Genomic DNA, 219,467 nt, shown 5'->3' on the forward strand with positions numbered 1-219,467 from the left:
TGTTAGTCAAAGGCCCATCTATCGGTGTGTGGTGGTGGCAGGCCTTTAATCCTAGCAAAAGCAGGTAGATCCCTGAGTGCAAGGCCAGCTTGGTCTACTTAGTGAGTTCTAGGCCAGCCAGGACTACACAGTGAGACTCTGTCTCAAATCAAAGACAAAGCACAAAGCAAAGGCCCCCCCAAAGGACTGCTGGAAACCTGTGATGTGCAGGAATGTCAAATACATACAGTTGTTCTAGGTGACTGTGGAGCCCACTTTAGTGGTTTATTTAACTGTGGACCCCTTTGCCCATCACAGATGATCTTCTAGGACTCCCCTATAACAGATATTGGGCATAACTACTGCCTTTGAATTATGCATATTGAAGGACCATTGAATTGTACATAGCAGCTCTAAGGGTCCACCAATGAAAGACAAGTTGCCTAGTGCAAGGGGAGGATGCTAGTACAGACTTTTCCTTAGGTATGCACTAGCATAGACATAAAGCAAACACTCGAGTGCTAGGGAGATAGTTCAATCCATAAATGGCTTTCTGTATAAACATGAGAACCCATCCAACACGGCAGTATATGCTTGGTACATAAAATTCATAGATTGGGCTGGAGAGATGGCTCAGTGGCTAAGAGTGCCACCTGCTCTTCGAGGGGTCCTGAGTTCAATTCCCAGCAACCCATCTATGATATGATTATGATGCCCTCCTCTGTAGATAAAGCACTCATATACAATAAATAAAATAAAATTATTCATGAATCCCTAAGATTTTTGTTGTTGTTTGGTTGGTTGGTTTGATTTGGTTTGACTTTTCCAGACAGGGTTCCTCTATGTAGCCTTGGTTGTCCTTGGTTCTCAAGGACTCACTTTGTAGACCAGGCTGGTCTTGAACTCACAGAGATCCACCTGCCTCTGCCTCCCAAGTGCTGAGATCACAGGTGTGTACCACCATGTACAGCCGAGACCCCTGAGTTTTGCTGGCCAACCAGCTTAACTTAATCAGGGAGCCCCATGTCCAAGTGAGGTGTTCTGGAGGGGGCTGTCCTGTAGGGATGGCTCAGGGACCAGGAGATTGAATAATCTTCTACAGAACTAGGGTTCAATTCTAAGCATCTACACAGCAGCTCAAAGCTATCTGTAACTTCAGGGGAACTGATGCCCTTTTCTCAACTCTGTGGCCACTAGACTTGCACATACTGTACAGACATACACGCAGACATACACACTAGATAAATTAATTTTAAAAACAAACAAATAATGTAGACAAGAATCCTGTTCTGGCTAGTTACATGTCAACTTGACATAAGCAGCAGTGGTTTGGGAAGAAGGATTCTCAATTATGAAAATAAGATTTCCCAGCTGGGTGTGGTGGCACACGCCTTTAATCCCGCATTTGGGAGACAGAGGCAGGCTGATTGCCAGCCTGGTCTGCAAAATGAGTCCAGGACAGCCAAGGCTACACTGAAAATCCCTGTCTTGAACAACCAAAAAGAAAAGAAGAAAGAAAGAAAGAAAAAAAAAGGTTTCCCTGTAGTAGTCAAGTCTGGAGTGCATTGCTGAAAGGCGTGCGTGCGCCACCATGCCCAGCTCCACGACATCTTAATTAATGTTTGATTTGCTCAGCCTGTTGTGGGTGGTTCTGTCCCTGGACAGGTGGTCCTAGGCTGTGTAAGAGAGCAGTCTGAGTGAGCCAGTAAGCAGCGCTCCTCCATGGCCTCTGCATCAACTGTTGCCTCCAGGCTCCTGCCCTGTTTGAGTCCCTGCCTGACTTCCCTCAGTGATGGGCTGTGATTTCTAACTGTAAGCTGAAAAACAAAAACCCTCTCTTCCCCAAATTGCTTTTGGTTATGCTGTTTTTTTCACTGTAATAGTAACTCTAACTAAGAAAGTCCTGAGGAACAGCTCCTGAGGTTACGTTCTGGCCCCTGCGCATGTGGGCACATGCACACACACCGGCAACTAGGGAATTCACAGCTCAGGCCTCTATTAGATGCTAAAGCATAGGGGTGACTGAGATGATGTGCAAATCAATCGAGAGGGAGGGGGCATCTCTAAGGTTTTTCTGAAAATAACCTCGTGCTTGGTAGTTCAGATACTGAAGTGGGGCTCAGGAGAAAAGCAGAGCTTTACTCTAATTAGACTCCCCTGACTTGTGTGTTGCTGGGAAAAGAGAAGCAGCATTAAGTCTGAGCCCCACAAGGCTGAAGCCAGTTGTGGTAACTCGGACATGAAAGATGCCGGCTTCTCTCTGGCTTCCAGCCTGGTGACTGCCTTTACTAGTTCCGGGGTCTGAGCCCCTGTGGCGGACATCAGCTTGCTCTGCTAGGCTGCATGGTCTTATCACCCAGAGAATCCAGTGGGAGCTCAGATTCTCACCCTGTGCTGGCTTCGGTTCTGCCTATGAAGCACTCTCTAGCCAGAGAGGAGAGTGTTGGGTTTCAGGGTTGCTGCGCCAGAGGCTTTGGGGAAAAATACTCTGATCATAATGCACCCGCAGCCACAGGGTCACCTTTCCAGCAGGACAGATGGCTTCTCTGTAAAGACCTGGAGCCACACCCTATAAAGGCACCAGTTATCAGAGACTGAGGTGGGAAAGAGGTTTGCTGGGGTTTGTTGTGGTTTTTTGTTAGTGGTCTTTTGAGACAGGGTCTCACTATGTAGCCCTGCTCCATAGACTAGGCTGGCCTCAGCCTCACAGAGATCCATCCACTTGCCTCTTTGGGAATTAAAAGGGAACGTTGCATTTATTCTTATGTCTGGTGCTCAGAAATTTACAGAATAATTTCCCTACTTATGACTTGTTCACATAAGCATATGAGTAGAACACAAAGTGTCTCTTTCTCTTCCAGAGCATTGTAAAGAAAAAAAGGTCTTCTCCTTTCCTCTTTCCATACTAGATGGAGTGGTATAGGATCATACAATCTTATTTTGGGGAATCTACATACTGATTTTCATAGTTGCTAGGTAATCTACATTCCCACCAACAGTGTAAACGCCCTTCCAAGCACATACATTTGGAAGCACTAGGGCCGCACTCCCCTCCACCTCCCTCCACCCCCCACCCCGCACGCATATGTGTGTGTGTGTGTGTGTGTGTGTGTGTGTGTGTGTGTGTGTGTGTGTGTTTTCTCACCTTCCATTTTGTTTGAAACAGGGCTCTTACTATTTCTGCATATGCCAGGTTAGCTAGCCTGTGGGGTGCTGGGGACTCTGCTGTTTACCTTCCATTTCGCCATAGGTGGTGTGGGATTAAAGATGTCCTACCCTAGCTGGGGCAGTGGTGGCACACACCTTTAATCCCAGCACTTGGGAGGCAGAGGCAGGTGGATCAGATCACTGTGAGTTTGAGGCCAGCCTGGTCTACAAAAGACAATCAAGGCTACACAGAGAAACCCTGTCTCGGGGGGGAAAAAAAGAAAGCCATCCTACCCTGTCTGGGTTTGTGTGAGTTCTGTGTACCTAAACTTAAGTTCTCATGCTTTCATAGTGAGTACTTTACCACTGAGCCCATCTCCCCACCTCCCCCCAAACTTTCCTTCATTTGTGGGTTTTGTTTTGTTGAGACAGGCTTTTGCCCAGGCTGGACTTGCATTCATGAGCCCCTGCCTCTCTGCTTTCTAATGTTGAATTGCAGGCTCCAGCCAACATGCCTGGCTCCAATCTTCCTTTAGTTGGAGGAAAGCTGTCACTTACCACAGGGCACATTCAGGGGTTCTCTGTGGTGGTGGAAGTGATGTGTCAGCTATAACTTAGTGTCGAGCCCATGACTGTGAGAGTCAAATTCCACACATACACCCCAGAGTGTTTATAAAATGTGTTTCTATTCTTTCACAGAATGCTTGGGTTAAAACCAGGCATTCCTTTTGGTACCAGGAAATCACAAGTTACTTTTTCTCTTTCTTGTCAGTTACTTTTTGAAAATGTTTGGTTGTTGTGTTATGTTGTGTTTTGTTTCTTCGTTTTTCAAAACAGGGTTTCTCTGTGTAGCCTTGGCTGTCCTGGACTTGCTTTGTAGACCAGGCTGGCCTTGAACTCACAGAGATCTGCTTGCCTCTGTCCCCTGAGTGCTGTGTTGTGTTATGTTTTGTTTTCTAGACAGGGTTTCTCTGTGTGGCCCTGGCTGTCCTGGAATTCACTCTGTAGACCATGCTGACCTCAAACTCAGAGGCCCACTTGCCCCTGCCTCCCAAGTGCTGAGATTAAAAGTTTGTGCCACAAGTACCTGGCGTGAAGATCCTTCATAATATGCCTAACTCCCCTTGGCAGTGTCACTTTCTGTGGTATCCTGCACTAACCTTTTGTTAGTCGGAGCCTCTTGCCTTTCTCTGTCATGCTGGCACTCTGTCCAGCCTGTCCCTTTTCCTTGAATCTCTGTCCTTGTCATCAAAGGGTTTATCCAGCTGTGTTTACCTTTATGTCCCCCTTTATTTGTGGAATATGGTTTTGTCTCCTTCCACAAAGGACTTAAGAGATATAATTTAAACACGGATCCCTCTGTGAAACTGGTTTCCCTGCTTATTAACTGTGACTTTGGGCCAGTTGCTTACCTCCTCTGTGCTGTAGCTTAATCATCTGTAAAGTTACAGCCATAGGGCCCAGTGAGGTGGGTCAGTAGTTAAAAGTGCATGCTGTTTTGACCAGTGGTGGTGGGACACACCTTTAATCCCAGCGCTTGGGAAGCAGAAGCAGGTACATCTCTGTGAGTCTGAGGCCAGCTTGGTTTACAGAAGTTCCAGGACAGGCAGGGATAGACAGAGAAACTCTGTCTCAAGAAACCAAGAGGGAGAGAGAGAGAGAGAGAGAGAGAGAGAGAGAGAGAGAGAGAGAGAGAGAGCGCTTGCTATGTGAGCCTGACAATGACAATCTGAGCTCAATTCCTGAAACTCGTGGGTGAAGGAGAAAACCAGTTCCTGACATCTGCATGTGTGTCATGACATATATGTACGCACATATGCATACATGTTAACAAAAGTTTTTTATATTAGGCATTAAAATTATAATAATAGGAACTAGAGAGATAGCTCAGCATTAAGAGAACTCAATGCTTTTGCAGAGAACCCAAGTCGGATATCCAATGTTCTCTAACCTCCAAGGGCACACACACAAATATGGCACACATTTGCACAGATACATACACACATATACACATCTATCTATCTATCTATCTATCTATCTATCTATCTATCTATCCCAGCACCAATATGGTGGCTTACAACTATCTGTTCTAGTCCTAGAAAACTTTATGTCCTTTTTTGGCCTCTTCAGGTACCAGGCATGCATGTAGTATATACACATAAGTTCAGGCAAAATATTCATATACACAAAATGAAATAAATAAATCTTTTCAAAAATTCTTTTTTTGTTTGTTTGTTTTTGGTTTTTTGAGACAGGGTCTCTCTGTGTAGCCTTGGCTGTGCTGCTGGACTTGCTTTGTAGACCAGGCTGGCCTCGAACTCACAGCAATCCACCTGCCTCTGCCTCCCAAGTGCTGGGATTAAAGGCATGTGCTACCATGCTGGCTCCTCAAAAATTCTTAAAAAAAAAAAAAGACTCTGGAGCTGGATACGGTGGTGCACGCCTTAAATCCCAGCAAGTCCAGGACAGCCAAGGCTGCACAGAGAAACCCTGTCTCAGGGGAGGAAAAAGGAAGAAAGAAAAAGAAAAAAAATCTTACCAATAAATGAAGAAAAGCACAAAACCAAATAATAAATTTTCATGTTTCTTTTTTGGGGGTGGTGGCGGTGGTGTAGGGTCTCAGTCTGTAGGCTAGGCTAGCTGGAACTTATGAAACTCTTCCTACTACAGCCCTCTAAGTCTGAGATTGAAGGTATGAACCACCACACTTGCCTTTATATTCCCACGATTCAAAAAATTATCAGATATTGGGTATCGTGGCCTGGACTACTTGACAACTTATCTTAAAAAAAAAAAAAAGACAATAAAGAAAAACCAATGTTGCATGTAGCCATAAACATTCTGGCTAGGTCAACAGAGTAACATTTTTTTTTCCATATTGCTTGTAATCACTTTGTAATCTTTTACATTAATTTAAAAAACAAACAAGCAAGCAAACAAACAAACAAACAAAAACAGGGTCTCTCTGTATTTCTAGGTGGCCTGGAACTCATTATGTAGACCACACAGGCCTTGAATTCAGAGAGATTCTCTTGCCTCTGCCTACCAAGTGCACCATGCCTGGCTAGTAACTTTTTAAATTACAGAGGAATTGTGTAGGGGTAAGGCATGCTGTCTAGGATTGCTTCTGCTGTTGGGTTCACAGATATTAGTAGGATTGTCCTAGAGATAGGTTAGCCCAGTTCATAAGTGACCTCAGCGGGCTCGCTTTCCCATCTTGCTCTTGTTGTCTTAGCTTCTTCCCAAGGATGTGGTATTGACAGTGTCTCGGTTTCTCCTGCTTTCTTCACTTTAGTTTAGTTACAGGTCTCTGGCACATTCGGAATACCTATAATCAGCACTGGAGTGAACACTTTCTGAAACAAAGCAGAGGCTGCGTGCTAACCATTCAGCTCTCTGTCACTGCTAACCTCGGCAGCTAGATAGGCTGGGTCCAAATGGTACCATTTTGTTTTTATCTCTGTATGTCTTGGTCTGCTCATCTGAACTGCTCATAGAGTATGATGCTGTAAGATGAGATGGAGCTAAGTAGCACAGTACCTACCACATGGTAAGGAATACACGCTGCTAATTAAAACATTGGTACGTAGGCCGGGTGCTGGTGGCGCACACCTTTAATCCTAGCACTCAGGAGGCAGAGGCAGGTGGATCTCTGAGTTCTGAGGCCAGCCTGGACTACAGAGTGAGTTCCAAGACAGCCAAGGCTACACAGAGAAACCCTGTCTTGAAAAACAAAACAAAAACAAAACAAAACAACACTGGTATGTGGCCATGATTTTGCAGGTTCAAACACAACAGAAGGCCGCCTATGGGTTAGAACCAACGGTGATTAATTATGAGCTTGGAATACTTTACTCTGGAAGCTTAAAGAGGATGTATGATTGTGTCCCTATTGTTAAACTAGGTGCTAATCAGATGCTCAATGGCTGTGTTTCCCAGGGGCAACCATTAAGCACATTTAAAGGCTGGTCAGCGAGGGTTAAACTGGCTGGAGTTCTTTTATTTAGACAAAAAGATTTGACAAACTAAGTCATGTCCCATTTATACATGTTGTTTCGTTGGTTGAAATTCATTACTGAATTTTAGGACCAAATGGGATGATCCCAATCTTGATGAGATTCTGTGTAGGTTTTCAAGATACTAGTTAAAGATAATCTGAGAGGAAATGGCTTAAAAAAAAAAAAAAAGGAAAGAAAAGAAGAAGAAGAAGAAAAAAGAAATGGCTTCAGAAGAAAGGACTTAGGTGAGTTAATCAGAGGAAACACTTACTGACAACGAGGGGTGTTAAACTTTAAAACAAGGTAATGGGGTTTTGTGAAATTTTCTTCTCAGGGAGGGTCTTTGCAGGGAGATTAACTTTCTCTGCTAAGTAAGGTGAAGCAGCAAATCAGGTGCTGATGCTGCTTTGCAGGGCCCACCAAAGCCTGGCCTCACCTAGATGTAACAGGTATAGCCCGGAGGTGACCATCCTGCCTGCAGGTTCTGATCTGGGATAACTGAATGCTTAGTTTAATTGCCACACTGCTTGACAAGGAATTCAGTTTTGTTTTTTGTTGTTGTTGTTGTTGCTGTTTTTTTTTTCAACCAATACTTTGTTTTTCTTTCTTTTTTTTTTTTTTTAAACCTCTTTATTTAGTAGTGGGAATGGTTCAGGTTCATCTACTTAATCATGTTTGTTGAATTTTAATATGCTTGTCTCAGTTTTATTAGTTGAACTTTTTTTTTTTTTTTTCCGAGACAGCGTTTCTCTGTGTAGCCTTGGCTGTCCTGGACTCGCTTTGTAGACCAGGCTGGCTTTGAACTCATAGAGATCCACCTGCCTCTGACTCCTGAGTGCTGGGATCAAAGGCTTGTGCAACCACCACCTGGCGAGATCATCCTAAAAAAAAAAAAAAAAAAAAGACTTATTTAATACTAGCACTAGAAGCCAGAGGCAGGCGGATCTCTGTGAGTTCAAGGCCAACGTGGTGTACAAAGCAAGTCTAGGACACCCAGGGCTGTTACACAGAGAAACCCTGCCTCAAAAACATTAAAAATATTATTTTTATTTGATTTGTGTGGGCTTTTGCTTGCATGTAGGCATATGCAATGCTCATGGAGGCCAGAAAAGATTCCCTGGACCTGGAGTTACAGAAGGTTGGGAGCCACTATGTAGGTGGTGGGAATTGAACCTGGGTCTCCAGGAACCAGTGCTCTAAACTGCTGAGCATCTTTCCCATTCCTATTTCCTTCTTCTTTTTCTTTTTTTGAGCTAGGGTTTCTCTGTGTAGCCTTTGCTGTCCTGGAACTTGCTTTGTAGACCAGGCTAACCTCAAACTCAGAGATCTGCCTGCCTCTGCCTCCTGAATGCTGGGATTAAAGACATTTGCTACCACTGTCTGGCTCTGTTCTAGTTTTAAGAGTTTTGATGAACACAACTTTTTTTTTTTTCCTTCCCGAGAGAGGGTTGCTCTGTGTAATAGCCCTACCTGTTCTGGAACACTCTTTGTAGACCATGCTGGGCTTGAACTCACAGAGATCTGAGTGCCTCTGTCTCCCGAGTGCTGGGAGAACACATTTGTTTGAACATCAAAGTAAACAGAAAGATCTGTGTAATTATGTCTCAGTAGGGGCAGGAAAGATGCAGCATCAAATTGGAGAATAATAACAACAACATGGTGACCCTGAGGAGGGTTCTCTGGGAACCAACACCAGTTTGACTATTCCTAGACCTAGTTGGTTGCTTTCCCATTAAGCTGAGCAGATTTATTGACTGAGGGCTCTGGTATGGTTAATGTTTGCTTGACATAGATTTTATTTATTTATTTATTGGGATTGCGTTGATTTGATCTCTAGTACTCAGTAACATTAGAAGTAGAGAAACACAGGCAGGCAGATCTCTGTGAGTTTGAAGCCAGCCTGGTGTACAAAGTGAGTCCAAGCCAGCCAAGGCTACACAGAGAAATCCTGTCAGAAAGAAAAAGAAAAAGAAAAGTGAGATGTGTCTCTGTGATTTGGGCCATTTGTGCCCCACTTGTAAAACATTCTAGGGCCAGAATCTTAGTTATAAGAGTAAGAGACCCTAGATCTTTCAGAACAATTTCATTTAAGCCAATCCTTTTGTTCCCACAAGTAATGTATATGAAAACGACATGCTTTTATTTCTGGGTTATGAAAATATTATCACTGTAATTTATAGCAGCAGAGAGAAGCTTGGTTGGCAGGATGCTCCTCTCTAAGCTTAGCTTATTTCAAGGGCTGAACTGGGCATTTATAGAAGTTGAGAACCATGTATGGGCTGTGCCTAAATCATTCTGAGTCTGGAGTAGGGAAAACCTACCTCCAATTTAATGCCTGCTATGTATATACTTGGCATTGTGCGAGGTGCTTGCTTTCCCTACTGACAGCTGCTTGGTTAGAATCCTAGCCCAGATCCAAGGGCTATTTAAATTAAAATGACAACAAAACCACGTATATCTCTTGGGCTCAGTTCATTAATAGTTGTCACAGCTGCCACACCCTTTAGAAGACCCTGGCACCATAATTAGGATAATTAAATCTCTGGGTTTGGATCCTTTAGGTCATTGAGTTAGTAGGGGCGACAGCTGTTCTCTTTGCTCCTAGTTTGAGGACCACAATGCTCAATTCTATCAATGGGAGGTGCAAAGCGTCTCAGGCTTCTGCAATCCCGTGAAAGAAAGGGCAGAGAGACACAAATAGGAAGCTTAAATGGGAGTGGGAACAAGACGACTCACTGGAGCCTTCAGACAACGTAAAACAACAGTAACAAAACTGCTAGAGAGATAGAGCGGGAAAACTGAGGCCCTTTAAATTTAGGCAAAGGTCTACAGAGGGGATCAGGACCGACACCGGCAAACCCCATGGAATCTTGTCTCTTTCATTTCACAATCGCAAGTACTAGCTATCCTCTTTGCCCTTTCTCTGAAAAGCCAGGAGGCTTTCTTTTTCCATGGAAGTCAACGAAAAGGCCGATACTCTCAAATGTGAGTAGTGAGTACCCCCCTCCCCGCCCCCCACTCCCGTCCTTTAGGCAGGGGTGTCTATTTCTTGCCCTCTCAATGTCCCTTCGGTTCAAGGATACTGTCATTCTGGCTGTATTAGGGGGAGGGCCTGCGCCGTCCATGCTGCCATGGAAACGCGCCGCCGTGTTCCTTTTCTTACGTACGGGGCGGGCACTCCACCTTAGCCACCTATCATCCACAGGATTTCCTGAGTGGCGGACGACAGCGGCGAATGGGCGGTCCGATACTGCATGACGTGACGGGAAAAGGGGGAGCTCGTGGCCGGTGGCGACAGTGGCGACCTGGGGATCGACCTGGAGGGGCCTGGGCACGGTGCAGAGACCTCTAGATCCAGCGTGAGGGACCTCCCGCCGGGATGCCAGGTAGTGCTGGGAACGCAGCGCGGCGAGCCGACCTTTGAGGTCCGGAAAGCAGATTTGAAGGGCTGGCTGCCCAGAGGGGGGCGGGGTGGCAAGCATGGCGGCGGTGACGGGGATGGGGTTGGAGGGCCCTGGGAGGGGGTTGGGAGGCGGCCGCCGCGGTGGTCTTGAGGCCGCGTGAGGGCCTTGGGCTTACTGCCGGCTGGGTTTGCAAAGGGTTTTTCTCGGGGCTCAGAGGCAGCAGGACGCAGGGAGAGTTGTAGGGGGATGGAAAGGGGCGGGGAGAAGAGGTGAGGAAGGAAGCTAGGGTGTCTGAGGGAAGGTGAAGAGAAAGGAGGGTGGGAGGGACCAAAGGATCCAGAGGCTCGTCGTAAATAACGGAGGATCGAAGGGGTGGGTAGCCGGGAAAGTACTTCTAGTGATTGCAAATGCATGCTGCTCAGGGGCCCTAGACTGGTCCCTTGGAAGCTCTCGCACTTCTGCCCCGTTATTAGTCTCAGATTGTGTGAGGAAGGCTGTGGGATTACTCTCCGAACTGATCTTTTGTTATTCCATTCCAGGGGAGCAGATGGACCCAACTGGAAGTCAGTTGGATTCGGATTTCTCGCAGCAGGACACTCCTTGCCTGATAATCGAAGATTCCCAGCCTGAAAGCCAGGTTTTGGAAGAAGATGCAGGGTCCCATTTCAGTATCCTGTCTCGACACCTTCCCAATCTGCAGATGCACAAAGAGACCCCCGTGCTGGTGAGTGATAGATGCCGGGTCAGAAAATGGTTGAAGGGGGGGGGTCTTAGTCTTTCCACCCCTAAGCCTAACTAACCCCCAAAACTTCCTTGCTTGGGAGACCATTATCTTTTGGATAAAGTTAGTGGGGAAGAGAAAAAAAATCAACACATTCTCACACACACACACACACACACACACACACACACAGTCCATTGTGCACTACCTTGTATACGGTGAGGTTCTTACATACGTGTGTTTTCTAGGATGTTGTATCAAATCCAGCACAAACAACTGCAGAAGAACAAGGCGACAGCCATCGCGCGTTCAGTGAACATCTGAAAGAAAACAAAGCTGCAGGTGAGCAGTTTAAGGCTTGACGCTCCTTTGTAGTGTTGAGGGTCCCATTGGAGCAGAGTGATTTAAACACACAGTCGAGATGATGTGTGTCAGGAAGTGTGTCATCTAGTGTATAGTGAGCCAGCCTTCAGGAGCTCACGGCGTTGTCTAAATAAATACCCGAGTTTGCGCTAAAGTTTGGTGGCAAATGTCTTTTGTGCTGATATCCAATTACTATTGTTGTTTTTCAGACCCCGCGGATTCTTCCCATTTGGGTCCATGTGGCTCCATCAGTCAGGTCATAGAGCAGTTACCTCAGCCCAACAGGACAAGCAGGTACACTACTGTTTGAAAGAATTGATCTCAACTTCTTATTCGGTCAGCTTTTATCTGTACCTGCTGACTCATTCCAAAGAGAAAGAGATTAATCTTGCTTTTGAGAATGGGATTTGGGGCTCATATAGCTAGTCTTGTTTTAGGCCTGAGAGCTGGCATGTCTTTTGTGAAGTAATACTTTGTGTAACTACAGTGTTCAAATTGTACCATATGGCCCCAAAGAGTATTGTGTCTCATGTATGTCCTGGTGGCCTCTGTGGGAAGCCCGGTACTGACTTCTGACATAACCTTAGTTCTTTCTGTCCTTAAGCAACTGTGCAGTAAAGACGCTGTCGCCAGTGGGGACACCGATGGGCAGAGAAGTCAAAGGACTTGCTGGGCTGTGTTTAGGGAGAGCTGCACCTTCTGGCTCCAGTGCTTGTCTCTCTTACTATGCATGGTTTCTCAGCCTTCTGTCCCTGTTCTTCTGAGGCCAGAGAACATGGACAATTTTAGGAGCTTTGAGGCGGTAGGCTGAGAGGGCTAAGAGACAGGGATGTTAGCCTGACACGGTTACACCTGTTGCTTTACCTGAGAACAAAGTGCTTTTTCCAGTGTGCTTTTATTATTGTATCTGAACACTAGTGGGCTCATCTTGGCCAATGGATAAGTTTTATTAGGCTCATAATGTTAAAATATATTTGCAGGAGTTGAGTTTAAAAATGGGAGCCTGGTGTGGTCTTGTACAACTTTAGTTCCAGTGCTCTTGGGGCATGAGTGGGTATAGCTGTGTGAATTCAAGGCCAGCCTGGTCTACAAGTGGACTTCCAGACCAGCCAGGGCTAGAGTGTGAGACCCTGCCCTCTCTCCCAGCCCCAATAAATAAATTAAAAAAGGAGGAGGTAATTTTTCATAAAACCTGCATTTCTGGCTTTTGGCCTTGCTAGTCTGTATGGCGACAGTTTGCCATAACCCTTGGAACACACTGTTGCAGTTGGACCCCTCGGCCGGATGTTCTTTGCCACTGACACAGTGCTCGTTCCTATACCTAGCTGCTTCACTTATCTGAGATTGTGTTGTTTCTTTAGTTTTTGAGGCTGAGTCTCGTTCTGTAGCCCAGGCTGTGTAGAGCAGTCTCATCTCTAATCATGGTGATCTTCCTGCCTCCGCCTCTCAGTTGCTGAGACTACAGGGGTGAGCCGCCATGGCTGGCGCCACTGTCTTGTTACCTTTCTTTCTTTATAGTGTCTTTGAAGACTATGTGCCTGGCTCAGGTGTGCTTTCATGGCACGTAACCTGGGGTGCATGGGGGCAACAGGAAGTGGGCACGCCCCGTTGTAAATACAGCAGTACTGTTTGGGATGCTCTATGCTGCGTTTCCCGTTTGAATCAGTGTGTTGCTCTTGCTCTTTATGTAAACACAGGTCTTATGGTCGTGTGTGGCCTGCGCTCTAGAGGGCTTTGTATCATGGGGCTTGTAACTTAAGAGGGGGAGACCTAGTCTTTATCTCAGTCCTGAATTACAGTTATGATTATTACAAAGAGAACAAAATACAAAGAATCCAGTTGGGAGTAAAGGACTACTTCTTTGAGGAGTGCAGTCTAAACAACAAATGCAAGTGTTAGTCACAGTTAAGGGGCTGAGGAGAAGCTGCCTTGTGAGAGGAAGATTTTTCCAGATAGTAAACTTCATGTGCAAAGGCCATGATGCTGGGGAGAACTGAGGTGGATTCCAAAAAAAAATGGAAGTTCCTCAAAAGACAAACAGCACAGAGACACACAAACACACATGTACCACAAACAAGCACATGTTCACATAGAATCTTTATTTTATAAGCAGATATTTTGAAACAAAAACTTAACTGCTAAGAATTTTTTTCTGTAATAAATTGACCTTCCCCCCCCCCCCCAAGAAACTTAGCCATTTGGGGGTGGTGCACGCCTTTAATCCCAGCACTAGGGAGGCAGAGACAGGCAGATCTCTGTGAGTTCGAGGTCAGCATGGTCTAAAAATCAAGTCCAGGACAGCCAAGGCTACACAAAAACCAAAAAAAGAAAAAAGAAAAAAGTTTTATCTCATGTTCTGATGATAAAAACTGATGTTCCTAGCCGGGCGTGGTGGCGCACGCCTTTAATCCCCGCACTCAGGAGGCAGAGGCAGGCGGATCACTGTGAGTTCGAGGCCAGCCTGGTCTACAAAGCAAGTCTAGGACAGCCAAGGCTACACAGAGAAACCTTGTGTCGAAACAAAAAGACCCCCCAAAAACTGATGTTCCTAAATAGAGAATGTTCCACTATATAATATGGAAGGAATATATATACATATATATATATATTTTTTTTAATTTTCCCATCAAATATTTAAAAATTGTTTTTGGCGTCTGAAGGGCAGATACATACATGTACTCTGGAGGTCAGAGGGCAGTTTACAGGAGGGAATCAGGTTTTTCTCATGTGTCAACAGGCTTGGCGGCAAGTGTCTTTACCAACTGAGTCATCTTACTGGTCCCAAATATTGTCTGTCTGTCTGTCTGTTTGTTTGTTTATAGGGGGGAGTTTCAAGACAGGGTTTCTCTGTATAGCCCTTGCTGTCCTGAAAGTTACTTTGCAGACCAGGCTGGCCTTGAACTCAGAGATCCGCCTGTTTCTGCCTCCCAAATGCTGGAATTAAAGGCGTGCGCCGCCACTGCCCAGCCAAATATTGTCATTTTAAAGATTCATTTTTATGTACTTAATTTTTTGAGGTTTTATTTATTTTTATGTGTAAAGGATATTTTGCCTGTATGTGTATGTCTGTACGCCACATGTAGTGAGTGCCCTCTGAGGCCAGGAGAGGGTGCAGAGTCCTCTGGAACCGGAATTGTAGAAGGTTGTTAGCTGTCATTTGAGATTAAGGAATTGACCCCAGTCTTCGGAAAGAGCTGCCAGTGCTCTTAACCCTGGATCCATCTCTAGTCTTACATATTTATTTTCATATTTCATGTAGAGCCTTGTATATCCTAGGCGAGCTGTCTACCCCCGAGCTGTATCTGAAGCCCCCATGAATTAGAGTGCTTGTACTACACGCACATGCTATTGTAAGGAATAATGCAGAACTCAATGTGGTGATACAAGCCTGTAAATTTAGTAATTGGGAGGCTGAGGCAAAGGGACCATTTTGGAATACGGAATTGAAGAATAACCTAGAATCAACCTATCTCAACAAACAGAACTCAACACAGAGACTACAGGGAAGAGCCCAAGTATACTTTGCTCGGTCTGTTACAGCAACACCTTGCAGACCATAATAGTCCAGTCAGGACACCGATGGGGAGTCACGGCATTCACTTGGCTTTTCTGTTGTGCTGTGGATAGGTACCGTGTTTCTAATTTATCCCCTGTGTGGGTTTGTGTGCCTGTCAGTACAGTCAAGAGGAAGCCTGATACTCTTCGAAAGGTTCATACCTCCCTTCATCTGTACCTGAACCCTTAGCAGCTATTAACCTATGTTAAGTTAGTAAGTTTGTTTTAAAATATCATATAAATATGTAAGTATATAGGATTTTTTTCCACCAGCATAACCCCTGGGAGATCCGTCTGTGTGTGCCATGTATGGAGCAGTCTCTTCCTTCCAATCTGAGTAGTTTCAGAGTGTATCACATATGACATTATTCATAGATAGAAGCATATCTTTTTTAAGTTTTTGAGTATTGTGAAGAAAACTTACAAATATTTGTGCAAATAAACATTTTTTTGTTTGTTTATGTCTATCTATATGTGTGTGGGTGGCATTGTGGAGGTCAGAGGACAACTTGATTTTCTTCTCTACCATCTGGGTCCTGGGGACTGAACTCAGGTTGTCAGGCTGGGTGTGTGTATAAATATGTATGTATATTCACACAAAGGTCAGGAAGATCACTCAGCAGGCGAAGGCTTCTCTCTCTCTCTCTCTCTCTCTCTCTCTTTTTTTTTTTGAGAGACAACTCACTATATGTCTGTGGCTGGCCTAGAACTTGCTATTTAGGCCAGGATGACTTTGAATTCACGGATCTGCCTGTTTTTCCTCCTGAATACTGCTTAAAGCATGGCTACCATGCTGGCACCTTATACAGATTGTTCATGTGAATATAAGCTTGTTTTTGTTTTTTCAAGACATGGTTTCTCTGTGTAGCCCTGGCTGTCCTGGATTCATTTTGTAGACCAGGCTGGCCTCAAACTCACAGAGATCTGCCTGCCTCTGCCTCCCTGAGTGCTGGGATCACAGGCGTGTGCCACAATGCGAGGCCGACTATCAGCTTTTATTTCTTTAGTAATGCCCAGGTTTTTATTTGCTTGGCTGTGTGGTAGTCATATTAGTTTTTTAAAAGCTATCAGACTGTTCTAGAGCATCTGTGTCGTCAACAACGCAGAAGAGTTCTGACTTCTGTTCTCACTGGCTGTTAATGTTTTCACTGTTTTGTCTTTTGAGGTGCTCAGGGTTGAACTTGAGGTTTCAGTGTTTTACTACCAGACCCTTCACTGTTTATAAGATATATATGAATTAGAAAAAAAATTTTTTTGAAAGTGCCTTATGTATCCCAGGCTAGCCCCAAACCTCAAACTCACTGTGACCTTGAGCTTTTGATGCCCTTGCCTCTATCTCAATTGCTGGAAATGCAGGCAAGCATCACCTGTACATTTAAGTGGTATTAAGGATGGAATCCTTGCTTCATGTACTCTAGACAAGCACTTTCCTGAGCCAGACCTCTTCACTGTTTTCGTTTGTGCCATTCTGATAAGTGTATAGAAATATCTCATTGTGGTTTGATTTTCATTTTCCTAATGGCAAATGTGGTTGGACCTCTTATGTGCTTGCTTGCCATCTGCCATCCTCTTCAGGGAAGTGTTTGTTTATATCTTTACCCATTTTAAATTGAATTATTTATTTTTTACTTGTTCCCCAACCCCTGCACACACACCCCAGGAGTTGAACTTGGGGTCTCATGCATGCTAGGCAAGTTCTCTCCACTGCTGAGTGATGTCCCTAGCTTTTTGCCTTTGCCTCTTGAGACAAGGTTTCTCTGTGTAGCCTTGCCTGTCCTGGATGCACTTTGTACATCGGGCTGGTTTCGAACTCACAGAGATCCACCTGCTTCTGCCTCCCCAAGTGCTGGGATTACAGGTGTGCGTCACTGCGTCTGGCTGTCCCTAGCTTTTTCTGTTGTGGCTCTGGTTGTCCTGGAACTCACTCTGTAGACTAGGCTGGCTTCAAACTCAGGGATCAGCCTGTCTCTGCCTCCTTAGTAAGTGCTGGGATTAAAGGTGTGTGCCACCTCCTCCCAGCCCCCATTGTGTCTTGAGAGGGCTGTGGAAATTCTGGATGTAGTCCTTTGTAGCTGTGTGGTTCAGTTTGTAAAAGTTTTTACTGTGTAGCTTGTATTTTTATCTCTTAATAAAGTTTTTCATAAAGTAAATTAAAAATTTTTATGACATTTGTTAAGTATTTTAATGGAATAACATTACTAGTTTATTTTTAAAAGTCCAGGGTAGAAGTGGATCAGGAGTCAGTGAAGTTCCTAGACCTGAAAATAGGATTTGAAGATGGCGCAGCATCAGTAGGCAGGAGGCAGTAACAATTCTGGTTCCGTTTGAATAGCTAGACTGGAGTGGTTGCTTGAGATGGAGAAGACTGAAGGAGAGATAGTTCAATTGCTGATGGGCTGAGACCCATTAGACGTGGGAATGGTGAACAGGCGGTCCATGTGCTGGCTGGAGAGCTACATTGGAGAGTCATATGGGTAATGCAGTATTTAAAACTTTGCAGTATTTAAAACTTTGCGAGCCAGGGGTGGTGATGCACATCCCTTACTAGTACTCTGGAGGCTGAGTCAGTAGGATCATGGTAAGTTTAGAGTCAGCCTGAGCTACATACTAGGCTAGGCTAGCCAGGCTATGCAGATTGAGAGAGAGAGAGAGAGAGAGAGAGAGAGAGAGAGAGAGAGTGTGTGTGTGTGTGTGTGTGTGTGTGTGTGTGTGTGTGTATGTTTATTTGAGACAAGGATCCTTCATGTAGCCCTGGCTGTTCTGGAACTCTTATCTGTAGACCAGGCTGGCCTCAAACTCATAGAAATCCACCTGCCTCTGCCTCCTGAGTGCTGGGGTTAAAAGCTTGTACCAGCACTGCCCGGCTAGATTAAGACTTTCTTTAAAACAAACAAAACCTCAACCAAAGGAGTTGAATACAGCTGGAGAGAGGTCCTAGGGGCAAATCCGGCTCACCTCCACTTAGGTATCGGGGACAAAGAAGACCCATCAACAGACAGAAGGCTCAGGTGTGTGGGTTTCAATGTCTTTTTACATTTTTAAACCATTTTATTTGTGTGTATGTGCACATTCGCATGTGCATGCCATGCCTGTGTTTGGAGGTCAGTATAGCTTGTGGAAGTTGGTTCTTTCTTTACCATACAAGGCCCATGGGTAGAATTCAGCTTCTGCTTCCACGACTGGCTTCAAAGAATGAACCCAAGTAACGAGGTTTGGTGGCAAGCACCACTGCCTGATGAGCCGTCCTACTGGCCCAGAGGCTTTCACTTTCTTTATTAGGCCTTTAATTCCAGCACTTGAGAGGCAGAGGCCAGCCTGGTCTACAGACTGAGTTCCAGGACAGCCAAGGCTAACAGAGAGACCCTGTCTCGAAAAACAAAAAATAAAACAAGAACCAACCTGGGCTGGAGAGGTAACTCAGTGGCTAACAGTATCAGTTCCCAACATCCATTTCAAGTAGCTCCAGGGGACCCAATGCCCTCTCCTGACCTACACTAGCACCAAACACACGTGCACAAACCCTCACTGGTACATACACTTCATGAAAAGTAAAAATCAACTGTTTTGTCTTTGTTTGTGGGCATGTGCCACCATGCCCAGCTTATTTTTTATTTTTATTTTATTTTTTTAAAGATTTATTTATTATTTATACAGTATTCTGCCTGTATGTGAGCCAGCAGGCCAGAAGAGGGCACCAGATCTCATTATAGATGGTTGGGAGCCACCATGTGGTTGCTGGGAATTGAACTCATGACCTTTGGAAGAAGAACCAGTGCTCTTAACCTCTGAGCCATCTCTCCAGCCCTATTTTTTATTTTTTATTTTTAAGATTCCTTCCTTCCTTCCTTCCTTCCCTTTTATGTATGTGAGTGTTCTGCCTGCATGTTCACTTGCAGGCCGGAAGAGGGCATCAGATCACATTATAGATGGTTGTGAGCTACTGTGTGGTTGTTGGAATTTGAATTTAGGACTTCTGGAAGAGCAGACAGGGCTCTTAGTGCTGAGCCATCTCTTCAGCACCTAGGTTCTTGTTTTAAAAGAGATAAATTCTGGAGGCAGTGGTGGTGCATGCCTTTAATCCCAGCACTAGAGAGGCATAGGCAGGCGGATCTCTGTGAGTTTGAGGCCGGCCTGATCTACAAATGGAGTTCCAGTATACCAAGGCTACACAGAGAAACCTTGTCTTGAAAAACAATAAACAAACAAATGAGATGAACTAGTACATTAAATGAATGAAATGAATGAATAAATAAATTAAACAAATGCGATGAGCTAGTACATTTCTGTTTCTTCTGTGTATGTATATACTTTGTGAGGGACTGACATGGGATAGTACACACTCAGTTCCCCTTTAAATAGTTTAGCACTTGTCCCCGAAAAGTAACAATAGTGTCTTAGGCGATTGTAGTACTGTCAACCCATTTATACAAATAGTAATTCCAAGGGCTACAGAGAGTTCAGCAGGTCAGAACACTTGCTGTTCGTGCAGAGGACCCAGGTTCAGTTCCCAGCACCCATGCGCTTCACACACATCATAACTCCAGTTTCAGGGTATATGAAATTCTCTTCTGACCTCTGCAGGCACCATGTGTGCATGTGCTGCACATACATGCATGCAGATAAATCATTGGTATACATAAAATATAAATACACAAGCAGGCCAAGTGTGATGGTGCACACCTTTAATCCCAGCACTCAGGAAGCAGAGGCAAGCAGATCTTTGTGAAGTCGAGGCCAGCCTTGTCTACAGAGCGAGTCCAGGACAGCCAGGGCTACCCAGAGAAACCCTGTCTCAAAAAACCAAAAAAAAAAAAAAAACCAAACCAAACAAACAAACAAACCAACCCACAAATAATTCCATATTAATAATATAATTTAGATTCAGATTTTTCCAGTGTGTCCAAGATGTGTTTTGTATTATAATTTATTATTTGTTGGATTTAAGATTCAATGTAGGTTCATGTAGTCCTGGCTTTACTGGAACTTGCTGTGTAGACCAGGCTGTTCTCAGACTCACAGAGGTCTATCTGCCTCTGCCTCCTGAGTGATGAGATTAAAGGTGTGTGCCACCATGCCCAGCATTTCAAACATTTTTAATGATGGATTATGAAATTAATAATTTTCTTAATACTGAATTACTCTTCTTTCCTTCTACTCTCCCTTCCCTTGCTTTTTGAGGCAGGGTGGTTCTCTGTAGTATATGGTGACCTTAAACTCCAGATCCTCCTGCCTCAGCCTCCCAAATGCAGAAATTGTAGGGATACACTACTACATCCACCCGAGAGCCTTCCTCCTCCCTTCCTTCTTGTTTCCTGTTTGTTTGTTTGTTTGTTTATTTTTGTTTTTTTGAGACAGGGTTTCTCTGTATAGCCTTGGCTGTCCTGGACTCGCTTTGTAGACCAGGCTGGCCTTGAACTCACAGCAATCCACCTGCTTCTGCCTCCCAAGTGCTGAGGTTAAAGGTGTGTGCCACCACCACCTGGCCCGCCCTTCCTTCTTCTTTTTGGTTTTTCGAGACAGGGTTTTTCTGTGTAACAGCCCTGGCTGTCCTGGAACTGGCTTTGTAGACCAGGCTGGCCTCGAACTCACAGAGATCTGCCTGACTCTGCCTCCCAAGTGCTAGGATTAAAGGTGTGTGCCACCATGCCTCTGTTATTTTACTTTTTTTTTTTGTCTTACTATTAGGTATCTTGACTGTAGTATTATTGTCTTAAAAAAAAATATTTTTGCCAGGCAGTAGTGGCAGACACTTTTAATCCCAGTACTCAGGAGGCAGAGGCAGGTAGATCTCTGAATTTGAGTTTAGCCTGGACTACAGAACGTGTTCTATGCCTGCCAGAGCTATAGGGAGACACTGTCTCAAAAAACACTGACAAAAAGGGCTGGAGAGAGGAGTCAGAGGTTAAGAGCACTGTCTGCTCTTCCAAAGGTCCTGAGTTCTGTTCCCAGCCACCACATGGTGGCTCACAACCACCTATAATGAGATCTGGAGCTCCTTTCTGGTGTGCAGGTAGAGCACTGTATACATAATAAATATATTTTTAAAAAACTAAAAAAGATATATTTTTAATTATGTGTGTGTGTGTGTGCAACCCCCCCCCCCCAGTCGTCTGCAGAGGCCAAAAGAGGGCAGTGGATCCCTTGGACCCAGAGTCACAGACAGTTGGGATCCCTTGATGTGAACCTTGGGACCTGATCTTAGGTTCTTGGAAGAGATACATGCTCTTAAGCCTCTATGCTGTCTCTCCAGCTGTAATTTCTTTTTACTATATAGACTCTCAAACCTTCCTTTTATTGAGATTCTTTTGTGTAGTCTGAGGTCTTTTACCAAAATTCTTTTGAATTTTGATGTAACTTTTGAGTGTCCCTGACTACCCAGCACACTTTGTTTTGTTATGTGGTGTTAATTCTTCTCAGTGAAATGTTTTTCTATCTTTGATCATAAGATAAAATTAGCTGGGTGGTGGTGGCGCACGCCTTTAATCCCAGCGCTTGGGAGGCAGAGGCAGGCGGATCGCTGTAAATTCAAGGCCAGCCTGGTCTACAAAGTTAGGCTAAGACAGCCAAGGCTACACAGAGAAACCTTGTCTCGAAAAACCAATAAATAAATAAATAAATAAATAAATGAAAAAAAAAAAGAAATAGAAGATAAAATTTAAATATATTTATGATTTTCTTCTGTTCAGTTTTTGTTACATGGTATAGTATTTTGAATCATTGACCTTTTATGTACTTTCAATAGGCAGCACTAAAAGCCTATAGGTTTGCTACATTTCTAACTTGGCTAAGGGGTAATTGGTGTGTGAGTTAGTCAGAGCAGGATTCAGTGTGCTTTCTTCCTCTCTGGGACCATCATGTGGTTGTGTTCCTTCACTGCAGTGGTCTGGGAGTGACGGTAGAAGCCGTGTCTCTCACCGAGGAGGAGAAGGAGGAAGAGCTGGAAGAGGAGAAAGAGGAGATGGGAGCGGGAGCGCTGGATGCTGATGCACGCTCTCCTTGTGCTGAAGGTAGCTGCGCGCTTTGCGAATAATAGCTGCTTCTTTTGCTCCTTTCCTTTGAACACACAGGTAGCTGCATTTCTCTTTACTACGTAATAGGTTTCTTATGACTCAGCTGAGAATCAGTCAGGAATCTGCCTAGTAATTTAGGATGTCTCCCTGAATTTGATGACTGAATTTTCTCTGCTAAGCAGCCTTCCAAAGTCATGACAGAATACCCCAGAAAATAAAACAGTTTGGGAGACTTCACCCATTTCTTTGGGCCTGTAGCAAGACAGGACAGCATGGTTGGGTACACACAGAATGAAGCTGCTTTACCTCAGTAGTTGGGAAACAAGGGAGAGAGAGAAGGGAGGCCGTGTGGCCCTGGCCCTGCTTACCTAGCTCCTTCTTAAAGGGCCCACCACTTGGTATGGTGCTCAGCTGTGATCTTAGCAGTTAGGAATCTAGACAGAATTGCCTTGCATTTGAAGGCAGCCTGTGCTAGAGTGAGACTCTGTCACAATCAAACCAATTAAAAATAAAGGCTGGCACCACATACAGTGACTAAGCTTTCAGTTCATGGCCTTTGGAAGACTAATATTAAAAACCCCAAACACAGCAATTATCTGGGCATGGTGATGCGTACCTAGAATTCTAGTACCCAGGGAAGCCGAGAGGCCAGGCTTGGCCGTATAGCATGCCTTCTGGAAGCAAGGAACAAACAAATGAGTCATTACATTACTCATTGGCCAGCTCCCTTTCTATATGTTCTTTCTCCTTTTGCACCTATTTTTTGAGAACTTTTGGTTGTGGATTTGGTGTACCTACAGATTGTTGACAGACTACCAGATTAAGTGCTTATAAGGCTTTATCGTACCTACACTTTTGCTTTATTATATACCTTTCCTTTAAAAATCCTTCCCAGAGAATCAAACTCAGGTTGTCATGACAGGTTAGGCAGCAGGAGCCTTTACCTTCCGGACTTTGTAGCTGGTCTCTCCCCTTTATATCAGATTTTATTTACTTATAGCAGGGTCTCATACAGTCCAGGATGGCCTTGAGTCCACTGGGTAGCTAAGGATGGGCCTGGATTTTTGATTTCTATGCTTCTGCCTTCCCATCGCTATTGTCATTAGTATGTATCAGGACTCTGGTTTCTCATCAGAGCATCTCAGTGTGTGCTACCATTCCCAGTCTAATAATTTTATTCTTGACTTTTTCTTTTCATGTGGTGCTTGGGATTGAGCCCATGCCCAACCCCTTAATATGTATTGTTTTGGAAAAATTATGTGTGAGACTAGGCTTTTTTTTTTTTTTTTTTTTTTTTTTTTTTGGTTTGTTTTAAAAATGATCCTCTTTAGCTGAGACAGCAGCTTGCACATTGATAATGTTGTGGGCTGATAACTCCTTTCTTGGAATTTTGTTCTAGACTCTGCTTCATCACAGTTGGGCTTTGGGGTTCTGGAACTGTCCCAGAGCCAGGATGTTGAAGAACGTGCAGAGCCATATGATGCCAACCAAGAGCCTCTGCAGCTAGTGACCACCAACTCGGGCTCTACCCAGATGTCGGATGTGGATACAAATACTGGTATGACACATGTTTTCTCACATGTGGGATTTATTTTTCTCACTCTAGAACAAATTTCTTTTTCTTTTTTTTCCTCCAAGGTAATTTTTCTTTTGTTTTTTTGTTTGTTTGTTTGTCTTTTTGCTGGTTTGTTTGAATCTTACCATGCAACTCTGACTGGTGTGGACTTCCTGTGTGGACCAGCATAGCCTTGAACTCAGAAAGTCATGTTTCCTTTTTAAGCTTAGGAAAAAAAAAATCTATCTGTGTGTTTTGCTTTCATGTATGTATGTGTACACGTTTGCCTGGTACCTACAGACGTCAGAAGAGGGCATCAGACTCTCTGGAACTGTAATACAGATGGTTGTGATCCACTCTGTAGGTGCTGAGGACGAAACCTGGGAGTTCTGCAGTTCTCCCCCTCCCCCTCCCCCTCCCCCTCCCCCTCCCCTCCTCCCTTCACTCCCCCCTTTTGGCTTTTTCTAGATAGTGATTTTCTGTGTAGCTCTGGCTTTCCTGGAACTCATTTTGTAGACCAGGGTATCCTCGAACTCTGAGATCTACCTGCTTCTGCCTCCCAAGTGCTGGGTTTAAAGGTGTGCGCTACCATGTCCAGCTTTCCAGTAAGTTTTAAAGCTATCCAAATGAATGTATCTTAAGTTTGCAGAGTAAGCAGTAAGTACATGTCAAGTGATGGCTTACAGATTGATGTTTAAAATTTTTTTGGCTGATACACACACACACACACACACACACACACACACACACACACACACACATTTTTATGTTTTTTTGAGACAGGGATTTTCTGTGTAGCCGTGGCTGTCCTGGACTAGCTCTGTAGACCAGGCTGGCCTCGAACTCAGAGATCTGCCTGCCTCAGCCTCCTTGAATGCTGGGATTACAGGTGTGCATCACTGCACCTGACTTATACCTATTTATTTTTTAAAATTGAATTTATGTGTATGGTGTCTGTGAGGCCAAAGAGGGTGTGAGACCTCCTGGAGTTGGGCCTCCTGGTGGTTGTAAGCTACTCAACGTGGGTGCTGGGATTCAAGCACTGGTTCTTTGAAAGAGCAGCAAGTACTCTTAACCTCTGAAACATTTCATCAGGGGTGTGTGTGTGTGCATTTACATCTCTCTCTATATGTAATGTTTTTATTTATTCTTTGGGAATTCCATTCTATCTATCCATCCATCTATCTATCTATCTATATAAAATCTATCCATCTTATGGCTATCCTGGACTTGCTTTGTAGACCAGGCTGGCCCCGAACACTCAAGTGCTGGGATTAAAGGTGTGCGCCACCATGCCATAGTATTTTTTTATTATATTTACACAACTCCTTCCAGGTCCTGCCCTACCCACCCAATTTCATGTTCTCTCTCTCCTGCCCTCTTTTTAAACAAAACCCCCTTGCAGTCTACTTTGTGATACCTGACTCTCCTGGCCGTGTGGCCTGCCCTGGAGTGTGCTTTATATACTAGGTGCCATGCCACCAAAGAAAACTGGCTTTCCCTCTCCCAGTTAGCAGTCACATGCCTGTAGCTCCTTACTTGGAGGTGAAACTTCATGTTAAGATTTTGTCTGGTTTGAACTTGTACAGAACTTGTGTATACTCTCACAGTCCCTGTGAGCTCATCTATGTCTATATGCCCTGCTGTGTTTGGAAAACACTATTTTCTTGAAGTCATCTACCACTTTTGGCTCTTACATTTTTTTTTTTTACCCCCTCTTCTGTATAGATCCCTGAGCCTCGAGGGAGAGGTTTGATATAGGTATCACATTTAGGACTGAATTCCAAAGCTTCTGATGCATTGCATGTGGACCAGTTGTGGATCACTCTGCTAGTTGCCAGAGAAGCTTCTCCAATGAGGATTGAGTGAGCCACTGGTGTATTGGTATAGCAATATGTCAATAGGAGTCATTTTATTGCTGTTGTCAATTTAGCAGAGTAATAGTAGGTTTTCCCGAGGGGCCCGTGACCTATTTAGCTTTACGTTCTTGACCTCAGTGACAGTGCCAGATGTGGGTTCTATATCATGAAACCAGCCTTGAATCCAGTATTTTAAAAAACTTGCTCCCATAACATAGGTTCCGTTATTGCACTGTTGGGCATAACTTTCAGGCTGGTTGTTGTACCTCCCAGGATCATGGCTGGGTGAGATCAGTGATTACTTTTCTCTCTAGTAGCATGCGTAGCACCTTCTAACACTATGGATACTGGCCAGTAGGGACGAAGCCTCTCGTTAGGTGTTAGCTGGATTTCTCCGTGTTCTATACCTCAAGTATGTGGTGTCTTTGGTGATAGGGTCTTATCCTCAAGATCTGGAGAGCAACTGAGGGCAACAATTTCGGCAGTGGACGGTAGTTTTTGAGCGGTCTGTGGGGTCTTATTAGCCAACAACTCAAACAGCGGTAACGCATTCCTGGTATTGGGCGTCTTATTGGGTAGTGTATGGTGTCTGTTAGAGTATTGTCTGTCTTTTATATAGCACTTGATATTTTAAAATTAGACTTGTTTTTATTAAGATTTTTTATTTTTGAGAATCATTTAGGCTGGCTTTAATACTTTGAAAAGTTAAATATCTCCTTTGTGTCTCTTCTAATATTTTAAGCAATAAAATGTGCAGAACAGTCCATTGAAGATATTGCCGTGATAGAACAACCCAACAAAGACATCCCAGCTACAGTACAGCCCAGTAAAGGTATCCGTGAGGTAGAAGAACAAAACCTACCACTTACCAGGTAAGCCATGTCCTTTCTAAAGGCTGCTGTGGGGTTTCACTGTGGGGCTATAGGAATTTCATTTTGGCTACTGTTGGCAGATGACAATTAGAAATTGCTGATTCCCTCCTCACATTTTGTAGATATGGCATCTTGGCTTTGTCCAGTAGAAATACTGATTATAAATATGGCTTACATATGCAGTTTTACTGTGTGTGCTATCATCTTAATTCAGGCCTATTATAAAGATGCTTCTGTACCTTAGTTTTTCTGTAACTATAATCCTTTTTTTTTTTTTGGTTTTTTCAAGACAGGGTTTCTCTGTGTAGCCTTGACTGTCCTGGACTCACTTTGTAGACTAGGCTGGCCTCTAACTCACAGTGATCCACCTGCCTCTGCCTCCCGAGTGCTGGGATTAAAGGCGTGCGCCACCACGCCCGGCGCCTGTTTCTGTTCTTGGGCACCATATTGCTTTGGATTGTTAAGTATCACCCTTCTGTTAGTTTTGCTGTAGCTCTGTAGCTAGATGCAGAGATTTTCTCAAGTGTTTCTGGGGCTTAGCTTGGTTGAAATGAGGATGTATACTCTGCTTGGTCTGTGGAAATTTTTATATCCCAGACTATATTGACTGGCCAGTAGTAGAGGAAAACTGGGATGTTCTCTATTAGCAGGGAGATGAGCAAACATTCAGTATCTTTTTCTTATTTCCTTCAATAGAAGGTTGGAGGTGGGTCCTCAGCAAAGGTGATTATTGTGCCCTTTTTGGCTTTTCATTTTTTTATTGAGACAGTCTTTTGCTATGAAGTTAAAAGACTCCTCTTGCCTCAACTTTCTTAGTGGTAGCATTGTAGGTGTGTGTCCCACCATGCTAAACTAGGGTTTTTCTTTAGAAAGTTTTTATTTCAATTAAAGTTTTATCTTTTAAAAAATTATTTATTTATTTATTGTTTTGTTTTTTTGAGACAGGGTTTCTTTGTGTAGCCTTGGCTGTCTTGGACTCACTTTGTAGACAAGGCTGGCCTCGAACTCACAGATATCCACCTGCCTCTGCCTTCCAAGTTTTTAAATTATTTTTTAAACAGGGTCTCAGTCTATAGTCTGGGCTTTCTTCAGACTCAGTATGTAGCCCAGGTTGGCCTTGAATTCACAATCCTTTGACCTCAGCCTTTAAAACCCTAAGATTATAGGTATAGGCTGCATGCCTTCCTCCTGTTAGTTTTGCTTTTTCCATTTTTCCTTGGGAATAGTAAAATTCTCTGGGAAGGGCCCAGAATGTCTTACCCAGATGAGCAGATAAGGAGTCCTGGGAAAGGTCAGCAGGCAGTAGATGACAGGAGTGAGGAGAAAAGCCACCTCAGGTTTGTGTAAAGCTTCTGGAGCGATTCCTCATCACTTGTCGGAAGTGTTAGCATAAAGCTGATGAGAGGCGTGTCTGGGGGGTGAGGAGGACAGGTGTGTAGGGCCGAGGACGTTGCCGTAGCATTTCAGTTTAGTAGGTTATGTAGATTAGGGCTATTAGAAAATTTGGAGTTGTTAAATTGAAATGTTGAAAGTGGGAGACACTTTTTGTTAAAAGAGGGAGGCATTTGAATTTAGCAGTCTTCATCTGTGGTGATATGAATCTCCTAGGGCGGAAGACCTGCCTTCCAGTCCTCAAGTTTCTATTGCTGCTGTGGAAACGAAGGAGCAGGTGGCTGTCCAAGAGCTGCTGGATGGGGGGCTGCAGGTTCAGACGTCGTTAGAGCCCGAGGTCACGTCAACTCAGGAAGACTTGTTTGACCAGAGCAGTAAAACAGGTAGGAAGGTTGAGTGTTTCTACAGCTTCTTCTCGCTTGCCCTAGTTTTTAACCCCGGTTCTGAGGCTGCTGATTAAGTTAAAAAGCACCTTTTAAAATAGGTGTGTATGGAAGAAAGATAGATTCCTAGCCAGTCAGAGATGAGGGCTTTCTGATACTGCTTACCAGTCAACATTTTTTGTAACTTTCACCCTTTTGGAAATTGAGGTATTGAAAATAGCTAGTAAAAGTTGGTATTATGACAGAGCTGTCATTTCTTCTTCTGTCATGTTTACTGTGATATTTTCTTTGACTCATTTGGTTAGCAGTTTACTTACCTATCAGTTGATACAAAAGGCAAATTAAGGTCTAGACGAAGGACACAAAGCTCAGATGTGTACAATGAGACTTGTGTCACTCCTGAGTCCTGTCTTCCATCCCAGTTTCAGAAAACAGGAACACTTCAGTGAAAAGCAGGGAAGGAGGGAGGCCATGGCCATTGCATTCTGTGCTGTGCTTGGTGTGTAAGACATCAGCAGGCACCCATTAAAGCCACCAGGTATACTTAAGGCGTTCCTCTACACCTAGGGCTAATATAGTTGATAATCAATCTAAGTTGATACTCTCCATTTGAGGAGAAAGGCCCAATAGAAAACTTAATATTGAGAGGCACTATGGCTGCTCGTGTATTTTAAAATTAGTATTTGGTATTTTCTGTCTCCTTTGAGGAGGCTCCACTTCTAATCATGAAAATTGCTGCATTCATACCTCAGGTGTCATGCGCATTGTTTTGACTTCTCCCATCTGCATCATGGCATGAGCTTTACTTCACCTTAGGTAGACCTTGGAATAAAAGGCTCGCTTGCTGTTCTATTGTAGAAGCATCACAAGAAAGAAGAGCAGCCAAGCAGAGGTATAAGGATTCTGGCTTTTCCTCTCTATAGTAGTTTTATCATTGCTGTAACAACAAAATCTGACAAAAACAGCGTGAGAAGGAAGGTTTTGGGGCTGGAGAGATGGCTCAGTGGTTAAGAGCTATTATTGCTCTTGTAGAGGCTCAGTTCCCAGCACCCACAGCTTACAACCATTTGTAACACCAGGTCCTGGGCTCTGATGCCCTCACCTGGCCTCTGTGGGTTCCTACCGTCATGTAATGACCTAAACTCATATAGGCACACACTCATACGCATAAAAATAATAAATGGGTATTGTCTTCTTCTTCTTCTTTTTTTTTAATGACAAGTTTCTCTGTGTAGCCTTGGCTGTCCTGGACTTGTTTTGTTGATCAGGCTGGCCTTGAACTCACAGAGATCCACCTGAGTGCTGGGATTATAGGTATGTGCCACCGAGCACTGGTAAAATGGGTAACTTTTTAAAAAACAAAAAGAAAAAAGTTAAAAAAATTTTTTGGGGGGTCACAGGCTGTGAGTCCTAGTCTTCATGCCAGGGAGGCTGTAGCTGTAAGGCTGAGAAGCCAGTCTCAGTGTCCACATTCAGGAAGCAGAGATCACTGCTGCCCAGCTCCCCTTTCTTTTATTCATGGGATCCCAGCCCAATGGGAGGGTGCTGCCTCCTCAGCTAAGCCTTTCTGGAAATACCCTCCGAGACACACTCAGAGGTGTGTTTCCATGGTGATCCTAAAAGCAGCCGAGCTGACAAAATTAATCATGATAGCTCCACCCTTTGTCACCTTGACACCAACACATCATTTTAGATCATAACGTTTTATCCCTCATTTCATAATACAACTGCATTTAGTTGTTTCACAAGTCCCCATCGTATGTAACACCTCAGCATTGTTCAGAAGTTTAAAGTATCTTCTGAGACCGTATCTCCTAATTATGAGCTCCAATAAGTTTAAAAAAAAAAACTGGTTATATTCTTCGGATATATGATGTCAGTACTCCCATTCCAGAAGGGAGGGATGGAGGTTCAGCAGGCTTGACACCAAGTAGGGTAAACACCAAAACCTGTAGCCCCTGTGATTGGGCTTGTGATGTTGTCATCTGGACTCCAGCTGCCGTGGGTACTCTCTCCTACTGCCTGGATGCCTTCAGCATAGGTGACCTCTCTCTTGGCTTAGCTCCACTGCAGCTTTCCTTGGCAGATTTCCCATGGCTTTGCACCTCTGAACATTTCTGGGTTCTCTATTGTGACTTAGCTTTCACCTTCCTAGCTTTATGCAGTGGCCTTGAAAGGCCTTGTAGAAGTTAACCCCTTCACACATTACCTGCACTTAGCAGCTTTCTGAGACTTTGGTGCCAGCTTCAGTGACTCTCTTGTTCTTTACATCTTTCATGTTTACAAAAACAATACTATGTGGGTGATACTCCAGGTTCTGCTGGCTCCAGATGTAGCCTGTCTCTCTTGATCACAGTTACAGTGGCCTCTGTGTCTTTGAGGATGCCCTTGGAGAAACACTTCCATGTGGTGCCATTTCACTTTAGGCTTTTTTTTTTTAAATGAGTGGGTGGGGTCTTACTTGCTTTTGTCCAGAGGCTTCTCTTTAATGGCAAGATTTAACAAATACTTTTCCTGCACACTCTGTATCTTTAAACTTGCTGCACTTTTTCATAGCTTTCTCTTCTTTTACTGTTGATCCGAATAGGAACTGTGAGCAGAGTGCTTTTCTGGCATGCAATTTCTTCTGTGAAGCAAGTTAGTCCATTACTTTTTTCACTTCCCTAGAGACACATTCTTTTTTTGTTTGTTTGTTTTGTTTTATTTTCAAGACAAGGTTTTACTGTATAGAACTCAAAGCCATCCACTTACCTCTACATCCAGAGTGCTGGGATTAAAGGCGTGTACCACCACGCCTGGCTGAGACACTTTCTTAACTTTGTAGCCCTGCTTGTCCTAGAACTTGCTATGTAGTCCAGGCTAGCCGTGAACTTATAGAAATCCACCTGCCTCTGCCTCTCAAGTGTTGGTAGTAAAGGTGTTCACTACCATACCCAGCCCGCTAATTTCGTTTGTGTGTCTGTCTGTCTGTGTGTGTGTGTGTCTCTCTCTCTCTCTGAAATTGTCAAGTCTTTATTTGTTCCATCCGGCCCACCAGAAGAGGGCACCTTTAGAAGAACAGACCGTGCTCTTGACCTCCTAGCCATCTCTCCAGCCCACCTGTTCATTTCTTGAACATTGATAAAGTTTTTAGGACATGGGTAGAGTACAGCCAGGTCTTTGCCATAATGTATCATGGATGACTTCTATTCAGTTCTAGAATATGTCACAAGTGGCTAATAGTTCAGTTCTAGAATATATCATGAGCAGCTTATAGTTCAATTCTGGAATATATCATAAATGGCTCATAGTTAAGTTTTAGAATATAGCACAAGTGGCTTGTTTCAGTTCTATACTATATCACAAGTGGCTTATAAATCAGTTCTACACTATATCACAAGTGGCTTATAGTTTGGTTCTAGAATATATCATGAGTGGCTTATAGTTCAGATCTAGAATATATCCTGAATGACTTATAGTTCCGTTCTAGAAAAAAAAAATCCCGAGTGGCTTATAGTTCAGTTCTATACTATATCACGAGTGGCTTACAGTTCAGTTCTAGAATATATCACGAGTGGCTTACAGTTCAGTTCTAGAATATATCACGAGTGGGTAATAGTTCAAATCTAGACTATATCACGAGTGGCTTATAGTTCGGTTTTAGAATATATCACTGGCTCTATTCCCAATAGAGTCCTCATTTCCCTTCAGAGCTTTGTGATCCAGACTTGTACTGCCTGCACTTTTTCTGCGTGTTGGTGTTTATACTCTCACCTAGAGTGGCCCGATGAGGTCTGCTTACAGTGTTGTAAATGCTTTATCCTACAGGTGCAAACTCTTCTGCGTTTCTCATGCAGACTAGTTCCAAAGGCCTATAATCTACAAGTCAGGTTCATGACAGCTGGGAAGCAATTTTCCAGATGACTTTTTTCATTACTCTAATACTGAACAGCACCATCACAGACATGCCCTGAGGTGGGCTTCTAACCATTACCTTTTCTACGCTTAGATCATGGGGGAAAGAACCAAAGAACTCTTAACCAATTGTTATTTTAAAAGATCTGGCTGGGTAGTGGTGGTGCACATCTTTAATCCCAGCAGAGGCAGGTGGTTTTCTGAGTTCGAGGCCAGGTCTACAGAGTGAGTTCCAGGATAGCCAGAGCTACTCAGAGAAACCCTTTCTTGAATAACCAAATCAAAACAACCCAAAACTCAAAAACCCCCAAAACCCCCAAAACACTAAAACAGGGTGTGGGGTGGGGTTTCTGTATCTCAAACTTTGTGTCTGGTTGTGTCCCATTGAGTCGCGTCACCAGCATGGACTTCTGCCCCTGGAGTGTAGCCGGTGGGGGTGCTGGTTTGGCAGCACTGAGTGTTCCCACGCAGTGACATCAGCTGAGAAGTAAATACAGCCCTGCCTTTTCTCCCACAGTTTCTGATGGGTGTTCTACTCCTTCAAGGGAGGAAGGTGGGTGTTCTCCGGTTTCCACACCTGCTACCACCTTGCAGCTCCTGCAGCTGTCTGGTCAGAGGCCCCTTGTCCAGGAGAGTCTTTCCACGTAAGTACGCTTGAAATAGCCTGGAGAGCCAGGCTGGCCCCTCAGACCACAGATGCTTTCATAGCTAAAAGCTGGAATCCAGGCCTTAGGAATTTTGGGGTGAGAACTTAGAGGAACTGTTTAAAGGATGTACATGTATTTTTTCCATTGGAGGTTTCACTAGGAATTTAAATGTCTCATTGTTTAGAAATGTAATATGTCAGAACCAAGCATTTGCGCCTTCATTTTCTAGCATTTCTGTCACTTAGCATTATAGGATAGAGAATAGACTTGCTAGGGCAGAGAGGTTGGCTTTTTGTTTTTGTGCTTGTTTTTAAATGAAAAGGTGCATACTCTTCATATTATATAAAAATTAGGTAGAAATTTTGCATCTCAGACCTGTGAATTTAGTTTCAGCTTTTGGTTGTCCCGTTAATCACGATGTCCTGTGTCTAATCATGCCTGTTGCTCTTACTCTTTAAAAGACGTAGTGTCTGAGAGCTGTCTGCCTCTCAGATTGCTGTTTGGGAGAACTGCTGTTAAGTATATATTCTGTTAAGTATGTGAGTTGGATATTTTTGTTATGAAGAAGTCAAAGCTAATGTCAACCCCTTGGCTGCAGTAAAATAACCTGTGATTCTCTCTTTATATAAAGGAATTCCTCAGATCTTGTTGCTCCTTCCCCCGATGCTTTCCGAGCTACCCCTTTTATCGTTCCTAGCAGTCCCACAGAGCAAGGAGGGAGAAAAGGTGAGCTGTTGTCATGTCTGTTCATCTCCCCCCAGGAGAGGAGCAGTGCTCTGCTGCTGTGGCAAATGCGCGCTTCTTTGCGCTTTGACCACTGCCCCAGACTCCTTGTTCCTCATCTGCCAGACACGGCCTGGGTCAGTTTTTTCTTTTTTTTCTTTTAGACAGGGTTTCTCTGTGTAGCCTTGGCTGTCCTGGACTCACTTTGTAGACCAGGCTGGCCTTGAACTCACAGCAATTCATTGCCTGCTTCTGCCTCCCGAGTGCTGGGATTAAAGGCGTGTGCCACCACGCCTGGCTCAGCTCTTTGCTTTTTAAGCATAGATCTTTCTAAGATTTTTCTACTATATTAATGTAGGAAAATAATGCTCTGGTGAAATGTTTTTGTTTTTATAATTGAACCCAAGTAAATTAGTATGGGAAAATACTGGATTTGTCACTCCTTAATTACCTAGTACCTTCTAGGAACATGCTGACGTGTTTCCAGTGAGAGAAAACCAACAGCTTTTTCTTGGGCTCTTTATTTTTGCTGTCATTAATATAACCGAAGGATAGTAGCTTGAAGGTGGTGATAAAAATTTAACTTACTTTCTCTTTTGGGGAGTTAGCATCTGGACTCAGTTGTTAGGGTCTGAACTCAAGCACTTACCTCTGGGGCATTTGCTTTTCTGTACTGTTGTTCTGTGGTAGCCCACTCTCTTCATGTGAGTCCTGGAGTGCTGAGGAGTCTTCATGTGAGTCCTGGAGTGCTGAGGAGTACCATCGAGCAGGCTTAGTTAACTCAGCTTTGTTCTGCGCTTGCCTGTTTCTTCAGTTGTAGGTGCTGGTAGACAGTATTCCAGCCGTATGCCTAATTGGTGATGTCTTTAGTTAAAATGATGAGATTTCATTCTATAAAAACCCTACTCAGATTGTTAGGTTAATTTCTTAATCTCTTCTATCTGTAATGTAAACATGTAGAGGGAATTATATTAAAAATGCTTTTTTCTTCTCCTTGTTCATAATCAATATTCACTATAGAAAATTTGGGCTGGGTGGTGGTGATGTGTGCCTTTAGTCCCAGCACGCAGGACGGGCAGGCAGGCAGATCTTGGTGGGTTTGAGGTCAGCCTGGTCTACCAAGCAAGTTCTATACAGAGTTAGGGCTCTACAGAGAAACCTGGTCTTGAAAAACCAAAATAACTTTTCCTTTACCTGAGGGACCACAATCCAGATTTAATTACAGTTAGTATTTTTGTGTGTGTGTGTGTGTGTATTTCCAGAGCTTTTTCTGTACCTATGAAAAGTGTTTTTATGCAGTTGACATCATTATATATCTGCTTCCATTTCGGTTTTTTTCCCCCATGTAACATTGCATCATGTATTTACCTCATTTGCTTAATGTGTGCATCCTTGTTTGTGAAGTCTCAAATGCTTTTTAGGTATTTTTGTTTTGTCATCTATCTTAGGTTATTAAACTAAATCTAAGTTTGTAGCCACTGGACCTTAAAATCTCATCAGAACTGGTATGTGAGGGTGAGGCCAACCAAGCAGCCAGGGCGGGCACTGAAGCTTGGATTGTAGGCAGATGGTAACATAAGTGTAAACTGGAGAAAACTAAACTGAGTAGGTAGTTTTTGACTGGTCTGGTTGGGGTCAAAGCCTGATGAATTAAAAAGCTGCTTTGGCTGGCTCTGAGAATGGGCGTGGTTGCCTTGGGTATGTAGCATATCATGCAGAAACCATTCCTTACATTTTGTTTTATGTGTAGGAGTGTTTATGGACTACTTGTTTGCTTGGTGCCCTCTAAGGCCAGGTAGGGTTGGATCCCCTGAACTGGAGTTGCAGATGGCCATGAGCTGCCATGTGGGTGCTGAGAATCGAACCTGCATCCTTTGGGAGAGCAGTGCTCTTAACCTCTGAGCAATATCCCCAGCCCCAGAAGCAGTGTTTTGTGTTCTGTGTGTGTGTTTCCTCTTGGATTGGTGTCTTAGTTCTGAGATAAATCAGTGTTGAAGGCATTGGTAGCGCTGTGTTTGTACTGGTGTCAGTCTCTGCGCTTAGCAGTACTTAACTGCACCTTAGTGAGTTCAAGCATACTTAGATCACTTAGATCATTGACTTAGAGTGATGAGTAAGCTCATTGCCGTTCAAGGGCTAGAGCAGAGTATGTGATAGTTAAATTAGGTGGCATTGGATGCTGGGGAGGTGGCTCAGCAGTTGAAGTGCTTGCCGGGTAAGCAAGAAGACTTAGGGAAATGCAGGGAGAGCATGTTGTGTTGCTCCTAAGTCTAGCCTCAGCAGGAGGAGATGGGGTCTGTGGAGCAAGCTGGCTAGCAGCACCAGGGACAGTCATCAGGGATGATCCTCCACATCAGCCTTGGGCCTCTATAGGCACCAGCCCACATGTGCACACACTTGCACCCACACACATGGAGCCATTTATATGCGTGCACACCTGCCATATACACAAACACATGAGAAATTAATTTGGCTATTCCTACAGAAGATGTGAAATTGAGCTATGGTAATCTGGGAGGGCTTAGAGAAGACATGTTGTTTATATTTCTTATGGGTGGGGTGGGCATCCACAGAAGGAGCACCATTTTAACCTGTATGGGAAATTAGATGTGGGCTAGTTAGCCCTTAAAAATGCTTGACTGGAAAGTCTGAGTTTGGTCCCTGGAGCCCATAGTGGAAAGAGAGAACCAACTCCTGACAGTTGTCCTCTGAGCTCTGTATGTGTGCATGTGTGTGCACTTGTGCATCCCTTCCTCCCTAAGAGTAGGATTGCTGGGACACAACATACTATATTGTCAAGTTTTTACAAATTAGGACACTGTGTTTTAGGAAAAAAAAATGTCTGTAACATAATTTCTGTTAGTGGTTTGGAGTGTGAGTAATATTGGTGAGTGATAACTTGTAACTCATTATTTCTGTATGGAACCAGATGAGCCCATGGACATGTCAGTGATACCTGAAGAAGGAACAAAGCCTTTCCAGAAGCTTGAGGATGATGAAGCAGCGGAGGCAGACAGATCCCTTCTCCCGTCCCTGCCTGCTGTGTCACCACAAGCATCAACACCCGTGTCTCAAAGCACAGCAGTCTTCACGCCTAGCTCGCTTCCCATCCCGTCCCAGCCTGAGTTCTCTCATGTGAGTCCGTAGCTCCCTCTCCGGATGCTTTCCCTTCGCTTCTCACTTTGTAGTTCAGAGATTTGAACCTAGGGATGCACAGATTCTAGGCAAGTGCTTAAGTGCTGAGCTGAGTGGTAGTGGTGGTGCACACCCGTAATCAAAGCACTGAGGAGGCAGAGGCAGGTGGAGGCCAGCCTGGTCTACAGGACAGCCAAGGCTACACAGAGAAACCCTGTCTTGAAAAGCCAAAAAAAAGAAAAAAAAGAAAAAAAAAAGAAAGAAAGAAAGAAAAAAGTATTCTATTTTATTGTGTGTAGCATGTCACTGCATGTATGTATGGAGGTCAGAGGGTGACTTTGGGCATCAATTCTGTAGCTTATCTGCACCCCACTTCTGCTTGCTGGCTTGTTTGGGCTAGGACAGTGGTTCTCAACCTTTCTAATGCTGTGACCTTTTAATAGAGTTCTTCATGTTGTGGTGATCCGCAACCATAGAATTATTTTCATTGCTACTTCGTAACTGTAATTTTGCTACTGTTAGGAATTGTAATGTATTATCTGACATGCATGACAGGGTAAGAACTGCTGGTCTACTTCCTCATGCTGGTTGGGGTGTTTTTTAAGAGTGTTTTTCTACCTGTGACTTGTTCTATAGTTTGTAGGCTGTAGAATTATCGATGATTGGTACTGCTTGCCTTGAAATGTTTTGAAGGCATTCACTGTGGTCTTTGAATTTCTGATGCTTCTGTTGAGTAGTGTAGGGCTATTCTGGTCTTGCTTTGGGTCCTGTGACCTGTTTTTTTGCTACTGTATTGATGCAGGATTTTCTTTGTGCCAGTGTCTGTACTCCCCGCCCCATCAAGTTGACAGCTGAGCTGACTATGACGCTATGATTCAGGGTTCATCCGTGTTACTGCATGGATCAGCGTTTCAGACTACCTTATTGTAACCGATACTATTTTATATACATACGACATTTACTCTTTAATTCATCAGTTGATCAACATTGGGGTTGTTTCTCCCCCCCCCCCCCCCCTCTCTCTCTGAATCACACTGCCAAGGCTGATGCATAGACTTGTGTAAGAATATGTTTTAGCTGGGCGTGTGGTGCACACCTGTAATCCCAGCTTTAGGAGGCCAGTCTGATCTACAACCAGAGCTGTTACACAGAGAAACCCTGTCTTGAAAACAAAACAACCAAAAATAACCAAACCAAAATGAAAAAAAGAATATGTTTTAAATTTTCTTATGTAAACTGTGGGTGCATTTCTGAGTTTTGCCATCTATTTTAATTCTCTGAGTTACTAATTTCTTTTAGTTACTAATTACAAGTCTTTGCTTTTAACACTTGAAGTCTTATTTTCCTCTGAGTGGTTGTGGCTTGTTCTATGTGTGTATTTCTCTTTAATGATAATAATGATTTCAAAGTTTTCTCTTCCCCAGAAGAGTTACTATCCTAAGTAGGCTTTAATACTCTTATTTTTAAGTGATGCTAGGGGTGGAACCCAGAGCTGCTCTGTCACTAAGCATCAGTTTTTATTTATTTATTGGCAGAGCCTTGCTTTGTAACCCAGGCTAGCCTTCAACTTGTCATCTTCCACCCTTGATGTCAGTTCTTTTTCTTTCTTACCTTCCTTCCTTCCTGTATCTATCTATCTATCTATCTATCTATCTATCTATCGACAGAGCCTTGCTTTATAGCCCAGGCTGGCCAGGCATGTCCTATCATACCAGGCTTATTTAGTGTTGGGGAACCAAATTGTAGGAATGGGCGAGTGAAATGTATATGCTTTACCAATAGATTATACCATAGACCAATTTTATTTCCCCCCCCCCCCAATAGAGTCATACAAGCTACTTATTATATAACTGAGGATGATATGGAACTGATCCTGTATCTCCTGAGTGGTGGAATGTGTTCAATCACATGGTTTTATTGAGTGTTTTGTTTTGTTTTGTTTTTGTTTTTTGAGACAAAGTCCCACTGTGTAGCTCTGGCTTTCCTGGAACTCACTGTATAGTCCAGACTGTCCTCTGCCTCCTGAGTGCTAGGATTAAAATGGTGCGCCCAGCTTGTTGAGTGGTTTTATTAATTCTATGGCTAGAACCCAGGGCTTTGTGCTAGGCATGGACACTTCCAACTGAATTATGTCTTTCCAAATTATTTTGATGTCTTTTACATTCTTTTCTTTTTTTTTTTTTTTTTTTTTTTTGGTTTTTCGAGACAGGGTTTCTCTGTGTAGCCTTGGCCATCCTGGACTCACTTTGTAGACCAGGCTGGCCTCGAACTCACAGCGATCCGCCTGCCTCTGCCTCCCGAGTGCTGGGATTAAAGGCGTGCGCCACCACGCCTGGCTACATTCTTTTCGTATGTGTGTGCATTCACATTCAGTTCAGATGTATGACCTAATGAAAGTTTGGAGGTCAGAGGACAATTCCTCCTTGTGGGTCTGGGACCCAAACTCAGTCTTCAGGCTTGACAAGCTAGTGCCTCCTTCTTTTTTTTCTTTTTGTCTTTTTCCCGAGACAGGGTTTCTCTGTGTAGCCCTGGCTGTCCTGGACTTGCTTTGTAGATCAGGCTGTCCTCGAACTCTCAGAGAGCTGCCTGCCTCTGCCTCCCCAAGTGCTGGGAACACAGCTGTGTGCCACCATGCACGGCCAATTTAGTGCTTTCTGTATCAGTCAGTGTTCTACTGCTGTGAAGAGACACTGAGCATTGCAGCTACTATAAGAGAAAACATTTAATTGGAGGTTGGCTCACAGTTCAGAGGTTTAGTCCATTATCATCATGGTGGGGAGCATGGCGGCCTGCAGGCAGGTGCTGGAACAGTAGCTGAGAGCTACATTCTGATCTGCAGGAAGAAAGACATTGGGCTTGGTGTGGGCTTTTAAAACCTCAAATTCCACCTCCAATGACATACTTCTTTTAAGGCCATGCCTTCTTATCCTTCTAATCCTTTAAAATAGTGCCACTCTCTGGTAACTAAGCATTCAAATATAAAACCTATGGGGGTCATCTTATTCAGACCACTGCATCTACTGAGCCATCTTACTGGGCCTTGCGTTCTTTATTTTTTACATTAAAATTTTTTTTATTTTATGCACATTGCTGGTTTGACTGCATGTTAATCTGTATGAGGGTGTCCAGTCTCCTGAAACTGGAGTTACAGACAGTTGAGAGCTGCTGTGTGGGTGCTAGGAATTGAACCCAGGTCCTTTGGAAGAGCAGACAGTGCTCTTAACCACAGAGCCATCTCTCCAGCTCTGAAAGCTTCTCCTTATTTACTGAAATTTAAGGATGAAATATCAGAACTCTGGCTTAGTAGTTCTAAGGTGATGGTAGGGACTTGTTCTGGGTTCACTGCATGTGGTCTGCTGGGTGTTTTGTTAGAAGTACCCTAGTGTCAGAATCCTGACCATCTTGGCTTGTTCAGAGTCCCTAGAAAGTCTAATCTTCTGCCCGCTGGGTACAGGGCTGCTTGTTAGTGTATATAAGTCTTTTAAAGGAAGGTTTGAGGTGAAGGTGATGGGTTCTGCGCAGTATGTAGATTTTCCTTATCCCTTTATCTTCAGCACGGTGCTACATACATCTTCATAGCTGTGCTTCCTGTCCTCCAGGCCAGGGCTTCGTGTTTTATTTTCTCCAGGGCAGAGGAGGCTCAGGGAAAGAGGGGATGGGAGTTGAACTGCTTCCTAAGTAGACTTCCGGGCAGGCTGCCTTCTGTTTTTAGCAGCAACCTCACCATCACTTTTAAAATTATCTGTTGTTGCTTCCAAGTCTTTTTTGCGGGGCATGAGAGTGGTGTGGTGGTATCGCCCTGGCAACTTCTTGGGCTTCTTTTATTTGGCCTCATAATTACTTTTCACTGGTCTGCCAAGTGAATTGCCACAAATATATATCATATACACCCATTTATATGTATTGAAGTTTATATATATTGAGCTACATATCTATGTAGTTCTCCCCTTATTTTTGAAAATTACATTAGCTAGAAAAATGCTTTACCATTGCTTAGCAGGGTTTCAGAAATAAAGCAGATGTTTAGTCTACCATTTTAATTTGAAAGTTCCCTCCTTTTTTCATTATGTGTCAAATTCCTACATGCTTTTAATTATTACTTTTTAAAAATGGCTTTTTGAGACAGGCTTTGTGTAACCTTGCTGTCCTGGATCTCACTATATAGACTAGGCTAGCCTTGAGTTTGATCTGCTTGTTTTTTCCTTCCAGGTGCTAAGATTAAAGGTGTATGCCTCAGTGTAATGTGCATGTGTGTGTAGTAAGACACTGTAGTCCTGGATGGTCTGGAACTCACATAGCAATCAAGCTGACCTGGATTACAGTAGTCTGCCTACCTCTGCCTCCCACGCTCTGGGATTACTGGCTGTTCCAAAGTGCCCAGAGCTTTGTGCAGGTTTTGAATTGTTCTGTTATTTTGCTTTTTGTTGAGCAGGGTCTCTCTCTGTAGTCCTAGTTGTCCTGGAATTTTCTGTGTAGACCTCAAAACTCACAGAGATTCTCCTGCCTCTGCCTTTGGAGTGCTGGGATTAAAGGCATGGGGCAGCTTTGTTTATGTTAGGCAAGCACTCCACCAGCTGAGCTAGCAAAATAGCATCAGGCCGCCCTGAGAATTTTGGAGTCACATGTCTAACTTTAGGAAGTGTTGAGGTACCAGGGCTGTACTCTTTTGCTTTCTCTCCAGCAGTGTGTGAGGATTACAGTTGTTCCACATAGTTGTGAATGTTTGGTTTTGTGAGTTTTTATCACTTTAGCCATTTTTGTGGAATACAGTGGTATTTTATTTGTTGTTGTTTGTTTGCTTGCTTTCAGTTTCTCTTTGTGAAGCAATGGCTGTCTTGGAACTAGCTCTGTAGACCAGGATGTCCTCACTCTCAGAGACCTGCCTGCCTCTGCCTCCTGAGTACTGGGATTTAAGGCGTGCGCCGCCACCTCTGCCTGGCTTATTGTGGTTTTAATTACATTTCTCTGTTGACTAATGATCTTATATCCTTGGGTTTTAACAGCTGCTTTATGGATGTACATGGTGGTACATACCATGAGTACATATCATGCTCTGTGAGATCAGAGATAGCTCTGTAGCATATATCAGGACTCCTTTATATATGACAGGATTTTGGTTGTTTGATGGTAAAGTTAAGTTTGAATTTCTTGTGCTTAATAGGCTATTACTTTTAGGTCTCGATTATGCTTATTCTTTGCCAGGGATTTTTTAAGAAAAACACTGAACAGAGTAAGTTGTGCAGTTGGAAGTCTGTTTGTAAGGTTTGGAGTTCTGGAATTACAGCCCTAGGTAGAGTAATTTTTGAATAATTGATTTAGAAATGTAGGTGAATCCAAAGGTTAGCTATAAAAGAAACATGATGTGGACAGCGGATAGCTTGACTCTTCTTATTCTTCCTTAGGACATTTTTATTCCATCACCAAGTCTGGAAGAACGATCAAATGATGTGAAGAAAGGTGGGGATTTGCACAGCTCATCCTTGACTGTTGAGTGTTCTAAGACTTCAGAGAATGAACCAAAGAATTTCACTGATGACCTTGGGCTCTCCATGACAGGGGATTCTTGCAAATTGATGCTTTCTACAAGTGAGTACAGCCAATCCTCAAAGATGGAGAGCCTAGGTTCTCCTGGGACTGAGGAAGATGGAGCGAACACACAGATTGATGACACCGAACCCTTGTCTCCAGTCACCAATTCTAAACTCCCTGCTGAAAGTGATAATAATGTCCTGATGGGTCCAGCACAAGATGACCAGGTGGAAATGGATCAGAATGATGACAAAACAAAAGGGGATGACAGTGAGAGCAGAGGGGACATCCGTGTGTTAGCTGCAGATTGTAAAGGCAGAGAAGAAACTGCTGCTCATGCTGATGTTTGCATTGACCTCACTTGTGAGTCTGGGAGTCAGGCCCTTCCTTCCCCAGATACCCGCTCTGAGCCCCTTTCCAGTGTTACAGACCAGGAGGAAGCCATGGAAGTTACAGAGCACCATCCAGAGGGGGCGGTTTTGGAACCTGAGGTAGAAGTCCCTGAGGCTCCATGTGGAAGTCACAGAGAGGAGCCCAAGGAAGAAACGATGGACGGTATCCCACTGCACCTTTCTCTGACCGAAACTCAGTCTCAGGCGTTGTGTCTTCAGAAGGAGCTCCCCAAGGAAGAATGCCCGGAAGCCATGGAAGTTGAAGCCAGTGTGATTAGTATTGACTCTCCCGAAAAGCTGCCAGGACTGGACCAGGAAATGGAACATAAGGATCCAGAAACGTGGGAAGAAGCTACTTCCGATGACAACAGCATTGTCATCGTTGATGTGAAGGAGCCCTCGCCTAGAGCTGATGGTCGCTGTGAGCCTATGGAGGGAGTGGAGAAGTGCTCAGACTCCCAGCCCTGGGAGGACGCGGCTCCAGAGGCAGGACCGCGTGCGGGGAATCCACTAAACACTCTGGAGGAAAAGAGTGCGGAGCTTGATGGCGATGTCAAAGCAGGGACCACAGAAAAGGACTCTGCAGAGGAAGACTCTTCACAGCCTCCTCTGCCTTCAGGGAGAGAGGAACCCCCCAGACCCGACCAGGAGACACAGCAGCCCCAGCTTCAAGAGAAAGAGAGCCCAGCGACCGTAGATGCAGAAGTGGCTGATGCCAAGCAGCTGGAATCAGAGGGAGCATGTCCGCAGCCTGAGAAGGCCCCTGTCCCGGCCTCCCAGAGCTTCTGTGAGACTTGTAGTGGTGAGTAGCGGCACATTCATTGTGAGCTGTCCAGCCAGGTTCCCGCTGGGAAAGGAAGGCGGGAGAGCTCTCACACTGTTTCAGGACTCAGCCCTAGCTTGAGGGAATGTTATTTGGGACATTTTGAGATGAAGGGTTCTAGTTTTCTTTCATTGTTGTAATTATTTGTGTGATTAGAGATCCTTTGAGATTTATCAGCACCATAATTCAAGAGTAGCCAATATGTGTAATTAGGAATGGGATCAGTTTATTATTATTTTTTCTACTTACTTAGGTCCTACCCTTTGAGGCCCCCTACCCCATGGTTAACCTCATGTGAGGTAGGCAAGTGCCACCAGTGAGTTATACCTCCAGCCCTCACATTTTTATAGTTTAACAAGTTCAGTTATCTTTTTATCTATCTATCTAACTATTTATCTATCTTGGTTTTTGTTTTCGTTTTGTTTTGGTTCAAGGTTTCATTTCAGACTTGCCTCATATTTTCTTTTTTTCCTGATATTTAACAACTTTATTTTAAAACAATGTTTTAAACATATTCTTTCTGCCTGTTCTTCTGCAAAGCCCTCTGAGCCTCAATGGAGATGATTCATAGTAGCTGAGCACTCGCGGTCACTTCTACCTGTAGCTAGACTAGACAGGAGTCTGCAGTAACTGCTGCCTACTGCAAACAGAAGCTTCCCCTTGTCTGACCAAAGTTGAGAGCAACATAAACATAAGTATAAGGGCTGGGCAGTGGTGGGCACGCCTTTAATCCCAGCACCTGGGGATGCAGAGGCAGGTGGATCACTGTGAGTTTGTAATCAGCCTGGTCTATAGAGCAAGTCCACAGAGCCAGGGCTACATAGAGAAACCCTGTCTCAAAAAAACAAAAAGCAAACCAACAATATAAACAAACAAATGTGTGTGTGTGTGTACACACATAAAAACATAACTGTTTTAAAGGCAGATTGACAACTTGGCTATCTACCATAATAGCAGTAGGTTTCCAGCTGTGGCCTTTGATCTCCCTAGTTCATGGCCTTTTGACAAAATGTATAGTACCATGTTTTCCTGTCTCCGTGTCTCAGGTGCAGCTGTGTGCCACCGTGCCTGGCAAAAATACCTTTTTTTTTTCATAGTTGTGCACAAAAGAATATTCTTAAAACACTGAGATATGAGTTGTTATGGTAATAGTATTCTTCATGACTACTACAATGGCTATACTGTTGTTGCCAGAACGAGCTGTTTTTTGTTATAGACACTGCCTTGTTAAAATTTATTTTACTAATATTAATCTGGACTATTGAAAATGTTGGAAAATCACTTTATTTCCCTCCTTTTCTCCCCCTTCACCTCTGCCCTTTTTCCTTCCACTCCCTAGCTGCTCCCATTCCCTTTCCCTTCCGCTCCTTCCCTCTTCTCTTCTCTTCCTTCCTCCACCTCCTCCTCTCCCTCCCTCTCCTCTTTCCTTTTCTCCTTTCCTTCCTTCCTTTGACTTCCTTTCCCCCCTCCCTTCTCCTTCTCTTTACATCTGTCCCTTCTCTTTACTTTCCCTCCCTCCCTCCCTCCCTCCCTCCCCACCTTCCATTTTGTTGAGAAGTATAGTAACTGTTCTGTGCATCTGGGAGGCATCATGAAAATGTATTCCTTCCTTTTCTTCTTAAGAAGCGATTCTCTAGCTGGGCCTGGTGGTACAAGCCCTTAATCCCAGCAATTAGAAGGCAGAGGCAGAAGGATCTCTGTAAGTTCAAGGACAGCCTGGTTTACAGAGAGAGTTCCAGGACAGCCCAGGCTACACAGAAAAACCCCTGCAGGCCAGAGAAGGGCATCAGATCATATAGATGGTTGTGAGCCACCATGTGGTTGCTGGGAATTGAACTCAAGACCTCTGGAGGAGCAGTCGGTGCCCTTAACCTCTGAGCCATCCCTCCAGCCCGAAAAACAACAACAAAAAGGAATTAGAAGTTGGGGCTGGAGAGATGGTTCAGTGGTTGAGAACACTTGCTGCTCTGCCAGAAGACCACAGTTTGATTCCTAGAACCCAATTTGGGCAACTCCCTGTCCTCTGAAACCCCAGCTCCAGGGATGTGATATCGTCTTCTGACCTCTGCAGGCACCAGACTCTGCACATGGTGCACAGACCTGAGGCATAATACACAAACACATAAAATAAAGACAAACAAACAAAATAGGTATTTTAGTGTTAAGGATAGGCCTGATTTAGGTTATGCCATAGACTGTCTATGAAAAAAGCCTCTAGGACTAGGAAGCCCAATGTCCAGCTCAAAAGAAACAGTAACCCCACAGTCCTCAGAGAGGCAGCTGGAGGCTACACCCAAGCCTGGGGACAAGAGTTAAAAATAACTATTTTAAAAAAAGAAAGTAAAAGTTTTATTTAGAAAATAGGACATGTTGAATAATAGTTTCTGAGTTAGAGAATTAGTCTAAAAGAAGAGTGTTACAGAAGAAACAGAAAACAATTATATGTTTAAAATATAGTTTATGGGTTGGAGGTGTAGCTCATTGGTAGGGAAACTTGCTATGGTTTCCTAATGCCCTGCGTTTGGTTCCCTCATTGCAAAAACAAATAGTAACACAAAATACAGTTGTTGAGTTACTAAAACTTAGGAGATTTAAGAAAGAGGAATGTGGAAAGTTAATGACTGTTTAGCTTAAAAAGACAGGATGAGGGCTAGGCGTGCCGCTCATCTGGTAGCCTGACCAACACCATGGAGCCTTTGGATCTGCTTCCAGCACTGAGTGAACCTGGTGTGGTGGCTACACTTGTCATCCCAGCAGCTGGGAGGTGGAGGTGAGGATCAGAAGGCCAAGGGCATCCTTGGCTACTGAGGCAATGGAGGTCAGCCTGAGCCCCAGGAGACTGTCTCAAAAAACTAAATAAATAATGCTCTGATGGTTCACTGGGTGAAAGTGCCTACATCCAAGCCCAGTGATCTGAGTCCCATGCCAGGGACCCTCACGGTAAAAGGAGAGAACCAGCTTCCTGTAAGTTGTTCTCTGTCTTACACACGTGTGCCATAGCATACTCGAGGCACCCACTAATTATGCACACAAAATAAATACAATATCAAAATTTTAATCAAGCAAGCAAGCAAGTGAGCCATCTTGGGCTATGTCAAAAATAAATAAACAAGCAAACAAACAGAATAAAAGGTATAAAATAGGTGAGTTGGGACTGGGGAGGGAGCTTAGCGTTAGAGTACCTGACAAGTGTATCTAAGACATACAGTGAAAGAAACAAATAATTGAGTCCAGGTTTTTGTTTTCTTTTTGTAGTCAGGATGTCCTGGAATTCATATGTAGACCAGGCTAGCCTCAAATATCAGTTCATTAGATTTCTTAACAAAATTAATACTTATTTTTTTTCATTTAAATATTTTTTCTCTCTTTTTTTTCTGTTTCCTTTTCCTACCTTCCTACCTCTCTCTCTTTCCCTTCCTTTCTTTCTCCCTTTACCCACCCTTCCCTCCCTCCCTCCATCCCTCCCTCCCTCATGTGACAGGTTCTCTCTGTAGCCCCCAGAGCAGTTCTGCTCTCAGCTTCAGTTTCAAATCTGTCCTCCTGTCTTGAAGACTTTTTATTGTTTTTTAAAAACAAAAACAGGGTCTCTTAATAGCCAGGCTGGCCTTGAGCTCTATGCAGCTGAGGCTGACACAGGACTTTTGACCCTCCTGTTTCCACTTCCAAGGGCTGGAGAGATGGCTCAGTGCTTAAGAGCACTGCCTGCTCTTCAAGAGGTCCTGAGTTCAATTCCCAGCAACCATGTGGTGAATCACAACCATCTATACCAAGTGCTGATACTGCTGTGTGCATCAAGAACAGTTCATGTGGTGGTGGGGGTTGGGGCAGGCCTTTGTATATGCTAGGCAAGCACTCGACTTGCTGAGCTACATCCCAGCACTAATAGTTTTATTGATTTTTAAAAATACATCATGTTGAAGTATATTTAAGTTGTTTAAGGAAAATGAGGTTGGTACTGAAAAGAGGGAGTAGAGTGGGAGAGAGGGAGAGGGCGAAGCAGCCTGTCTGGATGCCTCTACTGATGGCCGGCGTCACTGCTAGCAGCTCGGCAGCCTCTCCCTTCACACACCTGCTTGTGGAGGACGTCTCGAACAAGGCAGCACTAGAAAGCTCCAGCCCAGCTAACAGCAGGTTCCTGCAGCTGATGATATGAAAAGCCTGAGCTTCACTGAAGCCACCACTGTTACTTTCACAAGTTACTGATGACCAGACACTGGATCTCTTTTGAGCTGTAGCTGTTACCTTTGTTGGTTTGTGTGATGGAATGTCATCCAGGCTGGCATAAGCCAACACAAATTATTCACGCACAGCATCACAGTATAGAAATTCTTTTATTTACCTTTTGCTTTTTCCTTTTAGAGACAAAGTCTTACCATTTAGCTCTGGCCAGCCCAGTATTTACTCTGTAGCCCAGAGTAGTCTCAAACTTAGGACAATCTGCATGCCTAAGCCTCCTGAGTGCTGGGCTAACAGCATGCCCTGCTATACCCAACCCTGGCTGTCCTGAACTTGCTTTGTAGACTAGGCTAGCCTTGAACTCACAGAGACCCACTTGCTTCTGCCTTCCGAGTGCCACTGTGCTTGGCTCCACCTTATCTTTTTAGTTAGATGGATTTTTGCCAATTGTAGATGTGAGTCCTTTTAAGGGCATGAAGACAGTAGCTGCCTCACAGCACAGCGCAGCTAGGAGAGACCTTCCTTGTATTGAGTTTTTCAGACCAGGGCTTCTGAGTTCAGACCCGTCTTGACTCACTAGCCCTCTTCCATTGTTGGGAATGCTTTTCTCTTCTTTAATAAACCATCTCTGTTTCTATCATTTATGAAATTCTCAAGAAAAAAAAAAGAAAAATAAACTTCAATACCAATTGGAAATGTTTTTAGGGGAGGATGTGGTGGCTCATGCCTATACCTAGCACTTGGGAGGCAGAGACAGGAGGGTCAGTGCATGCTAAAGGTCATCCTGATTTACACACTGAATTATAGGCCAATTTGGGCTATGTTGTGAGACCCTATCTCATCCCCGCTCCTAACCATAGAGAGTGCTAAGGATTGGTTTGAAGTAGTGAGTCCTGAGAATTTCTTAGTAATCAGACCAATTTTGTTTGTTTGTTTGTTTGTTTTTGAGATAGGGGTTCTCTGTAGCCCTGGCTGTCCTGGACTTACTTTATAGATCAACCTGGCCTTGAACTCATAGAGATCCACCTGCCCCTGCCTCCCTGAGTGCTGGGATTAAAGGCACGCACCACCATGTTAGGCTAAGACCAAAATTCCGATTCAGGTTTTGATAACTGATGTTGCTTTCTTTTGCCTCTCTATCGTGTCTCCATTGATATGCTGACATGCAGTAGACATGCAGTCTGTTATAATCTGCTAACAAAAGATTTGATAATTTAAATATGGGCCAAAGACTAAAATATGGAAAATTCTGGTGAACTTAAAAGGATAAAATATGACAACAAATGTATTTTGCAGAATTTGGTGATAATGTAGCTGTATTAACAGTGATTTTCAGATAGGTGGATAAGTACTGAGGAATGGAAAATCATTTGGAGGACATTGACCATGAATTATTAAGAAGGACTGGAAACAGAGTCTGCTACCAGTTAGCCACATTTTTTTAAGATTTTGTTTTATGTGTATGAATGTTTGTGCACATATGTGTGCCTGGTGCCCACAGAAGTCAAGAGGGCATCAGATCCTTTGGAGTTACGGATGGTTGTAAGCTGCCATGTTGGTTCTGGGACCACATCTGGGTCCTCTGCAATGGTCTCCTCACTGTCCAGCCATCCCTCTAGCCCAAGGAATTAGAACTGTTCCTTGTGTTGAAAACCTCAACGGCCTGGGTGGGTGCCACATCTCTATAACCAGTGAGTTGGAGGCCAGCCTGGTCTACAAAGCGCGTTCAAGACAGCCGAGGCTACATAGAGAAACCCTGTCTTGAAACAAAACAATAAGTAAATAAATAAGAAAAAGAAAAGAAAACCTCGAATGATTTTGACCAGAAGCCAGCTTGTTCAGGGCCATGTTCCTCACCTTATCTCTGGTTACACTGCCAGAGGATTGGTGCATGGAGAGAGAGCCTGAAGAAGTGGCTGATAGGCTGTAGTCCAGGACTGAGGCGCTGAAGGCTGGGTGGGGTGTGGCAGTGCTGCCCCCGGGCCTGACAATGGTTCAAGTCTCCATTAGTTATAGTGATGATTTTAGATGGTCTCACACTATTTTTAATAAATTTTACCTAGTATTGTACAAAGGTATCTTGCATCAAAACACAGTTTGCTCTAATAAGATGCTTACATGTTCTATCTGTGCATTCATCTGTCTGTCTGCCTGTGCCCTCTGAGTCCTGGGAGGAAAGGTGTGTGCTATCACACCCAGCTAAAAAGGTCTTTCATGTTTTCAAAAATTTTTTAATGTTTGTAATAATTTTCTAGCAACCAACTAAATATGTACATTGGGCATGCTCCTTATGGGACGTGCTAGGGCGTGGAGATTGAGTTTTGAGTATTGTCATTCTGTTGGGTGTCTAGAGTGACCACTGTCCAGTACAGTTGAAGGAAAGCCTCAGGTTTGGTTGCTAGACTAATCTGAAGTCCTTTTTGGCCCATGAGATCCCTTATCACCTTTTAGAGCAGACCGTACATCAGGCTTTGCTCTGGAAGGCTTGGGAAGTGCAAAGCTGAGAAAGGAACTGCCCAGGTGACACTGAGCACATTTTACCTTCTAGACTCACAGGGGTCAGACCTGTGTTGTTAAGCGTGTCTTGATGCAGTGTTTTGGAAGCAGATGATGACCCAGTGTTGCTCAGGCCTGTTTCTTTTTCTGCCTGTCCTCTGGTGGCGGCCTTTGTATCACCGCTGCTGTTGGTGGCTGTAGAGTTTGGATGCCTGCTGAAGGTCATGGGAGTAAGCATTGGGGAAAAGAGCAACTGATATTTTTTTTTTTGGTAGTTTCATTTTTTATATGTATACTTCTGTGTGTGTTTTTTCCCTATTATTGTGTTTTCATTTTCGTTTGTTTGTTTATTTCAGAAACCCCATTTCATTTCACTTTGCCTAAAGAAGGTGATATTATCCCACCATTGACTGGCGCAACCCCACCTCTTATTGGGCACCTAAAATTGGAGCCCAAGAGACATAGTACTCCTATTGGTGAGTGATTAAAAAATATATTTAAGGCATTAAAGCAAAAGCTACTTAAAGACCATCTAAGATACCATGCTTTATGCAAGTGATACTTCAGGTCTGAGGAGTTGACTGAGAAGGCTGGAGTTTGGTTTGGAGGAGCAGGGTTTGATTTTCCTAGCAGGAGATGAGAGGTGGTGAGAGGGTTGAGGGAAGGAAGGAAGCACGGAAAGCTTCCGTCATATCACTGGAGCGCGGCAGGACTGGACCACTAGGCTGGATATGGAACTGTTTTGCAAGAAAGAGACAAGAAGTATGGAGAATTGCTGTGCTCAGTGCGCTGGGTGGCCAGTCTGTGCTTGATAGGGCAAGCAAGCGTAGCTCCTCCTGTGGAGCAGCAGGTAGATGTCTACATTAACCTATTTGTTTTCTCTAGTCAGTGCTGGGAGGTAACAGTCATGCCGCCTGGAGTCTCCTGCTACCTATGCCTGATGCTGGCAGATGTGGGTTGGCGGAGGGCTCATGCAGCATCCTTTGTCCAGATGCAGAAGTGGAACTGAATCCTCTTAAGACCAGGTGTCAATACTAGTTGGTAGTTGTCGATACCTGTAACAGGATCTATCCTAGGGACCCTCTTTAACCCTGCAGAGTGGTGGAGCCAAACAGGCAAACTGATCATTTTGGATTGCTGTTTTTCATGTTTGTATTTTAATGTTCTTTCTTTCTTCCTCCTGTTCAGGGATCAGTGACTATCCAGAAAGCACCATAGCAACCAGTGATGTCATGTCTGAAAGCATGGTGGAGATCAATGAGCCTTTACTTGGGAACGAAAAAGGGGATTCTGAGTCTGCCCCAGAAACAGACGGAAAACTGTCTCTAAAAATGAAACTGGTTAGTCCCGAGACAGAGGCCAGTGAAGAGTCTTTGCAGTTTAGCCTGGAAAGTAAGTTTTATTTTATGTAATTAGTTATTCAAGGTTATCTAGGAAGTATTAATTATCTTCTACTTTTAATGATGGATATGTCTAACATTGTAAGTGTATTTGTAAAGGCTTACTCTCATTTTTTCTTTGGCTTTTGGTGTGTCCCTGTCATGTTACTGAAGATGAAGTAGTAGTAGTAGTAGTAGTAGTAGTAGTAGTAGTAGTAGTAGTAGTAGTAGTAGTAATAATAATAATAATAATAATAATAATAATAATAATAATAATAATAATTTTTATTATTTTGGGTTTTTGAGACAGGGTTGCTCTGTGTAACAGCCCTGACTGTTTAGAAGGAAAAGGAAGTGTAAGGTTCGTTTCCAAATGAATGCAAGTTACTTGGTTAGAATAAAAAAGGGCATCATATCCCTTGGCACTGGTGTTACAGATGGTTGTGAACTGCCATGTGGGTGCTGGGAATCAGGCCTGGGTCCTCCAAAAGAACAAGTACTCTTAACTGCTGACACTCTCCAGCCCCCCACTTACAAAAATAATTCTTATAAAAGAGCTTGTAAGCCGGGCGTGGTGGCGCACGCCTTTAATCCCAGCACTCGGGAGGCAGAGGCAGGCGAATCGCTGTGAGTTCGGGGCCAGCCTGGTCTACAAAGTGAGTCCAGGACAGCCCAGGCTACACAGAGAAACCCTGTCTTGAAAAACCAAAAAAACAAAAAACAAACCCCCCCCCCCCAAAAAAAAAACCAATAAAAGAGCTTGTAAAGAAGCAGAGAGGGGAGCTCAGAAAACTCACAAGCTATGGAAGCCTGTGAGGAGAAAGGTTACAAGAAAATAACAGTGTCAGATCATAGGACTGAGATACAGTTGGATAGGTAAGAAAATGTTAGTTTGAGGATGTGGGTTGGTGTCTGGGAGTGTCAGTTATACAAACATGCGGTTTCAGCTGGGACCAGTGAGAAGACTAAAGACAACCGTGTTCATTAATCTCATCCCTGTGTGTTTCCTCAAGGCTGCCAGTTGTCTTTAGTCTTCTTTCTGGTCCAAGCTAAAACCTCATGTTCATAAACTGTCATATGCTGTTTGAGCTCACTGAGAAGCTGGTTCTGCCAGTGGAGTCACCCCCTCCCCCAGTGCATATCCAAGCATGCTTATGTCATGCATCTTCCAAAATCCCGTCCTCGGGAAGCAGAGGCAGGTGGATCTCTGAATTTGAGGCCAGCCTGGTCTACAGAGTGAGTTCTGGGACAACCAGAGGCACACTGAGAGACCCTGTCTCACACAAAACAAAACAACAACCCATAAAACAAATAGCAACAACAGTAACAACAAAATCCCCCAAAGCCTCTGTCCTGGGGCAGGCTGGCACCCTAAGTATGTAAAAGGGAGAGAGGAAAGGGTGCTATAAACATTGCAGCCTTAGGAATACTAGAAGGTGAGGTATAAACGTGCCTGCAGTGGGGAAGAGAAGAAGCAGGCTTGTTGTGGAGAGAGAATGCTGTGCTCTGCTTGGAGCTCTTTGACTGGGGACCCTACTTAGCTGCCTCAGCGGGACTGCCCAGGTAGATTTCTGCTCGGTGTCTTCAGCACCTGATTGGATGATGTTTTTCTATGTATGAGTTCAAGGACAGCCTGGTCTACTAAACAAGTCCAGGACAGCCAGGACTACAAGAGAAGCCCTGTCTCAAAAAGAAAAGAAAAGGCCAGGCATGATGGCACATGCCTTTAATCCCAGCACTCTAGGAGGCAGAGGCAGGCGGATCTCTGTGAGTTCAAGACCAGCCTGTTCTACAAAGCAAGTCCAGGACAGCTTGGGTGGGTAGGTGGTGGGGGGGCGGGGGAGGGAGGAAAGAAGAAGAAGAAAGAAAAGAAAAAGAAAAAAGAAAACTCAGCTAGCTCCCAAATAATTTAGACAGAGATGTAGGCTCAATTTTTTAAACCAGTATATTTTATTATAACTTATTAACTGAGTGTACGTCACTTATAACCTGACTAACCAAAACAATAGGAAAGGAGGATTAAAGAACACAGTAACAAAACCATAAGGATATCGGTTCCGAGGAATTATTTTTTAGCATAATCAGCAGGATTTTTTTTGTTGGAACCTGGAGTAACCAGAACTTCAGCAGGAGCCGGAGCCCTGTAGCCTTTCTTCAAGTGGTTCTCTTTAGGAGTTTTTTTTTTTTTTTTTTAATGTGTTTTAAGATTACTACGATATGTAAAGGCTTTACCACATTGATTACACTCACAGAGACCTATTGACTTACTCAATTAGCTTTAAGCACAATAACTGGGCAGGAACGATTTATATTAACTTTCTACACTAGGCTGGCAATGTGCCCCAGGATACTTGCTGATGTTCGTTCTATCTGGGCTGGATCTGCTCCATCAGGCCATCTCCTCTCTTTCCATCCTCCTTCTCTCCTTTCTTCTCCACCTCGTGGCCTCTCCCCGAGACTCCAAGCTCAGGAACTGAAGCCCTGCCTATTTCTCTTCTGCCCAGTGACAGGCTGTCCAGCCTTTTAAAAAATTAACCATCAGAGATGGTTGGGGAGCAAAGCTTACACAGCATTGTTCGGTGTACATGTGCATTGCATTGCATTGATACTTTTGCCTGTATATGAGTCTGTGGGAAGGTGTGAGATACAGACAGTGGTGAGCTTCCGTGTGGTGGCTGGGAATTGAACCCAGGACGTCTGGAAGAGCAGCCAGTGCTCTTAACTGCTAAGCTATCCCTCAGCCCCATTGGTTTTTTTGTTTGGTTGGTGTTTTTTGTTTTTGTTTTTGTTTTTGTTTTTTGGCTTTCCTTTGTATTTTCTCAAGTGAATTTTAAATTTCCCATATGGGGAGGTGAATGATTTTTTAGATGGTTTAATTCTCACAGATATGACAGATTGCGGTCTGGCTATGCAGGCCTGTTTTCTATAGGAAATCTGAATAGAAATGGTAGAGATGACATAACTGTGCTGCTAAAGCACATCCTCTCTCCGGGTGTCTAGCTTCCCTTGGTTCCGTTCCTCCTGCTGCTGGTGCGGCGGGCAAAGGCGTTACGTTTGGTGTTGACTGAGTCTGCTTCTCCTTCCTTTTTCTCACTGCTTTTGTTTTTGTCCAGAGCCTGCAACTACTGAGAGAAAAAATGGATCTACTGCCGTCGCTGAGCCTGTTGCCAGGTAACCAGTGCTTGTTGTTACTTAGAGGAGTTTAATACAAAGGAACTGCTTAAAGAGGAACACATGAAAACACTCAACCCAGCAGAAAGGCTTCAGAGTGCTTGCATTATAGGCTTTCTCAGTAATTGTAATAGTCCCACCATTCATGTAAGCGCCTTTTTTATTTTTCTGTCGGTGACCAGGATGAGGAAACAAAGGCCCAAAGGAGATGGTTCTAGACACGTTGTCCTTCTGTGTTCTGTGCTCAGCTGCAGCCTCAGGGTGTTTTACCTTTCCTTGCTTTGTCATGAGTGGCGCACTGCTTTCCGTAAAGTGTGCCAGGGTACTCAGCTGCTGGTGGGGAAGCTTTGCCGCCTGTGGCTGGGAGAATAGAATTGTTTCTGGCGTGAGTCACCCCAGCATGGAAGCCCCAGCAGGCACGTGGTGACATACAGGCAAACACTATAGGTGAAGCCTTGGATGCAGGAATGCGGAGGGCTGAGGGGTGGATGTGGCCTCTGTTTAAGAGTGCTCTGCGGGATGGAGAGATGGCTCAGAGGTTAAGAGCATTGACTGCTCTTTCCAAAAGGTCCTGAGTTCAATTCCAGCAACCACATGGTGGCTCTCAGCCATCTGTAATGTGATCTATATGCCCTCGTCTGTTATGCAGGTCTACATGCAGGCAGAGCACTGTATACATAATAATAAAGTCTTAAAAAAAAAAAAAAAAAGAAAAGAGTGCTCTGCCTCTACCAGTGACTGTCATTTTTTGGGGAGCTAGCTGAGCTAGAGCCCAGTCATAGCACTTGCCCAAGCATGAGGACTTTTGTTCAGTCCCATAATACAAGTAAGTGACAATTTTTGAGCTTATTATTGCCAAATCTTGAAAGATTTGAAGAGAATTTTAAGGCTTTTTGTTTTTGAAGACAGGGTTTCTCTGTGTAGCCTTGGCTGTCCTGGACTTGCTTTGTAGACCAGGCTGGCCTTGAACTCACAGAGATCCACCTGCCTCTGAGTGCTGGGATTTGTATTGTAAATGATTGTTGCATCCTTTGCATTTAGGTTCAGCCTTTGATTGTTTGTGAAAAACAGCTGGACTCTGTTCAGAGTATTGATGCAACTTTATTTTTCAGTCATTTTGCTGTGGGAAGACTAAAGTGTAGACAGTAGTGGAGAACAGTGTGATATGGACAGCCGTACTGTAAGGGGCCAGTCTTCTTTGAGTATAAAGTCTTGGAGTACCTTCTTCCGCTGAAGGTGACGCCTACTTACCATTTTATGTAAATATTTCAATGCTGGCTTTAAAAGATAAGGACTCGGGCTGTAGAGATGGCTGGGTGGTTAAGAACGTTGCCTGGTCTTCCAAAGGTCCTGAGTTCAATTCCCAGCAACCACATGGTGGCTCACAACCATCTATAGTGAGATCTGGTGCCCTCTTCTGGCCTGCTAGTGTATGTGTAGGCAGAATGCCGTATAATAAATAAATCTTTAAAAAAAGAAAGATAAGGACTCCTATTTTAAAAGTGATCAGTTGTTACCATCCTTTTGACAGGAGTGATTCCTTAATGTTATCAAGTATTTGGTCTTTCAATATCTTTGCTTTGTAATTTTTTTAGTTAGAATCATGATCCCAGATCTACAAATCACATCCAATTAATTTATTTGGCTTGTTTAGTTTTTACATCACAGCATCCCTATTTCTCTCTTTTGTTCCTACCCAAATTATCTTTTTTTTTTTTTTTTTTTAGGTTTTTCGAGACAGGGTTTCTCTGTGTAGCCTTGGCCATCCTGGACTGACTTTGTAGACCAGGCTGGCCTTGAACTCACAGCAATCCGCCTGCCTCTGCCTCCCGAGTGCTGGGATTAAAGGCCTGCGCCACCACGCCCAAATTATCTTCTAACGGAACTAGATTGTTTATTCTATCGACTTGTACATATTGGATTTTTCTCTTTACATTCTTTTAGTATTTAATACAGTCTCTTTCACTGAAGACTTTTTTCTGTGTATGGGTGTTTTGCCTGCATCTGTTTCTATGCACCACATATGTGCCTGGTGCCCATGGAGGCCAGAAGAGGGTGTCAGATCCCCTGGAACTGGAGTTAGAGATGGTTGTGAGCCGCTGTGTGGGTGCTGGGACTGGAGCTGGGGCCTGGAAGAGCAGCCAGTGCTCTTAACTGCAGAGCATCTCTCCAGTTGTTCTACTGAAAGTTTTTTTATTGTGTTAATTTGAAGTGTATCAAAGAGTTGGCTTTTGGGCTAATGTAGAGTAGAGCTGGGATGCTGAGGAGCTCTTTGTGTCTGAAGAGAGTCATGTTCAGCAGTACTTTTCCGTTGAAACTTACAAGATGCATTGCTTTAATGTATTGCATTAGTCCCCAGAAGCCCGTGCCTGTGTTTAGCTGCATCTGTGAAACCCGGGAAGAGACTGAGGCTGGAAGTGAGGATCCTCTTTCCGCACCCACCAGGTAAACACTACCTTTTTCCTTTTTCTTTTTTTTTTTTTTGAGATGAACTTTCATTATGTGGACCAAGCCTTGAACTCACAGAGCTCCACCTGCCTCTGCCTCCTGGGTAATGAAATTAAAGGTGTGCGCCACCACACCTGTCGATTTTTTTCAGCAGCATCAATTCATTATATGGTTGATTCAATTTTATGGTATTGATAGGCATTGTTTCGTGAAGTTGGCTATTTATTTATGAATAGGTTATACTGTTGTTTGGCATTGCTTGCTACTGGTCTGTGAAGTTGCCATTTGTTTGTTGTGTGGTGTTGTGTGGTGTGCTGTTGCGCCCAGGCCGACCTCAGGGGCTTACGCATCGCTCTTGCTTCAGCTTGCTGAGTCTGTGGGAGCACACATGCTTTTTTTTTTTTTTTTTTTTTTTTTTTGGTTTTTCGAGACAGGGTTTCTCTGTGTAGCCTTGGCCATCCTGGACTCACTTTGTAGACCAGGCTGGCCTCGAACTCACAGCGATCCACCTGCCTCTGCCTCCTGAGTGCTGGGATTAAAGGCGTGCGCCACCACGCCCAGCTGCACACATGCTTTTTATGTTTGTTTGTTTGTTTGTTTTCTTTTTGAGATAGGGTTTCTCTGTGTAGCCCAGGATGTTCTGGAACTTGCTATGTAGATGCTGCTGCTCTTGAACTTAGAGATCCAAAAGGCATGTGACACCATGTGTGTGCACACACATGTGGAAAGCAGGGGTCAACATCAGATGTTTCTTCAGTCACTTTCCACCACTCACTCTATAGACCTTGGCCAGCCTGTTTTACAAAGAAAGTTCCAAAACAGCCAGGGCTATCTAGAGAAATCCTGTCTTGAAACAAACAAACCAACAAAAAAGAAAAGAAAACCTTAATCTATTGCCCGGGAGGCCTTGGAGTTACTGCAGCCCTCCTGCCTCCAGCTTCCTAGGGGCTGGGACTTCAGGAGTGAGGCACCACATGTGGGGGTTTATTTCACTTTTGTTCTACTTACAAGTGACGTAGTCTTGAGATGCACTCGTTTATGCTTATTTAATATGGCAGTAGCACACTGCTTTTATAGTTTACTGACTTAGAGAATATTCGTTCTTTTTGTTCAAACTACAGATATCAAGTGCCTGTGTCATAGTTAGCTTCAGATGTCAACTTGACGCTAACCTAGGGTTACCTGCAAAGGGGAACCTCAGCTGAAGAATTGTCCAGATTAGATTGGTCTGTGGCCATGTCTGTGGGGCATTTTCTTAATTGTAATCAATGGAGGAGGGCCTAGCCCACTGTGGGTGGTACCATCTCTAGGCAGATGGGCCTGGGTTGTGTAAGAAAGGCAGCTTAGCAACCCAGAGGAAGCCAAGCCAGTAAGCAACATTCTTCCATGGTCTCTGCTTGACGTCCTGCCTCCAAGTCCTGCCATGAGTTTCCTCCCCAGCCTTCCTTGCCGGTGGACTGTGATCTGTAAGCCAAAGAAATCCCTTCCTATCCCCAAGTTGCTTTTGGTCAGTGTTTTATCATAGTAATAGAGACCAAACTAAGACAACCTGTGTAATATCAAGCTTTATTGTAAACTGTTCAAAGATAAGACAGATTTGTATGTAACCTGCTAGCCTGCGTTTCTTCTCCTTTTTGTTTTTGTTTTTGGAGACAGGGTTTCTCTGTGTAGCCCTGGCTGTCCAGGAAAGTGCTTTATAGACCAGGCTGTCCTGGAACCCATAACGATCCGCCTGCCTCTGCCTCCTGAGTGCTGGGATTGCAGGCGTGCATCACCACGCCCGGCCTAGGCCTGGGTTTCTTATCCTAGAGAACTGTTTACTTTTAACACCTCCAGTCACTTTGAAAACTATGATATTTGCCTTATAGGCAACATTCAGCTAATTTATAGGAAAAATAAGTCAGTCACTGCGTGCTGGTTGCTTTCTTCTTCTTCTTCTTCTTTTTTTTTTTTCAATTTTATACAAACCTAGACATATCTGGGAAGAGGGAATCTCAACTGAGGAATTCGAGACAGGGTTTCTCTGCTTAGTGCTGCCTGTCTTGAAAAAAAAAACCAACCCAAACCAACAAACACCAAGTGCACTCACAGCCCCAGGACCGCTCTGCCTTCATGGGGTGATAGCGTCCTGAGGACCTTCACTCTCCCTGCTGGCTTCTGGGACGTTAGGGTTTATGAGTTTTTCAGGCTCCAATATTTAGTCCATAGTGTGAGGTAAAATGTACAAGCTTAAGGAGAGGAAACAATTACAGTTTTGAAATTATCAATTGAGTCCTGTCAGCCTTCATCCAGCTTATTTGCTTGTGAATTCGTTGTTTTAAAGGTTAAACCTGAGTTTGAAGGTGAGTCGTTTCATTAATTGCTTTCTTACGCAGCTGGTGGTGATTATATGTCTGCTGTGCTCAGCACTGCCGCATTTATGATCACTCATATCTCATGAAGACGACGTAACTGCTACTCGTGCGTTTTCAGTGGACCCTATACTCTTATTCAGCCAATGTTCCTCATAAATAGGATTCAGGCCGCAATAACAGTTGCCTCCGTTAGATGGCCTGTAGGCAAGCGTGGCAGCACTTTCTCCATTTCTCAGGAGGGGCAGTGCCTCTCCTGAGCAGATGGCTCTGAGCTCTATGAGGCATCAGGCTGCACTCCTTTTCTGGTCTCTGCTTCAGTTCCTGTCTCTGGGTTTCTGTTGTGAGGTCCTGCCCTGGCTTCCCTTGGTGATGGACTGTAATGTGTAGGCCATGTAAATCCTTTCTTCTCCAAGTTGTTTTTGGTCATGGTCTTTATCACAGCAATAGAAACCTAATTAAGACACAGTGGTTCCCAAGTGGGAAGACTAACAAAGAGCTGGGGCCACATCCTAAGCACTGTCGTCCTCTGAGGTGTGTGGGTGTAGAAGATGCCCAGGGAGTTCAGCACTGAGACTGGGCACTTGCTGTGACCACCAAATGGCCTTTGACGTGGAAAGACCATAATCTTACCTGCAAGTTTCTTCCTTGAAGATTGTACTTCTAAATTACTGTTCAGGAGGAAGCAAAACACATGCAGAGTGGTAGGAGTCAGTGAAGAATGTTAAAACTGCCAGGTGTGGTGGCCTTTAATCCCAGCACTCGGGAGGCAGAGGCAGGTGGATCCCTGTGAGCTCAAGGCCAGCCTGATCTACAAAGTGAGTCCAGGACAGCCAAGGCTACACACAGAAACCCTGTCTCAAAAAACGGGAAACAAACAAACTGCTAAGACTATTCTTAAAACTAATGAGACGTCATGGCTGACCGGTGTGTTTCTTTTTTTTTTTTTTTTTCCCCAGACAGGGTTTGTCTGTGTAGCCTTGGCTGTCCTGGACTCACTTTGTAGACCAGGCTGGCCTTGAATTCACAGTGATCCACCTGCCTCTGCCTCCGGAGTGCTGGGATTAAAGGCGTGCGCCACCACGCCCGGCAGCTGACCGGTGTGTTTCTTTTTCTTTCTTTTGGAGACAGTCTCACCATGTAGCCCAACTGTGTTGGAAGTCACAGTGCAGAGCAGGCTGGGCTGGAACTTACAGTGCCACCTACCTCTGCAGCTTGAGCGATGGGGTTATTGTTGTGCTTATGGCTTTTAAAGTGGATTGCTTAGACTTTATACGGACCTTGTATCTTGTTACTGACCTCGTTTTCTTGTGTGCACCTTTGGAGTTCTCTTAGTTCCCTTGGCCTATTTTCCTGTTGCTAATGATAGTACCATGATGTGGTAAGCCATGAGGAAAGGAAGTTTTATTTGACTCATGAAATGCAGGACACCACTTAATAATCCACTTTCTTTGGAGACAGGATCTCACTATGTAGCCCTGGCTGGCCTCGGATTTACAGAGATCTACCTGTTTCTGACTCCTGAATGCTGGGATTAAAGGTGTGTTTGTCCCTTTAATCTTTTTTATGAAGCCACCAGTATTCATTCATGAATTCCCTATCCTGGTGACCTTGTCAGGTCTTAGTTTCCCACCCCTCCCAAAGGCCCAACTCTAAAATACTGTACACAGTTGGATTTAGCTTTTATCCTTCTAACATCTCATAACAAGGGAGATTATTTTATTTTATTATTATTTTATGTTTTGAAACAGTATTACATTATAGTTTTAGTTGTCCTTGAACTCATGACCATCAGCCTCATGTGTGCTAGGATTATAGATGTGTGCCACCACACAAGCTTAGGATTAAGCTGCATTTAAACCATGATACATGGCATTTCTATGTTTCATTTTCAGGGTGAATTTGCTCCATTTTCCACATACTCAAGAAGAAGACAAAGAAAAACCAAATGGTACCCCAATACTCAGGCAGAATGAACAGCCTGTGAGGCCCACTGAGCCTGACGAGGATGCTGCTGCTTCTGAGGACTCGGCTTCTTCTGTTTCCCAGCAGAGTGCCACACAGGGGTCATTCAGCCCTCAACGAGAAGTGAGGAAAACAGACCTGCTCGAAGGCCTGAGTGCTAACCAGGAAAAGCCCAGTAAGGTCTTGATGCAAAGGCCCACCCAGAATAACATAGGAATCCAGACCGTGGACCATTCCCTGTGTGCCCCAGAAACTGTTTCAGCAGCGACCCAGACTGTGAAGAATGTGTGTGAGCAGGGGACCAGCACAGTGGAGCAGACCTCTGGGAAGCAGGATGCCACTGTGCAGACTGAGAGGGGGACTGGAGACAAACTGGCCAGTGCTCCAGTAGATGATACAGAGTCCCTCCACAGCCAGGTGGGCACACAGTTGAGTTCCTCAGGGGCCCAGCTACAGACTCGGCATTCTCTGAGGGTCTCAGTTTAGTGCTTGCAATAACAATCGTGTGTGTGTGTGTGTGTGTGTGTGTGTGTGTGTGTTAGAGAGAGAGAAAGAAGACAATCTCAAGTGTTGTTCCTCAGCTGTCTTTCATCTTTTTGTTTGAGATAGGGTCTGTCATTGGTCAGAAATTCCCACACGTAGCGCAGACTATCTGACCTCTGAGTTTGGGATCAAGTGTCTCCTCCCATCTCGCCATTGTTTGAATTACAGATGTTTGCCACTGAACTCAGATTTGTATATTGGTTTTGGCAGTCTGAACTCAAGTCTTAATACTTGTGAGGCAAATACTTTACTGACCAAGCCAGCTCCCCAGCTCCAATGACATTTCTTTTTGCTTTTGTTGATTTTTCTTTTCTGTTGATTTTTATCTTGTTTGTTGTTTTATGAGGCAGGGCCCATCTCACTGTATAGCCAGCCTGGAACTCTGTAGTCAGGCTGGCTTTGAACTCAAAAAGATCCTTCTGCCTCTGCCTTACAAGTGCTGGCATTAAAGGTGTATGCCAACATGCCTGGCTAATAATTTTTTAAATTAAAAAGAATGACAAAGGAGTTGAGCAGGGATAAGGCGTGCTCTCTAGGATTGCTTCTATTGTAGGGGTCATAAGTATTGGTAGGATTGTCCTAGAAGTCTTCATGTTCTGTAAAAGGGGAATTGTGATGATGACGATGACAGGTAGTAAGTGACTCATTAAGGACCAGGTTTAAATGTTACATGAAGATGCTGTGAGGGGTAAAGCACTTATTGCTGCATCTGGCCTGTCTGAAGACTGGTGGGTGCTGTTCATCTATTGATTTTCTTTAAGGATTTATTTTGTTTAGTTTTGTATGTGTCTATTTTTTGTATATGCTACATGAGTACAGATGCCCATAAGGACCAGAAGAGGATACCAGATCCTTTAGAGACAGTTGTGAGCTGCCATGTAGATTCTGGGAGCCAAACCTGGGTCTGCAAGAGCAGCCAGTGTTCCTAATTGATAAGCCATGTCTCCAGTACCAACTGCCCTTTAAGATTTATTTTATTTTAAATTCTGTGTATGTGTCCATGCATTTGTGTGTGTGTGTGTGTGTGTGTGTGTGTGTGTAAGAGAGAGAGAGAGAGGGGGGGGGGGAGTGAGAATATGGATGAATGAATGTGCACATTAGTGCATGTGCCTGTGAGTCCAGAAGAGGAGTTGGGCCCGTGAGAGATGGGCTTACAGACGTTTGTGTGTCACCCAGTGTGGATGCTGGGAACTGAACTCCAGTTCTCTCCATGTGCTGAGTACTTTAACTGCTGAGCCATCTCTCCAGCTCCTACCTGTTGACTGATACAGCTTTTGGTAGACACTGCTACAATGCCATGCAGAGTGATAGGATGTTAAGAAAGGTGCTAGGCCGGGCGTGGTGGTTCAACACAGATAGATAAATCTTTAAAAAAGTGCAGCCAGTGATAGGTAAAGAGTATTAGGGGAAAAAATTCTGGAAGTGGAGTGTGGAGAACTTGGAACTGTTCTTTTGAAGGCCTGTTAGATTCGGTGAAATTTTCCTGAATATCAGAGCTTTTGAAAGAAATTCTGAAGTAGATAGGACTCAGGCTAGTGCCAGGTGAAGCACTGGCTGCACTCCGATGCTCCCTAAACTTGTGTGTGTGGAACTAGGTTTTCTGGGGTGCGAAAATGGCTTTTTTTCCTACCCACTGATAATGACATAGTCCTCAGGATATTTAACTTTAGAGAGTCTTTTCAGAGGTTGGCATGAACTGATTTTCTGCCTCCTCCTCTGACGCTGGTCTTATTTTATCAGTTAAGTCTGTTCTGTGAAGTGTTTGCTTGTGTGGGCAGAAACTTTAGATCCCAGGATGCAGGATGCACCAGCCAGTGGGGGACAGTCAGGCTGTCATGGTCCTGGTGCATGTGTGCTCGATTATTGACGTGCAGCAGCTGCACTCTAACCTCATTAAACAGTTGCAAATATAGAAATAGTTTAAGGGCTCCATGTCTTTAATTTTATTTGCATCTCTGTTTTAATAGAAGTTTCACTCCAGAGCTAAGAATCAAGAGTTCAGATTGTTCAGTTACATCAATGAAAGCTTTTGGTAAATTACTACCTGTTGCCAAGGAAAACAAAATTATCTTCATTGTGGTGATAAATATAACTTTGAAATACTTGATACTGATGTTGAAAATAAAGTCAGTCTGCCTTGTAGAAAGCGAAGTGTAGACAATGCATTTCCTCCTCAGAATTACAGCGGGATGAGGACAGTGCAGAGAGATGTGGTAGAGGTGGTAGGAGAAAGCAGAGCAATTGCCATCAGCAGGTGGTAGGTAGGAAACACTGGAGGACTCTTAGAAGCTAAGGATTAGAGCTGGTGAGCAAATAGGGCTTTGGACCTAGCTTGGAGATGGTCCTTTTTATCAGAACTGCCCAAATCTGACTAAAGCAAGATCCTGGGGCCCGTTGGGCACTAGAGGTGATGACATGAGGGTTGGGCAGATTAGTTCGATTGATCAAGTGTTTACCATTCTGATGTGAGGCCTGGAGTTCTGTCCCCTGCACCCCATGTAAAGAGGCCCCATGCAGTGTGCACCCTGCAGTCATGGCTCCGAGGAAGATCCCTGGGGCTGCCTGAGCAGAGTTAGCAAATTCTGAGTTCAAGGAGAGCAGTTGTAGACACGTTGACCTCAGGCCTTCATGAGCACCCATAGATACATGTGTGCACACGCATTCTTAGATTTAGAAGAAATTTTATTCATGAAACTGCCTGGTTCTGGTTTGTTACCTGGCTGTTTGCTTGAATAGTTGTTAGCATTAAAGGTTTTTTCCTACCTTTGCTCTAGCTTCCAAATACAACACAGAGACCTGCTACATTTATAATAAGCTTCAAGCACCATAACTGGGCAGATATCGATGTCTTCTAACTCAGCTACACTAGCCTGGTCTAGCTCCCAGCCATGTGCCCCTTTACCTGTCCTCCAGTCTTAGCCTGGCTGCTTCTACCCTACCCTTGTTGTCATGGCAACTCCTCCATGGTGACCTGGACAGCATGGCATGGCACTTTCCTCATGATCCAGTGACCACCTTCTTTGCCTCTCCTCTTTCTACCTGGGACCCCCAGACTAGAAACAGAAGTCCTGCCTACTGTCTCCTCTGCCTAGTCACAGGCTCTTGAGCTTCTTTATTAACCAATCAGAGAGAGTTGGGGAGTAATTTTTACACAACATTGAGACAGGAGATTCCTTAGTAGCAACGACAATATCAGGCTCTTAGCATTTAGCTCACTGAAGGTTCAACAATTAACAATTGAATATACAGAGACCACCTTAATACAGTGGGAATGAAGATCACCTGCACAAATAGTGGTCTGAGAATTCTTAGTTTGTTTTATTTATATTAGTTTATAATAATATGTTTGAATTTGTCACGTCCTGAATTACACCTGTTGTGATCTTCCCAGCAGGTGTTTGTATAGTGTAATACATGCTGTCCATAAGCTGTTCACCAAATATTTGCCTCATGTTTTTTGAATGAAAGAAGCTTATTTTTCTTGATGTATTATGAACAAGTTGTCACAAAATATAGGGTTTTGTTCAAACTTTTTAATGGTAAATTAGATTTAAAGTTTCTTTTAAAACCATTTTATTATTTTTTTATGTGTGAATGTTTTGCCCGCAGATATGTAAGTGTATTCTGTAGAGTTCATGCCTGGTGCCCTTGGAGACAGGACGAGGGTGCTGGATCCCTGACTCTGGGGTTATAGATAGTTCTGAACTGCCATGTGTGTACTGGGACTTGAACTCAGGACCCTCTGCAAGAGCAGCAAGGGCCCTTAATCACTGAGCTGTCTCTCAGTTCTAGATAAAAAAATTTTAATTGGTTAAATTTTTTGGTTTCTTTGTTTTTGTGACAGTCTCTCAGATAGCCTAGGGACTGGCCTCACATTTGCTATGTAGTCTAGAAATGGCCTTGAACTTACTTTTTTGGTATCATGATGATGATGGTGGTGTATATAGTATTATGCCTGCATGTGAGCAAGCAGGCCAGAAGAGGGCGCCAGATCTCATTATAGATAGATGGCTGTGAGCCACCATGTGGTTGCTGGGAATTGAACTCAGCAGCTCTGGAAGAGCAGCCAGGGCTCTTAACCTCTGAGCCATCTCTCCAGCCTGACCTTGAACTTTTTATTCTCCATGACCAAAAGAAACTTGAGGGTGAAAGGTTTTATTTGATCTGCATGTCCTGAGTCATAGTCCATTGAGGGCAGCCAAGGCGGGACCTCAAACGGGAAGGAACCTAGAGGCAGGAGCTGATGAAGACAGAGGCCCTGGAGGGGTGCTGCTTACTTGATTGCTCCATGCCTTGCCTAATCTGCTTTTGTTTTGTTTCTTTTGTTGAGACAGGGTTTCTCTGTGTAGCCTTGGCTGTCTTAGAACTAGCTCTGTAGACCAGGCTGGCCCCAAACTCAAAGATCTACTTGCCTCTGCCTCCCAAGTGCTGGGATTAAAGGCGTGGCCCACTATCTGCCTCCCCCTGTTTTCTTACAGAACCCAGGACCATCAGCCCAGGAGTATCACCTCAATCACTAAGTAAGAAAACCCCCTCTAGCCAGATTTTATTTATTTATTTGGTTGGTTTTTTTCGAGATACAGTTTCTCTGTGTGGCTCTGGCTGTCCTGGACTGTCTGTAGACAAGGCTGGCCTCGAACTCACGGAGATCTGCCTCCCTCTAACTTTCTGGGTGCTGGGATTATTGTGTGTTCCACCACACCCAGTTTCTACAGCCAGATTCTATGGAGGCATTTTCTTAATTGAGGTTCCATCTTCTGTGATGACTCTGTGTGTTAAGTTGACATAAAACTGGGCAGCACATCTTGGTGAGTATTCAAGAGGCAGGTGTCTACGTAGGGAAACCCCCATGTCTAAACAAAGTAACAATTAGCCCCAAACTTCCTTGGAACAGATAGTTTTTCTGTTTAACCTTAGGAGAAAGCTATGTTGTTTGTTTTTGTTTTTGGAGACAGTGTTTCTCTGTGTAGCCTTGGCTGTCCTTGAATTTGCTCTGTAGGCCAGGCTAACCTTGAACCTACAGAGAACCTCCAAAGATCCACCTGTCTCTGCCTCCCAAGTGCTGGGATTAAAGATGTGTGCCACCACTGCCAGGCTTGCAATGTTTTGTTTTATTGTTTATAAGTTGGTTTTCACTGGTTAACAGGTGTGTTGATTCTGGTCTTTAAGGATCAAAGAGCACTTGGTGCAGGGCGGTGCCGGGGTCTGAAACCGCTGTTATCAGAATGGAAGACTTGCTTGGGTGTGGTGGCACGCACTTCTCAGTGCCTGAGGCAGGAGGATCATGAGTTGGAGAGAGGGGCCTGAGGTACAGAGTGAGCTGAGGACAAGTCTGAGCTCTACAATCAGACAAACCAAAAATTGAAAAAATTAGAATGAGTAGTTTCTAAAAATAGTGTGCTAGACACATGATTGAGCTTTGTCATTTCAGGTCCAGTCAGGCAGACAGACTTCCCCAGCCTCTTCTCAGGCTAACCTGTATATAAACGGAGAATTATCACATCAGATTCAGGAGTCCTCGAGCAGCACTCGCCTGACAGTTTACCGTGAGAGAGCTCTGGCTGCATTCCACTTTCCGTTCATTGATTTTGTTCTTACTATGTTCTGTGTCTTTTGTTGTAGGGAGAAGACGAATTTGAAATGCCCCAGCCTCCACATGGGCATGTCTTACACCGGCACATGAGAACAATTCGTGAAGTACGTACACTTGTCACCCGCGTCATCACAGATGTTTACTACGTGGATGGAACAGAAGTGGAAAGGAAAGTAACTGAGGTAATGCCTTCCTCTGCCTACTTTCTCCTCTTCCTGGCTCCCCATTTTTCCTCCTTCCCTTTCCTTTTTCCCTCTTCCTTTCTCTTCTCCCACCCTCCCTCTTCCTTTCCTCCTTATTTTCCTCCATCCTTTCCTTCTTCCCTCCTTTCCTGTGCCACTAGGCACTGACATTGTTTTCCTTCAGTTTCTTTTCTTTTTCTTTTTTGAGACACAGGGTCTTTTTACATAGCCCTGGCTGTCCTGAAAGTCGCTCTGTAACTAGGCTGGTCCAAACTCACAGAGATCCATCCGCTTGCCTCTGTCTCCCAAGTGCTGGGATTAAAGGTGTGCACCACCACGCCTGGCTGGTTTGTTTCTCTCTTTAGATAAGCTTTTGTTTGTAGCTCAAGCTTCATAACCTGTTGTGTAGCCAATCTTGGACTTGAGCAGGGTGCTCTCCCAACTGAGCTATGTGCCAACCTATGGATTCTTTCCTTTCCTTTTAAATTTTATTTATAGGCTGGGCGTGGTGGCGCATGCCTTTCAAGCCAGCCCTTGAGAGGCAGAGGCAGGCGGATCTCTGTGAGTTGGAGGCCAGCCTGGTCTACTAAGTGAGTCCAGGACAGCCAAGGTCTGTTATACAGAGAAACCCTTTCTCAGGGGAGGGGGGAGTAAAACAAACTTATTTATTTATTTATCTATTAATGTTTGTGTTTAGTTGCATGTGTGTGTACAGTGGCCCATGTGTGACAACGTTTGGAGGACAGCTTTTAGAGTCAGCATCCTCCTTGCATCATGGTTTTGGGTTATCAGACTTGGGTCGTGAGGTATCTGATGAGCCATTTTGCTATCTATTCTTGTCGTCCCCCAACCATAGATTCTTAAAGGAAAATTTTTCCAGAAGGGGGAAGTAAAAACTAGCCACCTATAGTGGCTTACCCTATAGTATTAGGTAAATACATGTATTGTGTATTTTCTTTGTGGAAGACCAGGCCCACTGAGAGGAGTCTTCATTTTCTACACCATGTCAGTTAGCACGATGCCATGTAAACATTTTACATGAGGAAGACAAAATTGTATCTTGCACGCCCATTTCCCTGTGCTGTGTCTGTGTAAGCTGTGTGTCTCGGTCCTAGAGCCTTTCCTTACCACCCCTGGGGTTCAGTTTCACTAGCTGCCTTGCAGCTGAGCTCTAGCACCCAAGTGTGCATATAAGGTGAAGCCAGTTTGACATTCTTGTGGTTAGTACCTATTAAAAAGTTATTATTCTTATTTATTTATTTATTTATTTATTTATTTATAGACAGGTTCTCATTATATAGCCAATATACCTAATACTATAGGATATAGCCAAGGCTAATTTGAAACTTGGTATGTAGACCACACTGGCCTTGAACTCACAGAGATCCGCCTGCCTCCTCTGCTTCCCCATGCTGAGATCAAAGCTATGTGCCACCATACTTGGCTATGCTTTGAAAAATTTTAAGTCACTATGGTTCAACGCAGACATAAACTCTTTCCATTGCTTCAGAAAGTTCCTTCTGGATTTCTGCCTGGCTGAGGTGAGGTCTCCTGCGGTCTCTGGATTTCACAGCCTTCATCTTAGCTCGCTGTTAGTGTCATTTCTTTTAGCGCCCCTGTCTGCTTCTTCCCTGTAGGAGACTGAAGAGCCAATCGTAGAATGTCAGGAATGTGAAACAGAAGTCTCCCCTTCACAGACTGCAGGCTCCTCTGGGGACCTGGGGGACATCAGCTCCTTCTCCTCCAAAGCTTCCAGCTCACACCACACATCAAGTGGGACGAGCCTCTCAGCCATGCACAGCAGTGGCAGCTCAGGGCGAGGAGCCGGGCCACTCAAAGGAAAAACCAGCGGGACTGAACCGACAGACTTTGCCTTACCCAGTTCCCGAGGAGGCCCAGGAAAACTGAGGTGCAGACAGGGTCCCTAGAGAGAACCCAGCGGGAGCAGCCTTGCTAACATTTTAATATCACAGGAGAAGTAGTAACGGGGAAAGCCTCACCTCTCGCTGGATCACTCAGTGCCTCTGCTTCCCTGTTGGGGGCTGGGGTGGGAGGAGTTCTGTGGGGAGAGAAGCCCCTTAAGGAAGTTGGGAATCTTGGGGACATACTCCTGCCATCCCTATATTCTGCAGCTTATTCATGTTTTGCTTGGGAGTACAGGCGGCTTGGGATAGGCCCCCAGTGTGCTGTGTCTCCTTGGGTTTTGGTGTGCCTATGGGTATCCAGAGCCTGAAGTAGAGGAGAAGGCAGGGCAGACATGGGTGTGGCTTCTTAAATAGCAGCAGGAAGAAGCTCTGTCAGGAGGGAATAGACTTTAATACAAGAAGAGGTCCTTTTCTCCCATCCCCCTTGCTCCCTGGCTGAGGTTTTGTTGATTGGCGTTGATGAGCGAGCTGCTTTCGCGTGTCCTGGAGGAGTAGCTCGTGTAGCCTGGCGTGTACTTGGAAGGTCCTGGGGAGATGTTAAAGGATGCTTTTGTTAGCATCTGCTGTCAAACTAACCTGTCTTCATTCTCTAGTCCTAGAAAAGGGATCAGTCAGACAGGGGCACCAGTCTGTGAGGAAGATGGTGATGCAGGCCTTGGCATCAGACAGGGAGGAAAAGCTACAGTCACACCTCGTGGTCGTGGGCGAAGGGGCCGCCCACCTTCTCGGACCACTGGAACCAGGTACCTGGGTAGTGTCAAAAAATTAGGGGGCTTAGAAGAGTAGAGAATGGAGAAAATGTGGAGTACCAGAGGGAGAGGGAGGAGAGGGAGGCTGCTGAGAGACGGGGCTCCTACCTCTGATGGGATTAACAACGAGTGGGTTGAAGAGACTTAGAGGTAAGAGTGAGGGTTGGCGGTAGATCCTGACCTGTTCTCACTTCCTTCTCTTACCTGTTTTTAGAGAAGCAGTTGTGTCTGGTCCATTGGGCATAGAAGACATTTCACCTAGCATGTCACCAGATGACAAGTCCTTCACCCGAATTACGCCCCGCGTGTCAGACTCCACCAGGCGGACGGATGCTGGTTCTAGTGCTTTGCGGCGGAGTGATTCTCCAGAGATTCCTTTCCAGGCTGCTACTGGTTCCTCTGATGGCTTGGATGCCTCGTCTCCAGGAAACAGCTTTGTGGGGCTCCGCGTTGTGGCCAAGTGGTCATCCAATGGCTACTTTTACTCTGGGAAAATCACGCGAGATGTTGGAGCCGGGAAGTATAAGCTGCTCTTTGATGATGGGTATGAGTGTGACGTGCTGGGCAAAGACATCCTCCTGTGTGACCCCATCCCCCTGGACACTGAGGTGACAGCCCTCTCGGAAGATGAGTACTTCAGCGCAGGTAATAACCACACACAGGCCCATGCGTTGTGCCCACTGGTCCTCCCTGGCAGCAGCTCCAGGCGTTCTTCCCCAGCCACCTGTTCTTCTGGGTCTCTCGGGTCAGAGATCCCACTTCTATTCCATTGGTCACCTTTGCCATTGACTTCACTGTTTCTATCATGGTTTTCAGTAAACTTATTTTGGAATAATTATAAAAGAAAACTTTGCCAGGTACAGAATGGTGTTAGGATAGAGGACCCCTGTATCTTCCTTACCCAGCATTCCCTATCTGTAGTATCCTAAATTAGTCTGACACATCTGTCAGAACCAGGAAGCCAATCTCGATTCCTTACTGTTAACTAAACTCCAAGCTTTATTTGGATTTTACCATCTTTTCTATAATGTACTTTTTCTGTTTCAGGATCCAGTCGAGGATACCACATTACATTTAGTCATCATGTTTCGTTTGGTCTCCTCTGGTTTGTGGCAATTTCTGTCTTTTGTTTTTCCATGACCTTGACAGTTTTGAGGAATAATAGTTATTTTATAGAATATCTCTCAAATTAGGTCTGATGTTTTCTTAGTACACTGGAGTTACGGTTTTGTTTTTATTTCATTGTAAAGAATATCAGAGGTGAGGTGCCCTTCCTATCATATATATATGGGGCTGAGGGAGGGACGTGACATCACATTACATCACTGGTGCTGTGACTCTTTATCACTAGGTAAGGCGGTACTTCCCAGGTGTCTCCACTTCCACATTAGTGTTTTCCCCTCTCTCTATTCTGTCTTCTTGCGCTTCCAACTTTTATTTTTTATTTTATTTATTTATTTTTGAGACAAGGTTTCTCTGCGTAATAGCCCACTTGGAACTTGCTTTGTGAACCTGGTTGGCCTTGAACTAACAGATGCATCTGCCTCTGCCTCCCAAGTTCTGGGATTAAAGGTGTGTGTTACTTTGCTACTTCACTTCTGACTTTAAAACTCGCTGCCTGCCTTGTTAGGAACTGAGCTGGAGACGTGTGGTACACAGATTGAAGAGTCATGCTCCTTTTTGTTTTTTCAAAATGGTCTCATGCCAGTGCTGTTCTTTTTGTAGTAACCCGTCTTGGTAATAGTGAGGGATTAGTGAATGTTTTTCTTTTTTCATATACTAATTCTGTGACTATAGCTTCTTAGCTAATTTTTAAGGATACCTATGGTGTTGGTTGTCATTTAAGAACATCCTTTCTGGATATTGTGTTGACCTTGTATTGGAATAGAATGGAAAAACAAAACTTTTCTGTTGTGACCTTCCAGGCTCTCTTGTTCTGGAATCCTCCAAATACCTGCTGCTTGCTCCCTTGTTTGGGTTCAGGGGGCCACTTTACCTTGCAGCACTAGAGAACAGACAGCACTGGCCGTGTGACATCACCTAGGAACAATATGTGGGCCTGGCAGCACAGGGTTTGTATGTATCATGTGCATCTGGTATAGAGCCATCTTAGAGCTTGGCATCCAGCCCTTTCAGTATAGACTTAAATGTGCACTAAGGGATAGGAGTTGGCAGCACGTGGTGAGGCCACTCTCAGCAGCACACTGCTTCTAGTTGTGGTGGCTCTTCCGTAGTGATGAGCGTCCTCCTGGCCTTGAGCTTTTGTCAGGTTCAGGTAGTCTTCAGGATTTAGTTTGGTGATAGAGATTTAACCTAGGAGATGAGTAAGATGAGTAAAGGAGTTGATTCTGTGGCCCAGTAGGAGAAGCAGGGCATGCTTCCTGCTCCAGGCTTCCCTGACAGGATTGCTAGGTTCCTTAACCCTTCATTCACGACAAGCTAATGGAGAAGGAAGTTCATAGGAATGAAGGATATTAGTAGTGATGTCATTTTATGTTGTGTGTGAGATGCGTTGTTTATTGGTTGATAGAGAAGAGCAAGTGTTATTTATTTATTTATTCATTCATTCACTCATAGACTTAGAAATAGATCTTGCCTAATCCTCACATAACAGAACTAGGCCTGAGCTCAGGTTGGGTGAGTTCTCAGTCGCATATTGTGCTCATAACCCAGAGGCCTATGTACAGTTGTGTGTCAGTGCAAGAGCAGCAAGGTGGAGAGCAGGCAGGGAAGCAGGGTTTATTTTTTCCTTTCTTTGCCCTCTCCATACTGGCTTTGTTGCACAGTAGACAAACATGGACATGTATTCTTAGAATTGTCATTTTTACCTGTAATTTAGCACTTTCATTCTTTACAGAAACCACAATGGGAAGGCTTAGGAGATTGCTGCTATAGGATCATTAAGAAGCCATGACATTCACTTGAGGGGGGGATCCATTTGAGCCACTAACAATCCCTAAGTCCAGCATTGGGAAGCTTTATTTTATAACTAACTAAAGGCTACTTTCTCTTAGAAGACCAAGTCTAATCCAAGTGTAGTAGCTACTTATGTCCCAAGTGATGTAACCGTTTGGGATGAAGAGCCCAGCTCAGTCTACTGTTGTTGGCTCTTTATGGTCTCAGGCCTGTTTTTCTAGAGCCCTTCTGAGAGGGTGCTAAGCCACCTACAGTTATGGTATCTTTTATGATGTCATCTCCAGGAGTGGTGAAAGGACACAGGAAGGAGTCTGGGGAGCTGTATTACAGCATTGAAAAAGAAGGCCAAAGGAAGTGGTATAAGCGAATGGCCGTCATTCTGTCCTTGGAGCAAGGAAACAGACTAAGAGAGCAATATGGACTTGGCCCGTATGAGGCTGTCACACCCCTCACGAAGGCAGCAGATATCAGCTTAGGTAAGACCTGAACAGCTGCCTGTGGATCCTGCTTAAAGGGAGGATTTCCAGATGAGTCAGGAATGATTGTTTGACCTCTCTGTGTGGTTTACTTGATGATGGCTGTCACTTTCTAGAGCCACTGCCATACTTGTGTCCTTACAATACCAAGTGAGAAGTCTTTAGGGTTTTTCTGGCCTTCCTAATTCTACAAGGGAGCAAACATATCTCAGTCATGGCAGTGACTAGAACAACATGTGTGGATTTAAAAAGAGGCTTCCTGATTGTGAGAGGTGGCAAAAGCACAGTGCTGTCTATGTCAGGTTTAAGTTCAGACCATGGGAACTTACCAACCTTTGGGTTATTCATCAGACAATTTGGTGGAAGGGAAGCGGAAACGGCGCAGTAACATGAGCTCCCCAGCCACCCCCACTGCCTCCAGCAGCAGCAGCACAACGCCCAACCGCAAAACCACAGAGAGTCCCCGAACTTCCACAGCAGTTCCGTCAGGCAAAAGGAAACTTACAACTTCTGAAGAGGAACGATCCCCTGCTAAGCGAGGCCGCAAGTCTGCCACTGTGAAACCTGGTAAGATGGGAGCCCAGTACAAGGCAATGTCCTTTTTATGCTGGTCACAGACTGACATCCACAACCCTATGTTCCCTGTTCTCTGTTCAGAGCCCAGCAGTGTAGACAGGAGGGCAAGACTTGATCATAGACCCCTGTGTGGGCCCTTTGGGGGGAGTAAAGTATGGAAGTTTAAGCGGACTCAAAATGGATGACATTTCTTTGATTTTTATCTTCTGCTGTCTCTTCTTTCTCGGAGACTCTGTTTCTGCTATCTGTGCTTAGGCTTTCTCAAGCTCCCTGTTGAAAGGTTGTGCTTCAGCCTGCATCTCCCCTCTTCTCCTGCCTATCCCTTTCCAGTTACTCCTATTCACTGTTCAGAAAATTCAGTTAGTTGTTTATCAAGGGTCTGCTGTGACCCAGACCTGGCAGTGGTGGCTTCTGTAAAGTCCTGTCCCTGTTGGATAGGGGTCTCTCAGGCTAGCAAATTGATGGCAGTCCATGTTCCCTTGCCCTGGCACCAGATCTTTTATTTCTCCTGTTGGAATTGTGTTGCCCGTTTACCCACCCAGTACCACTGCTGTGTATTTCAGTACACAGTAATAGCTAAGCCAGGCATGGTGGCACACACCTTTAATCCCAGCACTTGGAAGGCAGAAGCAGGCCAATCTCTGTGAGTTTGAGGCCAGCGGTCTACAAAGCGAGTCTAGAACAGCCAAGGATACACGGAGAAACCCTGTCTCAAAAAACAAAAATCCCCCAACAACTCCCACCCCCCAAAGTAAAAGCTAACCTTTATTAAAGGTTTACTAGGTGAGACATGTAGCCCAAATGTTTCATCCTAATTCCCTCATATATGATCCCTTAAAGCTTACATGCTAGAATTTATTTTCTGTAATTTTGAGAAATCTAAGACAGAAAAGTTAGTTAACTGCCTCAATGTGACAGAATAAGCCAGATCTCAAACTTAGGCAGGCTTAACCCTGAAGTCCAGTGCCATACACATAGCATCACTGCCTCTGAGACTGTTCTTGATCCTGGTTTTATTTCAGGAGGCATGCATGACCTGCTGCCATCTTAGCCTTCTAATGAACCCAATTCGACTTCTTCAGTAGGTATCTATTTCCTTCTGGAGGACTTACTGGGGCACATCTTAGCATGGGTGTTCTGAAATGGTGGCTCACTTAACCTTCCCAGGTGTTGATAGCTGGGTGTTGAGGTGGGGTATTTTGTTGTGGCTTCACCTCCATGTAAAGACACTATAAGCTAGTACTTGGCACTTTTCTGGTGAGAGTCCAGTATAGAGTGGGAGAATCTGCTTGGGACCGTGCTTGTTAGCAATGAATTTTGTTTCTTTCCCTCCCTTTTAAAGCATGCTTCAGAATCTCTCATTCTGGAAAAATCAGACCTGGGCAGTGAAAGTGGTTGAAGACTTCTAAACACTACACTTTCCTGTTCTAGAACCACCTTTTGATTTCAGGTGGTCTTAGAAGTTTTTGATGTTACAGAAATAGTACTAGTTGATTTCCATATATAAAAACAGCAAACTTAGCACTGTAATAATCATGTCAGATTTAATGTCATTTTGTCTTCATTCTAAATTTGGTTCTAGGTTGTTGACCATTTAGAATGACTGACTGGCTCTATTTACTGGTCTTATTAGGATATGCTTGGTGCTGGGCCTTTGTCCATACAGTGTCTGTGCATCATTTTAGTAACTGAGCTTTGTCCTTCCCAGGTACAGTAGGGGCAGGTGAGTTTGTAAGCCCCTGTGAGAGTGGAGACAACATAAGTGAACCTTCTGTCCTGGAAGAGCCAAGAGGGCCTTTGCCCCTCAACAAGACCTTGTTTTTGGGCTATGCCTTTCTCCTCACCATGGCCACCACCAGTGACAAGCTGGCCAGCCGCTCTAAACTGCTAGATGGTCCTACAGGAAGCAGCGAAGAGGAGGAGGGTGAGTCCGCAGGGTGCTGACTCCTGCACTCTTTCCATTTACTTTGTGAGAGGGTGCTTCTTGTGTTCAGGTAGGGTGGTGCACCAGGCGGGTGGTAACTACGATTCTGGTCAAGTAAGTAAGATTAATTTGTACCCTACTTCTGGTTAGTAGATTTTTTACAGAATTCTCAGGGAGTGATTCTAAAGATAGTATTGGTACAGCTGAGAAATACATATTTTGGTTACTTTGCATACTGACATAGACACATACATTCAGTATGTCTATATAGATGTGTACATGGGTGTGTATGCATGTGTGCACATATGTGGAAGTCATAGGACAACTTGGAAGAGTATGTTCTCTTTCCTCCTGCTGAGGCGTTGCAGGGGATCCAACTCAGGTCACCAGGCTTGGTAGTGAGTGCCTTTGCCTGCTGAGTCCTCTCGCTGGCCTAGGGAAAGTGTCTCATTCTTCATTCATAAAATGAATGATAAAATCTATCAGGCTTCAACAATGGCAGGCTTGGAATTATAATACAGTATTGGCTTTACCTTCCTGTAACTGTATACATCAACCAGGTTCCTGAGTCCTGCCACCTTCTCCATTTATGCTCTAGCATCTAATTAAGAAAACCCATGGAGGGCATACTTCATTCTGAGAGTAAGAAAGGGATGTGGTGGTCCCAGTGCCCCAGGATAGTTTGGGAAGAATTAGTTTCTAGGCCCTTTCAATTTTAAAGCTGTATGCCACATTGATGTGGGATGCATTAGTTTGTGTCTAGATGAAGTCTATACATAGGCAGGTGATAGAATGTATTTCAGAGGTCTGACAGATGTGTGGTGGAGAGAATGTGTAGATCAAATGTATACAGTGAAGGACAGTAACCTACTGATACTGATGCTGTCCAAGCCAAGCAGTAGATAGAATGCTGTAAGTTAAGAGTTCTGACTCATGCTGAGTCTTGGACGAAGGAATCAAAATGAGGGAATGTGATTGTCATAAAATGGCACACCTGAAGATGTGTGGTAACTCTCCTATCTCTAACTACTCTCCAGTTATGTACAGGGCATGGGGCAAGTGATGGGAAGCTGGACTAAAGATTTATATGGTTTGGAGCGGGGGTGGGGGGTGGTGTGCGGGTGGTGTGGTGCACGCCTTTAATCCCAGCACTTGGGAGGCAGAAGCAGGTGGATCTCTGAGTTCAATGCCTGCCTCGTCTACAGAGAGTTCCAGGACAGCCAGAGCCACTCAGAGAAACCCTGTCTCAAAAAATCCAAAGACCTAGATGGTTTGGAAGGTGCATAGGAAGAGAATCTGAGATGCCCTGGTGAAGAGAGAGAGTGGTTTGTTAAACAAAATTCAGGTACACAACAGTGGAAGAAAACGTCTACAAGCCTGATCTCAGTATTAGGAGTCCCTTGAATTCCATGCAGCAGTCTGGCATTAAAGATGGTTTGCAGCCTTCTTTTTGCTTTCCCAGTGTTGCTTTTAAAACTTAGCCTTTGAAACCAGACTTTACAAGGCAGTCCTGCATAGATGTTTGTTACTTGGTACTGTATAGCCTTGAAAGCTGACTGTGAATAATGAGAGATGCAAGCTGTTTAGTTCCTCAAATCAGTTAGTAAATTTCTGTCTGTCTAAGCACTAATAGCTACAGAATAGAAAAGGAAACAGTTCCAACAGGCATTAAAGTAGCACCTAGAAAACCAACTGTTATTTAAATTATAAGATTATTAAAAATAACAATTTTTTTATATATATAAAGAATTTTTAGAAATTCCTCCTTTCAACAAGCAGTATACAGAATGCCAGCTTCGAGCAGGAGCTGGGTATATCCTTGAAGACTTCAATGAAGCCCAGGTGAGTACTTTATTTTGTGGCTTCCCACTTTCTGTATTGAGAAAGGGCTGAATAAGGATTTGGAAGGTTGGTTGAAGTCCAGGGCATCATACCACTGCTACCAAGTCCAGCATTTTCATTGTACACAAAGAATGGAAGCTAGAGGTTGTGTTAGGTGGTGGTGGCTTTGAGACAGCAACAGATTAAAATTATATTTAATAGAAAGCCTATTAGTGTTGCTGTTTCTCTAGCCTGGAAGGCTGGGTACTGGGTGTGGTTGACCCTTGAGATTTGGGCCTTCCAAAGTCTGTAGGTGAAAGAGTCAAACTACATCTCAGGAAGCAGTTTTGGCTTTTCAGCGAGCAACAAAGCCTTAGGTACAAAAAACAGATTAAGCAGTATTTTTGATATCAATTGGAAGTCTTCACACCTTCTCTTGAGGGCTCATAATGTACAGCTAATGAGGAAAGGTTTTCCTAGACATCACCAGACCCATCAGCTGGGCTTTCTTCCAGTGTAATACAGCCTACCAGTGTCTCCTAATTGCGGACCAGCATTGTCGAACCCGGAAGTACTTCCTGTGCCTTGCCAGTGGAATTCCTTGTGTGTCTCACGTCTGGGTCCATGATAGTTGCCATGCCAACCAGCTCCAAAACTACCGTAATTATCTGCTGCCTGCAGGGTATAGCCTTGAGGAGCAAAGAATTCTGGATTGGTGAGTGTTTAGGAGCCCATCCAGAGCTGGGAAGACAGGAAGACTAGCTGCTGGGAGGAAAGTCTAGTTGAGAAAATGAAGTGTTACTAGAAACTGGGAGTGTCTGTAAACTAAGTCACAATTTGAGTGGATTTGGAATGATTTCAGCAGTCGAGTACTTTATTGCTGAAGCCTCATTCTACATTGGCTGGCGACCTTCTGAATGTGTGTGGGGATTAGTGTACAGGATCAGTATTCCCTGTTATGGGAAGCACTGAAACTAGGATTAAGTTTCAATCATTAAACTTAAAAGAAGGGGAGGGGGACTCAGACGTGTAACTTGATTGTTTTTAGCAAAGTCTGGGATGCCAGAGTGCATATGTCATTCAGAAGAGAGGCAGGGCATGCTTAGTACAGGCCTAGTCAGGAAAGCATTCAGATGTGAAGAGTCCCTTTGCAGACAGGTTGCACTGAAGTTTCTTTCCAGTTCCCAAATGCTGTCTCCAACTGCTTCGCAGGCAACCCCGTGAAAACCCTTTCCAGAATCTGAAGGTCCTCTTGGTGTCAGATCAACAACAGAACTTCCTGGAGCTCTGGTCTGAGATCCTCATGACTGGAGGGGCAGCCTCTGTGAAGCAGCACCATTCTAGTGCCCACAACAAAGGTACCTGCAGAGTGTGTTTCATAGTCTCTCCAGGGATGTCTTTAGACTCTGCTGTTAGCCTCATTTAGAGAGAAGTCCTGCCTTCTGAAGGAGTGAAGGATGAAGCTGTCGTGCTTCTGTAGTCTCCAATGGCATTTCCACTCAGTAGTTCTCTGAAGTGGTTATTACTTTTACTTTAGGTTTGAACATACAGTATCTATGAAAGAGGGCTTTGGTTTGGCAGAGTAGAGTAGGGAATACTGGCTAGAAGGCACACCTGGCTTTCTAATGAAAGTTAAACTGAACGTACTTTGCTCATTCACTTCCCCCTCTTCTTGCAGACATTGCTTTAGGGGTATTTGATGTGGTGGTGACAGACCCCTCATGCCCAGCCTCGGTGCTCAAGTGTGCTGAAGCCTTGCAGCTGCCTGTGGTGTCACAAGAGTGGGTGATCCAGTGCCTCATCGTTGGGGAGAGAATTGGATTCAAGCAGCATCCAAAATATAAACATGATTATGTTTCTCACTAAAGATACTTGGTCTTACTGGTTTTATCCCTGCTATTGTGGAGACTGTGTTTTAACCAGGTTTTAAGTGTGTCTTGTGTGTAATTGTATTTGCATGGACTTGTACATAGTTTTATTTGCCGGACTTTTATGATAAAATAAATGTTGAATCTCTTGGTTGTAGTAACTGGGATTTCTTCATCTGTTTCTTTGAGCTTAATCTCAGAATATGGTAAACATAGGCCTGTCACTTCAGCAGTACAACAAACAAAGGAAGATAAAAATGTAGAGATGAACTTTATTCTGTGACACTACTGTCATTGTCAAAAGGATTATCCCAGGCATCTAAAATGTTTGTTATGCTTGTAAAAACTCATTTTAAAGTAGGTGAGGGCCTAGAGGAACAGCAGTGCTTCAGTTGAATGGGATGGGATAGCAAGACCTGAGCTTATTAACGGCTGACCTAAGGCACTCAGCTGAAAGGGAGAACTGTGTTATGGACAGTGACTATAAACTTGATAAAGAAAGTTAACTGTCACAGCTGCTGGAAGCTATTTCTTCCTCACATTCAACATCATCCTTGTTAAGGTACAGCCTTTCAAACAGTAAATACTTTAGGCTTCGTTGTCACTTCGTCTGTCACACCTTGTCTTTTGCTGTGAGATGAAAAGCAATCATAGACAATAGGTAAATGAGTATGTGTGGCTGTTTGAATAATATTTATTTACAAAAACAAGCAGCAGGCCATTATCTGCCAAGCCTTGCTCCCAGAGGTAGCAATGGAAGGGGCCCTCTCTAGTTGACAAACACAGGGGCTCAGAAGATTCAGTGACTACAAACTGAGGCCTCAACACCGCATTCTTGTCCAGCTTGGAGGGAAGGTATGTAAACGAAGTTATCATTTCCTTCGTTTATGCTAATACAAACACTAGTGACTGCAAGTGGCTAGGCTATCTGACCATAACCTTAACTCACATGGTTTGTTTATAGTGGGAAAACTAGGTTGCAATTTTCAGCTTCTAAAATCTGAACAATATGACCTCTATCGTCTTTAGACTTGCTCTTTTACCAGTCTGAAAGAATTAGAACCCACTGGCTGAATTCTTCAGATTTAGAACCCACTGGCTGAATTACTCAGATTAGGCTTGGAGTATCCTTAAAGGAGGGAGGCTCTCACATCTTAAACTTCTGAGGGATAAAGATAATCTGTGTAGTTATAAATTACAAGGTAAAGAAACAGGGGAAACCCACAGCCTGTCTTAAGGGTTTTCTAATGTGATGGTAACATCTAGAAGCAGACCCATTCATAACCATGACTCCTTTCTTACATGTGAGCCAAACCTATACATACTTTATCCACATTGTTTACTTCCGTCTCTTCCATAGGGACATAGTAAATGTCGAATGCACCACTGCTGCACATATGACCCACCCAACAGATGTCTTAGTGTCAAGTGTCACAGCCATCCTGGGACCCCAGTCCCCCTACAGGAATGGTAGGAGGATTTATACCCCTGGAGTGCTTCTACAAGTATGCACTTTGACCAGTCCACAGGCATTTGATGAATGACTAGAGAGGTTTGTTCCAGACATCAGAATGTGGCAGGATTTGACTGTTTGGTTCATAAAATGATTTGAGAATTGAGTTTTCACATCCCAAAACTATAAAAGAAAAAAAAGTTTCATTAAATACCATGTTTTCCAAAAAGCACGGCAATCTGAAATATAGCTAACACCTTGATACTGAAAGGTTGGCTTCTGCTAAGCTAGGTAGAGAGGATGCTTGTGGACATGTTGGAGAGGAAGAAGGCAGTGGAGGGCAACGGAATGCTGTTGATGACACGGATCTCGTATTAGACCCAAGAAGTTCAGACGAGGCACTGCCCACTTTACCGAGAAGGAGCTGTGGCCAGTGAAGCATGGTGTCACAGCTGCATTGCTGGTACTTGTCAGAGTAGCTTGCAGAAGCCAGCCTGCCCGTCAGAACACAGCAGTGCGTAACCTAGCACAGACTTACTCTCAGCTGGAGTATTTTACTATGCTGATTATTTTTACCAGAAAATAAATCCCAGTAAAATTTAGGAACATGATCACTCATCCCTTACCTGCAAAAAACACCCAACTCCCCAAATCTCTGAGCCTTGCTTATAAAATGAGGGCATTTGGAGATAATGGTTAAAGTTGTATTTTGCATTTCTACAATTCAGTACCCTGACACCCCCCCCCCCCCCCCCGCAAATCTAATGAGTCCCCCAAGGATTGTTCCTACCTGCCCAGAGTTCCACCAGCCTGGGTATAATATTTGTTATAATCTAGCCGGAGCAGTAACTGAGCCAAATCTGAGTTGATCTGATGATTCCGAACACTGGAAAGAATCTTGAACAGGAGTGAAGACTGGCGACTAAAGCCCTGTTGAGAGAGCAGAGCTGTCACTGCCCATGCAGAGAGCTGGGTGTCTAGGGTTCTTTGAAAAGGCCTTGCTTAAATTTCTGCAGGATGCCTGGCCTTCCCATATTCCTATTTCAGTCAGCTCCTAAAATGACTTCGACTTGTTAGTACCACATTTGTGAGATGCATGACTTCCGTGAAAGTACTTTCTCATTAGTAGGAATTTTACAGCTCATTTCAGAATAATGTATTCTATCACATACTAGTACTGCAGCGAGCTTGCTCTGTTACAAGGAGATATATTCAGATTATACTTACAAGTGAGATGGGAGGCTGGTTCAGGGAAGGAAGTGGGATGTGAGAAAATGAGCACAAAGCTAATGCGTCCTTGGTGGGCTGAATAAACTATTCAGGGCTGTACTATTTCTGAACACTGAGGCAGGCAGCACATTAATCATCTTCAAAACTCACTGATTCCAACACTTTCATCTTTTTATCTTGTCATTTCTGTCTGTCCTGGGAAGTGCTTTACTGACTCAGCAGAGACTGGGGTAGGGGGTGCAGGTATGTATTTCCAGTAGCTAGGCAGCTCACCTTCACAAGAATGCTCAGCTGGGCAGCTCCTCGCTCATCCAGTGGACCCAGGTTCTGACTGACCAGTGAACAAAAACTGTGACACAGATCCAGAATTTCATTCAGGCAGTGAAACACCTACTCAAAACACAGACATGAAGGAAGAACTTGTTAGAAATGCAAGGTTTGGGAAAATAGTCTTAACAGTTGACCTCCAATATCTGAACTTGGCACAGACACCCCCACCTTCAAGGCTGTCTGGCATTCCCCAGCACCTTGCAGAATGAACGAACATCCCCTTCCTGGGACAGCTGCGGCCTCTTTCCTTTGCACAGAAGCTCCTTCTAGCCACCATTACCTCACACCGTTCCTTAGCCCACTGAGTGTGCTCTTGCCTTTGAGTGTTGTTCCCTGGGATTTCTCTTCTCTTTAGTAACAGGTCAAGCCCCATTCCCTGTGAAATGTTCCTTCTCCACTGCAGCCTTTACTGAGCTCCACCCTTCTCTGCTGTAGCATCTGTGTTGTTCACTGGCAGTTGTTCAGGCAACCTGTGCTGTTGCTGACTTTTGTATGTACATGTCTTGTTTTTCCAACTAGATTGTGAGCTCCTTAAGGGCAGAGCCATGACTTATACCTCTTTGTATCCCCAGTGCCTTGCATACAGTAAGCACTCAATAAAGACTTCAATTATGAACACCTGTTCTGATGTGCTTTTCCTCAAGGATACAGCCCTACAAGGACCACCGCAGTTCACAGAACCGTACTTAAGTCGCTTTTCCTTGGTGAAGCAAGTAACAGCCCCAAACACCAGAGCAAAAAGCCCATTCCATTTGTGATTGGTGCCCTGAGCAGTACAACCTGCTCACTGCAGAGATTAAAGCCTAAACACTGTAGGGTTATTTCAGGCTCCCACTTTTCATCTTGGGATTGGAACCAGCTTGTGTGTGTACAATAGGTGATGCCTTATTGTACAGTCAGCATGTCTGACATAAGTGTTCTCTGGCCTAAGATTTTCACAAAGTCATAGATGATTCCAGTATATAGTCAAGGTTGAGGTGCTGCCAGAGGTCCTTAAGTGTGTGTACTTGCAGATAGACATACACTCAAGAGTGACAGACACTATGTGCCTGTGAAAACAACTTTCAAATGATTGGCTGATCCTGGTCCAACAGAGAAAGTGAACTGTGTTGTTTTCCTGTATAGTCATTTCTTCTAGGGGTTAAATACATAGTTCTTTTTAAGTATACCTGTTCACCATACCCTGTAACATTTAACACCATAATTTTGTTTTGCTTTGAGTTGTCCAAAATGTAAAAATGGAATTGAACAAGTGCTTAATTAACAGTTTCATATCTTGTTAATACCAAGAGTTTAAAGGAACAAATTAAAATTAGGCTAAGGAAACCACCACCCCTACTTACAGGTTTCAGCAAAATAAAGGACTGGGCCAGCAGATTGCTTAGGAAGTGATCATGCGCCAATCGGATACTTTCAAAGTCCCGAGTAGAATTGATCTGATGAAGCAGCTGTGAGAACTGAGACTCCAGCACGTCTACCTGATAGACAGATTTTACATATGTATCAGTACCTGGCACATCCTGAGTTCTCTACGGTTCTTCAAATCATTTAGTATGTGGTGAACTGTTCATGCCTCAGAGTATCTGTGGAGGGTAGAGGACAACTTTTCAGGGTCTGTTCCAAAGCCTGCCACCGTGTAATGTCCCAGGTGTCATGTTTCAGTTGCTGAGCCAGTAGAGTTTGTGTTGCTTGGGGCCTTGTGTAGGCTGTAGCCCCGCGTTGTATTCCCTGCCATTTGTTTCTTTTGACACAGGGTCTTGCTGCAACCTAGGCTTTGTGATTTTAACTTCCTGGCACTTCCAAGTATGGATATTATAGTTGGGTGTCAACAGGACTGGCTGTATAATTCCTGTTTTTGAGACAGGGTCTCGTGTAACCCAGGCTGGCCTCAAAATCATTGCATAGTCAAGGATGACCTTGAACTTCTATTCTCCTGCTTCTACCTCTCAAGGGCCTGGGTTACAGGCTGGTGCCAAGTGACATTTTGCCTGACATTTTGCAGTGCTGGGGCTCAAACTTCCTGTAAGCTACTTAAGAACTCTACCAACTGAGCTACATTCCTGGTCACAGTTGTGTAGTTTTTTAAAAACATGTTTTGCTTGCATATATGTATGTGTACCACATTCATACATGGTGCTCAGAGGTCAGAAGAGAGTGTCAGATCCTCTGGGAGTACATGGTTGCTAGGAAACAAACCTGGGTCCTCTGCAAGTGCAGTCAGTGCTCTTAACTGCTAAACCATCTTTCCCGCTCCATGGGTAATTCTTAATAGCTTCAAATGTCTTTGTAGACCACTCTTCCCTACCACAGTGTAATCCACTCATGCCTTGTCCCTTCCACGGACTGACCAGTTAGCAATAGCAAGCTTGTCCAACATGTAGCCAAGGAGCAACACAAAATTATAAAATTAGTTAAGAGATTATGCGATTCTTTTTTTTGGCAGTGTGTGTGTGGGGTTGTTGCACGGTTCTTGGGAGTGAACTTTGTAAATGACAATGTCATGCTATAATGTCAAAAATTGGACATGTCTGACAAACACAGAGGGGCAAGTCAGCTACTAGTGCATTGCCCATTAAGTATCCTGACTAACTCCCTTTATCCATGGATTTCCATTTAAAATGCCAAGCACCATACCTAGTGATATTACTACTGAAATTTCTCCAACTGTAGCATTTTACCAAATACAGACCCGCAGGCCCTTCTCAGTGCTTTCTAGGCTCCTTCTCCCACCTCTTCCTTACATCACTCAGAACACACCTGGAGATAGTATTGAAGATTGTCTACCAAGAAGGCCATGTGATTTCTTAGGCGCCACTTGATTGCGTCTGTCTGGTTAGATTTGAGGTGCTTGCGTTGCATCTGGAGGGCCCAGCAGTGCTGTAGTTCAGCTTGGACACGGCGCACACTCAGTAAGTACTTGAAAACAACATTGTACCTACGGCAGAAATATCATTGAGATACAGACCTCACTCCAACACCCCTCCACACAGACACAGGGATTGTTCTAGCCTCTCTCCAGGCTAGAAGAGTGGTGAGAATAGCCTATTTATGCAGTAAATTATATAGCAGAGAAAGTGAAGCAATTTTCAGTTGTGCAACAAAATAATTAAGCTTCAGTAAAAGAACCTGTCACAAGGGAGTAAGATGGAACATGAGAGAGGACATCCAATGTCCTCTTTTAACCCTGCAGCCACTCACATCACACACATACACACAAAAACATAGTAAATATTTTAAAATTCCAAAAGTATTAAATTTAAAGATTTAAAATATTTTGTCATAAACACTAACATGGTAAATATTTTAACACTAAAATATTTTATTAAATATTAACATTAATTTTTAGGTAAGATTAAATATTTTTTTAAATGCATCAAATAAGGGGGTGAATGGACTGTTGGCGTCTATGAGTAGCCAAATTTTGGAGTCTCTGAAAAAGATCTGTACAACTTGTCTAGCTAGGCTGTGAGCTCTGAACCTGTTGCAGAATCTTCTCCCTGCAGCAGCCGCATCATTTCCTGCTTAGGCCTGGTCTGCCCAGCTTCTGAACATTCTAAAACAGTAGGCGAGCTGTGAAGAACAAGGAAGTACTGGGAGGTAGGCTGAAAAGAGATGGTCTTTTCCTCACTCTTGTGGCCACAGGGAGAATGATTTCCTCATCCTTTCTCAAGGTGCAGTGTGCTTCTCTCATCTCCTTCCTGGGGATATACGGTCCCATCATGCACTGGGCAGATGCTCTTCTAAGGGACAAGACTGCATCATGGCCCAGCCCCCTCATTATATCCCCCTAGTTTGGTTGCCTCCCCGTGGAGGTAATAGGATTGTGTTGGTTCATTTTTAGTTAAATTGATACAAGCTAGAGTCATCTGTGAAGAGAGCGCCTCTTGAGAAAATGTATCCTTAAAAGTGGCCTGCAGGCAAGACTATGGGACATTTTCTTGATTAATGATTGATGTGGTGTGCAGTGGTCCTGAGTACTATTAAAAAAAAACAAAAACACCAAGCAGAATGAGCCACGAACAGCAAGCCAGTAAAGCAGCAATACTCCAGGATTTCTGCTTCAGTTCCTGTCTCCATGTTCCTGCTGACTTTCCTTCCTGATGCTATATGCTACAAGCCAAAATAAAACCCCAGCTAATACGAGGCTCGCAAGTAACTTAACATCATAAACAACAAATCATAAAAACCAGGAGAGAAACTTCTAAGGACTGATAGAATAGTCAAGTGCCAGAACTCAGTGTGGTACCTGAGACTCCACATCCCAGAGGCCTCAAACTCATCCACAAATAGTACGCCTGCAATCATTTACTTGTCAATTAAAGAGAGATGTCTTGGCTGGGCATAGTGGTGCACACTTTTAATCCTAGTGCTTGGGAGGCAGAGGCAGGCAGATCTCTTTAAGTTTGAGGCCAGCCTGGTCTACATAGTGAGTTCCAGGACAGCTAGGGCTATATACAGAGACCCTGTCTCAAACAAATGAACAAAATCTGGGCTTAGAGAGATGGTTAAGTGGCTAAGAGCACTTGCTGTTCTTGCAGAAAACCTAAATTCAGTTCCTAGCACCCATACTGGGTGCCTCACAATTACATGCAACTTCAGTTCTGGTCTCCATGGGCACCAGCATACATGTGTGAGACACAAAACCACACACACACAAATCTAAGTGTCATTGGTGTGTGTAAGTGATTGAATGCAGGTGGGCATATGCCATGGCACACAGTGAACGCCAAACTAGACCACCCCTTACACCTTGCTTGAAACAGGGTCTTTTGCAGTTTGCCTCTGCATGGCAACTGGCTGGCTTGTGTACTTACTGATAGTCTGTTTCTACCTCCCACCTCCTGTAGAAATGCTGGCCTTGCAGGCATGGCGGCACTCGGCTTCACATGCTGTTTAGGGATTCAAACTCAGGTGCTGCTATTCTCCAGCCCTAATCTCAGGACGCTTGAGTGGCTCTACGCTTTCCATTCTGACTGTCTCATGCCTGTGGCTCACTCATTAATGTGAGGTGGGGTTTTTTGCTTATTTGTTTTGTTTTGGTCAACTTGACACAAGCTGGAGTTACCCAGGAAGAGGGAGCCTCAATTAAGGAAGTACCTTTATCAGATTGGCCTATCGGCATTTTCTTGATTTATGGTTGATGTGAAAGGGCCCACGCCTGGCCAGGTGGGTCTGGGGTGTATAAGAAAGCTAACTGAAGAGCAGCCAGTGAGAAACATCCTGCTATGGTTTCTGCTTCTGCTCCTACTTGAATTCCTACACTACCTGCCCTCAATGAAGGACTGCCATCCAAACAGGAACACCAAATAAGCCCTTTCTTCCTAAGTTGTTTTGTATGTGTGTTTTGGTGGGAATGTTTCTGTGTAGCCCTGGCTGTTCTGGATTTGCTTTGTAGACCAGGCTGGCCTTGAACTCAGAGATCTGCCTGCCTCTGCCTCCCAAGTGCTGGGATTAAAGATGTGCACCACTACCGCCCAGCTAAGTTAGTTTCTTTCTTTCTTTCTTTCTTTCTTTCTTTCTTTCTTTCTTTCTTTCATTCTTTCTTTCTTTCTTTCTTTCTTTCTTTCTTTCTTTCTTTCTTTGTCTTTTAAAGATTTACTATGTATACAGTGTTCTGCCTGCACACCCAAAGAGGGCACCAGATCTCATTATAGATGGTTATGAGCCACCATGTAGTTACTGGGAATTGAACTTAGGACCTCTGGAAGAGCAGCAGCCAGTACTTTTAGCCTCTGAGCCATCTCTCTGGCATCCCAAGCTGCTTTTCATTATAGTCTTTTAGAGCAAGAGAAAACAAACCAGAACTCCCGTGTGGCCCTGAAGACAAGTGAGGCAGCCTCTCGCCTACTAGTATAGAAAGCAGCTGGACGACCGGCTTGCTTGCACCAATCCTATTCCAGCTCACTTCTTGGATGTAAGGTGCTAATACTCACTTTTCCAACACAGCTGGGGTGAAGAGAATGTGCAGTGGCCATTGGACTCTGTAGGAGAGACCGAGCGCGGCCCAGCCCGATGCGGGGCCTTCCCGGGGGGATGTGTCCCTAGAAGGCACTTCTCGGGGCTGGGTGGCATCTGCTACGGTTAAGAAGATAATAAAAATATAACTTGGTTAAACAGAACAAGAGAGAAGAAGAATTAGACACCTAAAATGAGACTTCAGTGCTGCTGAAAAGCTGCCCTGAGTGGCAGTAAAAGTGAAGGGACATCTGTGAGGGCTTGTTCTGAGAGGTGTTTTAGAAAAAAACATAGATGCAATCTCATTAATAACCTTGGACAGACCACCTCAACCTTTCTGGAAGTACATTTATACCTGTACAAAGTTAGAGTACTAGACAGGATGATTTCTAAGTCCAAAGCTAGACAGCATCTGTGGAGGGATAATGATGACCAGAAGATGCAGAGAGGAGGCACAGCAAACCTTTGTGGTCCTTCCCGTGATACTCGATGGTCAAGTGCAGCAGAGGGAGAAGGTTGTCATCGTCCAGCAGCACCTTGTGTGCAGACTGCTGAAAGGCCACATTCACATCTGCAGGGAGAGAGCACCCAAGTACTGGGGATTGCCACTGTTTCACTAAGCTAGAAAAACAACCCCCTCCATTTTTTCTCTCATTTTCTTTTTCTTGACTCAGATCCTTGCTATTTTTTCTTGTGCTTGGATGGAGGCAGCCATTGGGAAGACACTTGGCTGAAAGAGGCATATCCTAATGCTTGACTTCTTCACTGTTAAATGATAGCCATGTGATCTGGGAGGGCCAACTAAAACAAAGCACGTCACTAGACTTTTAGATTTTGCTCCCAGAGAGACCAGGTTGGGCTATTACTGATGTCTATGCGTGGTGTGTGGGGGTGGGGTGGGGTGGGGTGGGGATCAAAGGTAAGGACAAAAGTCTTGATAGGACTGAGGTCATTTGCTGTAGTTGTTCTGAAACCCAGTTATACCCCAAGCATAAGGGAGCTTTGGATATGACTGCAAATTGTTTTCTAACCAGGCTCTCTGAGGTTTCCATTATATACCAGATAAAAATGGGCTTTGGGGCCTATAGCGCTAGTAGTTAAGAGCATTGGCTGCTCTTGCAGAGGACCCGAGTTCCCTTCCGAGCACCCACATGGCAGCTCACAAATGCTTGTGACTCAAGTTCTCTATCTTCTGGCCTCTGCAGGCAAACACGCAACACACAACATCAGCCGAGAAACTGTTTACTCTCAGGGCCATATGACAATTACCATGCTCTGTTACTGCAGTGGGAGGTGTTTTTAACATGTGTTGAGCTGTGTCAATGAAGGCCTGGAATAGTTCTCCTCGTCCCAGAAGGTAAAAGTCTTTAATGATCTGAGGAAAGAGTTTCAATGTACAAGTCAGTGAATCAGAGCCTGAAGGCCCTTACTGCCCCTAGGGAACTGAGACACACAGAGACCGATACTATCAGTCTGAAGGACACAGGCTTGGCAACGGAGCAGCCCCTCAAAGAGGAGGACTCTGTATTTGATGGCATTTAGATCACAGCGAACGAAGTAACTTGAATCTTTAGGATATGGAAGATTTATAACATAAAATATATTTTCCTTGGCTGGAGAGATGGCTCAGCCGTTAAAGGCTAGGCTCACAACCATAAATATAAGAGTTCGGTTCCCTGCACCCACGGTATCTCTCCAGCCACCTTAAAAAAAAAATTATATATATATATCCGCCCCCCACTCACTTGAGTAAGAACCAAAGAGTCTACTGTGGAAGTCTAGGCAAGAGTGCTTTCCAGAATTATTTCAAGATTTAAGAGAGTATCAGTTATTACCTTTAGCTGACCCAGTAAGTCTGATTCTTCTACCATTAGTTTCCAGAGGTGCTGTGATGAGATTAAAACATAAAAAACCATAAAATTTCATTATAGTGAACCCAAGTTCAGCTAATTCTAGGAATTAACAAATAGTTTTAAACAGATATAAAACAAAACCTATGCAAGATAAAAATTAATGGTGATAGTTGCAAACACAACTCTGTGAAATTAAAAACCACTGGACTGAATATCATTTTTAAAATGCTACAATGTTGAATATTTATGTAAATCTTGTCTCAATCAACTTCTAAAAACCTGTGAATGTAGCCAAACATGGTGGCTCATGCCTTAAATTCTAGCACTTGGGAAGCAGAGTAGAAGCTCTGTCAGATCAAGGCCAGCCTGATCTATCTAGCACATTCCAGAATAGGAGGAATCTCTACATAATCAGACCCTATCTCAAAAAAGCATGAGTGTAACCTACTACATTAAAGAGAAAAACCCATCTGGTTACCCTAAGAGATGCAGGAAAAGCATTAGCTAAAATCTCCATTAGTTCATGACTTATAAAGAGGAAAAAAGAACCGGGTGTACTGGTACATGCCTGTCAGTCCGGCATTGGGAAGACTGTACCAGGAAGATGACCACCAAGTTCCAGGACAGCCTTGCTTATGCAGCAATCCCATTTTTGGTGAGATGGAGAGATGGCTAATCAGAAAATAGCACTGGCTACTCTTCCAGTGGACATGAGTTTGATTCCCAGCACCTAGAAGGTGGCTCACAACCATCTGTTACTCCAGTTCCACAGAATCTGCCACCCTCTTCTGGCTGAGGGCACCAGCTGGGCATGTGGTACATAGATATGCATGTAGGCATAATACACATACAAGTAAAAAAAATCATACAACTTATATATGCATTGAAATACTATATGATTTTCCATTTATATATAATTCATGTTTTTATGCATAAGCTAGTATGTTTTAATACTTAAAGTAAGATGGGGGAAAAAGATAAAGACAACTAAAAATGACCTAAAAGATTAAAAATTAAGGGGGAAAAAGCTCGTTCTAACTAGTTTATTAATTTTAATAAAAGCATAATAAGATTAAACAAAAATGAGAAAAATTGGGGTTGGTGAGATGGCTCAGTGAAGGAAGAGCTTGCTATTCACAAGGATGTGAGTTCAGATCTGCGGCACCTACGCAAAAGCTGGGTACATGACTATAACCCAATGCTGGGAGACAAGTGGACCCTGGGGACTCACTGGCCAGCCAGACTAGCCTAAATAGTGAGCTCTAGGTTCAGTGAGTGATGCTCTCCTAAAAAGTAAGGCAGAGAGTGAAAATGGAAGATAAAGTAAGCTGAGCTCTGGTGCATGTGTGCACACACATATGTAACATAAGTACATTTACCACACACAGACACACAAAATAATAATTTTAGAATATTTTTATTATTTCTAATTATTTAATTAAATTTATTATTATCATTTTTTTTTCCTAAAAAGCATTTCTCTGTGTAGCCCTTGCTGTTCTGTGGACTAGGCTGGCCTCAAACTCAGAGTTCTGCCTACCTCTGCCTCCAAAGTACTGGGACTAAAGGCGTACAACACCAGTGCCTGGCTACAAAAGAATTTTTAAAAAGCAGAATTTAAGTAAACAAAACAAAACATAATTACAGACAAGCAAGTATCTTTAAAAAATTAAATCTACCTAAGATAGTTAAGTTCCTAAACTACAGAGTATCAAAGTTGTTACAAGAAAAAAATTTATGGTAATTTAGTTTTAAACATAATCTATACAATTTTTCTTCCTGAAGAAAGCCTAGCTTAGATTACTTTTTAGGTAAACCTAAACTTTCAGTAACAATTGCTAATATAAGATGTTTTTAACAATAACAACAAAAAGAAAAGCAGTTTACCTAGCCCATTTTATAAGGATTATGTAATTTTTACTCTAAAACTATCCAAGAACAAGACAGAGAGACAAATAGTTTTACTTAACTAATGTATACAGATATAAACACTTTCTCCCCCTGTGACAGGGTCTCTCTGTGTAGCCTTGGCTGTCCTGGACTCACTTTGTAGACCAGGCTGGCCTCAAACTCACAGAGATCCGCCTGCCTCTGCCTCCCGAGTGCTGTGTTCAGCAATTCTACTTCTATGTGAAAACCAGAAGTTCTTTATTTATGTTTTTTGTGTGAGGGTGCTGGCCTAAATGACGGTCTGTCTCCACACACCTGCCTAGAGCCTTTGGAAGTCAGAAGACGGCCCTGGAGTGACAGACGGCTGTAAGCCTCGATGCGGGTCCTGGGAATCGATTCTGGTGCCCTTAACCACTGAGCCATCTCTCCAGGTCCTCCTTCCCTTTCTTCCTGTCCTCCCCTCCCCCTCCTTCTCGCCCTTTAATCCTCTCCAACCTCATTTCTTCTGGAACAGTAGAAGACAGAAGACAGACCTCAGCCACAGTGCTGCGAATCCGATCCACCACCTGCTCAAAATCCACCAGGCTGAAGAGTGGCTGCTGCTTGAGCCGATGCAGCTCTGCAGCAAACGTGTCCTCCTGGTTCTTCAAGATGGACCCTGTGGAGTAGGAAGGAGTCAGGCAGAGGGGGAGGGGGAGGGGCCTCAGTTGCCCAGGCAACTATAAGAGCTGTTTTGCTGAGGCAGTTCCCAGCGTACTTTGAGCCAGTGTCCCTCTGAGGAGGTGGCCAACAGAACCAGGGCATTCTTACCTTTCCTCGTCAGGGTCACATTCTGATTCTCAAACATCTGGACAGACTCTCCAACAAAGAGGATTTTCTCAGCAACTCGCACTGGAATGTAGGATGGTAAGATCTCCACCCGCAGGGAAAACTGCTTCAGAGATGGGGCCAGCATGTTCTCTTCCTCAATTAGGCGCTAGTTAAGGAAACAAGCCACCTTATGAAGTAGGACAGCGGGCCTTAACTCCCCTAACCTGTGATCTGTGATGTTGGTAATCAGGGTGTAAACCTGAAGTTTCACAAGTCTTAAATCACCAGCTCTGGCAATTTATTTCACTTTCACAGAAAACAGTGGCATGGTGAGTTCTGGGAATTTGACCCCAGGGCTTCCCTCACAGCTGCACAAGCACTTTGACAAATGGAACCTAGCCCTGAGTTTAAAGTAAGGCTTTACCACTGTGTCAAGTTGGCAGGCCATCAGCTTCCTTGTTTGTACAACTCTAAGAATTAGTTAGTATTTTCCAGGTTAAGACCTATCTTGGACTCTTTTCTCCTGTTCTGCATCTTTCAGAGATAACCTCTTACATAGCTTCATGAGGCATCACAACAGAATTATTTTTAAACAGACCTGCAATTATATATGCTGCGGACCTACTAGACACTACAGATACCCTCTTGCAGCTTCCCACGGCTGCACAGTAAAGGCTTCTAAGCTACATGGTCACTACTCCATGTTTAGTTTCAGAGCAAGCTACACTACTCAGCAAGGCTTGGCCCACTGAGCATTTTCCACGGACTTCTTAAACTCAGCACATCCCATATTAGACCTTGAGCTGGGAATACAGCTCAGATGTAGAAGGCTCGTCTGGCCTCAGGTTTGATGCCTACAACAAACACCACCAATACACACTGCCTATTATTCACTACTCACCCAGTGCCTAACAGCTGAAGGCAAAACCTCACTCTTGACTCACTGCCAATCCCTAAAGGGCTATTAACTCCATTTTCGAAACTTTCTCTCAGGCTTCTCTACCTGCCTCTAAATTCACTGTTAACATTTTTCACCCAAGAAAATCCCTAAGACTCTATTAACTGGTCTATTTGCCACCACTCTTGATTTTTATTTTTGTTTTGGAGACAGGGTTTCACTCTAGCAGCTCAGGCTGGCTTACAACTCCCTATGCAGACTAGAGCAGCTTCAAACTTGGCAATAATTCTTTTGCCTCATTCCTGGGATTACTGATTTGTACCACCACATCCATCTTCCTGTTCTTGTTTGGGGCAGGGGAGTCAGGGTCTCACTGCCGGCCAGCCTGGCCTTGGACTAATGGTGCTCGCGCTGCTTCAGCCTGTCCTGTAGGGTTCTGAGACCACAGATATGCACCACCACGCTCCTTGCCTGTTACTCCTTGCCTGGATTAGCCAATAGCACTCAGCCCTTTTCAGGTTCAAGTCTAAAACGTTTTGTTCACAAAGGCCTCAGGGCTCTGTCTCTGCTTCACTCAGCCCCTTTCTCCATGGCCACCTCCCTTGCTCCTCTACCACGCACACTACATGCTTTAGCTTTGCCTGACCAAACTCACATGGTTCTTCCAAGGAGCCCTGTCCTTCATAACCTCTACCATTACAGACAATCTCTGCGTGGCCGTGACCTATCCTACCAAAATTTGAAATTTAAAAATATATTCCACTGAAAAGGCTTGATTAATTATAAATCGCCACTTCAAGACATTTCAAAAAACAAACAAAACATCTGCACTCTTTTGCAGAGCATCTGGTACACTATAATGTAACTGTTTACTTTTCTCTATTTTCCATCAAATTATAAGCATCTTAAGGATATATATATATATATATACTTTTGCCTGTGTAGTTGGGCACCTGTAAGAGTGCCCTGAACCTAACAGTCAATGAATACAATAAGGTAAGTGAGCCAGTCGGTGAACACATAAGCGTGGACAACACAAGAGTTTGAGGAGTCTATTAAATTACATGAAAAGCTACACATAGATAAAACGTATCACTTTCTATTTTGTAGTCTCTAACTAGTTAAGAGGAAAACTCTGTGCTTCTAACTAATCCACCCATGGGAGGCAGCCAGGGTCGGCAGGTGAGTCAGTTACAGGTGTTCCTGACAGATGGCTGTCCTGGGCTTCCTGCTATGCCCTCACCAGGTCCTGCAGTTCTCTCAGCTGTTTTCCTGTCAGGCCTCCAATTCCCAGATCCTCTTCATCCTCTTCCTGCTGGGCACTGATATTACCAGACGATGGACCCTGTTTGATGAAGAACTCTTCATGCTGGTCCAAGAGAAGTCCATGCAGCATCCAGGCCGAGAGCTGTTTATACATGACTCCATGGCATACAACCAGGATTCTGAGGAGAGAAGGCAGCAAGAGCCTTACCAAGCTACTGAAACTCACCATGACCGGAGATCATGCTTAAAATTCAGAGTGGACAGACGGAAGCTTGAGAGTTTAGTAAGTAATGGGGAAACAAGGTAAAAATATCTGTGCTAATTTTATTGCTTACAGACTAACTTTCATATATAATAAGTACATATTTAAGTCCAACCTGTTCTATATACTTGTTTAAGCTCAGGAAATGTTCTTTTAGAACAAATATTTTTGTTCTTTGTGTAAATTCCAAAACTAATGAGTCTAAGTGGATGTAATGGAGTCACTTTCTATTTAACATAGCCTTCATTTTGTTTTCTTCTTCTTGGAAACTGCATAAGGAAAAAGATTCAATATGTGAATACCAGACTGACAGAGTAACATAGTACTCAAATAAAACTTAGAAACCAAAATAAAATGCATAACTTAGAAACCAAAATAAAATGCAGGAATGTAGTTGGGGAATGGCTACTGAGATGGTCTTGAAGGGCGGTCAGAGGGCATACTCATTACACAGAGGTAAAGGTATCTCTGCAATAGAGAGACCTGACAGATACTAACACCTAAACCACACAGCATCATCACGGGAGAAAACAGCCTTCTGAAACAATGTCACCTGTGTAGTCTTCTTGCTAAAAACTAAATTGAATAAAATTAGAAAGAATGAATCAGAAAAATTTAAACTGTGGGCATTCAACAGCAACTGCTAAGAGTTTCCAAGTGTTGTCATCAAAGACAACATCAAAAGATAAGAGGGCTGTCTATTCTAAATATTTTAAAAATTATTCTTATGTTTATGTGTGCTTTTGTGTATGTGTCACCTGAGTGCGGGTGCCTGTGGAGGGTAGAGCTATCTAATCCTACTAGAGCTGCAGTTATACACAGCTGTGGGTGCTGAGAACTAAATCTAGGTTCTGTGAAAAGCAGCAATTGCTCCTAACCACTGAGCCATCTCTTCTACTCCAAGATGCTATTTTAAACTGAAGGAGACTTTTAAAAGCTCAGGTATGGCTCATGCCTATAATTCCAGCAACTGAAGGCTGAGGAAGGAGGATCACTATGAGTTCAAGGAGGGCCTAGGCTACTGAATAGACTCTGAATAAAAAAATTATACACACACACACACAGCACCAAGAAAATGAGAAGGAGAGGGCATAGAGAGATAGACTTAAAAGACATAACAACTAAATGCAATTATATGAAAATGTACTAGATTCTGGATTGTGAAAAATAGAACAGCTATACTGAAGTTCTAGGTAACAAGTAGAGAAATTTTAAAATATTTTAAAATATCATATTACTTATTTATTAATTTTTTAGGGAATAATATGATATTGAGGTTGTTTTTAAAAAAGAGAATTCAACTACTTCCTAATGACCCAGAACTAAAGAATGTGTACATATTTCATATGCATATAGAGAAAGAAAAAGATAAATTGGACAAAATGTTAACAATTGGTAAAAGTAAAGGATGACCAAGTGCTTCATATTCAACTTCTCTGTACAATTGATATATTTCAAAATAAAGAGTTGGAGAAAAAAGAGAAATAGAGCTTTTGTCTACTATTTAAAATACACAAACTCAAAGGAAATTCTTTATTAAAAAAATAAAAATAAAAAGCACTCCGGCCAGGTAAGCAGGTAGGTTAACTTCAAATCTTCACCTCTGCCTTTGCTCTTCCAAACCCAATCCCCCAGTCTCATCAGCAGCTCTGTAGCAGACCCCCTGCTGCCCCTGCCTTCCGCCCCACCCCATCCCATCCCCAGTGGCTCAGGCAGGTCTTCTCATCCTATCCTCCTTCCCCAATCCACTTTATCCCAGCCCAAACTCCAGCCTGGGAACCCACAGGCTACTGAGCAGGGAGGCAAGTAGGCCAACTGCAGATCTTCACTCTCCCTCCATTTCCTCCACTTCTAACCCCCAGTCTCATCTCCAGCTCTATAGCAGACCTCCTGTTGTGGATGCTTCTCCCTCTCTGCTCCATTTCCAGGGGACTAGGCAGATTCTGGTGGGCCCCTCAGTCCCTTCCCCAGCCCATTCTCATTTTACCTGGAACCCCCAGTGGCCATAGCTATCAGGACCCCAGAAGCATTTTCTACCAGGTAATACATAGCCCACTAGAGAGGAAGCAGAAACCAACAAACAAAACATCCACTCCACAAAGACAAGACCAAATATCACCACCTAGAATTATAATCTTCCTAAATTCAGATGCCAAGATGCCAGCATGAAAACACAGTGACAGCCAGGACACTCTATCTCCACTAGAGCCTAACTACCCACCACTGCAGGCCCTGAGGATATATGCAGCATAGATGAAGCACAAGAAAAAGACCTTAAAATAGTCTTTGTGAATATGATAAGTCATTAAAGAGGAAATTAATAAATCCATTAAAGAAAGCTACAGAAAACAGTGGAAGGAAATGAATAATACCGTGCAAGACATGAAAATGGAAACTGACTCAAAAGAAAACCCAAACTAGCTGGGTGCAGTGGCGCACACCTTTAATCCCAGCACTCAGGTGGCAGAGGTAGGTAGATTTCTGTGAGTTTGAGGCCAGCCTGGTCTACAAAGCAAGTCCAGGACAGCCAAGGCTAAATAAATACTGGAGAAACAAAAACAACAAAAAAAATTATAGAGGAAATTTTCCCTAACCTAAAGAAGGAAATGCCTATGAAGGTACAAGAAACATACAGAATACCAAATAGATTGGACCAGAAAAGAAAGTCCACTGCATACATAATAAAACACTAGAGAACAAAGAAAGAATATTAAAAGCCATAAGGGAAAAAAGCCAAGTAGCATATAAAGGCAGACCTTTCAGAATTACATCTGTCTTTTCAAAGGAGACTCTAAAAGCCAGAAGGGCCTGAACAGATGTGCTACGGATTCTAAGGGACCCCTGATGCCAGCCCAGAGACTAGTATATCCAGCAAAGCTTTCAATCACCTTAGATGGAGGAAATAAGACATCACATGATAAAACAAAATTTAAGCACTGTCTACAAATCCTGAAAAAACTGCAACCTAACGAGGTTAACCACACCCAAGAAAATACGAGGAATAAATAGCTCCAGACAGCAAATCAGAAGAGGGGAAACACTCACCCACCCACCACCAACAAAATAGCAGGAATCAACAAACACTGCTCATCAATAATCTCTCAACATCAATGGTCTCAAGTCCCCCAAAACAAGACAACAAAATGGATTTGGAAATAGGATCCATCTTTCTGCAGTACCCAAAAAACACCCCTTAACATCAAGGATAGACATCACCTAAGGGTAAAAGGATGGAAAAAGCTATTCCAAGCAAATGATCTTAAGACGCAACCTGGTGTAGCCGTTATAATATCTGACACAATAGACTTCTAACCAAAACCAACTGGAAGAGCTAGGGAAGGCCACTAAGTACTCAACAGAGAAAAATTCCACCAAGAAGACACTCAATTCTTAACATCCATGCATCAAACACAAGGGCACCCAAATTCATAAAAGAAACATGGCTACAGCTTAAATTACATATTGACTTTCACACCCTAACAGTGGGATACTTCAATATCCAACTCTTACCAATGGACAGGTCATCCAGACAAAAACTAAGCAGAAAAATACTAGAGCTAAGTGATGTTATAAGCCAAATGGATGAAACAGATATTTATAGAACATTTCATCCAAACACACAGAACCTCATAGAACTTTCTCCAAAATTGACCACAAATATGGACATAAAGCAAGTCTCAACATATGCAAAAAAATTGAAATAACTCCCTGCATCCTATCTGACCACCAAGGATTAAGCTCAATATCAACAACAGAAAGCCTACAAACCCACAGAAACAGAGCAACTCTCTACTGAATGAAAAATGAGTCAAGACAGACGTTAAGAAAGGAAGACTTAGCTGGGTGTGGTGGCCCACGCCAGTAATCCCAGCACGCAGGAGGCAGAGGCAGGCAGATCTCTGAGTTCGAGGCCGGCCTGGTCTACAAAGAGAGTCCAGGACAGCCAGGGCTACACAGAGAAACCCTGTCTTGAAAAACCAAAGAAGAAAGGAAGACTTTCTAGAAAAGAATGAGAATGACTACACAACACATCCAGACTTATGGAGGGCAGTGAAGGCAGCTCTAAGGGGCAAGCTCATAGCACTGTGTCTACTTAAAAAAAAAAAAGGTCAATCTCATCTTAGTAGCTTAACAACACACCTGAAAGCTCTAGAAAAGGAAGAAATCACACTCAAAAGGAGTAGACAACAAAAAATATTCATACTCAGGATGAAATCAGTGAGATAGAAACAAACAAAAATAATACAAAGATTCACTGAAACGAAGAGCTGGTTCTTTTAGAAAATCAGTAAGATTTACAAACTCTTATCCAAATTAACTAAATGGCAGAGAGAAAATATCCAAATTAACAAAATTAGGAATGGAGTAGGGGGAGAGATGGTTCAGTGGTTAAGAACATTGCCTGCTCTTCCAAAGGACCCAGGTTCAGTCCCCAGCACCCAAATGGCAGCTCACAACTGTCTGTGACTCCAGTTCCAGGTGATCTGATACCCTCACATCAATAAACATAAAATAAGACTAAATAAATTGAAAAAAAGAAACACCTCTACAAGAACAAAAAACGAAATTAGAAATGAAAAGGGGATATAACAACGGACACTGAGGAAGTCCAGATAATCAGAAGGACTTAGTTTAAAAACTTGTACTCCATTAAATTGGAAAATCTAAAGGAAATGAATAAATTTCTCAAGATCAGATAAACAATTTAAACAGACCTATAACCCCTAGTGAAGTAGAAACAGTTATTAAATTTTCTCAACCAAAAAAGCCCAAGACAGATGGCTTTAGCACAGGATTCTACCATACTTTCAAAGAAGAATGTCAATACTCCTCAAACCACATAAAGACCCAACAAAGAAAGAGAATTACGACCAATTTCTGTTATGAACATAGATACAAAAATTCTCAATAACACACTTGCAAACCGAATACAAGAACACATTAAAAAGATCATCTACCTGATATGACCTGAAAATAAAACATGACAAGAAGAGTCATCTGACTCCCACTTGTACTCCCAATATTTATGGAAGCCATGACTTACTTTTCTAATGCGCTTCGAACTGGAGGCAGCCCCCCACAGCTGTGTTTGTAAACGGTTTCCAGGATTTGACAGCCATGAATCTGTGGGAAATACAGCCTTGTCAATCTAGGTCACATAAACTCATGTTCTGCATCAACTACGAAAGCAGAGTCCAGTAGAGAAGGCTGATATAGTCTCTCACGGGACGTCTATATGGTCCATGCACAAAGACAGCTTCACCGTCCCTCAGCATCATCAGTGTTACTGTTGTCTTAGGTTTCTAATGCTGGGACAAAACACCATGATCAAAAGCAACTTGTTGGGGGATGGTTTTATTTCAGCTTATAGTTCCTTTGTGTGTGTGTGTGTGTGTGTGTGTGTGTGTGTGTGTGTGTGTGTGTGTGTGTGTGTTTTTGAGACAAGGTCTCTCTATGTAGCCTTTGCTGTCCTAGACTCGCTTTGTAGACCAGGCTGGCCTCGAACTCACAGTGATCCACCTGCCTCTGCCTCCCAAGTGTTGGGATTATAGTTCCTAGGCCATCATGAAGGCAAGTAGGGGCAGGAGCTCAAGGCAGGAACTGAAGCCCAGGCCATGGAGGAATGTTGCTTACTGTGCTCCCCCAGCCTCAACCCACACCATGGCTAGCTCAGCCTTGTCATCCAGGACCACCTGCCCAGGGGTGGCACTGCCTGCATTGAGCTGGGCCTTCCCACATCAAGTATTAATCAAGAAAATGCACTACAGATCTGCCTACAGATAATCTGGTGGAGATGTTTTCTCAATTGAGGTCTCTTTTCCCAAATGACTCTATTTTATACCACGTTGGTAAAAATTAAGTAAGTAAGCAAATAAATAAATAAATGTCTGTCTGTCTGTCAGGGACACCTGTGAAGGTGACAGAAATGCAAATTTTGAGGGTAATGCCCAGATACCTATGGTTTAACAAGCATATCCAGTGCCTATTAATATACTCTAATATGTACACTGGTTTAGAGCCCCAATTCATTGAAGAAACCAGAGTCATGGGAGTTGGCATTTCAAAAATCAAGGAAAAGTCTTTCTTTCATAAGGCCCAAGTCAGACTACTTATTAGATATGAACCCTGCCCCTAACTGGAGGTCTCTGTGCCCTCTAGGCTTTTCTTATAAATCACTCTGAGGTATAATTTGTGTGTCCTAACTGTATATGCTTATCTTAAGTGTATTATTTTAAGCTTTTAGTAAACTTAAAGTATCACACAATCGTCACTCTAAAGACAATCCCCTGGGATGAGCCTATTTGCAAATGGTCCCCACTCTCCCCCTCAGCCCATGCTCTCAACCACCTCAGTTTTGAACTGTGGAGCTCTAGCACACTAGTTCCCCTATCACTACCTGGCCAGGTATGAAAGGTCAGTCACCTACGTCTCTGTATTTGTTCCCTGATCTTTCTGTAGCCGATGGAAGCTGAAAGGCTTTTTTTTTTGTTTTTTTTTTTTTTTGTTTTTTCGAGACAGGGTTTCTCTGTGTAGCCTTGGCTGTCCTGGACTCGCTTTGTAGACCAGGCTGGCCTCGAACTCACAGTGATCCACCTGCCTCTGCCTCCCGAGTGCTGGGATTAAAGGCGTGCACCACCACCGCCCGGCTGGAAGCTGAAAGGCAACAGCGATATGTAGCTAGTCATGGAATTCTGTGCCCTCATTACTAACTCCATTCATGGAGAGGGTTCCCTCCCATTTGAGAGTTTAATGTAGTGACTAAGAGCATAGTCTTTTTTTAAAATTAATTCATTCATATTACATCTCAATTGTTATCCCACTCCTTGTATCCTCCCATTCCTCTCTCTCTCCCACTTTCACCCTACTCCCCTCCCCTATAACTGAAGGAGACCTCCTCCCCCTGTACATGCTCATAGGGTATCAAGTCTCTTCTTGGTAGCCTCCTATCCTTCCTCTGAGTGCCACCAGGCCTCCCCATCCAGGGGACATGGTCAAATATGGGGCACCAGAGTTCATGGGAAAGTCAGTCCCCACTCTCCACTCAACTGTGGAGAATGTCCTGACCATTGGCTAGATCTGGGTAGGGCGAGCATAGTCTTTGAGTTACACAGATTCTGTCATTTACCTTGCCCTCTGTGACCCTGAGCATATGCAAATACACATGTAAAACCCTTAGTAAAGGGTCAAGTAAAGTAAAAGGAAAGTTGACTTACAAGGTAGGTAAGTCAACTGGCTAACCATAGTAGAAATAAGGCACAGACACAACAGACAACACGGAGAACTGAACTGAGCACACTTAATTCATTTGTCTAGTTCACCTAATAATGGGCAAACAGAAGAAAGAATTCCTATAGTGTAAAATCTCTAAACATTTTTCCTCATAGATACTAACTCCACTCAGAAGACGATCTTCTGAAGTGGGAGACTCTTAACTGTTCAACGTGTGATGAAACTTGTGACAAGCAGTGTCTCACATGAAGCAAGTAGCTGGGTTTTGCCCAGTGATTCTTAACTCTCGGGAAACCACCTTCCTTCTTCCTAATGAGTAGGTCTCCTGCCCACATGCAAACCCTCAGTACAGCCTGCTCTCACCTCAGCGACCTTCTTAGGGAGGTCCACATGCTCTTTCTCAATCACACAGTGTTTAAAGAAAGCATAATGTCTTATTTTTGCTTGTCTGACATTTTGTATGATAAAGGGATAATAAATAAGAACTATTAAAAGCAGTATCTTCCACAAAAGACTGTAAAACAGCACTGATTATTAGATTTTCCTTATGCTTATTAGAGCAAAGTTCTTACCTTTTGGCTTTTAATTTGCTCCACTACAACCATCACAGAGGGAAAAAGGAGCTGGAACTGCAAAGTAGAGAAAATTACGGGTATAAATCAAATACAGGATTTTAAAAAAGATCAACTCAAGATTAAAAGCACATGCCTTTGATCCCAGTACTTGGGAGGCAGAGGTAAATCTCTATGAGTTCAAGGCCAGCCTGGTCTACAGCACAAGTTCCAGGACAGCCATGGCTACACAGAGAAACCCTGTCTCTAAAAACCAAAAGAGAAAAGGAAAGAGAGAGAGAGAGAGAATACTTTTGTTTTCGTGATAAAAGTACAATGGCATAGACTATTTGAGTTCTAGTACCCTAAGGCAGCCACTTGGACATCAGAGTTGGCTGCAGATAGGCAAATGGAGAACAGAAGCACTAAGAGCTAATTAAGTGTAGAACTCGTCTTGTTGTTTTTTTTAAGCTGACTCAGAACTCACTGAAGACTTGTAGTCTAGGGTAGCTCCTTCCTGCTGAGCACAGGGTTTCTCTAGACCAGGCTGGCCTCGAACTCACAGCGATCCGCCTGCCTCTGCCTCCCAAGTGCTAGGATTAAAGGCGTGCACCACTACGCCCGGCCATATACCACTCTTAAAGCAGTTCTCATCCAGTAAGCTAATCAAATGCACAAAATATATCTATTTGTCTCTAACTATAAGTAAAAAGTTTTTTAATATAGTGCCACAAATTGGGATCATTCTAAAAACAGCAACAGACTCCAATGTATTTTAGCATTCCAAGGCATACCTGATCCAAGGAGTAATTGACATGTGATATGGAGAGATGTGGGTCAGCCAGGATCTGCAATAAAAGCAGTTATCAGAATTACACACAAAATAACTTAAATTAACTTGTTCTATATAAACTCGGAGAGCATGTGACAAGCAGCTCAGTGTTTGTTGTAAGCTCTGCAGAACCAATAGATTATAAATTTACTTTTCAGATGATAAACGAAAACTAGGGCTCTTAAAAATCCACTCTGGAGATACTATGAACACTGTACCATCCAGCCCCACAAGAAATAGCTCACTCTTAACCACCTGGCCTTATCAAAGGCCACTTCCAAGTCAGGAGCATGCTCTAATCCACTACTGCCCAAAGACAGTGTTTTCTATATTACCTCTTTCTCACCTCTTGTTCCAAGTCAAGCAGTGCTTTGCGATAAGGCTGCAGAACTGAACCCAGCCCTGTGCAGAAGGCCCTCAGGTAGATCCCATGGAGCCCACCTTGGCCCTGCTGGGATGGATGGTGATCCTGCAAATAAAAAAGAGACATCAATTTCTCAGCTTAGAACTTGAAACCCAAGGAAGACATTGTCTTTTGTTAGTAGTACTTATATTTGTTTAAATAATTCCATATCAAAGCTGTGTTTTACCAAGTGGAAGGAGGAAAAACAACTGAAGATAAAGTGTGTATGTAAGGGGCCTGGTGAAGAAATACTGAAATGACTGCTCCAAGGCATGGTTAAGGGAAAGGTTTTTATTGTAGGGTTTGGTTCCTAGCATCTGTTGTGTGACAAGATTTTTCCAAAGGAAATGCAACAGACAGACATGCATGCATGCATGCCCTCTACTCACCCCAGATGGGAAGTCCATGACAGACCAAAGGACAGATACCACTGAAGTCTGACTTGGTGAACCAATCAGTTGTATTAGAGTTATTTACCAGGAATATGAGTGAAAAGACCAGAAATGTCAAAGACAGTTGCATCACCAAACCCCAGCCTGGGTAACAGCTTACAAAGCTGAGAACCTGCGGAGCCTATGGGCAGCTCAACACGTTGGAGTGTCCTATCGAGGTAGCTCAGTTGGTGTGAGCCTCTTTTAATCAGCTACGCTGGTTTCTGCTTCTTTCCTGCTGCTTCAGAGGGAGGGGCCTAGTGAATCTGGTTTTCGGGACTTCCTGAAGCCATTATGAGTTGCTGACTCTCTGTCTTACGGTGCTTCCCCACATGGGAGCTCACAACCTTAGTCATCCCAGTTCCTGGGGGATCCAGAAACCTTTTGACCTGTGCAGGCACAAGGCATGCGCATGGTGTACATACATGCAGTAAGCAGAACTCATATACATGAAATAAAAGTAAACCTTAAAAAAACAAAAACAAAACCAAAAAACCACACACATAAAAAAAAAAAAACACGAACCAAAAAAGTAAAACATGAGTCCTGACAGCCAACCAGGGGTTGTGAGATTCTCATTAAAGGGTTATATAAAATATGGCTTGTCTTTCAGAAGTCCTTCAAGTTGTCTGGTTGGTTCTTGCTGCTTTCCAGGCAGCTGGGTTTGTCTTTATTATTTATTCTCTGGAGGGAAAGGCCTAGTGAATCAGGTCAGTTTCATATAAAACTTCTCATACAGTTTTATATGAGGAAGTAATGATCAACAGTTAAGTAGAAGCTATAGTGGATGACCAGCCCCTTCGGCTAGGTAGAAATCTAGGCAACCAGGCTGAGAGAGGTAGACAGGAGTACTTAACTCAGTATCAGATGTGTTACAAAAGCTTAGGTTCAGGGGATAGAAAGCACAGTGTAGCCAGCCAGAAGATGCTACACAGACTACCAGAAGGATTCTGAGTTCCTAAAGAGAAATGTTCATAGTGTGGACGTGGCCCAGACTGTTTACAACCAGCCTATGCTCTTATGGCACTACAGGAAACTGGAATGAGTCTTCATTTGTCACAAGATGTTACTGTTGTTTACTTTTTACTTTTTTTCCTTTAAGGCACCATTAGGACTTCCTTCAGAAGGTAAGAAGTAGGAATTCTCCTGTCATGCAAGGCAAAATCTATGTGAGACACATGAATAGAGAACAGAATTTTTGTTATTGTTACTTAAGAAAATCAATCAGAGATCCTGCCTTCCTTTGGGCATTTCCAGTGATTCATAAATTCAGGAGCATCCTGTGACTTCCTAACTTATTTCTCAGTGAATTCACTGAGAGTCTGAAGCATCCTTGCCCTGTAGAAGCACACATCCAGAGAACAGCAGCCCACCTGTTGCTGCACATGTCCTGTGTACTGTTCAATAAACTCAAGGAATCGAATGTAGTCTGTGCCGAGCCGGCAGAGGCGGTTCAGAACACTAGTCTCACTGGGGTGAAGAAATGGGAAGTCCTGGGAAACCTGCAAGAAGAGGGACAGTCATAAAGGAAGTTGATGCCTGTTAGTCACCAGCCAAGACTCTTTGTGGTGTAAAATGTTTACATTTTCTTTTCCATTTCTTTTCCTCAAGTTGCCCATGGTTTTCCTTGGCTTTAACTTTCCTTGTTACCAGGTTGGTAACTCTGGTAACAAAGTATTACACTGCTACAAGGTAGTGCTCCTTATCCAGACACAATGGCTTGTTCTTAAAATAGTTTACCTAGAATAAAAAACCCTTCACACACAGGGGCTGGAAAGATGGCTCAATGGATAAAGATGCTTCTCACCAAGCCTGACAACCTGAGTTTGAGTTCTAGGACTCACACAATAGGAGTATCCTCCAAGTTGTCCTGTCCTCTGATCTACACACACACACACACACACACACACACACACACACACACACACACACACACACAGAGGGTGGGGGAGGGAGAGCAGGGAGAGAGAGAGAGAGAGAGAAAGTGAAAGAGAGAGAGAGAGAGAGAGAGAGAGAGAGAGAGAGAAGAGACAAAGAGGACAGGGAAAAGATTTGCTTGGCTCCTATCTTCAAACTATGCCTTGCTTGAAAGCGTAGGCACCTCTCAATCAATGTCTTAGCTTTCATATGTAAGAAGTGGAGAGATGATTAGACATTTATCTGTAAAGGACGTGTGTTAATCAGACAGTGAGTGCTCAATACATATAAGTGCCTTTTATTACTAACAAGACATTTCAAGACTTCTTGTTGACAGTTTTAGAAAAGTTTAGGTTTAAGGGCTACGAAACGGCTCAGAGGGTCAGGCATTGCTGCACAAACCTGAAGATCTGACTTTAATCCCTGGAACCTACATAAAGGTGGAGAAAGAGCAGTGACTCCACGAAGTTGACCTCTACACACACTCTGTGACATGTTGCCATTTTATATTACATACTTAGGGAGGCAGACATTCTTTTTTCCTCTGCCTTCTCTGCTCTCCATTCTGAATCACAGCAACCATCCTGCCTCAGCTTCCTACAGGCTGGGATTACAGACTCCAAGTCAGTCTATTAAACTCAAAGTTACCAATTTAGTTTCAGCAAAACATTCAATATCATGCTACATCTGGGCTTCTCACGGGGTAGTTTTGTTCCAGGGGGCATTCGGCAATGACTGAAACTACTTTTGGTTGTCACAATTGAAGGGATGACACTGTTATCTACAAGACACTACAAATGCTATTTAACATTATGCCATGCACAGACAGCCTCCTCCCCACACAACCAGAACTATCCCATTTAAATTGTCTACAATACAAAAGATGAAAAATCAGGCCTGGAGAGATGGCTCAGAGGTTAACAGCACTGGCTGTTCTAGCAAAGGTCTTGAGTTCATTTCCCAGCAACCACATGGTGACTCACAACTATCTATGAGATCTAGTGCCTTCTAGCCTGCTGGCTCACATGCAGGAAGTTTACTGTGTATAAGTAAATATAAAAGAAAAAGAAAGAAAGAAAGAAGATGAAAAATCCTGCATTAGGGAGCTGGCGAGATGCCTCAGCAGTTAAGAGCACTGGCTGCTCTTCCAGAGGATCCAGGTTAAACTTCCAGCACCCACATGGAGGCATACCAACTGTCGTTAAGTCCAGTGACCTGATGCCCTCTTCTGCACTCAATGGGCACCAGACATACATGTGGTATGTAGACCATAGCTCTTTTAATCAAATGTGAAAACTGTTCTATAGAAAGCATGTAGTACTTGCTGGGGGTTTTGTTGTTGTTGTTTGCTTGTTTTTGTCTTTTTCCACAAATATATGAACATCTGCTATGTGGCAGACACTGTTAAGTGCTATAGGTAAATGAAAACCACTGTGGTCTTCACCACTAAGGGCCATCCCTGCAGAAGAAACACCGTTTAACACATGGCAGCAAGAACAACTGATGAGCTCATTGTGCAAAGCCTGAGAAAGGAAGAAAACTGCAGTTATAAAGAATAAAGGCACAAGTGAAGAATAGGGAAGGCGTGACCACAAAGCTCTTCCAAAGAAACGACTTCAGAGCTGAGGCCTCAGGAGTGAGAGGGTGAAAACGTCTGCTTCAAGCCTTTCTAGCAAAGGAAAAGGAAAGAGGAGGCGTGTGCCACAGCCTGTCATTTACTTTTATTTCAAATTTCTGTCAAGAACCCCCAAGTGCTGGACATTTTCCTCCTCCACGACTGGCAATGTGTCAGTCTTCAAAGATATACATACAAAATTTTAAACCTCCAATTCAAATCTATATGGAGCAAGAGAACTCTATTCAATTTACGTGTTTTAGGGATGAAGAAAGGACCTTCCTGATCATCCAAGGCCTAAGCTGCCAGTACCGCTATGAACAGACACCACACTGTGATCAGATCTTAATTCCTAGGCAGCATAAAGTTCGCCAAGCTTTAGCTTTGTGCATTTGCAAGCTGGGACGAGCAATACTTAAGTTCCTGAGAGCACCAGACACCATTACTAGAAGCAGAGTATGCTAACAGTTCTGATGGTGCAACCAGACAGACCTCAGTTCAAGACTAAGAAGGTATGCTAATTGCAGTCACGTGACCCTGGGAGTTAACTTTCTGAACCTGGATTGTCGCAAGGATTCAATGATCTAATGCACACTGCACTATAGTACACAGCCTCCCACGCCTAGTTAGGCTTCTGTTGCTGCGACAAAACACCACGAGCAAAACACTTGGGGAGGACAGGGTCTACTTCAGCAGAGATGGAAGCAGAGACCGCGGAGGAGCGCTGCCTATTGGCTTGCTCCACCTGGGTGCAACAGCCTGCTTTCTTACAGATTCCACAGGCCAGTATGACAAGGACATTTTCTCAATTCAGTTTCCCTTTTCTTGGATAACTTTAGTTTTTGTCAAGTTGATAGCGTGGGGAGGAGAGAGGGGGGAAGACAGAGAGACAGAAACAGAGAGAGAAACTAAACAATACATCCCTTTTCTGATTACAGAAAACCTCTTTCAAGTTTTTCACCTGGTACAGAAATTTCTGAAAAAAGGAGGGCAACACCGTACGCTTACAAATTCGTTTTTTCATCCAACACAATTTACTGAGTGTTTACAGTGTCTTGAGCTCTTTGTATTTCCACCACTTTCAAAAATCAGTTTGAAAAAATGCAAGCGTGAATACGTAGTATATTCTCTTTTTAGTAATAAACTAGCATCTAATTCCAGATACAGTTTAACAGTAATTTTCTTTTTCTTTTTTCTTTTTTTTTCTTAGACAGTTTCTCTGTTTAACAGCCCTGGCTGTCCTGGAAGCGATTCGATTTGTAGACCAGGCTGACCTCGAACTCACATAGATCCGCCTGCCTCTTCCTCCCCGAGTACTGGAATTACAGGCTTGCGCCAACGCACCAGGTTTAACAGTAAATTTATAGGCTGTAAAAAGTAGAGTTCCCCAGCAGGAGTCTGGGGACCGCAGGGCCGGGTTCACCCCCTCTGGTTCCCCCCCCCACCCCATACACACAGGCGGAGCTAAATCCGGTTGGCCCTGGGTTTTCACAGCTCGCGGGCGCAGTCACTCGGCCTCCCACGGGTCCTCCCACGGGTCCGCCCCTCTGCAGCAGCTCCAACAGCAGGCCCGCCTCTGACCCTGCGTACCTGCAGGCCGCTCCGCTTGTTCCAGGTGAAAATGGACCCCGGGTACCCACTCAGGGCAAAGAGCAGTTCGTGAATCATCTCTGGGGCGGCCCCGGAGTCCCTAGATCTACTTTTCTTTCAGCGCCCCTGCGGGCGCCCACTCGCACCCAGCTCAATCGCTCGTCCCGAAACCACCGCGCGAGGAGCTTCCACAGGGCGCGCGCCGCGTCCCGGAAGTGCGCGCGGCTCAGAGGCTCCCACCGCGGAGCTGCCAGAGGGCGCCGGTGCTACTGCGCACGCGCCCTGGGTGCCCGGAGTGGCTGGCTCGGACTTCCGCCTTGAGAGCCGGGGGCTGGGGTTGGTAGCGGGCGAGGCTGGTCTAACTTGACCCGATTGGGTGATGCTGGCTCAGAAAAAGGGATACGATTGAGCTGACCAGCTGGATGAGAGAGACGCGGCCAGGCGTGGGCCAGAGGGGTCCTCAGGACACCTTGGCAGGGTCTGTAGCACTTTGACCGACTGCACGAAGTCTCCCAGAGTGACCCGGCCGGAGGGGGAAGGAAACAAAGAGGCCGGAACTTGACAGCCGCCGCTGTGGAGTAGCGCTCGAAGCCCACGAACTGGCCCAGCAGTGGCCAGCATGGGCCTCGCTCTCAGGAGAACCACTACTGCCGCCTCTCGGGCTCTCTCGCTTCACTAACTCCTGTAACTCTTTCCCAAGGCCAATTTAGAAGCCCAAGTCAGCTTCCTCGGTGCGTGACCTTTCCTATCTATCGCCCCCGAACTCTTGCTGAGTTCTTCGTCAAGGAGGAGAAAACAAGAGATCCAACCTTCTGCACTTTGCTTCGGGTTGGAAATTTGTAGTTTGGCGTTCAAGGGGCGGGGCTGACAGCAGGGGCTTCCGGAAGAACCGCAGAGGTTCTGGGGGAGATTAGCCACCACTCGCTGGACCGCTTTCTGTTGTCTTCAGCCAAATGTTGGCTTAGCTTTAGATTCCGCCGGCGACCGGCATTCCATGCGGTTTGAGTTCACTGTACAGCTTTGAACTGGGACAGGATCAGATTCAGATGACGAGGGAGCGAAGCAGACAAGTTTCAATATTCTCTGCAACTTCATGGGGGATGCTCTAGGACGTCATTTTGAAAGGGCATTTTCTCCTTGCTCATTGATTTGCTGTTCTGAAATGGTACTTACTGCCTCAGAAAGCCATTTGGAGCATATGGAAAGTCAGGCCGGCTCTGGCAAGATTTTAAATGTAAAGATCTTCCTCTGATAGTGCCATTTCTCTCTACTGTAGGAACAAACTCCTTTTACAGAGACTCGCCTGCAGGGTGTTTCTCCAAGGGCCTGGGAAGATAGTGTACCAAGTCCTGGAACTCAGACACAGAGGAGAGAAAGTGCTTTCTGCTGTCAAGGATGGCCAAACCCACTCTGAGAGAAAATGGCACTAACTCTGAAAGCTTACGGCAGCGCTTCAGAAGATTCCATTACCAGGAAGTGGCCGGGCCTCGGGAGGCTTTCAGCCAACTATGGGAACTTTGTTGTCGATGGCTAAGGCCAGAGGTGCGGACCAAGGAACAGATTGTGGAATTGTTGGTGCTAGAGCAGTTCCTGACCGTGCTGCCTGGGGAGATCCAGAACTGGGTACAGAAGCAATGTCCAGAAAATGGAGAGGAGGCGGTGACACTGGTGGAAGATTTAGAAAGAGAGCCTGGAAGACCTGGGCATTCGGTGAGAAGGAGGAGGAGTTCAGAAGCGTGGGGCTGGGAAGACAGAGGCAAGGATAGAGTTAAGATCAGTCAGGCGGAAGGAGGCTTGATGATTTCTATGGTTGTGGTCTGGAAGGGTTGCTTTTTCGGGTTGGGTTGGTTTGTCTGGAGATGTCATTTGGGTATGTGTACCTTCGCCTACTGTTAGAGTAACTCTTTCAATTCAGTTTCTTAAGAAATGGAAACGTTTTCTCCTGCTGGTATTTGGGTTTCTATAGGTCCAGCCGCTCTAAGCTAATGGAATAAACGCTTGGTTCTCCTAACCTTCCCACCCCTACACTCTGCCCTTGCCTCAGAGGATGGTCTCTTTGGGGATATTAAATTATCTCCTCTAGGAATGCCCCTTGTTATGACCTTGACAATTATTGGGGGGTTGTTTCTAGGTCACAGTCTCTGTGAAGGGGCAGGAAATGCACTCGGAGAAGATGACACCCCTGAAGTCATCACAGGAGTTATTAAATGTTCTGCAGGAGTCAGTGGAACCCCAGCGCAGGGGTGTATCCAAGAAAGAGAGGGCCAGAAGCCCAGCCCTGGGACTACAGGAGCAGACGAACCCAGAGGAGAATCACAAACCTTTTCAAAGGAGCGGTGAGGAGTAGATTCATGTGGGAAGATAGAGTTCCAAGTTGGGAAGTAGGGTTGGGAGTAGAGAGTGGGAAAGGAATTTCAGAAGTAGGGGAACCTGTCAAATGTGAGGTTGTTGGACTGGCTGAAGATAGGTAGTTCAGCCTTCCGGTACAGTAAGTATTCTTAGATTTCTTCCTCTGATAAGTCTGCCTAGTTTTTATTACAATTGGGAATAATTTTACTTCTTGATGCTAGATGCTTATTTTCTAGATACATTTTTTTCTATACTGAAAATACCTTTTAGTTGTTTTTCTTTTCCCTCTATTATCTCCTTTCTTTAGGCGTAAGGTGGTATTCTCTACATTGGAACTTTGAAGTTCTTTAAATATGTTACTTGTGCAGAATGAAATTATATCTGTATTATTCTTGTGAGGTCTGTTATGTAAAGACAGTAAGAATTTTACTTCAGAATTTGGCAACATCCTCCAGGAAAGCCCAGCATACGACTATATCTTTGCTCACCTGGTCACCTCAGGACTCCTGTACTTATTGAGTGCCTTTCGACCCAGTCACTTCTACTTTATTTTGTAGAACTTGTTTTTCTTCTTTGTGCTTTATTGAACTACATTTTGTGTTTATTATTTAAAACTTGTTGAGGTTGTTTTGAATTCTGATCTTATCATCCAATATAACCAGTAATAGCATTCTTGGTTAGTTTGATAATGCTCTTTAGTCATCCATAGGAGATACCTCAACCTCAGTATCAGGACCTGCAGAATTAATCAGGTTTTAAACACCTACCATGTGCTGCAGGGTACATATACCTCAGCGAAGGCACCTGTTGGCCAACGAGCTGGCTCAGCTGATAATGGTACTTGCTGCATAAGCCTGGTGACCTGAGTAGAAGCAAGTCTATGAAGTTGTTCTCAACCTCTACATGCACTGTGGCATGTGTACCCCACATATATCATGGACACAAAAAGTTTTGTTCAAGAACCTGCTATCAAAGAGCTTACAATATAATTTAAGAATATACAGTGAGGAGCTGAGCGTAGTGGCGCACGCCTTTAATCCCAGCACTTGGGAGGCAGAGGCAGGTGGATCGCTGTGAGTTCGAGGCTAGCCTGGTCTACAGATCGAGTCCAGGACAGCCAAGGCTATATAGAGAGACCCTGTCTCGAAAAACCAAAAAAAAAAAAAAAAAAAAAAAGAAGAATATACAGTGAGTTATGAATATGTACTGAACTCAACTATCTGGGAAAAAAAGTGTTAAGGACTGCTCAGTTGTTCTATAGGAGCTTTGGCAGGGTGGCCATAAGATGGGGCTGTAGGGAGCACTTTCTGAGGGCATTGGCAAGGGGCTTTCCAGACGATGGGTGGGTGCCGACAGGAAGAATGGAGGCATAGAGGTGCTCAGTGTTCTTGAGGGAACAGGAATGGACAGAACATGCTCGACACGGAGGTTAAAAGTTCAGCAGGATCGCACATGAGCCGAGGAGCCAGCAGGGCAGTGACCGCTGTGGTGCCAGCTAAGGGAGGATTAAGGGTCTGGACACGGATGGAGAGGACGTGCTGAGAGAAACAGAATTTGGTGACTGAGTGTGAAGCAAGTTGAAGACAAGCCCCCCCCACTCCCCACCCTCACCCCCCCAAACTCTTGAAATCACTGAATTTAATTCTCAGGACTCGAGTGAAGAAATTAGGAGGCAGGAGTGACTGATTGGAAAGTGCTACCATCTGCCAACAAGTGGTGTGAGGCTAGGGAACAACTTGGAAATATTTGCTCTAAAAACAAAATAGAGCATTTTCTTCTCTTGTTCCTAGAACAGAAAATAGAATCTTTCTCATCTTTTGAGGTTTCTTGTATCTTTTCTATTCTTCAACCCATTGAGCTTTCCAAAAACATAGCCTTTATAATCGTTTTTGTTTGTTTGAGGCAGGGTTTCTCTGTGCATCCTTGGCTGTCCTGGACGCCCTTTGTAGACCAGGCTGGCCTCAGACTCACAGCAATCCACCAGCCTCTGCCTCCCAAGGGCTAGGGCTAAAGCTGTGCCACCACGCCTGGCTCCTTTATAATCTTTTAGGTAGAGGCTGTGAGTGTAGCTCAGTTTGTAGAATGCAGTGTGCACAAGGCCTCATTTTCCCCTGCACCCTATGAAACTTAGCTAGGTATTACACACGTGTAATTCTAGCACTTAGATGGAGGCAACTTAGATCAGAAGGCCACGGTCATCCTCCACTCCATAGCCTCGTTCTGGCTAGTCTGAGCTATATGAGGCCCTAAGTCAAACAAGAAGAAAGAGGCAAGGCTGATTTGAAAGGGTTTTGCTGCTGCTGTTGTGATCAGTCCAAACTGTGATACTTTGGTTTGTGCTTCCCCACAAACAGGATTTGTATTTCCTAAACCTGATGTGGTGTCCAGGTTGGATCAAGGGGAGCCGTGGATCCCAGATCTGTTCAGCTCCAAGGAGAAGGATGTCCCCAAAGGCAGCAGCGCAGGAGACAGACCGTTACCATCCGAGAGTGAGAGAACCAGCTGGGTGGAACAGGACCACTGGGTCTTCGATGATGAGAAGGTGGTGGGTGTGCACTGGGGTTATGAAGAGACTAGAACACTCCTTGCAATTCTCAGTCAGACCGAATTTTATGAAGCTCTCCGAAACTGCCACAGGAACAGTCAAGTGTACGGGGCTGTGGCTGAGAGGCTGCGTGCGTATGGTTTCCTCCGGACCCTGGAACAGTGCCGGACCAAGTTCAAGGGCCTTCAGAAGAGCTACAGGAAGGTCAAGAGTGGTCATCCACCTGATACTTGCCCCTTTTTTTATGAGATGGAAGCCCTGATGAGTGCCCAGGTCATTGCCTTGCCCATTAATGGACTGGAAGAGGCAGCCTCCCATGCTGGCCAGGCCAGCAGTGAGACTGAGGCTGAGGAGCCAGGGCAGAGCGCCTGGCAGCATGAGGATGGAGAGGAGGCTATGGCTGAAAGGTCTGACAGTGATGGCCTGGAGGCAGCCCCCAAGGACCCCGGCAACTCACCTGCATCTGTGCTGTTCCCAAGCCCCAGTGGTAAGTAGCTTTTTGGGGCTTTTTACAGTTTGATTTGAGGAGCAATGGAACTGGATGTGGGGCCAGCTTTATAAATCAGGTTCACTGAAAATATTACAAAGATACTTCGGTTTTCCCACCTCCTTTTTAACAGTGAAATTTTAAAATGGGGATAAATCATGACTGAAGAAAAAGACTTTTCATTATTTTTGTTCTCATCGCTTCCTGCCTTTCCATATTTCCTCAGATCTTTTGGTTCTTGTCTGTTCCGCTTTACTCCTAGTAAATGGAAAATAGTGGAAGGATGTGTTCTCAGATGGGAGGAGGGCAGTGTGAACCTTGCCTCTCCTTCCCAGGGTACCTTCAGGCAGCAGCGTGGAGAACCATCCCCTGTTCCTTTCCTAAAAGCACTGTAGTGAGACCTGCAGCGTAATGCCAGGGCAAAGATGCACTGTTCTTGCCTCTTTCCTCATTCTGGCCCCTGCAGGGCTCCACCCTGAAGGTCAAGTACATGACTATTATAAGATTCTTGAGGTCTCTGCTCTGGCTGGGGTTGCCTAATGGAGACAGTAAGCGATGAAGACAGGCCGTGATGGGGATTTGCAGCAGTGTGATTCTGAAAGAGGCGGTTCCTTAGAGTATTAGTTTATTATTTCACTTATTATTTAAAATTTAGTGAAGTTCATTTAAAGAACTTGTAAATTAAAAATAAAACAATAACAAAACCCCACCCAAACTATCCAGAACCAGTTTGAATATTGATTCTGAAGCCATGGAGCTTCCCATTGGAGTTTACACTTTGACTATTAAATATGAAATCATTCTATAGGAAGAGAATAGGCATGGGGAAAAGTTAGGGAGGTTAGGGATGGAACATTGTGGCTGACAGGAGTTATGGGTCTTTTTCCTGACCAGTGAGTTTTCTAGTTGAGATCAGAATTCCAGAAAAACTAGTAAATGGGAAGAGAAATACACTCTACAGATGTGCTTAGTCTATCTATACTGGTTGTTTTTCTTGCCACTGGGACAAAATACCTGGCAAAGGCAACTTAAATAAGGAAGGGGTCTTTTTTTTTGGCTCACAGTTTGAGTGTGTCCATCATGCTGGGAAAGACGTGGTGTTGAGAGCTACTCTCAATATGGCTGTAGGAGCAGGAAGTAGCAGGTTATGCTGCATCTATAGCCAGGAAGCAGAGAGTGATGCATGCTGGTGCTCAGCTTGCTTTCTTCTACCTTTTGTCTGGGACCCTAGCCCATGGGATGGTGTCACCCACATTCAGGGTGGGTCTTCTCTTAGTTAAACCTTTCTGGAAACAGCCTCAGAGACATGCCCAGAGTATGTCTAGTCAAGTTGATAATGAAGATTAGCCTGACATCACAGTGCATACTGACTGTTCCGGTGATGATGTGGAAGGGCTTCTTTTAAGTGACTAAATTGTACTAAAGGATACAGAAGCAAAAACATGTATGATGCATGATAGGTCTGTGGAACATGAACCCTTTAAATCTAGACACCTGAGCTTAGGTGGCTTCCCTCTGTCTCTCCTTTGCTTATAAACTGATCCCCAGACCTCATGCAAGCTTAAGGTACACCCTGAGCTAGTGTCTCCAGCTTAAGTGGTTTTCCTTGAAGCAGGCAATAAGACTGAAAAGTTGAGGCTCTAAAGCTCTGGGTTTAAGAGATGGTGAAATCTCTCTTCTGGTGCAGGTGTACACTGGGGCTATGAGGAAACCAAGACTTACCTTGCAATTCTTAGTGAGACTCAGTTCTACAAAGCCCTCCAGAACTGTCACCGCAACAGCCAGTTATATGGAGCAGTTGCTGAGAAGTTGTGGGACTGTGGCTTCCTTAGGACCCCAGAGCAATGTCGGACCAAATTTAAAAGCCTACAAGCCAGCTATCGGAAAGTCAAGAAGGGCCGAGCACCAGAAACCTGCCCCTTCTTTGAAGAAATGGATGCTTTGGTGAGTGCCCGGGTTGCTGCTCCACCTAGTGATGACCAGGAAAAAGAAACAGCTTCTTGCTGCCTCCAGGGAACCAGTGAGGCTGAAACTGAGCAGCAAGCTGAGGACTCAGAAGATTCAGATGATGATGAAGACTACACTGAGCTACCTCCAGGGGCTGTTACAACCCGTGCCCCGGTCTTATTCCAGAGCCCCCACGGTAAGGTTCTTTATTTCTACTTTTTGAGATAGCATTTCACGTAGGTGAGATGGCCCTGAACTCAGTGCATTGTAACTGGTCCGACTTTCTATGTCCACCCCAGCTCTGAATAATGACACAGAGACATATTTATAATAGCGTTTGGGCTTTGACTTAGGCTTGCTTCCCAACCAGCTCTTTACTTAAATTAATCTGTTTAATCTATGTCCTACTATGTGGTTCTGTACCTCTTCCTACACCTGACTTTCTCCGTGTCTCATGGGAGAATCCTTTCCCCCTTTCTTTCCCAGAGTTCTTTCTTTCTCCGAAATCCTGCCTGTTCTTTCCTGCCTTTGCTGTAGGCTGGTCAGCTCTTTAATGAACCAATCAGAAGGTGATGGAGAGTAATGTTTACAAAACACCAAGACAGGTGATGCTTAACAATACCAAGGTCCAGTCTGTACTCAGCTCTCTGCTGGTGCAGAAATCAGCATTTGAGTATACAAGCACAACCTTCACACAGTGAACAAAAACATCACTCCGACAGTGCATGGTCAGCGATGGCCTTACCCTCCTGACCCTTCTGTCTCTACTTCCTAAGTGGTGGTATTACCGATGTGTGCTTCCATGCCCACTTCAGATTCTTGTAGTTCTTATGGTATAAATAGCAAAAGGGAAGCTATAGGACTTAAGGGAAAAACCCAGAGATTGAGAGCTGGCGTCTGTACCCAGCTTTCCTGAGTACCTATCTTTTTTTCCCCATGTTTCCTATCAAAACAGCTTAGTGAGAAGATGTAAATTATTGATGTGGCCCCTTTTATCAGACGACAGCATCACCTGAGATGGTTGCAAGCGTTTAGATTTGTGGTCTCTTTCATGTGCTTCTAGGTGATTTAGTGCAAGTTACTTAACCCCTAAATGTGTTCTGCATTAAGACCTTTGGCTGGAGGCGTAGTCTAGTGGTAGAGTGCTTGCTTGTTCAACATGCCCCAGGCTCCGGGTTAATATCATTCATACTGGGAGTCAAACAAAAACTATGTTACAAGGTTGGTGTACCAGAGGTGCTGGGGAAGCAGCCATCACAGTGCTAGGCACATAGTAGATACTCAACAAACAAGAGTCTTCACTTCCTTAAATCTTTCAGATCAGCATTAATATTTTACTAAAAATGTTGACTTCTGGATTTGGGAAACATTAAACAACCCTCTTGGCACTGCACAATCCATATTAAGGATTCTAAAATCTCAGTCAATCCAGAAAATTTGTATTTTATGGACAACCTCACAAGTGTTAAGCTTCTAGGGAAGACACACACAGGCTGACGCTCAGTATTCTTTTGCGTGTAGATTTAGGGAACTCAGGGTCCAAAGTTAGCCTGAAACACATGAATGAGTGCAAATTCTCGTAGTTTAGGATGAGAGGTTTGGCATGTGCTTTTTAGAATGTTAAAATTGTGCTTAATTGGGCTAAATTATATATTTTCTTCAACATTTAGGTTATGGAGAATTTCTAGTGGAGCTTTTCTCGTTTGAGGTCCTTTGTTTTTTAAAAGATGCTAAGTATTTTTTTTCTTCTCTGCCTTCCCCCCCTCATATACTGGAATGTAAGGAGACTTACCAAAACTATTTCTGGATATAGAAATTTCCCAGGAAGTGTTCCTGGGCGTTTCTTTTAATCCTGTTAATCACTGGCAATTGATGAGACCATGGTGTGGCTGAGAGATGGCAGAATGACGGTGTGCAAAGTGTCTTTTGGTAAACACAGAAATTATCTTCTGGTGACTTCTTGCTGCTCTGAGTTTCTCAGCAGATACTGGCTATTCAGATATAGATGAAAGGCTTGATAAGTCCTACATAGGAAATTAAAATACTGGAACTTTAGTAATTCTAATATAAATAGCAATTTGGAGACAAGAGTTTTCCTAATTTTTTTTACTATTATTTGAGACAGGGTCTCACTATGCAGCCCTGGCTGGCCTGGACCTTGCTTTGTAGACCAGGCTGGCTTTAAACTCATAGAAATCCATCTGCCTGCTTCTTCCTCCCAAGTGCTAGGATTAAAGTGTGTACCGCCAGACCCCATTTAAAATTTTTTCAAATACCTTAAAAAACTTTTTGCTTTTTCGAGACAGGGTCTCTCTGTGTACCCTTGGCTGTCCTGGACTCGCTTTGTAGACCAGGCTGGCCTAGAACTCACAGCGATCCGCCTGCCTCTGCCTCCTGAGTGCTGGGATTAAAGGCGTGCGCCACCATGCCCGCTTACCTTAAAAAAATATGTCTGTGCATGTTTGAGAATATGTGTCCAAAGGAAGCCAGAGACATCAAATTTCCTGGAGCTGGAGTAACAGGTAGCTGTGAGCCCACCTGCTATCAGTGCTGGAAACGGAACTCAGGTTCTCTGAAAACCAGTACATGTCTTTGACCTCTGAGTCATCTCTCGCATCTCCCGTGTGTCTTACTTTTATTTATTTAGGGGCACATACACATAGCACATGTGCGGAGGTCGTCAGATAATTCATGGAGTTGTTTCTCTCATTCCCTTGTGGGATCCAGGAATTGAACTCAGGTTATCAGACTGAGCAGCCAGCACCTTCCTCTGCTGAGCCATTTTGCCCCTCCCCATCCTACACCTTAGGAATTCAAAATGTGGAACTGACCATTTATTAGTAATCATCTAATGTAATGTAATGTAATGCTTGTTTCTCTCAGGTTTGCTTTGTTGTGGTACAAATAATTAAGGCAATGAGTGACTATTCAAATTGTGTTCTTGTATTAGGTTTCGAGGCTGGATTTGATAATGAAGAGAATCCAAAACGAGATATTTCTGAGGAAGTGAGGCTGCATAGGACATTACTTGCAAGGTCTGAAAGGAAAATTACCCGTCATGTTAATCACGGTAAAGCTAATAAGAAAGCATGTTTATCAGAAAGCCAGTGGGAAAAGACGCAAAGCGAGAAAAAAAGAAAGCTGGCACTTCCAGAGAAGAATATAGGTAAAGTCCTGACTTACCAGAGCCCAGGCTTGGGAGATAGACCCTATAAATATCTCAGATGTGGCAAAAACTTTGGCTCTAAGTCCCGTCTCGTGAATCAGGTAGAGAGTCCATATAAATGTGCAGACTGTGGGAAGAGCTTCAGTCGGAGTGCACGCCTCATCAGGCACCGAAGAATCCACACTGGAGAAAAACCTTACAAGTGTCTTGACTGTGGGAAAGGTTTCCGTGACAGTTCCAATTTCATTACCCATCGGAGAATCCACACAGGAGAAAAACCTTATCAGTGTGGGGAGTGTGGAAAACGCTTCAATCAGAGCTCAAGCCTTATAATTCACCAAAGAACCCATACAGGAGAAAAGCCTTATCAGTGTGGGGAGTGTGGGAAAAGCTTCAATAACAGTTCTCATTTCAATGCACACAGGAGGATACACACAGGAGAGCGCCCGCACGTGTGTTCTGACTGTGGTAAGAGTTTTAGTAAGAGTTCTGACTTACGTGCACATCATAGAACTCACACAGGAGAGAAGCCCTATGGATGCCATGATTGTGGCAAGTGCTTCAGTAAGAGCTCTGCCCTTAATAAACACCGAGAGATCCATACCCGAGAAAAGCTGCTGTCACAGCCAGGGCTTAAGTAAGCTCCCGAGGAAGGGCCTCAGCTATGTACTGTTTGGGAAGTCCTCGCCTGCTTTGTGCCTGCTGGCTTAGGAAGCACTCCTCAGGATTTTTTGCCACTGTTTGTTTCTTATGCTTCCCAGATATAAGCAAGGCAAATGTCTGTGGTTTTAAGATACACAGTAGATTTTGGTTTGAACTGATGGTAATACCTCAACCTTCTCCCTGCCCATGTTGTCCGTAGCGAGGATGTGGTAGCATATCCACCCCGTGGATCTCCTGCATAGCCTTCACTCAGCCTGTCATTCAACTAGAAAACCCAGCAGCAGTTTTTCAAGAAGCTGTGAGACTTTGCTCATTAGTTGGGCCATCCTGGTCACTTAAACCTGTGTAGTCTTCACTTATCTTAAGAGAGAGTTTAAAGTCCATTGTGGTTCTATCTGTTTCCATTAATCTGGGGTTGGGGATGTAGCTCAGTGGTGGAGCACTTGCCTAGTATGCACAAGGCCCTGGGTTCCAAGTTCCAACCTGAGTGAGCATGTCTGTCTGTCTGTCTGTCTGTCTCTCTCTCTCTTGTTGGCTCTATTTCTTAACAATTATACTTTATTATACAACCCAACTATCCTATACAAGAGGGAAAAAAGGTTAAAGGGAAACAAGAGTAAACCTTCTGTTCCACGGGACGGATCCCTAGGTGTCTCTGGCCTGGACGCTGGTCCGGCCTGTATGCTGGTCGTCTCCCTGATCCACGTGTGCTCCTGCTCCAAACCTGTAGCCTTCTTCTGTCCTCTCCGCCACAAATGCCGGTCAGGGTGTCTGTCTGTCTGTCTGTCTCTCTCTCTCTCTCTACACCCCCCCACACAAGTATGGGTGTATGTGCAGATAGTCAGGTAAACAATGTAAGCCTTCTATAAACACTGAATTTTTTAGTTTCTTCCATATTCTACAGGGTTATAATAGAATATCCTGCATTTACAGCATCTTGTTTGATTTTTCTCTTTTCTTTTCCCTCCTTTCTTCATCCTCCTCTTCATCTAAATTTCATCTGTCCCTTATGGATTAGAAGCCAAAAGAGCAAACTAGAGATGTAGTGGTAGAAAAAGCAGTTAAAGCTGCCAAGAGAAGTCATCTCTTTTTCCTACACTCCACATACCAAGGACAGTGTTATGTAGCCTATGGGTACTCAATACTAATTGCAAGGAGCAAAACCACTTCCATTTTCCCAAGTATAGGTAGAACACACTTTACTTTTCCTGACAGGGAAGATGGTAGAGCTACTAGTCTACACACACACACACACACACACACACACACACACACACACACACACATTCTCTCTCTCTCTCTCTCTCTCTCTCTCTCTCTCTCTCTCTCAATAAGAATATCTATTTAAACACAAAATTATGGGTTTTCACAATTGAATGGTATTGAATTAATTCCCATATATTCATAGTCGTATGATAAGCCCTGTACAGTACAAGTGAAAGGCCCTACCCTTGTCCTTACACTGGAAAACAGATAATACACGGACAGATAGGCACAAATATATAGTTGCAACATTTATTATTTTTTAAAGACAAGGTCTCACTATGTAGACCTGGCTGACCTGGAACTCCCCACAGAGATTACAATGGCCTGGAATTCACAGAGATCCTGATGCTTCAGTCTTCAGAGTGCTAGGATTAAAGGTGAGGTGTGCGTAACCACAACAGGTGGCGAGTGTTTTTAAAGAAATCTAGTAAGCTTAGTAATATTACTACGCAAGACATAGATTTTAATATAACTTGCTCTGAAAAAAAAATCTGGAAAGTATTTCTTTCAGGAAACAGTAAGCATTCAAAGGGAGGAAAGTAAATTAGAGTAGGACAGACCTTCCAAAACTAGTTGTAAACTTGATGCTGGGCGAGTGAGAAATGGGAGAGCAGCAAGGCAAAGGATGAAAGATGTAAAGTGCACTAAAGCTTGAAGCAGGAGAAACATCTTGACCCCATGACACAGCTGTGCAGCAGGCAGAGACTCAGCAGAGACAGGGAAGGCTAGAGGGAGACCCTGAGTTGTGCTGTGCTGTGCTTACTGATGGCAGCATAGCAGCGTGGCTCTGGGAAAAATGGGTTTTAGCAGACTAGCTCCTTTGGGAGATAAACATCAAAAATTACTATCTATTGAAGATACTTTGATGAGCAGGTCAGAGAAAAGATGACCACAGCCAGATGGCCAAGACCTGGGAGAGCTAATTTTTATGTTTCACATTTATTAGATACCCATGGCTAGGTTAAGATCTGAGATAGTAGTTAGGCTATAGACTATTCTAAAATTTATTAGGATGAGTAATTAATTAGGGTTCTGGTGTGGAGGAATTCTTAACAAAGAACTAACATAGCAATTAAAGGAAAATGGTATCTCAATTATGCTGCACAACACAAGAAACCCTTGTATAAAGCAGAGCCTTGGGTTCTGAGATGGCTTTGGAAGTGAGCTGCAATGTTAAGGAAAATGGGATTATTATCTTTAGTATTAATCTGTCTATATATAGTACTGTGGAAAAAGCATTAGAGTATTAGCAAACAGATGGTTCCAAGTGTTTTGTGTGTATGTTCAACTGCTTCTTGTTCTCTTCCTGTAAAGCAGAATAATGTTTATACCTAGTCTGCCTCTCAGGGATATCATGTTAATAAAAGTTATATCCATAATGAGCTCTGTTCTTTGGGTATTTCAGTGCAAATTTTATATATGCAAATTATATAAAATTATTAACTTGGTCAAAGTTCTTATGACCAAATTGTGGATGTCAGGAAAATAAATTCTCTGATTTTTTTTCTTGTTATTATAAGTTACCTGTCTGAATCTTTACATTGTAGCTAAAGGAACAAATTAAAATCACTTCAAGAGCAAGGTTTAAATTACATAGAACCAATCCATCAACTTATGAGAAGATGATGTAAAAGGAACAGGGTGAACTCTTACTAAAGGAAGACCCAGTTTATCTCAAACTACCTCAAATAAATACCGCCCAAATACCCTCTGCCATTGCTGAGGATGGAGAGAAGCAAAAGTGAGCCTAAGAGAAAGCACTAAGGGAAAGCAAGGGGTCCAGGCTCTACCTCCGTAATATCTACAGCCTTTGTGGAAGAGGCATGCACAGAAATGTGTGGTAATAAAAAAGCTATTGTCATCTTTTCTGTTTCCCTACTTTCTCATTGAATTATTATACGTACTAATTTTGTGTCAGTTTTTATTCTCTAACTCTTCTAAAGGCTGTAAATGCCTACATTGAAGGTGAAGATGTAGCTCAGTAGAGTGCTTGCCTAGCATGGGTAAGGCCCTGTATTCCATTCTCTAGCACAGTAAAGAGAAAAGATTGCATTTAACGGATTTATTTTTATCTGCATAAGTGGAGGTAGTTAGAAATATAAGGTTGTAAAACACATATCTAAGAATTTTGAAAGTTTAAGTACTTTCCTCTATCGTGCACCCTAAGAGAAAGACACAGTAATCTCAACCTTAATTATTAAGGGTGTCACCAGGCTGCTTCTCTGAGATTAGGGAAAACATGGATTCTAAGGAGAGCAATTCAAACATACCTTATTGTCTTAGTGTTTTTAGTGCTGTGATAAAACACCATAACCAAAAGCAGCTCGAGGAAGAAAGTTTATTGTCTCTTACAACATTAGTCCATCATCCTGGGAAGTTGAGGCAGAAACTGAAGCTGAAGCAAATGGAGGAGTGCTGGCTACTGGCTGGCTCCTCGTGGCTGGCTCCTCATGGCTGGCTCCTGTGGCTGGCTCCTCGTGGCTGGCTCCTCGTGGCTGGCTCCTCGTGGCTGGCTCCTGTGGCTGGCTCCTCGTGGCTGGCTCCTCGTGGCTGGCTCCTGTGGCTGGCTCCTCGTGGCTGCCTCCTCGTGGCTGGCTCCTGTGGCTGGCTCCTCATGGCTGCCTCCTCGTGGCTGGCTCTTCGTGGCTGGCTCAATTTCCTTTCTTATTTCAGAACCACCTGCTGAGGGTGGCATCACTCTCGGTGGGAAGGACCCACTAACTGATCAAGGACTGATGAGGCAATCCGGTGGGAGCATTTTCTCAGTTGAGGGTCCCTCTTCCCAAATGACTCTTAGCTTGTGTCAAATTGAAAAAAGCTAACCAGGACATTTGTTATCTGTTAAAGTCTTTCTTGCCATTCAGAGCCAAGCTTAGTTGTCCCTTGTCTTTGGCTAAAGTGGACGTGGTATATGTGTGTTTATGTAAGCATGGGGTCATAGGAGAACCCTAGAAGCCACAATGCTACCTATAGAAGGAATCTCTTGTGTCTGTATGGAAGCATCACCTACCAATAAAAAGCTGAGGCAGGAAATAAGGAGGTGGGAGTTCCGGGGGTGGGGAGGGGAGGAGATTCACCCGAGACTGAAGAAGATGGATGTATAAAACTGCAGAGGTAACTAGCTACGTTGAACTTAGAATAGAATAAACAGGATGTTAGTCATGAGCAAGCCAGGGAGCATGCCTGGCTATATTGGCCTAGACTTTTGTAAATACATTTAAGCTGCAGTTATTTCAGAAACTGGGGTTCAGGAGGAAAATGTGTTTACTTTTAAGTGAGTTCTAGCACCATGGAGGTCCTAGTGAGAGAATTTTTAATTAGCTCTCTAAATGAGCCAAGACCCCTCATCCAATCTTATGGTGTTTGTTTAATCCCCCTTGAGGCCCGCACACAAAGTTCCAGGTTTGAGTTTAACCAGATGTGTTGTTAGCTTAGATAAACATCTACCCTCGGGTTCTGAGGAAAACAGGAACCAAGGACGGTTCCGTGTGACTAAGTCTGACCTTACCCCAGATCTGCCTAGGCAATATATGCTAATGTTCAAATGTTTGAAACAACCAATCATGTGTGGCTGCCAAAACATCCCGCTCCCCCCTCCCCCACCCCCCAAGCCCCTGGGCTTCTGGGTCGACTCCTCTGTCTCCTGCGTGAGATACGTGTCGACCCGGAGCTCCGCCAAGCCATCCCGAGGCTTGAGTGAGGGTCTCCCTTCAGGGGTCTTTCACTAGGAGTTTCTACAAAGGAAGCCTAATAGAAGCTGATTAGGCTGGAAGTTCCAGCCAGGTGTCTCTCTCACTCTGAGCCAGCACTTCTTTCCTTTAATTACACTCAAGTATTTTTATTATTTCAGTTATTTCTAAGACATTATGAGGACGGCAAAGCCAGATTCTAGCTCTGTTACTACAGAGTCACCTGACTGCTAGGCATTCATACAAATGGTTTGGGTATGCAGTGTGACCTGACACAATAATCTTGAGAAATATTACTTGAAAGGATCAAAGGAAGTGGAAGGAATCTGATTAAACCTAAGAAAACATAGAGGTAAAGCTGGGCATGGTGGCGCACACCTTTAATCCCAGCACTTGGGAGGCAGAGGCAGGCGGATCACTGAATTCCGAGGCCAGCCTGGTCTACAAAGCATGTCCAGGACAGCCAAGGCTACACATAGAAACCCTGTCTCGAAAAACCAAAAGAAAAAAAAAGAAGAAAGAAAGAAAACACAGAGGTTTCCCTGAAGACAAAAGAGCTTCTCGGAAGTTTTATGGTTACTCATGGGGAAGGAGTGCTAAGTGAAGAAAGAAAGTCACTAGTGGGATAAGGGATTAGTTAACAACCCTCCAGCAAGCAGCATGGAGGTAAAGCCATGCAAGACCTCAGGGGTCTTTGTGTGAGATGTTATTGAGCACTTTCCACATGAAGGTGTGGACTTAAGACCCCACATACATTGGGCTACTGAGCTTCAAGGGCAGCAGTGGACAGTTCCCTGGGTGGGAAGCAGCAGGAAGATCGCGGTTACAATGTATAATCAAACGTAGTTAGCCTCATCACAGCTTAAAAGTGGAACACTTGGGGCTTCAGGTGATTCCACCTCCTTCTCAGTTCCGCTCTGGTGTTGTCAGATGCGAAGATGTAGTTGATGGATTCGTAAGACAGATCCCACACCTGAGATGGGGTCAAATTAAATGTTTCTGCTGCCATCTGATATTCTTGAGAAAGGTATGTTGCAAAGACACCTTTATCATCTGTCTGCCAATGTAAACAAGAACAGTTCAAAATAAACAAAAAGTGCTTTGTAAAAATTACCCTTTTTTTGTTCAGAATTGTTGGGGCATTTTGTGTGAAGGTGTGTCTGGATATTTGATTGTTCAACGTGAAACCAGCCGAGGCTAAGTGCTAGCTTACTTGTGGATCTTGATGTCATTTCTATGGCCCATAACTGCTCTCATATTTTGTAAACATTACATCCTTGCATATTGGATGTAATAAAGATCTGATGGCCAATAGTTGGAAAGGAAGTAGAGGGTGGAACTTCCAGGAGGGGGGTTGCGGAGAGAGAGAGACAGACAGAGACAGAGAGACACAGAGAGAGACAAAGAGAGACAGAAAGAAAGAGAGATTGATTCACCAGCAGAACACAGGTGAGCAAAAGGACAGGAACAGGAGCAGAGAGGTAGAGCTGGCCACATGGCGGGACACAGTGCCAGAATTAGTCGGGTTAAGCTAGAAAGCTGTCTGGGAACCTGCCCAGCTAAACTGCCTAAGCTTTAAAATGTTAAAAGCCTCTGTGTCATTCATTATTCATCCTGCAGGTGGGTCTGAAAGTCCCTCTATAAGAATCTATTTTCTTAAAAAAAAAAAAAATCTATTTTCTAAACAGGCACTAATAAATTCACACCTGTAACAAACGTGTTTATACTTAAAACAAACCAACCAGAGTGATTCAGTCCTGCTGCATACTAAAAACACATAAAGAACTTTTAGAGCATACCCCAGGACTCATCCAAGATCAAATAAAGCAGAGTCCTGTGGGATGGGTACTGAGCATCAGCATTTTTCTTAAAGCTTCCCCAAATACTGCCCTGTTGTTTCTCAGAGACAAATGGGAATCACCTGAGCCCTCTGCAGCATCTTGTCCCCTTCCCCTCTAGCTCCACTACAGGGACATTTTCTTCAGTCAGCAAAATAAATAAACAGGACTTAATTCAATGTAGTAACTTAGAGGAGAAGAAATAGAATACTTCTTACACAGATCACAGAAGGATGAGCGATGCTGTACCAGAATCCAAAGTGATGCTGGTCATAAGAAGGAACTGTCTGGCTTTTGATGTTTGAGGTCAAACAAAGTTCTAGAAGAAGGGGGAAAATCCTATTAAATGCAAGTAAGTGAATCATTCACCAGGCAGAATCATAAGGAAACTCCCAACGGCTGATTGAGGCAGTTTCACTCTTCTACAACATGTACTCCTCATTATATGTAATGTGAAGTTACAGTTCTGAGTTGGGGGTGTACCTTAGCCAAATAGGCCTACCCTGCACATGCAAGACCCTGCATTTGCTTCCAAGCACTACATGCGAACACACACACAGTGTGCACCAGATCAGGCGCTTGGACAGAGGTTATGTGGTATAGTTGTGGCAGCTGCTATGCCAGGCAGGGAGTTAATGTTTTCTTCATAGTATTTGCTTCCCTTGCTTTAAAGATGGACAGAAAGATTACAGGCCTGGAATAGAATCGGTCTTCATATCCACTGTTGTTGGTGTTGGTTTTTTGTGTTAAGATAAGGTCTCCTATGTAGACCAGGCTGACCCTGAACTGAAGGAGATCCACCTGCCTTTGCAGTGCTGGGATTAAAGGCGTGCTAGCATGCCTGGCCCCAAACTGTTTTTATTGAGATGTATTTGCTGTCTTCTGATGAGTTTCTTATGAAGAAACTGCTTTGTTTATTGCTCTGGTCTCAGCAAGTGTAGTGAATGACTGCAACAAATATTCACAATCAAGTGTGCAGTGGTCAGTATGTAAAATAAGTTACATTTCCCTAATTTAACATGTTTTTAAGTTTTATTTTGTATGTCAGATATTTTGCCTGTGTATATGTCTTTGTGTAACTTGTGTGCCTGTTGCCTGAGGAGGATGCCTTAGAACTTAAATTACAGAGTGTGAGCTCCTGTGTGGGTTCTGGGAATTGAACCCAGGTCCTCTGGTAGACCACCCATGTTCTTAACTGCTGAGCCAGCCCCAGCTTCCCTTATTTTTGAGACAGATTTCCATGAGTAATCTAGAATAATCTCAAACTAATAATCCTCCTGCTTTAGCCTCCCACATGGTAGGATTATAGGCCTGCACCACCATGCCTGGCTGTAGTTCTTTTTTTTTTTTTTAAACAATATTTATTTATTTAGTATACAATGTTTTGCCTGTATATAAGCCTGCAGTCCAGAAGAGGGCACCAGATCTCATTATAGGTGGTTGTGAGCCACCATGTGGTTGCTGGGAATTGAACTCAGGATCTTTGGAAGAGCAGGCAGTGCTCTTAACCTCTGAGCCATCTCTCCAGCCCCTTAGCTATAATTCTTTTTTTTTTTTTTTTTTTGGTTTTTCGAGACAGGGTTTCTCTGTGTAGCCTTGACTGTCCTGGACTCACTTTGTAGACCAGGCTGGCCTCGAACTCACAGCGATCTGCCTGCCTCTGCTTCCCGAGTTCTGGGATTAAAGGCGTGCGCCACCACGCCCGGCTTATAATTCTTAATTGTTAAGTAAATGCTATATATTTCCCTAACATTAATTTTATATTTTTCATATGGGGGGGGTAAGTCAGAGGACCCTATGAGTCACCAAACAGAACTCAGGTCATCAGGGTTGGCAGGACACATGTCTACCTGTGAGCCATCTCACTGGACCCATGTGTTAATTTGAAAATTCTAAATGACCTTTATTTTTCACTTTTAAAAAGTTTCCTGCATATGGGGCTGGAGAGATGGCTCAGAGGTTAAGAGCACTGACTGTTCTTCCAGAGGTCCTGAGTTCAGTTCCCAGCAACAACATGGCAGCTCACAACTGTCTGTAACTCCTGTTCCAGGGACTTGACACCCTCACACATACATACATACAGGCAAAAAATCAATCACATAAAATAAAAATAATTAATTATTTTTTTCTGTGAGTGTATACATGTGAGTGTAGGAACTTAAGGCGTCCAGAAGAGGGCATCAGATCCCTTGGAGCTGGGGTTACAGTGGTTGCGAGTCCCTGATATAGGTGTTGGCAACAGAATTCTGTCCCTCTGGTTAAAAATACTGAGCCATCTCTCCAGCCAACCTTTATTTCTTAAACAAACAAAAAATGATGACAACAACAAAACAACAAAAGACTGTTCCTAGCACTAGGGATTGTAGCAGTCAGGAAGTAATATGGACACACGGACGGATACACACACACACACGGGTCGGGGAGGACTTAAATGAGAACTGAGACCCAGGAAGCACACACACCATGTGCCTTACTTTGTAAACATCTGAACTTTACAACAGTACTTTCCCACATAAATCTTGCAATCTAGGACCTGGAAGAAGAAGAAGAAGAAGAAGAAGAAGAAGAGATAAAGGGTTGTCTGAGCAACATGAAATTCTAGGTCTTACCAAGAGGTATCTGGTGTTGCCTCACAAAGTCCACCTGACCCAGGGACTCTTCCTCAGAGGAGTTGAGGAATGTTCCATGCCCGATCCTGTCAGGGAGTAGATCCAGCAGCATTTGTGTTTCCTTTTTCCTATTTGGAATCTTCAGAAAAGTGAGAAGAAGGGGTCAACGGCCTCTGCCAGTCACTGAGGTATTTTATTCTGCCCTCTGGGTAGTGAATGCAAACATTTTTAGAAAATATAATTACTTAACCCTTCTCAAACCTTCTCAGCTCTGTCAATCCTTTATGGTCTAAAAAATAGTCTTATGAAATAAGAACACAAAGAAATAAAAGCTAAAAAACCCAAACTTCCACAAACAAAATAAGCCCCCTTAATTCTATATGTATATATTTATGTACAGTGTTCACAGGTATTAGGAAAAAAATAGAAAAGTACACACACTAAATTTAGTATCATCTCATGGGAGGATTTTACATCTTTTTCCTTTGGTGCTATAATTCCTTATACTTGAAATTTCTTCAGGTATGTGAGACTTATAGTCAAAAAACGAAGTATTTTTAAAACACTGTTCATAATCTGGGATGGGATCGTCAGACTCCAAGGCCACATACCTCCCTCAGTGTGCTCACATGTTATATTGACAGGGCTACCTATGGACATACCACTATCGGGCAATGTCTAGCTATGCCCATTTTCTCCAAGATAGACTAGAAGGCAAATGACCAGAACTTTTTAAAATCTTTTCTGGGGGGCTGGGAATTCAAGATAGGATTTCTCTGTAGCCTTGGCTGTCCTGGAACTCTGCAGATCAGGCTGACGTCAAACTCAAAGCTCCACCTGCCTCTGCCTCGCAGATGCTGGCATTAAAGGCGTGCGTCAGCACTGCACACATGGCTAGAACATTTTTAAGTGAACTATTTTATATGCGATGCAGCAAATAAGAAACTAAGATACCTAGTGGGTTCTGATCCTAAGCACAGACCAGAGATAACGGCTCACAGTATAATGGGACATAAAAACCTAAAAACGGTAACATTAAAGCAACTCATGCCTTAATGTTTTAATTAACATTTACAAAAACGTATAACTCCCCCTTTAAAAATATCTTCTAAACAGCATGGTGACACATGCCTGCAACCCCTAACACTTGGGAGGTGAGGACAGAAGAATCAGAAGTTCAAGGTCATCCTCAGCTACATAGTGAGTTCCAGGCCAGTCTCGGTTACATGAGACCCTGTTTCAAAAGAAAAAAAAAATGTTTCCCCAAGGCTTATTTCTAGTTACTTGCAAACAGCTTTATTATTTAAATTACAATCTGCCCTCTCCACTCTATAACATTATTTACCTCTGCGAGATGCAATGCCAACTTCAGTCCTGCTTTTTTAGCTTCTAAAAGAGGTTCCAAGAAGTCTGTTGCTTGTCCTATCTTGAAGATAAAATAAGGGTGCTTGAGAATACTGAACAGATTGAGGGATCTGGTGCTGTGCCCCAATAAAGGAATAAAACGATGACAGACTGTTTTCATTTGAACCTGTTGCTTACGACAGCCTATAATGTGCGAGCACTTTAGGGAAGACACCATGAGAAGAGTGTCCCTGACCTTGACTCTTAAGTCCAGAACCAGTGAGCTAAGGCCAATAAGCAAGTTGGGTATGACAGGCCAAAGTTTTTATTTCTGAAAGACACAGATGCTTAGTATTATGGAGAACTCACTTGATTTAGGAAGCGTTCATGATTAAAAACAACACCACCCACAAAATCACAAAAACAGACAAAACCAGAAGACAGACCCTAACAAAGAATTATTTGGCTCCAAGACTTTTGTTTGGTCTTTCCCTTAGGAAGCTCATGTAGCCATTCTTTCTGGTGGGGGGTGGGGGAGTCATGATATAATTACACTCCAACATCCTTATCTATCCATCATACATAATGGAATTAACCTCTGCACACAAAGACTAGTTGTATACTGTCTCTAGAAGAACGGAGAAAGTGGTCATATCCACTAATACCTGTATGGTATGTTTTTCCAAGAACCCTTAAGAAAGCCTCTGTTATATATTCTGGTGATCTAGGGCAGGACAGGGCTTCATTTGGTGTGTGCTAGACCCTAACGCATGATGCTCCAAACTAACCTTCACCCCACCAACTGACTCACCATTAGGAGATAACATAGTAACTTACAGTAGGGTCTCCACTGAGGTCAAGGCCAAGCACTGTATCCTCAGTTGAGAGGAAGAACTCCTTAGCAAGTTCAACAGTCTCCTTGGCTACTATCGGGCCACCTCTTCTGTCAATTGCCATCAAATACCTTTAATATAGGAAAAAGCACAGTTGATACTAACCTGGAAGAAAGATACTATGATCAAGAAAATCCCAATTGAAGCCAGGCATGGGTGTGTGTGTGTGTGTGCCTATAATCAAAGTACCTGGAAGGTGGAGGCAGAAAGATTGTCCTCGACTACAATGCAAGTTCAAGGCCAGCCTAGGAGGCATGAAACCTGTCTCAGAAAAGCCAAAACAAACCAAAAACCTCCACAAATTTAAAACCAACTAATCCCAGAAAAGGCTACCTTTAATCATATGCCATTTCCTTATACGCTCAGCTGGTCCACTGAGATTACTTGGTACAAAGGCACCAGAAGATTAACAGCAACTCAGAACCACAAAATACCAGAGAATGGGCAGAGTTGAGGCCAGCCTGAGCCACATTAGACCATATCTAGACCCCATCTAAAACAAAAACAAACGAACAAAAACTACAACCAAAAATCCACGTTTGGAAAATTATAATGCATATAAAAAAACAATTCTGAATGTTGTCAGAGAGTGGCTGGCTTCCTGGAATATAGCTTACTATAAAAAGTAGTGAGTCCAAGCAGAACATTGTACTTTGCTACACAGAACAAGACATGAATGCCTAAGTAGTATCAGTATCTAGACTATTCAATTTTCCAATAATCTCACTATTTTGTTCACATCTTTGGGGGTTTTATTTATTAATTTATTTTGTTGTTGTTGTTTTAGTTTTAGGATCTAAATGAAGTCTGTACTTTTTGTTAGTCACTGTATCTCTTATCTTTCTCTTTTAAAAATGTATTTTTTGTGCATGTGTGCATACGTACGTGTGTGTGTGTGTGTGTGTGTGTGTGTGTGTGTGTGTGTGTTCATTTGCAGGAATGCAAATCCAGCTGGGATGTGCTTGTTGAGCGTGTAAAGGTCAGAGGACAATTGGATGTGGGCCCTCAAGCACCTCCCACCTTTTCTCTGGAACAGAGTGTCTCCCTGGCTGGGACTTCCTCCTGTAGGCCAAGCTAGCTGGCCTGTGAACCTGTAAGGATCTGCCTGTCTCATCATTTTAAGATTACAGCATGGACATCAGCTTTTCTTAGAACATGGGGCTTCTAGGGGATTTGAACTTATATCCTCACATTTGCTAGGCAAGTTCTTACCAACTAAGCCATCTCCCCACTCCCTTAAGCCTCTTTTAACCTCTTCCTACTCACTTCTCTCTCGTTCTCCTTTCCATCCTACCTCTTTTCTTTCAACTTACTTGTTTAAAAAAATAAGGTTGCTCGTCCTACAATGATTCTCATGGGATTCTGGTTTTGTTTTTGTTTTCTGAGACAGGGTTTCTCTGTGTAGCCCTGGCTGTCCTGGACTTGCTTTGTAGACCAGGCTGGCCTCGAACTCACAGCAATCCACCTGCCTCTGCCTCTCTAAGCTCTTGTATTTTCTATAAAGTGATCATTGGACCTAGTCTAGAAGCTTAATTAGAACAGATTTAGTTTTTTTGGCAAGAATAAATAGGCTGTGAAGTCAGGCATCATGGCATGTTCAGTAATCCCAGCACTTGGGAGGTAAAGGCAGGAGACAGGAGCTCAAGGTCAACCTGTCTATATAACAAGTTCCAGGTCAGTCTAGGCTATTTGACTCTCTGTCTCAAAAGACAAAAACAGAAACAAAAGGCTTGCTTTGCTCAAAGTACTGGTGATGTAGTGGTGAATCTACAAGGTCTTTAGCTTCTGAACTTATACTCCAGGCAAAGGGTGCGTATATTTCATGACAGTACAAATTAATGCTCCAGGGGAACATGGTGAAGAGGGAGTTTGGGGGCAAGAAGCATGTTGGATGGACTGGCCAAGATGGCCTCTGTGAGGAAATAACAGCCAAAATGAGATCTGAACAATGGGAAGGTAGCTGTGCAAGGACATGGGGGAAGGGGAAATACCAGTAAGTGTAAGGCGCCGAGATGGACAGTCTCAGCCTGGTGTGAGAAAACAGGCTAGTATGGAATAAGCAAATCCGATTGGCTTAAACGATGATTGAAGAAAATCAGCCAGATCATGGGGGATTATGTGGGTAGCTATAAAATCCACACCAAGCTCCACTTGAGCAAAAATACTAGAATTTTAGTGCCAGATGACTAAATTCAGAATTGTGTTCTCATTTTAAACAACCGAGTTCTTTTTTCGAGACAGGGTTTCTCTGTGTAGCCCTGGCTGTCCTAGACTCACTTTGTAAACCAGGCTGGCCTCGAACTCACAGAGATCCGCCTGCCTCTGCCTCCCAAGTGCTGTGATTAAAGGCGTGCACCACCATGCCCAGCTAACAGATTGATTTTAAGAAACTCTACCACTTTCATAAAACAGTGAAACATCACATCCTGTAGTTTAAAGGGTAACTTACTAATGCAGCGTCTACTTACCTAACATCAATATCTACGTTTTCTTGTTTGCACTGCTTTATGCCTTCAAGTACAGACTCCATGTAGGTCTTCTTAGTCATTCCTGGGAAGAGCGCAGAGGATCACATGTAAAGTCATTATTGCCTATTTCCTGCTTCACACAGCATCACGGAATGAACAGCACTCTGTGATATGCTAGGGCCTGGTTATATGACCGTTAGGAAAACTTTTTAGAAAATATTTTATCATGGGCTGGAGAGGTGGCTCAGGCATTAAAAGCTAGGCTCACAACCAAAAAAAGTGTGTGTGTGTGTGTGTGTGTGTGTGTGTGTGTGTGGTGTGTGCACATGCACAGATGTATATGAGTGCCCACAGAGGCCAGAAAAGGGTGTCTTATCTCCTGGAGTGGAGTTACAGGTTCTTGTGAGCCACCTGATATGGGTGCTAAGAACCCAACTGGACCTCTGCAAGGGTAGAAGGGCTCTTATGTGCTGAGCAATTTCTCTGGCCCCAAGAGGGAACATTTTAGTACAGCATTCTTTGTCTGTCTGTGGACCTGGAGACTGAATCTAAGATGTCATGTTGACTAAACTAATGCTCTACCGCTGAGTCATGTTCCTGTCCCTAAAAGATGTAGCCCAGGCTGGCCTCGAACTCATGATCCTCCAGCTTCTATCTCTTCCAGCTTTCTACCCTACCATTATGTGCTATCAAAAGGCCATTTCGGTTAATAACTGTTGGGGGATGGTCGTCTTGTGTATTGTGTATTCAGATGCTGACTCCTGTGCCCAGAGATCTGGTTGCTGTACACACAGATGTGTGTGCTGCCATTTCTGTGAAGCATCTCCTGTCTCAATGTTGTATAGAAACTGTTCTCCATCATTTCTGATTGGTTAACAAAGAGCTGGGCAGCCTATAGCTGGGCAGAGAAGAGAGGAGGCAGGACTTCTGATCCCAGTCGGAGGGTGTCAGTGAGGAACAAACAAGGGGGGTGGTTGGAGAGAGAGGGAGAGAGAGAGAGAGAGGGAGAGAGAACAAGAGAATGCCATGAGGAATTTGCCCCAGGACAGAATAGGAGCAGCCACTGCAAAATTAAGACAGCAAGCAGCCTGGGGCACATGGCTGGGAAACAGCCAGGCTAGTATATTTGGGTTAGAAGAGATCAACACCTGCCAAGCTGTGTGCTTAAAGCTTATTAACTAATGTAGTAAGTCTCCGTATCCTTATTTGGGAGCTAAACAAGCACAGAAAAAGCCCCTACTTAATACTACACTTCTACAAATGATAACTGTATTTCAATAAAATTGAAAAGACAGAGCTAAAAAGGGAAGAAAAAATAAACTTTAAGAATAATAAGTGCAGGCTGGAGAGATGGCTCAGTGGTTAAGAGCACTGCCTGCTCTTCCAAAGGTCCTGAGTTCAATTCCCAGCAACCACATGGTGGCTCACAGCCATCTGTAATACAACATGATGCCCTCTTCTGGCCTGCGAGTGTACATGCACACAGAACACTGTATACATAATAATAAATAAATAAATCTTAAAAAAAAGAATAAGTGCTTTATAAAAATGTTCATAAGCAAACACAGAAGTAATAAAAGACAGAAAATAGAAAAAAAAAGACCAAATAACAGGCAATACAAGGCCACTTGAAAATTAATCTTTGTCCTTTGATCTCCACATGTGTGCTACGGCATGTTCTTCACACAATATTAATAATTTTTTAACTTAAAAAATAAGTAGTTAAACTGGACATGGTGGCACATGCCTGTAATCCCAGCACTCAAGGAGGCAGAGGCAGGTGGATTGCTGTGAGTTTGAGGCCAACCTGGTCTACAGAGTAAGGTCAAGACACAGAGAAACTCTGTTTCAGAAACCCCCACCCCCCCCAAAAAAAGAAAGAAAGAAAAAGAAAAGAAAAGTAATTAAGGGCCAGTCATGTGGTGCTACTTTAATCTTGGCATCTGGAGATGTGGGGCTGAGGTAGTTTTTAGAAGTTTTAGACCAACCTGGTCTACAAAGACTATTTTAAAAAAACAAAACAAATAAATAGATTTTCTCACTTAGCAGGAAATCGCAAGTTTCTTCCCACCAACCCTGCTCATACCGCGCCTCATGTCCAGGGCCTCAGAGATGCCATTCCAAGTCTCAGGGCTTAAGTCTTCCCCTGGGGTAGCTGCAAGACTATTCCAGAACAGCCTCTCAAATTGGTTTTTACTTGTCATAAATGTTTGGTTTTGATGGAAAACTTTCAGTATAACAGAGCATTACAAAGAATAAAAAGCAGCAGCCACAATCCCACTTCTGATTGGTAACTACACCTTACTTACTATTATGCACACATGCATATGTTTAGCAGAAAAAACACCACTAGCTTTATATGTTCAGCAATTTACACTGCATTGGGTAAATCCACCTGGAAATATCTTTGCAAGCAGAACATTTTCCTTTTTTGAGATAGGGTTTCACTATATTGCTTTGGCTGGTCTGGAACTCCCTATGTAGACCAGGCTGGCCTTGAACTCACAGAGATCTGCCTGCGTCTGCCTTCTTAGCACTGGGATTAAAGTTATATATCATCACATCTGACTGCAAATATTTCTCCTTAGGTTTGTTTATTTGTGCTTGTACGTATGTGTGTGTTACCACACATGGGCATGCGCATGCCACATTGTATAACTAGAAACTGATTCTACAGCTTACAACTGTAAGATAAGAATCTCCTTTTTTCATTTCAACATTTAATAGTTTCAAATTTTAGTTTTTAATTGGCTATATATATTATGGTGTAAGATAACCTAGGTCTCTTCAGGTCAAGAGGGACTCAGTGACAATATATAATAGCTCCTGATGAAAAAATAAATCAACAGGCTCCCAGCCCCGAGATTCTGGCTATGTAGCCAACGGTCAGCAGAAACTTGCTGTTCTCTCTCTTTTGCCTTCAGAGTGTTACAGACGTGCAGCACTATGACTGTTACTCAGTGACACCATTTCACAAATGCGGGAACTAGAACAGCCTTTGCTGGAGACAATGCAAAGGTGATGTCCTTTGTGTGTATGTTTGTGTGTGTATGTTTGTGTGTGTGTGTGTGTGTGTGTGTCTGTGTCTATGAAATCTGTGTGGAGGCCTGAGGACAACCATAGCTATTCCTCTTAGGTGCCATTCGCCTTGTTTTTTGACACAGACTCTAGCACAGAGCTTAACCTGAAGACTGCTGGCCATCCAGCCCCAGGAACTGGCCTGTCCTCACCCCCTAGTGCTGAGATGGCAAGCGCACTGTGCCCAGCCTTTTCACATGGGTTCTGGGTCTTGATTTCAGATCCTCATGGTTGTAAATCAAGTACTTTACCAACTCGGCCATTTCCCCATAAGCTGTGTCCTTTTCTTGAAGAAAACAAACAAACAAACAAAAAACCCTAAACAAGGAAGACTAAAATTAAAGAGGAGGATATTTCCTCTTCTTTATCAAAGAGTGCCCAAGTGGGTTTTCTACTTTGATTTAAGAATAACTTATGAATAAGGACATCACTGTGGCTCAGTAGTATATCACTCGCCTACACAGTAGGAGGTCCTGGACTTGAAACTCAGTACCATGTATATTTTTTAAAAGCCATTTTAAGTATCACTAACATATACAGTAGGATTTTATGCTATTGAGTAATGGAAACAAATATAGGCCTTGTGTGACCAGCACAAATGGCAACAGAACAGACAGTATAGTCACTGAGAAGTAATTAAATTTTACCAGTAGCATTTTCCCCTCTGGGTGTGCTCCTGAGCTCCAGGTACTTGACACCATCATCTGCAAATTCCTTAATGACATCTTTTGTGACCTAATAACAAAGGCAATGAACACAATGTTGAAAATGCTAGAGGAAGGTGCCCAGTGAAAAGGCCGAGTGCTATAGCCTCATTCCATTTGCTACATCTGACTGGTAAAGCATACAGCAAATCTCCCAGGCCGAGGGAGTGCCTGCTTCGTCCACCCCTAATGCAGACTATGTCAGTTCAGCAACCACATTCCCTTGTGAAAAAAGTCTGCCTATCAGCCATGCTTTTTCTTTTTTTTTTTTTTTGAGACCGGGTCTCAGGTAGTCTAAGTGGGCCTTGAACTCACCCGATTCTCCATCCTCTGCCTGCCTAGTAGCATGCCTGGCTTCTCTTCCCTTCTTTAAACCATTCCTTGACTTCGCAGTGTTTATAATAGCAGATAAAACAGAAAAGTGAGGCAGTGCCACTGAGCCATGCGATGTTTGTACGGTGCTGGGAAATGTACAGACAGACGTAAACAGCTGCTAGCATGACAGTTAGGCATTACTTGTGTGTTGGCTTAAAGGTCCTAGCTTAAGGTTCTTATACAAGTTACTTAGGAATGCCTTGTATTTTTCACCAAATTCTAGCAGGGCTAACTTTCTCTGAAGTGTTTGGGAAAATTCCCCTTAGGCAAAGAGTCTTTGATAACTAAAGTAGAACTTTCTAATACAGTACAAATTCTCCTTTCCTGACACCAGTCCTAGAGATATCACATTTCGATGGGGAAAAGACCAGAATGAGGGCCCCACAAGTCCGTCACCGTCAGAATGAGGGCCCCACAAGTCCGTCACCATCAGAATGAGGGCCCCACAAGTCCGTCACCGTCAGAATGAGGACCCCACAAGTCCGTCACCGTCAGAATGAGGACCCCACAAGTCCGTCACCGTCAGAATGAGGGCCCCACAAGTCCGTCACCGTCAGAATGAGGGCCCCACAAGTCCGTCACCGTCAGAATGAGGGCCCCACAAGTCCGTCACCGTCAGCCCTCAGTTGTTACACCACTCGTCTTTTTCGACGGTATTTGTGTGTAAAACTGCAAGCTCAGTGCTAACCAACGAGCACGTGACGGCTAATTCTGCAGACAACACCTAACAGGGCGGCACTTAGTGAATTCACAGCAATACAATGTCTGCGCCCGCCTTTTCGCCAAGAAGGAAAATTTTGTTTGTTTGTTTTTCAAGATGGAGCTTCTCTACATAGCCCTGGCTGTCCTTGAGATTCACTCAGTCTATAGACCAGGCTGGCCTCAAACTCAAGAGATCTGCCTGCCTCTGCTTCCCAAATGTTGGGATTAAAGGTGTGCACCAAGACTTCCTGGCCCCAAAATGCATTTTTTGTTTTTTTGTTTTTCAAGACAGGGTTTCTCTGTGTAATGGCCTTAGCTATCCTGAAACTCCCTTTGTAGACCAGACTGGCTTGGAACTCAGAGACCCTCCTCCTCTGCCCCTCAAATGCTAGGACTAAAGGTGTAGGCCACCATGCATGGCTTCTCTAGAACATCTTATTTTTTATACACACTCCAGTCCTGACTCTTTCCCATTATACATACATATGTCCCTTCGACCAGAGTTTATATGAACCCATGTCTTAGAGTTTCTATTGCTGGGATAAAACACTCTGACTAAAAGCAACTCAGGGAAACAAGGGTTTATTTAAGCTTACAACTCTCATGTCACACTCCATCACTGAGAGAAGTCAGGGCGGAAGCCATGGTAAGCCTGCTGCCTACTGGCTTCTCATGATTTGCTCAGCAGGGGTACACTGTCCACAGAGGGCTAGGCCTTGCCAATCAAAACATGCCCAGTAGACTTGCCTACAGACCAATCTTATGGAGGCATTATCATTGAAGATTCCCTCTTTCCAGGTATGTTGAGTTTTGTCTCAAGCTGACAATAAAATAAAATAAAATAAAATAAAACCCAACCAGGATTCCCCACAATCTCACTTCTATAAAAATGACCTCTTACTCTCATACATGTTTATGGAATGTATGGCTACTTTGCGGTCATTACCTGTAGATGCTCAGGTCAGCAGCATAGCATAGAATCTTTATATCTCATCTAAGAGCTTTTCCCCAACTTTCAGCCTAAAACCTAATGAAGCAGGTGAGCATAGCATTACTCTACGCATGGTGTATTAAGTAAGCTCTTGGAGCCTACAATTTCATTATTTGCTCTGTAATATCCATTAATAAAGTAAACTTGAGCTCTTATGGTAGATAGTGTTCCCTGGCATCTGCTGAGCAGATAATGAGATTGTATCCTTTTAGAAGCTTAGGACTCCCTGTACCTGTCTCCGACAAAGAGCTTACCGCATTACACGAATCCATCTACCGACAGGTCTACCTCTCCAACCTCACCATAAAGCCTCCAGAACCGGGGGCTGCATCTGTGTCTCTTTACAGCCCCCAAATATTTGATATAGTGCCTGAGACATTGGGAATACACAATCAACTTCTGTTGTACCAAATTATTAAAGTTAATTCTTCTTTAAAAGGATATCAATAAAATTAACATGCTTGTTCCAAAGAGGAAAACTAGTTCAAAAATTAATTTTTTGAGAGACAGACAGACAGAGAGACAGGAAGAAGAAGAAGCAGAGGGAAGATGTGCCAGTCTTGCTATGCAGTATAGGCTGACCTTAAATTTGTGATCCTGAGTGCTGGATTATAGACATGTACCACATCTTTCCTTATGATCTTGCTCTTTCCTCACTTTGACCTTCTACTCCCTTCTTCTTCTTCTTCTTCTTCTTTTTCTTCTTCTTCTTCTTTTTGTTTGTTTTTTGAGACAGAGTTTCTCTGTGTAGCCTTGTCTGTCCTGAACTTGTTTTGTAAACCACGCTGGCCTCAAACTCACAGAGATCTGCCTCCCTCTGCCTCCTAGACCCTTCCTCATTTTTTAAAAATAATAACAGACTTTACATTAGCTGTTAGGCCAATGTCTTATATTGATTTTTAAAAGAGTTGTCATGAAAAAAAAAAGATAAAAATTAATAGGAAAAAGAAAGCAAAACAACAACAAAAAAAGAAAACAAAAAGAAAAAGAAACTGAGGGAAATAAAGAAAATAATTTTATCAGAGCCTTGATGAAAGCAAAAGGTCTTATGTAACGTGAAATGCACACTGCACTGAGAATTCACACACCATGCCTCACCATTAGAATATCCTCAGGGTTAGTAGTCAGCTGGTGAATAATTTGGAACATCTGGAAACATCTACAAAAGAAGAAAAATGTTTTAATACATTTACTCAACAAAACTTGTCACTCAAGAAAACTCCCTAAATGGAGTTAGTAAATTTGTGGTTAGTAGTAAGCATATATTTAGATTTACAAAGAACTACAGGATACATTATTTCAAAAATTACACTGATCTAGAAAGACAACTGAGTAGCCAAAAATAAGATTATTTGTTTATATTGTAAAGTATAAAATAATAATTCCCATTTTCTAGTCCTGCCAGTAACAGCAAATAGGGAAAAATCAATATGCCTTTGGGTTCAAATCTAAGGAACAACTCAATATAATATAATTCAACAAGCAATATAAATAATTAAAAATACTGTCAGTTGCCTGACAATTAGAAAAATGCTGTATGTTACGTTATATTTTTTCCATGCCAGATGTCTACCCTATTTTAGTATTAAAATCTGATTCTTAAATATTATAATCTCAAAATACTGACAAAGTATTCCCACAACCTCCCCAAACTCACTCTTCTAAAGTCCTTTTCTTTCCCTTGTCAATCATGGTCATGTGGTGATGCACTTTAAGATGTGGCTTCTTGGCTATTAATTTCTTCATGGTCCTGGAGCTAATGGAGCCATTCAGGTGGGCATGAAGCTCCTTGACAAGAGGACACACTCAGTAAGAAGTCAGCCAGCGTCCACTCCGCCTACAGTTCCCACCCATAAATTTACTTTTGTTTTGTGGAAAACAATACAAAAGTCATTATGCAGTAACAAGAAATCTGTAGTTAATTCTTACCACTTTCGGCAACTGCATGTAAAAGTCTGTCTTGCGAGGCCCCTGCTGTCCTTCTGCCTCCATCACTGTAGTAGGAGGCAAAGACTTCTCTTCACTTTACTCTTGGTCTGGACAACACACCTTACCAGAATTTCTGAGGTGCTGGACTTTCTTCAGATTGCCTTACTTATACATAGTTTAACCAGACTTGCTCTGTGGGTAGCTTTAGGGTCAATTTCACCTATATTAACAAATGTAAATATTTTCAGATCTAACATACAAACACCACTGCTTATATCATGATATTTCCTTTTCATTCCCCCCCCACGCCCATTAATTTAAAGGTAGATGAATCTGCAATGAGGAAATTGACTAGTAAAGAATATTTTTTAAAAGGGTTTTTTAAAAATTTCCTAAGAGGTATAAACCAAGATCTTACCTATCTGTTTGTTCCTTTAACTTCTTATCTACTGGGTAATGTCAGGCTAACTTGCTGACGTAGTACATATTTGCTTTGACAAAAAAACTTTTTATTTCACATTCATGGTGTACCAGCACCTTCCTTACCCAGGCTGGGATTACAGGCATGTGCCACTGCTCTGTTAACATTATTTTGCACTCACTGAGTCACTGTGCCACAAAAACTGCTCTTCTACGATTGCTAATGAGCTCCTGAGCACAAAAACATTCTTCAATAACCAAACCTCCATAGAACCCTTTTCTTGAACCAGCCAGACTCCAAACTCTTGCTCTCAGCTGTTAGGGTATCACATGCTCTTAAAGTCACCCTAATTTCCTTTCCCAATTATGCCAGACACCAAATTAACAAACGATAAAGTTTCTACCTGTCTCTGGAAGCGCTTTATTACTGATATCTCTTAGGCACTCAATGTAGAAACTTTGTCAAAAACTCCAACCTGGGTTGCTTCCTTAGTGGGGGAGGGGGAACTAACCATGCCAGGGAATAATCACATCCTTCCTATTACTATTTTCAGCGGGCATGCGCAACACCACATAAGAATCACAGAATTCTGTAAGTGGAGGAGAGTGGTGTTTTATAGCTGAAGACGGGTTGAATACTTTACTCACTGTAGATCTAGCACAGAACTTAGAATACGTGAGAATCAATAGCAATGTACGGGGGCGGTGAGTTAAATTATCAGTAATTTTCTGTATAGGTCTCTTTCTTCACTTTCCATATTGCCTAATTTAAGATTTAAATGAGTTCTACCTCGCAACGAGAACTTTGAATCAAGGGAAAAAAAAAAACTTGTTACTTTCGTGCAAGGTACAATCTATTCATGATTGCTAAAAATCCGCGGTGCCGGTTTCCTCTGGAGGGAGTCAAGTCGTCAGCCCCCGACTCACCTAAAAATGTTCTCAAACACGAGGACCTACACAAGTTTTCCCCTCGGGTGGAAAGGCGGTAACTTGAGCTCCGGACACGCTAGGGGTCACCAAAGCAGAAGGCGTGTTCGCGGGAAAACATAATTGAGGGGGAGGGGGGAGGCGGGGGGAGAGAGATCAAGTCTCTCGCGGTTTTTAAGCGCTCTACTCGGAAGTGACGCACAGCCGCACCCGGAAGCGCCTGAGCTGGAGCCTGGTGAGTGTTCCTGTGGAGTACTGCGGAGCGCCTTCTGGTCATGGGCCGGCGAAGCCGCGAGCGCCGGGCGGGAACGGTCCAGGGCACAAACGACAGCAGCGCCCTGAGCAAGCGATCGCTAGCCGCACACGGATACGTACGCGACGACTTCGCGGCGCTGCTGGCCCCAGGGCCCGTGCGGCGCACGCCGCTCATCCACCGCGGCTATTACGTACGCACGCGCGCCGTGCGTCACTGCGTGCGCGCCTTCCTCCAGCTCACCGCCGCGCTCCCGGCCCGGACCAGGGCGCAGATCCTGTCCCTGGGCGCTGGCTCCGACTCGCTTTATTTTCGCCTGAAAGCTGCGGGCCTCCTGGCCCGGGCTGCCGTCTGGGAGGTGGACTTCCCGGACGTGTCTCGGCTCAAGGCGGAGAGGATCGGGGAGACCCCGGAGCTGTGCGCGCTGACCGGCCCTTTCGAGATCGGGGACTCGGCGTCAGCTCTGTGCTTCGCGAGCTCGGACTACCGCATCTTGGGCGCCGACCTGCGGGAGCTCCCGCGATTGGGCGAGGCCCTGGGCGGCGCGGGCCTGGACTTCACCTCGCCTACGTTGCTCCTGGCCGAGGCGGTGCTGACCTACCTGGAACCCGCCAGTGCCGCGGCGCTCATCGCCTGGGCCGCCCAGCGTTTCCCCGACGCCCTTTTCGTAATCTATGAGCAGATGAAGCCGCGAGACGCCTTTGGGCAAATCATGCTGCAGCACTTTCGGCGGTTGCACTCACCCCTGCATGGCCTGGAACTTTTTCCCGACGCGGATGCCCAGCGACTGCGCTTCCTTCAAGCTGGCTGGGCTGCCTGCAGCGCCCTGGACCTGAACGAGTTCTATCGCCGCCTTCTCCCCGCAAATGAACGCCAGCGGGTCGAGACGCTTGAGCCCTTTGATGAATTTGAGGAGTGGCATCTGAAGTGTGCCCACTATTTCATCCTGGCAGCGTGTAGGGGAGATACTCTGTCCAAAACCCCGGTGTTTCCGCCCTCGGAGGCTTCTTTTCAGATAGATCCTGCTTCGCCTTCGGGGTTTCTTTCTGCCAGAGTAGTCACTAGTGACCACCACCAGCACTCAAGCCTGAAGAGATATGGCCACGCCTCTGTCCTCCTGAGCCCTGGCGTCATTTTCAGTGCTGGAGGCTTTGGAGAGCAAGAGGGACGACACTGCCGAGTGAGCAGGTTTCACTTGCTCGCGAGATGCTGTGACTCTGAGTGGAAAGGTAGCCAAATAAGTACCCTGGGGACTGAAGCCCAGTGGGATGGACGCCTTTATCACACCATGACAAGGCTTTCAGATACTCGGGTTCTGGTTCTTGGAGGAAGACTGTCCCCAGTAAATCCAGCCTCTGGGGCCCTCCAACTAGATTTATACAAAAGTGAAGACAATTGCCCCGAGGGCCAAAATGTAACAGTAACAAAGGCTGCCTTAGAAGAAGACCCCATGTTGTCACGTTGGCGGCATTCAACAACAGAAGTCTGTTATCAGAATCAGAGATACTTATTTGTGTATGGTGGCCGCAGTGTGTCGGAACCTGTGCTAAGCGACTGTCATTTCCTACATGTAGAGACAATGGCTTGGGTCAGAATCCCGGTGGAAGGGGCGGCACCGGAAGGCCGGCATACGCATGGCGCCTGCAGTTGGCAAGGCGGAGCGCTTGTCACTGGAGGTCTTGGGGCTGCTGAGGAACCACTGAGCTCTGTCCTCTTTCTCAGACCAGTGCCCTCTGGATTCCTCTGGGAATCAATAGATGTCCAGCCCCCCATTACCCCAAGATACTCTCACACCGCTCATGTGTTTAATGGAAAGCTGCTTCTGGTTGGAGGGGTCTGGATTCATTCCTCCTCAGTGCCTGGAGTGACTGTTATCAATTTGGCTACAGGGTTGAGCGCTGAGTATCAAATTGACACAGCATCCGTGCCTTGGCCACTAATGTTGCACAACCACAGCAGTACCCTCCTTCCTGAAGAGCGGCAGCTCCTGCTTATTGGAGGTGGAGGGAACTGCTTTTCCTTCGGTACTTATTTCAACCCCCACACAGTGGCATTAGATCTTTCTCCCTTAAGTTGAGGTCAGTAAAGACTGGCCAATATATATTCAGGACCTAAGAATGAATTTGGTTGTATATATTGCCACCCCATCCCCCCAACATACACACCTTTCTTCCTTAACACACTGTTGAGTGTAGAACATGAAAACGATAAATACCAACAGTGAGAAGTTACAAAAGTAAAACAGTGGGAAGAGTGTCAGCCGGGCATGGTGGTGCATGTCTTTGATCCAAGCACTGGGGGAAGCAGAGGCTGGTGGATCTCTGTGAGTTGGAGGCCAGGGCCACAGAGAGAAACCCTGTCTTGAAAAAATAAGTGTCATACGTTATACATTCTAGGAGCCTCAGCAACATAGCTCCAGTTTATTGAATTTCTACCAATTTCAAGTCTTAGCCGTTTATTGAGTCACAACAACTTTTAGCCTAAGTAAATAATTTCTCAAGCCTGGGTCTTGTGACCTAGATTATATTTTGGAAAAAGTTTCATACAGATCCTTGGTAAGAATACAAGATTGAATATAGATCAGGAATACAATGTTGACCTGTTGCTTTGGGTGTAAAGTCTAAAAATGAACACTTCCTTAATGACTTGTACCTTTAGTTTGAACATAGAACTTTAACAATGAGAAAAAGTACAACTTGAAAATTGTGCTTTTGAACACTTTTTTTGCTAACGTTTTCTATTTATTTAGCTGTATAAGTGCTAACAAACCAGACATTTAATACCTTAATTTTGTTCCTGGCATAATGGATAATGTTTGTTCCAGATCTTATTCTACCTTTCTGCTGTCAGCCATCACTGTTCCGAGCCCCCACGCAGCTTAGAGCTAAAGGCAGCATCTGTCAGCTCTCTTCAGTTTTCTGTTTGAATTGCACAGGTTAGGAGTAATTATAAGGAGGAAATGTGTGTTGTGGGGAGGGAGAGCTGGGAGTGAGCCGCAGTAGCTGTGGCCCTTCCTCTGCCAGTCTTCAGGCTGGCATTGTGCATTGTGCCAAGGCTATGGCTGCGGACGTAAGTCAACACGCACAGTGCTTACTTAAGGTTTTAGGAATTGTTCCTTAGCCTCTTCAGGCCTAGGAGTTGTTAGCCCTTGTTAGAGCTGAGCTGCATTTCCCAATACAGTGGATTAGTTTTCTTCTGCAGTGAAGAAATACCACACACAACCAAGGCAGCTTAAGGACGGGTTTATTGGGGTTTCTGGTTCCAGAGGTAGGCCATCCTGGTGTGGTGGCTGTAAGCACAAAGCAGACAGCAACCTGCAAATAGGGAGAGGCTTTTAGAGGCCTAGGGCACCCCTCACCCCACGCGCCCCATCTGTTTGGGAAAGCTTCTAAGCTTCTAAGCTTTCCCAAACAGCACCACCACCTGGTGACCAAGTGTTCAAATTCATGAGCCTGTATGGAGCAGTCTCATTCAAACCACCACAAGTAGCGATGTAAACACATTAAAGAATATTGGGATTGTGGTGTACCTTATAATATACAGCCATCAAACTCAGCTATCCCTTAAGTGATTGGCCAATTTGTTTCTGTTGAGTTGTGAATACATTAATGACATTTCTTAAGTTTTGAGGCTTAATCTGTCATGCAAGTGTATAACATGAGCTTCATAACCAGGAGGTAGTGGCTTGATAGGACTTTTACACTAGTGTGATCCTGGAGATGGTAGTAAGTGTCCAACTGACTATTATCAACCACTAAGCTTAGCAAACTTCATGGCATAGAGTCCCTTTTCTCTAAATGGTAGTTAGTATAAAAACTGAGTAAAGGATAATTGGGCATAATGGTACGCCCAGCACTTGGGAGGCTGAGGCAGGTGGATCTCAGTAAGTTCAAGGCCAGCCTGGTCTTCAAAGAGAGCTCTAGGATAGCCAAGGTTACACAGAAACACCGAGTAAGGTTGTAGTTAAACATAAACCTTTCTGATCCTTTATAATGGTTCTAGCCAGGCATGAGTCGTGGAATACAGGGCAACATCTGGCAAGGCTCTCAGTGGGCCAAGAACCAGGCAATTGACAGCACCATGATCTGTGTGTTCCTCCTTGTGTGTAAGGTTACCACAGCCTACCTACAGCTTTCTGGAGCAAGTCAAAGGAGAACGTTATTAAATCAGTGTTCTCAACTCTGTGGCAGATAGTACCAGAATTCTAACCCGACTTGACTATAACCCCGATTCACTCAGTCTGCTACCAATCGTAATTTCGTTACTGTGGGTACAGAAAGACAGAGGGAGGTCATCAAGGGAATGTTGGTATGTGCTAGACCCAACTCAGTGCAGCAGGGCCTACTCTGCAGAACATGGCCAGGAGGCGCGTGATGGGTAATTGGGCCTGCACTTGTACCTTCAAGAGCACTAACTTGCATTTTTCTGGAAGTGATTATGAGATTTAGCATGCCTTCCAGCTTTAATCCTGTTTTTGCAACATGCCAAAAAAGGTTTGGGGCTTCAGAGATGGCTCAGCATTTAGGAGCACTGGCTGCTCTTCCAGAGGACCCAGGCTTGGTTCACAGCACCCACGTGGAGGCTCACAGCGCTGTAATTCCAGTTCCCAGGGATCTGATGCCCCCTGGCCTCCAAAGGCATCAGGAACACGTGTGGTGCACAGATGTCCAAGCCGGCAAGACACCCATTTGGTTTTTTCATTTTTCAAAAAAAAAAAAAAAAAAAAAAAAGAAGAAGAAAAGAGCCGGGCAGTGGTGGTGCACACCTTTAATCCCAGCACTCGGGAGGCAGAGGCAGGAGGATCGTGTGAGTTCAAGGACAGCCTGGTCTACAAAGTGAATCCAGGACAGCGAAGGCTACACAGAGAAACCTTGTCTCGAAAAACTAAAAGAAGAAGAAGAAGAAAAAAGAAGAAGAAGGAGAAGAATAAGGAGAAGAAGAGGAAGAAGAAGAAGAAAGAAGAAGAAGAAAAAGAAGAAGAGGGCTAAGAACAGTTGCTCTCGTGGTGGCTTTGGCATCATGTGTGCTGAAATGGGAAGACACAGTGGAGAGAAGCTTGGGTCCTGTACTAGAAGGACAGGGAAGTTCCTGAAGCAACAAACAACAAAACCCACAACTGTTCTTGGACATGAACTGTTCTTCGGAGTCTAAGCTAACACTTATTTGTCTGCCCTCTCAGGTTTTCAACTTAATGTCCGCTGTAGAAAACCCAGGCTGCACCAATGATGTTCCAGAGGCCCTGATAGAAGGACAAAAGGAACCTAGCTCTGTGTCCTTACCCAAGAGCAGGCTTGGCAAAGCCAGTCTGCGGCTGTTGGCCAGGGCCTCAAGGTTTTAGTCCTGGGAATTTGGCCTTCCCCTATGAAGAGACTGAAGGTAGCTATCAGTCAGTCCCAAGGATGCTGGGTCCTAGGCTTGTGATGCTTCTTAAAACACACTGTGTTTTCTCTGGGCAACATTGCTTGATTAGCTTCCTGATGACTGTCCCATTGTATGATAGTCTGTGCTGACTTTGTCCCATTATATAATAGTCTCTGCTGACTGTCCCATTGTATGATAGTCTGTGCTGACTTTGTCCCATTCTATGATAATCTGTGCATACTGTCCCACTTTATGATAGTCTCTGCTGACTTTCTCCCATTGTATAATAGTCTCTGCTGACTTTCTCCCATTGTATGATAGTCTCTGCTGACTGTCCCATTGTATAATAGTCTCTGCTGACTTTGTCATATTGTATGATAGTCTCTGCTGAATTTGTCCCATTGTATGATAGTCTCTGCTGACTTTCCCCAATTGTATGATAGTCTCAACTGACTGGCCCATTGTAGGATAGTCTCTGCTGACTGTCCCATTATATGATAGTCTCTACTGACTGTCTCATTGTATGAGAGTCTCTGCTGACTTTGTCCCATTATATAATAGTCTCTGCTGACTTTGTCCCATTGTATAATAGTCTCTGCTGACTGTTCCGTTGTATAATAGTCTCTGCTGACTTTGTCCCATTGTATGATACCCTCTGCTGGCTGTTCCATTGTATGATATCTCTGCTGACTTTGTACCATTGTATAATAGTCTCTGCTGACTGTTCCATTGTATGATAGTCTCTGGTGACTGTCCAATTGTATAATAGTCTCTGCTGACTATTCCATTGTATGATAGACTCTTCCGACTGTCCAATTGTATGATAGTCTCTGCTGACTGTACCATTGTATAATAGTCTCTGCTGACTGTCCCATTGCATGATAGTCTCTACTGACTTTGTCCCATTGTATGATAGTCTCTGCTGACTGACATATTGTATAATCGTCTCTGCTGACTGTTCCATTGTATAATAGTCTCGGCTGAGTGTACCATTGTATGATAGTCTCTGCTGACTATCCCATTGTCTGATAGTCTCTTCTGTCTGTCCCATTGTATGATAGTCTCTGCTGACTTTCCCATTGTATGATAGTCTCTGCTGACTATCCCATTGTCTGATAGTCTCTGCTGTCTGTCCCATTGTATGATAGTCTCTGCTGACTGTCCCATTGTATGACAGCCTCTGCTGATGTTGTCCCGTTGTATGATAGTCTCTGCTGACATTGTCCCATTGTATGATAGTCTCTGCTGACTTTGTCCCAAGGTATGATAGACTCTGCTGATTTGTCCCATGTATGATAGTATCTGTTGACTTTGTCCCATTATATGATAGTCTCTGCTGATTTGTCCCATTGTATGATAGTCTCGGCTGACTTTGTCGCATTGTATGATAGTCTCTGCAGACTGTCCCATTGTATGATAGTATCTGATGACTTTGTCCCATTGTATGATAGTCTCTGCTGACTTTGTCCCATTGTATGATAGTCTCTGCTGACTTTGTCCCATTGTATGATAGTCTCTGTTGATTTGTCCCATTGTATGATAGTCTCTACTGACTTTGTCCCATTGTATGATAGTCTCTGCTGATTTGTCCCATTGTATGATAGTCTCTGCTGACTTTGTCCCATTGTATGATAGTGTCTGCTGACTGTGTCCCATTGTATGATAGTCTCTGCTGTCTTTGTTCCCTTGTATAATAGTCTCTGCTGATTTTGTCTCATTGTATGATAGTCTCAACTGAATGTATGATTGTATGATAGTCTCTGCTGACTGTCCTGTTGTATGATAGTCTCTCATGACTATCCCATTGTATGATAGCCTCTGCTAACTATTCCATTGTATGATGGTCTCTGCTGACTGAGCATTGTATAATAGTCTCTGCTGAGTGTCCCATTGTATGACAGTCTCTGCTGATTGTCGCATTGTATGATAGTCTTTGCTGACTGTCCCTTTGTATGATAGTCTCTGCTGACTGTCTGATTTTTTGATAGTCCCTGTGACTGTCCCATTGTATGATAGTCTCTGCTGACTGTCACAATGTATGATAGTCTCGCAGACCTTCCCATTGTATAATAGTCTGTCCTGACTGTTCCATTGTATAATAGTCTCTGCTGACTGTCCCAACGTATGATAGTCTCTGCTGACTTTGTCCCATTGTATAATAGTCTCTGCTGATTTGTCCCATTGTATGATAGTCTCTGCTGACTTTGTCCCATTGTATGATAGTCTCTGCTGACTGTCCCATTATATGATAGTCTCTGCTGACTTTGTCATATTGTATGATAGTTTCTGCTGATTTGTCCAATTGTATGATAGTCTCTGCTGACTGTCCCATTGTATGATAGTCTCTGCTAACTTTGTACCATTGTATGATAGTATCTGCTGACTTTGTCCCATGGTATGATAGTCTCTGCTGACTTTGTCCCATTGTATGATAGTCTCTGCTGATTTGTCCCATTATATGATAGTCTCTGCTGACTGTCCCATTGTATGATAGTCTCGGATGACTTTGTCGCATTGTATTATAGTCTCTGCTGACTTTGTCATATTGTATGATAGTTTCTGCTGATTTGTCCAATTGTATGATAGTCTCTGCTGACTTTGTCCCATTGTATGATAGTCTCTGCTGACTTTGTCCCATGGTATGATAGGCTCTGCTGACTTTGTCCCATTGTATGATAGTCTCTGCTGATTTGTCCCATTATATGATAGTCTCTGCTCACTGTCCCATTTTATGATAGTCTCTGCTGACTTTGTCCCATTTTATAATAGTCTCTGCTGATTTTGTCTCATTGTATGATAGTCTCAACTGACTGTACGATTGTATGATAGTCTCTGCTGACTGTCCTATTGTATGATAGTTTCTGCAAACTGTCCCACTGTATGATAGCCTCTGCTGACTATTCCATTGTATGATGGTCTCTGCTGACTGTCACATTGTATGATAGTCTCCGCTGATTGTTCCATTGTATAATAGTCTCTGTTGAGTGTCCCACTGTATGATAGTCTGCTACTGTCCCATTGTTTGATAGTCTCTGCTGACTGTCCCATTGTATGATAGTCTCTGCTAACTATTCCATTGTATGATAGTCTCTGCTGACTATTCCATTGTATGATAGTCTCTGCTAATTTTGTCCCATTGTATACTAGTCTCTGCTGACTGTTCCATTGTATAATGGTCTCTACGGACTGTCTCATTGGATGATAGTCTGCTGACTTTGTCATATTGTATGATAGTTTCTGCTGATTTGTCCAATTGTATGATAGTCTCTGCTGACTGTCCCATTGTATGATAGTCTCTGCTGACTTTGTCCCATGGTATGATAGTCTCTGCTGACTTTGTCCCATTGTATGATAGTCTCTGCTGACTTTGTCCCATTGTATGATAGTCTAGGCTGACTTTGTCCCATTGTATGATAGTCTCTGCTGATTTGTCCCATTATATGATAGTCTCTGCTCACTGTCCCATTTTATGATAGTCTCTGCTGACTTTGTCCCATTTTATAATAGTCTCTGCTGATTTTGTCTCATTGTGTGATAGTCTCAACTGACTGTACAATTGTATGATAGTCTCTGCTGACTGTCCTATTCTATGAGAGTCTCTGCAGACTGTCCCATTGTATGATAGCCTCTGCTGACTATTCCATTGTATGATGGTCTCTGCTGACTGTCGCATTGTATGATAGTCTCCGCTGATTGTTCCATTGTATAATAGTCTCTGTTGAGTGTCCCACTGTATGATATTCTGCTGACTGTCTTATTGTATGATAGTCTTTGCTGACTGTACCATTGTATGATAGTCTCTGCTGACTGTATCCCATTGTATGATAGCCTCTGCTAACTATTCCATTGTATGATAGTCTCTGCTGACTGTTCCATTGTATGATAGTCTCTGCTGACTTTGTCCCATTGTATACTAGTCTCTGCTGACAGTTCCATTGTATAATGGTCTCTACTGACTGTCCCATTGTATGATAGTCTCTGCTGACTGTCCCATTGGATGGTAGTCTCTGCTGACTTTGTTCCCTTGTATAATAGTCTCTGCTTATTTTGTCTCATTGTATGATAGTCTCAACTGACTGTATGATTGTATGATAGTCTCTGCTGACTGTCCCATTATATGATAGTCTCTGCTGACTTTGTCATATTGTATGATAGTTTCGGCTGATTTGTCCAAATGTATGATAGTCTCTGCTGACTGTCCGATATTATGATAGTCTCTGCTGACTTTGTCCCATTGTATGATAGTCTCTGCTGACTGTCACATTGTATGATAGTCTCCGCTGATTGGTCCATTGTATAATAGTCTCTGTTGAGTGTCCCATTGTATGATAGTCTGCTACTGTCCCATTGTATGATAGTCTCTGCTGACTGTCCCATTGTATGATAGTCTCTGCTAACTATTCCATTGTATGATAGTCTCTGCTGACTATTCCATTGTATTATAGTCTCTGCTAACTTTGTCCCATTGTATACTAGTCTCTGCTAATGGTCTCTATGAACTGTCTCATTGGATGATAGTCTGCTGACTTTGTCATATGGTATGAGAGTTTCTGCTGATTTGTCCAATTGTATGATAGTCTCTGCTGACTGTCCCATTTTATGATAGTCTCTGCTGACTTTGTCCCATTGTATGATAGTCTCTGCTAACTTTGTCCCATTGTATACTAGTCTCTGCTGATGATCTCTATGGACTGTCTTATTGGATGATAGTCTGCTGACTTTGTCATATTCTATGATAGTTTCTGCTGATTTGTCCAATTGTATGATAGTCTCTGCTGACTGTCCCATTTTATGATAGTCTCTGCTGACTTCGTCCCATTGTATGATAGTCTCTGCTGACTTTGTTCCATTGTATAATAGTCTCTGCTGACTTTGTCCCATTGTATGATAGTCTCTGCTGATTTTGTATCATTGTACGATATTCTCAACTGACTGTCCTATAGTATGATAGTCTTTACTGACTGTTCCATTATATGATAGTCTCTGCTGACTTTGTCATATTGTATGATAGTTTTTGCTGATTTGTCGAAATGTATGATAGTCTCTGCTGACTGTCCAATTTTATGATAGTCTCTGCTGACTTTGTCTCATTGTATGATAGTCTCTGCTGACTTTGTCCCATTGTATGATAGTCTCTGCTGACTTTGTCCCATTGTATGATAGTCTCTACTGACTGTCCCATTATATGATAGTCTCTGCTGACTTTGTCATATTGTATGATAGTTTCTGCTGATTTGTCCAATTGTATGATAGTCTCTGCTGACTGTCCGATTTTATCATAGTCTGCTGACTTTGTCCCATTGTATGATAGTCTCTGCTGAGTGTCCCATTGTATGATAGTCTCTGATGACTGTCCGATTTTATGATAGTCTCTGCTGACTTTCTCCCATTGTATGATAGTCTCTGCTGACTTTGGCCCATTGTATGATAGTCTCTGCTGACTTTGTCCCATTCTATGATAGTCTAGGCTGACTTTGTCCCATTGTATAATAGTCTCTGCTGATTTGTCCCATTATATGATAGTGTCTGCTGACTGTCCCATTTTATGATAGTCTCTGCTGTCTTTGCCCCCTTGTATAATAGTCTCTGCTGATTTTGTCTCATTGCATGATAATCTCAACTGACTGTACGATTGTATGATAGTCTCTGCTGACTTTGTCCCATTGTATTATTGTCTCTGCTGATTTGTCCCATTGTATGATAGTCTCTGCTGACTTTGTCCCATTGTATGATAGTTTCTGCTGACTGTGCCATTATATGATAGTCTCTGCTGACTTTGTCCCATTATGTGATAGTCTCTGCTGACTTTGTCCCATTGTATGAGAGTCTCTGCTGATTTTGTCTCATTGTACAATATTCTCAACTGACTGTACGATTTTATGATAGTCTCTGCTGACTGTCCTATTGTATGATAGTCTCTGCTGACTGTCCCATTGTGTGATAGCCTCTGCTGACTATTCCATTGTATGATGGTCTCTGCTGACTGTCGCATTGTATGATAGACTCCGCTGAATGTTCCATTGTATAATAGTCTCTGCTGAGTGTCTCATTGTATGATAGTCGGCTGACTGTCCCATTGTGTGATAGTCTCTGCTGACTGTCCCATTGTATGATAGTCTCTGCTAACTATTTCATTGTATGATAGTCTCTGCTGACTATTCCATTGTATGATAGTCTCTGCTGACTTTGTTCCATTGTACTAGTCTCTGCTGACTGTTCCATTGTATAATGGTCTCTACTGACTGTCTCATTAGACGATAGTCTGCTGACTTTGTCATATTGTATGATAGTTTCTGCTGATTTGTCCAATTGTATGATAGTCTCTGCTGACTGTCCCATTTTATGATAGTCTCCGCTGACTTTGTCCCATTGTATGATAGTCTCTTCTGACTTGGTTCCATTGTATGATAGTCTCTGCTGACTTTTTCCCATTGTATGATAGTCTCTGCTGATTTTCTCATTGTACGATATTCTCAACTGACTGTCCTATTGTATGATAGTCTTTGCTGACTGTTCCATTATATGATAGTCTCTCTTGACTTTGTCATATTGTATGATAGTTTCTGCTAATTTGTCGAAATGTATGATTGTCTCTGCTGACTGTCCAATTTTATGATAGTCTCTGCTGACTTTGTCCCATTGTATGATAGTCTCTGCTGACTTTGTCCCATTGTATGATAGTCTCTGCTGACTTTGTCCCCTTGTATGATAGTTTGTGCTGACTTTGTCCCCTTGTATAATAGTCTCTGCTGATTTTGTCTCATTGTACGATATTCTCAACTGACTGTACGATTGTATGATAGTCTTTGCTGACTGTTCCATTATATGATAGTTTCTGCTGACTTTGTCATATTGTATGATAGTTTCTGCTGATTTGTCCAAATGTATGATAGTCTCTGATGACTGTCCGATTTTATGATAGTCTCTGCTGACTTTGTCCCATTGTATGATAGTCTCTGCTGACTTTGTCCCATTGTACGATAGTCTCTGCTGACTGTCCCATTATATGATAGTCTCTGCTGACTTTGTCATATTGTATGATAGTTTCTGCTGATTTTTCCAATTGTATGATAGTTTCTGCTGACTCTCCGATTTTATGATAGTCTCTGCTGACTTTGTCCCATTGTATGATAGTCTCTGCTGAGTGTCCCATTGTATGATAGTCTCTGCTGACTTTGTCCCATTGTATGATAGTCTCTGCTGACTTTGTCCCATTGTATGATAGTCTAGGCTGACTTTGTCCCATTGTGTAATAGTCTCGGCTTATTTGTCCCATTATATGATAGTCTCTGCTGACTGTCTCATTTTATGATAGTCTCTGCTGTCTTTGTTCCCTTGTATAATAATCTCTGCTGGTTTTGTCTCATTGTATGATAGTCTCTACTGACTGTCCGATTTTATGATAGTCTCTGCTGACTTTGTCCCATTGTATGATAGTGTCTACTAACTTTGTCCCCTTGTATGATAGTCTCTGCTGACTTTGTCCCCTTGTATAATAGTCTCTGCTGATTTTGTCTCATTGTACGATATTCTCAACTGACTGTACGATTGTATGATAGTCTTTGCTGACTGTTCCATTATATGATAGTTTCTGCTGACTTTGTCATATTGTATGATAGTTTCTGCTGATTTGTCCAAATGTATGATAGTCTCTGATGACTGTCCGATTTTATGATAGTCTCTGCTGACTTTGTCCCATTGTATGATAGTCTCTGCTGACTTTGTCCCATTGTACGATAGTCTCTGCTGACTGTCCCATTATATGATAGTCTCTGCTGACTTTGTCATATTGTATGATAGTTTCTGCTGATTTGTCCAATTGTATGATAGTTTCTGCTGACTGTCCGATTTTATGATAGTCTCTGCTGACTTTGTCCCGTTGTATGATAGTCTCTGCTGAGTGTCCCATTGTATGATAGTCTCTGCTGACTTTGTCCCATTGTATGATGGTCTCTGCTGACTTTGTCCCATTGTATGATAGTCTAGGCTGACTTTGTCCCATTGTGTAATAGTCTCTGCTGATTTGTCCCATTATATGATAGTCTCTGCTGACTGTCTCATTTTATGATAGTCTCTGCTGTCTTTGTTCCCTTGTATAATAATCTCTGCTGGTTTTGTCTCATTGTATGATAGTCTCTACTGACTGTAAGATTGTATGATAGTCTGTGCTGACTTTGTCCCATTGTATGATAGTTTCTGCTGATTTGTCCCATTGTATGATAGTCTCTGCTGACTAGTCCCATTGTATGATAGTCTCTGCTGACTTGCCATTATATGATAGTCTCTGCTGACTTTATCCCATTGTATGATAGTCTCTGCTGACTTTGTCCCATTGTATGAGCGTCTCTGCCGATTTTGTCTCATTGTACGATATTCTCAACTGACTGTCCGATTGTATGATAGTCTCTGCAGACTGTCCCATTGTATGATAGTCTCTGCTGACTGTCCCATTGTATGATAGTCTCTGCTGACTATTCCATTGTATGATAGTCTCTGCTGACTTTGTCCCACTGTATACTAGTCTCTCCTGACTGTTCCATTGTATAATGGTCTCTACTGACTGTGCCATTGGATGATAGTCTCTGCTGACTTTGTCCCATTTTATTATAGTCTCTGCTGAATTTGTCTGATTGTATGATAGTCCCTGCTGATTTGTCCCATTATATGATAGTCTCTGCTGATTGTCCGATTTTATGATAGTCTCTGCTGACTTTGTCCCATTGTATGATAGTCTCTGCTGACTTTGTCCCATTTTATTATAGGCTCTGCTGACTGTCCCATTATGTGATAGTCTCTGCTGACATTGTCATATTGTATGATAGTTTCGGCTGATTTGTCCAAATGTATGATAGTCTCTGCTGACTGTCCGATATTATGATAGTCTCTGTTGACTTTGTCCCATTGTATGATAGTCTCTGCTGACTGTCACATTGTATGATAGTCTCCGCTGATTGGTCCATTGTATAATAGTCTCTGTTGAGTGTCCCATTGTATCATAGTCTCTGCTGACTGTCCCATTGTATGATAGTCTCTGCTAACTATTCCATTGTATGATAGTCTCTGCTGACTATTCCATTGTATGATAGTCTCTGCTAACTTTGTCCCATTGTATACTAGTCTCTGCTAATGGTCTCTATGAACTGTCTCATTGGATGATAGTCTGCTGACTTTGTCATATTGTATGATAGTTTCTGCTGATTTGTCCAATTGTATGATAGTCTCTGCTGACTGTCCCATTTTATGATAGTCTCTGCTGACTTTGTCCCATTGTATGATAGTCTCTGCTGACTTTGTTCCATTGTATATAGTCTCTGCTGACTTTGTCCCATTGTATGATAGTCTCTGCTGATTTTGTCTCATTGTACGATATTCTCAACTGACTGTCCTATAGTATGATAGTCTTTGCTGACTGTTCCATTATATGATAGTCTCTGCTGACTATGTCATATTGTATGATAGTTTTTGCTGATTTGTCGAAATGTATGATAGTCTCTGCTGACTGTCCAATTTTATGATAGTCTCTGCTGACTTTGTCCCATTGTATGATAGTCTCTGCTGACTTTGTCCCATTGTATGATAGTCTCTACTGACTGTCCCATTATATGATAGTCTCTGCTGGCTTTGTCATATTGTATGATAGTTTCTGCTGATTTGTCCAATTGTATGATAGTCTCTGCTGACTGTCCGATTTTATCATAGTCTGCTGACTTTGTCCCATTGTATGATAGTCTCTGCTGAGTGTCCCATTGTATGATAGTCTCTGCTGACTGTCCCATTGTATGATAGTCTCTGCTGACTTTCTCCCATTGTATGATAGTCTCTGCTGACTTTGACCCATTGTATGATAGTCTCTGCTGACTTTGTCCCATTCTATGATAGTCTAGGCTGACTTTGTCCAATTGTATAATAGTCTCTGCTGATTTGTCCCATTATATGATAGTGTCTGCTGACTGTCCCATTTTATGATAGTCTCTGCTGTCTTTGCCCTCTTGTATAATAGTCTCTGCTGATTTTGTCTCATTGCATGATAATCTCAACTGACTGTACGATTGTAGGATAGTCTCTGCTGACTTTGTCCCATTGTATTATTGTCTCTGCTGATTTGTCCCATTGTGTGATAGTCTCTGCTGACTTTGTCCCAATGTATGGTAGTTTCTGCTGACTGTGCCATTATATGATAGTTTCTGCTGACTTTGTCCCATTATGTGATAGTCTCTGCTGACTTTGTCCCATTGTATGATAGTCTCTGCTGACTTTGTCCCGTTGTATGAGAGTCTGTGCTGATTTTGTCTCATTGTACGATATTCTCAACTGACTGTACGATTTTATGATAGTCTCTGCTGACTGTCCTATTGTATGATAGTCTCTGCTGACTGTCCCATTGTGTGATAGCCTCTGCTGACTATTCCATTGTATGATGGTCTCTGCTGACTGTCGCATTGTATGATAGACTCCGCTGAATGTTCCATTGTATAATAGTCTCTGCTGAGTGTCTCATTGTATGATAGTCGGCTGACTGTCCCATTGTGTGATAGTCTCTGCTGACTGTCCCATTGTATGATAGTCTCTGCTAACTATTTCATTGTATGATAGTCTCTGCTGACTATTTTATTGTATGATAGTCTCTGCTGACTTTGTTCCATTGTACTAGTCTCTGCTGACTGTTCCATTGTATAATGGTCTCTACTGACTGTCTCATTAGACGATAGTCTGCTGACTTTGTCATATTGTATGATAGTTTCTTCTGATTTGTCCAATTGTATGATAGTCTCTGCTGACTGTCCCATTTTATGATAGTCTCCGCTGACTTTGTCCCATTGTATGATAGTCTCTTCTGACTTGGTTCCATTGTATGATAGTCTCTGCTGACTTTGTCCCATTGTATGATAGTCTCTGCTGATTTTGTCTCATTGTACGATATTCTCAACTGACTGTCCTATTGTATGATAGTCTTTGCTGACTGTTCCATTATATGATAGTCTCTGCTGACTTTGTCATATTGTATGATAGTTTCTGCTGATTTGTCGAAATGTATGATTGTCTCTGCTGACTGTCCAATTTCATGATACTCTCTGCTGACTTTGTCCCATTGTATGATAGTCTCTGCTGACTTTGTCCCATTGTATGATAGTCTCTGCTGACTTTGTCCCCTTGTATGATAGTCTCTGCTGACTTTGTCCCCTTGTATAATAGTCTCTGCTGATTTTGTCTCATTGTACGATATTCTCAACTGACTGTACGATTGTATGATAGTCTTTGCTGACTGTTCCATTATATGATAGTTTCTGCTGACTTTGTCATATTGTATGATAGTTTCTGCTGATTTGTCCAAATGTATGATAGTCTCTGATGACTGTCCGATTTTATGATAGTCTCTGCTGACTTTGTCCCATTGTATGATAGTCTCTGCTGACTTTGTCCCATTGTACGATAGTCTCTGCTGATTTGTCCCATTGTATGATAGTCCCTGCTGACTGTCCAATTATATGATAGTCTCTGCTGACTTTGTCATATTGTATGATAGTTTCTGCTGATTTTTCCAATTGTATGATAGTCTCTGCTGACTGTCCGATTTTATGATAGTCTCTGCTGACTTTGTCCCATTGTATGATAGTCTCTGCTGACTTTGTCCCATTGTATGATAGTCTCTACTGACTGTCCCATTATATGATAGTCTCTGCTGACTTTGTCATATTGTATGATAGTTTCTGCTGATTTGTCCAATTGTATGATAGTTTCTGCTGACTGTCCGATTTTATGATAGTCTCTGCTGACTTTGTCCCATTGTATGATAGTCTCTGCTGACTTTGTTTCATTGTATGATAGTCCCTGCTGACTTTGTCCCATTGTATGATAGTCTCTGCTGACGTTGTCCCATTGTATGATAGTCTAGGCTGACTTTGTCCCATTGTGTAATAGTCTCTGCTGATTTGTCCCATTATATGATAGTCTCTACTGACTGTCCCATTTTATGATAGTCTCTGCTGTCTTTGTTCCCTTGTATAATAATCTCTGCTGATTTTGTCTCATTGTATGATAGTCTCTACTGACTGTACGATTGTATGATAGTCTCTGCTGACTTTGTCCCATTGTATGATAGTTTCTGCTGATTTGTCCCATTGTATGATAGTCTCTGCTGACTTTGTCCCATTGTATGATAGTCTCTGCTGACTTGCCATTATATGATAGTCTCTGCTGACTTTATCCCATTGTATGATAGTCTCTGCTGACTTTGTCCCATTGTATGAGAGTCTCTGCCGATTTTGTCTCATTGTACGATATTCTCAACTGACTGTCCGATTGTATGATAGTCTCTGCAGACTGTCCCATTGTATGATAGTCTCTGCTGACTGTCCCATTGTATGATAGTCTCTGCTGACTATTCCATTGTATGATAGTCTCTGCTGACTTTGTCCCACTGTATACTAGTCTCTCCTGACTGTTCCATTGTTTAATGGTCTCTACTGACTGTGCCATTGGATGATAGTCTCTGCTGACTTTGTCCCATTTTATTATAGTCTCTGCTGAATTTGTCTGATTGTATGATAGTCCCTGCTGATTTGTCCCATTATATGATAGTCTCTGCTGATTGTCCGATTTTATGATAGTCTCTGCTGACTTTGTCCCATTGTATGATAGTCTCTGCTGACTTTGTCCCATTTTATTATAGGCTCTGCTGACTTTGTCCCATTGTATGATAGTCTCTGCTGATTTGTCCCATTATATGATAGTCTCTGCTCACTGTCCCATTTATGATAGTCTCTGCTGACTTTGTCCCATTTTATAATAGTCTCTGCTGATTTTGTCTCATTGTATGATAGTCTCAACTGACTTTACGATTGTATTATAGTCTTTGCTGACTGTCCTATTGTATGATAGTCTCTTCTGACTGTCCAATTGTATGAATGCCTCTGCTGACTATTCCATTGTATGATGGTCTCTGCTGACTGTCGCATTATATGATAGTCTCCGCTGATTGTTCCATTGTATAATAGTCTCTGCTGAGTGTCCCATTGTGTGATAGTCTCTGCTGACTTTGTCCCCTTGTATAATAGTCTCTGCTGATTTTGTCTCATTGTATGATAGTCTCAACTGACTGTACGATTGTATGATAGTCTCTGCTGACTTTGTCCCATTTTATGATAGTCTCTCGTGATTTGTCCCATTGTATGATAGTCTCTGCTGACTTTGGCCCATTGTATGATAGTCTCTGCTGAATGTCCCATTATATGATAGTCTCTGCCGACTTTGTCATATTGTATAATAGTTTCTGCTGATTTGTCCAATTGTATGATAGTCTCTGCTGACTGTCCCATTTTATGATAGTCTCTGCTGACTTTGTCCCATTGTATGATAGTCTCCGCTGACTTTGTCCCATTGTATGATAGTCTAGGCTGACTTTGTCCCATTGTATAATAATCTCTGCTGATTTGTCACATTATATGATAGTGTCTGCTGACTGTCCCATTTTATGATAGTCTCTGCTGAATTTGTCCCATTGTATGATAGTCTCTGCTGATTGTCCGATTGTATGATATTCTCTGCTGATTTGTCCCATTGTATGATAGTCTCTGCTGACTTTGTCCCATTGTATGATAGTCTCTGCTGACTGTCCCATTATATGATAGTCCCTACTGACTTTGTCATATTGTATGATAGTTTCTGCTGATTTGTCCAATTGTATGATAGTCTCTGCTGACTGTCCCATTTTATGATAGTCTCTGCTGACTTTGTCCCATTGTATGATAGTCTCTGCTGACTTTGTTTCATTGTATGATAGTCTCTGCTGACTTTGTCCCATTGTATGATAGTCTCTGCTGACTGTCCCATTATATGATAGTCTCTGCTGACTTTGTCATATTGTATGATAGTTTCTGCTGATTTATCTAATTGTATGATAGTCTCTGCTGACTGTCCGATTTTATCATAGTCTCTGATGACTTTGTCCCATTGTATGATAGTCTCTGCTGAGTGTCTCATTGTATGATAGTCTCTGCTGACTGTCCCATTGTATGATAGTCTCTGCTGACTTTGGCCCATTGTATGATAGTCTCTGCTGACTTTGTCCCATTGTATGATAGTCTAGGCTGACTTTGTCCCATTGTATAATAATCTCTGCTGATTTGTCACATTATATGATAGTGTCTGCTGACTGTCCCTTTTTGTGATAGTCTCTGCTGACTTTGTCCCCTTGTATAATAGTCTCTGCTGATTTTGTCTCATTGTATGATAGTCTCAACTGAATGTACGATTGTATGATAGTCTCTGCTGACTTTGTACCATTTTATGATTGTCTCTGCTGATTTGTCCCATTGAATGATAGTCTCTGCTGACTTTGTCCCATTGTATGATAGTCTCTGACTGTCCCATTATATGATAGTCTCTGCTGACTTTGTCCCATTATGTGATAGTCTCTACTAACTTCGTCCCATTGTATGATAGTCTCTGCTGACTTTGTCCCATTGTATGAGAGTCTCTGCTGATTTTGTCTCATTGTACGATATTCTCAACTGACTGTACGATTTTATGATAGTCTCTGCTGACTGTCCTATTGTCTGATAGTCTCTGCTGACTGTCTCATTGTATGATAGCCTCTGCTGACTATTCCATTGTATGATGGTCTCTGCTGACTGTCGCATTGTATGATAGACTCCGCTGGATGAACCCTTGTATAATAGTCTCTGCTGAGTGTCCCATTGTATGATAGTCTGCTGACAGTCCCATTGTATGATAGTGTCTGCTGACTATTCCATTGTATGATAGTCTCTGCTGACTTTGTCCCATTGTATACTAGTCTCTCCTGACTGTTCCATTGTATAATGGTCTCTACTGACTGTGCCATTGGATGATAGTCTCTGCTGACTTTGTCCCATTTTATTATAGTCTCTGCTGAATTTGTCCCATTGTATGATAGTCTCTGCTGATTGTCCGATTGTATGATAGTCTCTGCTGATTTGTCCCATTGTATGATAGTCTCTGCTGACTTTGTCCCATTGTATGATAGTCTCTGCTGACTGTCCCATTATATGATAGTCCCTGCTGACTTGTTCATATTGTATGATAGTTACTGCTGATTTGTCCAATTGTATGATAGTCTCTGCTGACTCTCCGATTTTATGATAGTCTCTGCTGATTTGTTCCATTGTATGATAGTCTCTGCTGACTTTGTCCCATTGTATGATAGTCTCTGCTGACTGTCCCATTAAATGATAGTCCCTGCTGACTTTGTCATATTGTATGATAGTTTCTGCTGATTTGTCCAATTGTATGATAGTCTCTGCTGACTGTCCGATTTTATGATAGTCTCTGCTGACTTTGTCCCATTGTATGATAGTCTCTGCTGACTGTCCGATTTTATGATAGTCTCTGCTGACTTTGTCCCATTGTATGATAGTCTCTGCTGACTTTGTACCATTGTATGATAGTCTCTGCTGACTGTCCCATTATATGATAGTCTCTGCTGAGTTTGTGATATTGTCTGATAGTTTCAGCTGATTTGTCCAATTGTATGAAAGTCTCTGCTGCCTTTGGCCCATTGTATGATAGTCTCTGCTGACTTTGTCCCATTGTTTGACAGTCTCTGCTGATTTGTCCCATTATATGATAGTCTGTGCTCACTGTCCCATTTATGATAGTCTCTGCTGACTTTGTCCCATTTTATAATAGTCTCTGCTGATTTTGTCTCATTGTATGATAGTGTCAACTGACTTTACGATTGTATGATAGTCTCTGCTGACTGTCCTATTGTATGATAGTCTCTGCTGACTGTCCCATTGTATGATAGCCTCTGCTGACTATTCTATTGTATGATGGTCTCTGCTGACTGTCGCATTATATGATAGTCTCCGCTGATTGTTCCATTGTATAATAGTCTCTGCTGAGTGTCCCATTGTATGATTGTCTGCTGACTGTCCCATTGTATGATAGTCTCTGCTGACTTTGTTCCCTTGTATAATAGTCTTTGCTGATTTTGTCTCATTGTATGATAGTCTCAACTGACTGTACGATTGTATGATAGTCTCTGCGGACTTTGTCCCATTGTATGATAGTTTCTGCTGATTTGTCCCATTGTATGATAGTCTCTGCTGACTAGTCCCATTGTATGATAGTCTCTGCTGACTGTGCCATTATATGATAGTCTCTGCTGACTTTGTCCCATTGTATGATAGTCTCTGCTGACTGTGCCATTATATGATAGTCTCTGCTGACTTTGTCCCATTGTATGATAGTCTCTGCTGACTTTGTCCCATTGTATGTGAGTCTCTGCTGATTTTGTCTCATTGTAGGATATTCTCAACTGACTATCCGATTTTATGATAGTCTCTGCAGACTGTCCCAGTGTATGATAGTTTCTGCTGACTGTCCCATTGTATGATAGTCTCTGCTGACTATTCCGCTGTATGATAGTCTCTGCTGACTTTGTCCCATTGTATACTAGTCTCTCCTGACTGTTCCATTGTATAATGGTCTCTACTGACTGTCCCTTGGATGATAGTCTCTGCTGACTTTGTCCCATTTTATGATAGTCTCTGCTGATTTTGTCCGAATGTATGATAGTCCCTGCTGATTTGTCCCATTATATGATAGTCTCTGCTGATTGTCTGATTTTATGATAGTCTCTGCTGACTTTGTCCCATTGTATGATAGTCTCTGCTGACTTTGTCCCATTTTATTGTAGTCTGTGCTGACTTTGTCCCATTGTATGATAGTCTCTGCTGGTTTGTCCCATTATATGATAGTCTCTGCTGACTGTCCCATTTATGATAGTCTCTGCTGACTTTGTCCCATTTTATAATAGTCTCTGCTGATTTTGTCTCATTGTATGATAGTCTCAACTGACTTTACGATTGTATGATAGTCTCTGGTGACTGTCCTATTGTATGATAGTCTCTGCTGACTGTCCCATTGTATGATAGCCTCTGCCGACTATTCCATTGTATGATGGTCTCTGCTGACTGTCGCATTATATGATAGTGTCTGCTGATTGTTCCATTGTATAATAGTCTCTGCTGAGTGTCCCATTGTATGATAGTCTCTGCTGACTGTCCCATTGTATGATAGTCTCTGCTGACTTTGTTCCCTTGTATAATAGTCTTTGCTGATTTTGTCTCATTGTATGATAGTCTCAACTGACTGTACGATTGTATGATAGTCTCTGCTGACTTTGTCCCATTTTATGATAGTATCTCGTGATTTGTCCCATTGTATGATAGTCTCTGCTGACTTTGTCCTATTGTATGATAGTCTCTGCTGACTGTCCCATTATATGATAGTCTCTGCTGTCTTTGTCATATTGTATAATAGTTTCTGCTGATTTGTCCAATTGTATGATAGTCTCTGCTGACTGTCCCATTGTATGATAGTCTCTGCTGACTATTCCGCTGTATGATAGTCTCTGCTGACTTTGTCCCACTGTATACTAGTCTCTCCTGACTGTTCCATTGTATAATGGTCTCTACTGACTGTGCCATTGGATGATAGTCTCTGCTGACTTTGTCCCATTTTATTATAGTCTCTGCTGAATTTGTCCGATTGTATGATAGTCCCTGCTGATTTGTCCCATTATATGATAGTCTCTGCTGATTGTCCGATTTTATGATAGTCTCTGCTGACTTTGTCCCATTGTATGATAGTCTAGGCTGACTTTGTCCCATTGTATAATAGTCTCTGCTGATTTGTCCCATTATATGATAGTGTCTGCTGACTGTCCCATTGTATGATAGTCTCTGCTGTCTTTGTTCCCTTGTATAATAGTCTCTGCTGATTTTGTCTCATTGTATGATAGTCTCAACTGACTATACGATTGTATGATAGTCTCTGCGGACTTTGTCCCATTGTATGATAGTTTCTGCTGATTTGTCCCATTGTATGATAGTCTCTGCTGACTAGTCCCATTGTATGATAGTCTCTGCTGACTGTGCCATTATATGATAGTCTCTGCTGACTTTGTCCCATTGTATGATAGTCTCTGCTGACTGTGCCATTATATGATAGTCTCTGCTGACTTTGTCCCATTGTATGATAGTCTCTGCTGACTTTGTCCCATTGTATGTGAGTCTCTGCTGATTTTGTCTCATTGTAGGATATTCTCAACTGACTGTCCGATTTTATGATAGTCTCTGCAGACTGTCCCAGTGTATGATAGTTTCTGCTGACTGTCCCATTGTATGATAGTCTCTGCTGACTATTCCGCTGTATGATAGTCTCTGCTGACTTTGTCCCATTGTATACTAGTCTCTCCTGACTGTTCCATTGTATAATGGTCTCTACTGACTGTCCCTTGGATGATAGTCTCTGCTGACTTTGTCCCATTTTATGATAGTCTCTGCTGATTTTGTCCGAATGTATGATAGTCCCTGCTGATTTGTCCCATTATATGATAGTCTCTGCTGATTGTCTGATTTTATGATAGTCTCTGCTGACTTTGTCCCATTGTATGATAGTCTCTGCTGACTTTGTCCCATTTTATTGTAGTCTGTGCTGACTTTGTCCCATTGTATGATAGTCTCTGCTGGTTTGTCCCATTATATGATAGTCTCTGCTGACTGTCCCATTTATGATAGTCTCTGCTGACTTTGTCCCATTTTATAATAGTCTCTGCTGATTTTGTCTCATTGTATGATAGTCTCAACTGACTTTACGATTGTATGATAGTCTCTGGTGACTGTCCTATTGTATGATAGTCTCTGCTGACTGTCCCATTGTATGATAGCCTCTGCCGACTATTCCATTGTATGATGGTCTCTGCTGACTGTCGCATTATATGATAGTGTCTGCTGATTGTTCCATTGTATAATAGTCTCTGCTGAGTGTCCCATTGTATGATAGTCTCTGCTGACTGTCCCATTGTATGATAGTCTCTGCTGACTTTGTTCCCTTGTATAATAGTCTTTGCTGATTTTGTCTCATTGTATGATAGTCTCAACTGACTGTACGATTGTATGATAGTCTCTGCTGACTTTGTCCCATTTTATGATAGTATCTCGTGATTTGTCCCATTGTATGATAGTCTCTGCTGACTTTGTCCTATTGTATGATAGTCTCTGCTGACTGTCCCATTATATGATAGTCTCTGCTGTCTTTGTCATATTGTATAATAGTTTCTGCTGATTTGTCCAATTGTATGATAGTCTCTGCTGACTGTCCCATTGTATGATAGTCTCTGCTGACTATTCCGCTGTATGATAGTCTCTGCTGACTTTGTCCCACTGTATACTAGTCTCTCCTGACTGTTCCATTGTATAATGGTCTCTACTGACTGTGCCATTGGATGATAGTCTCTGCTGACTTTGTCCCATTTTATTATAGTCTCTGCTGAATTTGTCCGATTGTATGATAGTCCCTGCTGATTTGTCCCATTATATGATAGTCTCTGCTGATTGTCCGATTTTATGATAGTCTCTGCTGACTTTGTCCCATTGTATGATAGTCTAGGCTGACTTTGTCCCATTGTATAATAGTCTCTGCTGATTTGTCCCATTATATGATAGTGTCTGCTGACTGTCCCATTGTATGATAGTCTCTGCTGTCTTTGTTCCCTTGTATAATAGTCTCTGCTGATTTTGTCTCATTGTATGATAGTCTCAACTGACTATACGATTGTATGATAGTCTCTGCGGACTTTGTCCCATTGTATGATAGTTTCTGCTGATTTGTCCCATTGTATGATAGTCTCTGCTGACTAGTCCCATTGTATGATAGTCTCTGCTGACTGTGCCATTATATGATAGTCTCTGCTGACTTTGTCCCATTGTATGATAGTCTCTGCTGACTGTGCCATTATATGATAGTCTCTGCTGACTTTGTCCCATTGTATGATAGTCTCTGCTGACTTTGTCCCATTGTATGAGAGTCTCTGCTGATTTTGTCTCATTGTAGGATATTCTCAACTGACTGTCCGATTTTATGATAGTCTCTGCAGACTGTCCCAGTGTATGATAGTTTCTGCTGACTGTCCCATTGTATGATAGTCTCTGCTGACTATTCCGCTGTATGATAGTCTCTGCTGACTTTGTCCCATTGTATACTAGTCTCTCCTGACTGTTCCATTGTATAATGGTCTCTACTGACTGTCCCTTGGATGATAGTCTCTGCTGACTTTGTCCCATTTTATGATAGTCTCTGCTGATTTTGTCCGAATGTATGATAGTCCCTGCTGATTTGTCCCATTATATGATAGTCTCTGCTGATTGTCTGATTTTATGATAGTCTCTGCTGACTTTGTCCCATTGTATGATAGTCTCTGCTGACTTTGTCCCATTTTATTGTAGTCTGTGCTGACTTTGTCCCATTGTATGATAGTCTCTGCTGGTTTGTCCCATTATATGATAGTCTCTGCTGACTGTCCCATTTATGATAGTCTCTGCTGACTTTGTCCCATTTTATAATAGTCTCTGCTGATTTTGTCTCATTGTATGATAGTCTCAACTGACTTTACGATTGTATGATAGTCTCTGGTGACTGTCCTATTGTATGATAGTCTCTGCTGACTGTCCCATTGTATGATAGCCTCTGCCGACTATTCCATTGTATGATGGTCTCTGCTGACTGTCGCATTATATGATAGTGTCTGCTGATTGTTCCATTGTATAATAGTCTCTGCTGAGTGTCCCATTGTATGATAGTCTCTGCTGACTGTCCCATTGTATGATAGTCTCTGCTGACTTTGTTCCCTTGTATAATAGTCTTTGCTGATTTTGTCTCATTGTATGATAGTCTCAACTGACTGTACGATTGTATGATAGTCTCTGCTGACTTTGTCCCATTTTATGATAGTATCTCGTGATTTGTCCCATTGTATGATAGTCTCTGCTGACTTTGTCCTATTGTATGATAGTCTCTGCTGACTGTCCCATTATATGATAGTCTCTGCTGTCTTTGTCATATTGTATAATAGTTTCTGCTGATTTGTCCAATTGTATGATAGTCTCTGCTGACTGTCCCATTGTATGATAGTCTCTGCTGACTATTCCGCTGTATGATAGTCTCTGCTGACTTTGTCCCACTGTATACTAGTCTCTCCTGACTGTTCCATTGTATAATGGTCTCTACTGACTGTGCCATTGGATGATAGTCTCTGCTGACTTTGTCCCATTTTATTATAGTCTCTGCTGAATTTGTCCGATTGTATGATAGTCCCTGCTGATTTGTCCCATTATATGATAGTCTCTGCTGATTGTCCGATTTTATGATAGTCTCTGCTGACTTTGTCCCATTGTATGATAGTCTAGGCTGACTTTGTCCCATTGTATAATAGTCTCTGCTGATTTGTCCCATTATATGATAGTGTCGGCTGACTGTCCCATTGTATGATAGTCTCTGCTGTCTTTGTTCCCTTGTATAATAGTCTCTGCTGATTTTGTCTCATTGTATGATAGTCTCAACTGACTATACGATTGTATGATAGTCTCTGCGGACTTTGTCCCATTGTATGATAGTTTCTGCTGATTTGTCCCATTTTATGATAGTCTCTGCTGACTAGTCCCATTGTATGATAGTCTCTGCTGACTGTGCCATTATATGATAGTCTCTGCTGACTTTGTCCCATTGTATGATAGTCTCTGCTGACTGTGCCATTATATGATAGTCTCTGCTGACTTTGTCCCATTGTATGATAGTCTCTGCTGACTTTGTCCCATTGTATGAGAGTCTCTGCTGATTTTGTCTCATTGTAGGATATTCTCAACTGATTGTCCGATTTTATGATAGTCTCTGCAGACTGTCCCAGTGTATGATAGTTTCTGCTGACTGTCCCATTGTATGATAGTCTCTGCTGACTATTCCGTTGTATGATAGTCTCTGCTGACTTTGTCCCATTGTATACTAGTCTCTCCTGACTGTTCCATTGTATAATGGTCTCTACTGACTGTCCCTTGGATGATAGACTCTGCTGACTTTGTCCCATTTTATGATAGTCTCTGCTGATTTTGTCCGATTGTATGATAGTCCCTGCTGATTTGTCCCATATATGATAGTCTCTGCTGATTGTCTGATTTTATGATAGTCTCTGCTGACTTTGTCCCATTGTATGATAGTCTCTGCTGACTTTGTCCCATTTTATTATAGTCTGTGCTGACTTTGTCCCATTGTATGATAGTCTCTGCTGGTTTGTCCCATTATATGATAGTCTCTGCTGACTGTCCCATTTATGATAGTCTCTGCTGACTTTGTCCCATTTTATAATAGTCTCTGCTGATTTTGTCTCATTGTATGATAGTCTCAACTGACTTTACGATTGTATGATAGTCTCTGGTGACTGTCCTATTGTATGATAGTCTCTGCTGACTGTCCCATTGTATGATAGCCTCTGCCGACTATTCCATTGTATGATGGTCTCTGCTGACTGTCGCATTATATGATAGTGTCTGCTGATTGTTCCATTGTATAATAGTCTCTGCTGAGTGTCCCATTGTATGATAGTCTGCTGACTGTCCCATTGTATGATAGTCTCTGCTGACTTTGCTCCCTTTTATAATAGTCTTTGCTGATTTTGTCTCATTGTATGATAGTCTCAACTGACTGTACGATTGTATGATAGTCTCTGCTGACTTTGTCCCATTTTATGATAGTCTCTCGTGATTTGTCCCATTGTATGATAGTCTCTGCTGACTTTGTCCCATTGTATGATAGTCTCTGCTGACTGTCCCATTATATAATATTCTCTGCTGTCTTTGTCATATTGTATAATAGTTTCTGCTGATTTATCGAATTGTATGATAGTCTCTGCTGACTGTTCCATTTTATGATAGTCTGTGCTGACTTTGTCCCATTGTATGATAGTCTCTGCCGAATTTTTCGCATTGAATGATAGTCTCTGCTGACTTTGTCCCTTTGTATGATAGTCTCTGCTGATTTGTCTCAATATACGATATTCTCAACTGACTGTATGATTGTATGATAGTCTTTGCTGACTGTTCCATTATATGATAGTCTCTGCTGACTTTGTCATATTGTATGTTAGTTTCTGCTGATTTGTCCAAATGTATGATTGTCGCTGCTGACTGTCCGATTTTATGATAGTCTCTGCTGACTTTGTCCCATTGTATGATAGTCTCTGCTGACTTTGTCCCATTGTATGATAGTCTCTGCTGACTGTCCCATTGTATGATAGTCTCTTCTGACTATTCCATTGTATGATAGTCTCTGCTGACTTTGTCCCACTGTATACTAGTCTCTCCTGACTGTTCCATTGTATAATGGTCTCTACTGACTGTGCCATTGGATGATAGTCTCTGCTGACTTTGTCCCATTTTATTATAGTCTCTGCTGAATTTGTCCGATTGTATGATAGTCCCTGCTGATTTGTCCCATTATATGATAGTCTCTGCTGATTGTCCGATTTTATGATAGTCTCTGCTGACTTTGTCCCATTGTATGATAGTCTAGGCTGACTTTGTCCCATTGTATAATAGTCTCTGCTGATTTGTCCCATTATATGATAGTGTCTGCTGACTGTCCCATTGTATGATAGTCTCTGCTGTCTTTGTTCCCTTGTATAATAGTCTCTGCTGATTTTGTCTCATTGTATGATAGTCTCAACTGACTGTACGATTGTATGATAGTCTCTGCTGACTTTGTCCCATTGTATGATAGTTTCTGCTGATTTGTCCCATTGTATGATAGTCTCTGCTGAGTAGTCCCATTGTATGATAGTCTCTGCTGACTGTGCCATTATATGATAGTCTCTGCTGACTTTTTCCCATTGTATGATAGTCTCTGCTGACTGTGCCATTATATGATAGTCTCTGCTGACTTTGTCCCATTGTATGATAGTCTCTGCTGACTTTGTCCCATTGTATGAGAGTCTCTGCTGATTTTGTCTCATTGTAGGATATTCTCAACTGACTGTCCGATTTTATGATAGTCTCTGCAGACTGTCCCAGTGTATGATAGTTTCTGCTGACTGTCCCATTGTATGATAGTCTCTGCTGACTATTCCGTTGTATGATAGTCTCTGCTGACTTTGTCCCATTGTATACTAGTCTCTCCTGACTGTTCCATTGTATAATGGTCTCTACTGACTGTCCCTTGGATGATAGTCTCTGCTGACTTTGTCCCATTTTATCATAGTCTCTGCTGATTTTGTCCGATTGTATGATAGTCCCTGCTGATTTGTCCCATTATATGATAGTCTCTGCTGATTGTCTTATTTTATGATAGTCTCTGCTGACTTTGTCCCATTGTATGATAGTCTCTGCTCACTTTGTCCCATTTTATTGTAGTCTGTGCTGACTCTGTCCCATTGTATGATAGTCTCTGCTGATTTGTCCCATTATATGATAGTCTCTGCTGACTGTCCTATTTATGATAGTCTCTGCTGACTTTGTCCCATTTTATAATAGTCTCTGCTGATTTTGTCTCATTGTATGATAGTCTCAACTGACTTTACGATTGTATGATAGTCTCTGGTGACTGTCCTATTGTATGATAGTCTCTGCTGACTGTCCCATTGTATGATAGCCTCTGCCGACTATTCCATTGTATGATGGTCTCTGCTGACTGTCGCATTATATGATAGTGTCTGCTGATTGTTCCATTGTATAATAGTCTCTGCTGAGTGTCCCATTGTATGATAGTCTCTGCTGACTTTGTTCCCTTGTATAATAGTCTTTGCTGAGTTTGTCTCATTGTATGATAGTCTCAACTGACTGTACGATTGTATGATAGTCTCTGCTGACTTTGTCCCATTTTATGATAGTATCTCGTGATTTGTCCCATTGTATGATAGTCTCTGCTGACTTTGTCCCATTGTATGATAGTCTCTGCTGACTGTCCCATTATATGATAGTCTCTTCTGACTTGGTATATTGTATGATAGTTTCTGCTGATTTGTCCACTTGTATGATAGTCTCTGCTGAGTGTCCCATTTTATGATAGTCTCTGCTGACTTTGTCCCATTGTATAATAGTCTCTGCTGAATTTGTCCCATTGAATGATAGTCTCTGCTGACTTTGTCCCATTTTATAATAGTCTCTGCTGATTTTGCCTCATTTTATGGTAGTCTCAACTGACTGTACGATTGTATGATAGTCTCTGCTGACTGTCCCATTGTATGATAGCCTCTGCTGACTATTCCATTGTATGATGGTCTCTGCTGACTGTCGCATTATATGATAGTCTCCGCCGAATTTTCCATTGTATAAGAGTCTCTGTAGAGTGTCCCATTGTATGATAGTCTGCTGACTGTCCCATTGTATGATAGTCTCTGCTGACTATTCCATTTTATGATAGTCTCTGCTGACTTCGTCCCATTGTATACTACTCTCTCCTGACTGTTCCATTGTATAATGGTCTCTACTGACTGTCCCTTGGATATTAGTCTCTGCTGACTTTGTCCCATTTTATTATAGTCTCTGCTGATGTTCCGATTTTATGATAGTCTCTGCTGACTTTGTCCCATTGTATGATAGTCTCTGCTGATTTGTCCCATTATGATAATCTCTGCTCACTGTCCCATTTTTGATAGTCTCTGCTGACTTTGTCCCATTTTATAATAGTCTCTGCTGATTTTGTCTCATTGTATGATAGTCTCAACTGACTTTACGATTGTATGATAGTCTCTGGTGACGGTCCTATTGTATGATAGTCTCTGCTGACTGTCCCATTGTATGATAGCCTCTGCTGACTATTCCATTGTATGATGGTCTCTGCTGACTGTCGCAGTATATGATAGTCTCCGCTCAATGTTCCATTGTATAATAGTCTCTGCTGAGTGTCCCATTGTATGATAGTCTGCTGACTGTCCCATTGTATGATAGTCTCTGCTGACTTTGTTCCCTTGTATAATAGTCTTTGCTGATTTTGTCTCATTGTATGATAGTCTCAACTGACTGTACGATTGTATGATAGTCGCTGCTGAATTTGTCCCATTTTATGATAGTCTCTCGTGATTTGTCCCATTGTACGATAGTCTCTGCTGACTTTGTCCCATTGTATGATAGTCTCTGCTGACTGTCCCATTATATAATAGTCTCTGCTGTCTTTGTCATATTGTATAATAGTTTCTGCTGAATTGTCCTATTGTATGATAGTCTCTGCTGACTGTCCATTTTATGATAGTCTGTGCTGACTTTGTCCCATTGTATGATAGTCTCTGCCGAATTTTTCTCATTGAATGATAGTCTCTGCTGACTTTGTCCCATTGTATGATAGTCTCTGCTGATTTTGTCTCAATATACGATATTCTCAACTGACTGTATGATTGTATGATAGTCTTTGCTGACTGTTCCATTATATGATAGTCTCTGCTGACTTTGTCATATTGTATGTTAGTTTTTGCTGATTTGTTCAAATGTATGACTGTCTCTGCTGACTGTCCGATTTTATGATAGTCTTGCTGAATTTGTCCCATTGTATGATAGTCTCTGCTGACTTTGTCCCATTGTATGATAGTCTCTGCTGACTGTCCCATTATATGATAGTCTCTGCTGACTTTGTCATATTGTATGATAGTTTCTTCTGATTTGTCCAATTGTATGATAGTCTCTGCTGACTGTCCGATTTTATGATAATCTCTGCTGACTTTGTCCCATTTTATGATAGTCTAGGCTGACTTTGTCCCATTGTATAATAGTCTCTGCTGATTTGTCCCATTATATGATAGTGTCTCCTGACTGTCCGAATTTATGATAGTCTCTGCTGTCTTTGTTCCCTTGTATAATAATCTCTGCTGATTTTGTCTCATTGTATGATAGTCTCAACTGACTGTATGATTGTATGATAGTCTCTGCTGACTTTGTCCCATTGTATGATAGTTTCTGTTGATTTGTCCCATTGTATGATAGTCTCTGCTGACTGCGCCATTATATGATAGTCTCCGCTGACTTTGTCCCATTATATGAGAATCTATGCTGATTTTGTCCCATTGTATGAAAGTCTCTGCTGACTTTGTCCCATTGTATGAGAGTCTCTGCTGATTTTGTCTCATTGTACGATATTCTCAACTGACTGTCCGATTTTATGATAGTCTTTGCAGACTGTCCCATTGTATGATAGTCTCTGCTGACTGTCCCATTGTATGATAGTCTCTGCTGACTATTCCATTGTATGATAGCCTCTGCTGACTTTGGTCCATTGTATGATAGTCTAGGCTGACTTTGTCCCATTGTATTATAGTCTCTGCTGATTTGTCCCATTATATGATAGTGTCTGCTGACTGTCGCATTTTATGATAGTCTCTGCTGTCTTTGTCCCCTTCTATAATAGTCTCTGCTGATTTTGTCTCATTGTATGATTGTCTCAACTGACTATTCGATTGTATGATAGTCTCTGCTGACTTTGTCTCATTGTATGATAGTTTCTGCTGATTTATCCCAATGTATGATAGTCCCTGCTGACTTTGTCCCATTGTATGATAGTCTCTGCTGACTTTGTCCCATTGTATGAGAGTCTCTGGTGATTTTCTCTCATTGTATGATATTCTCATCTGACTGGACGATTATATGATAGTCTCTGCAGACTGTCCTATTGTATGATAGTCTCCGCTGACTGTCCCATTGTATGATAGTCTCTGCTGACTATTCCATTGTATGGTAGTCTCTTCTGACTTTGTCCCATTGTATCCTAGTCTTTCCTGACTGTTCCATTGTATAATGGTCTCTACTGACTGTCCCATTGGATGATCGTCTCTGCTGACTTTGTCCCCTTTTATTATACTCTCTGCTGAATTTGTCCCATTGTATGATAGTCTCTGCTGATTTGTCCCATTGTATGATAGTCTCTGCTGATTGTCCGATTTTATGATAGTCTCTGCTGACTTTGTCCCATTGTATGATAGTTTCTGCTGATTTGTCCCATTATATGATAGTCTCTGCTCACTGTCCCATTTATGATAGTCTCTGTTGACTTTTTCCCATTTTATAATAGTCTCTGCTGATTTTGTCTCATTGTATGGTAGTCTCAACTGACTTTACGATTGTATAATAGTCTCCGCTGACTGTTCTATTTTATGATAGTCTCTGCTGACTGTCCCATTGTATGGTAGCCTCTGCTGACTATTCCATTGTATGATGGTCTCTGCTGACTGTCGCATTATATGATAGTCTCCGCTGATTGTTCCATTGTATAATAGTCTCTGGTGAGTGTCCCATTGTACGATAATCTGCTGACTGTCCCATTGTATGATAGTCTCTGCTGACTTTGTCCCCTTGTATAGTAGTCTGTGCTGAATTTGTCTCATTGTATGATAGTCTCAACTGACTGTACGATTGTATGATAGTCTCTGCTGACTTTGTCCCATTTTATGATAGTCTCTCGTGATTTGTCCATTTGTATGATAGTCTCTGCTGACTTTGTCCCATTGTATGATAGTCTCTGCTGACTGTCCCATTATATGATAGTCGCTGCTGACTTGGTCATATTGTATAATAGTTTCTGCTGATTTGTCCCATTGTATGATAGTCTCTGCCGAATTTGTCCCATTGAATGATAGTCTCTCCTGACTTTGTCCCATTGTATGATAGTCTCAGCTGATTTTGTCTCATTGTACGATATTCTCAACTGACTATACGATTGTATGATAGTCTTTGCTGACTCTTCCATTATATGATAGTCTCTGCTGACTTTGTCATATTGTATGATAGTTTCTGCTGATTTGTCCAAATGTATAATAGTCTCTGCTGACTGTCCGATTTTATGATAGTCTCTGCTAACTTTGTCCCATTGTATGGTAGTCTCTGCTGACTTTGTCCCATTGTATGATTGTCTCTGCTGACTGTCCCATTATATGATAGTCTCTGCTGACTTTGTCATATTGTATGATAGTTTCTGCTGATTTGTCCAATTGTATGATAGTCTCTGCTGACTGTCCTATTTTATGATAGTTTCTGCTGACTTTGTCCCATTGTATAATAGTCTCTGCTGATTTGTCCCATTATATGATAGTGTCTGCTGACTGTCCCATTTTATGATAGTCTCTGCTGTCTTTGTCCCCTTCTATAATAGTCTCTGCTGATTTTGTCTCATTGTATGATAGTCTCAACCGACTGTACGATTGTATGATAGTCTCTGCTGACTTTGTCCCATTGTATGATAGTTTCTGCTGATTTGTCCCATTGTACGATAGTCTCTGCTGACTTTGTCCATTGTATTATAGTCTCTGCTGACTGTGCCATTATACGATAGTCTCTGCTGACTTTGTCCCATTGTATGATAATCTCTGCTGACTTTGTCCCATTGTATGATAGTCTCTGCTGACTTTGTCCCATTGTCTGAGAGTCTCTGCTGATTTTGTCTCATTGTACGATATTCTCAACTGACTGTACGATTTTATGATAGTCTCTGCAGACTGTCCCACTGTATGATAGTCTCCGCTGACTGTCCCATTGTATGATAGTCTCTGCTGACTATTCCATTGTATGGTCGTCTCTGCTGACTTTGTCCCATTGTATACTAGTCTCTCCTGAGTGTTCCATTGTATAATGGTCTCTACTGACTGTCCCATTGGATGATAGTCTCTGCTGACTTTGTCCCATTTTATTATAGTCTCTGCTGAGTTTGTCCCATTGTATGATAGTCTCTGCTGATTTGTCCCATTATATGATAGTCTCTGCGGATTGTCCGATTTTATGATAGTCTCTGATGACTTTGTCCCATTGTATGATAGTGTCTGCTGACTGTCCCATTTTATGATAATCTCTGCTGACTTTGTCCCATTGTATGATAGTCTCTTCCAACTTTGTCCCATTGAATGATAGTCTCTCCTGACTTTGTCCCATTGTATGATAGTCTCTGCTGATTTTGTCTCATTGTACGATATTCTCAACTGACTGTACGATTGTATGATAGTTTTTGCTGACTGTTCCATTATATGATAGTCTCTGCTGATTTGTCCCATTATATGATAGTCTCTGCTGACTGTCCCATTTTATGATAGTCTCTGCTGACTTTGTCCCATTATATAATAGTCTCTGCTGATTTTGTCTCATTTTATGATAGTCTCAACTGACTGTACGATTGTATGGTAGTCTCTGCTGACTGTCCTATTGTATGATAGTCTCTGCTCACTGTCCCATTGTATGATAGCCTCTGCTGACTATTCCATTGTATGATGGTCTCTGCTGACTGTCGCATTATATGATAGTCTCCGCTGAATGTTCCATTGTATAATAGTCTCTGTTGAGTGTCCCATTGTATGATAGTGTGCTGACTGTCCCATTGTATGATAGTCTCTGCTGACTTTGTCCCCTTGTATAATAGTCTCTGCTGATTTTTTCTTATTGTATGATAGTCTCAATTGACTGTACGGATTGCATGATAGTCTCTGCTGACTTTGTCCCATTGTATGATTGTCTCTGCTGATTTGTCCCATTGTATGATAGTCTCTGCTGACTTTGTCCCATTGTATGATAGTCTCTGCTGACTGTCCCATTATATGATAGTCTTTGCTGACTTTGTCCCATTATATGATAGTCTCTGCTGACTTTGTCCCATTTTATAATAGTCTCTGCTGACTTTGTCCCATTGTATGATAGTCTCTGCTGATTTGTCCCATTATATGATAGTCTGTGCTCACTGTCCCATTTATGATAGTCTCTGCTGACTTTGTCCCATTGTATGATAGTCTCTGCTGACTGTCCCATTATATGATAGTCTCTGCTGACATGGTATATTGTATGATAGTTTCTGCTGATTTGTCCAATTGTATGATAGTCTCTGCTGAATTTGTCCCATTGAATGATAGTCTCTGCTGACCTTGTTCCATTTTATAATAGTCTCTGCTGATTTTGCCTCATTTTATGGTAGTCTCAACTGACTGTACGATTGTATGATAGTCTCTGCTGACTGTCCTATTGTATGATAGTCTCTGCTGACTGTCCCATTGTATGATAGCCTCTGCTGACTATTCCATTGTATGATGGTCTCTGCTGACTGTCGCATTATATGATAGTGTCAGCTGAATGTTCCATTGTATAATAGTCTCTGTAGAGTGTCCCATTGTATGATAGTCTGCTGACTGTCCGATTGTATGATAGTCTCTGCTGACTTTGTCCCCTTGTATAATAGTCTCTGCTGATTTTGTCTTATTGTATGATAGTCTCAACTGCCTGTATGATTGCATGATAGTCTCTGCTGACTTTGTCCCATTGTATGATAGTCTCTGCTGACTTTGTCCCATTGTATGATAGTCTCTGCTGACTTTGTCCCATTGTATGATAGTCTCTGCTGACTGTCCCATCATATGATAGTCTCTTCTGACTTGGTATATTGTATGATAGTTTCTGCTGATTTGTCCACTTGTATGATAGTCTCTGCTGAGTTTCCCATTTTATGATAGTCTCTGCTGACTTTGTCCCATTGTATAATAGTCTCTGCTGACTTTGTCCCATTGAATGATAGTCTCTGCTGACTTTGTCCCATTTTATAATAGTCTCTGCTGATTTTGCCTCATTTTATGGTAGTCTCAACTGACTGTACAATTGTATGATAGTCTCTGCTGACTGTCCCATTGTATGATAGCCTCTGCTGACTATTCCATTGTATGATGGTCTCTGCTGACTGTCGCATTATATGATAGTCTCCGCCGAATTTTCCATTGTATAAGAGTCTCTGTAGAGTGTCCCATTGTATGATAGTCTGCTGACTGTCCCATTGTATGATAGTCTCTGCTGACTTTGTCCCATTGTATGATAGTCTCTGCTGATTTTGTCTTATTGTATGATAGTCTCAACTGCCTGTATGATTGCATGATAGTCTCTGCTGACTTTGTCCCATTGTATGATAGTCTCTGTTGATTTGTCCCATTGTATGATAGTCTCTGCTGACTTTGTCCCATTGTATGATAGTCTCTGCTGACTGTCCCATTATATGATAGTCTCTGCTGACTTGGTATATTGTATGATAGTTTCTGCTGATTTGTCCAATTGTATGATAGTCTCTGCTGAATTTGTCCCATTGAATGATAGTCTCTGCTGACTTTGTCCCATTGTATAATAGTCTCTGCTGCTTTTGTCTCATTGTATGAAAGTCTCAACTGACTGTATGATTGTGAGAGTCTCTGCTGACTGTCCTATTGTATGATGGTCTCTGCTGACTGTCGCATTGTATGGTAGTCTCCGCTGAATGCCCATTGTATAATAGTCTGTGCTGAGTCTCCCATTGTATGATAGTCTGCTGACTGTCCCATTGTATGATAGTCTCTGCTGACTGTCCCATTGTATGATAGTCTCTGCTGACTGTCCCATTGTATGATAGCCTCTGCTAACTATTCCATTGTATGATAGTCTCTACTAACTGTCCCGTTGGATGATAGTCTCTCCTGACTTTGTCCAATTGTATTATAGTCTCTGCTGACTTTGTCCCATTGTATGATAGTCTCTGCAGACTGTCCCATTGTATGATAGTCTCTGCTGACTGTCCCTTTGTATGATAGTCTCTGCTGACTTTGTCCCATTGTATGATAGTCTCTGCTGATTTGTCCCATTGTATGATAGTCTCTGCTGATTTGTCCCATTGTATGATAGTCTCTGCTGATTTGTCCCATTGTATGATAGTCTCTGCTGACTTTGTCATATTGTATCATAGTCTCTGCTGAATTTCCCATTATATGATAGTCTCTGCTGACTGTCCCATTGTATGATAGTCTAGGCTGACTTTGTCCCATTGTATAATAGTCTCTGCTGACTTTGTCCCATTGAATGATAGTCTCTGCTGACTTTGTCCCATTGTATAATAGTCTCTGCTGATTTTGTCTCATTGTATGAAAGTCTCAACTGACTGTACGATTGTGAGAGTCTCTGCTGACTGTCCTATTGTATGATGGTCTCTGCTGACTGTCGCATTGTATGATAGTCTCCGCTGAATGCCCATTGTATAATAGTCTCTGCTGAGTCTCCCATTGTATGATAGTCTGCTGACTGTCCCATTGTATGATAGTCTCTGCTGACTGTCCCATTGTATGATAGTCTCTGATAACTATTCCATTGTATGATAGTCTCTACTGACTGTCCCGTTGGATGATAGTTTCTCCTGACTTTGTCCAATTGTATTATAGTCTCTGCTGACTTTGTCCCATTGTATGATAGTCTCTGCTGACTGTCCCATTGTATGATAGTCTCTGCTGACTGTCCCTTTGTATGATAGTCTCTGCTGACTTTGTCCCATTGTATGATAGTCTCTGCCGACTTTGTCCCATTGTATGATAGTCTCTGCTGATTTGTCCCATTGTATGATAGTCTCTGCTGACTTTGTCATATTGTATCATAGTCTCTGCTGAATTTCCCATTATATGATAGTCTCTGCTGACTGTCCCATTGTATGATAGTCTTGGCTGACTTTGTCCCATTGTATAATAGTCTCTGCCGATTTTGTCTCATTGTATGATATTCTCAACTGACTGTACGATTGTATGATAGTCTCTGCTGACTGTCCTATTGTATGATAGTCTCTGCTGACTGTTCCAATTCATGAAAGCCTCTGCTGACCATTCCATTGTATGATGGTCTCTGCTGACTGTTTCATTGTATGATAGTCTCCGCTGAATGTTCCATTGTATAATAGTCTCTGCTGTGTGTCCCATTGTATGATAGTCTGCTGACTGTCCCATTGTATGATAGTCTCTGCTGTCTGTTCGATTGTATGATAGTCTCTGCTGACTATTCCATTGTATGATAGTCTCAGCCGACTTTGTTCGATTGTATGATAGTCTCTTCTCACTGTCCCATTGTATGATAATCTCTGCTGACTTTGTCCCATTGTATGATAGTCTGTTCACTCTCCCATTGTACGATAGTCTCTGCTGACTTTGTTCGATACTGTGATAGTCTCTACTCAGTGTCCCATTGTATGATAGTCTCTGCTGACTGTCCCATATTATGATCGTCTCTGCTGACCTTCTTATTGTATAATAGTCTGTGCTGATTGTTCTATTGTATAATAGTCTCTCCAGCGTGTACCATTGTATGTCAGTCTTCTGACTGTCCCATTGTATGATAGTCTCTGCCGAATTTCCCATTGTATGATAGTCTCTGCTGACTTTATCTCATTGTATGATAGGCTCTGTTGACTTTGTCCCATTGTATGGTAGTCTCTGATGATTTGTCCCATTTTTTGATAATCTCTGCTGACTGTCCCATTTCATGATAGTCTCTGCTGACTTTGTCCCATTGTATAGTAGTCTCTGCTGACTTTTTCCCATTGTATGATAGTCTCAGGGGACTGTCTGATTGCATGATAGTCTCTGCTGACTTTGTCCCATTGTATGATAGTCTCTGCTGACTGTCCCATTGTATGATAGTCTGTGTTGACTGTCCCATTGTATGATAGTCTCTACTGGCTGTCCCATTAAATGATAGTCTCTGCTGACTGTCCCACTGTATGATAGTCTCTGCTGACTGTCCCACTGTATGAAAGTCTCTGCTGAGTGTCCCATTGTATGATAGTCTCTGTTGACTGTCCCATTGTATGATAGTCTCATCTGACTATTCCATTGTATGAAAATCTCTGCTGACTGTCCCATTTCAAGATCGTCTGTACTGACTGTTCCATTGTATATTAGTCTATCCTGACTGTTCCATGGTATGATAGTCTCTGCTGACTTTGTCCCATTGTATAATAGCCTCTGCTGAACTTCCATTTTATGATCTTCTCTGCTGACTTTGTCCCACTGTATACTAGTCTCTGCTGACTGTTCCACTGTGTAACAGTCTGTGCTGACTGTCCAATTATATGAAAGTCTCTACTGACTGTCCCATTGTATGATAGTCTCTGCGGACATTCCCATTTTATGATTGTCTCTACAGACTATTCCATTGTATGAATGTTTTTGCTGACTGTCCCATTGTATGATAGTCTCTGCTGAATTTGTCCCATTGTATAATAGTCTCTGGTGACTGTCCCATTGTATGATAGTCTCTGCTGATTGTCCCATTCTACAATAGTCTCTGCTGACTGTCCCTTTGTATGATACTCTCTGCTGACTGTCCCATTGTATAATAGTCTCTGCTGAGTGTCCCATTGTATGATAGTCTCTGCTGACTGTCCCATTGATTGATAGTGTCTGCTGACTGTCCCATGGTATGATACGCTCTGCTGACCGTCCCATTGTATCATAGTCTCTGTTGACTGTCCCATTGTATGATAGTCTCTGCTGACTGTCCCATTGTATGATAGTATCTGCTGACTTCGTCCCATTGTATAATAGTCTCTGCTGAGTGTCCCATTGTATGATAGTCTGCTAAGTGTCCCATTGTATGATAGTCTCTACTGACTGTCCCATGTTATGATAGTGTCTGCTGACTTTTTCCCATTGTATGATAGTCTCCGCTGACTGTCCCATTGTATGATAGTCTCTGCTGACTGTTCCATTGTATAATAGTCTATCCTGACTGTTCCATGGTATAATAGTCTCTGCTCACTGTCCCATTGTATGATAGCCTCAGCTGACCTTTCCATTTTATGATAGTCTCTGCTGACTTTGTCCCATCGTATACTCGTCTCCGCTGAGTGTTCCATTGTATAATAGTCTCTGCTGACTGTCCTGTTGTATGATAGTCTCTGCTGACCATTCCATTGCGTGATAGTCTCTGCTGACTGTCCCATTGTATGATAGTCTCTGCTGACTATTCCATTTTACGAAAGTCTCTGTTGACTCTACCATTGTATGATAGTCTCTGCTGAGTTTGTCCCATTGTATAATAGTCTCTGCTGACTGTCCCATTGTATGATAGTCTCTGCTGACTGTCCCATTGTATGATAGTCTCTGCTGACTTTGTCCCATTGTATAATAGTCTCTGCTGAGTGTCCCATTGTATGATAGTCTGCTGACTGTCCCATTCTATGATAATCTCCACTGACTATTCCATTGCATGATTTTCCGGCTCCCTGGCCCATTGTATGATAGTGTCTGCTGACTGTCCCATTGTATGATAGTCTCTGCTGAGTGTCCCATTTTATGATAATGTCTGCTGACTTTGTCCCATTGTATGATAGTCTCTGCTGAGTGTCCCATTTTATGATAGTGTCTGCTGACTTTGTCCCATTGTATGATAGTCTCTGTTGACTGTCCCATTGTATGATAGTCTCTGCTGACTGTCCCATTGTATGATAGTCTCTCCTGAGTTTGTCCCTTTGTATGATAGTCTCCTGACTTTGTCCCATTATATGATAGTCTTTGCTGACTGTCCCATTGAATGATAGTCTGTGCTGACTGTCCCATTCTATGATAGTCTCTGCTGACTGTTCCATTGTATAATAGTCAATCCTGACTGTTCCTTGGTATAATAATCTCTTCTGACTATCCCATTATATGATAGTCTCTGCTGACTGTCCCATTGAATGATAGTCTCTGCTGACTGTCCCATTCTATGATAGTCTCTGCTGACTGTTCCATTGTATAATAGTCAATCCTGACTGTTCCATGGTATAATAATCTCTTCTGACTATCCCATTTTATGATATTCTCTGCTGACTGTCCCAGTGTATGGTAGTCTTTGCTGACTTTGTCCCATTGTATAATAGTGTCTGCTGAGTGTCCCATTGTATGATAGTGTCTGCTGACTGTCCCATTGTATGATAGTCTACTGACTGTCCCATTGTATGATAGTCTCCGCTGACTATTCCATTGCATGATTTTCCTGCTCCCTGGCCCATTGTATAATAGTGTCTGCTGACTGTCCCATTGTATGATAGTCTCTGGGTACTATTCCATTGTATGATAGTTTCTGCTGACTATTCCATTTTATGATAGTCTCTGCTGACTGTCCTATTGTATGGTAGTCTCTGCTGACCTTTTTCCATTATATGATAGTCTCTGCTGACTGTCCCATTGTATGATAGTCTCTGCTGACTGTCCCATTGTATGATAGTCTCCTGACTTTTTCCCATTGTATAATAGTCTCTGCTGACTGTCCCATTGTATGATAGTCTCTGCTGCCTATTCCATTATATGATAGTCTCTGCTGACTGTTCCATTGTATGATAGTCTCTGCTGACTGTCCCATTGTATGATAGTCTCTGCTGACCTTGTCCCATTTGTCCCTCGGACATAGATGCGTTATTTCCACCTTGCTTGCAAGTCATTAGCTTGCAAAGACTTCCTACTGCCAAGCTCCCCTGTCTTCTTTATCTCCTCACATCCTGTTCCCCCCACTTAGAACCTGTCCGTAAAGAATGATGTGCTGTCCAGATCAGGCCACCTTTCATCTTTCTGTCGCTTTAATCTTCCCAGTGGCCTTAAGGAGGGGGATCAGATACTTTTCCATACATCTGTTCAAGTATTTCCTTGATGATATTCTTCAGACCTTGAAGTAGTTTCAGACCTATTTTACTGTCTGTGTATTTCGCAATCCCAAACCCAACTTCCAGCAACCCATGCTTGCTCGAGATCAATCCATGAGGTACCCGAAATTTAAGCATTTCCTGTGGAATGTGTGAAGTGCGTTTCCTGTGGAAGATTGATGACTAATTACTAGCATTGGTTCCTAAGTGTAGGGACTATTCATTAATGTCTGGTTTGACATCCGGTCTTCTTCCAAATGGTGGCACAGACCTGTAATCCAAGCAGATGGGAGATTGAGACAGGTGGATTGTAACAAGTTCCAGACAAGGCAATTACATATGGAGACCTTGGTCTCAAAACAGACAACCAAACAGCACCACCAACAAAAGCCCCACAGTCCTTACTACTGTGAAAACTGCTTCCCTGGGGGAGACATGGACGTCTTCACCCTCCTCTCTAGGGAACCAGTGAGCTCACGGGGCTTAATTGCAGAACATGGGTGACCCCAATGTCGCCACACTGGAGCATCGGCACCTTACATTCTAGTTAGAGGCAGGGTCTCTGTTGTTTGCTGCTGCCCACACCGGCTACGTGGCCCCCGAACCTTCAGGATTCTTCTGCCATCTGTCACCTCCCATCTCACTGGAAGAGCACTGACTGGGATTAGGGGTGTGTACTGCCAGGCCAGGCTTTTTGTGTGTTCTTCATGCACTTTACCTGATGTGCTCTCTCCCCAAACCCCAGCCCCAATTCTTTTAAACTCAACTTCCTTAGCCTGAGTAAAAGGGCTAGACTCCGTGGTGTTACTCCCAGCTTTACTCTTTATCTTATTTTTTTTTCTGTGTGTGTGTGTGTATAACCCACATGTGGGAGTGCCATGGTGCACATGTGGAGGGCAGAAGATACCTTGCGGGCATCAGTTCTCTCCTACCGGTGAGTTCCAAAGGCTGAAGACGCCATCAGGCTTAGCAGCAAATGCCTTTACCCTGTGAGCCAGCTCCCCAGCCCACTCCTACTTCTAATGAGTCCAAACCTCCCGCATTGCAATTTCCAGCTGGTCTTCAGCCTCTTTTGCTGAACAGGTCCATGGCTACCCCATATCCTGTGGAGATGGAATGAACTAACTTGTCCATAAGACTAATATGAAAGACCAGGCGCATGCAATCACGGATGCCTGTGAGTACCTGCGCTGGCCTCCCAGGATGCTGCAGCACCTCACTGGGCATGGCCTGGTATATAACTCTCAGCAGTAGGCTTAACAGAGGAAAGCCTTGTCCTCGTTTCTAAGTGTGAAGTCATTTGCTGCCCAACTGGAAGATTAAGGCTGTTAAATAAACTGGAATGAGAATGGCTTTGAGATGTTGTGCAACCTTTTGCCGCTCTCGTTTCTTAGCTTAGGCACATTTTTAGGTTTTTCTATCAGACCCGCAACCTTATATTTATGTTACCTCACAGAAAGCTAAACCAAGCTGATTATTGTGGTTTATGAATAAATCAGATACTTAGCATATATAAGAAAAAAATAGCCAACTCCTTTCTTTCTGCCTCCAAATAATTAAAAAAAAAAAAAAGTAGAATCCACACCCCAGTCTATCAAATTTACATTTAGGTAACTGAGTCCAAACACAACATTTTTATTACTAGAGCACAGTAAATGTGCTAAAATTCAAATCTCACTCATGGGTTTGTGGCTTAGTTAAGCTAAAAATCAATAATGAATTTATAGTAAAGTATAATGCTTGAAGCAGAGATTATAGCTGAGCATGGCTGGGCATGCCACAACCCTAGGCTGAAGCAGAAGGTTTATACATTTGAGACCAGTCTGGGAAACTTTTCACGATTCTGTCTCAAAACAAAAGGACAACAAAAGACCCTTGGGCCGGGCGTGTAGATCAGTTGGTGGGTTGTTTGCCCAGCATGTGCAAAGCCCTGGCTTCTATCTTCAGTGCCACGTAAGAGGAGTGGTGGCACACATCTGTAACCCCAGCAGCATAGACAGTGAAGGTAGAGCCCGGAAGAGCAGAAGTTCAAAGTCAGCTTCTGCTATAGTGTGAATCTGAGACCAGCGTAGTCACTGTAGTTTTATTTTCAGGTGATAACTTCTGATTTTCCCACATTTTATTTTAAGATCGTGTGTGTGTGTGTGTGTGTGTGTGTGTGTGTGTGTGTGTGTGTGTGTGTGTCTGCATGTATCTGTGCATGTGTATGTACATGAGTACAGAACATAGAAAATGTGTGAAAGTCGGAAGACAACTTGTGGGAGTCAGTTCTTTGCTTTCATTGGGTGAGCCCTGGGGATCAATCTTGGGTCCCCAGGCTTGGTGGCGAGCACCTTTATCACTGAGTCTTGGCGAAGGCCCTGATCATTTGGATCCTGACTTGCCCCTTCCTTGAAAAAAAATGGCCCTCTCCCTTTTTGTTGTTGTTGTTGTTATTTTTGTTTGTTTGGTTTTTGAGACAGAGTTTCCCTGTGTAGGCATGCCTTGAACTCAGAGATCTTCCTGCCTCTGCCTCCTGAGTACTACGATTAAAGGTATGTGCCATCACACCCTGCTCCTTTTTCATTTAAACCCTGGAATTAAGCATAGATCTAGGCACACCAGCATGTATCTGTAATTCTATCCCTTAAGAGCCTAAATCAGGCAGATAGAGAGTTCAAAGCCAGCTTGGACTATGCTGTGTGATTCCCAGTACCCACATGGGAGAGAGAGAGAGAGAGGAGAGAGAGAGAGAGAGAGAGAGAGAGAGAGAGAGAGAGAGAGAGAGAGAGAGAACCACATCCCAAGGACAGTTTTCCAGCCTCCACATGTGAGCTGTGGCATTTGTGCATATTCATGTGCATGCATGTACATGCGCACACACAAACACAACATAAAAAAAGACTGACCAATATGAATAATGGAATATTTGTACATCATTTTTTATAAGAAATGTAGTCTGCAACCTGGTAGGAAAAAGCAGTATTGAGTGAGAAATAAAAGTGTAGCTACTTTGGGTAGGAGAGAAGTAAATATATTAGCTTGAAAAGCATGCGTGAGGTGCAGTCACTGACAGCTTCGACTCATGTTTATGCAGCTTGAAGATCTAACTAGAAAGAACGGAAGAGCTCACCGCGAGCAGCTGAGGCGATGGTAGCTGTGAAGGGAGTAGTTTAAAGTCGTGGGACTTGGGGTCAGATAGACCTAGGTTGGATTCCTAGCTGCTTCTTGGGAAAATGACTTAATCACTCTAATTCACAGTTCCTAAACCTGCCAAAGGGACACAGTAATGGCACTAATTATAAACTTGATGAGAGAATTTTATAAGATAATGTGGATACAGTAGTTAGCACAATGTGAGGGATAGTCTACAGTCTCTCTCAAATGCTTTGTCCCAAAGTTTAGTCAGTAAATACAGTATTCAGTGACAATTTGATACCGTGTTAGGTCTGTGGGAGGAAGTATGGTCTTTACCCACAAGAACATACAAGGCGCACGTCTAACATTAATGTCCTGAAGTAACAGGAACAGCCGGTGTGGACTGATGGTCTTAGAGCTAGAAGAAATCAGAGGTTTAGGAAATCACTACTATTGTGTGAATGTATGTGTGTGCTTGATGATGTGTATGTGTGTATGCAAGTGTATATTTTATGTGTGTGTGTGCAAGTGTGTGTTTGATGTGTATGTGTGTGTTTGATGTGTGTGTGTTTGATGTGTATGTGTGTGTTTGGTGTATATGTGTGTGCGCAAGTGTGTGCTTGATGTGTATGTATGTGTTTATGTACAAGTGCTTGATGTGTATGTATGTGTTTATGTACAAGTGCATGATGTGTACATGTGTGTGCAAGTGTGTGTTTGATGTGTACGTTTGATGTGTGTGTGTGCCATAAGTATGTGAAAGTCAGAAGACAACTTTGGTTCTTTCCCTCCAATGCAGGTTGTACGGGTCGAACTCAGGCCATCAGGTTTGCACAACAAGCCCTTTTACCTACTGAACCATCCTACCTGCCCCACATAGACTCTAATAGAGAGAAATTTCTAAGGATATAAAGACATGAACCAGCACCACAGTTCTCCACAGCTGCTGTGTGGCATGAGACAGAAAAATCACAAAGGTACTGAATCATCAGGTATGTGGACCAGCAGAGGCCTGGAGTCAGGCCAAGGGAAGCTGCCGAGGAGGAATCAGCGGCTTTGGCTGGTCAGGGTTACAGTACAACATTCACAGAACAAAATGGGTTGCCCAAGCTTAGCAGGAACCAACACAGGACGTGGCAGGATCAAACCAGACACGTGATGTCCAAGACCAGAGAACTGTGCTACTGTGCATGAGAGGATGTGTAAGCTCCCTCTATGCTCAAAACGCATCTTAGGAAGACAGTGGTGAGTGGAAAATGTCTTCAAAGTAAAGAAGTAGCCTGGGTAGAGTTTCTGAACTAAGCAAAGGCATGGAGTGGCAGACACGGGTTTACATAATCAGCAAACAGCATCCCAGAGCCTCTGTCGTCCGTCACCACAATTCACCGGACAGACACTGAGCAGGGTAAATTATCAAGATCTTGGGAAAGGTCCAGAAAAGTGCGGGTTGCAAGCCATCGATGTATGCAGGGAACCATCTTGGACTGATCTAGAGACTTCTGTGGTGTTTTAGGAAGTACAGTCTGTCACAGCCCTGCAGGATGGGAGAGTCAAAAGCAGAATGAAACATCACGCAGAAGTGTATGTAACCCAGGCTAAAAGTAACAGTGGAAAGTAGAGCTGTTGCAATAGAAAACAAAGGAAGGAACGCCTTCTAGGCATCTGCAATAATAAAATCAGTAACAAGCTGCACCCAGGATGGTGTGCCAACCTCGTGAGAAACACCATCTTGTTTGATTATGCTGGCCGTCTTAACTCTGATATTTCCCTTTTGCATATGAGGAGACAGACTCACAGGGAGGTTAAGCAAACACTGAAGGCCACAGGCTGCATGTGGTGGAGCAGCCCATCACACTCAATAAGTCTGATAATAGAGTCTGGGGTTTCCACAAGTCTGCTTGGCCATAGTGCATTAACAGGAGAAGGTGACTCCTCACCACAGGGTAAGAAGATGGAAGACTCACAGACCACATCAAGACTGTGAGATCAAAAAACACTAACGCTGGAGCCGGGAAGACAGCTCAGTATGTGACCTGCTTGCGAATCTGAGTTTGAGATCTAGAAGGCACATCTAAAAAGGTGAGCCCTTGTCACCCAGCCCTGGAGTGGAGGTGAGCCCTTGTCACCTGGCCCTGGAGTGGAGGTGAGCTCTTGTCACCTAGCACCAAGGAGACAGGCTGTGTCTTTAAGGTTCACATGGCAAATTCCAGGCCAGTGAGAGACCTTGCATCAAAGACAAATATGGCTGGCACATGAAGAATGACACCAAGGTGGTCTCTTACTGCCTCTCACTCACACACGAAAGAGGGAGAGAGAGAGAGAGAGAGAGAGAGAGAGAGAGAGAGAGAGAGAGAGAGAGAGAGAGAGAGAGGAGGGAGGGAGGGAGGGAGGGAGGGAGGGACTACTGCTGGTGTAAAGTCAGAAGAGAGAGGCAGTGTAAGAAGAAGTGACCTTGTAAAAATGAAGTTAGCTTTGGATACTCCGAGTGCATCAACACAGCATATGTTAATTTCCCAAGAGCTAGGGTAGAACTTAATGGGACAGAGAAGCTTTTTAAGTTAATGCACAGAAGATAGGAAAATCAATCTTCAATTTAAAAAAAAGACATACTATGTTTGCTAACTCAAGTTCTCTCTATTGTATGATAAATAAGAAAAATGTAGCACACTTTCTCCCCATGGTCGCAGAGATCTGCCAATGACAAACAAGCTTAGGACTCTCAAGCAGAGTGTAGGTTGCCAACCTTTGTGAGAGCGTGAGTCCTCTGTGAGGCCCCTCTTGTTCTAGAAGCTGAAACTGAGCCTTGTGACTACTCAACAGACACCTTTGCTCTTATTCCTCATATCAAAGACACTGCCAGCGATTTATAGCTCTGCCTTTCCACTACCACAAAAATAAACAGGAGTTGTTTGCTGAGAGGGTCCCTGACAGTAACTGCCTCAGGACAGAGGTGAGCTGCCCAGTGCAGGAATGGGACAGTGGTAGGGTAGTACAGGCCTGAGGAGCAGCCTCTGGAGGCCTATTCAGAGACTCCTGCAAAAACAAGAAGGGGAAAGCAAAGCCAGGGCAGAGGTGTGATTTTTAAAAAGATATATTCATTAATATGTATATATGTGTCTCTGTGTGTGCACACACATATGTTGGTCCCCACAGACTAGAAGAAGGTGTCAGGTCCTCTTTTTTTCCCCCTGAGACAGGGTTTCTCTGTCTGGCTAACCTGGACTCTCTTTGTAAACCAGACTGGCCTTGAACTTATAGTGATCTGCCTATCTCTGCCACCCGAGGGCTGGGATTAAAGGCATGCACCATCATGCCCGGCTAACAGTGGCCTGGCTAACAGTGGCTGCGTAGCTATTTCTCCAGTCCAACATGTGATTTTCAGATAAACATAATCACTTGTATTTATAAAAGGCCTCTGAACCTAGACGTTGTCCAAGTGGTTTTATGTACCATCTCCTGTAAGCCTCGCAACTAGGAAAAGAGATACTGTTATTATATCCATTTTGTAAAGAGGAAAAGGGAAATCAGGTGGTGGTGGTGGTGGTGGTGGTGGTGGTGGTGGTGGTGGTGGTGCACGCCTTTAATCCCAGCACTTGGGAGGTGGAGGCAGGCAGATCTCTGTGAGTTTGGCCAGCCTGGTCTACAGAGTGAATTCCAGGAGAGCCAGGCTGCACAGAGAAACCCTGTCTTGGGTTAATAAGAATAAGAAAAAGAGAAAGGAAGAAAGAAGAAAAGAAAGAAAGAGAGAGAGAGAGAAAGAAAGGTTTACAGAGGAGGTCATTTGTTTGTGGACACAAGTCAATTGCAAAGACAGGATTCGAACTCAGCACCATTCAGGGTCAAGGTGGCTCTGAGCTGTGGATTCAACCCAAATGCCATACTTGATCTTTTTTAAAGATGTATTATTTATACAATATTCTGCCCACATGCCAGAAGAGGACACTAGATCTCATTATAGATGGTTGTGAACCACAATGTGGTTGCTGGGAATTGAACTCAGGACCTTTGGAAAAACAAACAGTGCTCTTAACCTCTGAGCCATCTCTCCAGCCTCCATACTTGATCTTTCTGTAAGGACAGCCACTGCTACAGTTCATGGGCTGGAAGCGTCGCAGGAACACTTGAGGAAACAACCTCTTGGAATGTGCCGCTGGTCAGACTGGCCATGCAGGCAGCATCAACCTCACCCTTGAAAAGACCAAACTCCTTTCTCTGCCCTGTCAGTCAGCAGCCTGAAACCCACTTCTATTGACTTTGAGAATTAAAGCTCGCACAGCCCTTTATTGCTTCTACTGCTTTATAGAGCCATAACTTCATGCTGTACTAAGTTTACACAATCAAGGCACTGGTTTCTGTTGCAGCAGCTTCTTTCATGGCCATCAGAACCATTGTTCTTTTGTTCAGAACAATCATCCAGGTGCAGAACTATGCTAGAGATTTGTAGTATTTCTTGAGGCTGGTGTAACCCTGGGCGCCCTGCCTGTATCTTAACTGAAAAAGTAGCTGGGTGGGGTGGGTAGATGGTTCTGTAGATATATGTACTTGCTGCCAAGTATGAGGACTAGAGAGAGTTTAGATCTCCAGATCTGAGTAAGTGCTGAGCACGGTACACAACTCCCATGCTCGGAAGGCATCATTCAACCGAGAGACCCCGCCTCAAGGAGGAAGATGGAGACAGCAGCAAAGAATATTCTCAACTCTAGTCTCTCACCTCCCCGTGTACTCACACACATGGCACATCTTCACACACACACACACACACACACACACACACACACACACACATACACACACACACACACACACATACACACACACACACACACACACACACACACACACACACACAGTAAGAGAACAAGAGACAGCAGACAGATAAAGTAACTAGGCTAACAAAGTTTGAAAATTTATACTGAGTTAGCCCGAGAGTTACTCTCCCATCTGGACATTTCACTATTGATTTGCCAAGTGACTTACGAACTAGACTCCCTGAGACTTTATTCTGAAGTTGATAACTTCATTTGCTGAGGGTCGGAAGTGAAGAGCAGGCACTGACTTTCAGACCTTGAGGAAACCAACCGCACGGAAGAAATGACATCTGTGTCAGGAGTGAACCTCTGAGAGGCTTCTCGCCCCTCAGGACGAGGGGCTGGGGCGAAATCTCTAGCCTGGGATGGGGCAGGAACAGTATCTGTTTTGAAGGGAGGAAGTTTGCTTTGTGGCTCTTATAGAACACAGCGCCTGGTGACCATTCAGCCTTGAAGCATTGCTGAAACCATCACAGGACATTTCTAGCACCTTGTCTCAGTCTCACACACCAACCACATAGCTGTCCGCTGTTTCCTCTGTAAGGTTTTCAGAGGTCATTTGTTTGTATACATGGGTGAGCTGCAAAGACAGCATTGTGAGAGATACTGTGTTTACAGAGAAAGGAGGCTTCTTATTCCCCTCCTGATAAAAATCTGGACTTTTGGGCTGGAGAGATGGCTCAGCGCTTAAGCACTTGCTGCTCGTCCAGAGGACCTGCATTTGGCTCCTAACACCCTTGTCATGTGGCTCACAATCTTTTGTAACTTTAGCACCAGAAAAGCTACCTGCCTCACCTGCACACACATGCCCCCACACATCTACATATAAATAATAAAAATAAATCCTTTAAAATGTCTTGACAGCCGGGCGTGGTGGCATACGCCTTTAATCCCAGCACTTGGGAGGCAGAGGCAGGCGGATCGCTGTGAGTTCGAGGCCAGCCTGAACTACAAAGCGAGTCCAGGACAGCCAAGACTACACAGAGAAACCCTTTCTCGAAAAACCAAAAAAAAAAAAAAAAGTCTTGACAGGCGGGTGTGGTAGTGCACATGCCTTTAATCTCAGCGCTCGGGAGGCAGAGGCCGGTGGATCACTGTGAGTTTGAGGCCAGCCTGGTCTACAAAGCAAGTCCAGGACAACCAAAGCTACACAGAGAAACACTGTCTCGAAAACAGAAATAAATAAACAAATAAGAGCTGGAGAGGTGCTTCAGAGGTTAAGAGCACTGCCTGCTCTTCCAAAGGTCCTGAGTTCAATTCCCAGTAACCATTTATAATGAGATCTGGTGCCCTCTTCTAGCATGCAGATGTACATTTAGGCAAAACACTGTATACTTAATGAATAAATAAATCTTGGGGGCTGGAGAGATGGCTCAGAGGCTAGGAGCACCGCCTGCTCTCCCAAAGGTCCTGAGTTCATTTCCCAGCAACCACATGGTGGCTCACAATCATCTACAATGTGATCTGATGTCCTCTTCTGGCCTGCAAGTGTACATGGAAGCAGAACACTGTATAATAAATAAATAAATCTTTAAAAATAAATAAATAAATAAAATGTCTTCACTTTCCTTATGAATGTTCCATTTTACTCATTCATTTGCAATTATTTATGGGGTTATGAAGGGTCAGAAGGAAAGATGAACTCTCAAAACAGACCAACAGGTCTCTGGGGATAAAGACATCACTCACCTGGCGATTCTGGTAAGTGCTGAAACAGTAGCACAGCCATCTTTAAATGCTGTCTTGGCCTCTTGCCTAGGACAGAGGTTTTTGTTAGCTTAGGTTCGCAAACAGCCACGCCTTACCTTAATGATTTTTGCCCCAACAAAAATCCCCGCCAGAATAATCATTAACAATGTTGAAAACTGACTCATAACAATCTCAGCCTGATTTCTTGTCAGGTTCTGAATAAACTTTCCGTCACCTAATCCGAATGCTTTTCTTCTGGCTTAAAAGTCATTCTGGGAGTTGTTTCGGGCTCATCACTCAGGTGAGCTGATCTGTCCTCAAACAACAGGCTGGGAACTGTGAGACGCTGGCAGAGTCTCAGGGCCTGTGACAAGGACTTAGGGATCTGTGAGATGGGGATCAGGCAAGGGAACTCTATTTGTCTGTCAAGAGATCAGAGGGACCTTTGGTCACAGACAAAAGCCATTCACAAAGGTACCCTGTGTACTATTGTATTTCTTCAGTTAAGAGGATATCAGGACATCAGAAAGATGAGCGGAGAACCACACTTCTTTTTTTCATTCATTTTGTTTTATTAATTTTTCCTTTTTTGTAATTTGAAGACTTCATATATGAATATATCATATTTGTATCACTTTCACCCTCCCTTGCCCTGTCCAATTCTTCCTCTGTCCCTCCCCTAACCACCCCTCTGACTTTATGATCTGTATTTATTTTGTCATGTACATAACTCACTGAGTCCAATCAGTGTCACTCTTGCTTGTGTGTATTTATGGATGACCACTTGGGATTGAGACCTCAGCATGGAAAACAACAAACAAACAAATGGTTCTTCCTCCCTTAGCAGCCATGGACGGCCTGTAGCTCTTCTTCTGGGGATGGGGCCTCTTCTCTAAATCCTACAGGCACAGAAATACAGACTGGAAAGTATGTGGGAAGGAGAGGACAGGCAGGAAGTTCACGTTTGTCACTCCCTGGTGCTCACTTGGGCCCAAGGGCCATCACCTTGGGTTTTTAAAAGCAGCTGTGTCTGCAGCCTGTTCTCTCACTCTTTACCACAAATTTCCTTACCTGCAGTATGCGTTATATTGGCAGACTGTCATGTGTCATTTGATCTCACTGAGAAGCTAGCTCTGGAAGCAGGATAGCTCCATACCAGCATGTTAGAACCAAATGTACCAGAGTGTTTGTCTCAAAAACGCCCTATGCAGAGATAGGCTGGCCCTGTGTAACACAGACCTGGAAAGAAGATAAGAAAACAGCCCAAGACTGAAAACACTGTGCCCTTGGAAACAACTAGCTTGTAAAACTTTTCTTTGTTTCTTTATTTCTTTCTTTGTTTCTTTATTTCTTTTTTTTTTTTTGAGACAGGGTTTCTCTGTGTACCCTTGGCTGTCCTGGACTCACTTTGTAGATCAGGTTGTCCTCAAACTCACAGAGATCTGCCTGCCTCTGCCTCTCAAGTGCTGGGATTAAAGGCGTGCGCCACCAGGCCCAGCTATAAAGCATTTCTAACAGAGGTTGCTATTGCTTATCCCATGACCTAAAAGTGTCTACAGTGGGAAAGGGGACCCAGCATTTCAGCCATGAGGAGCTCATCCGTGGAGGAAACATTCTGTTGGGAAGGGACTCCAGATGATGTCCTTAACTTCCCCACTTGGTTTCTGCTGGATATACCGTGATGTCACCTTTGGTGACTCTCTCAACCAGGATATTCCAGTAATCTCAGCTGGGTGTTGTAAACTGACTTGATGACATTTTTACGCCCACCTGCTATCAGCCACTTGCCATTTGTTCTTTTACTTTTGTTTGTTATATACTCAACAGACTCACTCATTCAAAACAGAAAGTGTGGTTACCACAGCCTGTCGCCTCCACTGGAGAAAACGGCACTCAGCTTCCTCTACAGGAATTTGTCTTCTGTTGCGTCACGATGTCTGGGTAATCAAGGGCCCAACTTTGTCTCCATCTACCAGCTTAATTCTGCCCCCACTTTTCTCCCACATCTAGTTTAGAATCAGTTTACATTTAAATCTGACTGCTTTTTTTGTTTGTTTTGTTTTTTAAAATCTGACTGCTTTGACTCACTCTCAGAATAGTACCTCAGCTCCGGTCAAGTTAACGTCCAGGTTTCTCCGTGGTCACACAGTGCGATGAGCTCCACTGCGCAGGGCAGCACACTGTGGTCCAGATGACTAGCATCACACTCCATACCGTTTTCTTCCCCACAAGGACCTTCACTTCTAGCTGTACACACTGTTGCGAGAGTGAACAGCTGTGCATCCCAGGTGCCCTGCTCTGCAGGTGTGATGGGTTTGCTCAGGCAGCTGGCATTCTGTTGATCTGGCGTTTGGTGATGCAGCGTCTCTGAGGCCGTGTGGACCTTGGAGGATGTAAGGCATAGGCAAAAATTCCAGAGCAGAAACAGATGTCGAACTTTGATATAGTCAAATGCTAGCCAGCCTTACTTCCAACATTCTTTTATGTGAAAAAGACATACATTTGCTTTGAGCTGCTATTAGGTTTTTTTCTGTCATATGTACCTGAACACAATCCTAAGAAGCAGAGTCACTGACTTTGGTAGGGCCTGGGATACTACTTAGGGGTCTGATGGGTTTTCTGGTTCAATTTATCCGTTCGTTCTCTTCTATAATTCTATCAGCCTTCCACCGCTCTCCTCAAATACCTGCACTGACCTCGGAGTCAGCAGGTTGCCTGCTCTTCTGCTTTGATGGTAAAATGGAAGCCATCAAGTTAGAAACCCCAAAATCCCTGCCACTAACCCCTGCTGCCTGTCACTGTCCATCACTTTTCCTCTGGTCACCTACAGGTACTGTTTCCCCCTCCCTGTGACCCACCTCTCCCTGGAGGCCGGGATACCCCACTTCCCATCTTCTTAGAAGCCTTACCCTCTTGGTTATTCTGAAGACCTCGGAACCAGGCGTGTGTATGCAGGGCAGTCCCACCAACATGTTTCATTTAGCTCACAAGTTTACAGTTGGTTTCGATTGGTGTTGGAGGCTCCTAGTATGACCTTTCTGTGCTTATTTACTTTCTCTTGACCTCAAAAAGATGTTCCTTTTGGGACCCTCTTTGTCAATACAAGTTCCAGCTAACTGTCTTGATTCCAAGGGTTTTCTCCAGTCTGTTCCTACCAGATGACGCAATGTCTGAGCTGAGGCTCTGCTGGTGTTCTCCCCTTTCTTTTTCTTTTCTTTCTTTCATTCTTTTCCTTTTTAAACATTTTAAAAATTTAATTTAATTTAATTTTTTTGTTTTTTTGGAGACAGAGTTTCTCTGTGGCCTCGAACTCACAGAGATCTGCCTGCCTCTGCCTCTCCAAGTCCTGGGATTACAGGTGTGCACCACTGTGCCTGGCTCTACTGGAATTTTTTTCCCTTTTTTTTCTTTTGAGACAGGGTTTCTCTGTGCAGCCCTACCAGTCCCATCTGGACTTGTTTTTGTAGACCAGGCTGTCCTCGAACCCACAAGACCCACCTGCCTCTACCTCCCAAGTGCTGGGATTACAGGCATGTGCCACCACGCCCAGCACTGCTGGAATTAAAACAAAACAAAACAAAACATATTTTTAAAGATTTATTTATTTATTATATATTCAGTGTTCTGTCTGCATGTAATGCCGGCAGGCCAGAAGAAGACAGCAGATCTCATTACATATGGCTGGGAACCATGTGGCTGCTGGGAGTTGAACTCAGGACCTCTGGAAGAGCAGCCGGTGCTCTTAACCTCTGGGCCATCTCTCCCAGCCCACTATTGGAGTTTTTAAAAAGGCATGTTCTCTCTATGTAGGCCAGGTTGGCCTCCAACTCATAAATCCCCCTGAGTTTTCCTTTTGAAAGCTGAGATTGTAGATGTTCACCCTGCTAAGGGTGTTGTTGTTTTGCCCTTTGAAAATGATAGAGGAAAAGTATTGGAGTTTTTCCCAGTCTCCGCATCTAAATCCTAGGATGGAGCTCAGTTGCTGACTTTGCTACCAACAGCCTCATGGGCTTTCTTGACAAGTATTCGCACTCTTCCCATACATTTCATTGATTCCACAAACACTTAGTGCATGTCTGCCATGTACCAGGCACTGTGCCAGGCTCTTCAGGTACAAGGAAGCATGTGAGGGTTCATCCAGTTAGAAAGGTGTATTTAGGACAGTGTAACAGGATTTACATGATATGCCCAGAATTCTGTCTTTGGGAATTCCCTTAGAGGACATCTTAAAGAGAGAGACAGCCTCATCAGAACATTGAAGATGGCAGGTCCAGCAAGCAGCTGGGGCCTCAGAAGAAGAGAGGTGGTCCAGAGTGAAGTGCAGGTTCAAACTGGCGGCTCAAACTAATGAGTCCTTATTTGAGACTTCCCTGCTTATAGTTCCAGAACTAAATAGTCTAAAGTTTACTTAGTGGCAGGAGTAATGCCACCATGTCTCAGAGGGGAAACCCCACCACCCTTGGGAGTTCAGGGAGTGACCTATTTTCTGATGAGGCCTCAACATACATTCAACAAAAAAATTTTTTTTTCTGAGACAGTGTGTAGTCTTGGCTGTCCTAGACTCACTTTGTAGACCAGGCTGGCCTCAAACTCACAGTGACGCACCTGCCTCTGCCTCCAGAGTGCTGTGATTAAAGGCATGCACCACCCCATGCCCGGCTCCCCAGTGAATACTTTTATCAACTGTTTTCAGGAGCTGGGCTCTGAAGGTGCAGTAGTGGGTAACTGATGTGATTCCTCTGCTCAGGGAACTGGCATCCTATTCAGGAAGATGAATCTCTCGTAACTAACTCCCTTCTGACTGAGGAAGTACAGAGAGTTTTGAAACTGTGTGTTTCGAGGCCCAGTGATCGCTGGGGGTGGAGGATGGAGATGAGTTTTGGAGCAGATGTTTTGAAAGATGACTGGTGATTCTGAGAGTGAGAAATAGATGTTGAGTGGCGAGGAACTTTTGTAGCCAAGCAAACAGCTGCACAAACAAACTAGGCCGACATGACTTAAGGCACATCTCAGATTTCATTTTGTGTTTTCCCCCCTATGAGCAATGGGAAAGCCCTAAAGATTTTTAATTCTTTTTTTTTTTTTTTTTTTTTTTTTTTTTTTTTTTTTTTGCTTTTCAAGACAGGGTTTCTCTGTGTAGCTTGGTTGTCCTGGACTTTAAAATAATTTTTAAAGATTTATTTATATTATCCTATATGTGGGAGTGTTTTGCCTGCTTGTATATGTACACCACCTGCATGCCTGTCCATGGAGGCCAAATGGAGACTACGTAGGAAATGAAGACAATGGATTAAGACAAAATTGAGCACTGATTCTTTTTGTTAGACTTTGTTTTTATTCTTTTAAAAATTAATCAATAAAGGGGAATTTTCGGGACAGCAGGAGGCAAAGAACGGATGAAAGGGTATCCCATGAAGTCCAGACAGTGCTCTACGATAGTCATACTTGGGGTTGTGAATGAGTGACTTTACTAAGTATCCAGCGAGCCAAGATAAAAGAATAAACCAGCAGCTGGGCTTGGTGGTGCACGTCTTTACTCCCAGAATTCCAGGAGGCAGAGGCAGGCAGATCTCTGTGAGTTTGAGGCCAGCCTGGTCTACAAACCAAGTCCAGGGCAGCCAAGGCTACACAGAGAAACCCTGTCTCAGAAAACCAAAAAATCCAGTAGAAAAAGGGATAAGGAAGAGGATAATGGAGATGAACCACAACTATTGTCCTTGGGGACTGATTATTAAAACAAGCTTGGAAGACCTAGGGGGTCCAAATTAGCATCAGTGAGGTGAAGACAGGTTAGGTCCAGGCTCTCATGAGGAAGGAAGCTTCTAGAAGCCAAGAGTCAAGTAGAGGGGCACAAGAGCTCATCTTGGGCAAAGGGTGTGGCTGGTTTCATTTGACAACCCCTCCTGCTTGCACTCCAGTCTATATAACTGTGAACCTCCCAGGTCTGTGGACTTGGCTGAGGACCAGCCTACTGAAGCCAGCTTACTCATACTGGAAGAGTGGGGTTGAGGTTTTGTTCTCCAATCAGACTGATGAGCATACTAAAGTAAGCAACTGCGGGGTGGGGGGGCTCTCTGGGACTTCCAGGGAACGGGGACCCCGGGGACTATCAGCTTCCAGCTAGTTCTGCAGGAGAAAGATTGTTAGTGTTACAATTCAGATGCCCCAGAAAGCTGGCTTTCTTTTCTAGGCTGCTCAGCCTGCTGAGGTGGGGTTGGGTGATGAACATACAGAAGCCGGGGGATGGGGGGGGGTTGGAGAAGGGAAAACAAACTATACAAATGAAGGCTATTCAGAGCATGACAGAAAAGACAATGGTGTCCCAAGAGAGGCAACACCCTGGGCCACCAGAGAAAGTGTCTGTAAGGAGCTGATCTTGGACCAGCGGGGAAGAGGGTGGCTTGGGAGAGACTTTCATTTTGGAGCTTAACAGAGATCAGTAAGCGTATGAGAGATGAAGGCAGTGTGGCTAGAGATATGGTCAGAATAAGCCGCAGAATCTCAGGGCTGAGTTAAATTCAAGGGCAATACAAGAGCTGGAGCAATGCAAGCCACTGCCTAGGTGTAAGGGGAGCTGTTAGCTCGTAAGTTTAGGTTGGGTGTGATATTTTCGATCTCCTGAGAACCATCAGCCACAAATGAGAAGGAGGCTGGACTCTGGACTACATCAAATTCTCCTTAGCTAGGAATGTCTTTGGGAGCAGCTAGCAGCAACTCTTGATGGGTTCATTAACACAATATGAGTCTCAGAATGTGGAGGATCGTAAATCTTACCGTTATAATTTATTTTTATTTTTAATTGTACATATGAACGGGCTGTGTGCAATGAGCGCAGGTGCCTGTGGAGGCCAGAGGCATCAGGTCTGGAGCTATAGTTATGGCTACTCGTGAGTCATCTGATACGGACGCCGGGAACCGAACTGGAGTCCTCTGCCAAGCTCAGTATGTACTCTTACACTGAGCTGTTTCTCCAGTCCCAAATCCTGCCTTTATTACCAGTGAAAGTGCCTAGTGTCCAGAGAACACCTTAGGGCCTCTACAACATTATTTGACATTGAAAGCAACCCCATGAACAAGGCATTGGTGTTAGTGGCGTTTTACATGGTAGTGTGGCTTGGTAAGACTAACATGCTTAAGATCAATTAAGTACTTTAACTCAGAGAGGCTGGAGAAAGATCCTGAACCAGACTCTCTAACTCATGAACTTCTGCTCTGTTCCTTTGGCCACATCACCACCAAACAGTAGGTTCCACTCAGCTGGTGGACTTTTGTAATGTTTACAGGGGTAAGGGATACATGTATGTGGGCTGGTGAGTCAAGTTAATGAGTTTGGCTTTGAACTTTTCTGGATTGGAAGTGACTGTGGGACCTTCAAGTGGAGAGACGTGGCACAGGTGGAAGGGCATGGAGTCAGGGAAGGGCTTCAGTGTGTCTATACAAGACAGAGCATGCTGTCTTATTTTGTTGAAAACCTAGTAGATTACTTAACCTAGAACTGATGACTGCTACCACTATGATGATGGCTCTGTAGTAGACAGCCCTTTTTGTTCTGGAAGCTAATTTATTTAATTGATTGATTGATTGATTGGTTTTCCGAGACAGGGTTTCTCTGTGTAGCCTTGGCTGTCCTGGACTCTCTTTGTAGACCAGGCTGGCCTTGAACTCACAGAGATCCGCCTGCCTCTGCCTCCCTGAGTGCTGGGATTATATGTGTGCACCACCGTGCCTGGCTGGTTGGTTAGTTTTTCAAGACAGGGTTTCTCTGTGTAGACTTGGCTGTCCTGGACTCACCTTTGTAAACCAGGCTGACCTTGAACTCACAGAGACCCACATGCCTCTGCCTGTACTGGGATTAAAGACGTGTGCCATCATGCCTGGCTCATTCAGGGTCATTCAGCTTTCTTTTCCAGGGTTGAGGTCTGTGCCTGTGAGTCTCTTCTTGCTAGCAGCCGTTATGCAGAGTCCTGAGGTTGTCCAAGGATTCAACTGTTGAAAGAGATACATCCAAAAGGCAGAGGCCCACTCAGAGATAAGCCATGAATACATTAGTGTAGTCATTTATTAGTGGATAAATCTATTCATGAAGGCAGAGTCTTGGTGCCCACATCCCCAAAGTCAACCTCTGGCCTTCCACATGCATACAAACACACTAAAGTATGCACATTAGAAAAATCTTTAATATGAATTCAGAATTTTATTACAAAGTTATATATAAAATTCTGTCTTCCTCAACATACATATATTTCTACTATAAAATATCCTTAAAGTTGGGAGCAATGACATGTCCTTGTAATCCCAAGACTTGGGAGGTTGAGATACATTGAGGGTGAATTTGAGGCTAGCCTAGGCTACATAGTGAGTTTCAGGACCCTCCCCCCATATTCCTCCTCAAAGGAAAAAACAAAAGAAAGACGATATTCTTTTTTTTTTTAAGATTCGTTTATTTTTATATAAGTGCTCTATTTGCATTTACACCTGCATGCCAGAAGAGGGCATCAGATCCTAGTATAGATGGTTATGAGCCACCATGTGGTTTATGGAAACTGGAACTCAGTGCCTCTAGAAGAGCAGACAGTGCTCATAACCTCTGAGCAATCTCTCCAGCCCCACAAGAAAAAAGATATTCTTGGCATCAGTAATCAGTCATTCTTTTGAGCTAAAGCAAAGCAGTTTTGACAAAATGAGCCCGTGGATACTCAGAAAATAGTTGGTAGTAAGTGATTTTAACATGTCTGATTAAGGATTATTTTCTCAATACACTTTACACATTAAAACAGGCAGGGGATGTGACAGAAAGCTGTAATTAAGATAGGTGTAGAATTTTTCAATGAGTCACACAGATTAACCCAGGGAATTACATACCTCTTACACACCTTTGACAGTAAGAATCAGTAAATGTGTGAAGTCTTTGTTTTCTCAGAATGCTTATTCTTTCACCAATTTCAATTCATCTGTTTCTTTTTAAATTGTCAGTCTGGTACACACACACACACACACACACACACACACACACACACACACCGCCATGGCCTTCTTACGGATTTTGTTACTTTCTCTTAAACAGTTTTCCCTTCTTCTTCTTCTTCTTCTTCTTCTTCTTCTTCTTCATCTTCTTCTTCTTCTTCTTCTCACTCGTTCATTCATTTAGCGCTTGGACACACGAGTGGAGGTCTGTGTGCGCCTCGGGAGGAAGGGAGAGAACAGCTTGTGAGAGTTGGATCTCTTTACACCACGTGCGGCTTGGGGATCTAAGTCAGGCAGCCAGGCTTGACAGCAAGTGCTTCCACATACTCATACTAAGCTATCTTGAGGGCCCTTCATTTATTTGTCTTTAAATTCTCTTTTATCCATCTGTTTATTTGGTGTGCACGGGGGACAATGAGTGTAGAGGTCACAGGATGACTTATGGAGTCAGTTCTGTCCTCCTGCCATGTTGGGGGGTGGGGGAGGTGTCTTACCTTCTGAGCCATCTCATGGACCCAGTGTTTCTTAATTAAGCATTTTATTTACTGACTGTAGATTTTATTTTTTACTCGGTGAAGTATAAAAAAAGAAACTCATAATTATTCTTAGGTATTGTTTCTTTCTTCCTTCCTTTTCTTTTTCTTTTCTTTCTTTCTTTCTTTTTTCTTTTTTTCTTTTTCTTATTTGAGACAGGGTTTCTCTGTGTAGCCTTGCCTGTCCTGGATTCACTTTATAGACCAGGTTGGCCTCAAACTGGTATTCTGTTTTTTATAGTCCATCTTTTTTGTTGTTGTTGTTTGTTTGTTTGTTTGTTTGTTTTTTCAAGACAGGGTTTCTCTGTGTAATAGCCCTGGCTGTCCTAGACTCACTTTGTAGACTTGACTGGCCTCAAACTCACAACAATCCGCCTGCCTCTGCCTCCCAAGTGCTGGGATTAAAGGCGCGCACCACCACAGCCCAGCTTAGTCCATCTTTTTAAAATGGGCACATATGTGAAAGTCACTAAATGGTATCATTTTTGTCTTCTACTCCTATTAGTTAACAACTGGAAACGGTACAGTTTCACTTAATCTACTAGACAACTAACTCACCATTTCTCTATGCCTTGTTCTTCTTCCTCAGTGTGCAAAGCTCTCTGAGCCCTAATGGGCTGCACAGTCCCTTTCCGTGACCGTCTGTTACATTCCTTGGGCCACTGTTTTCCAGCCATGCCTGCCTCAACGCTGACACTGTCGGGTGATGCCAGCCTAGAGGGCTTAGAATGAATGTGTCTCTGAGTCCTGATGTGACAGAAGAGCTCATGAGCAGACTGAAGCCGGCTTTGCCTTCCAGGTCACTTGGTCCCTTCACAGTTTACCAGAAGGCCACAGAAACAAACCCCTCAGCCAGTGTTTTACAGGCTTACTTTGAGGCAGGGCTTCTTTCCTTAAGCTAGAAGGCACCGGTAACAAGAGAGAATTTCAGGGGAGGGATGGGAGGAGGAGGAAGTGGCAGCCCCACCCGGCTCCGCGAAGGAAGGATGGTTGGCACACAGAGAGGCATCAGGGCCGGAACCCTAAATGCTTGCCAGTTGAAGGGCCTTGCCTGACTGCAGGGAGATGGAGCCAGGTGAGTGCTGGCAGTCTCTTTAACTTTTATGAGGTGTTAAGTGAAGAGAGAGCAAGCCTGGGAAGGGAGGAGTGCAGAGAAGGCCAGGCAGCCTGAGCTGGCAGTACATGGTTCACCTGTAGCTTGTCTCCTTCCCCTCATCTTCCTTTGGCCCATTTCATACAGGCATCCATTTTCTTTCCTGAAACTGTAGACCAACTCTTGCCTTTAAAATTCACAGCTGGGATGGCCTTGGGAAGCCCAAGGGGGACAGGCAAGCACCGTTGGTTTACTAAGCATGTTGACTAGTTAAGTCTCCTACCGATGGACACTGCTTACCAATCATGCTGCAGTGGGTACCCCTGGTGGTGGAAATGTGCAGAGATGTGCAGAAGTATTTTACATGCAAAATTTCTAAAAGAATAGGTGCCGGAGCAAGGGCAGTACCCACTTCAAGTTTTGATAGGCATCAATTGACTGTGAATTTTTAGTCCCATTCTTCCTATATGAGGCAGCCCGTTTCTATATGCTCTGAACAAAACAGGTTATTGATATTTCAAGCACTTTCAATGGACAAAGATGGATATCATTGTGGTTTTAGTTTACATGTTATGATTATGTGAAGATGACTCTTTAATATTTATAGCTACTTTTATAATAAGCCAAAAGACTTAATGATTTAACCTGTGCAGTCAATCCAGGAACTGCTTTCTGATCCGTAGCAGCTATTAAAACTACCGGTTTTGGTGTGTAAACAATTAACCAGTCACATAGACACCATTAAGCAAAAATATTTCAAGGAAGCAACAGAGTTGGCAGTAAGTGATTAACTGAAAAATAGGTGGTTCTGAGCCTAAGGAATTGCAGAATATGGAAAGAGATTGGATGGGTCTCTAGGCTGGTTCTGTCCAAGCTACTAAGCTATCTGAGGACCTCTTGTTTGTTGTTTGTTTGTTGTCTTATTGGTCATATGACACAGGGTGTTAGGTAGCCCAGGCTGGCCTCTGTAAAAGTAGCTTTTATTCCCCTGGTTCAATTGTTGTCTGGGAGGCTTACTACCCCCCTTCTGCTGGTCTAGGCCTGGTCCTGGAAGCTTCTAGCCTCTGTACAATCTAGCCTAGGCCTAGAAGGTTTTCAGCCTCTGAGACTTACTGCTTAATGAGCTCACCCTTACTGTTCTTTCTGAGCTCTGGGCTGGCTGGTTCAACTCAGCTGTTCTGGCTCAAACTCTTCTCTCAGCTGACTTAATTAATCTGGCTTTTCTCTTGGCCTGGAATCGCTCTGTCTCAAACCATCTCAGCAATCTGCTCTATTCTTTTGGCTTCATCTCGTTTTCTGGCTCATTCAGTCTTCACTTGAATTCTCTCTCTGCAACCCATCTCTCTATTACTGTCCTGGTTAAAAAAAATAAAACAAAATAAACAACAACAAAAAAACCTGCCTGTTCTCTCTGAAAAACTGCCTTTTAAGTAGCTTCCCTTTCCTCTCTCTCTCTTCTTGTTGGGCATATCCTATTTTGTCAAATCTTCTCTGATTCACCACTGTTTCTGCCACTTAATTAGACATCTTTTTCAAACATGGGTGCTTCCTTCTACAAACTAACTTTACCTTCATTTGGGATTAAAGGCATGTATCACCACACCTGGATCTAAGCTTTTCTTTACCTGATACTTGCTCTATTCCAGGCTGGCCTTGAACTCAGATCTGTTTGTCTCTGTCTCCTGGATTAAAGCCATGTTTGTATTCCAGCCAGATCACAGAGACCTAGAAGGTCTTTGGATGTGATCTCCTGCTAGAACAGCCATGTTCTGAATTAACATTCCTCTACAGGCCTCAAACATATTATGTGTCTGAGGATGACCTGCAACTTCTGATCTTACCACGTACACCTCTCAAGTGCTAGCATTCCAGGTGTATACCACCCCCACCCCCCACCCCCCGCATGGTGCTGGGAACTGACCCCAGGGCTTTGGGCAGGCTAGGCAGGTGCTCTATCAACCTAGCATCCTCCAATGCCCCAGCTTCTGCACTCTTTGGTACCTCTGAACAATGGAATGGAAACGGAGCTGCTGTGCTATTTCATTTTTGTTGCCCTCCCCCCTTGGGTTCTGTAGAGAAGGCTGGATTGGAGGATGGCTCCCCCCCCCCCCCGGCTCTTCGGTAGAGCAGATCCTGTGAGGTCTATTTATTTCTTCACTTGAAAAGGAAAAGCACAAAAACTGTCAGTGGCTTCTGGAAGGAAGACAGCAGGCGTCTGCTCTTAGGACCTCCTATAGCGGGAGAACTAGGCGGTTTTAGTCAAGCCAAGGTTAAATGGCACTAGGCAGGTGACACTGGGCAAGCTACTTAACCTATAATCCTCTTTATACTTACCTGTTCCATGGAGTTGCTAATAGCTCTTGGGGTACTTGTAGGGACAGAAGGGGACGCTCCCCAGAAAGCCTGGAGGCTTCTCACCGCTCACTAAATATCAACTACAGACCCAGCAGGCCCGTTGAAGTGAAGTGCAGTGTTTTGGAAGGACTGAAGTTTGCTCGGAACGGTGTGGTGGGGACACAGAGAGCTTTCGGGGGGCGAGGGTGGAGTAGGGAATGTCTAGACATGGGCATGGAGGCCACAGGATGAGAAAGTCAGAGTTATTTAATGAGGGGCTGGGAATCTGTTGGAGCCACACTCTGGAGGACTCTGGGTCTTTGACCAAGGAGTTTGGATTTGAATTTTTGAGTTATGATATTTTGTTTTGTTTTGTTTTCTCATGCTTAAATACCCACAGGACATTCTGGTAATCTCACTACATAGGAGTCACCTCATAAACTTTTGCACAGTTTGTAATCTTTGTAATTTTTAAAAATATTTATTTATTTATTTATTATGTATACAATGCTCTGCCTGTATGTATACCTGCAGGCCAGAAAAGAGCATCAGAACACATTATGGATGGTTGTGAGCCACCCTGTGGTTGCTGGGAATTGAACTCAGGACCTCTGGAAGAGCAGTCAGTGCTCTTAACCTCGGAGCCATCTCTCCAGCCCTGCTTTGTAATTTTTAAAATAGTGATCTTTCTCATTTTATTTTTCAAACTGAGGCAGTGAAAAGGAGTGAAGTGTGTATCAAAGTCCTCAGATGATTATAATAATAATAAATGTGGAAAGAGAGAAAGCTAGCATGAATGCAGAGTAAGGCAGAAGGAAGGCATTGGATGGATCCACCTGGAATTTGGTGGCAGAGGCCAATTCTCTTCCTGGTTGTACTGTATATAACTTACCTGGAGTGTCCCAGGCTTTGGCAATGGATTTCTTTGCTGGCTCTGGTCTTCGCCTATACCTGCAGGGGCCTTGGGAAGGCCAGAAAATCAAATTATTTCAACATGTATTTATTAGCTGCCACATGCCATGGAGGCTGGTCCCTGGCACACATGGGTGGCCCCTTTCATGGTCTCACCGTCACCTGTGTTTAAGTTCCCATTAGCTTTTGGCTTAGGTCATTGCGACAGAAGTCTCACTGCCATCTCCACCCTCACCGCACCTCCCCCACCTCCACCCCCACCCCCACCCCCCAAATCTGGGCTAAACCCCACAGCTAAATTAATCTCAAAGTACAGCTTTGAGGAGCCACTCCTGCTCAAAAAAACCCATCCTTAATCAAAGTGACACTTCCCCAGTATAGAAATGTCTGCTCAAAACAGAAGCTTGACAGACCGAAACGCTTTTTAAAAGTGAAACCCTTTTATAATTTTCAATGCCTTTTAGTTTACTTTTGACATCCAAGAGATGATTTCTCCTTATTCTTTGATCGTGTGTGGTGTGTGTGTGTGTGTGTGTGTGTGTGTGTGTGTGTGTATGTGTGTGTGTGTGTGTATGTGTGTGTGTGTATGTGTGTGTGTGTATGTGTGTGTGTGTGTGTATATGTGTGTGTGTGTATGTGTGTATGTGTGTATGTGTGTGTGTGTGTGTGTGTGTGTGTGTATAGGTACATATGCACACGTTTGCATTCATGTCTGTGTGTGTACAGGCAGAGGCTAGAGTGTGACACGGGGTGTTTTTGTTGCTAGTCTCCACCTCATTTATCAGGGCAGGGTCTCACTGAACCCATGACTTGCTGATTCATCTAGACTAGCTAGCTAACTCGTTCCAAAGACCCCCTGTCTCTAAAAGGTCTGAATTTTATAGTCCCATTCTCATATATGAGGCAATCTATTTTCACATGCCTTCAACAAGTAGGGTGTCATTATTTTCAATATTTTAATGGATCAAATGTGGATATCATTATTGTTTTGGTTTGTATTCAGTTTTGCTTTGAGTAAGGTCCTGGTTTTAATTTGTATAGCCGATTTTATATGTTTTGAACACAAAGTCCTCCTTGACTGTCCTGCTGACCCCTCATGTCTTGAAGTTTGAGCACGCAGGCACCTGTCCTCTTAGCAAACACTATTTAGCACCTGCTTACAGGGGAAGGCGGGAGATGGTGTAGACTAAGGACAGGCAGGCTCTGGAGCCAGCATCCTTGGGGTTGAATTCCAGGCCTGACCAGAACCGTCCTTCATGTCAAGAGCAATATTAACCACTCCATCACAAAGTATTTGTGAGAATAGAAATGATTTTGGACATGGACAATGGACTGGCTTATAGTAAGAACTCCCTGAATACAAGCATACTTTTTATTTATTTATTTATTTATTTATTTATTTATTTATTTTGGCGTTTCGAGACAGGGTCTCTCTGTGTTAGCCTTGGCTGTCCTGGACTCACTTTGTAGACCAGGCTGGCCTCGAGCTCACAGAGATCCACCTGCCTCTGCCTCCCGAGTGCTGGGATTAAAGGCTTGTAACACCACTGCCCGGCATGGGCATGCTTTTCTGAAATGCTTGGTTCCGGACATGGGGGAACTCAGGTTCAAGATGACCAAGGTCTCTGCTTTGTGGGGCTAACTCTAGATGCTATTCAATGTTCTGCAGAAAATAAAGGTGTTGTGAAAACAAGCCGTCATGGGTTGGGGCATCTTTAGTGGCTAAAGTAAACCCCAAACATGACTGTGAGTCCCTCAGGATTAAGACCCAAGTGGAGGGATGCAGCGTCGCCTGAGAGCAGGGCTGTCTCAGACTTTGGTTTCTCAGTGGATTCCTCCTAGGCAGACAACTGTTTTAATGTCTCCTCCCACCCCTTTTTTAAGGCCGATAATACATCCGGATATAATTTCATCCTTTTATACCCTTGTCATTGTGTTAATCAAGTAAGTGCCAGGAGTCTTGTGTCTGAGGCCCGCCTCTCCTCTTACTCACACTATTAACGCCAATGGGACTACATCCAAGTCAGGCCTTGTGGGTGCTGACGTGTTTTTCTAATTGATTCTACTGGATGTCCTGCATGGTTGGGCTTCTTCTTGAGTCTCTCAGCTTCCCTTTCTGGCTTCATTGGAAGCCTTTCCTTTTATTCTAAGTCATGTCTCCTTGACACGAAAAGCCCTTGGCTGAGCCAACACATCATTACCTTAAGTGGACTAAAAAGAAAGCCTAAGTTAAGTGTCTGTCTGGTGGGGAATGTTTTTCTTCATGCACGCAGCCTTGGGCCTGAGAGAAGACACCCTTCCTTCTCTCCTTCGCTTGCCAAACTGCAAGCCTGGGCAAAGGGAGCCGGCTGCCCCAGGAACTGCACTCAGCGCTGTTCTCTCCTGTGCAGCACATGTAAGGGATCCCGGTACTCTTTGCTCTCCTTTCAGGGTACATTAGCTTTCAAGGTGGGCGGGCCTCCGGAAGGAGTGTTTAGGGTGGGGCACCTTCCCAGGAAGCTCGGGGGGGGGGGGGGTCTTGGTATGAACATTTCAGGCCCCTCAAGAATATGAGATATAAGCCAGGCGTGGTGGCGCACGCCTTTAATCCCAACACTCGGGAGGCAGAGGCAGGCGGATCGCTGTGAGTTCGAGGCCAGCCTGGTCTACAAAGTGAGTCCAGGACAGCCAAGGCTACACAGAGAAACTCTGTCTCAAAAAACCAAAAAAAAAAAAAAGAATATGAGATATAGTCATATTCTCTATCTACACTGCAGCTCATTTACAGATAAAATTGTCCTTGCTTCTCCAGTGCTCCGGGCTTCGTGATATTGTCTATCCTGTTGCTCTCACTGGTCACCTTTCTTTGTGTATGTGTCACTTCAGCACACACATGAGGGCTAGAGGACAACTTTTTTTTTAAAGTCACATATTATTTGTTTTTTCTTTTAAAAAATATTCTATAATTTATTCATATTACATCTCAATTGTTAGCCCATCCCTTGTATCCTCCCTTTCCTCCCTCCCTCCCACTTTCCCCCTATTCCCCTCCCCTATGACTGAGACTGAGGGGGACCTCCTCCCCCCTGTATATGCTCATAGGGTATCAAGTCTCTTCTTGGTAGCCTGCTATCCTTTCTCAAGAGGATGTGGTCAAAAATGGGGCACCAGAGTTCGCATGAAAGGCAGACCCCATTCTCCACTCAGCGGTGGAGAATGTCCTGTCCATCAGCTAGATCTGGGTAGGGGTTTGAAGTTTACTGCCTGTATTGTCCTTGTAGAGGACAGCTTTTACAGAGTCAGTTCTCTCCCTGCAGCATGTAGGTCCCTGGGGTTTTACCTAGGTAATTCTTGAATGGCTTCTCCGTCGATGCAATAAATCCAATTGACCCAAATTAAAGTATATAAGTCTAAAGGCAGGTTTATTGGGGGCGGGAGGCAGCTATTGAGCAGGCCCACAGGTCTCAAGGAATGGGGCCAGCGTAATCATCATGCAGATGGTGGGGGGAGGGGAGGATAGAGAGCACAGAGAGATGGGGGGTCGGGAGGACAACCTCTGGGGGAGAAGCCCAGCCCTGGGCTGGGAAAATCAAGGTAGAGGGCTGGTTTATGCCAGTCATATCCAGTAACAGGTGTGTGTTGGGGGGGGGGCAGTTATGCTGGGGAGGTTATGCTGGGAGAACCTGGAGGCCAGGTCCACTTTGATATATTAACTAGGCACCTCAGTGCTGCTTGTCCTGGGTTTGAAACCCAACAACCATCAGCCTCACCAGCCCTCTGTCCTTCCTTAAACTCCATCCCATGACCTACGTCACTAAAATTCTTCCCACCCCTTCTCCTAAAACTAAAACCCCAGTGACAAACTCAGACAGGATTCTGACAAAGTTCACTCTGGGGAACCAAGGAGTTCATTGGGCTTCCTCACAGAGCGCGGGTGAGGGGTTACTCTTAGGGGTGTGGGTGTTCCTCCTTGAACAGGCTGTACCTCAGCTAGGTAGGTGGAGCCCTGCCCCCAGTGTTCCTTCCCTCATACCTCTTTTAGGAGGTCACAAGCAATCAAGGTAGAGTTGTATACAACAGGTGGTAAGCAGCGGCTGAGGACCCAGGTGGGGGGCTCATGAGCATCCTCACTTTTCCAGAGGGGGTGTAAACAGCCAACAAAGGCCACCTGGGGTAAGTAACCCTTTTATAAGCAGACACAGCTGAACTCCCTAGGATAGTGGTTGTTTGGCTTGGAAGACAGTCACACTCAACCTACTAGTGAGTTGGACTTCTTAGAGGAGATGCTTAATTTTGTTCACAATAAATGCAATATGAACATCAGCCTTAGGAACAGCAAAGCAAATTCAAAGTGAGCTGCGCAACAGCTGCTGCTCAGAATAACTAAGAATTACCAGGTACTTTCTCTGTGTGTGACTTGGGGCAGAGGTTCTCCTCTATGGAGCCCCCCTTGTTTTGTTTTGTTTTTTCGAGACAGACAGTTTCTCTGTGTAGCCTTGGGTGTCCTGGACTCATTTTGTAGACCAGGCTGGCCTTGAACTCACATCAGTCCAGCTGCCTCTGCCTCTTGAGTGCTGGAATTAAAGGCGAGTGCCACCACCTCCTGGCATAACCCTGCCCCCCTTTAAAAAAAATTATTTATTTATTATATACACAGTGTTCTGCCTGCATGTACAACTGTAGGCCAGAAGAGGGCACCAGATCTCATTATAGGTGATTGTGAGCCACCATGTGGTTGCTGGGACTTGAACTCAGGACCTTGGTAAGAGCAGCCAGTGCTCTTAACCTCTGAGCCATCTCTCCAGCCCGTCACCCATGTATCCTTACCAAAGGCCTAAATAAATCCTATGAAGTTGGACCATGGTCATCTCCCTACTTTCCAGATGAGCATACTAATGTCTAGGACTATTAGGTGACTTGTTCAAGGTCTTCCAAGCAGCTTGTCAAGGTGATGACCTAGGGCGGAGTCACTCTAGAAGCTGTATACTTTTCTATTGTGCTCAGAGAATCAATCTTACAACCATACACTAGGTGTAGACCAACAATGCTTTCTGCATAGACCTGAAACAAAACTGAAAATCAGAAAGTAAGGCCCAAATAATCCCAACCACTCCCAATACTGGAAAGCAAGCACTTCCCCTATAGCAGACATCCAGCCTGCAGGCACTGACTTTACTCATACCAAATTCCAATGTGTTCATTTCTAAACCAGCAGGACCGTAGATAGGGTGGCCTTCCATGATCTGGAATATGTTTTGCCCTCTGGGGACCAATCCCCCAGCTCTGGGGTCTAGAGGATTGCTGGTCCTCCTTATCCCTGGGTAGGACCTGCTGAATTGCCCTTCTCCAGCTCTGGGGTCTAGAGGATGGCTGGTCCTCCTTATCCCTGGGTAGGACCTGCTGAATTGCCCTTTGAGGATGTTATGATATGATTGTGCCACGCAACGCATCTGGTATAAGGAAGTTCATTTGGGGGAAGGGGAGCGGGGAAGAGTTAGGGGCGGATGATTGGAATGTAGACAGACAGACAGACAGACAGACAGACAGACAGACAGATGGAGGCAGAGCGATGAGGGCAGAGGACCAAGAGAGAAAATGTGGAGACAGAGGGGGGGGGGAGGAGAGGGAGAGGGAGAGGGAGAGGGAGAGGGAGAGGGAGAGGGAGAGGGAGAGGGAGAGGGAGAGAGAGAGAGAGAGCGCTCAGGGTGGCAGGCAGGTCCTTTTTATCTGGCACACACCTGGCACACCTGGTGGTGGCAGGTAATGCCGTAGAAGTTGCCAGGACTCTGAAAGCAGGCGAACAGAATCACCTGTGAACTGAGCGGCCTCCCTTTTCGTTTAATTTTTTAAAAATGAGCAATTAGGAAGGGGTGGTGGGGCAGGGACGAGGGTGTTGTGTGTGTCTGACTGCCTTTCATGCAAGGCAAGTTAAAGTATATACATGCAGGTTTATTAGAAGTGCTCTTGGCTGCCATGCAGGGTGGGTGGGTGGGGGCGAGCAAGAGCACCAAAATGTGCAGATTATATGGTGAAGGGGGAGACGAAGCCCTGCCCAATGGGCTAAAACATTCAGGGCAGAGGGCTGGGTATGCCAGCCATGCCCTGGAGCACGTGGGGCCCAAGGGATGCTGGAAGAACCTGGAGCTGCTTGTCCCAGGTCTGGGGCACAACACCCCAGCTTTTTGTTGATAATAAAGAGTAATGGAAGGGAGTATCTGCCTATGGCTGATTCTTGATGACATTGGGGGGCGTCGATTTGGGGGAGTGGACACAAAAAGCTGGAATGTTAGCCATCTCTTGGAAGAGCAGGCTGTTTTACTGCTGTCCAGGATCTGTGAGAACGTCTGCAGCTAGGGGGAAAGTGCAAGCCCGACTGACGCAGTCTATGAGGTTAGACTGGCTCACCCATGGGTAGCTGCCTTGGATGCAGAAAGCACCTGAACGTGACAGGATACAGGGGCACATACACCATACATATGAGCAGAAGACAACGTTAAGTAGGTTATGGAGAAAATTCTTTTTTGGGGGGTGGTACATTTGAAACTTTTTAAAATAAATATTTTATTTATTGATGTGTATTTTATGTATATGATTGCTCTATCTGCATGTACATCTGCATGCCAGAAGAGGGCATCAGACCCCCGTATAGGTGGTTGTGAGCCACTATGTGGTTGCTGGGAATTGAACTCAGGACCTCTGGAAGAACAGACAGTGCTGTTAACCGCTGAGCCATCTCTCCAGCCCCCATTTGAAACCTTTAAACCCACGGTTTTGGTAGTTGTAAAGAGGGGAGTTCCTAAACCAGGGAAGGGAGGAGGAATCCCACCCTTTGAAGTAGGGAATAGGTGAGAAACTTAGGCTGTTGGTGGACAGTACTTATCGGGAGTCCATTTGACCTGAGAGAAGGCTCTGAGTGGGTTTCCTGAGTCTTACAAGAATCTTTTTAAGTTTACAAAGGAGATAAGTTTTAAACATGTTAGCATCACTGCTGTTTGTAATATGCAGTGAAATACACATTGTCAAAAAAAGGCAGTAGCCACACATCTTTGCACTACACATAGTGTGCAGAGACTTGAGAGATAATTTTGGGTTAATAACATGAACATTCTTTAAGGTGAGCTTAGGGAAGACAGGACCCTTCTATGAAGCAGCAGGAAAAAGGGTCACTTGATCTTGATTGTCAGTATGGCTACACATCATGAAAGAGGGGCTTCTTCCTTATATTCAGAAGATGGGGTGCATATAAGTCTAGCACAATGAGAAACAACCTTAAAGTCTATATTTAAAAGACAAACCACAGGAAATTTAAAATCTGGAGCTTGGAACTATGAAAGCAGATCATAGAGTAGAATTTTTTTTTTACTAGAGTTAGATTAATAAATCAGAGCTCCACTATTAATGTCAAAGCTCTGAATGGTCTTAAACCAACACTAGCACAGCAACGGGAAGAGATCTGAAGCATTCTTTATTTTTATTATTTTTGTGTGTACCTTAAATCACTTTATTATAAATCTTATAGGATTTCACTTGTATTTGTTAACCTTAAAACATCTTCTTAGATCCTAAAATAGTTTCTCAGGTCCTCATAACTTAGGCTTCTGTATCCTCAGCCTTACATAAGCGTTATGTCTTTCTTCCTGTCCAATTATTTATTGCGAGACACAGATGAGATTGCTTGGAGTCATCACTGTCCTTTAGCTAAAGGAATAATAAATAGTTATATCTAAGACCTACATTTTGAGTCTGGTAACAAGGCAGGCTGTGTCTATACCTAGTGGTAGCATCTCCAGGAGAATGAGGTGGAAGGCCTGATTTTTATATATGAAGAGGACTGAGGAGGCATCTGAAGCCTGTTTAGCTTTTAACATTAGGCCTGTGAGCAAGGCAAACCTGTTTGTATTTTCAAATAAGAGATCTAGTATCTAGTATTTTTAACTAGCTAATGAATTCACTATTAGACTAACGTAGTGGATTACCTTGGAGTAAGGAGCCAATTGCCTGTTCTCTAGCTGTCGAGCTACCATTAGGTTAGCCATCAATGTGATCAGAGACCTGAGAAAGATAAATGGTAATCTGAATGACTCTATGCACCAATCAAAATGACAGAGACTAGTCTATAGTCTACTACCTACACAGTTGTCCCAGGTTCCTGGAGTCTCCACGTCAATGTGGGAGGGGGCAGTCTGGCCATCAGGCATAGAAGACAAGATGGAGACTGACCTCACCTTGTCTTCAGCAACGTGAAACAATAACTCTGGTTGTCCAGTTTGTCCACCATTCAGACTGGCCCTAGCAGTGGGTGAGGCATTGGGGCAGTCTGCCCAGTGGCTAGAATACCACAATCCAGGGTTGGAGCCATCTGTCTT

At 43.5% G+C, this 219,467-nt stretch overlaps 5 protein-coding genes across 13 annotated transcripts; 3 read left to right on the top strand and 2 right to left on the bottom strand.

Annotated features, from left to right (window-relative positions):
• The first annotated feature begins 10,289 nt into the window (after positions 1-10,289).
• On the top strand, positions 10,290-80,101 carry TP53BP1 (tumor protein p53 binding protein 1). Of its 3 annotated transcripts, XM_084774273.1 has the most exons (28): positions 10,326-10,510; positions 11,068-11,252; positions 11,498-11,591; positions 11,822-11,906; positions 22,047-22,174; positions 23,577-23,735; positions 26,334-26,463; positions 28,072-28,238; positions 32,650-32,776; positions 33,411-33,505; positions 36,432-36,637; positions 42,040-43,360; positions 50,410-50,529; positions 51,242-51,445; positions 54,546-54,603; positions 56,956-57,048; positions 61,298-61,784; positions 67,533-67,685; positions 69,323-69,594; positions 70,204-70,353; positions 70,574-71,004; positions 73,560-73,751; positions 74,103-74,318; positions 76,036-76,251; positions 77,999-78,093; positions 78,588-78,787; positions 79,285-79,430; positions 79,751-80,101. In XM_084774273.1, exons 1-28 carry the CDS (start codon positions 10,504-10,506, stop codon positions 79,936-79,938), a joined length of 5,925 nt encoding a protein of 1,974 aa, XP_084630399.1. In that variant the 5' UTR covers positions 10,326-10,503; the 3' UTR covers positions 79,939-80,101. The 3 variants fall into 3 exon arrangements, with proteins under 3 accessions (XP_084630401.1, XP_084630399.1, XP_084630400.1); XM_084774274.1 differs by lacking the exon at positions 50,410-50,529; XM_084774275.1 differs by lacking the exons at positions 74,103-74,318; positions 76,036-76,251; positions 77,999-78,093; ... (1 more) ...; positions 79,285-79,430; positions 79,751-80,101 and adding an exon at positions 71,407-71,464 and having other exon boundaries at positions 10,290-10,510; positions 73,560-73,745.
• A 91-nt stretch (positions 80,102-80,192) lies between these two features.
• On the bottom strand, positions 80,193-110,678 carry TUBGCP4 (tubulin gamma complex component 4). 2 transcript variants are annotated; one of them, XM_084774304.1, is made up of 18 exons: positions 110,457-110,678; positions 106,708-106,836; positions 104,847-104,969; positions 104,463-104,516; positions 103,690-103,746; positions 100,932-101,011; positions 95,603-95,804; positions 93,462-93,627; positions 93,185-93,309; positions 90,744-90,794; positions 90,178-90,283; positions 89,372-89,479; positions 88,887-89,025; positions 85,711-85,888; positions 84,297-84,431; positions 82,897-83,013; positions 82,184-82,323; positions 80,193-81,576 (listed from the first exon to the last, which is right to left on the bottom strand). In XM_084774304.1, the coding sequence occupies exons 1-18, from the start codon at positions 110,532-110,534 to the stop codon at positions 81,564-81,566; spliced, it is 2,001 nt and encodes a 666-aa protein (XP_084630430.1). In that variant the 5' UTR covers positions 110,535-110,678; the 3' UTR covers positions 80,193-81,563. The 2 variants fall into 2 exon arrangements, with proteins under 2 accessions (XP_084630430.1, XP_084630429.1); XM_084774303.1 differs by having other exon boundaries at positions 88,887-89,028; positions 110,457-110,596.
• A 1,171-nt stretch (positions 110,679-111,849) lies between these two features.
• ZSCAN29 (zinc finger and SCAN domain containing 29) lies at positions 111,850-124,398 on the top strand (the record flags this gene model as incomplete). Of its 5 annotated transcripts, none has more annotated exons than XM_084774297.1 (5): positions 111,852-112,166; positions 112,588-112,792; positions 115,160-115,837; positions 117,525-117,980; positions 120,735-124,398. In XM_084774297.1, 5 exons carry the CDS (start codon positions 111,852-111,854, stop codon positions 121,589-121,591), a joined length of 2,511 nt encoding a protein of 836 aa, XP_084630423.1. The 5 variants fall into 5 exon arrangements, with proteins under 5 accessions (XP_084630425.1, XP_084630427.1, XP_084630423.1 ...); XM_084774298.1 differs by having other exon boundaries at positions 112,675-112,792; XM_084774300.1 differs by lacking the exon at positions 111,852-112,166 and adding an exon at positions 112,182-112,326.
• A 2,290-nt stretch (positions 124,399-126,688) lies between these two features.
• Positions 126,689-145,147, bottom strand: MAPDA (N6-Methyl-AMP deaminase). Of its 2 annotated transcripts, none has more exons than XM_084774330.1 (11): positions 145,057-145,147; positions 143,500-143,719; positions 143,228-143,358; positions 142,669-142,729; positions 139,446-139,533; positions 135,721-135,802; positions 133,197-133,323; positions 132,361-132,441; positions 131,016-131,154; positions 128,625-128,725; positions 126,689-127,625 (listed from the first exon to the last, which is right to left on the bottom strand). In XM_084774330.1, exons 2-11 carry the CDS (start codon positions 143,560-143,562, stop codon positions 127,431-127,433), a joined length of 1,068 nt encoding a protein of 355 aa, XP_084630456.1. In that variant the 5' UTR covers positions 143,563-143,719; positions 145,057-145,147; the 3' UTR covers positions 126,689-127,430. The 2 variants fall into 2 exon arrangements, with proteins under 2 accessions (XP_084630456.1, XP_084630455.1); XM_084774329.1 differs by lacking the exon at positions 145,057-145,147 and adding an exon at positions 144,847-145,028.
• Positions 145,122-147,455, top strand: LCMT2 (leucine carboxyl methyltransferase 2; the record flags this gene model as incomplete). Its single annotated transcript, XM_084774302.1, has 1 exon — positions 145,122-147,455. One exon carries the CDS (start codon positions 145,122-145,124, stop codon positions 147,174-147,176), a length of 2,055 nt encoding a protein of 684 aa, XP_084630428.1. The 3' UTR covers positions 147,177-147,455.
• Between the last annotated feature and the right edge of the window lie 72,012 nt (positions 147,456-219,467).

Source organism: Acomys minous (assembly GCF_964271855.1).
Source record: "Acomys minous genome assembly, chromosome: 3".
Classification (NCBI taxonomy): Eukaryota; Metazoa; Chordata; class Mammalia; order Rodentia; family Muridae; genus Acomys; species Acomys minous.

What these genes read in the sequence shown, in the direction of transcription:
- MAPDA (XM_084774330.1), bottom strand. Translation starts at nt 143,562, where the DNA reads ATGGAGGCAGAAGGACAGCAGGGGCCTCGCAAGACAGACTTTTACATG. An exon ending in ACCTCAGTGGAGACCCTACT is followed by an intron (nt 132,442 to 133,196) that starts GTAAGTTACTAT and finishes TTTATCTTCAAG; the next exon opens with ATAGGACAAGCAACAGACTT. An exon ending in GCAACACCAGATACCTCTTG is followed by an intron (nt 128,726 to 131,015) that starts GTAAGACCTAGA and finishes CCCTTCTTCTAG; the next exon opens with AACTTTGTTTGACCTCAAAC.
- TUBGCP4 (XM_084774303.1), bottom strand. Translation starts at nt 110,534, where the DNA reads ATGATTCACGAACTGCTCTTTGCCCTGAGTGGGTACCCGGGGTCCATT. An exon ending in CAGGACATGTGCAGCAACAG is followed by an intron (nt 104,970 to 106,707) that starts GTGGGCTGCTGT and finishes TTTTATTTGCAG; the next exon opens with GATCACCATCCATCCCAGCA. An exon ending in TGAGAGAACTGCAGGACCTG is followed by an intron (nt 93,628 to 95,602) that starts GTGAGGGCATAG and finishes TTCCTTAACTAG; the next exon opens with CGCCTAATTGAGGAAGAGAA.
- TP53BP1 (XM_084774273.1), top strand. An exon ending in CTTCTGTGAGACTTGTAGTG is followed by an intron (nt 43,361 to 50,409) that starts GTGAGTAGCGGC and finishes TGTTTATTTCAG; the next exon opens with AAACCCCATTTCATTTCACT. An exon ending in GAGACATAGTACTCCTATTG is followed by an intron (nt 50,530 to 51,241) that starts GTGAGTGATTAA and finishes CCTCCTGTTCAG; the next exon opens with GGATCAGTGACTATCCAGAA.